Here is a 281420-nt window from a genome sequence, read left to right on the forward strand (position 1 = left end):
ACAGAGCCATACAAAGCAAAACAAGCTTCAAAGGGTACAATGTATTCTTCAGGCCTGATTTCCCATGGGAACCCTCAGTGTTGGTATTACAGAACAGACCTGGGGAGGGGAGGTGAACAATATACTATTACCGAATGGACCCCACCTTCTGCTCCGGGGTCCCCCTGCCCCATACTACTCCACCTTTCCCACCTCCAGGGAAAGATGTCTCTCAATGCCAGAGATTGGTGAAAAGGAAAGGAATTATTTATTTAAAAAGTTATACAGACTTAGAGTAATGGTTTAATGTCTTCATTAAAATACTAAATTTAGAATACCCACAAAAGCATACAGTCCTTCCTTCTCCCTCCGCCCAGTCCGGGGTACTGTATCTCAGGAAAAGAAGCAGAAATCCGTGGCTCAGGTAGCCCTTAGGTTCCCGGCACCATCTGCTGTGTTGCTGCCACAATCTCCAGTTAATCCAAAACCATGTGGCACCTTCTCATGGCCCACCAACAAGAGTCCTTTCACCCCTTTCCTTCTCAGCAAGGTTTCTCCTGCTTCCTAAGCCACGAGGCAAAAGGGAGTACCCCAAAGCCATGTGATCCTGACTTTCGCCAAAGCCACATGTTCCCAACCATCTAGCATGGCTGCCGTGCCTGGGTTTTAAATCCCAGCACCAATCTTCCTCTGCAGCCCCATTTCAGACTCCTCCCACAATCAGTTATACCTGCCAGTATTCCCGTATTTTTCCAGCCTTGCTTACCTGCCATAGTAAGTCCAGGCAGGTGTGGCCCCATGGCATGGGGCCAGTCATCTCCAAGCTCTCACACAGGCACTGTAATCAGGGGGAGTTGCCTCCCAGTTACATCCTAGGTGGAAGTCACTCCCATCCCCCTGGCTCAAAGCATGGCCACAGCTATTGAATATATCCATGGAACCAGTTAAAACTTATAGATATGTTAAATGACCATGCCTAAGGTTATTTGCAAAACTGTTGCTAAACCATGCAAAACAACTCCCAATGGCCCTGCTCCACATGTCCCATCCCCCAGTTCAGACCTGCAGGGGTGAGGACATCCCATATTTTTAATACTTCCTGGAAACCCTAAGTTCTGGACGCCATTACAAATCCTTCTTTGGCGGGGGGCCCTGGCTGCACCCTCTTACATTAGTATCAGGTCATGCCTGCCTCCTGCATTCACGGCGTTCTGGTTAACACTTACAGGCTTCTCTCAAGGCCTTGCTTGCTTGGGGTTACAGTCTCTGATACCACACAAAGTGGTCCCCAACAGTATAAATAATAGGAATCAAATTTTTCACAGTTGGAGAAGTAGTTACATACATTGAAAAGGAAATGCTAGAATGAACCCTATGGTTTTTGTTTGGAATTGGAAGTATTGGTGTGAATACAATTCTAAAGTAGATAAGTGATAGGTAGGTAGATACAGAAATATGATGTTTATATTTATGTATGTGTATATAAATGTACATAGATTTTTATGCTCTGTCCCCTGAGAAAGCCTAGAACTAATGACGCCCCAGTAGCAATGGGTATACCAAGTGCCCAGATTTTGGTTTCTAAACCCATTCTCCGCTATTCTCCAGTAAAAGAAACCAGAGCTTCATAGTGAAATAGTTGATTAACTGATCTCAGGGCTGTGGCTGAAAAAGTATAAAATGAGCCATAAATATCCTGCTACTCCAGAAAGTAAGGAAGTATTCAGTGAATGGTGGGAACTAACAAAGAGACACAGGAATCATCTTGAAAGGGCTACCATTCATCAAATATGGGACAATTTGCTCATCAATATTAATTATGATAGTAATAGAGTATATAATCTATTAAATAAAATAAGAATTAATAAGTCCATAATGATAAATACTGAGAGATGATGATAGATACTGACAGATGAGTCCATACTGATAGGTAGGTAGGTAGATAAATAGATATGTGTGGGAGGAAAGTTCTTGCCAACCAATAAATGTAAAAGAAATGATACATTAGAAAGATCACCATTTGGCAACTATCACAGAAATAATTGACTCAGGCAACGTACATCAATAGATGTTAAAACTAGTGAGTGAAAAATTTGATTAGAAGCCGAATAGTTACATACATGCAACATGTCCTCCTCATAAGATTTTTATTAATTATAAAGGAAATAATAGTAATTCTACAGTGGAGAAACCTGGCAGACATCACCTCAATCAAGTGGTCAAAGTTGACATCATCAGTAAAAGTACAAACCAATAGTATGTGCTCCTGATACAATATATCGAGAAACAACTAAACATCACTTCCCTAGTACTTTTGCCCAAAATAAAAACCTGAATATGATGCTGAAGAAATGTCAGGGAGAAATTTGCAATGCCCCAAGTAGAGGGGACATTGTAATGTAGTTGGCCTACATGCTTAAAAAATGTCAAGATCATGAAAGACAAAAAGACTTTGTAACTTTTCCAGTTTAAAAGCATCTATGGAGGCTGAAGTTGTCAAAATAAAAAATATTATAATAAGCCCTGGCCAGTGTGGCTCAGTTGGTTAGAGCATCCTCCCGTACACTGAAAAGCTGCCGGTGGAATTCCGGGTCACATGCCTAGTCAGGGTATGTGTAGGAGGCAACAGATCAATGCCTCTCTCTCTCTCTCTCTCTCATATGTGAATAAAAAATAAACCTTTAAAAAGTATTATAATAAACCTTTAAAATTTTTTATTTCAAAATAAAAACTATAAATATATATATAAATACAATACCATGTTGGGAGGTGAGTATTTATATTGACTGTCTATAAATTATTCTAGCAAGTCTGGAAGACTTTCCACAAGCTGATAGTTATCTGTATCTATATTTATGTTTATATATCTATATCTTCAGCATAGCCCAGATTATGTCCCTTTTCTGATCGAAAACTTAACCGTGTCCACATTGCCAAATAACTGCCCCATCCTTCCCTTCCTATCTAGCCCTCTATATTTACATTACACCTGAACTGAACTATTTGTTAGAAATTTTGCCATTTTTTCCATGTTATTGTCTTTATCCCACCCTTCTCTCAAAATAAAATGCTCCTTTTCACACGCTGCAGTTCTCATCTTTCAAGATGCCTGTTAGTTTCCTGAGGCTGCTGTAGCAGATTCCCACAAGCTGAGTGTCTTAGAACAGCAGAAACTTATTACCAGCATCTCACAATTCCGGTGGCCGGAAGTCCAGAATCAAGTTGTCAGTTGTCAGCATGGCCGCACTCCCTCTGAAGGCTCTACGGGAAACCTGTTCCTTTCCTCTACCAGCTTCCGGTAACTGTTGACATTCCTGAGCATGTCACTGCATCTCTCTCTGCTCCATTTTTCTCTTCACATGAGTTTGTAGGGCCATTGCTGGGCAAGATCAGGGGCATCATCACAGGCTGTCATGAGCAAGAGAGCATCCCCGAAAGGAGTCACCTCACGCATGCTCGTGTCTTTCCACAATGCCAGGTTTATTAGTGGAGATCTCCTCAATAAGCCAATAAAGTTACACACAGGTTACACCCAGGCCGGGGGAGCTTGTAGAAGCAGCAAAGCAAGCCACCGGCACAAAGTTTTGGTCATTGGCGCGGCTGTGGACCGAGAGTTGGGTGTCAGTCTCAAGCCAGGCAGCTACGGTGATAGCACATACCCAATGGAGTGAAATTCCCGTTGGGCTCTGAGGATGACCCGTGATACAGCCACGCTGGAGCGTCGAATGGTCTGAGCTCTAAGTTCTTATGGCCTATGAAGCGGTCCCACTCATATCAGTATCCAGATGGAGTTCTTATCTGAGTGTCCAAACTTACGGTTTGGGGTGTTCAGGGCCCCTTCCAAGGGTGTTCCTGTTACACCCCATTACCTCAGTTTTGGACATATTGCCATTTGACATAAATGTCATGGCTGACAGTGACTCCATACTGGATTGCCAAAAGGTGTCGAAAAAGTCTGCTCTGCCCATGCTCTTTCTCTATACACAGGCTATACTGATGGCATGGCTGTGGCTCTGTCCTTGTATGCTGCCAAGCTCCCCTTGTTCCTGCTTGTTTTCAAACCCATATCTCTATCCTCTCCAGAAATGCTTTATACTACCCATCATCATTTTCTGCTTCTATCAGCATGGGTTACTTGGTGCAAATCAATCTGCCAGACCAATACAGGTAGTCAGATCAGATGGTTTAATAAGTACACTGTTTCTACTTTGTTTTATTAGTGTATTGATTTATAGTGTATCTTCTATTTGGCTCCTATTTAGGGATGATTTTTTTTGGGTGAATCTTGTTTTACTAATGCTGAGATGTTAAAGAAGATTTTTGCTGTTGTGTTGTTTGGCAGTTAGCCTTCCTCTTCTTTGTTTCCCTCTACCCCTTTATTTGTTTGGGGAATGTGGGTCAGGATAATCAAATCTTAATTGACTAGAATCTACCTTTAGGTAGAGGAACAGGAAACTAATGAGTCTAAGAATAAAAGAAAATGAAGGGATAAAAGCAAAATTGGTGCCTTCTGCAGGAGAGTAGCTCAATAGAACTGTGAGCTCATTTAATTTAACTGGTTTATTGTGGTAAGGAGCTTACAACAACAACAGAAAATAGATAATGTGTATTCAAGATACAACTAACTGCATCTTCACACTCTTAGTCCAGGGCTCCTGTCTCTATCCATTATATACCAAGAGACAAATGACCTGAAAGCAACATGAAATCAGGTTAAATTCAGCCCAATTAATTATGTTTTTTAAATTTATGGTTGCATATGATCAGAATTTACATTTTCAAGAGATTTTATAATTTAAAAAATCCCTTGGTTCATTAAATTCTCTGAACTGCTCTGAGATAGGATAATCAGCACTTTAAAAAAAAGAGATGTTGGTATTCATGTCCTGATAAAATTTTTAACATCTCTCCTACCTCTAACTTCCCTGTCTCTTTTTCTATTTGTTCTGCTTTTGAAGCTGTAGCTACAAAATGAGTCAAGAAGAAAGCAATACTAGTGTATTTGAACAAAGGGATCTGTTGATTAGAAGCATCATAAAAATATATTGCATGCTGATATTAACCTCCATTTTACAACTGAGAAAACAGAAGCTCAGAGATTAAGTGACCTGGCTAATTTAAATAACCACTAAATGGCAGTGTTATGATATGGCTCATTTAAAAAAACATATAACATTTATTGAGCATTTAATGTGTCAGGCGGGGCAAACAAGAGATAGTGCTAGTTAACCCCTAGATAACCAGAGATTTCTATAACCAGTATATCACATTCAAAATCCCTATTATTGAAGTTTTGGCTGTATTAATTGCTGTTATTTTAGCAGCTGGCCCAAAATAAATACATTTCTACTTACACAAGATTTATGTAGCCAGATCTCTTTGGAGACTGATCGTGCAATATATTAGACTAAATGGTCTAACTCTGAATTACGTTTTGCTTTATTTTCCTGTATTCTATAAAGTAAAACAGAAAGCTGTGATTCTCAAGTCCCCAAATGAACAAATACTGACCATATAAAATTGACTGCATCACTGTATAATCACTTATTATTTTTTATAGCATAAAATCTTTATAGTTAGAATTTGCCAGCTAAATTCAGTTTAGATGATCCCAATTTTGTTGGCAACATCCAAAGCATCATAGTCGGGAGCCAGTCCAACATATGCCTTCTTTTCTCCATCATATTTGATCAGGGTGCTGACCTTGGCCATGTCAATGTCAGAGAGCTTCTGCACAGCCTATTTGATCTGGTGCTTTGTTGGCCTTGACATCCACGATGAACACAAGTATATTGATGTCTTCTGTCTTCTTCATGGCTGACTCCATAGTCAGGGGGAACTTGATGGCATAGAGGTCAGGTTTGTCACTCCTGGGGACACTCTTTTGAGATGAAGTGTCTTCTTCTGTGAGAAGATAGGTGATGCACGCATCTTCTTTATTTGTGGCTATGGATGCCTTTCAGCACTGCTTTCTTTGCCTTCAAGGCCTTTGCTTTGGCTTTGGCTTTGGTTTTGGAACAGGCAGGGGCTTCCTTCATCACTTTCAGTACAATCTTTGTGAAAAGCTGTGTAATCAGTTACTAAAACCTAGATTTAACGAGCTATTTTTGTTTTTAGTCTAATGGCATACAGAGGAAATTTTATACTCTGCATAGGTTCTTTAAATTCTTTGCATACATTAGGAAAGATGATTATGAAATGAAACTAAGCTAATTCTCTTGGAACATAAAGTGAATATATATATGGGGGGACGCCCTAAAATGAGATTTATTTATAAAAAATGTGCATTTATTCTTACATGTTTAAACTTCAGTCAGTCACCCTCAAAGTACTCTCCATTGGATGCAACACACCCATCAAGACTTTTTTCCCACTGTTCAAAACAGTCTTTGAACTTGTAGGTTTTGATGCCTTTTAGTGCTTCTGCCGTTTTTTGTCTCACCCCTTCCACAGGGGCAAAACATTTTCCTTTGAGGACTTTTTTCATCTGGGGAAACAAAAAAAGGGCACTTGGAGTAAGATCCGGTGGATGGGAGGGTGGGGCATGGGGGTCATGCCATTTTTGGTCAAAAACTGCTGAACCTTCAGTGCGATGTGGTAGGTGTGCTCAAAAATCACCCATCATGAAATGGGCTAATGTGTTGAAAGAATCTTCAAAAAAAATTCCCTGAAACCCAAGGCAGGCTCTCACAACAAGGCCAGCTGGTACAGTGATACAGATGGGTTCCTGGATCACTCACCTGGCGGCAGAAGCCTGTACTACAAGGGGCCAGCCTGGTATAGACTACATACACATACATATAATTTTTAACTTCTCTCTTACCTCTGACTGCCCTGTCTCCCTTTTTCCATTTGTTTTGCTTTTGAAGTTGTAGCTACAAAATGAGTCAGGAAGAAAGCAATATTAATGTATTTGAACAAAGGGATCTGTTGACTGCAACCATTGTAAAAATATATTGGATGCTGTTACTAACCTCCATTTTACAAATGAGGAAACTACATATATAATATGTGCGACATGTATTACATATATTACACACAACGTATATTACATAGAACATATGTTACATGTATCATGTTACACGTGTGTGGTTTATATATAATGGAAAACGCCATTCTTGTATACATAGCTGAAACAGACCGCTAATAACACTTAAATATTGATGAGATCCGTAATTTCGAACGAAACTTCATTGCCGCTTTTTCCTCATAAAGTTAAAAGAAAAATGGAGAGAGCTTTTAAGTGAAAAGTAACGGCGTTGGCATCACAGGGCAAAAACCCAAGAAATGGTAAGGATGTGGGCGGGCCCTCTCATAGCTGTGTCATAAACAACAAAAACTTTTCAACTGACTCTAGGTGGCTGTCAAGCCTTTTAGACATCTGGCTGATGGAGGTAATTTCCTCAAAAGGTCGTTCCTTTCTCATCAGCACATCAGAAGACCGCACAAGCACCCTCTACGAACCCGCTGGGCGTCCCTTCCCCCAGGCTGCGTCCGCCGGGCCTTCTTGGCCACGCCCCCAACCCGGCCTCCGTGAGGTCCCGCCCTTTCCACCTCCCACTTCCTGGTAACAGCTTGTTTTCTGAGCCGCCTTCTTGGGACCTGATTGGCTTATGTGGCAACCGCTAACGGCTCCGGAATTTAAACCGGATCCTTGGCCGCGGGCGCGGAGTTCTGGGAGCTGGGTGGTTGTACCCCCACGCTGAAAAAGCGGTAAGTCCGTGACCTGTGACTTTTGGTATGGTGGTCCTCTGTCTGGCACGTTTCCTGCCGTTGCCCTCGGAGTCTTGGGTGCGCCGACCTCTTGCGACCCGCGGTCACGCCTACTCTCCGCCTCTCGTCTTTCCAACCCGCGGCCCCAGGCCCCGCTCGGGGGCCTCGTCTGAGGGGTACCTAGTTTGCGTCCAAGTCGCTGCCTCTCCCTGGGATTTGAACGTCCGGCGGGCTGAAGGGGGCTAGCCGCCAGTTAGAAGGTCAGCTCCTTGAAGGAGGGGATTTGTGTCCCTATGACTGCTCTACTGCCTGAGTGTAGAACAGTATCTGGGCCATTGTGAGCGCTCAGTAAATCATTGCCGAACGAACCTTAGAGGCCGCTTCACCTAAGTTCTTAAAGGAGGCCTGTCCTTTGAAGCGCTCTTTTAGAAGGGAGGCTAACTGAAGCGAGGGAGTGATGGGAGTCCGGGAAGAACTAGAACTTGAATTGAGTTTTGCTGTACATACAGGTAGTATTTCTGTAGGGAAGAGGGACAGTGATTTTTGTGGGTGAGGGACCAATTCAGGAAAATTGGATGTGGAACTGACTTAGAGATAGCTGAGACAAACAAGAGCTACAGAGTAATAATAATTAGATGATGGTAGTGAGTGTCATCTGTGCACCAGATCCAATACTAGGCACTGTATACATTGGTCCATTTATTCCCCAGAATGAGGTGCCCTTATTTTCTATAATTTTCTAAATCTGGACATTGACACTTAGAGGTATTAACATCACATAGCTATGAAATGTTGGAACTGAGACTCCAACACAATATATACAATCTATAATACCTCAATCTCTGTATGGTGAGTCACCCTGGAATGGTACTCCAAGGCTTTGGCTCCTAAAGTGTTACTTGGTCGGGTTATTAATGTGGAGGATGACAGGGCAGTGTTAATGAAGGCTCTCTGATTTCTGCCATGAGCATCTGAGTGGGTGAGCGATAGTGCCATTTATTAATTAAGGAACTAAGAACCAGTTTTGGGGGGCAGACTGTTAAGCTGTGGTTTCCTAAATAGTAGAATGAGATTTGATCTTTCTGACTGGATTTTTTTTGGAAATGGACTACATTTCTGTGTGAGGATCCCTTTCAGGTGTGCAAATGCGGCGTTTGCAGAGAGTTTCTGTGTGTGCCTGTGTTCTACTATTTATGATGGATGGCGATCTTTGATTTTACTTAAAGTTTCTTTTGAGTCTTCACTAAGGAAGGTTCCAGGTTCAATTTCTTCCCCTTTGAGAAATTTCTTGTAAAACAGTCTTACCATTATTTACTTGATATTTCTCAACATCTGCTCAACACTTTCAAAGGAGACTTATGCCAATATTGCGTAGTTTTTCCTATTAATTTTTTTTTATCTATAGCCATTTCTTCAACAAATGTTTATTCTGTAGCTGCTATGTGCCAGACACTCTAATAGAAATTGAGGGTACAGAAAAAAACAAATTTAACAAAATCTACCCTATTTTTTACTATGTATAATGCACTCCTGTGTATAATACGCACCGACATTTTAGTATTAATTCCCATGTATAATTTGCGTTATACATGGGAATTAGTACTGCCAATGTATAATGTGCACCCTTATTTTTCCCTTAAAAATTTGGGCAAAAAAGTGCACATTATACATGACAAAATAGGGTATGCCTCATAGAACTTACATTTTAGTAGAAGACAATAAATTAAATAAGAAAATTGTGTAATTTTATGTTGGACATTAAGTCAGTGATGAAAAAGAAAATGAAGTGAAATGGGGTCAGGTGAGCAATTTTAAATAGTTTGGTCTGGGAAGGCTCACTGAGAAAGTGACATTTGAGCAAAGACTTGAAGGAAGCGAGCATTTTCTGTGATTATTTGAAAGAACAGTGAGACAAAGGAAAAAAGGAATACAAAGGTTCTGCAGTGGGAGCTTGCCAAGGTAGCCAGTGTGGCTGGAGCTTAGTGTGCAGAAGGAAAAGTAGTAAAGAGGTCAGAGAGGTGCTGATGGAGAGTTGGGGAAAGGCAGAAGAATCAAATTGTGTAGTGCTTTATAGGCCATTGCAAGGATTGTGACGCTACTCTGGAGTGAGCCACGGGAGGGTTTTTTAACAGAGGAGTGACATGAATTTACTTAAGTTACTTAAGTTTTAAAAGGATCATTTCAGTTACGTAGTTGAGAATAGATAGTTGGAGAGAAGGTGAAAGCAGGGACACCATTTAGGTAATGGTAACAGTAGAAGTAGTGGTAAGTGGTTCATGCAGTGAAAGGCAGACCAGCATGGCTGATGATAGAGTAGATAGGGGACGTGAGAGAAGATGTTTCTGACCTGAACAACTAGAAGGTTGGAGTTGGCCATTAAGTGAGATGGAGAGAACACAGTGGTGTGGGTTTGGGTAGGGATGGGGGTGAATTAGGACATGTTAAATTTGAGGTGCATATTAGCCATCCAAGGTGGAGAGGAGGTGTAGGCAACTGGATGAAAAGGTCTGAAGTTGGTTGGGGATATAAATTTGCAAGTCATCAGTATTTAGATTTAAAAGCCAGGATACTGAATAATAGCCCCAAGGGAATATATATAGATAGAAAATAGATGAGACTCTAGTACTGAGCTCTGGAGCACTCTAAATGTAAGAGGTTCCAAGAGCTGAAGAATAAGCAGCAGAAGAGACTTGGAAGACATGGCTAATAAGAAAGGAGAAAACACAGGAGAATATGGTATTTTAGAAGCCAGCTGAAGAAAGTATTTCAAGGAGAGAAAGTTCTTGCACACAGATCAAGTGAAATGAGAAATGGACATTGACTAATGTATTTGATTTAGCAACACAGCAATTTAGTGATTTTAGTGATCAATTTGCATATCGTAGTGGTGAAAGCAAAAACTTGTTTGGAGTGGATCAAGAGAGTGGAAGGGGGTGAATTGGAGACAGCAAGTAAGACAGCTCTTTAAAGGAGTTTTGCAGCCCTTTTGGCTCTCTGAGCAGCACCATGGAAGTGGGCAAGAACAAGCACCTGACGAAAGGTGGAAGAAAGGGAGCAAAGAAGAAAGTGGTTGATCCATTTTCTAAGAAAGATTGGTATGATGTGAAAACACCAGCTATGTTCAATATAAGAAATATTGGAAAAACACTAGTCACAAGAACTCAAGGAACCAAAATTGCATTGGATGGTCAGAAGGGCCATGTATTTGAAGTAGGCCTAGCTGATCTGCAGAATGATGAAGTTGCATTCAGAAAATTCAAGCTAAATACTGAGGATGTTCAGGGCAACACTGCCTGACTAATTTCCATGGCATGGATCTTACCCATGACAAAATGTGCTCCATGGTCAAAAAATGGCAGACCGTGATGGAAGCTCACGGTCTATTCAACTATTCTGTGTTGGTTTTACTAACAAATGCAACAATCAGATTCAGAAGACCTCTTATGCTCAGCATTAACAGGTCTGCCAAATCCAGAAGAAGATGATGGAAATCATGACCTGAGAGGTACAGACAAATGACTTGAAAGAAGTGGTCAATAAATTGATCCCAGATAGCATTAGGGAAGACATGGAAAAGACTTGCCCATCTACTTACCGCTTCATGATGTCACTGTTAGCAAAGTCACAATGCTGACGACACCCAGGTTTGATTTGGGAAAACTCATGGAGCTTCGTGGTGACGGTAACAGTTCTGGAGAAGCTCCTGGGGGTGAGACAAGCACAGAAGTTGAACAAGCTGCTGGGTATGAGCCCCGAGTCCAAGAATCTGTTTAAATTCAGACATTTAATGGTGACAGATAAAAAGGCCTATTTGTGATAAAAATAAAAATTAAAAAAAATAAAGGAGTTTTGCAGTAAAGGGAAACAAGTAGTATAGTAATATTCCAGAATCAAGAGATCACTTGTATTTTCTTAAATGTTTCATTTTCATGCATTTACACATGCCAGTCCTTTTTCTGGAATACCCTTTCTAATCTTGATACCTGACCAAGTCTTTGTTTTTAAGACTTATTTATTCATTCAACAAATATTTACTGTGTTTATGTTATTTTCCAGGCACTGTTCAATGGTTTTGGCAACATATCAATGAATAGGACAGACTTTATGGAGCTTAAAATGGAGAACTCAAACTCTAGTTAGTGAAAACAGACAATAGTTAAATTCTATAGTATATTAGATAGTGATTTAAATGCTATGGGAACCATCAAAATGCCCTCCATATCCACAATCCTGTGTTGTTTGCTTAGTTTGTTTTTTAGATTCAATTTTTGATAGATATGTATTTATAGCCATTTTATTTTTCATAGTTTTATCTTTTTCTTAAATAAATCCCTTTAACATTTCGTATAATAATGGTTTGGTGATGATGACTCCTTTAGTTTTTCTTGTTTGGGAAGCTCTTTATCTGCCCTTCAATTCTAAATGATATCTTTGCTAGGTAGAGCAATATAGGTTGTAGGTGCCTGCTTTTCATGACTTTGAATATTTCTTGCCAATCCTTTTTAGCCTGAAAACTTTATTTTAAGAAATCAGCTGACAGTCTTATGGGAACTCCCCTGTAGGTAAATAACTGCTTTTCTCGTGCTGCTTTTAAGATTCTCTCTTTTCTTTAACCTTTGGCATTTTAATTATGATGTGTTTTGGTGTGGGCCTCTTTGCAAACATCTTGTTTGGGACTCTGTGCTTCCTGGACTTGCATGTCTATTTCCTTCACCACATTAGGGAAGTTTTCTTTCATTATTTTTTCAAATAGATTTCCAATTTCTTGCTCTTTCTCTTTTCCTTCTGGCAGCTCTATAATGCAAATGTTGGAACCCTTAAAGTTGTCCCAGAGCTTTGCTTACATTATCCTCAGTTTTTTGGATTCTTTTTTCTTCTTGTTGTTCTGATTGGTTGTCAGATGGGAGGTTAGTATGGGAAAATGGGTGAAGATGTAAGGGGATTAAGAAGTACAAATAGGTAGTTACAGAATAGCCATGGCAATCGATGTAAAATACAGTGTAGGAAATGGAGTAGCCAAAGAACTTATACGCATGACCCAGGGGCATGAACAGTGGTGTGGGGAATGTCTGAGGGAGTGGGGAGGGCTGAGTGAAGGGGGACAATGGGGGAAAAATTGGAACAACTATAATAGCATGATCAGTAAAATATAATTAAAAACTAAATGTTATGGGGAAAAAATAGAGAAGTGTAAGAGCTAGCAGACATGCTGGGGGAAGGAGTTACAGTTTTGCATGGCCTCACTGAGAAGGTGACTTTTGAACAAAGACTTGAAGGAGGAGAGTAGTAAATGAGCCATTTGTGTATCTGGAGGAAGAGGTTTCTCTGTAGAGAATAACCAGTACAGACGACCTGAGGTTGAAGAATGCCTGACACATGCCAGAAGTGGTGAAGTCTTGGTAGCCAGTGTGTCCTGAAAGGAATGGGCTAGGGGAGAGAAGGAGGAGTTTAAATTAGAGAAATAGGAAGAAGAGGAGATGGCAGAGGGACTTCTAGACCATTGTAAGGACTTTTTTTTTTTTTACTCTGAGAGAAATGGAAACCATCGAGGAGTTTTAGACTGCATGGTCCAATAAATACACGGCAGTGAGGGCAGAGGTGAAGTAAGGGGATAAGAGGCTATTGCCGTAATTCAGGTGAGATATGTTAGTGCCTTGTTCTAGGTTGGTGGCATTGGAGGCACAGAGAAAGTGGTCAGATTCTAAGTGTATTATGAAGGTAGACTAGGATATGAGATTTTTGGCCAGTGCAACTGGAAGGATGGAGTTGCTATTAACTGAAATGGGACAGCTCTGAGTGAAGCAGGTTTGGACAGTTTAAGTTTGCTATGCTTGGTTTACTTATCCAAGTGGAATTGTAAGTAGACAACTGTGACTCCAGGGAAATTCAGGAAAGAGATTCAAACTGAGGATTTTTGAGTTCTTGGCCAGGTGGTATTTTAGCCATGACTGTGAAGTCGCCAAAGGAGTGACTGTAGATAGAGAAGCAATCCAAGGAAAGAACCTATTATAACTTGGAAGAATTTGTAAGAGACTGAAAAGGAGCAGCTAGTTAGGTAGGAGAAAAAACCCCAGGAGTCTGGCGTCCTGTACACCAAAGAAAGATAGTTTTTGAGGAGGAAGAAGAAATTAACCATATCAAATGCTGCTGATATATCAAGATAGGTGAGGACTGAGAATTGACCATTAGATTCAGCAGTGTGGAGGTTACTAGAAACTTTGGCAAAAGCAGTTTTAGTAGGGAAGTCAGAGTGAAAGCCTGAGTGAGGTAGGTTTGCAAGGGAACTGGAAACTGTGAGTATAGACAGTTCTTTCAAGGAGTTTTTGCTGTGAAGGGCTACAGAGAAATGCAGTGGTAGTCTGAGGATGAAGTGGGAGCAAGTGAGGGTTTCCTAAGATGAAGGAAGTGGCAGTATGTCTGTATGTTGATGGGAATGATCTAGTGGAGAAGGAAAAAATTGATGATGTAGAGGAGGGAGTTGTTGAAGTGATGCATTTGAGGAGGAGGAAGGCATGAGATCCAGTGTAGGGACCCCTGTCTAAGTGAGGCAAGCTTTGCCTTAGATGGAAGGACAGATAGTTCACCCATCACCATGTGAGAGAGGACAAATGGGCGAATAAAGATGCTAATGGGTATGTAATTGCATTTGGGGTTTTGCGATAGTCCTCTACGGGTTGCTTCAGTGCCCTCGGAGAGCAATAGTGAGTGAGGATATGAAATTATCGGCTATTAAGAGGAGTGACCCAGGAGCTGACAATTGACAATAGCACTGAGGGATAAGGGGGTCATAAGAGTCTGATGACATTACATTGAAGGCTGGGGATTTTTTTAGGGAAATGGGGGAGCGAATGGTCTGCAAGTATGAACTTGGTGCCATCCTTCCAGAGGGAGGGCTATGGGAGAAAAAATAGCCACCGCCTGAAGGGACTGCAGAATCCACATCTTACTGGGAGAGGCTGGTTCAAGAAGACGAGAGGACTGCTCAGAGAAGAGAGTGAGGCTGGAGATTTTGATTGATTGTGAGTTCAGAGGACTTCACAAGTTGGGCAAGGGTGAGATATGGAGACTATTCATTTCCAGTGACTGAGGTAAAAAATTACCACAAACTGGGCAGCTTAAAACAACAAAAATTTATTTTCTCACACTTCTGGAGGCCAAAAGTCCAAACTCAGTATCACTGAGCTGAAATCAAGGTGACTGCAGGGCTGCATTCATTCCAGAGGCTCTAAAGGCAAATTTATTCCTTGCCTCTTTCAGCTGCTGGTGGAGGCTGGCAATCCTTGGCTTCTGGCCACGTGACTCCAATCTCTGCCTCTTTCTTATAAGGGTACCACTGAGGGCATTAGGGCCTACCTATCTGTTTAATCTTGGCTAATGGAATTATGATGTGCCTTGGTGTGTTCCTCCTTGGATCCAGCTTCTTTGGGATTCTCTGAGCTTCCTGGACTTCCTGGAAGTCTATCTCCTTTGCCAGATTAGGGAAGTTCTCCTTCATTATTTGTTCAAATAAGTTTTCAATTTTTTGTTCTTCCTCTTCTCCTTCTGGCATCCCTATAATTCAGATGTTGGAATGTTTCAAGATGTCCTGGAGGTTCCTAAGCCTCTCCTCATTTTTTTGAATTCTTGTTTCTTCATTCTGTTCTGGTTGGATGTTTCTTTCTTCCTTCTGGTCCACAGCATTGATTTGAGTCCCAGTTTCCTTCACATCACTATTGGTTCCCTGTACATTTTCCTTTGTCTGTCTTAGCATAGCCTTCATTTTTTCATCTGGTTTTCGAACAGATTCAACCAATTCTGTGAGCATCTTGATAACCAGTGTTTTGAACTGTGCATGTGATAGGTTGGCTATCTCTTCCTCGCTTAGTTGAATTATTTCTGGAGCTTTGAAATGTTCTGTCTTTTGGGCCATTTTTTTTTTTGGTCTTGGTGTTCCTGTTACTTAAAGGGGCGGAGCTTTAGGTGTTCCCTGGGGCGGGGTAACAGCTGGTCATTGCACTGTGACGCTGTACGTGGGGGAGGGGCCGAGAGGGAGTAATGGCACCAGCTCCACTCTCCACCGGATTTCAGTCACTCCCTCCGCTACCCACAATCAAATTGGGCCCCCCTGGTGCTGGTTCCCCAGTGGGTGGGTTTGTGCATGATCCAGACCCCTGTGGGTCTCTCCAACGACCTCGCCTGTGAGGCTGGGAGTTTCTCCTACTGCTGCCCCAACCCCCACGGGTGTTTTCAATCAGGGGTTTGAGGCTTTATTTCCCTGAGCTGGAGCCCTGGGTTGCACAGTCTGTCTCATTCCCCGCCCTTCATCCCGGTTTATCTATGCGCCAATGTGGGGCCGCGGGGTGCTACCCGCCACTCTGCCTGCCCCGTTCTCCGCCACTCTGAGTCCGGCCCTCTCGGTTTATCTGTGCGAGAATGTGGGGCCGCAGGGTCTGCTAGTGCTGGGACTGCCTGCCCCGTCGTCCCACACTCCGCCAGTCTCAGTCCCGCCACGGCAATGCGAGTCCTCTCCACCCCGGCTGCCCATCTCTGCCCCTCCTACCGGTCTGGATGAATGTTTATTTTTTATCTCCTTGGTGTCAAACTTCCTCGCTGTTCAATTTTCCATCAGTTCTGGTTGTGCGAGGAGGTGCAGTGTGTCTACCTACACCTCCATCTTGGTTCTTGGATTATGCATTCTTAAACAACCATATCCTCTTTTCTGTCCCCAGCCTAGTCTAGATCCTGGCATGTTGATATAATACAGGTTTAAATGGAAAAAAAAATTCATTTACTTTTTTTGGATTCTAATTTAAACCACTTTTGATTACATTCATACTTTCAGATTTTATATGAAGGGTTTCGTAAATACTAATGTGGAGACAAATTATATGACTTGTCATGATTGTTATTTTTAGAATGTATTTATCAGTTATAGTTTTTTCTTTTATTAATCAATACTATAACTGCCTGCCTGTCTTCCTTCCTTCTTCCTTCCTTCCTTCCTTCCTTCCTTCCTTCCTTTTCTCTTCTTTTTTTTCTTCAGTGATGGAGTACCCAGTCATGGAAAGTGGATCACTTCTTTCCTCAGGAATTAAGAAACATGTGAAAGACAAAAGAATGTCAAAGACTGCTAAGTTGAATGTTTCTCTTGCCTCCAAAATCAAAACAAAAATAATAAGTAAGTCCATTGGTTTTAAAGTATACTCACATTTTTACTTTTCCCTGGAGAATTGATAGAGTATTTGGTACTTTATTTTATCAAGAACAGAAAATGACTAAATGACTTTTTGTTAACTTATACTTTTTCCTCCTTTCTGTCCTTCCTATTTCCTTCAGCTCCTATTAGTTGAGTGGTTATGATGATTTGCCCTTGGTGGTGGCAGCTGAATTTTCAGCAGTGAGCCTGGTACAGCCTAAGGCAGTTACCTTCTACACTGCAAGGCCTATACCAGTGTGACATTCCTGGAAAAGAGCTAATCAGTGGTAGATTGTTTTGGCATGCTGTAGCAATTGGATGATGGGTAATCTAGAGGTGGTTGGCCCAGACAGAGTGCTATAGTATGTGATTTTATATAGCCAAAACTCATTATGAGGGCACTGAGCACTTTAAAGATGGAGTTTTGTGGATTCTGGACTTAAGATGTCAGAAGGGCAAAAAAATTTAAAAAGAGAGAGGAAGAAAAAGAAAAAGGAAATGAGGAACACTCCCTAAGATAAATTTTCATTACTTTTGAAAATTATCTCAGTGGTTCACGCCCATCCTAGCAGGAGCAAGGAAGTTTTTTCCTGTGAAAAAGCAGCTGTGGGGGGTAACTGCCTAGTGAAATAGCCAAACCTTCTGAGTACCTTCAAATCAGTATCTTCAAATCAGAATGTTGCTCCAACTCAGGTGTCTAGGGCCATGTGGCATATTAGACCACCCCTATGGTGGCTACTTCCCATTGTCTTTGGCAGGACCATTGCACTGTTATGAAGGAATATACTGAGATTGAGGACGGCAGCAGGAAAGTTATCATCCTTTAGCTTATGGAAGTCCTACACTGGTTTTAGTCTCTCCATTTGCTATGTCAGAGGGAGGTGGCTGTCTGTAACTACTTTCTCTGTGCCAAAGATAACGTACTTTTTTAGGACCCTGTTTTTTAGCTGCCTAGTCTTTCCCTGAGCATTTAAAAAATATTATTACTTTCATAAACACTTTTACATACACTGTACTTTTATTCAGTCTCATGTGAATCAAAGTTATGAAAATAAGAATATACTCTAAGTGTACAAAGGGAGCACACCATATTTAAGGTGAGATTTACCAAGGAATTCACATTACATTTCTTTCCTAACCACAGGAAAGTATTTCCGATTTAAATTATGTTTACATAGGGCTTGTAAAGAGAGGGGGCCAGGTTCAGGTTGTCATAGATGCCCACATGTAAGAGGTAGGATTTGGGATGGAGGTACAGTGTCCCATAGGGTTTAGATGATTTATGCAACGTTATACTAAGTATTTTCCCTTTCACTAAAGGTTTTGAAAAATGGACTTTGGGAGCATTAACTAATTTGTTCAATTCCGGAGCCACAGAAACTGGCTTTAAATTTTTCAGATTGGCCACCCTAATTTCTATGGAACTTCTCCAGTTAGAGCTGCAGGGTCATCCTCTCCATTCTACCTGCTAGGCAAAGGCAAAAAGGAAGGTAGGGCAGCAGGGATCAGAGATTTCGTTTTCATGACTGATCTAATTACCTAGAGTGCTGTGGCTATAGAAGAGTCCTGTTATTCCTAACTCTGTATTCATGAACATTCTGCATTTCTCCTGACTTTTACTTATCATCTATCTAGCTTTTATTTCATCATTTCCAAACTATATTTTTTTCAAAACTCCATCTGTATTGTCATTTTCTTCTTTTCCAGCCTTCAGTTAAAACTTATAATGTGAAATGCATTTTGTCTAAAATAGTTTTATTAAGGAATATGAAAATTTATTAGGGTGTAAGTTCAATATTAACTATTAAAATTTTTTTTACAGACAATTCTTCTATTTTCAAAATATCTTTAAAGCACAACAACAGGGCACTAGCTCAGGCTCTTAGTAGAGAGAAAGAGAATTCTCGAAGAATTACAACTGAAAAGATGTTATTGCAAAAAGAAGTGGAAAAACTGAATTTTGAGAACACATTTCTTCGCCTAAAGCTAAATAATTTGGTATGGAAACTACATTGTGTTTGAATTCTAAATTATAACTAAAATCTTAATATATTATTATAGAAGCTCTAAAAAATGTTTTTCAACTCTCTAGTTGTGAAAAACTATTGAAAGGGCATACCATGTTCATGGGCAAGCTGTATTAAAATAGGTATCTTAATGCTGCATTCTAAATGTGTAGTTCTGGCTCTGCAAACCTGTATAATAAATACCTTGATTAACCTTTGATTGCTTATCATAAGCAAAGCTTTGTGCGTTGATACATTTTAACAAGATGGGCTCCTCCAGTGAATTGAAAGGAGCGGAGCTCCCAGAGTGTGTATATTCCTTTAGTCTCCGCATTTCACTGGCTGCAAACCAAAGAGAATGGAGGTTGTAGTCATTGCTTTTCCTTCCAATTTCTACCTCTGTCCAGACACAAAGCACTAAGATCCAATGATTAGCTAGGCTGCAACTATAGGCCTAACTCTAAAATTAGTAGAAATTAATTTAAAAATGTAAAAATGACCTGTTACTCTCGAGGGTTAAATTCCTGTGGCTGACAAACATATTACACTTGCCATGTGATATTATTGTTATTATTATAAGAAGGTAGAAAAGTGTAGAAAATTTATGAGTGAGAGTTTAAAAGCATTCACAGTGTGTATGTGTGTGTCTATTTGAACTATGTAGTCTAGTGTCTTTTAAGTCAATGTGATCTCAGTTTTAGCCCAACGTTATCTCACTTATTTTCTAAGTCTTGTCAACTGATTGTATTAATATTCATAAATGTATGTATAATAAACTCCAAATCTTAATTAAAAGGGTCTTTCTTTTTGCATTTATACAGAATAAGAAGCTTATAGAAATAGAAGCACACATGAACAATAACTTGATAACTGCAATTGAAATGAGCACTCTTTCTGAGGTAAGGAGAAGCGTGTGTAAGTAGTGTGGTGTTTTAGCATTCCCGAGAATGATGGAAGTTAGTTAAGTGGCATCAGGGTTAGAGATTCATGTCTTAAACTTCGTGCAAAGGAATGAGATGATGTTAATATTAACCAGCTAACCAGCTAACGGAACATTATCATTTGGTACAATTGGTTATTGAAATTTTCCTATAAAAATTAGGTTTCGATTAAAAGTAATGCAGGATTAGATAGCTCAGTGGAACATAATGACCCCTAAACACACTACAAAACATGAAAGACATTAGTAGAAAGGTAGTATTTCAAGTTAGGAAATAATTTGTGTTAGTAAAACAATGAACAAGTGGCTCTCCCTCTCAGGGAGCACACCCGCTCCTTTCCCTTCCCTCTCTTCTTCCCCCTGGGCACAGCGTCTCCCTCCTGAGGTCCAGGAGCCCTTCTTTTGTCCTATAACTTGTTTCCTGAGTCCACGCAGCCCAGCTGGCTCACTTGCAGCACCTTGGTAACTTTCTAAATAACCTTTCCCTTACAATTTGAAAAAGAAAAGAAAAGAAAGATGGATATAATTGAAAAACAATTAGGGGAAAATATAGAAGAAGATCCTACTTTATACCATTCTCTAAAATAAATTCTAAGTGGATTTTAATGTAAGAAAAGGAAATCGTATAAAATGAGAAGAAATTACAAATGAATTCACATTATGTAGGAAAGGCCTTTCTATACCTAGAAACATAGAAACCATAATGGAAGTTATCGATGGATTTTTCTCAAAAAAAATTTTAGAAGCTAAAAATAATAAAGACAAAAAGGTGTTGTAGATGGGGAAAATTAAACGTGCAGATAAAGCATTAATATTAATAGTTTAAAAGCTTCTATAATCTAGCTTGAGGAAAATAAAATCAATTAAAAATCAGGAAGGGAGAAGGACCAAACATTAATGAAAAATAATTTTTGAAGGAATAACTAATGAGAAGGCAAAATATATAATATATAGATGAAGAAAGGTCAGTGAAGTCTCAATTGTAGATAAATTTCTTGATAGCGTCTGGAGGCAGTTTAGTGCTTCAGAGGGTGGCTTTTTAAATGAGATTGCCTATTTGATCGTAGCTCTGCTACTTCCTAGTTCTGTGGCCTTGGCCTTAAACTCTTTAAACCTCAGTGTCCTCATCTGCATGGTGTGAATAATGGAGAGTTAGTGTAAGGGTTAAATGTGGCTAGCATGTGTTCTGGCAATTGAATAAGTGGGATAAATGTCAGCTATCATTACTTTTGATTGTGTGTCTTTTTCCTGTATTTTCTAAATTTTCTGCAAATCACTCTTCTAAAAACTTATAAAAGCTATTTATAAATCTCTTAAATGCATAGTCTTTGCTGTAAGAAGACATGAACTCTTCAACCTATGTAGTCAATGTTTAGCTCCTTTGTCAGAATTTTATATAAAAACTAGCCAAAGAATAGGTATTTTATTGTCTAATGTAATCCACATTTGGATGAAGAAAGGATTTGTGGAAATGTCCCTGTGGAATAATATTTACAGGAGGGGTAATTACTAGCCTCATAAATTTGACCCCTAGGACAGCCAGTGAGCAGAGGTGTTGTGCCTTACACACTTAGCATCTCCTAAGGAAAAGAGATACTTTTTACTGAGTGTAGGGGGTAGAGGGAGCCAGGGAAAAGCTGGGTTTGTTTCTGCTAATCAGCTTACAGGGCTGAATTGAATTGCCCTGAATAAATTACTAGAGGTTACTGGCTCTACTAGATCTCTTCTGTCACCACACTAGAGGAGAAGGAGGGGGGCTCCTTGTTATTAAGAAACGAGAATGGAAGTTCAGAGTCCCTTTGTGTTCTTCACTGATGCTGCTGGGTGGGGCAGTTGGGGAGAGGTCTGCACTCATTGCCACAGGTCCCTAGCCCTCCCTTGGCCTTTGCTGACAGGACCCCTGGTTTGGAGAAAGGTTACCTTATATATGGCCTGGTAAGTGTGGATGCTGAGGCTCTCCTTTGGCTTTTGCACGTGTGTTAAAAGTTAATTGAGCAAATATGTGTGGATCTATTTCTGAACTGTTCCATTTCATTGATCTATTTATTTTACTTTTAAATTTTTGTATTTAAGTATATTTATATGTTTTTATGCTAATACTATATTGTCTCAATTACCACAACCCTTCAACTTTTTCTTCTATCTCATAGTTGTTTTAGCTATTCTAGGTCCTTTGCATTTCCATGTGAATTTAAAAATTAGCTTGTCGATTTGGTTGTACCCATGTCTACTGCAGCTTACACTGCAATAAGAAAACAGGGTTATGTGTTGCCTAAGTTTGTGGTCCTTATTAAATAATTAAAACATGTCCAGAAAACATGTGAAAATTTAGCAAATGATAAGCAAAAATTTAAAAGCTACATTAAAATCACCCAGACTTTGAATTTTAAAAGACCATTTAAAAATGTATATTATAAAATCCAATAATGTATGACATAGTACTTATTGTAGACATGAGTGTATTTCATACACAGTTGACCTTTGAGCAATGTGGAGTGCAGGGTTTAGGGGTACAAACCCACACAGTCAAAATCCATGTATCAGTTAAATTGTCCCTACGCCCAGCCACAAATCAAAAACACTGTATGTGTAGAGATGTCATATATGTGTAGTTATACATATGTGTATTTATTCATACACATAGGAGAAAGTTTGGGAGGTTGTATACCAAAATATTACTGGTAATTATCTTTGAATGGCATGGTTAAGGATGAACTGTGTTTAACCTTATCACACTATTCTCACCGAGCTATTAAAGACTAACACAAGAATTGTTCTATCGTTATTGGTATTCTTGTATAATTTGATGCTTTAATAACAAGTATGATTTAATGAGATTCAAGGTTTTGTTCCTTTTCATTTCCTGGGTTTTTTTTTTTTCAAAAATAGTTCCATCAGAGTCCCTTTGTACTGCCAGCCAGCAAGAATAAACGTGTTAGTAAACAGTGCAAGTCAACGCATCTTCCATTTGCAAGGTAATTGCTTCAAAACTTGGTTAAATGTTAACTTGCACACTTCTACCTAAGTCGTACTTTGAAAGTTTTTATTTGGTTCGCTTCCTTGAAAAATAGAAAAACATTTAAAAATAAATAATGAAATACTTGTTAACATTGTATCAATAAAAGAAATTGAAGACATAATATAATAGAGTTTAGTTTTACATTTTGAAATAAAATTCAGCTTTTCCATACACTCTAGAGAAAAGGAGGCGCAGATGGACCTTTAGTTAGGTGAGTTTAAATTACATTGGTTCAGAGTACTTAAATTTGTATATAACACAATAATTGTGTGTGTGTGTGTTATATAATGTTTGGGTTTCATTAACTTGGAGTTGTCTACTAAGGTAGGAATGAGATGGTTTGTAGTAGTATCTTGTTCAGATTGTATCCCTAGGGCTCCAAGGAAACTTACCCTCATTCAATCACTAAGTTCATCTGTGGCTCCTACCACTCTTTATTTCTTTTCTTTCTTTTTCCTCAGGTCACCACTGGCCTCATGTTTTCTGCTGGCTAAATCTGATCATTTTTTCTACATTTATTAACTTGCATACTGTCCAAGCTTTAAAATTAATTTCATTGTTGTTCTTCTCTTGACTTTGATTAACTTGAGTATAAGATGTAGGAAACACCTTATTTCAAACTTGTGAATTAAAGACAGTCTCTGAGGTCTAGAGAGGTAAAATGACTCAATTGAATTAATAGCACGGACCAATATCCTCTTCTCTCTTAGTGTTCTTTTGGTTATGTAACTTAAAGGTTTATTGCTTTTATTTAAGTGCACAAGTAAATGTATTTATATATATTGAATGCTATTTGTACCATAGTAAAAAGTTTTTATACATACTACATTACTTTCTATTCTTACTGCTTTGCTTCATTGTTTTGCCTATTACACTGTATTAGCACCACATTGCACCAGTACCTTTTAATTGCTGAAAATAATATATTTTGTTGTCTTGTAGTTCCTTTAATTCTTTTTCAAGAATATTTAGCTGTCATTATGCACACACCATTTGATAAAAAACATATGAATCAAGTGTCAACTTGCCCTCTATAAAATTTCATTGTATTTTTAAGTGTATTTTTGTTTTCAGTATTATATACTTGTTAGACAAGTGCAAAAATCTTTATAGAGTATGGTTAATTTTTACAAGTGAACACTGTCATATAACGAATACCCAGACCAAGAAACAGAATATTGCCAATAGTACCTCAAATACCCCTTTGGACTTTCTAGTCACCACTCACCACCCACTCAAGGATAATATTACCCTGACTTGTAACATCATAGATAATTAATTCTGCCTAGTTTTCAACTTCATACAATGAAATCATACAGTAGAAATGAATTCTGTCTCTGGTTTCTTTGACTCAGCATTGAGTTTGTGAGATTCATCTGTATCAGTGAATGTAGTCATCAATCAGTTGTTCTCACTACTCTGTAGTATTCGATTGAATGATTATACCATCACTTCTCTATCTTTCTGAGGGTGAGCATTTACTTTTTCTCTCGGTTTGGTCTATTACAAGTAGTACTGCTATGTATATACCTTTTGAAAGGTATCTACACATTTCTGTTGAGTATGTATCTAGGAGAGAACTACTTTGTTTACATATAGTATTTGACTTTAGGAGAAACTGCCAGTTTTCTAAAAGATTTATACCAATTTATATTCCTAGCAGCAATATATAAGAATTCCTGTTGTTCTGTGCCTCTAACAACATCTGTTACTGTCTGTCTTTTTCACTTTAGCCATTTCGGGGATGTGTACTGGTATTACACTGAGATTTTAATTTCAATTTTCCTGATAATTAGTGAATTTAAGCATCTGTTTATATGTTTATTTTTTTATCAGGTTAATTTTTTTTAAGCTCTATTATAATATTTTTCCTTTCACATTTAGGTCTTCAGTCTACCTGGAATTTGGGGCATATTGTGAGGGGGAAGGGTCATAATATATTTTTTCATGTGGAAATCCTATGGCCTTACACCATTTGTTTAGAAAAGATGGTCCTTTCCCCACCTCATTTCAGTGTTGTCTGGATCCTAAGTCAGGTGACTGCAATGCATTCGTGTTTCTGAACTCACTGCTCTAAGTCTTTGGTATTTGAGAGTGTGAATCTCCATTTCACATATTTATGTTTTTGTTTATGAATATTTTCTTGACTATTCTTGGCTCTTTGCATTTCCATGTGAATTTTAGAATCAACTTGTCACTTTACATAATGTACATATACATCTACACATTCTCTTTTGGAATTTTGATTGGGACTAAAATACTCATCATATTAATACAAAAAAAGAGAAAAGTAGTATCTTCTCAATAATACAGAAAAGGCATTTGATAAATTTCAACAGCCATTTATGAAAAAACTTCAGCACGCCAGGAGTACAAGGGTTAATCTGAAAAGAAAAACCTACAAAACCCAAGAGCAAGCATTTAAATAATGGGAACACAATAAGAACTCCCTAAGTTTCTCCTAAAGCCAAATACTATATGTAAACCCAGTAATTCTACAACAGAAAGGTGTACATACCTTTCAAAAGGCATATACATAGCAGCACTACTTTTTAAGACCAACACTAGAAAATATCACCATTATTTGGGTTCATTTGCTCAACCCCTCCTACTTTCTTTGATGTTACTCTTCATTCTTTGAATTCAAGAAGGTAGTTTGTCAAATCTCCAGTTATTTATGTGGGTTTCTGTCCTTTCCAGCTCCCTCCCATCCCCCGCTCCCACAGATTGAACTACTCTAGGAACATGGCTTTCGTTTACATGGATGTCTTTGGAAACAGCAAACTTGATTTCACGTATAACTTTACAGACGATTATACTTGTTTGAAACCAGAGTAAGAGTTTCAAGTATCCCATAGAATTAACTATAGGAAAACTACAAATATTATATATGAATATTTAAAAGTATGTTTGAACTTTATTTAAATGTTTCATTATTATTACCCTAATACCCCAACCAGTGATTGTATCAGTTATCTCCTTTTGGGGCCTCTGGGGCTATGACGATAAGCATTCTCCTTTTACTCCAAGTTCTGTACTGTTAAGATACTGCCTCCTTCATACCTATAATTGTCCTCACTGAACACAAAAAGGTACCAGAGGGGATTTGTGGTTGGATCTTAAATAAGTAGGGTCTAGAAAGAACTATCCACGTAATTTTCTAAATACTTTTCGTAAAATACAAACTTTTCATTCCCACTTGCCTTTAGGGTTCCATTAACTTCAAATGATGATGACGATGATGATGATGAAGATAAAGAGAAAATGCAATGTGATAACAACATTATATCAAACACATCATCTGATGTTCCTTCTTCAGTATCAACAAGGCAGTCTTTATCAACTCAGTATGATTTGGAATTGTTATGTCTTACAGAAAATAACCAAAATGTGTGTGGTTTAGATGATTCAGAACATATTTCCTCCATTATTGATATACTTCCCAAAGGTGAGATTTTTTAAGTTTCATTTTGAGTGTCAGTATTTAAAATAGTTACATTCATTAGATTTTCTTGATGGCCATGGTAGGTAAACAGTTAATAAGTTAGATCTTATATGTTTCAGATTTGCTGACTTCTACTATTTTTATACTGCTGGTGAAAATTTTAATTTAAAAGTAAATATGCTGAGAAATGTCAGATCCACAGTGGCCTGATACTGTTACTCTGGAAGCAATATTTAGAAATGAATCGGCCTAAAGAGCTTTTCTTGGTATATTAGCTTATGAATCAAAAGACACCACATTAGTTTCATATATTAGTTTCATTTTTTCCTGTTCATAATTATGAAAATTGTGGGCCTAGATAGGTGTAGTGACTTTTTCAAGATCATAACCAATTAGTGGAAAAGCAAAAACTTGAGTGTGCAAAATGGGTGAACGAGAGAAAATGATAACACATTTTATTTACATGGTATTTCAAAATAATAATTGTGCGGTGTAGCCTGACTTGTGTATTTGTCAGAGATTTTCCAACTGGGATATGGAATTATGACTATATTAAATTTAGAGCTTAGAGTTATTTTTCCATTCTAAAAATTTATAAAATTATATGTAATTTATAGAAACTTAGCTGTCTGCTGATAGCCTTCTGAGAATAGTTCTCATCAGAGTTATCACTCTTACTTGGGGTCATTTGCTGGCCCCCTCCCACTTTAGAAGTGTACGTTAATGGCTCTGCTGTTGGCTACACTCCACTCTATTGTTGGGGCCAAAGCAGAGTGAGTCCTCAGTGTATATTTTGCATAGATACAAATGTGGAATGTGACTTATGACTATTCTCATCATTTCTATTTTATTTTCTATCATCATAAATTCTTTATAAGTATCTGAACAGGATACATTGTCAGAAATCCTCTCTGTAAGACAGCTTGATTTCTAATCTAATTTGTTTAAAATAATAAACCTGTCATTACTTATTTCTGAATTTTCTTTCCCTATATTTTACAGAAAGCAATTCTCACTCAGACCAAAGTTCCAAGAGTTCTCTAATGGGTGAGATGAAAAATTCCCAGGCTATCAGCCACAGAAAGGAGAAACGGTCTCTTAGTAACATAACTAAAAGGAAAAGGCATGGATCATTTCTGGAATCATATAATCCTTCTTCAGACAATCCTTGTGTGACAGATTTAGATCAACAAGGGATTTCAAGTGCAGAATTAAATTGGAATAATGAGATAAATGGTCGTCCTAATGAAATGAATATTAAAATGCAAGGAAACATGCAGTGCCTTCCTGACTCATCTGAGTCTGCAAGTGAGCCTACTGCACAGTACGTGAATCAAGTTCAGAGTGATGATGACTTTCAATGGCAGAAAACTGTGTATGATGCTGACATGGATTTAACTGCTAGTGAAGTCAGCCAAATTGTTACAGTTTCAAAAGGCACTAAAACTAAAAGTAATAAAACATCGAATGACTGTGGAATCAAAACTTTTAGAAAAGTGAAAGATTCAAGGTCTGACAAAAAGAGAATAAGGTCAAAGAGACAGATTAAAAGTAGTTCAGAAGTGAATGTAGAGGAAAAGACTGAAAATGAACCAGAAAAAAGATCTGTTGGCCTGAATGGCAACAGGGATTCAGAAGATCCAAATTTTGTCTTCAGTACTGAACAGCTGACTCAGCTGAATATACTGAAGACAGTAAACCCCCACAATGACTTTGATCAAGATGACAAACAAAGCACAGAGGGTAGTAAGAAGAAAAGAGCATGTATAACAAATGAGCAAGAGGAAACGTACACTTTCTCCCAAAGTTCAGATAAATTCCAGCAGGAAAGTAAATTTAATATGGGTCAAAGCTCTCTAGCTTGTAATAAAAATAAAGCTTCTAGACAGACATTTGTGATTCATAAATTAGAAAAAGGTCACTTACTCCTAAATCAAAAGGATAAAGAAACCATTTCTGAAAACCTAGAAGTCACAGATGAGTTTCAAACAGCCGATCTCGCCACCAAACGTAACGGAAATTTATGTGATTTTGAGACCCAAAACATGTTCGATTTGAAAAAGGATGTCACTGATACACAACCTGCTCAGCAAAATGAATCAAAAATAAATAAGAAGCTTAGGCAGAAAGTAAATCGGAAGACACAAATAATTTCTGAAATGGACCAAATATACAGGGATAATGATAAAGATGAGCACAGCCCACAAAAAGGTAACTTTTCCATCCAAACCCAAGAGGATAAAGAAATCATCTCTGGTAACCTAGAGAACCCAAGTGAGTTTCAAACACCTGCCCTTTCTACCAAAAATAGTGGAAGCCTATATGATTATGAGACTCATAATGTTTTGAGGGTGAAAAAGCATGTCCATGATATGCAAACTGCTTGTCAAAACAAAACAAAAATAGATAAGAAGCTTAGGCAAAAGATATGTCGGAGGACAGAAATAATATCAGAAATCAACCAAGTACATGAGAATAATGACAAAGATGGGCATGACCCAGAAAAGGGTAACTTATTTTCTCTAATCCAAAAAGATAAAGATATCATTCCTGAAAACCTAGAGGACTCAAGTGGGTTTCAGGTAGCTGATCCTTCCACCAGAGGTAATAGGAACCTCTGTGGTTATGAGACTGAAAACATTTTGGGGGAAAAAAAGTATGTTACTAATGTGCCACCTGCAAAGCAAAATGAATCAAAAATAAGTAAGAGGCTCAGAGATAAAGGAAGTCAGAAAACAGAAATAATTTTAGAAATGAACCAAATAAATGAGTTTAATAACAAAGGTGTGCATGACTCAGAAAAAGGTAACAACTTTTCCCTCACCCAAAAGGATAAAGAAAGTATTTCTGAAAACTCAGAAGTCACAAATGAATTTCAAACAGCTTATCTTTCTACCAAAGATAATGGAAATTTAAATGATTACAAGACCATGAGTATGTCAGATTTGAAAAAGCATGTAACTGATATGCAACCTGCTCAGCAAAATGATTCAAAAACAAATAAGAAGCTTAAGCAGAAAGTGAATCGGAAGACACAAATAATTTCGGAATGGAACCAAATATATAGGGACAATGATAAAGACATGCATGGCCTAGGAAACTACACAAGAGATTGCAATTATAAAATAAGTGAATCTAAACAGAGACTTGAATGCCAAGGTATTATCAGTGGCTACTATATTGAAATCAATAGTAATGAAAAAGAAAATTGTGAGCAAATTTCAAAGCCTTATAAACAAGTGAAAAAGCATGGGAAAGAATCATCAGTCAAGACAAAGGACATTTTGACACAAGGTGAAAACAAACCTGTTTTTCAGTTAGATTCTTTACAGACATCTCTCTCCTTAGAATCAGGTTTAAAATATGTTACTAATGAAACAGATTCTGATTCTGGAAACCAAATGGAAGCACCTAAGAATACAACTCTGAATAAAAAGAGAGATGACCCCTTTGCAGAAGTGATAAAAGGAGAGTGCCAAGTGACAAGAATAAGTAAAAAGACATCCCAGTCAAAGAAAAGGAAGACCTTCATAGCTCCTTCTCCAGATAGCCATGAAGTAATGCAGATAATATCTGACCCCAGTCAGAGAGTAGCAGTTGAAACTGACCACGCTGATGAGGGAAAAAAATTGGAAAATCAGAAAATGAAGCCAGACTTTTATTCAAAGGCGTTTAATTCTTTATCTCAGGTATATTCACCCAACATACCAGATTCTTTCCTTAATAATGTTCATGAGGGTTCAAGACCTGTGCGTATTTCTTCTAGTAAAAATCTGATAATGAAAGAAAATTTTGCCCAGGATTGCCCACCAGTCTTCAAAGTCAGTGATGATATGCAGAAGACAACAGGGATGAGATGTAAAGTCACCCAGAGAACACAAACATCAGGTAGGCCAATTCTTGAAGTGACCGAGTGTTAAAAGTTTTTTTTTTTTTCCTACTTAACTAGTGAAGTATTTCCTGTTATAACTGATATTTTTATGGAATTTAAAGACTGTTTAACTCTGCAGCTTGATCTATAGAGAATATGAAGGAATTTAAATAAAGCTTAATGCTTTGGAAAGATAACAGTGAGACTGTCTTGGACATTTAATAACCTAAAAAACAGATTGGCCTTTCCCAGAGCTATCTGATAATGTCATTAGGCAGATAGTTTCCTTTTTCATATGTTTGAAGGAAGTTGGGTGTTTTAAGTACATGTAATAAGGAATTAATTGTGCTGGATTGATTTTATTGAAAACAATTGCAAGATTCCTTAGGGTGGGACTTTTATAACAGTATATATTTAATGTGATTAAAGGTGTTTTAGGGGATTAAAAATACACAGTACCAACTCCCTTTTCTCAGGATTCGTGTATGTAAAAGTTACAAATACAGTGGCAAAAGTGGGAAAGGCTTTAATACAAACACACGTGTTATGCCAAGGAATGTAATGGGAAGTAATTTTGACTAGAGGAACCTGCAAAGATTTTATAAAGTAGGTAGCATCTTAGGCCCTAAAGGATAGGTAGGATTTTTACCTTACTGTTTTCTTCTTATTTTCTCCCTGTTATTAACATAACTCTCAAGGCAGAAAATTGAAAGTAGAGAATCAGAAAGTAGCAGAAAAACAATCACCCAGAACAACTGCAGTCAACATTTTGGTATATGCATGCAGACTTTAAATCATACTCTATAAAACATTACTTATCTCACATTTTTTCCTTAACACCGGATCCTATGGGTATTCCTTTATTATTAGAAACTTTTTACTGAGAGCCGAACATGTCACTATATGTGTGTAGAACCCAGGGATTTTTCTCCAGTTTTATTAAAAAATTACTGATATATATCACTGTGTAAGTTCAAAGTGTACAGCATGATGGTTTGATGTACACATGCTGTACACAATGACCACAATAGGTTCGGTGAACGTGCATCATCTCATACAGGTACAACAGAAGACAGAAGAAACAAAATGTTTTCTCCCTGTGATAAGAACTCTGAGGGTTTACTCACTTAACAGTTTTCCTGTATGTCATACGGCAGTGTTACCTAGAGTCGTCATGTTGTACATTACACCCCTAGTACTTACTTATTTATCTTGTAACTAGAAGTTTGTACCTTTTGACCAATTTCCCCTCCTCTTATCCCCCCTGCCTCAGGTAGCCATAAGTCTTACCTTGTTCTGTGAGTTTGATTGGGTTTTTTTGTTTGTTTTGTTTTAAGATTCCACATAGAATATTTGTTTTTCTCTGTTCGCCTTATTTCACTTAGCATAGTATCTTTAAAGTCCATCTCTGTTGTCACAAATGGTAGGATTTCCTCTGTTTTTATCTGGCCAAATAATACTTCATTGTATTTATATACCACAACTTGATCCATTCATCCATCTACGGACACTTAGGCTGTTTCCATGCCCTGCCTACTGGAAATAATGCCGGTATGAACATGAGGGTGCAGGTGTCCTTGCAAGTTGAAGGACACTAGGATTTTGAAGGATAAGGCTATTCCGGGGAAAAGGAATTCTGAAGCAAAAGAAGGACAAAGGTTCAGAGTGACGGGACATGTTAGAGGACGTGCCCGTCTTTCATCTCTGTGTTCTTCACAGTACCCACCGTGCACAGAGTGGCCAAGCGATAACACATGTTGAGTGAATGCAGCGATCTGTGGGGTTCTGTGGATACAGTTAAACCATGAAGAATTTTTCTCAGCCAGTATATGATTTCAAAATGAAAATGTGGGCTACTTTGATAGTTTGTTTCAAATTTTAAGTGTCTTTCTCATTATGGCTGGATAAAAATGAAATTGATTTACAAATAATTGTAGTGCTACTATTGTCATTAAAATTCTAACTTGATTATTGTTAAGTTTAAAAATTTGCTACCAATGATTTGCATACCACTAAATGTCCCCTATTTCCATATCTCTATGTTTATAAATATTTATGAAAATAATATTCTTTTCAGGTGGTAGAACACTACAGGACTTGACAAATACCAATTTTGTTTCAAATAACACTGTTAAAGTTGAAAATAATTCAGAAGATCTGTCTTTAGAGCTGCCAAGCCGAAGAAGAAAGTGCACTCCTCTCCATTTCAAGGAGCCAAGTCTCAGAGAGTAAGTATTTCAATCATATTAAAGTGATTTTAATGTGATATAAAATATGTACTTAAAAAATACTTCCTGAATTAGTATTTGAGCACTTCTGAATATCAATAAAACATATTATTTACATGTAACAACCACAATATAATCTGAGTAAGATTTGAAGAATGTCTTCTTTTATTCTTTGAACAGTTTTTTATGAAAGATGTTGCCTATCATTTGCAAACCACGACTTACATATCTGTTATTCTCATTTATATATTTTCTACCTTGTTCCCCAGAAGTGTTTTTCAAAGTGGTTTATATGTCCTTTGGCCCAAACATATCTAAATGAAGAAAAAAATAGTACTTCCCGCATTTACCCATCCCTCAGGTTCAACGGTTATCAATATTTTACCATATTTACTTCATCTATCTTTTTTTCTTGTAGTATTTTTAAAGCAAATATTGGGTCATTTGATTCCTAAAACACTTCTGTATGTATCTCTAATGCGTTTTAGTCAAAATTTTATTTTTTAAAAGAATTAATGAAGCCACCTGTTTTTGTAGAACCTAACCATTTGGGATGTATTTTCAGCAGGATAGAGAAATATGTTCTTAATTTTACTTTTTCAATTGATTTTGTGTTTGCTGTTTCTATAATATGAAAGACGTGATGGTTTTGACAGGTTTTTTAAAGCAGTAACCAGCACATGGTGGCAATACAAGAGAAGGTGAAAGAGAAACAAATGAAAAGTTTAATAAAGGACTGAGAGCTTTTTTAAAAAACAACTCGTGAGCTATGGTTTACCACACTTTTCATCCATTTAAAGTGTATACAATTCAGAGGCGTTTAGTGTATTTGCAAATATGCATATCTTTTCCCACAGTCAATTTTACAACATTTCTTTGCCTCAAAAAGAAACCCCACACCTTTTAGCTATCATTCCCACACTCCCCACCCCAGGCAACCATTCACCTGCTTCTCGTTTCTCTGTTTTAGACATTTCATGTAAATGGAATCATATAATATGTGGTCTTTCTTTGTGGCTGGCTTCATGCACTTAACATAATGTTATCAAGGTTTATCCATGTTGTAGCATGTTTCAGTATTTCATTCCTTTTTATGACTAAATAATGTTCTATTTATAGAGAGAATATATATGCTAATATATATACCACATTTATTTATCTGCTTGTCTGCTGATAGACATTTGGTTGTTTTCACCTTTTAGTTATGAATAATGCCGCTCTCAACATTCTTTTGCAAACTTTTGTGTGTATGTGTTTTCGTTTCTCTTGGGTATATGCCCAATTGCTGAGTCATACAGCAACTCTATGTTTAATCATGTGAGGAACTGCTAGACTGTTTTCTAAAACTACTGTATCATTTTACATTCCTACGAACAAGGTTTAAATGTTCTGATTTCTCCATATCTGCACCAACCCACTTGTTATTATTTGACTTCCTGATGGTTCTAGCCATACTAGTGGATGTGAACTTGCATCTTACGGTTTTGTGTTTCTCTAATGACTAATGATGTTAATGAAGTATCTTTTCATGTACTTATTGACCCTCTATGTATCTTCTTTGGAGAACTGTCTATTCAGATCCTTTGCCCTTTTTTCGATTGGGTTGCCCTTTTATTACTGAGTTGCAAGTTCAACTCTTCATTTGGAACTAATTTTAGACTTACTAAAAAGTTATAAAAATAGTACAGAGGTCCCTCACCCAGCTCTCCCTAATTTCACCATCTTTACCTACAGTACATGATCAGTCTAGAAAATTAGCGTTGATACAATACCGTTAACCATACCATACACTTCCACTAAGACCCTTTTCTGTTTGAGAATCCTGCCCAGGATCCCACATGCATTTAGTTGTTGTTTCTCCTTAGATTCTTCCAGGCTGTGACAATTTCTCAGTCCTTTCTTTTCTTTCGTAATTTTGATACCTTTGAAGACTACTGGTCAGTGATTTTGTAGAATCTCCCTCAATTTGGTTTGTCTGTTGTTTTCTCATGATTACAATGTGTTATGCATTTTTGGCAAGAATTCCACAAAAATGGTATGTCCTCATTACATGACATTTGGGGATTTATTATGTCAATATGTCTGATTACTAGTAATATTAACCTTGGTCACTTGATGAAGGTGATGTCTGCTGAGTATTATTCACTCTAAAGTTATTGCTTTTTCATTACAGTTAGTGAACATTGGGGGAGATACTTTGAGTCTATACATCCTGTTTCTGCTCATACTTTCACCCACTAATTTTAACATGCATTGGTGGAACTTGTCTGTAATAATTCTACTGTGATGTTTGCCTAGTGGTGATTTCTTTTTCCCTCTTCCTCCTACAATAATTGGAATTCCGTAGGGAAGAGCTGTGCCCTTTCCCTCATTTATTTAATTGCTGAAATCATTCCAACTTTGGCTATTACATGTTTCTTCAGGTTGGCTCTGTGTTCTTGCCACAAGACCTCATATTGCTTTGAGCACATACTCACTTTCTGACACCTAAGATGTTCCAGGAGCAGATATTTTTTTCTGTTCTAGCCCCACATCAGTCACTTCTTCAAAGATACTGGTCTCTTTGATTGAATAATTTTGTTTAAAAACCAGAATCTGAGTCCCAGGTATTCTCACTGTTTATATTCTGTTGTATTAGTTATCAAATGCTACATGATAGTATTATCATAAACCTAATGCCTTCAAACAACATATATTTATTATTGGTCCATTTCTGTGGGCCAGGAATCTGGACCTGGCTTAGTTGGGTGCTCTGCTTGGTGTCTCACAAAGCTGAAGTCACGGTGTTGTCCACGCTCCTTCTCACCTGGAGGCTCTGCTGGGGGAAGAATTTGCTTGTAAGGTCACATAGATTGTTGGCAGAATTCATTCCCTTGTAGTTTCAGGACAGAGGGCCCCAGCTTCTTGCTGTTGGCTGGGGGCCGTCACCAACTCCCAGAGGCCACCCTCAGCTCCTTGCCACATGGGCCTCCCAACCTGGCCACTTGCACCAAGCTAGCTACAGAGAGTCTCTAGAGCCAATCCTGTAGCAAGGTGGAGTCTTCTATAATGAACTGTAATTACAGAAGTGAGACATCTCATCACCTTTGCCACACTGTATTGTTAGATGCAGATCACAGCTCCTGCCATATTCAAAAGAGAGGGGATTATATAAGGGCATGAATACTAGTAGGCAGGGATCATGGGGGGCAGGGATCCTGAGAGTCTGGCCATTTACAGTGATAAACCTGGCTCTCATTATCTATAAAATATTTACTTATTTGTTATTTTTCTAGCATATATTATATAAAGCAGTTTCAAAATTGATAACCCATATTCCTGTGAGAAGCATATTTACTACTAAATTATAACATTTAGGTATAGTTCTTTTTATCTTAAGTTACTTCTTTTCTTACCAACCCTTTAAACATAATTATGTTATACCTTTTGTAATGTAGGTACATTTGTTATTGTTTACATTCCATTTTCCCCCTCCCTCATTATAGTGGCATTTCTTGGGTTTGTAAGTCAGAGCTATACAAAATGGTACATGCAGAGACGGGTCAACTCCTTTCATCCCTGCCACCCCATTCCCACTCCCCTTGTTTCTAACCTATTTTCACCTACTCTTGTGGGTCACCAGTTTCTTTAGTTTCTGGTTTATTCTTCCTCTTTCTTTTCCACAAATAATTAGATATACATATGTATATCCCTTGTTTTCTTACATAAAGGTAGTGTAAGTACTACTGTATTGGGCTTCATATTTTTTTCATTTAACAGATTATTCTGAAAATCACTCCATATAAATTCATAGAGATTTTTCTCATTCTTTTTTACAGTTGAATAATGCTTAATTGTGTATAGATGTACTATGGTTTATTCAATCACATTCTTATTTGTGCACATTTAGGTTTTTCTAATATTTTGCAATTATAAATAATGCTACATTGAACGATCTTGAGCATGTATCTTTTCATTCTTAGGGGGTGTCCTCAGGGTCAATTCCTAAAAGTGGGATTGCAAAGATGACAAATAAGTATATATGTAGTTTTGTTAGGCATTGCCACACTGCCCTCCAGAGGCTACTACCAAATTGCATGCCCACCAGCTGTCTGTAGTACTGTTTTCCCACAGTCTAATCAACAGAACGTGATGTCATATTTTAATTTTTTTGCCAGTCTGATAGGCAAGAAATGGTATCTCAGTGTTTTATTTACATTTCTCTATAAGTGAGTTTAAATGTTTTCTCCTGCTTTGGGGCCATTGTATCATTTTTTGGTCTGTTCATATCTTTTTCCTGGTTTTAATTGGTCTTTTGGTCTTTGTCCCTCAGTTATTAAGAATTCTTTATATATTAGTGTTATTAGCCCTTGTGTTATGTGTAGCCAATATTTTTTGAAGTTATCAATTATCTTTTGACTTATGTTTCTTAATTATGTAAAATTTTTATTTTATTTATTTTTAAATGTATGTTTTTGATTATGCTATTACAGTTGTCCCATTTTCCCCCCTTTATTCTCCTCCACCCTGCACACCCCCTCCCACCCACATTCCCCCCCTTTAGTTCATGTCCATGGGTCATTCATATAAGTTTTTTGGCTTCTACATTTCCTATACTATTCTTAACCTCCCCCTGTCTATTTTCTACCTACCATTTATGCTACTTATTTTCTGTATCTTTTCTCCCTCTCTCCCCCTCCCACTGTCCCTCTGATAATCCTCCATGTGATCTCCATTTCTGTGATTCTGTTCCTTTTCTTGTTTGCTTAGTTTGTTTGTTTTTGGTCTTTTTTTTTTAGGTTCAGTTGTTAATAGCTGTGAGTTTGTTGTTATTTTACTGTTCATATTTTTAATCTTCTTAGATAAGTCCATTTAACATTTCATATCATAAGGGCTTGGTGATGATGAACTCCTTTAACTTCATCTGGGAAGCACTTTATCTGCCCTTCCATTTTAAATGGTAGCTTTGCTGAATAGAGTAATCTTGGTTGTAGGTCCTTGCCTTTCATGACTTCAAATACTTCTTTCCAGCCCCTTCTTGCCTGTAAGGTCTCTTTTGAGAAATCAGCTGACACACTTATGGGAACTCCTTTGTAGATAACTGTCTGCTTTTCTCTTGCTGCTTTTAAGATTCTCTCCTTCTCTTTAATCTTGGCTAATGGAATTATGATGTGCATTGGTGTGTTCTTCCTTGGATTCAACTTCTTTGGGACTCTCTGAGCTTCCCAGACTTCCTGGAAGTCTATTTCCTTTGCCACATTGGGGAAGTTCTCCTTCATTATTTATTCAAATAAGTTTTCAATTTTTTGCTCTTCTTCTTCACCTTCTGGCACCCCTATGATTCAGATGTTGGAACATTTCAAGATGTCCTGGAGGTTCCTAAGCCTCTCCTCATTTTTTTTGAATTCTTGTTTCTTCATTCTGTTCTGGTTGGATGTTTCTTTCTTCCTTCTGCTCCAAACCATTGATTTGAGTCCTGGTTTCCTTCTTGTCACTGTTGGTTCCCTGTAGATTTTTCTTTATTTCACATAATGCGACCTTCATTGCTGCCTGGGTCTTTTTTATGCTGTTGAAGTACCCAGTGAGTTCCTGGAACATCCTGATAACCAGTGTTTTGAACTGTACATCTTATAGGTTGGGTATCTCTTCATCGCTTAGTTGTATTTTTTCTGGAGCTTTTATCTGTTCTTTCATTTGGGCCATTTCTTTTTTGTCTCTGCATGCCTGTTACCTAGTAAGGGGCAGAGTGTTAGGTGTTCACCAGGCAGGGCAACCCACGTGGCTGCGTTGTAATGCTGTATGTGGTGGAGGGGTCAGAAAGGGAACATTGCTGCTTGCTCCACTCTCTGCTGCTTTTCAATCACTTCCCCCACTACCCACAATCAAATTGGGCCCTTCTGGTGCTGATTCCCGGGTGGGTGGACTTGTGTACATTCTAGGACCCTGTGGGTCTCTCCAATGAACTCTCCTGTCAGCATAGGAGTTTCTCCCGCTGCCTCAACCCCCTGACAGTTTTTTTCAGTCAGGGGTTTGAGGCTTTATTTCCCTGCACTGGAACCTTGGGTTGTGTAGTCTGTCTTGCTCCCCAGTTGTTCCTCCTGGTTTATCTGCACGCAAATGTGGGACCGCCCAGTCCTCCAGCCACACCTTGCCACGAGTCCTCTGTGCCCAGCAGCCCAACTCTGCCCCTCCTACCGGTCTGGATGAATGTTTCTTCTTTAACTCCTTGGTTGTCGAACTTCCATACAGTTCGATTTTCTGTCAGTTCTGATTGGTTTTTGTTTTTAAATTTGTTGTTGTCCTTCCTTTGGTTGTGTGAGGAGGCACAGTGTGTCTACCTATGTCTCCATCTTGGCCGGAAGTCCAAATTTTTTGTTTTTATGGGGTCAAATTTGTCAATCTTTTCTTTCATTTTCTTTGAATTTTGAGTCATAGTTAAAACACCTTCCTCTGTTCCATGGTTAAAGAGGAATTCACCCATATTTTCTTCTAGTATTTATATAGTTTCATTTCTTACATAAATCTCTAGTCCATTCAGAGTTTTATTATAGTGTGTGGTGTAAGATATGGATCTAATTTTACCTTTTTTCCAAATGGCTACCAAGCTGTCTCAACACTGTTTATTTATTTGCATCTTTATCCCAAAGATTTGAGATGTCAGCCATGTCATATCCTAAGTTTCTGTCATGTATTTCTGCGGGATCTAGTGCTGAACTTTTTATTCTACTGCAGTAGTCTACCTGTTTAGTATAGAAGCTTTTTATGATGTTTTAATGTCTGGTAGGGCTAGTAATATCATAGTTTTTTTCACTGTTTTCCTGGCTATTATTACATGTTTGTTTTTACGTATGATCTTTAGTATTAATTTGTCTAGCTCGGGGTTTCTTAAGCATGGCACTGCTGACATTTTGGACTAGATATTTCTTTGTTGTGGGAGGCTGTTCTGTGCATTGTAGGATGTTTAGCAGTATCCTGGCATCCACCCACTAGATGTCAGCAGCACATGCCCATTTCCAACAGTCAAAAGTGTCTGTACATTTCATAGTGTTATCTAGAGGGCAAACTGAAAACCAGTGGTCTAGCTTGTTGGTATTTTTATTTTGATTGCATTGAATTTATCCATTAATTTAGGGAGAACTAACATCTCTGTATTGAATTTTGCCATATAAGAACAGGAAGTATCTTTCTACTTGATTCAAGTCTTTTTTGTATCTTAAAGAAATGTTTTGAAATTTTCCTCAATAGGTTTTACACATTTCTTGTTGAATTTATGTGTAGGTATTCAGTCTTCCTTGTTGCTATTGTAAATGGATGTGTAAATTGGACATGTAAATCATGCTCAGTATTTATTGTTGAGTTCTGTGTAAGTTTCATGCTCCTTAAGAAACTTCTTTTATTCTCTGTGTCATTGATTCTCTGTAGTTTTCTAGGTGTACTATAATATCATTTGAAAAAAGAGTTTTAATTCTTCTTTACCTATTCATATGCCTCTAATTGATTTCTCTTGCCTAATTGCTTTGGCTAATACCTCAAGTATAGTGTTGAATAGTCAAAGGAATAGTGGACATTCTTGCCTTGTTCTTGACTTGAGTAGAAATATTTCTACTTTCTCCTCATTAAAATACTAGCTTTAGGATTAAGGAATGGGTATATAATTTATCATATGAAGAAAGTATTCCTAATGTCTATTGAGTGTTTGACTCATGAGTGAATGTTGAATTCTGTCAAAGGCTTTTCCAGCATCACCGAAAAAATGTATATGCTTTATTTCCTTAGATTTATTAACATGATGTGTAATGGTACATTTTCTAATATTGAACCAACCTTGCATTTCTGGAATAAATCACACTTGGTCATGGTGTATGTTTCTCATAATGTGGTATGGATTTGCTTTAGTAATTGTGCTATGAGCACATGAGAATAATATGTATTCCCTTCAGAGTGTAGAGTGTGATATATATACATGAGATTTACCCTATTAGCCATGGCTGAGTAGCTCAGTTGGTTAGAGTGTCATCCCAATATGCAACACCAAGGTTGCAGCTTCCATCCCCAATCAGGATACATATAAGAATCAATCAATGAATGCATAAATAAGTGGAACAAAAAAAATTGATATGTCTCTCTCTCATCAATTAAAAAAAATAAAAATTAAAAAAAATAGATTTACCCTACTGATTATGTTGTTTAGGTCTTCTATCTCCTTTTTTTGTCCACTTTATCTGTCTTGTACCAAGAGTAATATATTAAAACCTATTACTGTGCTTCTATCTGTCTCCATGAATCACCTGTAGTTTTTGCTTCATAAACATAGTTGCTCTGCTATTTGGTATATAAATACCATAATTAGTTTATATTCATTGTGGACTGTGGCATTTGCTAGTAAAATGTCCTCTGTTATGTTGTTAAATTTGATATACTTAATTAAATTATATCTAATTACCCAAGGCAGTGGTATCATATTGGCTCTGAAGAGGGGTACAGAGAAGGGAAAGAGAACTTCTATTTAGCTCCCCATTTATATCGAATGCCTTATGTGAAACCATGTGTATGTATCTAATCCCCAAAACATACATAATGTAAAGAATAAATACAACAACACTTCTTGCAACATTATATGCTAGGCTTACATGAGGTCTCTCCAGAAAAAGTCCAACTGTTGTTAATATAATGAGAACGGTTTGCATAACATTGATGCAACCTGGCAGCCAAGGAGAGTGAACTGGAATACACATACATAAACAATGACTACTTCACTATATTAATCAGTGGGGGTGGTAGATACCATTGAGTGAGCATGTGTACTTTGTGGCCATCACATTCAAAATGACTGAGCGAGTAGATGAATCTACTCGCTCAATGAATCTGCATCAAGTTTTGCATTAAGTTTGAACATTCCTCTGTGGAAACTATTTGGATGATTTAGAAGGCCACACAGCTATGGGCAAGTGGTGTTTGGTAGCTTCATCACAACAACACACCCGCTCATGCATTACATCTCGTGTAGAGTTTTTGGTGAAACATCAAATCACCCAGGTGACTCAGCCCCACTACAGCCAGGATTTAGTGCCCTACGACTTCTGGCTTTTCCCAAAACTAAAATCACCTTTGAAAGAGAAGAGATTTCAGACCATCGATGAGATTCAGGAAAATACAGCAGAGCAGCTGGTGGCGATTGGGAGAACTGTGTGAGGTTCCAAGGTGCCTACTTTGAAGGGGCCTAAGGGGTCATTGTCCTATGTACAATGTTTCTTGTATCTTCTTCAATAAATATCTATTTTTCATATTACGTGGCAGGATGCTTTCAGACAGACCTTGTAGTTTAACCCTCTTGATGAAAAAATAAAATGACTGAAAAAAATGTTAAACAAAACAAATAAAAATCCTTGAATGCATCTATTAACTAGCAGAGAAGTAAAAAAGCTCAGATTAGAGACTGAATGAGGGTTGGAAGCCAGAAAGTTAAGTGGAGCCTGAAACTGGTTTTTGCCTGAAGACCTTTGCCTAAGCATTGGATTCACAGCCTGAGGGGGCGGGGACAGAAGGCAGATTCTAGGGTTTAGCTAAAATGAAGAGCCTATAGTTGATCTCCTTTAGTAAAATTGAGCTACTCTCAAATAGAAAAGCAAACTAAAAATAACCTTCACACCAACTTCTTTAAGCCCCCAGAAATAACTCTGGTATTGAATTGAGGAGCAAAAGAAATCTGAGCATTCATAAACAAAATCAAACCCTCATGTATTTCAGCTATAATTCACTATATCTGGAACTCATAAAAAAACTCAACCTGAGGATTTAGTATTAGCCCATGATTTGTAGTGCCCCCTGTTGTCTGTTAGAAGCAAATGCAAATATTTTCTAGAGGAGCCCCCCACACCCATCTCAGTCCACAACACATTTTCCACAGATAAAATTGCAAGGAAAACGAAACAGCTAGCTCACAGCAAAGAACACACGCAAGGGAACAAGACACCAGCAAAAGCAACTGATAGCAGAATCAGATGCGGAATATACAATAATAATGTTCAGGGCAAAACTTAAGTCTTTCCCACTAAAGTCAGGAACAAGACAAGATTGTCAACTTTCACCACTTCTATTCAACATAATATTGGAAGTCGTCCTACCTACAGCAACCAGACAAGAAAATGAAATAAAAGGCATCCAAATTGGAAAGGAGGAAACAAATCTGTCCTTGTTTGCAGATGGTATGATAGTGTACATAGAAAATCCTATAGACTCCATCCAAAAACTGCCCGACCTAATAAATGAATTTGGCAAAACAGCGGGATACAAAGTCAATATTCAAAAATCAAAGGCATTTTTATATACCAACAATGAAACATCAGAAACAGAAATCAGGAAAAAATTCCCCTTTGATATAGCAACAAGAAAAATAAAATACCTAGGAATAAACCTAACCAGGGAGATAAAAGACCTGTACTCAGAAAACTATACAACACTGAAGAAAGAAATTAAGGAAGACACAAACAAATGGAAACATACACCGTGTTCATGGATCGGAAGAATTAACATCAAAATATCCATACTACCCAAAGCAATTTATAGATTCAATGCAATACCTATTAAAAGTACCAATGGCATATTTCACAGATATAGAACAAACACTTCAAAAATTTATATGGAACCATAAAGGACCCTGAATAGCTGCAGAAATTTTGAGAAAGAAGAGCAAAGTAGGAGGGATCACAATACCTGATATCAAACTCTATTGCAAGGCCACTGTAATCAAAACAGCCTGGTACTGGCGTAAAAACAGACACATAGACCAATGGAACAGAACAGAGAGCCCACAAATAAACCCAAGTCTCTATGATCAATTAATATTCAACAAAGGGGACAGCAGCATAAAATGGAGTAAAAATAGCGTCTTCAACAAGTGGTGTTGGGAGAGCTGGACAGCTACATGGAAAAACATGAAACTCAATTACCAACTTACACCATACACAAAAATAAATTCAAGGTGGCTAAAACATTTAAATATAAGTCGTGACACCATTAAAGTCCTAGAGGAGAACATAGGCAGGATAATCTCAGATATTTCATGCAGCAATGTTACTCACTGATATGTCCCCTAGAGCAAAGGACATAAAGGAAAGAATAAACAAATGGGATCTCATCAAAATAAAAAGCTTCTGCATGGCTAAAGAAAACAGCATTAAAAAAAAAAGGACCAACCATATGGGAAAACATATTTGCCAATGTTACCTCAGACAAGGGTTTGATCTCCAAAATATATAAAGAACTCACATGACTCCACTCTAAGAAAACAATTTAAATATGGGCAAAGGACTTGAACAGACACTTCTCCAAGGAGGACATACAGAGAGCCGAGACATATGAAAAGATGCTCAGTATCACTAGCTATCAGAGAGATGCAGATTAAAACCACAATGAGATACCACTTCACCCCATTGAGAATGGCCATCATAAACAAATCAACAAACAAGTGTTGGAGAGGTTGTGGAGAAAAGGGGGCCCCTAGTGCACTGTTGGTGGGAATGCAGATTGGTGCAACCACTATGGAAAATAGTATGGAATTACCTCAGAAAACTAAAAATGGAACTGCCTTTTGACCTGGCAATTCCACTGCTGGGATTATATCCTAAGAACCCTGAAACACCAGTACAAAAGAACCTATGCACCTCAATGTTCATAGTAGTACAATTGACAATAGCCAAATGCTAGAAGCAACCTAAGTGCCCATCAGTAAATGAGTGGATCAAAAAACTGTGGTACATTTACACAATGGAATTCTACACAGCAGAAAGAAAGAAGGAGCTCCTGCCCTTTGCAACAGCATGGATGGTACTGGAGAGCATTATGGTAAGTGAAATAAGCCAGGTGGTGAAAGACAAACACCATATGATCTTACCTTTAACAGAAACCTAATCAACAAACCAAACAAGCAAGAAAAATATTTTCCTGAAATTGAGAACAGGCTGACAGTGACCAGAGGGGAGAGTGGAGGGGATTATAGGGGAAAAGGGTGAAGGGTTTGCAGGAACAATTATGAAGGACACATGGACAATAACAAGGGGGGTTGGAAATGGGAGAGAGGTGGGGAGGGGTGAGGGGAAAAGGCAGAAAACTGTATTTGAACAATAATAAAAAATGTTAAAAAATAAAAGATTTAAGTATTTACAAATGGGGAAAAAAAGAAAGTTCAGTGTTTCAGTGAAGGAAAGACTTGAAAATTAGTAAAGATATTTAGTGAAAAGAGTTACACAAAAGCATCTACAGAATGATTCTGTTGCTGTAAAGATCAAACATACATTATACAGATGGTTAAAACTAAAGAAAAGCAAGGGAGTCATTAACACAGTATAGGACAGCGGATTCTTGGAGGATGAGAGGGCTGTGATCAGAAATGTGCCGATGTTTCTTAACTTAGGTGCTATGTACTTCAGGATTATTTGATAGTTTTAAAATTATACGTTTCTATATATTGTATATGCTAAAGTTTATAGTTAAGAGGAAACTTGTAGTAAAATGTAATGTATAAAATCTATGTTAATTATTCTTAAATGTTATTTATCATTCCCATTATCACGAGTGTTTCAAATACATGGCAAAGCATATGTTTTGAGAAAACTGATTTCTACTAGTATAATGCGGCAATTTTTTTTCCATGCTTCACAGCAAAAGCATTTGTTTGGGGTTATTAATCTTCCCCTTTTTTCTACTTTGCAGCAAGATGAGAAGATGAGGTGAATTTATGGATTCTGGATTTTCTGAATTCTGAAACCATAGCGAGCAAACACGGAAATAACTAGAAGAAGAGGAAATAGATGATGAAAAGTTTGGGGCTTCTTTTGTTTTTTTGTTTTCTGCCTTTTCATGGAGTGCTGACTTACCCATTTTTTATGTTTAGATATATGTGAATAAAATAGCTGTCTTGTAATATTACACTTTATTACAAAATTTAAAATCATTTTGGTTATCCTGTAACTTATCTTCCTGTTCATTCGGCTTTTCAACCTAATAGACTTGAACTAGACAATAGCTGTTAACTTTTAACCAAATAAAACACATTATAAATACTCTTGCAGTGGTTATCTTGTTGTATGTCAAGCTAACTTGTTCAGTTCTGTTTGTAAACCATTCGGTGTATGTGAACACCGTTAGGATCTTAGAAGTCTCCTCTGCCCTGGCAGCTCCCACTTTCAGAATTACTTGGGCAGTGGTTACTTAGGGGTCAGGTTCTGCATTACTGCTATGATGTGTAATCTGATGACTTGGCTGAGGGGTTAACCTTTCACACTCTTGAATTTGGTTTCTATAGCTTTGTTTTAAAGATTGCTGCTAGTCTAGTAAAATAATAAACCCTATTCATACCCAAGATCAGTGAACATAGCCTATTGTATATTCAAATGACTAGTCAAATTCTGTTCCGCCTAGATGGAAAAGCTTTCTTATCTGACAACTGAAAGGGCAGGCCCAGAAATCTGTATTTTTAGCACAAATTTCTGATAATTCTGGGATAGATGTCCTTGTACTAAACTCTGAGAAAAGCTGCTGTAGGTGTTGGGAGCCCACAGAATGTACTCATAATATTGACAGTGGGGGTTGAATGGGGGCCAGAGGGGTTTTTCTTAAAGGAACAATGGACACAGTGCAAAGAGCCTGGTGCCCTGGCAGTCTTTGTTCCAGTTCCTGTGTGCGCTCCCATCACTTTCAGCCTCTGCACCTCCCAGACCCGTTCTCTGGGACTGTATTTGTTCCCACTGCTTCTTTCTGTTTTTTTCTCCTTCCTGTAGGATTTGTCTTGTCTTCTCTTCCCCTTCCTATGCAAATTATTTCCCATATGCAGTCAGATTTATCCATCTTTTGTTGCTGGTGGAATTCGGTCACAGGAAGCAACAATTTTCTGTTCCCAGATTATAACCGTATTTCCCTGTGGTTTCATTTTGTTTTTATAATTAAATTTCTGATTCACATAGATTTTGTTCAGTTGTATGTTATGAGCTATGAATGCAATTTTGACCTTTTTCCAACTGACTTCTTGTTAATGAAAAAGTCCATGTTTTCCAATACTGATTTGAAATGTCACCTTTTTTTAAAGTTGTATTTCCATGTGCACTAAAGTTTATTTCTCAATTCTCTGTTTAGTCTGTCTTTTTTTGCCCCACTAATATACTCTTTAAATTATAGAGACTTTAAGGGAATTTCAAAGTGTCCCTCACAGGTTTTACATGTTTCTTGATAGATTTATGCCTAGGTATTTTATCTTTTTTCTTCGTAATATATATGGCGTCTTCTCTTTGATTCTTCTGATTATTGTTTGCATATATGAAGAATTGAGTTCTCCATGTTAAATTACTATGTTATTGTTTGTAGCATTTTCTAAACATATCTCTTGAAACCAAGCTAGCTTTACCTCTTGTTTTCCCTCAATTCTTATGCTATTCTTTGATTTCTCTTACCTAATTACATGGCTGGTGCCTTGAGTAAATTTTAAGGAAGTAGTAGGAAGAGTGGATTTTCATGCCTACTGTTCCTGATTTTCCTGGGAATGCCTCTGGTTTTAGCCCATTCAATAAGATGCTGGGTATATTTATAATCACATTAAAGTATTTATAAATTCTTTGTTGAGTGCTTGTGTAAAAAATCAAAGTGTTGTATTTTGTCAACTGACTTTTGGCATTGATGGAGATTGTATTAGTTAGCGTCCAGCCAAGGAACAGTTATGAATTGTTAACCATATACTAGAGAACTGAAAAGAACTGAAAAGGTAAAAGGGACCAGTGGAGTATCACAGAGGAAGTAACTACAGAAAACACCCACCACCTCTGGGGCTGATGGAACAAAGAGAAAAGGATGGAATTGAAACAGACGCTTGGAGGAAGAGTTCAGCACTCTGGGGAAGGTCTGCAACTGCTTCCTTGGAGGGTTAGGCAGGACTGGTCCGAGAATATTTTTTTAAAGCCAACAACTGGAGCCAACTGTTACTACTGCAGTAGTTGGTCCTGCACAGGCGAACCATTTCTGTGGTGATGCTCACAGGAATAGGAAGCAAGCAGGAAGTTGGATATTTCTCCCTCCTCCTCCGTGTTCCCAGTGTGGTGTACATAAAGCAAGTCTGGAAAATAGTTCTGTCCCATTCGAATTTTTAAAAGGTATTACAGCGCAGATTTCAAAAACGTAAAGATAGACCTAAAAAGTTAACTGTGGTGAATTCTAAGTTGTAAGCCTACAGGTGATTTTTATTTTTATGCTTTTCAGCATTTTCCAAGTTTTTAAAAAGTTCTCCAAGATGTTTTACATCTCTTGATATTTGCCAGATAAACTTTGTGGTTATTTACTAGATAAACAGTAAATAATGATAAATCTTTTTAAAAGTTTATGTCCATATTAAGATAGTTCTTAATTTTGAAAATAAATAATTACTTATAAACCGAATTGTGAAGTGGTAAAACCATTCGTTGTCCTTAAGCTCCTTTCCTGGATAGTTGGAATAAATGTGATTGTTTATTAACTGCGAAGGGCACAGGACTGCAGCAGGCGTGGTGGGAGGGGAAGTATAGAAACAACAAAACAAAACTGCTCCGAGAATGGAAATCTGGCTGGGAAGCCACGTAAAATATGTAATGGAACTGGACGACCAAAGAGGCCGTCACAGGACCGGCCGGACCCGCTAAGAGGCTGGACAGTAGCACGGACGCTAAGCGCCACCTGCGAGGAGGGAAAGGGATCTGCGCCACTGACTTCAGTGCTGAGAGCGTGCGCCCGGGACATCCTCACACCCTGGAAGGCGCTCGATGAACTTAGGGATCTTAATCAGGACTCCCTCCATCCGGCTAGGCTGGACTTCCGGCTCCAGCAGTCGCGTCTCATTTGCCCATCAGCGTCGTTGGGTCCTGGGTGCCAGCGATCCCTCCTGGGAGCCCTTGGACCCCCGAGCTCCTCGGAGGAACCCGCTTGTGTCGCCATCATGGACAGGGCAGCAGAGCTGCTCCTGTACGTGAACGCGGCAAGGCAAGCACCCCGGGCCTCGGGGAATCGCAGGGAGGGGCTCCTACCTGGTCGCCCTCTTGCCTACAGTGCTAATGCAGGCAGGGGGCTTGTGGTTTGCAAGCAGATTTGCCTATACACCCCCACCTGCACCCCTGGGGTAGGCGAAGTATGAGTATTTAGGGACTGCCTGGGATCTTTGGACCCCCACCTTCCTGATGTTCTTTTCCCCTCCCCGTCCAGGATGCACAGGCCGATTACTTCCCCACCCCACCCCATAAACAAGAAAAGAGCTATTCTTAATTCATTAAGGTCAGCACTCCAAAGTCTCCCCTACCTCCTACCTACCCTCCTCCCTCCCCGGGAACGGAGAAAGCAATCTGGGGAGGGCTGAGCCTCAGCTCTGGCGGTGTGCTTGGATGAGCAGGGAGCCATTTAAAATCGGGACAGGACCATGGAGTTGAACTAATTTCAAATCACTGCCATCATTCCTCAGATAACAAAATTATAACTTTCTGAAAGCACAGATAGTTTTTGGCAGAGCGGAGCCAATGTCAGGCTTTGGGAACATGGTCTTCACTAAGTCCACTGCTGGCTTGGCCCGGCAGGGCCTCTGTCCTCTCAGAAGCCAGGCTTCCTCTGCAGAACATCTGGGACAGTTCCAGACAATGTCAGACGCTGGGGAAGCAAAACCCCTGGGCAACGTTTAAAACACCTTCCCCGTCCCCGTTGTCCCCCACCCCACACAGCCTTACACTCTGCTTGCTCTTAATGTTGTCCCAGCATATTGGCATCATTTTGCAAGCCGGGGACTGAAGCAGGAAGGTTAAGGGGCTTCCTTAAGAGCTGACAACCAAGCTGTGCTACTTGCCTTTGCACTGTTCCAGTGCCTTCAGAGCCACCTGTGATCCCTACACGTGGGTCACAGAAGCCATAGCACTTTCCCTGACTGGCACAAGGGACTCAGGAGGGAGCTAAGGTCAAGCGTCAGGGCCTTCCACTGTGAGACCTGTTCTAAGCCCTGAGCTTAATTTAGCATTTGTGGTTTTGTATTATTTTTCTCAAAGAGGACTACTCCCCCACCCCCTCATACTACACAAGTTCTAGACCCCATAAAGCCTTCCTCTGCCCCTGCTCTCTGGCTTCCACATGGATAAGGTGAGCTTGCTTTTCCCACCTGTCATGGCAGCTGTCAGGGTCCCCGGCAGGACTGCTCTGAGAGAGACGTATGGCAATGGGGCAAAGTATTAACATGATGTCACTTTTTCTTCTTTCGCATAACTGAATGGTATAGTTAGTGCAGCCCTGGCCTTTTTGTTGAAAGAAGCAAGGGTTCAATATTGGCTCTAACTTTTATGGAGACACTTTAACCTCCGAGAGCCTCAGCTCCTCTGTTAAAAGGGAATAATACTATGTACTTCACAGAGTGATGAGCACTAAGGCAGGTTTTTGTTAAGGGTCTACTTTAGGCCAGGCAGTGTCCCCAGCTCAAGGGACAGCAGAGCACAGAAATGACAAAGTCCCTGCTTGTGTGTAGTTTATACTGTGATGGCAGATAGACAACACGTATACAATAAGTGGAAATGTAGAAGGGCAGGCAGTGATAAGGGCCAGGATAAAAAGTAAAGCAAAGTGAGGGGACAGAGTGGGCAGGAGCTGATACTCTAGGTGGGATGGACATTGCGGCCTCTTTCAGAGGATGACATTTGAGCAGGGACTGGGCTGAAATAAGGAGCAAGCCCTGCCTGCAAACATCTGGAGGAAGAGTGTTTTAGAGGGAGTGGGGGTGCAGAGGTCCTCCCACAGGAGGATTTCTGCGCGCTTAGGGAACGGCCAGGAGGTGGATGGGGCTGGAGATTCGCCAGGGGTCAGATGACTATGGTTTTGTAGGCAATGGTAAGGGTTTTGGTTAATTAAGGAAACAGATATTTGAGCCTAGCTTCTTCCTCCCCACCCCAGCCCCCCTTCCCTGGCTCCCAAACAAACTGCTGTGGGGTTTAATCATACTGGCTACTAACAGTTTGCACTCTGTTGATTTTTAAAAATAAATAAGCTGGTTCTTATCTATGGGCTTGATTTATGAGCCAATTGTCCTTAGATCATTTGGAAAGTACACAGTAGGGATGTTGATTTTGCAATTACCTTTTTAAAAGAAATCATGTCAACCTTTCCCTTTCCTTCCCCTCCCTTCCAACATCTGTTGAGTGTGTTAATCCTAGCAAGCAAGTCTGATTGCTACATGGACAGCATTAGAACAAAGTTTCTGGTCCAGAGGGGGGAGGCTGTTGACAAAGGTATGAGAGAGAAACCACCAGGGAAGATGGGTCTTGGAATCTAGCATAACCTCTGGGATAAAAAACTTGCCCTTGAGAGGATGGTTACAAGCCAATTAGGTTACTCTAGGTGATGTGATTGGCCTGCGGTCTGTGTTTTTTGTGAAATCCCCCCAAATCTCCAAAAGATGTCATTGGACAGGGTCTAAGGCCATTGCTCATTGGTGAGAGACTTAGTTGCAGAAAATTTCTGAAGTCTGACTTGCTCTTCCAGGGCCCCCAGAACAGGTGTCCTAGTTGGCATGGAGTTTGAGGGGGGAAGAGCCCATGAATAAAATATGGCCTGAATGCTACTCTCCAATACAAGTCCGGACCGAAGCACGCCATTCTACAAGGCAGTGAGGTGTAGAGATAGAAGGTGTAGGCTTTGAAAGTAGTTACATGGGTTTGAATCCCTGTCTGCTCTGCCACTCAGCAGCGCTGGAGCCTCAGGCAAACTGCTTAACATCTCTGTGTCAGTTTTCCTCTCTGCAAAATGGAACTAATAACAGTACATTCTCCATGGACTGGAGGTGAAGATTAAATTCCATGGAGAGTGGTTAGCAAGGTACTTGGCACCCAGTTAAGCACTCGATAATGATTTGTAATATCTGGACTGGAAAATAATCTGCTTCGTGCCAGAACCTGCCCACGAGTATCAAGGGGGCTGGAAAGTAGTCTTTTATTTGCTCAACAAAAGGTACGGCCTTGATACCAAATCTGCACAGAGCTGTTCATTGGCTGGCGTTTTCTGGGGTTTTGGTTTATAGGACTGGGAGAGGACATTTCTGGGCTGCTGGGATGGCTGTGATAATTCAGAGAAAACTGGAGGGGATGGAGGCAGCTGAGGCAGGAATTAAAATGAATTCGAAAACAACTGGAAGCTCAGGCAGAAGTGTCCTCACCTGCTGTCCCCTCGGACCTCCTTCTCTGCTCTAATGCTGCTGTGGGTTATTGTCCTTCTCTACTAACAGTGTCCCACAGTGCGTAACCTCCTTCCTCCCTCTTCTATTCGTCAGCCTTGTCTTTCCTCACGTGCCTCTCTCCCTTCCTCACCGCCATTCTTCCACCTCCTTGCTCTCGCCCCCTAATCTCCTTTCTCTTTCTACTTTCTGCCTGTCTTGGGTCTGGCAAGGGCCCCTCAGCCTTGCGAAGAGGAAAGTGATTTCTCAACCCTGTGCAATGTGAACTTGAAATCTTGCAAAGGGCTGGTGGGGATACAGAAAGACAGACGCTCTTCTTGCAACACCCAAGTCTGTCCTGAGATGGGAAATGTGATGGCCCCGCCTGAGAACTGGTTTCATCTCTCCAAACCAGAGTCAGTGCGAATAGCTCTGTTTCTCATTCCCTCCCCACCCCCAGCTGCTGTCTCAGTCCTGACCTCCCTGTTTACCTCCAGCATATTTCATCCCTCCTCCTCCTCCCTCCTCCAAACATGCTGTCCACCAGATCAAGAAAATCGAACATACTTCAAGCCATCAATGCGTTGAGCCAGACTCCAATGTCTTGAAACATCTGGAACAAGTACCCAAACAAGCTAGGTCTGTTGCTTCCATTCATTTCTTCCAAAAATATACGAATATGCCTCAAGCCTAAAATACTATTCTTTGCTATCTAGGCTACCCAGGTCTGCCTCTCCACTAAAATTGGGCTTCAGTGGATTTGCCATCCTGTGTATTAATTAGAAATTGTTTCAGCTACAAATGGCACAGATTCAAAACTAACAGTGGTTCAAATGACATAAACCTTTTTTTTTTTTTTTAAAGAAAGGATATCTGGGGATAGATATTATGGGGCTGGTCCAGAAGCTTTAGTGTCATCTGGGACCCAGGTTCCTTCTTTCCCTCTCCTCAGCTGCTGTTAATAGGTTGCCTTATGGTCTAAAATGGCTGCTGGAGCTCTAGCCATTTCATCCCTATTCCAGGCAGCAGGAAGGAAGAAAGGGAGAATGCATGCTGGGAGAGTCAACCAGCAGTTTTTGCCACCATTATTGGCACTTCTCTCCTTGTCTTTCTTTTCTTCTGTTCAGGTGTCCCAGCCTGTGAGAAATCATCCCTTCCTCTTTAGTGTTCGCCTAGCAAATTGTACATATCATGTTCAAGTTATTCATTTAAATTAATTAGCATTTACTATACCAGCATCCAGCTCAGTGTTTGATACAAAGAAGAATAACAGAAGGTGGTTTTTCTTGGGGATAAAAAGAGGCTTACACATCACAAATAATTATGATGTGGGGTAAAACATTCTGTGAAAGATGTGTGGACGTTGGCCGTGAAAGCACAGACGAGGATGGCTACTTGGAGCAGAGTGGGAAGGGGTAGTAGATGGCAGCAACCCCCAACAGGTGAGAATATTTGAGCAGGGCTTTAAATGGCATTCAAAATTCTGTCAGGCTAGATGAAACAGAGGACTTTCAGGACCAAAGGGATTCTATATATGCACATGTAGCGAAGGATAAAAGTCTGTGCACTGCTGGGACTGGCCGGTTCTCCCATGTGAATGAAGTTCAAGATGTATGAGTTAAGTGGCAGAAAGATAATGGGCATTTTATCACAGAGGCCTTGTAGGCTATCCCAAGACGTTTGAACCTCTTCTTGTATTCCAGGTACTCTTGAATATAAATTCACCTAACGTCCACTCAGTGTGCTCATTAAAGATGCACATTTTCTGGTTTCCTCCCTGAGAAGTTCTGATCCCATAAGGTTTCATTGTAACAAGGACCTGAGTGAACCAGCGTGGCAGTTTGGCAGCCGGGAGCCTGTGTTGAATTTAGGCAGATACAGGAGATGATCAGACTTGGGTTTTAGAGAGGTTTCTCTGGGAGTGATGTAGAAGGTGACATCATGGGCACTGAGAATGGAGGCAGGAGGCCTGTTAGGGAGCTGGTATGATTGTTCAGGCAGGAAGTAACAAGGGTTGGTTTCAGGGAGTGGCCATAGAAGTGAAGCATGTTTAGAGAATCATTTTGGAAGGATAAGCGGTAGAACTTGGTGACCCTGATTGTGGCAGAGAGAAAGAGAGAAAAAGTTGAAAATAAGTAAGATTTCCGATCTTAGAGGACCTAAGCAGATGGTGAAGCTATTGAACAAGTTAGGGAAATAAGGGAAGAAGTAAAATAAGGAGTTCTATTTGAGGGTCCATTAAGTTTGGGAAGCCTGGGGTACTCCCTGTATTACTATATTGCAGACTCCTAACTAGGGCATGTATCTGACCTTGGTGATTGATACATGTCTCTCTTTGCCAGGCATATGGCCACTTAGAATTAAGGATGAGGAGGCATCCATAGAATAAGCATGCGTCTCTTCCCCATCTACTTCCCAGAAGGGAAAATTAGTGAAACATGGTGGAAGAGGAACTCTACTTCTGAAATTGTGTAGTGAACTGTGCTTTTATTTGTGAATAGAAAATAAATCCAAATTTTTAATCAAAGAACAGAAAGCTTGATCACTTTGGAAAACACAAGTGGTGACATTTCAATCATGCCTTCTGTCGTGTGCCCTGTTCTACTGCTCTGCCCCGCCATGCTGCACACACAACCTTGCTTCTTCAGGGTGTCCTTGCTTACACATCTTTGTGTCACTTGGCACACATGTTTTATTTCTCCTTCTTTTTTATTTGGGAGCCATGGTTGATTGTGATCTCTTCCTGGAAACTTTGAACATGATAAGCAAATGAGTCTTTAAAAAAAAACTGTATCAATTTCTAGGAGGCCATTCTATTCCAGCAGTATCTCCCTCTTTCTCTCCTCTCACCCCCCTCCCTCCGTCCCTCATTAATATCTTTTCCTTTACCCATTTTAGACTTCTTGGAGAAGGTGGGCAAGAGTCACTAGTGTTCCTATTAGAAACAACCACTGCTTTAGAGTACAGTGAACAGTGATGGTTCAGGACCAAGGACAGTGGAAGAGTGGTGATGGGGCCCAAAATATAGAATTTACACTTTTTTAAAAAAATTTTTTTCTTTTTTATTCTTTTCAACACTATTACAGATATCCCGATTTCTCCTCCCTTGCCCACATCCACCAAGTCCCTGCTCCCCACTTCCCTCTGGTCATCACCACACTGTTGTCTGTATCTGTGGGTTCTGCATACATGTTCTTTGGCCAATCCCTTGGCCAAAGGATTGGCCAATCTTTCATCCAGTCCATCCCTCCCTCCTCCCCTCTGACAGCTGTCCATCTGTTCCATGTATTCATGCCTCTATTTCTTTTTTGTTCGTCAGTTTATTTTGTTCATTAGATTCCACATATACATGGGATCATATGGTATTTATCTTTCTCTGACCAGCTTCTATCACTTAGCATAATAACCTGTAGGTCCATCCATGCTGTTGCAAAATATAAGATTTCCTTCTTTTTATGGCCATGTAGTACTCCGTTGTGTAAATGTCCCATAGGTTTTTTTATCTACTCATCTACTGATGGGCACTTGGGCTGTTTCCAGATCTTGGCTATTGTAAGTAACACTGCTACCCAGCAATTGCACTGCTGGTATTGTACCCTAAGAACCCTAAAACACCAATTCAAAAGAACCTATGCACCCCAATATTCATAACAGCGCTATATACAATAGCCAATTGTTGGAAGCAACCTAAGTGCCCATCAGTAAATGAGTGGATCAAAAAACTTACATTTACATGTTGGAATACTATGCAGCAGAAAGAAAGAAAGAGCTCCTACACTTTGAGACAGCGTGGATGGATCTGGAGAGCATTATGTTTAGTGAAATAAGCCAGGCAGTGAAAGACAAATACCATATAATCTCACCTATCAAGAAAACAAACAAGCAAACAAACTATAACCAGAGATATTGAAATTAAGAACAAACTGACAGTAACTAGAGGGGAGGTAGAAGGGGACAATGGCAATAAAGGGGGAAGGGTTTTCAGGATAAAGGACACATGGACAAAACCAAAGGAGGGTAGGGTCAAGGGTGGGAGGTTGGGATGGCTGGGATGGGGGGAAGTGGTGGGGTGAAAAGTGGAGACAACTGTACTTGAACAACAATAAAAAATGTGAAAAATAAATAAATAATACTGCTATGAACATAGGGATGCATATATTCTTTGAATTAGTATTCTAGTGTTCTTAGGATATATTCCCAGAAGTGGAATTGCTAGGTCAAAAAGCAGTTACATTTTCATTTTTCTGAGGAAATTTCATACTGTTTTCCACAGTGACTGAACCAGTCTGCATTCCCACCAACAGTGCACTAGGGTTCCGTTTTCTCTACATCCTTGCCAGCACTTCTTATTTGTTGACTTATTGATGATAGCCATTCTGGCAGGTATGAGGCGATATCTCATTGTGGTTTTAATTTGCATCTCTTCGATGATTAGTGATGTTGAGCGCCCTTTCATAGGTCTATCGGCCATCTGTGTGTCCTCTTTGGAGAGCAGACTTTACACTTAGGTGAGGTGATTTGTATATCACGCTTGTTCCTTAAACATTAAATGCAGTTTCAAATATAAAAATGAGTTAACCAATATGCATTTCCATCAAATTAACATAAGTCTGCTAATAGAAAATGACACTAACTCTCTCAAATTTTTGTACATAACTCTTATTTTTCCTTCTGGTACAGGTGATAGAAAAAAATATAATCTTGAAACAATGCTGTTACCATATCTGAGAAAGAAGCGCATCCTTTCCTTTGTTTTGTGTTTGTGTGTGGGGTGGGAGGCTCTGACACCTCCATCAAGTGCTATTTCAAATATCTTTTCAAGACACACTCAGTGATATTCTCTACTATTGTGGTTTTATGTTCTTCTTTGAGAAAGTCCCATATCTTAGTTTTGTAGGCAGTGTGACAGTCAGGAGAACTAAGTTCTTTCCAATCTCTGTTTTGGCACTTAATGTAGCATTTTATAAATGGAGAAGCTAGCAATGAGGCTGAAAACAATGGATGTTAAAGGACTTAATTAAGCATCCTTTAGAATTAAGAGTCACAATATTGACATTCTGTCTTTGAGGACTACTCATCACGCCCGTCAGAAACGGAGAGCACCGAAATCTCCTGAACTGAAAGTAAAAGAACAAGGAAGAAATTAAACCTGAGGATGTTAGCTTAGAAAAACTTTCCAAATAAAAGTCATGTAAGGAATGAATTCTTAGCCTGCTGGGCATGAACTCCAGAGGGCTTCGGAGTTCTGTAGAACCCATTAAATTATATACAAAATTGTGTGACAATGAGAGCTTGTACCTTTTATGTCTCCTGGAGAGAGTGAAATTCCTAAGAGAATTCTCAAAAAGCCTCAATACTATCTTCTGGGAGTCCTTCAAGATCTTTGGACATAAAAACAATAAACACTGACTTCCTGGTTATCAATAGTACTAACATGTACCACTTTAGATTTGGTTCTCTTGTGAGTAAAAGAAAATCCTCCATAGCAATAAACAAGATAGAAGAGAGTTTATTCCTTTTTTCATTATGTTAGTTCAGGTTCTCTGGGAATCAGAGACCAAAAAATGGGATTAAATGTGTAAGAGCTTTATTAAAAGAAATGCCTGAGTAAAAGGAAGTAGGGAGGGAGCCGGAGACAGCTGCAGTGATGAGTTTCCAAGTGCAGCCGCCGCATCTCTGGTCAGTTACCCTCCCTGTAGAAGAAGGTGTGTCAGGCACATTCTCATGAATGGCATACTCACGTGAAGGAATCCCAAAGGTAAGTAGATCCGGGCTGGTAAAGCAGTGTCATAATGCAGTCAGGGAACCAAGCTCCTTATATCTTGCTACTACACCCCCCTCAGCATGCAGCTTTCTCCTCGTGGTCAGAAATGACTCCTGAGGTCCAGCCATCATATCTGAATTCCAACAAACAGGAAGAAGAAGAAGTAAGGGATGAAGAAGCAGGCACCCTTCTCCTTTTGAGGACATTTCACTCCTGGAAGTCACATGCAACCCTACACTCACATCCCACTGACCACCATCACGAATGACCCCATTAGCTGCAGAGGCTTGGAAAATACACTTTTTATTCTGGGAGACCATGTGTGTAGCTAAAAATGCAGGTTTCTATTACCAGGGAAGAATGAGCAAACAGATATTTGGGAACAACTAGCAGCTTCTACCACCAAGAAGCAGAGAAATATGGCAAACATGGATAATTTGACAGAAATATTTCGAGAATTCTTTACAAGGTGACATTTTACTTAGTATGTCATCCAAGACACAGATAAGGCTGAGAACAAATGTACCATATACTCATGCTTCCAAATGTGAAAGTATGAAACTCAAGCCCTTGGATGTCCTTTTCTTAGTTTGGTCCGATTTTTGGCAACCTGAAGTTCAGTTGTTTTGAAAGGGAGGGGACTAGATATAACACGCAAATGGGAATGAAGAATTCACAAGATTCTAAATAGCAGCTAAGACATACGTACATCATTTGATAATTACCTACTAATTTAACTACATATTTAAGTCTTTGATAATGCTGTCTCCTGAACTCAAGCTATTCTGGAAAGAGAATTATGGAAAACACACTGTCCTTAACTGTGCTTTTTCCAGCCCGACTCACAGGCACTAAGTATGGCTTGGGGTGGGGGGGGGGGCAGCTGTGGGGCCTGCACCGTGATGAAATCACAGTATAACCCCGTTACCAAGAAGATAAGGTACCTTGCAGCAAAGGGCAGATATGGTTGAAATTTTGTAGTTTTAAACCTTGTTTTATTCCTTTATTTGGAAAATATGTATTGATAACCTACTATGTTACAGGAAGTATGCTAGGTACTGGAGATACAGTGATGATTCAGACAAACATTATCTCAGGAATGTAAACGGGTTATTAAAACTGTGCCGTCAGTGAGGATGATGTATAGTCAGAGAAGCCCCTGTTGAAAGTTAAAGGGCTCTCTGACTGCCTGTGCTGAAATGGCAGGAAGGATAAGGTCGTCCTCACACTGATATTCCCACTCCAGCCTGCTGGTGATCTCCCTGCTGCCACCCTTGCCCCCATAGGGTACACCCTACATACATCACTCAGAGAAACCCGTTTCAAGTCAGATCACAACACTCTCCTACCGAAAAATCACCAATGGCTTCCCATTACATTTAACCTCTTCCTTTTTTTTCTTTTTTTCACATTTAAAAAAAAATTTATTGCTATTCAGTTACAGTTGTATGCCTTTTCACATTTAACCTCTTTCATGTTTGATACTCATTCTTCTTCACATTGGCCACGTTTCTTGGATCTGTGGGTTTATGGTTTATGTCTTCTATAGCTTTGGAAACTTCTTAAGCCATTATCTCTTCAAATATTCATTTATTCTCTCCCTCCCTCCCTCTCTCTCTCTCTCTCCCCCTTCCTCACGCCCCCCACCTTTTGGAGACTCCAGTTATGCACGTGTTAGACCGTTTACATCACGTCACAGCCCTCGGGTGAGAACAAAGGTTCTGAGCACTGGTGAGATTTCAGGGATCGGCCTGTGTTCCACAGCCAAGCTACCTGCTTCCTGAACTCTGGGACATCTCTCCCCGCTTTGCAGCCTGGATGCCCACTTTTGGGGGTCACTGGGGTTCTTCTTGCTCTCCTGTTTCACAGTCTATGCTTTGGGAAATCTCTTGCAGCCATGCCACCTGTCTTTAGCCTCTGGAGGGTGGCCCACGGCCCTGCCCCTGTGCAGCCTGAGTGCCCGTGGTGTTCTCTCAGCTCCCCCGCTGTCCCCAAGTCTCCCTTGTCTAAGGGCCAGTTTGCCTGGAGAGTTTCCTTCAGCACCTCCTCCCTGCCCTCAGCATTCAGTGAAGTCTGGTGGGGAAGAGTTTGGGAATAGTGAGTCCAGATTTGTATTTTAATTTGTTCCATCAGCCCACATGTAGCTCTTAAAAGTTTGCTGATCTGGTTCCTTCTTACTTCTGTCTAACTAAGGCAGATTCCTTCTCCTTTGTCCATTTCAGTTAGAGTTGAGAATAGCTGTATCTCCTCTCTCTTATGAAGGGCTTGAAGTTAACATCCTATGCATCTCATTAATTTTTTAAAAACTATAATCATAAAGCTTATAAGACCAGTTAGGGTTTTTAGAAAGAGAGTGAAAGGTCTCTTACCACTTTCTACAACTGAACTGAAAAGTCTGTTGCCTTTGAATCAATATTCAAACTCCTGTCCCTCTGGCCCTTTACCATTACCTACCTTGTCCCCGCCTGTCTCTCAACCTGGAATCCTGTCACTCCCTCTGTATTCACAAGGCTGCAGCCTCACTGGCCTTCCTTCTGTCCCTCACTCTGTCCTTACATGGCCGAAGCTCATTTCTGCCTCAGGGCCTGCCCATGTGTTGTCCCTCTGCCTCGAATGTTTTCGCCTACAACCTTTCACATCTAATTCCTTCAAATTATTCAGGTTTCAGCAAAAATGGTGCATTCGCAGCCCTCCCCGATCACCCCTTAAATAGCAATCCCCACCTCACCTCTGCAATTCCAAGTTCCCTTAGTCTATATTAATTTATGCATAGCACTTCTCCCCATCTCAATGTATGTATGTAAGTGTGTATTGTCTGTGTACACAGGTATTGCCTACCTTCCCTTCACTAAAATATTCACTCTACACAGGCAGGGCTTTTATCCAATGAATCCTAGCATCCGGAACTCCGCCCAGCACATAGTAGGCACTCAATAAATACATGTATTTATAAGTGAATAATACCTTTCTGATCTTTCTTTTGTGTGTGTACATATAGAAGCGCACTGCATATAACTGTTTAGAAACCTGATATTTTGCTTAACTTCTCATGAACGTCTTTTGAAAACAATAAATATAATTTTAATGGTTGTGTGTGTTCCATTGTTTAAGTGCACCAAATCCATCCCCAAATAGATTGTTCGTAGTTGTTCATCATTATAAGCAATGTATCAGTGACGGGTGTGTGTGTGTATATGTGTATATGTCTGTGACCATTTATAATGCATCCATGGAGGTGGAATTTCAGGGTGGAAGAGTGTTTGCGACTGAAAGGTTTTTTTGGCTTCCAGTGAAATGTCTCCCAGGAGAGCTCTATTCTATCAATTTACGTTTTTACTCAACAGTACGTGAGTTTCATTGTTCCAAACCTTTGGTAATAATGCATATTATAACTTTTTAAAATATTTATGGTTTTCTTTGATAAAAATGATGTTTCTCATTGCTTAATTTGAATTGCTATTGGTTATTTTGAAGTTGAACATTTGTTTCGTGTATGTACTGGCCATTTCATTTATAGTTCTGTTTGGTGAATGAGAACATTCTAGGAGTCATTTTAAGGTGGACATTTTCAAGCAGTAGTTTTGTAGGACTAGGGAGTTCTGCGTCCCACACCCTATTTCTTCTTCTGGAGCAGTTTCAAATGCACTGTGTTCCCTGACCGGTCCCTGGCTCGGCACCTGCCTGGAAGATGGGATATGTTCTAGGGAGGAGAGAGTCAGGCCCTCAGTCAAGGGAACAAAAGCAAAGTTAGTGGAAACTGTTCTGGAGTTACAACTGAAAGGTGGAATTGAATCCTGCCTGACACTCCAGCTGTGTCCCTGACCCTCGGATTCTGCTTTTGTAAAATGAACATGAGCCAAGGATGAAACTTGTGTGCAAAGCCTGGGACATTATACGAAACCTTCTGTACTGGAGGTGCTCAGTGAATGTTTGGTCCCCTTTCCCATTGGATACAGTGTCATTTGTGCTTTTCTTTTGCATTCTGAAGACATTACCCAGCCAACGCATGTCTGATCCCCGCCTGTCCCGTGCACGGTGCTGCCGTCACAACAGTGGAAGGCATAGGAAGCACCAAGACCAGGATTCATCCTGTTCCGGTGAGGGCGGGCCTCTTCATGGGATTTCTGGGCTTCCAAGACCATTAGTGTCAGGACGAGCCCCCGAAATGAACACGGTAGAGTAGTCTGGGCCCTCCTGCTCGGTCAGCCAATGGACAAAGCCAAGCTAGAAACAGGGGTGAGACTGGGGCCATGTGCATGTTTCCTGACTGACTTAGAAAGATGTTTCCAAAGACTGGGGGACTTTCTCTAAAAACAAGCAACGGCAGCACACAAAACCTGCCATCACTGGGTTTGTTTTCTGTGTTCTACTTAGATGAGACCTGTTCATGGTCTGCCTTACACCTTGCAACCTTCCAAAGAAATGAGAGCCGTGGGCATTGAGGAATATAATTTTATTTTATTTTTTAATAAAGTAGAAAATAGCATGATTTTAAAGCTGAATGGAAATCTCAGCTACCCCAAAAATTTGTTAAATTCAGGGCTTGTTTAGAAGACAGGTAATAGGAATTGTCAGTGAATATTGAGGCTTTTCTTCTAAGGCAGCACCTTCTTAGAACTTTGCCTCAAGTGAAAGTGCACCTGTAACTCCTAGGTCTTTCAGTTTTTCATACATTTGCCATAAAAATGCTGTTTGCATCTTACCTCAGTTGATGAGGGTCACTGATGAGGAGAGGACTGATGAGGGAAAAGATTGGGGTGACCTAGAAAATGACCAAACTTCAAATTCTCTGGGTTTGAAGGAATCTTGGCTTCTGTTTATGTTCTATGAAACTTATTACCTAGAGGGCGTGAATTCTGCCTGGATACCCTTGTGAGACTTCGCTATTTGATTCGCAGGCATGAAAACACACTTTCATTTAGTAACTGCTGCTAAGCTCCTGGTTGCAATGTAACCAGAAGTCAACTTCCAAAGTCAGGTTGCGCCTTTGAAGTTAGATTCCCAGGAGAACATGCTGGGAGAGGAAAGAGTTGGAAGAAAAATAAGGGCAGTGTTTCCTTCTTGATTGTTTTCAGGGTCAAGTACTGGTGCTCTGTAAACAAAGGTCTATGTGCTAAAGCATTAGGGCGGTAGTGGGCAGATAAAGGGACTCAGGAAATACTTGGGGTTTGTTTTGTTGTCCTTGTTTGTTCGGGGTTCCCCCGCTTCAACTTGAGTGTAATTCAGTTCATTTCTCTGAAAGACTCCCAGGAAGTAACCTTTATCTCAGTGATTCCCTTTCGGGACTACAAATCGAAACCACCTGGAAATCTTTAAAAAATATATGTCTGTGTTGCGCCCCTGGAGATTCTCAGGCAATTAATCTTGGGTGCTGCTTTTGGAAATGTTTCAGCTCCCCCTGGTGATTCAGAAGGCTGAAAACCTTGGATTAAGCCCCAAAGCTCGGGAGGACCAGTAATCACAGCCAGCCAGCCCAAAATAGAGAGACGTCTAGGATGAAAAGGGTTTTCGGGGACCTCTTCTCCAACCTTAATGTGCCCACATTTTGCCTGGTCATCTTGTTAAAATGCAGGTTGTGATTCGGTAGCTCCAGGGTGGAGGCCAAGATGCTGCACTTCTAACCTTTTTGTGCTTCCAGGAGAGGATCGCCAAGAGCCACGGCACCCAGTGAGGGTTCCGTGTATCACCCCGGGATGGCGATGTCCATGTATGCGCTGCTCAGGAACCATCCTCATCCCACGCTGGATCTGTTAACCGATGCCCTTGGGGGTAGGTTCTACCACCTACCATTTAAACAATGATTGTGACAGTGATGAACACTAATAGTGGACACTGACCATGTGCCACACGCCGCATCTTTAACTTTATATATCAACCAAATATTCCACATTACTGATGAAAAAAATCTGCCTTTGTAAATTCAGAGGACTGAAATGTCAATCAAGGGCCCCTGACTTCCAGGATGGGGCCCTTATTTCCATTATGCACTTAGCAGTCTGTGTCTCTCTTTAGCCTTGATTAACAGAGCTGGGGTTTCTCCTTTAAGTAACCTGTGCCATTGCACTGGATACAGGCCCATAATTGAGACATGCAAGACTTTGTGTAATGTGAATAGAAAGAAACATATTATTGAGTATGTTTTTCCCCAGTGAAACAAAACACTAGGGGTTGTCAGGTGTGATTAGGAGAAGAGCCATTTGTACTGATTCAGGCTTACTTCTTATCTCAAGGTCTGTAATCATTGTTTGTTATCTGACCTGGGGCAGGGCACTTACCCTCACTCCCTGGGCTGCCCTGGCACGCACGTAATGAGCACTGAGGCACCTTGGCACGGGCTGTGGGTCACCATTCCTGAGTCAGATGCCCTGCCCCAGCACTCCTGTGGCCCCCCGTGCAGAGCCTGCCACCGCATTGCTCACGCGGTGCTGGAACTGCCCGTTTGCCCTTCTGTCTGTTCATCAGGCCTCAGTCTGCTTCACGGGAGAAGCCATGTGTCTCCAGAGCTGGTCACCATTTACCGATTAAATAACCACTCAATCAATATTTGTTGAATGAACAGATGGACCAACAACCTTGAAATGAGGGACATAGACTGCACTTTGGAAGGTGAACTATGAAATCAGTACACCATAAACAAGAACAGAGTGATAATAATACTTGTTAACATTTATTATTAATAAAATACTAAATATCAATATTAAACATAAACCATTATTAATATTTATTGCTATGTGCCAGACCTTGTCATAAGATCTTTAAATTAGGGTGACAACAGTTAGTGATACTGTGTTGTGTACTTGAAATTTGCCAAGAGAATAGACCTTAGTGTTGACAACATACACAATGTAATTATGTGAGGTAATAAATGTGTTAATTAAGCTGACTACGGTAATTATTTAATAAAATATGTATGTCAAATCACCACATTGTATACTTTAAATGTATACAATTTTATTTATCAATTATACTTCAATAAAGCTGAAAAATTCTCAGTAGAATCAGAATAAATTCTTGGTTACTTGCTTTTTCACCCACTAGACTTCCGGCTGCTGTCAAAGTAAAGAAAATGGGGTTTGCTGTTTGAACCAAGGGATAAATGGATTACGAGAAGTTGAGAAAGGAGGTAAGGTCAGTGAAACATAAATTTTCTGTAAGGGTTTCTCAGGACATAATCAGAGACCCTCTGACTTTTAGGAAGAATAAATGGTTGCCCATGTTAACTCAATTTGAGGTGTGTCTCCTCTCCCATTCTCACTCCATCTCTGTTCCTCGCCCCTCCCCCCAAAAACCTATCCTGACAACTTCATTACTCATTCCAGATATTACTCTTGTTGAAAGAACAGCCATCTATAGGAAAGAAAGCACAGTGATACCTTAGTGTTTCTTAGTTTTTAAAAAAGCGTCCGTCAAGTCTTTTTTCAAGGGCCAGCAAAGTGGAGATGTTAGGGAGATGAAAGAACCGGCGGGAACTCAGGGAAATGTGCTTGTTCTCAGCTGGACCGGTGCTGCTGCCTGCCTGCTCTGCTTTCCCCAGGCTCCAGAGAGAATGTTGAGGGACTGCAGGGCTTCTGAGGCTCACTGACAGCCTCACCGATTGCTAAGGACCAGGTCTGTCAGAGCCCTTGATTCAGAACCCAGAGATTACGGCTGGCCGGCTGCTTTTTTTTTTTTTTTGTCTGTCTCTGTGTGTCTCTTCTTCTGACCTCACCCCACAAATGATTTAAAGTACAGTAGTTAAAGCTGACAATAACTTTGGTACTTTCTCTTTTTAAGACAAGTCAAAAACTTTTCTCAGAAGAGGAGTTTCTGCCATCAGATCCAACTCAGGAATTGATTTCTCCTCCAGAGCTAACGGTAAGTTAAGGCAAAGCTGCATTCGCCTAGAGGAATTCGTGGTGAAATGGTAGGAAGCACATTTGCTTACAGATCTTCTCAGAGGTTGATTGGCAAACAGGTAATATCTACCTGTCATCCCTAGCTCAAGGTGTAAAGAGATTGGGCCAATGCAGAGATGGGGGAGTAAGCGTGAAGTCACCCTGAGGAAGCAGTTGAATGTAAGAAGCAGCAATTAGTATCTATAAAAAATGTTATGAAATGACATCACAACATTTGCAGATTTATACATGTTTTCTACTGAAAGTAGGAAGTGTTTTCTTCCACAGAATGTTTAGACAAAATTAAGCATGTTAAAATATTTTCAAACATTGAAATGAATGCCTTTGAGTTATAAAAGCACCAGAAAGAGGCATTGGGACAGTCCCCAGAAGGAGTAAAATATTGTCATATTTTTATTCTGATTCCTAGTGAAGCTGTAGGTCATTTTTAGGTCATTTTTATTTCATTTCTTAAAACATCTCTATTTCCTTTCTCTGTGCCTGCAAAGATAGAGGTGGAAATATGTCATAAAATAATCTCAAGTCCCTACTGGTTTTTCAATAGATAATGGCTGAGAAACAACCACAAAGGACCAGAGTTTTTGGTGGTGACAGAATGATGTGGATTTCCCCACTGACCCTGAAGTATCTTCTAGAAGCGAAAATCAAGTATCCCTAGGCCCGGTCCTCATGGGGAACACCTCTGCAGGTATGTAGAACACCAAGGACCTCTTATGAGGACACCTGGAAAGAGTGTGTTGGGGGAAAGAACCTCAAATATGCAAGTCCCAGGAAAATCGTCCCTATTCCGCCTTGACTTCCCCTGCCCTGTGCGGAACACTGTCACAACTGCCATTACGTAAGTCAATTCCTATTGCCCCTGACGGGAGCAGTGCCCCAGCTGCACCCAGGAGGCCTGCCTCACAACCAGTCGGGAGCAGCAGTTCCGTGATGGCTCTCGTCTTTCCCTGTGGAGACCCATCAGGGGCTCGTATTTGAAATGGTTCTTTGTTTTCTCTCTCAGTGGTATCTTAGTAGGTGGATGCTGCAGCTATAGGGTCTTTCTATTGTATCTATTGTAAACTCAGTTTGACTGCCTGCTTCTTTGAAGAGTCCTTCCCGAAAGAATTTTGAGTATGCCACAAGTTGTCTTGGATTCATCGGCCAAGTTTGAAGGCTGACAAGTCCAAAGGGTCCCCCAGTGCAGTGCAAAGTTATAACCACAGAGTTATTGTAGAATGGGCCATCACAGGAAAAGGGCTTAGGACCGTGCCTCGGGCTTTAGAGGAGCACGATGAAGACTGCGTAGAGACTCGGCAGCAGTAGTGATCAGGTAATCATCCAGGCGTTCTCTTGCCTGGTCTCCCTTTTGACCATCTGTTAGTTACAAGATTGTTGGCTTGGGAGGACACAACTGAAAGAATTTCTCTGAATAAATTTGCTGGACCCAAAGGGAACATGAACCATATTAGCCTCATTAATCCCATGCTACAACCAAGTGACTAGAAGCCAAGAACATTCTTAATGTGGTATAGAAATTAGTGGTATGATCAGTTTAAATAAGAGGAACAAAGCTCTCTTATCATTGCTTCTGAGTGTATCTTCTCATTATACATGGGAACAACTAAGAACCAAAACAGTTCTATCAAACTTTTGAGAACAAAAGCTTGAAATCACATGAAAGTGACATATTTTCACCAGGTAATCACAAGAGAAAAAACAAAGCCAATTTTAGACTACTCCAATTAAGAGCAAACTAATATAATTTCCTGGGTGAACCAAGTGATATAATTTAAAGCTTCTTGGCTTGTAATCTCATACTTTCAATTCAGTTTCCTTGATTCAGTAAAGACTTTGCTGGCTTTAATTTTTTATTTAAAATTCTTAACGTAACAAATAACCACTAGGTATACTGTTTAAATCCTTGGATAAGACCTAACTGACCCTATTTCCCTTCGTTCTAAGAAGTGTTCTTCCTGGGACCCCAGACGCTGTGGCTGGGAAGCAGCCTTTTCGTTTTCCTTTCTCTCGAGGTGGCCGGTGGTGCCGAGCAGTTTTACGCACATGCACAATGGTGTGCTTTGGCTCTGACTTTTTCCTGGCTTAAGCATTCTATCCCTTTTCATTTTATTTATTTAGCTCTATCTTCCTGTTTTATCCGTTTCTGAGTCCTCAAATCATGTGAGAGAATCGAAAGAAACAGAGATGACTCTTCCTAGTGTGTGGCCCTTCCAGAGCCAGGGAGCTGCTGTACCTCCAGGGTTCTGAAGAGGCGAGTCCTTAATAAATGTTAGTTCAGATTAGGGCTGCTGGTTAAGAACCATGCTAGCTTCCCTTCTAAGACCACTTGGGCACATTTTAAATATCTGTAATAGTTCTACTTTTTAGGACCCTGTTCACTGCCCTAGCCTGGAAGACAAGTATGAGAGTGCTTTAGAAGACCTTCATTCTAGACGTCACTGGAGTGCAGTTAACTATCAGGTTAGTGGTATTTTTTAATTCAAAGGGCCGGGCTCTAACTCCTTCACTCCGCCGTCCCCACTGACCCCTCAGATAGTCAAGCTTTATGAGCCTGAGCTCCCCTTGTGGTGACCTCACAGTCTTCTTTAGTGGTAAGTAAAATTTCAAGATCCAGGAATAATTGTGACTGAAAACCTAGCTACCAATGGTAAGTTTTTTAAAAGTCTGTTTTGATCTTGAAAGCTGTGTGTTTGGTTCTGTGGCCTCATGCCGTGGATGTGAAGGAGCTGGCTAGCTTGCCACAGGCTTCTGCCCTCAGCAGCAGGGAAGTCAGAGAACAACCGAAGTCCCATTCTGTGTCAGGGCCGTGGGGCTGCTTTGATTTTATTTTCAGAGGAGCGGAGCAGGCTCTGGAAGGTGATGAAATGAAGTAATGCTTTTTTAAAAGAGCTGCTAATTTATTTTGTTTGAATATGAGTATACTTTGTTCCCCGATCCTCACTCACCAAGTGGTTTTTCTGTGAGTTCATTTTAGAGTTGGATCAAACATCGTTCTAAGAGCTATTTCGAGCTCTCCCAACAAAAGCTGACTATCAGAGAGAACAGAATTCTCATAACTTTCAAATGGAATTTTCTGCCACAACATCATAAAAATATCACCTGAAGTCATCCTATTGGTGAACTGGATTCAAGGTGGTTTTCCTTGAAATTATTATTAAGAAACTTTACCTTGAGGGTTTTGTTAAGTCAAGAACTTAAGAAGTTTTGGACTTCATTACAAAAGCTTCTGGTATGTTGTCATGAACATTGAAGTCAGCCCATACCCTTCAGGTTTCAGGTTTAATATGTTCAAAAATTCAAACACACCAAACTCCACTGAAAGTGATTATTTTGACTGTGAAAAACAGCTGCCAACTTCCCTGGTGTTCTGCAAAATATGGCAGTTGCAACCTTTGGCTTATCAATGCCTAACCTGGACAAAGGGGTAAACTTTAGAAAGGAATCACAATGAATGAATGGGCATTCACATCATTCAAAGAAAAGTGATCATCTTCATGCAGTTGATAATCTGAAAAGGGACCTTGCTATTCTAGATTGCAAGACAAGGTTTGGAAGCAGTGTATCTCCCACACAGCTGAGGTCTGTTTCTGTTTTTCCTGTGGTTTTTCACACACACAAATATCCACATCCCTAGAGCAACTTCGGCACTCATGGTGAGCGTTTTCTCCCACGTCAGTTCATTTGCTTTGAAAGCAAGTTGACACAGCTTCAAGAGATCGGCGGTTTGAGGGGACAGCATTCTTCCTTTCAGCACTTCCCCAGCCACAGAACAAGCAGCAGCAAGTATTAAGTACAAGCTCTTTCACCAGGAGATTCATCATAGCCGACTACCAAAAATACAGCGTGATGTCTTCAGCTGAGATCATCAAGTTTGTATTTGATTATAGACTAGGGCAAAGATATACGTTGGGATATTTCTTCAATCTTTTGGCAGGCCTCACACAGCAAGGTTTCAAAGGCTTTTCTCCCCCCAGTGCTGTGTGTTTTATTATTTACAGTAAAATGTGTTGTCACAGGAAAGTCCCAGGGTCTTTAAAGATACCTACAAATGTGTTTCCTTAGTGTCTAAGCTTATGAATGACCTGGACTTTTGCTCTTCCGGAAGGAAAAATCTTCTAGAATGGAAATAAAAAAGATGTGGGTGATCTTTCACTCAAACGCCGCACAGTGTAGCACTTGGAGGCTGCCTTACAGAGGGAGTCGATCTCTACTCTCCGGAACATGAAAAACCGAACTAACAGAGCCCTCACACAATTCTTTCTTTTGATCACCATCTCAGCCCTCGAAGGAGAGTGAGAAGAGACCTGCTGAGAGCGTCTGGTCAGGAGGAAAAGCCGTGAGCTGCGTCTGCTGGGCCGGTGTGTGTTGCGCTGCTTCAAAGTCCTCATTGTGCCTCAATCCCAGTAGGAAAAATTTTCTCTCTTTCCTCTATCCACCTACATGGCCCAATGCCTACCTTTATTTAATGGTGCTTGGGCCACGGCCTAAATTATTTTTCTTGCTAATCTTCTGCTTTCTACCTTTTAAAGTCAGGATGGCCACAACAGCAACCAAAACCAAAACAAAACCTTAGCCAATATTCTTTTTTTGTGCCTTGCATTATAGTCACTACAAAATTAAAGTTTACATTTAAATGAAACAAATGTGGATATTAAAACAATAAATGTTTATCAGTGAGTACATATCTTACCATAAAACAGTAAATTTTATATGAAATAGGAATAAATTCAGAGCATCCTACGTGTGTCTTATGCCCATTGAATTTTGAAAATGACTCTACTTTCCATGTATAATTGTCAGCCAAAACTTTACCTGTGTTTTATCTTTTGTTATTTGTATTATGAAAGCAATAGCATTTTTTTCTCCCACTTTCCAAATAACCCATAAGAATGTTGAACATGTTTTCATATTACACATGCCACTGTCCTCTTCCCTCCTGCTGACCTATCTCAAGCTGCAAGCTTATTTTTCGCCTCCCTCAAGCAGGTGGGCAGTGAGCAAGGACCCCTCTTCTGCAGTCCCGTGAGTGGCAGGAGGGCACTGGAGAAGCGTGTTTTCCACAGTTATCGTTACGCAAAGTTCCCGTCATCAGCATGACAGCACTCCTCCATTCATGGCATTTGTTAGATTAAATCCAAGTGTTCAGAAAGGAGAAGAAAGCAAAACACATCAGTGGGATCCTGGACAGCTAGGGTCTTCTCTTCAATTCCATAGAGCCAGAGCCCCAGAGAGCTGCTTCTGGATCCGGGAGGACTCTGGCTCTGGGAAGTCGGCTATGATTGAAATGAGGTACCATGTTACGTGGACCCAAATGTCTTATTTATTGTCAATATGTACTGCATATGTTTTTCAACCTGCACATTCTAGTAATCAAATACAGAATTATTTAACTTCTTCCCCTCAGATGCCTTCAATGATACTGCATTGGAAATAGGTCAGCTTCTATGGCTTCTTTTCCCCCCAGTAAAGGTTCAGGCAGTTTGTGTTCTGTTGGTGATGTGCTCTCTCTCCCCCCCACCCTATGATGTAGCCTGGTGCTGTGAGGCTCATCTCAGAGAAGGAGTCCCTGCCTCACCCAGGGCTCGAGTGGCCCATGAACCACAGTGTGGGACGACAGATGGGGTGAGAAAGGGAGACCTTCCAGAGCCTTTTCCAGGCCTCCCCCTGACCCACCTGCTGTATTCCTTTACCCCAAGTCTGCCAGAGAAAGTCTCTGGGAGTTTGGCCTCATCCCTAGTTCCAAACACAATGTTGGCACATCAAGTTGTGGCTGGGACTGCCCAGCACAGCTTTGCAGGCAGCTCCTCAAGCAGAGCTCTAGACCCAGAGCTGCCCTCTCCCTTTAAGGAGTGGTCACTTGGTTGGCAATTTTCCCGGAATTTCCACCTCCCGCATTCCCATCACCAGCCTCCTTAGCAGGCACAGCCTTCACCCCAGCCTCTGAGCTTGGCCTGTGCCATGTCTCAACTCCTTCTGTGTTTATAGCTCCAATTTTCTTCCCCCAGTAACCAATCCACTAGGAAAGCCAAAATATAGGGGAGAGAGAGACATTTCTTCTTTGGTTAATTATTTAAGGTACTTACAGAACCAGTAGCAAGACATTTTACACCACAGGTCTCTAAGAAAGAATAGTATTAGTCAGTCATCACCCAAAATGCATATTCCTTTGGCGTCGTTCTTTCATCAGAAGCGTCTGAGTCATGAGTTTTACCAATTATTTCTTAGGCTTTTTCACTCAAAATAGGAAGGAACGGGCTCTTCTGATTGAAGACATGGCCTCAACATTTTCTGTCAACATAGTCATGATGTCATTGCGCTCTTCTACAAAATATATGCACCATGCTTAGATCCAGGCAGTAAAATAATTTGGATAGTGACAATTAAGGAAATACATAAGCATTAGCATTAAGTGACATAATTTTACAGTATCAGGAAGGAAGATACAAGTGGAATTTATATTAGAGGTGTGTGTGGTCCATATTCAAGAAGGTGGGGGGGGGGAAAAAGCAACATTGTAACTATACATCCTTCCAAGTTTCCCTATTGAATTATTGAAATAAGCTTATGGTCCTATTAATAGTGATACTTTCCATTTTCAAAAGTGTTCTGGTTTAGGTGTAAATTACATAGCTACCATCTTATGGTAGATGTTTATGATTATAAAAATGATATGTTGGTTATTGATTAAACAGAATGTAGACCCAAAGCAGCTTCCTCAAGACCCAATTGGCCACCCCATCATGCACCTGTCTGGTATTAAGCATGCCACAGGCGAAGCCATCTCCTGTGACGACATGCCTGCCGTGGATAGAGAACTTTTCTTGGCTTTTGTAACAAGTTCAAGAGCTCACACTAAGATTGTGTAAGTGATAAAGTTCTTACCTGATAGACATCAATGATTGCCTTTTCATCTAAGTCACATTTGTGAAAAGTAATGGAATGAGCAGAGTGAGCTATTTGTCGGTGACATCCAATGCAGGTTGGAGGTGAAATGGGGTCGAAATGTAGGATTTAGTACAGTTTGTCCCTCCATCTATTAACTTCATTGTCTCAGGAGCTTTTTCCCAGTTGTCTGGTAGAGAGCTTATCTCACCTCCCTCCTATCTTACTCTCCGACTGAGCCCAGTCCCCTCGCTCTCGGGGCTGCTCTGAGGGCCCTGCTCTGTGTGCCCCTATCCAGGTCTACTGATCTGCCAGAAGTGCTCAGCCTGCCAGGCGTGGGGGACATCGTGACAGAGGAACATCTTCAAGGTGTGAACTCCTTCTGCTTCTTGACCAAACCTGAGAAACTTCTGGGGTCAGAGGAGGTACCGCATTTTTTCTTTCTGTTTTAATAATAACTTCCTCCATAATGGCACTGGCCGGTTTTCTTAAAGAAAGCATCGCATTTGGCACATTATAAAGGATTCCATTATTTTTTGAATGATTATTATAAAACACTTAATTCTAATGGTGAATGATTTCAAATATATTCATTTTCCACATAAGTAAAAAAAAGTTGACCAGTTATATAAAAGGTACTTGGTTGTTTTATATTTTTCTAGTAGTCAGATAGTATGCTGCTAACAAGTGTGAAAGAACATATGCGGAGAGAATAATGGTAATTTTTATTTGCTAATCTCTCTTCTGAGAATCTGTTGCTATTGCCCCAGTCAGTTGGTCCAAAGTCCAAGTCCAAGTTCAAGTGGGATCTCCCTCATGCAGCCTTTCCTTATCCTTTAGTAGAGGCTTTCTCTCTCCCTCTCTGTAGTCACCTTTCCTCATCCACTCATACTGCCATGTATTTAACAGACCTGTTTTTTACATTGGATTATTTATGTATGCCCTTGTGTGTGGAAATAACGCTGTGCAAAGTAAGTTAAACCAATGTGACTCCTGCCCTCATAAATGCACAAATGTGAAAAGAAACGGGATATTTACATTTTCCCCAAACCCACACTTTGACAAAAGCACAAGCCAGGAACACACTGAGCAAATATTCACAAGACACATAAGCATTACAGTTAATAATTTTTGTGCCAAGGCTCAGAGATCCACAATAATCAGTAACCTCTGTAAGCAAATGTATCGGTCACTTTAATGGATTGATTATACATGAAATCTCTGATAACAATACATGTGTGTACAGTTATGACTATGTCAGTTACACTTTTAAAAGACAGAGACAAGAGGTTCCTGGGAGACCCCAGCACAGCTGGCGTTCACATGCCTCGTAGTTACTGATTATTGGTCTGACATTAGGCCGCAACCCGTCACCATGTCCATACGCTCTGTGCCCTCGTGTGCAGGAAACTTTTCAGGATCAATCGCCAGTCACTCTTTTTGGGTTCTTCCCTCACTCTCTGCATTCTGGGGTGGCCCTTAGTTATTCCCCACTCATTGACTAGGATTCAGCTCTGTCTTGGCCCCTTAATTGTCATTTTTGTGTGCAGGGCGGGAAAATAGACCCATCCCATGGCACCCGCACTAACATGCAGCACTGAGCCTGCCTTTCCTCGGTCTTTGCTCCAGCAGACATGGGGAGCTAGAGCTGATTGCTTGTTCCAGGGAACTGCAAACCATTTTGTCAGCAGAGGGCAACGAATCCACGCAGCCTCAGGTCTGGAGGCTGCAAGGGGGCAGTTGAATCCAGCCTTCCTTTGCTCATTCACTTGGCAGATTGACTCCTCCTTCAAGTTTAAGTTCAACATTAATAGGCATTTTTTTAAGTGAGCACCTACTGCGACTGCTCACTGTAGCTGAACAAGACCTGTATGGTCCTTGCCCTCACAGAGCTTAAAGTCTAGAGGAGAAGGCAAAGCTCTGGCCTTTGATGAACTTCCTACCTTGTAGCAAGCTTATTTATTTATATCTATGCCTCATATATTTCCCCTACCTGGTAAAAGTCCTCGAGTGAGGCCCCATGTCTGATTCGCTTGTATTTTCCACACATTGCTTCCCATGTAGTAGGGTAAATGAGTAGATGAACAATTGCTAGCATTGTTGCTATTTGAAAGTTTCAAATGATTAAAACTTTGGTTTGGCTACTGTATCCTTAGTTATCAGAAAATACAGCAAAGGCGTTTCAGCAGCTTTTGTGCAGAACTCAAGCTTCTTAGTTTAGTGTTCACCCAAAAGAGCTTCATCATTTGAAACAGCCCCTCCTCTGTCTCTTGCTGGCACTTCGTTGATAAATATACCAATCTGGTGACTGAGTCTCAAGTCAAGGTCGAAACTCCTCCACGACGTCATAATGTGGCCGTGGTGGAAGACAGCGAGAACCATGGCCTTTGCATAACTGTTAACTAAACCATTCCAGTCTGCATGATAGTGCCTGCTGTTTGCGGTGTGGGTGTGTTGATCATGAGCCTCTGGGGGCTGGGGACATGTCTGTGCACCAGGTCACAGAGGCAAAGCCAGGTGTCCGCACAGGGCAGAGAACAGGATCATTGTAAATGATCGCCTTTGTCAGCCTTGTTCCTTTTCAAACATTTGTCTATAGCACGTCATGCCCTTTTAAATTCTTTCCACTGTAGACATTTTAAACATGCACAGAAGCAGAGATTCAACAGTTATCAACGTTTTGCTATTCTTGTTTCATTTATCTCCTCACAGCCCCCACTCTCCTGTACCCCATAAATACACTGTGTGTGTGTGTGTCCTGGATTTAACATTTGTAATCGTGACTATGGTATAAGGTAGGAGGGAGAACAAAACGGTCATGGTGATTCTTCCGGTCCTGAGTGTTTCACCTTTCTGGAGCCTTGATTTTGTTTTGTCTTTCACCAACTTTGTGCCCTGGTCTCTGTGTCAGCTCCTTAGGCAGCCTCCCACCTGCAGGTGAAATGATGAATGTTCTGTGCTTGGCGCACCTTGGCTGGTCCAGTCTTGTGTCTCTTCTTAAAACGCCTGTGTTTGACCACAGTTTGGGGCAGAGACTTGCTCACCAGCAGTGTTGCGTTATCGCTCTCTCTCTCCTTCCTCTCTGGATGATATAGGTGGTAACCTGGTCCTCCCTGTCTGTGAAGGCAAAAGCCACCTCTCAGAATGGCCCTGCTCGTGGTATGGCAGGACTGGCTGTCGTAGGCCAGCTGGCCTTTGAGCAGCTCTGTAGGTTGGGCCTGGATGGAGCCTGAGTCCGCTGTACAGGAGGCAGCACCACTCTTGGCCTCTTCAGCTACCACTGCCAATGATGCAGCAAAAAAATAAACTTCCCCAGTGCCTGGGGGCAGCAGGTCAACTCCAACAAATGCACGATCCTACCAGAGCCTTTGTTAACCACTGCGCTGTAGTTAGGACACATGTGAAGGGGCCATTTACTGCGTGCCTAGCTCTGTGCTGGGAGGAAGGAGAAAAGTGAATGAGAAGAGAGGACCAGGTGTCTGTGCTTCTTGAAAACAAAAGTCTTTTCTGTGTTGTAGGGATTTTGCGTGGGTCGGCTTGTCTGTGCCATGATTGCGGAGTCTGAGGGTCAGGCAAGGAGGGCTGCGCACTAGTGAGGGTTATCTACCAAGATTTGGAGCCGGTGGTCCTAACCCTTGAGGTAATGGGTTCAAGGGTGGGGCTAGAAGAGCAGATTTCAGTGGTATGTCAGTAAAAATGCTTTTGGCTTCAGTAACAGGAAAGAAAATATGACTCAAAGTGGCTTCCAAACCACGGGCCTTACTGGCCCCAAACTACAGAGTCTGGCAGAAGTAACTCCTGCTTCAGTGATGTTGGTAGGGTAATAATATAGGTGTAATAATTTATAGTTTTAATTTGAACGTTTCACCTAAAATGTCATATGGTATGCTTGAGTGTGATATTGTTATGTTACAGAATCACATGCTTATGATTTTGCAGTAAAAGATTTTGTAATAAGAAAAGGGCGTTCTTTGTGCTGGGCCCTGTATCTCAGTATCAGCAAGAAAGCTGATCTTCCACCTCTTCTCCCTGCTGCCCACAGCACAGGCTTGTCTGCTGTGGGCATGGGATAACAGCCAGGAGCTTCCAGCTCACATCCCAGAAGCCAACGAGAGCACCATTGTCCCAACATTCCATGAGTCCCAAAGCCCAGCCTCACCAGGCCACTCAGTCACGTATCCACCTCTGAGTTTACGACTCTCCAGGGAATGGAGGAGCTGCTGTACTCCCGGGGGTCAGAGTTCTTTGACGGGCCTGGCCACACAGGGGAGTGGTGGAGTCCTAAACAGAAAGCTGAGCGCTGTCGGGAAGAGGACTGGTGAGAGGAATGCTGGGTGGGCAGCCAATGATGTCACAGAGAGGGCACACACCCTGTAACTCTGTGCAGCAGGTCCTTGGAAAACACTGTTTCGTTCGCCATTGTTTTGTGTTAATGTTGATGACATGCCTTAGAAATTTAACTCTTATGTCCATCGTCAGTTAGCCTGTGGTCAACTTGGTTTAGTTATATGTCATTTTGTCACAGTTCCAAGAACCTGTCAGTGTTCAGTGGGGACTTACTGTATTCACCTTCACCCTGGGCACACAGTCAGAACCAACAAGACGCTCAAGGAAGCAGACATTGGAGATGCTATTTTTAGATCCTTTCATGTATATCTTCAATTAGTATGAGAAATAGGTCCTATGATGCCTACAGATATTTTGGCGACTTAAACAAATTGGAGAATTGCATTTTCTATCCTGCTTTTTAGAAAGGAGCTTGAAATTTAAAAAGGTTTTAAGATTTATCTCCATGTAATGATACAGTGTTCTGCATAAATTCATCGGTTCTTATAATTTACTAAGCAATAAAAGCATGAAAGTTGGGGAAGCAGCATGAGCAGATTAAATTCAGCACACGTAGACTCCGTCGACTCCGGGAATACAATACTATCTGTACAGCATAATGGATAAGCTGTTCTCTAGGCACTACCATGCCCCGAGGCCGAAAACGAAGAAATGACTTGGCCAAGATTAGTGTCTCCAGCAAAATTTCGCCTTGAGTGTGTTTCCTATCACGTTGATTTATGCCTATGAGCTCAGGGTTTGTTTCCACACAACATCCTCCATGTTTTAAAATTAAAATAAAATCATGTCAAGAAAACAAAAATATAGAAGTTTAATTGAAGTCAAAGAGTGATTGGGCCTTCTAAAGTTCCCTGGCCCCTTTCGAATTCAAACCTGTTATTTCCTTCTCAGGGCCCTTCACTCACATGTTGCCTGCTCTCCTTCCTTCCTTTAATATATTCCTTCCCCAGCATTTTGTTTTAGAGTTAGAATTGCTTCTTCATAAGAAATTATTTACATAATGCTTCGTCAAAAATTTTGCTTGTAATCCTTGGCCCAATACCAGTGGCTTACTGTCTTCCCTTTCTTCCCCACACCTTCCAGCTAAATAAAATTCCAAATTAACGAATAGATACTACTCTCTTTCTGTCCTCCCCAGCTCTAATCAGCAAACCTTTAATTGTCTGCTAGGGAATATCAGCATCAAATACTAAACTTCGACATTGTGGAGTAGAGCTATCTCAGGTTTTTATCAGAGGTTAGGCTCTCCAGGGTCAATCTACTAGATTAGAGTGGATTTAATCGAAGTCATTTATAACAGGGAAATATGCCCAGGTCCCTACACATTAAAGTTCTTTTTATCACTTTCCTAGCCAGAAAATATGCAAGAAATTGGCTCAAAGTTATTCAAAGAGCCAGCAGCAATGATGTGGGGGAAAAAAATCAAACTTTTAAAAATAGGATTTATAAAACTTCTGTTTCCAACCTGGAACATACGATTCTTAGATTAATAAGAAAATCACACGAATTGATTCCCGTGGAAAAGTGTTTTATCAATCGAAATAGGATAAAAACAAATGTATTTCTGTCACTAAGCTCTAAGTTTTAACCTAGCTTATGCTCTTCAGAGTTTTTAAAGGTTTGAATGGAAAAACTCTTGGCCCAAAGGGTCAGGCTAGTGATCGCAGTGAGAAAAACATATGCTCTTGGCCAGAATCTCTCGTCAGCCACCGTGGCCAACAACGATGGCCGATTCCCACACAGAGCTCACTACGCAGTCACATAGTCCTAAGCAGGTTTCCTACATAACTCACTAAATGCTCACAACAATCCTATGAGATTAAAACTGTTATTATCCCCATTCTGATGAGGAAACTAAAACACAAGTTTGTCCAAGGTCACACAGCTGGTCAGTGATAAAGAGGCAGTCAACGAACACTGCATCAAAGAACCTGGGCCCACAGTGGCAAAAACAAATCAACCCCTTTCCAGTGGAGGAAATGGCAGGATCACAATAGACCGTCCCTCTCAGGGATGTTGATAGACACCTACTGGTGTGGCTATAGGGACCCAGAGTGAGGAGAATCCCCAAGTGCCAGGAGGTTGGAATTCCATGGGTGGGCAATAATCTGGGGGAGGTAACGCTGCAGGAGCTGGCATGTCACGCTGTCTGGCTGACACAGGGATGACAGCAAGATAAATTCCTAAGGATTTGTGAGAAAACCAACCTAGATTATTATAGCTGCATCCCAGGCTATGTGTCCCCACTACAGTGCCCCTTCACTGGGCACCCTGGGGAAGCCAGTCAGAACCAGTATATAAGTGGGTTTGTGGTACCCATGCTGCGCTTGTAATGGAATCCTTCTTTCAGAGCTGAAGGTCCCAGTGCAAATGCTACGCTCATCTCCCCGAAGGAGGAGCATGGGGCTGGCGGGCGCAACTGCCATGAGCCTTGCGATTAGAGTGTCTACAGCTAGCACCGACTGAGCACTGATTACATGCCATGTGAGCTCTTTGCGTGCCTCGCTTCATTTTATACTCTCCACCCCTACTGGAGCTCTGTGCACAACTACACCTCCATTTTGACAGATGAGGCTCAAAGAGGTGAAGTAATAGACCCACAGTCAACAGCTAGTGAATAGAAAAAATGGACACTGCTACAACTGGGTCCAGAGCCCACACTCCGTGTGGCCTTGGCTGCATAAAATGGGTTGTACAATGAAGAGAATAATCTGCCTGGAAGATATTAGTTCCATTCTGGGACCAAGTAGATGCCAGGTTTTTTCTGAGCATACTTTCTGTCTTTAGACTACGTGAGGGCTTTTGCACTTTCTGTGGGAGTCTCTCTGGAGCCTGGTTCTGAGCGCAGCTCTGCAGGCATGCTAGAGGTGCTTGGGGCTCCAGAGCGAGAGGACCGGTGCTGCCCAGACTCAGACGTTGCCACTGCTCGTGACTACTGCCCAGGTGGCCTTGCTTTTCTGTTCTCTTTCTAGGAAAATATACACCACAGCTCCTTCTTGGAGCCAGAAAGGAAACTGGATTATGGAAACGCTGATGAAGTATTTAAAGTATTTGATCAAATTGTTGAAGGTAAAACTACCTGGAAAAAAAATGACGACAGGGGAACCCACCCTGAAAGCCTTCTAAGCACGTCTCCTGTAATGTTGCTGCTCAGGAACAGGCACCTCAAGCCCAAATGCATTTCCCTCCGTGGTGTGTGTGTGTGCACGCGCGTGTGTGGTGCAGCAGGGAGGCACCGTGGGAGGCCTTAGCCATGGCAGCCGCCATTAGTGACCACTTGCCCTGAAAGGAAATTAGAATGTGGAAATGTTGATGAAGGATTTAAAGTGGTTGATCAAATTATTAAAAATAAAACTACCTGGGAAAAAATGATGAAAGGGAAGCAGTTGTGGCCATTGTTGTTATATAAATGTTTCCTCTTTTTCTGTTCACATCCATGTTGCAGGTGGGGAGTTGAGGCTCAGACTGATGAAGGAACACAGCCACAGTCTTACGCCAGCCACCAAGTGACAAAGCTGGTTGTGGAAATAATAGCTTTTTTTAAAAAATGACTGCCGAAGCCCGTGTTTCTTTCTCTTTAATCCTTTCTCTGATTTCTCCCTCCCTCCCTTCCTCTCTCCTTCCTTTACTCCCTCCCCTTCTCCCCCTTCTCTCCAGACTTCCTTCCAGTACATACACAGGCATATCTCAGAGGCATTGTGGCTTTGGTCGCAGACGGCTGCAGTGAAGTGAGTTGTCATCTTTTTGCTGGTGGAGGGTCTCATCTTCAATAGGCCTGTATATGGATAAGATAATACTGATCTCAAAGATCCATTATGAAGATTATAAGAGATAATAATGTGTGCTTGGCTTATAGTAAGAGATCCAGAACTGTGAGCAATAATTATTTAGGTTAAAGTGTTTCTGTTGTTCTCCTCTAGAAAAGGTTACCTAGTATTGAGCTAACACACTGGCAGGCGTGCATTTATCTAAGCCAGTGGATCCTGGTTTTTCTCACTATAAGATGTGTATGAAACCCTCCTGGAGAGTCCTATGCCCCATTCTTGGGATTCTGGAGTTAGAGGATCCAGAGTACCCCAGAAATCTGTTATCTTAACCAGTTTTAACCGTGTTCCAGGTGATTCTTAGGATTAATAAAATGTGGCAAGCACTCGAAGAGTGAGTTTGTTTTGGGGGGAAGAAGAGGGAGCATATTTAGCATAGAGAGTCCATGTGTGAACATCTTGGAAGTATTGATATTTAGGGGCGCTCCTCCACTTGTGCCACAATATGTTTTTGTGTAAGGATTTAATTCTTGTGTTTTCCCTGCCATCTTATTTAATTGTTTAACTCAATTTGGTAATTTATTCATCTGTCTTTTACTTGAATTTTAATGTGATACTTGCATCATATCCTGTTAATAAGTATAAAAATGACACAGAAAGGTTTAAAGGGACTTTTAAGTTTTCATTCGCTTAGCTCACTAATTTGAGGTATGTTTGTGTTTTTCACTCTGTGATTGTCATTTGGATTAAGAATTTTTGACTACTGTTTCAATACAAGATAATTGATGGTAATTATCACAACAGCACTTTATCTGCCCCTTAGGAAAATAGGTGCTCCAAGAAAAAAGAATACTTAAAAGATAAAATATGTGGAGCATTATATCAAGTCTCTGACTGTGTACCCGAAGGAAGCGACATTCTTGCTTGTGAAGACAGATGTCAGCCCTCTCTAACCCTGGTGTCACCAGCATTAAGGGACACCGTTGACAAATGAGCCAGCTGAGTACAGAGAGGCATGTGATTGACCAGGAATCAAATATATCTAAGTTTCCCAACTCTGAAGTTCACACGTTCTCTCCTCTACATTAAGCTGCTTCTCATTTATCTCTTTAAAATTTCATTAGCTGGGATGGGCTATACGCTGGAGAGGGAGATGGCAATCTGTGCGGCAGGATTTGTGAGAGACCTGGGAGCCCCGGACCTGAGATTATCTTCCCCACAGCCTGTCCTGCTGGGCATCGTACAGATAAACTCCTTCATATCTTAACGGCTTTTCCTTCTTTAAGGGCCCCTTATTAAAATGTAAATATGCCTGGAGGAATCATTCCTAAATCCATGCTGGGATAAAATTTTATCTCAGGGATTAGTTGAACAAATTGGTTTCCAACCTAGAGTGTTGAGAGCAACACCCTAGGGCAAGGAGAGGGCACCACGGTGGGGGGCTGTGGGGGGCGGGGGTGGGCAGCACACAACATAACAGGGCTCTAGAACGTGCCTACCTGACAGGTTTAAGCAGAAACAGCTCTGATATTTTTTTTTAGCTCTGTATTTTTAAATGAAGCAAATATTCAACAAAATAAATTGAGTGGATAGGTGTAATTATTAACATTGCAAACCATGAATTTGAGCCCATTGATAAGTGGGGTTTTCAATGTACAGTCTTTGATGAAAGCTTAAATTGAAATTGAGATCGGAGTGCTTGACATTTTAATTTTTGAATTTTATAAATGAAGAAGAACTTGTTATTCTTCTGTACCCTTTCTTTACTCAGGTTTTGGATAAGATAGGAAGTCCAGACTCCAATACAAAAGATCTCCTTGGGTATCTTCCTCAAACAATTTACAAGTCACTATTATTTGGTACATTTTTAATTTTTAAATGTTCTGCCTCCCACCTAGCATGATGGCTGTCATAGTTGTGTTCTGTTTGTTTCTTTTTTACCTCTATTTTTATTTTTTCCTCAGACTTCCAAAGTATTTCTTGAACATTTTTTAGAATTCCATTTTGATGTATCAGTAGAGGGGGGTTGTTTTTGTTTATAACTATTTTACAATCAGTGATTAGTTCTCATCCACATTAACTGTTTATAGATTTTTGAAAGTGGTGACAAGTACATAGGCAACTATTAAATAGAACTTTCATCCTCATGACATTTTCTGGACAGCCACCACCTGGGTGTGGTATGGGATATTCCTTATTCCTTTGGCCCAGACATGCTTTCCCTTATTCATAATATAATTGTCTTAAAAATATTCTCTGCATACATTGAGAACCACATGAAGCAATGTTGTGATTTTGCTTCAAACACAATTCAGAAAATTCAAGAGGAAAGGAAAGTCTATTGTGTTTACCTCTACTTTTATTCTTTACATTGCTCTCTTGCCTTCCTGATGTTCCAAGATCTTTTTTTTTTTTAATCATTTCCTATCAACTTCAAGAACTTCCCCTAGCCATTTGTTCTTTTTGGAGAGGTTTTTTAAAGACAAACTCACTTAGTTTTCCTTCATCTGAGGATGTCTTGATTTCTTTTACATTCCTGAAGGATATTTTCACTGGATATAGAATTCCAAGTTGGCAGGTACTTTAGCACTTGAAGAAAGATGTTATACCAGTTCCTCTGGCCATCATGGTTTCTGACAAGAAATCTGCTGTCTTTTGAAGTATTTTTCTCTTATAGGTGAAATAATGTTTTTCTCTCATGGCTTTCAAGATATGACTTTATTTGTTTAGTTTTCAGAAGTTTAACTGTGCTGTCTTAGCATGAATTTCTTTGCTTTATCCCTTTGGGACTTACTCTGTTTCTTGAATCTGTAGGCTTGTGTCTTTTACCAAATTTGGGAAATTTTCAGCTATTATTTGTTCAAATGTTTGACTTCAGTGACACAAATTTTTGATCTTTTATTTTAGACACACAGGTTTCCTAGGCTCTGTTCATTTTCTTTTCAGTCTATTTCTCTCTAGTATTCAGGCTGGGAAATTTCTATTGTTCCATATTCTTGTTCAGTGATAATTTCCTCTGTTTGCTCTATTCTGTGGTTGAGCTCATCAATGGAGCCTCTTACATTTTGGTTGTTATAGTTCTAAAATTTTCATTTGGATCTTTTTATATCTTCTGTTTCTTTGTGGAGATTTTAAATTTTTTCATTTATTTAAAGTGTTCATGTCAATCCTGGACCAGGGAGGAACCAAGATGGCGGCGTAGGTAGACACACTGCGCCTCCTCGCACAACCAGAACTGACAGAGAATCGAACAGCAAGGGGGACCGACACCAAGGAAATAGAAAATAAACACATCCAGACTGGTAGGAGGGGTGGAGACGGGCACCAGGGTGGAGAGGACTCACGTGGCTGTGGCGGGACTGAGACTGGCGGAGTGTGGGACAAACGGCGCAGGCAGTCCGAGCACTAGCAGACCCTGCGGCCCCACATTTGCACAGATAAACCCAGAGGGCCAGACTCGGAGTGCCGGAGAGTGGGGCAGGCAGAGCAGCGGGTAGCACCCCGCGGCACCAAATTCGCCCACAGATAAACCTGACGAACGGCGGGCAGCGAAGCAGACCGTGCAACCCAGGCTCCAGCTCAGGGAAATAAAGCCTCAAACCTCTGATTGAAAGCGCCCCTGGGGGTTGGGGCGGCAGCAGGAGAGACTCCCAGCCTCACGGGAGAGGTTGTTGGAGAGACCCACAGGGGCCTAGAGTGTGCACAGGCCCACTTACTCGGGAACCAGCACCAGAGTGGCCCAGTTTGATTGTGGGTATCGGAGTGAAAGATTGAAATCCGGAGGAGAGTGAGGTGGGCGCCATTGCTCCCACTCGGCCCCTCCCCCACATACAGCGTCACAGCGCAGTGACCAGCATTACCCCGCCCCGTTGAACACCTAAGGCTCCGCCCCTTAAAGTAACAGACGTGCCAAGACAAACAAACAAACAAAAATGGCCCAAATGACAGAACACTTCAAAGCTCCAGAAAAAATACAACTAAGCGACGAAGAGATAGCCAACCTATCGGATGCACAGTTCAAAGCACTGGTTATCAATATGCTCACAGACTTGGTTGAATCTGTTTGAAAAACAGATGAAAAAATGAAGCCTATGCTAAGAGAAACAAAGGAAAATGTACAGGGAACCAATAGTGATGAGAAGGAAACTGGGACTCAAATCAATGGTATGGACCAGAAGGAAGAAACAAACATCCAACCAGAAAAGAATGAAGAAACAAGAACTTGGAAAAATGAGGAGAGGCTTAGGAACCTCCAGGACACCTTGAAACGTTCCAACATCCGAATTATAGGGGTGCCAGAAGGAGAAGAGGAAGAACAAAAAATTGAAAACTTATTTGAACAAATAATGAAGGAGAACTTCCCCGATCTGGCAAAGGAAACAGACTTCCGGGAAGTCCAGGAAGCCCAGAGAGTCCCAAAGAAGCTGGACCCGAGGAGGAACACAACAAGGCACATCATAATTACATTACCCAAGATTAAACGCAAGGACCTACATCCAAGATTACTGTATCCAGCAAAGCTATCATTTAGAATGGAAGGGAAGATAAAGTGCTTCTCAGATAAGGTCAAGTTAAAGAAGCTCATCATCACCAAGCCCTTATTATATGAAATGTTAAAGGGAGTTACCTAAGAAAAAGAAGATCAAAAATAGGAACAGTAAAAATGACAGCAAACTCACAGTTATTAACGGCCACACATAAAACAAAAATGAGAGCAAACTAGGCAAACAACTAGAACATGAGGGTTGTCAATAAGGGAGTGGGAGGGGGAGAGGGGGTAAAGGTACAGAGAATAAGTAGCACATAGATGATAGGTGGAAAATAGACAGGGGGAGGGTAAAAATAGTGTAGGAAATGTAGAAGCCAAAGAACTTATAAGTATGACCCATGGACATGAACTATGGGTGGGGAATGTGGGAGGGAGGGGGGTGGGCAGGATGGAGTGGAGTGGGGGGGGAAATGGGACAACTGTAATAGCATAATCAATAAATATATTAAAAAAATAAAAATAAAAAAATAAAGTGTTCATGTCAATGCTCATTGAATCTTTTTTTTTTATGGTGGCTGCTTTAAAATCCTTGCCAGATCATTTCACGGTCTGTGTCATCTCAGTATTGGAAGCTGTTGTCTTTTCTCATTCAAGTTGAGTTCTTGGTATGGAGAGTGATTTTTTATTGTGTCCTGGTCATTTAGGATATTATGTTATAAGACTCCAGATCTTATTTAAGTCTTCTATTTTACCAGAATTCCTCTGACCCTGTGTTGGTGGGGGAAATGGGGGGGGGGGGTGATGCCTTGTTATTGCCAGGGCGGAAGTCTAGCTTTCCCATATGGTCTCCCCTGACACCACCCCAGCAGAGGGTTTTGGGTACCTCATTGAAACCTGATAAGGGTGGAAGCCTAGGCTCTTCACTCAACTTTTGCAAATAAAGACAGGTTCATAGTTTTTTCTGTAGTGTTTCACTGAAGTAGAGTAGTTTTTTATATAAAAGCTTTCTGTCCTGCTAGGCTTCTCCTTTACTGGTCCTTTGTTTAGAGAAAATCGGCTTTTCTTGGGACTTTTTTAAAAAGGTTTTTTAATTTATTCTTAGAGATAGGAGAAAGGAGAAAGAAAGAGAAGGAGAGCAACATTGACATGTGAGAGAAACATTGATGGGTTGCCTCTCACACATGCCCTGACCGGGGCATGGGCCCACAACCCAGGTGTATGCCCTGATTGGAAATTAAACCCAGTACCTTTTGCTTTGTGGGCCAATACCCAACCCACTGAGCTATATCAGTGAGGGCTTGGAACTCTTTTTCTGTCTTTGCCTGCTAATATTTATAGATTTCTGTCTCCTCTGGTACCAAATACAGGTTACATGAAGCAAAATAACAACATAACCCATTGAATTCACCATTGTATCTTTCCTTGGGTCCCAAAATCCCTAGGTGGTCTGCCTTCTCCTTTGTATCTTTGACAATCTTCTTATGTTTTTCTCTTATATGTAACGTTCATGGCTGTTAGCAGAAGGAACAGGGAAACATGCATCTACACCATCTTGTCTTAGAACTAGAATTCTCCTTGTCATGCTATTTTGACTCTATACGCCCTTCCCTAAGACTATGTGATCCACTGTACTGGTAGATCTGGAAGGTTCCTCTACAGAACTTTACTTCACATAAAGTTGCAGGTATAATGAAAGCTCATTGTTATTGTTTGTGGCCCTTCACCATGCAGCCTACTGTCCCAGCAGAAGTACTGTCAGTGGACTTTCTCCATAATGAGAAAACACCTAGGGGATGCTACCTGTCCTATCTAACAGCCTTCTTGATTCTGGTGTATTTTCCTCTAAAGGTGAAATACGTCTGGGAGGTCAGGAGCATTTCTATATGGAAACCCAAAGCATGCTTGCTGTTCCCAAAGGAGAGGAGCAAGAAATGGATATCTCTGTGTCCATACAGTATCCCAGAGGCATACAGGTAACATGGGGCCTTTGTGGAAAGAATATAGCTAAATGGTTTTTGCCTGCAAAATACACCAAAAGCAATTAGAGACAAAAATGCCATTCCAGAAACTGATGGAATTTGGAGTACTAAAAACCATATCCATCTGGGTATTAATAGCCATATAATTTTGAAGCTTTTAAGTATTTTTAGAGTAGACACCTTCTGTTTGTGGTTCTAAACAACTAAAGTTGTAACTAAAACAGTTATGGAATCAGCAGGTCTCTTTTGCTATACGTTTGTCACTTAAGAATATAAAAGAAGCGATGAATTATCACTTAAGCTCTTGAATGATAATATAGGAAAGTTGTTCAGAGGAGAAATCCTGAGAGTTCTCATCACAAAGAGAATTTTCCTTTTTCTTCTATTGTGTCTAAGTGAAATGATGAATGTTAACTAACCCTATTGTGGTAATCATTTTACAATATACATAAATCAAACCATCATGCTGTATACCTTAAACTTATACAATAGCATAGGTTAACTGTTTCTCAAAAAAATGGAAAAAAGAATAAAAAAGAAAAAAAGAGGAAGGTCCGTCCTACAAAGTTTATAGTACCCAACTCACATGAAGCAGTTAGGAAACCACACTGGGGAGATTACAACCTAGTGTAAATCGGCTAAGTCAGAATTTACAAACATGGAAGAATTGAGAGAACACAGGGCTGCTAAGAGCAAGAGTCCTCCAGAAAGTCCTATGAAGATCAAGTCTTAAGTTTGGATTTATACTGAAATGAGGTTTGTCTAGATGGTGAGAGGAAATATCATTTCCAGACAATTCCACACCAAGATCAAATACCACTCTTTCATTCATTCATTCATTCATTCACCTGTCCCTTCTGCAAATACGTATGCCTATATACCAGGAAGCATGCATGTAAGAGAGGAAGGCTAGTACAAGGACTGCCAAGCTGGAATGGAGGATGCACTTTAGGGGTGGCTAGTTTAGGCATCGGGGTGAAAGCAAAGGGGTCTTGATTCAGTAGGTCATAAAGAGCAGGGTTATTACCAGAGCAAGTAGGAATGTGGGAATGTGGAGAATGAGGCCTTTGGAAGGTGAAACACTAAGAAGGGTGAGGCAAACTCACCCAGTCCTCTTCTGCTCCTCACCTGCTGTGTGACATTGGGTCCCTCACTTCATCCCTCTTGGACTCCCCATCGGTAAAAACATTAGGATGGCACAAAAAGAGCAAGACCTGCATCCAGGGAAGACCTACTGGCCAACTGTGGCAGTAATCCAGATGGGAGGTGAAGAGTGCATTTTTCACTGGAGAACAGTAGCGTGCAGGGAAAAGACCCAATCTGAAAGAGGCTTGGAAGGCCACAGAACCTCCCTGCTTCAGAAAACACTAATCCCTAGGAAGGGATTAGTGTGAAAAGTATGCTTTGTGTAAATGAGTAGTTCATGGGGGAAATTTCTTTAAAAAATTTAGCACAGAGTACACTACTCAATACTAATGATAGTTTTGGTGATGTCATTGTAGCTAAATACCACTGAGATCAGCATGGATGCACACTGAGGTTATTGGAAATCGCCCTGTTCTTTAGCATAACCACACAATTTGTGTATCATATACAACATTGTAGAATTAAAACATGTAAGGGCTGTCTCAACTCCCTTGCTGCTGATGGGTCGGATTAATGAGACCTGTTCTCATTCATAGGACAGAGTTGCTTCGGTCCTGAAGCTCCCAGCTAACAAGGTCATGTGTCGTGTAAAGTGTGTCGGTGGGGCGTTCGGGGGAAGGCATTCAGAACTGGCATCATGGCAGCCATCACCGCATTTGCAGCAAACAAGTAAGTGGAGAAAATAAAATGAGGTTGTGCTGAACATTAGCAATATCAGAATTAAGGAGGAAGAATTTCAGTCAAGATTATTTAAAATCACATAGAATATACACATACACAGACAAGCTGCCAGTTTTTACAACTTTTTATCTTATATTGTCAAGCTGCATACAATAAGGGCCAAAATAAGAATCAGTTACCGAAAAGAATAAACACCCCAGTGAAAATACTATAATACCTGGAGAGCAGACAGAAACAGGTACTGAAAGGATGGAGGTTACTTCTCCATAGCACCTGTGTGTGTGTGTTCCATTGATTTAAATGGAGATTTTGCTGTTGTTATGCTTATCTTTACGTATATTAGCTTATATTACAATTTTCCTCAAGAGTCTCAAAATGTTTCCATAGGAAATTGTCTTTGGAGCGGGTACACATAGAAGGCTTAATTTCTTTGGGGAGTAATATGGGTCAGTTCCTCTATCCCATGATACAAAAAGACCTTGCTTGCATACCTGTCCTATCTGGGAGCACTTGCACACCTGTCCAATGATCACCACCTGAATTCCTCCATTTGTAACCAGTCTCTAATGTGGCGTTTGGACTATTTGCCTATATAGGAGGTTGTTATTACAGTGGGAAATACCCCCAAAGCAGTACTCTGGGTCCTCTGCACCCATGAGCCTCCCTCCCATAAGTAGTGAATGCCAGCGATTGCGCCCTGACCTGAAGAGAGGGGAGGCCACTGTGTGTGCTTGAGATCAGCACGGCCTAAGTTCAGGGAGTAGTTCTGCTGTTCTGTAATGTGTGTGGATGCCACTCAAGGTGCCATTAGGGGCTCCGTAAACCCCATATAATACCTATGTGGTAAAAGAGTTCACCACTCTTGGTTTTTTCTGTTTTAGACATGGTCGTGCCGTCCGCTGCATCCTGGAATGAGGAGAAGACGTGTTAAAAACTGCAGGCCGCCACCCTTACCTTGGAAAACACAAAGTGAGCAGAAGGGAAGGGGAGGATTCCTGTTGTAAATACGACATTCCAAAAATGCAGAGGGCAGCGCTTGGCTCTTCTCTAATGGGGAATAACAATGAGCAAATCAACAAATTGTGCTTCTATTTAACTTTCTATTCCTTGGGCTAATTGCTTAATTACTGGCTGGTAAAATGAAGCTTTTCTGCTTGCCTCAAAGATGACAATTTGTGAACGGCTAACTGGTACTGGCTGCTACAGAGTGATTAACTGGAAAACATATTAGTATATAGGTCCATAAAAGTAGATATGATAATCATATTATAAAAGACGTAAAAATAGAGTGATTCCTATAAAAATGGTGTTTTGTAAAATTATAATTATTTGCCAACAGGTTCCTCATTTTTAACTATATCAGAATATTTTGTAAAACTCTCTCCCAGAAAATTTCCATAGCAGAAAATTATAATTATTATTATTTGTTTTTGCTTTATAAGAATTAAGTTTACCTGGCAGAGTGGGCTAATGGCTCTAACAAACAACTAAAAACCCTCAGGGATTTAAACCTTTATTGTGTTAATTCTTGCCCAAGTAACAGCTAAATGTAATCAGTGGGGGTGCAGAGGAGGAGGGGGGAGAAGAGAGGCTCTGCCCCACAAAGTCTGCAGGGACTGCAGCTTCCCCTCTTCCCCTGGGACTGCACTGCTGAATGCAGAAGTCACTAGGCACCTGTGGCTATATTTAAATTTAAATTTACTCAATTAAATAAAATTAAAAATTCAGTTCTACAGTTGCATTAGCTATATATCAGCTGCTTAAGAACCCAGTGTGGCTAGTGGCTGCCATATTGGACATGCAGATATAGAACATCACAGAAGGTTCTGTTGGATAGCACTGCCCTAGGGACCCTGAGTCCTCCACTGGATCTTCTGCAGAAGGCAGCAGACAGGGGAAGAGAAGGAGCACAAAGTGTCATGTGGGAGGTGTTTTAGTCACCAGGCCTGTAAGTGATGGTGGACCCAGCTTCTATCCACATGTTATTGGCCAGAACCTTGCCACCTAACTACAAAGGAGGCTGGGAAATGTAGTCTTCCTCTGTGCTCAGGATAAAAGACAACATGGTAAGCAGAACACATAGCTTCATTTCTACCACAACTGGTGTGCCTGCACACATATTTTTAGAGGATAATAAATGTATCTTTTCAGTTCACATTCACTCTAAGCTATTAGATTTTGGTTTAGGTCAACAAAGATTTATTACAGCAAGGTTTGTTCGAAAGGAGATTACATTTTAGTGATTGAGAGGGAAATAAGTCACGTACAAAGTCACTATGAAAGCATAATAATCTCAGGGTAAAAGATGAGGCACACATAGTAACACCGGGGAGAGATAAACATGAATTGGCATATGTGCAGGAGGCTTCTTAGAAAGGGGAAACATAAATGACTTTCAAGAAAGGATAGGCAGAAAGAAGGCATACCAGGTGGTATGAATACTAAAAGCAAGAATGCAGAGTTGGCAGGAATAGGGGGATAATGAGAATGAGAACACAGAGGGCTTGCTGAAGAGCAATGGGAAGTAAAAGTCGTTGGGTTATGTGATGCCAGACTGAGAGGGGCCCAAGAATCCCAAGATGGGGGTTTAAGCTTGATGTCATAAGAAAGAGTGAAACTGAGTAGGCCCTTGACCAGGCAAGTGCCCTAACCAAACATGGGTCCACTGGGAAGAGTAACATCATGGCAGTGGGCAGGATGGCCTAGGGAGGAGAGAGGATGGAAGCAGGTGGACCACTGGGAGGCAGCTCACGACATGAAGCAGTTGAAGTCTGAGCTACAAAAATAAGAGGCAGAAGAAGATATTTTATTATGTAAAGAGCCATTATTGTGTAAAATCAAAGAGAATTTGGTGACACACTTGGCAAAATACTAGCAGAATAAAACCACACACATGACTTGGAAGTTTCTAGTAGACAGAGCCAAGTTGGAAGGAGGAGCCAATCTGGAGAAACAGTGATGAGTTTGTTTGTGTAAGTTTTGGGGAGGAAGTGACAAATGTCCTTCACTAATATGGGACTTTATTAAAAGGACTGGATTATAGTTATAGAAGTCATCAGCATAGTGGAGATTAAAAATATGAGATAATGTTTTGTAATAAAGGGTGGCGTGAGGACAAGGGATGATGTTAACTTGTTTGTCGGGAGTGGACCAACAGCCTACCCTTGACACAGTCTGAACGGATGAGATGCGTCTGCACAGCAGAGGCAGCTGTGGCTGGACTTCCTGTATATCTCTTCTTGCATGCATGTCTTTGCTATTACTAGGTGGTGGGATTTTTGAGCACTTGTATTTCAGGTCCACCGATCTGCAGAATTCCAATGCAATTGTACAAAATGATTTCTTGGCCATAGAACAAAAGTCCCTTATAACCTCTCCACAGCCTACTTCTCCTACCTATTGGAAGATTAATATTAGACAATGGGCAGGCTAGCTGCCTGAAAAATGGAGAAAAGTTTTACTAGATGTCCCCTTTAGTACAATCCCCCCTATACCTTGGACAGAAATAATAATTGACGGAACTAGATGGGTAAAAGAGCAAGGAAAATAGGTGAACTATTATGATTTAAGCATGAAGGAACAAACAAAGATCATCCCCTGCAAAGTGCATAAAGAAAGAACCTAGACAGGAAGATAGATGGCTGAGTGAGAAAGCCTAACCACATGGGCCCTTTAATAGTTCACATATAACTAGTCTAGTGTATCTTTTTGACCTATGCCAAATTCTGTAAACTTTGTTAGACATCAAATGATCAACAGCTATTTGAAACTTTGTACATGTAGTTAATTGTGGTTGTCTGATTGTTAGCCCTCCTGGTCAAAATAACCTTTGTTTAGCATGATTAAATCTGTAGAACTTCCTGTACATTTTCTTGGCATTTCTGTATAGACCTTTTCTGCTTGAGAAATCATGCCATGTACCTGTTTCTTTGATGTTATATAATAAATTTCTATAAAAATAAAGCTTGATTAAACTCTGAGAGTTCAGTCAGACCCACAAGGGCTGGCCGTTCTCCAGCATCAAACTTGGTGTCCGACTCTGCATTCTTTGCCTGCGCTGTCCATCCTTCGGGGACCCTGAGACCTGCCGAGGCTGGACCCCGGCACTTATTAATACTATTAATATTAATAATTTATAGTTATAACACTCTGTTCCAGTTACTTGCCAAAGATTTTCCATGCACTACCATATTTATTGCCATTTCACAGATGGCCAGAGGCTGTAGGGCTTGCCTAAGGAACAGAGCGGGTTAAGTAGCAGAGCCAGACCTCATCCTCAAACTGCTGGGATTCATAGGCCATGTCCCCGGTTGGATTTCGGTTCCATTCAATAAAAATCATTACAGTGAACTTTAATAACTTCAGAGATATTGAAGTGGTGAGCAGGCAGAAAACAGGAATACTGGATACATCTTAAAAGCAAGGAAGATATTTATTTAAAAGACCTTCAGCAGCACCAAATGCTGCTGAGACTGTTGGCGGAAAATGGCCCTGTGAGAAAAATGTGCAGAGTGTATTCTGAGCAGATTGGAAGATTAGGAGAAGACCTCATCTTCAAATTAGGAGATTTGAAGATTGGGAGAAACGTAAGGATGGGAGCCATAATTCAAGGGTGGCAAGAATGAGGGGTCAACAAATACATCACTGCTTTACTTTACAGGGAGAAAAAAGGATTGATTAAATAGTAGTGATGGATTAAACAGGAAGAGTTTCTGTTTGTTTTACTTATTTATCTTTCTGTACCCTTCCTTTTTTCCTTTTTCATTGTTATTTTTAGTTGTGGCAAAATACACACAACATAAAATGTACTATTTTAATCATTTTTAAGTGTACGTTTCAGTGGCAGTAAGTGTTCACATTGTTGCCCAATTGTCACCACCATCCAACTCTGAAGTTCCGTCCATCTTGTAAAACTGAAGCTCTGCACCCATTAAGCAGTAACTGCCCTTCCTTCCTCTCTCAGCAGCGCCTGGCAACCACCATTGTGCTTTCTGTCTCGATGTATTTGACTAGTCATATAAATAGATCACAGTATTTGTTCTTTTGTGACTGGCTGATATCAATTAACATAATGTCCTTAAAGTTCATACTTACTGTAGCATGTGTCAAAATTTTCTTCCTTTTTAAGGCATAATACTATTGCATTGTATGTATATGCCACATTTTGTCTATCCATTCATCCACTGATAGACACTTGAGTTACTACTACCCCTTGGCTATTGTGGGTAATGCTGTTTGCTATAAACATAGGTGTGCAAATACCTCTTTGAGACCCTGCCTTCAATTCTTTCAATAAATGCCTAGATGTGGGATTGCTGGATCATGTGGTAGTTCTACTTTAATTTTTTGAGGAACTGCCATACTGTTTTCAATAGCAGATACATTACTTTACATTCCCACCAACTGTGCACCAAGGTTCCAATTTCACTGCATCCTCACAAACACTTAACTACTTTCTGTTGTTTTTTATAGTAGCCATACTAACGCATGTGAGGTGGTATGCTGTGGTTTTGATTTGTATTTTTCTAATGATTAGTGATGTTGAACATCTTTTCTTGTGCTTACTGGACCTTTATATATCTTCAGAGAAATGTCTCTTCAAGTCCTTTGTCCACTTTTTAATCAGATTTTTGTTGTTGTTGTGTTGAAGAGTTCTTTATACATCCTGAATATTAACCCTTCACAGACACATGATTGGCAGATGTTTTCTCCCATTCCCTGGGCTGCCGTTTCACTCTGTTTTTTATCTCCTTTGACACACAGAAGTTTTTTAATTTTGATGTAGCCAGTTTATCTATTTTTTCTTTGCTGCCTCTGCTTTTGGTGTCATATCCAAGAAATCATTACCAAATCCAATGTCATGAAGGCCTATGTGTAGAGGATACACAAGTGACAAAGCACACTTTAGAGAGACTTGGGCCCCAGCACTGGCATGAAAGGTCAGTTCTCCTCCCGCAGGCTGGATTCATGAACGAGGGCAGAAGCTTGGCCCTGGATATGGAGCATGACAGCAATGCAGGCGCCTCCCTGGATGAGTCATTACTTGTAAGTGTTTTAAGGAGCAAGTTCACATTCTGGAAAGTGTTACATAAAATGGTTGAATTCAGAAAATTTTCAATAGCTAAACAATATTTAATTATAAAAGCATAAAAGCCCCCATATAGGGTAGCCTCTTGTTACTGCTGCCCCCAGAGCGAGTCCAAAGGTATTGGCCAAGTCTGATCTGCATCCGTGTGTTATCTCCATGTTTCCTATACTGACAGCTCTTGTTCCAGGTGCAAGCCTTAGACCTCAGCCTCAGCCCTATTGACATTTTGGACGGATGATTCTTTGTTGGTGGGGGGGCTGTCCTGTGCATTGTGGGATGGTTAGCGGTATTCTTGGCCCCTACCCAGTAGATTTCAGCAGCATAGCTACCCTCCAGTCTCAACAACCAAAAATGCCTCCAGACATTGCCAAAGTCTCAGGGGAAAAAAGGGCAAAACTACCCCCAGAGGAGAACCAATCATTAGACCAAATGCCAAAACATTTTTTCCTATTATCTAGGATATTATTTATATCCGTTACATTCAACAGATTAAGTGGTTAGGGCCTATGAATGCTTCATGGGCTTTTGGAAATGTTTGAAATCTGGGGGAAATGCACTAGCTCTAAAATATGAAAATTAAAACAAGATTTCAAAAGAAAAGTTATTCAAATCCTTATGTATTATTTTACAGCAAAGATGCATTTAAATTGAGACATGGGTCTAGTTTAAGCATGTTTGATGTGACTGAGAGAGTCAGTCATTTCTGACCTGGTTTTGGTCTGAGGTCTCAGGATGATAAAACAGGTACAGAAGGACAAGGGTCTCCTCACATCAACTCTGGATTTCCCCAGGTGTTAGAAATTGGAATTCTGAAAATGGAAAACTGTTACAAGTTTCCCAACCTGCGTTGCTGAGGGCAGGCGTGCAGAGCCAACCTTCCATCCAGCACGGCTTTGCGTGGGCTCGGCTTTCCTCAGGCAGGACTGGTCACCAAATCCTGCATCACAGACATTGCAGCCGAGTGTGGGTTGCCCCATGAGAAGGTAGTCTAAAGTAGTCTCATTCACAAAAGATACCGAATTTTAGAGGTGAGAGGGGCATTGGGAGCCACTCACGCTGAGAAATGTGAGGCCCTAGGAGCTAAATTTATCTCAGGGAACCCAACTCACTACTTTCACTCAAGCCCCTTCTCAAAATCCTGCAGACACGAAGATATTGAAGAGTGACCTTTGGATTCTAACTTGTTTCATGAGAAATCTCCATTGGTTGGGGGTATAACTGCTACAAGTTGTCACACCCTTCCTCCCCCTGCTTCTTAACATCTCAGGCAGTAGTCCTAAAGTTTCAGTCGCTTCGGTCACTGCAGTGGTCTGCCTTCAGTTCTCTGTCTGCCCCAACTCCATCTTTCACAAGCTCTGTGTTCTTCCTTGTACCCCTTCTACCCAAGGATCCCAGAATGGAGTTACAGTGGGGATGCATGGTGTTCTCTCTCACCCTTTCTCCCCTGTGCCTTCTGCTGCAGCGTTGGGGGCAGAGGGGAAGAGAAGGAAGAAAACAGGCAGCATCTCCTCATGTGACTCCTCCTAGTGAGTCCTCTGTCCTCAGTTCAATGTAGCTACTTCTCAAGTATGTTATCTCTGGGTTCCATTTCTGCCAGTTCTCGTGAAAATCAACAGTCCTCCATGAGGGGGCCTTCGAGCTCACCTGCCCTTCAGCTGGCCCCTCATGCAGCATCCCCCAATGCCCATGCCTCTGAGTCCCAGGCTGCAGCAGTCCTTTAGAAAGTCTTTGTCCTCCATTCATCTCTGTGACCACAGGCAGGAGCTATCTTCGTCATGTCTCTGGAACTTGTAGGGGATCCTTGCCTCTCCTTTCCTGCTCATCTCCCCACAGCCTCTCTCCCAGACGCTCTGTCACACTGGTGGCTCTGGGGAAGAAAATCAGATCGTGACCTCCCTTCATCCCTGAGGAAAGTTGGAGGAAAGAATAGCCACCCTTAAAAACACTGCCTTGCCCCAGATGGCACAGCTCACTCATTTCCAGTCATCTCTTCATAATGATCTGGGAATTTTTTAGGGGGATGAGGAGACTGTATGTCTGTAATGGCCTCTGTCAGCACGAGGAGATGCCTGGTCGCAACTGCTGAGTGGTCTCGACTGAGAATGTGAAGTTCTTGACCCTTTTGTTCTCAGCCGTGGGTCTTAATCTCCAGTTCTGGGAATTCAGGAGAATTCTTCTCAGTACCTCAGACACCCTGGGGTAGAATCTTTTAATTTGTTCTTCATCCTAGTTATGGATTATATTTAAACAGGCTTTAATATGTTCCCATTTGGAAGTAAGTGATTTTATTTTGACACAGCATCTGATTCATGTAGATCACACTGCCTGGAAATTAAATTCAGGATTACTTTGCAACAGCTATTCACAGACATCCAGTATTAAGAGTCTACAACATACCTGCACTGGGTTGAGTTGTATAAGAAACACAAGGGAAAGATTCCTTCCCTTAAGCTTAGGCAGCAGCAGTATGGAAGGCCTGGGAGTGCTAACATTTGAGAGAGGCTTTGAGTAGAAGAAGAGAGTATTTCACATTGGGAAAGGCTTCAACGAGGGCTGTGTTGGACTCCGTTTGGGCCTTACAGGATGAGCGGATTTTGACTAGGAGGACAGTGGATGGAAAAGTCTCTCTGCCAAGTCCCCCCACCCCACCCTTTTCATCTCCTTTTTTTAAATAGGTCCGAATGATAAACATGCACAAGGAAATTGATCAGACACCCTACAAACAAGAGATCAATACCAAGAACCTGATCCAGTGTTGGAAAGAATGTGTGGCTATGTCTTCCTACTCCCTAAGGAAAGCAGCTGTGGAAAAATTCAACTCGGAGAATTACTGGAAGAAGAAGGGGCTGGCCGTGGTTCCCATGAAGTATCCTGTTGGCTTTGCCTCATGAGCTGCTGGTCAGGTCAGTTCTCCAAATGGACGAATCAAAGGTGTTAGGAAACTTTCCATTAAGGTGAATTTGTGGGGGGCTCTGTCTGCAGAGCACCCCTGTCTGCCACAGATGAGAGTAAGTCTACCAAGACATGATCTGCTTGGGGAGGAAAAGTGGCCAATCTCTCAGAGGAGAAGGGCCATGAGCCTGTTCCTCAGTGGGCTTTTATGGGGTTCAATTTGCACAGGAATACAGGTAAAGCGCATCAATCATTGTCAGGCAGTAATGATCAAACAATAGATAACATTCAAGAACTATGAGGGTTTATTCTGAGTCAGGGTCAGTTAGCTAAAGGGCTATAAAACTTTGAGAAACAAATTTTTTTCATGCTTGGACCCTTATCAGAAAATCGAGGATATTCTTAGCAAAGCAGGTTTCACAGGATTTTATGCATTCTTTCTTAGGCGTGATCACCCCAGGGAACCTCCCGTTCCTGCCCAGGGCTGCACCGCCCTCCAGCATTGTTTCAGGCTTAAGTCAGGCAGGGGAAGTAAGGCAGCCAAGAGATTAGGACACTTCTTGCAGACAGAATGAGGACTCAGGCTATGTCAAAGCTGAGGGGTAAGGGTCCATCACCCCCTTTTTCTATAGCCCCCCAAGTCCTTCCCTAAGGGCCCCTTTGAGACCATGACTGTCTTAGGTCATCCCTTCCTTGAGGAATCTTACCTGTCATTGGCTAACCACCTGGGGCCAAGCAGGGTGATGTAAAAGAGAGCAGAGGCAGGGCCCCTTCCAGGAAGATAAGCTTTATCTCCTTAGTGGCTTAAGGTCCTAAGGTCTCTTTACCTCAGCTTTAGCCATGGGGGATTACAGCTTCTGAAACCAGGCAGGGCAGTTCCCAACATGAATTAGCCATGTGGTTGCAGAAATGTTCCATTAAGGAGAATTAGCCATGTGGTTGCAGTACCCAGTGGTTAAAGTTTACCAACGTCGTGCTCAAACTAGCTTTTCCCCAGAGGAGACAAGAGTCCATGTTCCCAGGGTTGGTGACAAGCATCCCTCCTGGGAAACTGGGAGATGTGATTTCTATTCCTGGCCCTGGCATTAAGCAGCTGAGTCAACTCACTCTGGGCCCCAGATTGCTCAAAGATAAAGTGAGAAGGTGGGACCAATGTCTGCCAAGACCCCTCTCTCAACTCCTCTAGGAGCTGAGTGTCTGGACCATGTGATAGAAACAGGAAGCTGCGGGGTACTTGGCGCCCCTCCCCTTTCTGGTGGGTTAGGGTAAACTAAACCCAAAAAGTTAATTCATTTAAATCATTGTTAAAGCACAATTTTAGGAATTGGTTCACTTCATAGCCATTAGAAGTGTGAAGGGGAAGACTGAAAATCTGTTCTCGTAGTTTAATTTCTTTGACTGATTAAATATACTCCCTGCTTGGTTGCTAAATCTCAGTTACTGTTTCCACCTCTTCACTCTTGAATGGATCTTACCCAGAACAGCTGATGAAGGACTGATCTCTTCTAGCTCATTGTACAGCAGTGATACATGGGACCCTTGTTATCTATGTTCTTACATATACGTGTATGCATATATGTACATATATGTGAGTAAGATGACAAAGCCTCAAAATGATTGGCACTCCCCTTCGCAGCTTTGGCTGAGCCATGGTGAAGATGTGGCAGGTGCGTTGAGTGGTGACAGAAGACAGGTGAATGAGGGTGGCACTGTGAGGGGCACTAAGGGATGAGCTGGATGTCGGGACAGCAGAGGCAGCCAAGTGAAGCAGGTGGGAAGGTGCTTGCCTCATTCTCACGGTCATCGGTTCACCTGCCCATCCTGGTTCAGCTTCGGTGTAATGTTAGATCCGTTCCTGCAGTTTTCACTGGAGGCAGATTATTAGCTCAGACGAGCAGCGTAACAATACAAGCGGTGATCTTATTACAGCCGTCCCATCACCTGCCTGTTTGCGATGACAAAAGCAGCAGAGTTGCTTAGTCATCTGCACCCACTTTACCCAGCTGTGGGGGAAAGTCAAGAAGCTGTGGTTGAGGAATAAAGGCAAAAACAAGGTTATTCAAAAGAAAGGAAGAGGGGGAAATTACCACTAAAAAAAGATAGCAAGCAGGGAATCTTGGAGTGCAGATTTGGGGAAACTGATTTGCTGGCAGCTAGCAGAGGCAGTCTGGGCTCTCTGTCATTGTGCAGGCCGGCTAGGATCATAGGGAAAACAATCTCCATCCTTTATGTGTGGTATGGAAATCCTTGGGCGTCAGGCTGTGCTAGACGCAGCAGCTGTTGCTATTTAATGGTTGCCATTACTTAATGTGGTAGAACACGGTCTGTCTCATTTCTCTAATCAGAAATTTCTCAAAAAGTAGGTAAAAAATAATGATGATTACTGAGCACCTACTATGTTGTAAGTACTTTTAGATTTTATCGTATTCAACCCTCAGGGCAACCTATGAGGTTTGTAGCCTTATCTTAATGATGAAAAACTGAGGATCAGAGAGCTTAAATAACTTGCTCAAGTCCTACAGCCAGTAAGAGGAGAGGCCAGGGCTAACACTCAGGTCTGGGAGGTCCCAGAAACTGTGCTTTCTCGCCTACTTCTAGCTGCCCCTCCATGGAGCCTTACAGTGGGATTCAGCACAGCAAGGAAGAAAGCAGACAACAGCCAGCGGTACAAGTTCATTCTCAAAGGCTACTGAGAAGCTCCCCGCTGTCACCAGCCCCTCCCACCCTTCCTTGGAAATTAGCCAGCTTCCATGTTTAAAACATTTGCTTTGGGGCTAAATCAGAGAATTTGAGATCAGTCAAGCTGCTTCCTGGATGCCAAATGCTGAAAGACTATTCTGAAGCAAATCTAAGAGAGGCGGGACCTAGAAATGGTATTTGAGCGCCTTCTGTAAATAAGACCCTAGGCTGAGTGATTTGTAATTTCCCACTTGATTGAACCCCTATCTGTTGGGTAGGTGTGATTCTATTTTATAAACTGAAGCCTATAGAAGTTTGCTCTCTTGCCCAAGGACATCCGGCTAGTGATATATCCTTGGGGAAGAGAGCAACTGTCAGGAAGCAGATCCCATGGTCCTTTGTCGTTCCATGCCCCTGCTCTCCCAACATACTTCACCTACACTTTTTTAATTCCTCAGCAAGGACATCAAAGGACACACAGTATCTAATTAACCTCTATTCCCAGCATCCCAGTATGGAACCTGGTGCAGAGTAGGAACAAAAGTGTTTGAACTGCTGAGACATTTGGGAATCTGCGGGACCAAAGCAAACTTCTCACCAATACCAACAGTCATTGCTTGAAGATTTCAATTTCACAGGCTAAGTCCCCAGTTTACATTGTAGAACCATCTGTTCTAACGCTCCAGTTGTGCCTATTTCGTAGATGAAGCTTTGTGGGATTATCTTTTGTGGCACTAACAATGAACCATCCGGTGGTGCCACTTAACGGAACCAAATTTGACATTTCAAATGGCCCCAGAGAAATTGCAGGAGCACGTGAAACAAATTACTCAGCAGTCTCTGATAGAAATGCTGCCCCAGACACACAGGCAAAGGGCCTCGCCCAAGAGGGTCACACAATGTTATACATGCACAATTCACTGTAATTGTCACTCAGTCATATGTGCCAGCTATGAATTTCGCTCACAACCTCTGGAACTCTAGCTGAGCAACGAGACCAAATACAGGGGCTACAGGCTTAAGAAACAGATCGAATGGCTATGCACTTATCAAACTTTTATTGAGCACTTACTGTGTGTGCGATGCTATGTGGCATTCCAAGGGATGCCTTAGGACCGTGGTTTTTCCTTTCAGGGGCTCGCATGCTAGCAGAGAGCACAATGAAGTGCCATAGAATGGAGCCCAGAAGCAGCCACTGCAGCTGGCATCAGATGGCGTCCAGTGCACAACCCAAGGGCCTCCGGCTCCGGGCTCTCTGTACAGCATGCCACTCCTTATCTTTATTGTCTTAAGAACAAATGGCCAGGAGCACAAGACAGTGTTTGCAGGAATGATGTGTCAACAGACAGTAAAACACACTCTGCTACACCTTCCCAAGTCCTTGGGCTGATTATAACGGCTACAGTGCTTTTCTTAATGTTCTAAAATTCTCCCTTGGGCTGTGAATGTATGTGCCTTTATCCTTGGAGACAGGGTGCACCTATGTCCCTACTTTCCCAATACATCTATAGTTTGCACCTGTGACCAAGTGAATAGAATCCATTTTCACTGTCCAAGTATCTTATTTGGAGAGACAGAGGCTATTGCTTGTCATTCGCTGGAGTAATGCAGACCTTTACACAGCAAAAAAGGGGCAGTTCTCCAAGTATGGCCTGTGGCCCACAGGTGGCTATGGGCAGAGATCGATCTAAGAATACAGTCCTTTCCTTGGGATGTATCTGGTGATTGACGTATGAGTCCATCAACTTTGGCTTATGCCCAGGTTGTTTATAAATAATCTCAGTGAGTAATAAAGGCTTACTCAGATTTTAGCTTTATTAAATGGAAATTAGCTTGTTACTAGAATTTTCTGAAGACTCTGCCTTTACAAATCCTAGATAACTATGCCACTCTGGATCAACACTTAGATATTTAGAAACCTAGCTGATAGGGCTTCAAGTGACCCTTGGCAGCTCCAGACCACGTCTGCGGGGTCACCACTTCCTGGTGGAGCAGCTGCCAAGTGTGCCTTGCAGGCCGTCCTGAGCCACAGCGTTAGAAGCATTTTCTTATGACCATATGCTGTTAATATTGCTCTTACACTGGAGACTCAAACTGAAGAAGCCTCCTTGTTTTCTGCAGTTTCCTGAGAAATCTCCATGCTCCCTAGTTTAGCATGAGCAGACTTGCAAGATGGCATATTCTTGTTAATTGTAAAACATGTTTAGCTTAGAGTTTAGATGCTTCTGATTACAGCAGGCTTTAATTCTGTTAGCAGCTTGGTTCCTTCTGGATCCCTCTGGAGAGCTGCACAGTTAGATAAGATTACTTCCAAGTTCCATTTCAACTAAAGCTCTGCTATTCAGTGCCAAGATGATTTAGAGTGAGCTTAGCTCATTTTGCAGTGAAAAAATTAGTGTCTGTCTGCCTCATCTTAGTTGGATTTTCATATTTGCTTCTCTGTAACAACCTACAACTGTGGGACTATGTGTTCACATAAATAATTGTTCTCCCTGTTTCCTAAACTGTCTATTGTAGATTTAACCTTGCATATTAAAACTGACAACACCTCCCAAGAAAAACTCCAAACTTAAATTTTGCTCCACCCATGTCGGGGTATCCTTGAAAGGATGAGCTCGAATGTCCCAATGAGGAAATAGTAGCTTAAGGAGCAGAGTCCTGCCCCAGACTCAAAGCTACCCAGCAGCAATCTGGCCTCTTGTGGGTGGTCTTGAGGTGCCCCAATGTTGCCCTGGCTTTGCTTAGTGCACTCGGCGACAGAGAAAGTGTCTGTGTATATTTTGGCAGATGGAAGGGAGGGGATCATTTCTAGGGAAAAGTTTTTAATTGACAAGACATATGATATCAGCCCAAAAGATCACGGAAACTATTTGTATCTTTTTTGCATAGGCTGCTGCCCTGGTTCACATTTATCTAGAGGGGTCTGTGCTGGTCACTCATGGTGGAATTGAGATGGGGCCGGGGGTCCACACTAAAATGATTCAGGTAAGAATGCAAATAATTGGGCGAAGTGGGGTGTGTGCTTATAGGTATGTGTATGAGACAGAAACTGTGAATGTACATTGTCTCTTCCAAAATAAAAAGGAGAGGACACTTTTGCTTTGACCACTTGATCTGTTAGCTATAAGCAGAACCTTGATAAACAAGCCAGTTTGTGACTGACCCTCTTAAAAGAATGTGGCAGAAGAGTCTTGGGTTGTCTTATTGCTAAGCAAGGCTGTATGGTTATCTGCTTTCCTTCAGCTATATTAACACGTGAGTTGCCTTTTGAAACCTTTGCTGGGCAAGTTCTGAGTTACTGCATTGTTTCTGGCTTTTTTATAGGGAGGACTCTAAACAATTGATGGTATAAATCACATTTGATATTTCTAACCAAACTCTACCAGTTTCCTTTTGGCTCATTAACTTTAGATTAACTTTTAGGTACCATTTCTATTTTGCTAATCATAGTAGTAATGATACAGGTTATAAAACATTTGTAAGAGACAATAGTTCTTTTTTAGAGGACCCTACATAATTCCACCATTTAGCAATAATCACTGTTTTGGGTTCTTTCCCATCTTGACTCCCCCTCCCCCCAAATTGCTCCTATGTTGTTTATGTGGCACTTCCTCCTGTCATTAAGAATTCTTTGCACTTATGACTTATAACAGCTGCATGTGGATTATATATAATTCATTTAACCTTCCTTGATTGTTGAACATTTCAGTGAATTTTTTCACATAAACCTGTGATCAAATCAATGAATATTTTTTAGAATAGATTCTCAGAAATGGAATTACTGGCCACAGAGTATATCTTTTATCCCACAAATACCTTTATTAAACCAGTTACAACTTGATCATTTGAAACACATTCCAAAATTGTTTCCTGGAAAGTAGCCATCATATTGCACCACTAATCAACACTCTATGTTATGGGTTGTTTTAATATTTCAGATAAGTCAACAAGTGAATGATAGTACCACATTATAGCTTTAATTTGCATTTTTCTGATTAGAGAGATGTTGAATATCTATTTTCTTTTATGTTATCAGTCACTGGTCATATCTTTCCCCACTTTGGGGGCCAGGTGTCAGTGTTTCCTTCACTGTGCCCCCAGACCTTTGTGTCTAAGCTGATGGATGTTGTGCAGAGGATCTTCTGAAAGCCAGTGGCCTAGAAGGACTCCATATGACCATGTGCCTGTCACAGCTGTGAACAAATTCTATTAAGCTACATTGCTTGCGGGAAAGAGGGGAATTTTGGATCAGCTGACATTAGTGATATGATTTTGCTCCCCAGCACTGAAAACAGGGAAAGAACAGAGCAGCCTGCTAAGTCCTCGTGTTGGCCAGCGGCAGTGGCACCGTCTGCCGTGACCGCATGCTGGTGCTGCTGCTGTTACAAAGCCATTGTTCTTTCTCAGAGGTGCGCTTTTCCCGGACCACCTCCGGAAATGTGGACAAGGCATCTCCTTTCTCATAGGGTTGTCTTTTCTAACAGTTTGCAGAGCGGCATGTAGGAAAGGCCTCCAGGGTGTTGATTTCATGATGACAAAGACATAAAGCACTTCTTCCTACCTTGGTGTGGGACCTCGTTTTCTCTTCCTCATGCTGTTGCACATGAGACGGTCAAAGCAAAAATGTGCTCAGGGCTTGGGGTCCAACTGGCTACAGAGTTTTTATAAAGAGGAACCTTTTGTGGCTGGAAGAATTTTATGGTCCTGCCCACTGGGCCTATCAGGACTTCACACAGATGCTACTGTGAGCACGTGCATAGGTCTGTGACTAACCAAAGTATTTGCGGGGGGAAAAACCTCTCTTCTAAAATCCAGGTGGCTAGTCGTGAATTAGGGGTGCCCCTGTCGGATGTCTACCTGCGTGGAACAAGCACGGAAACCGTCCCTAACGCAAACGTCTCCGGAGGTTCTGTGGTGGCAGATCTCAATGGCTTGGCGGTAAAGGTAAGAATCACTGCGGTGGCGTCCGCATCGTTAACCCCGTCAGGGCCAGCACGCGGGTGCTCGGAAGATGTTGAGAATTAACCCCGCTCTCCTCTCCTGCCCACACCCTCTCCATGAAAGCTTCCCTTCCCCCTCTCCGGCTCAGGCAGCGGTGCAGGAGCAGGGGCTGTCCTGAGCTGGAAATGCCACCACTCATTGCCCCTCCCTCATGACATTTCACCGGTCAGCAAGTCATTGCGACTCTGTGCAAACACTTCTCTGTAGAAAGAGACTCTTCCACTGCCCTGTTCTGATAACGTGGCTGTTTGTTCAGGCTCACACCTCCTGCCAGGGCCATGCCGGCTCTCTGTCTCCGCCCGAGTTCCATTGCCTTTCACCCTGACATCACGCTGCCAGAGCGAGCTTTCCCACAAGATAAATCTAACCACAGCTCGATTTGAAAATAGTGGCTGGTGGTTTGCCAACAGTTTTCCTGTTAAGTCCTGGCCTGCTAGCGTGGTCCCCATCCTAGGCAGCCACCCTTCAACCCTCCCCTGTGCGACCTGTCACATCGCCTCCTACAGGATGGGTCTCTTCTCCATGTTCCTTGAGCCTCTTAAATAAGCCAAGAATGGCACACGTCGTGTGGTTTCGATATTGGTGTTTGCATGAAATTATGATCGGAATTTTAACTAAAAAATAATCCCTAGGATGCTTGTCAAACTCTCCTAAAGTGCCTTGTACCCGTCATCAACAAGAATCCTCGAGGCGCTTGGACGGCCTGGGTGAGAGTGTCTCTGTGTTTTATGTTGGAGTAAAGGAGGGGGAGAGTGCAAGAGCTGCATGCGAATGAACTGTCGACAGAAAGGGCACTTGAACGGGCACTGCGGTGGCGTAGTGGCAAGCAGGGGCCCTTCAGCTCTCGGCATATGGACATCACATCATAGTATGATGGGAGAAAATCCTCTGTTGGAGAAAAAGAGGTTTGTCTGTCCAGAACTCTTTTTTAAAATGTTTTAATAGATTTATTTTTTATTTTAAATATCTTTACTGAGGTATAGCTAATATCCAATCAACTGCACATATTTATAATTTGATAAGTGTTGATAAATGTGTACAAATATGCACCCATCACCACAGTTAAGATAATGAACATATCCATCACCCCCAAAAGATTCCTAATGTTCCTTTGTAATCGTCCCTACTTCTCCCTCCCTCCCATGCTCACCCCACCATCCCCAAACATACGGATCTGCTTTTTGTCACTAACAGACCAATTTGCTTTGTCTACAGTTTTATAAAAATGAAATCATCCAGTATAAAATTTTTACAACACAGTGATTTGACATTTATATAACTTCAAAGTGACCACTCAATAAATCTAGTACCTGTCTGACACCGTACATACTCATAGTTATTACAACACTGTTGACTGTACTTCTGATCAGAATCCTTATTTTAAGCAAGAATTAATGAATGTTTCTTCTTGTAGAACCTATGTATTTTCTAGATAATAGCTGTAAGTCTGTTTGTTCTCCTTTTTTGGGTTCCACTCTTCCTAACATGGAAAGAAAACACTTCCCATTTTCTTCTTTTATAAAACTAAAACCATGTAAGCACTTATTTAGAAACAGAAAAGCAAGCCATTGGGTGTATATTCAGCCAATAGTTGGAATGGACCGGAAATACTCAACTGCTTCCTCTGAGCTACTTATGATGTAGTTGGAAGAGAAAACACACATTCTAAAGTCAACTAGCAAGTTTCTTAGAGTAATGAGTTCCGCAGTTCCAGGTGATACAGAACGGATAGCAGTAAAGACTGAGAGTGTGTGCCATGCTGACTGTTCTAGAATGTCACATTATAAGCATTCTCTGGAGGAAATAACATTTGGGAAGTATTACTTAGAAATGGTTCCTTCTAGTCCATAGAGTTAGGACTCGTTCTATAATTCATATTTATGGGAGCTCTCAGTCCTTTGGGGGCACATTTATTTCTGCCCTCTGCCCTGTGCTGCCTGGGCCCAGGATGGCTGAGAAAGTCTGGCCGGAGAAACACTATCTCCCAGGAGCAAGATGCGGAGCACGGGGGCCGGTCCTCCACCATCACAGAAGCTGCCATTCAGCCCACTTTCTTCTCTAATGGTTGCACGTCACATGTTTCCTGTCTCGGACTTGGGGGCTTGGACCTAACCCCCGTTTTTTCCTCTACTAGTCAACTGTGTGCATGCACTGCTAAGTCTGGAGAAACTTTTGTTTTAGATGGTACAATTTAGCGAAATATTTATTACCCCTCTCCTGTGACTATTATAGGTACATGATGTAAAAATGAAGCATCCAACCCCGCATTGTTTCTGGAGATGTTTTGTGTTAATAGGCTTAGACTTTCCAGATAACTGAGCGACAGTCTTCAAAAGCAGACTACGGGCTGCCCAGCGTCATCCAGGCGATGAGTGGAAGATGCCAGGGCATCGTTTATCACAGTGATGATGCATTGAGCAAGTGCTGTTACCACACCCGTGAGCCACAAAGGCCTGTGGAGATGGAGAACGCTGGAAGGAAGAAATTGATTTGGTTCTTCCCAGTTATTACCCCTGGTAGCTTTGTTTAACATGTACTAAAGTTAAAATTGATGTTGGAAGTGGTTCTTCTTCTAAACATCCGTATTGTGTTATGCTGTGCCCTTCTTTCACAGGTGCAGGCTGCTTCTGATGAAAGCATCAGTCTCTCGGCTCCTGGATCCTTCAGGTGAGTGGTCCTTTCCACCGCAGGCTACGGGAAGTAGCTGTGGCACCTTGAGGAAGAGTTTCGCTTCCGTTTGCAATTTTGGCACCAGTTGATTTTGTACCTTCTAGTGACCACTGTTATAAAGAACATTTAGCTGCTCCTTAATCCAAATGTCCAGAAAGGCTTTTATTGGGAAAAATAAGCACACAAATAAAATATGGCTGAATCGATGATTCAGGTTATATGGGGTAGTTCTAGAGTGTTCTGTAAGGCAGAGCACTAACAGGGACTCAGAGCAGTGGCTTACCTTTTGTTGAAAACTCAGTGTATCCCTTAAGTTAGGAAACAAAGAATTAAAAATGCAAATCAAACACATAATAAGATAAACACCATCTATACTTTCTGGATTGGCAAGAGATAAGAAATTTGACAATAACAATATGTTAACAAGATGCTGAACAACCGGAACTCACATACTTTGGGAAACAAATGACCTCACTATTTAAATGGAGAGTGAAGGCCATCAAGGAGCAGGGTGATACAGTCTTACCTGCCTTTGGCACTTTGCCCGTGCTCATGGGCGCCCCACGGCACTGGCTGGCTGTCAGCGGGAAGCCCTGGGATCATTTTTAATGGCCACCTCCCAGCTAGGGGAGAGAGGAGAAAAGGGCAGAAAGTGCTGGCAAGCTGCCGGCCTAAGCTTCTCTTTCACCGTGCCATTCACTCGGTGTCTTTTGAGATGAGCTGACAGCGGGAGGCTGGAGTCGTCTCAAAGCCGAGGGGCCTGACCCCTCACACCAGCAGGCTGAGTCCTGGAGCCAGAAAGACAAATAAACAGGCCAGTATGAGCCTCTGAAGTAGTGTTTTGTATAAAAAGCAGGTGGAATTCCCCAATCTGATGACCCAAAGCAATAGGATGGATAATCATACTGTCAACAGTTAACTTCCAGGCATAAGGAGTCATTGATAGGGAGCCATTGGATGTGTTTTCATCAGAGAACACGGACGTCGTCCGTAGGAAGTAAACACTGACTGACTTACTCAGCACCTTCGCTGCATGTGTCCTGTGCTGGCACACCTCTGTACAAGCCTACTCCTCTGGTTCGCAGTGCACACAAGTGAGCTCAGCTCCTAACGGGCCTGTTTAGTTGTCACAGTCTGCAATCAGGAGACAATCACATAACCACGCTTCTCGAGAATCCTCTTTTCTCTGGGGGTTACGAGTCGACCATGAACTGGGAGACAGGAAAAGGCCAACTTTTTGAATACTTTGTTTATGGAGCCGCCTGTTCTGAGGTTGAAATAGACTGCCTGAGAGGTGCTCACAAGGTCAGTACCAACGGAGGGTGTTCTGGCCGCACTCTAGATCCTCCGAAACCCCACATATCCCGTCTCCCTGAGCACCCTCGAAGCACCATGTGTTTGGCCTGAAGGTAATTTCTGTGTGTTACCAGAAGGAAATAGAAGCTCAGCTTTGGTGCTATGGTTGCTTCCATGGAAAACAACCAGCGGCCTCTCCTCTTTATTTCCCTGGCCCTTTTAAGTAGAATAAGGAAAGAAATCACTTCCAGGAGGAAACACAGCCTAAAGGGGGCTTCCATGTAGACTGCTGGGACAACTGGGAATGGTGACCGCATTTGTGAAATGCCATCATGTGACATTCTTGAAGGATTTCATAAGTATCTCTAATCTGCTAACAAGACAGAAGCCACAGTCCACAGTCTTATAACCTAATGGCGGAGTGGCATACCATTGCCTCTGCCATATCCTATTGGTCACGTAAACCAACCCTGGTAAAGTGCAGGAGGTGACTACATAAGGCTTCATCCTTATGATACCTGGATGTGGGGTCACCGTGGGCCATCTCACAGGCTGGCAACCACAGCCTAGAACTGCTGTCTGCAGCCCTGTCAAAAGACAATGAGAAGCAGTAGTAAGTCCACAGTCTCGAAAGCAAAGTCTTCACTAACCCAGCAGACTCAAGAGCACCTCCCCTCCCCTTCCCCCTCTCAGCTTCAGCTGAAGCCACTTGTGTCATGGAAGGCTAGCCTTACAAACTGGTGTCAAAGGGAAATTTACATTTCATTGTGTCTTTAAATAAGAGAGGTAAGTGCCTGAAGTTTTAGGAGAGTAGAACATTCTGGATCACTATCTAATTTTCATAAGAAATTTGTCACATGAAAGTCTTTTATCAAATAAGGACATTCTTGACTTTCCTTTGTTCCATTGATAATTAGAAGTAGAATCTGTTTGTCACAACTATTGTGAGACCATGATGTCACATAAAAGAAGGTACGGACTTGCTGGAGGGCAGAGGCGTTACCACCAGCCCGCCTCAGCCTGCTGTACTCCTCTTCATTTACGTTACCAGAGAATTTTTAGCCACCGAGTTTCAATGTTAGATTTATTCTCTCTTCTGCTCTAAAAGTGAAAAATCTAGCACAGATGACAATTGACTTTTTTTTTTTTTTTTTTTGCTGATGCACCCTGAGCTCTGTGACTCAGTAAACATCAAGCAGCCAGTTGGACTCCGGATGTTGGGTGGTGTGGTCACCACAAACTTTTGCAATGAGGATCACGACAGCCATAGACGTTCTCTGTTTTCTGTGTCATATCTTATGTCTGTCGTAGTGGATTAAACTCAGTATGTTACATCACTCAGCTGGAGTCAGAGTCAAGTAAACATTTTTCTCTCCTGTTGTTTCCAATAAAAATAATCAGTGCTTAAGCTGGTTAAGAGTGTTCGTATGACTCTGAAATTTATACACAATAAACTTTGCAACATAAGATATTGCTTCTGTCTCCTGCAATGCAATGTGGCCCAAAGAATCCTGGCAGGAACTATTTCTCAGTTTTCTTTCCCTAAGTTGCGTGTTCATCACAGTAAACATTTTTACTTTTTCTTGTACTAGAACATCAGAACAGACGTTGTCATGGGTATTGGCTGCAGTATAAATTCAGCCATTGACATAGGCCAGGTATGTGTAACCGATTTGCCTCCCTTCCTACTTGCAACAGCCAAAACTGCTATGGGGATCTTCGGGGACAACATTCCATCTCACTTATTCATCACCTTACTTTTCCACTCCTGTAGAAAAGTTGGAATCTTTCTATTCAGACCAGTCACGGAACTCACATCTCTTGCTGTTTAAAAGAGTGAAGGAAACACCGGTGATTTAGGTAGCGTTTGAAGAAACATGCAGCCTGTGACTGGGGAGCCTGAATGGGGGGACTAAGCTGGAGGGGACGGAGTAAGCCCCACACGTCTGGGAGGGAAGTAAGATGTAGCGCTACGTGCTACGCCTTGGGTGTACGACGGTCTTCAGCTTCAAGGAGTTTGAAACCGGCCGACAAACCTCAAAGCACTGCAGCGGTAGTGACCGGATAGGTAGCTTAGTTTGCCCACAGGCTTTTTTAATTTAAATTTCAATGACAGGATTGAAAAATCACAAGCTCTTTTACATAAATAGTCAAAGGTCTAGACATCAAAGACCTGGAGCATTTTAAACCTGCTCGGTAAGCTTAGAGAACACACAGTTCAAACCCTGTATGTTACAAGTGTGGAAACTGAGTCCAGAGATGTGAGGCCAGCCAGCTGGCGAGCGAGGGCGTTAGGATGGGATGATGGTTCTACGCAGAGCCCTGAGAGCCGTGCCTAGTGCACTGGGGGCTGTGGGTGCATCAGTCCGAGGCAGAGTCATCTGGAAATAAAAAGGAGGGCATTTGAGCTACAGGCTTTCCGAGGCCTCTTCTAGAACCCTTGACATTTTAACGTCAAGCTGCAATTTCGACTCAAGGCCCTTGACTTTGAACTTAACACTCATTAGATGTTTAGAAATGCTTTTACGTAAACTTTTAAGTAAACTTTCAGAGACATTGTCCGAGACATGCTGAAAATGCTCTTAATACTGTATTTCAAAAGTTCGGACAAACAGCAGGAAGCTGATGCTACCGTTGACTGTATTTTATCACACATGGAAATTCTAATTTTATTTTTTGCCCCAGATTGAAGGTGCATTTATTCAAGGCATGGGACTTTATACAATCGAGGAGCTGAGTTACTCTCCCCAGGGTGTCCTATACACTCGCGGTCCGGACCAGCATAAAATCCCTGCCATCTGTGACACCCCCACAGAGTTCCACATTTCTTTGTTGCCTCCATCTCAAAACTCGAATATTCTGTGTTCATCTAAGGTAAGTTATGCTCTCTGAACAAATGTATGTTTATGTGATACTTGTGCAGGGCGGGAAGGGCTACTTTCTCTCTTGGTGGTTTGTAGAAGAAAAAGCCTTATTCAACATTTTAACTATAAAATAATTTAACAATATTATAAAATTTTTTAAAAAATACTCTAAGTCTCGGAGCCTAACACAAACTACTGTTGCCGTCAGCTTGCATCAGAGTTTTTTTTTTAACCTGGCAATAATCATTTGCATACCTGTATCTCCTTTTTACATTTAGGATCATTTCCTTAGACTAGAATTCTAAGAATGGGAATATTGGGTTTAAATAGCAAATTACTTTTTAAAGGAATAGGTTACATATATAATATTTAATATTTTATCCATGCACATATATACTTATAGAAGCACATATGCATGTATATACATATATACAGGGCGGGGGTGGGGGCAGAGAGTCATAATCTAGTTCACTTGCTCCCCTCCAAGGGTATGGGAGAGTCTGGGATCTTCCTGGGGAGCTCAGTGTTTTTTGCCATCAGGGACACGGTGAGTGCAGCCTGACAGGAGCGAGGGCTGTTGGGACCCCTGAAGCTCAATAGTCCACTGACCCCAGAGAAGATTAGAATGGCCTGTGAAGATAAGTTCACAAAAATGGTATGTTCTGCTCATAAAATTCTGAATTTGTGTCCCCTGACCTTGTGGTCAAGTTTTATTGGCCCACCACAGTGGTCGTCCATGGAAGAAAAGGGGACGAGAATCCCGAGGGCATTTGAGCAACGGAGCAGAGAGACCCTAGAGTTGCCCTTTTCCATCAGCCTGGCCCTGTGTGGTCTGCAGTGGGGCTCCGTTCTGTAGCACTTGAAAAAAGGTTTATTTTTGTGTCATCAGTTACCTGTTCCTCCTTTGTTCGGTTTTCTCCCCAGGACACATTGGTCGTCAATAGAAGTTCAGGAACTGTGCCCTGAGCCAACGACATGGGCCACCCCAACAGTCTCGCTCGGGCTACCCCGGCCGGGCACCAGGGCTCGAGCAGTTCTGGATTTGAGTTGCACATAGTCAGAGGGCCCTTCCCCTGCCCCCTGGGGGCAGGAAACCCGCTACATCCACACCCCGCTAGGCAAACATCTCAGCTCTCCATGGTCCTTTTCAGTGGCAGGAATTTTAAATATGGAAGGAATTCATGTCATTCCCAGTGACCGCTCTGACAATAAACAAGTTATTTCTTGATTATTTCTATTTTGAGGGGAAAGCCCCCCATACCTCCTTCCAGGCTGGCTCTTTGTGGCACCCCTATAGCTTTTCCTAACCCCATGAATAACCTCTTCATTCAGAGAAATGCAGACGGCTTCCACTTTTCATGTGCCCCTTGTCACTATGGCTTGATGGCTCTCACAGCTGCTCTGGCCCACCCGACCCCGAGTCCTCTCCTGGACTCCTCCACATTCCTCACGCTGTCATTGCCAGTCCTCTCTTTGTCCTGGTCGCCCTCTGCGTGGTTTTTATCTGCTGTTTTTCACCTGTCAAAAATGTTTTCTAAATGCAAACATATAAATGTGTCCTTTTCTTCTAGATTCCAAGAGACAAACCTGGATCCTATGTTCTTTGGAATATTCCCATGAGTCAAGTGCAAACTTCTGGAGAAAATTGGGTGACTCTTCCAATATGGCGGTCCATCCAGTTTCTATGCTCTCAGATGCTAGGTCTGAAAGACAAGTTTTCACAGTTCAGAAATCATTTCACAGAGTATTGCTTTTATATGATGCTGATTTTAAATGTTCCATTTAGATTTTGATAGATATGCTTAAGCAATTTAGAAAACATTTTAAATGGCATAAACGCTAACTGGTTTCCTCTAGAAGATATTGTCCATTATCCTGTCCCTTAAACCTATCCAGCTGAATGGAAGAGAAGACTTATATGTGATTCATATTTGGCTTGTCTCCACCAGTAGAAATCATACTGTCTGGTGAAAAGCGATTTTCTAAATAATTTTATTAGTAATGTGTGCTGTAAAGGATATTCACTTTTTATTATATATGCTTTTCTATATTTTAGTTTTCAAAAACATGCATTAGTTTTATAATTTAAAACAAATTAATAAACACACACTTTAATACCTAGAGACATGCCTGAATTCATCACATCTATATGGTTATCTCCATTTCACTGACTAAAGAAGGTCTTTGTTGCTGACTGTAAGAAATTTTATGCCAGTGGGTAAGCCCTTGGGCAGGGAGAAGTATGTGTTGTGTAAGAATGAGATTGAGATTCCAAACTGGCTTAAGGGGGGAGGAAACTGGGGTTAGCAGAGGAAGGTGGGGTCCTCAGAGGGTTGAGAGCCCAGAGAGACAGGATTTGATCACAGCAGGCCCCAGTCACCCCCACCCCTGCTGCCCTCCATGTAGCTGTCGGTCTTCCCACTGGAGCACCTGGGCAAGTCTCCCAGGCGGACACAGCAGCAGGTACATTCTGTAGGGCTTCACAACCTTCCACCAACTACTTTAGCATAATGTCTACTCTAAGAAGTCAAATGAAGTTGTTTTCTTTGTGAACAGAAGAAAGGTAAGTTTTCCACGTTGTTATTTCTAAATTTATGTAGAGAAAGAAACCATGGTAGAAAGTAGGTGTTCAAGTGGCCAGTGTGTGAGCTGGCAATTTGCCCAATGACTGTGACAAACCCGTATCAGTTTGTAGGTGTAGTTTTCCAGAGAGAAAGGGAGAGAGCCAGAGAGTGAGAATGGGAGAGCCCGTATGGGAGAGAGAATCTACTTGCAAAAGGTATTAGGATTCCTGGATGGCAAGTACTTCATTATACTGATGCCTTCAGACTACATTTTGTAACTGTATTTGTATTCACCTAGGTGGTAGGCATCAGCTGCTCTTTGTTACAATTTTCTTCGTCTCTTCCTCCCCGCTGTCTTTTTGAACCATCACCAACACGACACAAAAATACACACAAGTGTAAAATCTTCGGGTCATTTGCAAATAATAATAAAATTTTGACCTGCAAGAATAGAAGGGAAATCATCCCAGAAAGCTAGGAATCAATTTTAGTTAGTTTACATTTTAACATGTTTCTCCTTTAAGGGAAGATTCTTAAATCACTAAAAAGAATGGGCAAAATAATTTTCTGGTCCCACTGTTGTTTTCATTTCTTGAGATTTCACTAAAATGTAATCCAGGAATGGAATGTGCTCCTGGCTTTTCACTGTCTTTGACCCTGAGCATGAAGGGCAACCCTGTATCAGTGTTTTCAGCACCAATGGCAAACAGGAAGTCCAGGCCGACACTGAGCCGTCTGTGCAAAGAAATGGAGGCCCGGCACAGTTGTATAACGTACCCTAGCACGCATGAGAGGAACCTTGCTCTTCATCTGTCTGCTCCCAAAGTTGCATTCTTTCCTCTGGGCCCTGTTCTCCGAAGGAGGTAGCAAGTCTCACAGAATCTTGTCACTAACAGGAAGTGGCAGTGTGTCATGCCAGTGTTTTCCTGGGGGTGCTGAAATAATGTTACTTCTCTACTGCTGCCAAGGTTTTGTTTACTTAACTTTGCAAATATAAGTAAAGAACAAAGAACATGTTTTGCAGGTAGCAATGAGAATTAAACCCCTTTTATTCAACTATGCAAATTTGAGATTTAACTATTTTTTACTAAGTTTATAACTATTCAATATTTCAAACCTTTTATCATTCACCCAAAACCAGTGTTGTGTTAGAATGCAAATTTTTGCTGGTTTATCTTCTGAAACAAAGCCAAACATTTGTCCTGCTGAAATAAAAACCAAATACAATACAGTGTTACATAATTTTATAATTGCAAAAAGTGATGTTTGATCAACTCAGGCAAACAAGATCAACAAATATATCCTAAATGACTCTTAACCCATCAGAAATACTGGGCTACAGGAAAGCTGCCTCACTCCATAGAATCATTTCCTCTGCACAAGTCATTGAGACAATTCAGATCCTAAAATAGTGTTATTGTTCTACCTGAAGGAAAACTGTCTCCTTTTGTTTGTTTGGGGAAGCAAAGCAAGTAAGAAACAAAAAACTTTGCAATCTTTCTTGCATGTATATACCTTTTGCTTCTATCACACTTCATTGCAAAGATTTTGATTTGGCTTCTGTGCACAAAGACATGGAAAGGGGATTATTCACACTGTCTTGGTTCCTATAATAAAATGAGAAAAACAAGGCTGCATAGTCTCTGTTTGGTCTGTGTAAATGAGCACGCTGCTAATTTTAGCCATAAAAAAAAAATACTGTGACTTGGATATTTGAATTTGGCGTGTTATGTAACAGTCTTTAACCAAGACTATGTATGTTGAGTATCCCCCATACTAAGTTATAAACTCTTCTGGGCTAAAGATTATGTCTTGTTCCAAAACTACCTCCCGCACAGGAAGGAACTGGTGTGCAATGAAGGTTGCTGGCAGACCACTGGGCCAGAGGCCAGGGGCAGGAACATCATGGGCCCATTTGTCCTTTTGGCCCCATGAAGCCCCTCACACCATCAGAGGCACACAGCAGGCATGTTAGTCTCGGGGCTGGGTTTGTGTAGGATTTTTTAACTCATGTACTGAAGATGCATTAGTTAAAAATGTCCCAAAGTGAATGAAACAATAGATAACCCTCCCACATTAGAACAGGAAATGAAAAGTAGAAAAGCTGGAGCTCTCTTTATGGACAGAAGACCTTACAATAAATCCCTACAATTTAATTTTTTTCTCCAAGTGGTAGAAGAATGGAGGAGAGAACAAAATAAAGGCAGACAATCTCAATGTCTGTGGTCTTGGTTGACTCCAAGCTATGCCCTTGAAGTCAAGCCCTGGGTTGACTGAGGACTTCTCCCAGTTACCTCAATGGAATCTCTTCCCAGAAAGCTTCCCTTGGCATCTTCAATTTGAATAAATCACAGCACTCCCAGCTGGAATCTGACAAGCTTGTGCTGCCTTTAGCTGTACCAATCAGAAGCCTCCGTTTCATTTTTGAGGACTTACTACCCCTCAGCTTTCAGGATGGATCCTCTGTGTTCTCTCTTCCAGGAAGGAATTGCTGAAGGCCACAGCACCCAGTGCTGGTCCGTCACCCCCAGGTATGGCGATGCGTATCTATACTCACCTAAGAAACCAGAGAACAGTTAATGGGAATGTTGGGTGGCAAGTCACGAACCTCTTACACCGCAGAATGAGATGACTTTAACAAGAGGAGCAGGGATGCTTGAGTGTTTCCTTGCAAGGAATTCAACCAAAGGGCTTGACAAAGATTGTTTTGCTGACCTTTATGATCCTTGCCTCTCCAGCAGTGCTGGCAAGTATTATCCACCCCTGTGTAGCATGAGGGGAAACTGAGACAGCCAGCCAGAAAGTAAAGTGAATTTTTCATATGACCCTTACGTTCTTGGCACCGTACCAATTGTTTCTCATCATTTCAGCGTAATGTACGTTTGAGCAGCATGTGCTTATTGAAACAGACTTTGCGTGGGTGACACGGTGCAATGGTGATGTTACTGGAATGGTGCTTGGAAATATTAGGAGCTTAAAAATCTTTTAATAAAAAATCTTTTAGTTATGTACTTATAACTAGCCAAAAGAAGCAATGACCTTTTGGTTTGTTTATATTTTTGTTGGGGCTATTGCTGCTACAGTATTTATTTATGTACTATTAATGCTTATGAAATCATAGACTATTAGGAATTGGGAAAAAATCACTTATGACTCATAAATTTGCAATCATGTGAAATGCTTTAAGACTTTTAAAGTGGTGTTTTCCCATTCTGCCCTTTGGAAACTTTTAAATTCTTGCTAAGTTGTATATCTGTGCTCTATGTTTTCAAGATACTCTTTAACTTTTATTCTATTATTTGCAAATCTGATAAAGCTTGTCTCTGTATGTAAACTGTTGGGTTAAACTATTGCACAGAATAAGCTGAGTGGAGACCTGTGAAAAAATTAATGAACACTGTTGACATTCAGTGTTCAATTGTCGTTCAATTCAAGTACAAACCCTTCTGTGGTATCATGCGTTTACATTTCTCCCTCTCCTCCACAGAGTGAGCGCAGACACGGTCAGGTGCCTTGTGGAGTCCCCATGTACTGTGTCTATGACACTGATTAGTTTCTCAGTCTAGAAAGCATTTCTCAAAAGAAAATGAGGTTAGTTTTCTTGAGTACCCAGGCTCCTCTTAGGGATTAGTGCTTTTGGCCCTCTCATCAATAATTTATTCCATAAAAGATCCAGAGAGATACCTGAGAGCAAAGTTTACTGCATCTAAATCCATCTTTTTGAAAATCAGGATCAATGGTTGCCTCTCTCCACTGTTCTAGCGCCGCTCTGGTGTTCTGCCGTATCTCAAAGAGATTACTGATTTTGGTTTCACAATCTCATCTACAAATTATTTCAAGGTCATGGGATATAATTCACTTTGATCAATATGACCACTTAAACAAATTTAAAGAGGCTAAATGCTCTCTTAAAATCTCCTGATATCTTCGGCTTCGAGTCCTTCTGGTGCTTTTAGTTTACCAAGCATGCCTTTGGTAAGAAATATGGAAGCAAAAATTAGAATAAGACAGTCCTGCCTTCTCTCTGGCATTTGTTAATATTGCTGTCTCCACGGAGCAGTATGTTTGTTCTCTTTTTGATACATTTTATGGTTATAGTATTTTCCACAAACACATCTCTCTCTGGTGTCTGCGCCAGCCGGACACTGCTCTGTGCCACACTTCGCCTTCGTCAACAGTTTGTCCCATCACTTCCGTCATTTGTTCTGATCAGAGAGCAATCTAGTGACAGTGCCCCCGCCCACCTCCTTATTTCTTCCTCATTTATATTTACATTCTCCAAATTTCATTTCTGAGAGCTTCCTAGGCACTTTATGCTATATTTCCTTTTTACAGTTCCTGGTAAACAGGACAGGGTCCATTATTGCCTTGTACTTTCTGAAATTGGCTTTTCATAACCCTAAAGCCCTAAATAAAAACATCCGGCACTTTCCTCCTTCTCTTATTAAAAACCCAAAGATGTTCTCCCCAAACATTCTATGATGTTCAAATCTCAAGCTCTGTGGTTAGCTTGATGGCCATTTCCCTCATTTATTCCTCTCACTTTTGAGCCATGAAAGAACATTTTAGCCCCTCTTCCTTAGAAGAGGTGAATTTCGGAAGCCTAGGTAATTGAAGCATCCCTTCCCAGCTATGTCCTGTCCGTGTTCCAGGTTTGTGATTTGCTTTAGGGAAGACCCATCCATACCGTTTGTTGGACCAAGTGGCCTGTGTTGTTCAGCAGCACCCCCTCACCACCAGAAGCTAAGCGTTGGTTGCACTGGTAGGTGGAGTTGGAAGTACAAAGACATCGTATATTGGGGCTGCAGAGGATGCTGAGAAGAGTGTTTAGAGGAAGCTGGGTTCAAGAGCCAGAAGTAGAAGTCTCAGCATTTTGCTAAAAACTGAGGATCTACAAGGAGCTATCAAAAGCCAAGAAAGGCCAAGGATCAAAGGGCCAGGTAAAAAAAAAGAGAGAGAGAGAGACAGAAAGTTAGGAAAAAGGGCCCATGGTGTGATGTATGAGAGAGTCACAGGTAAACGTCTGTTTGTTTCTCTGTAAGCTCTCACTCAAATGGTCTTTACCCCCTTCTTTCCTGTGGAGATCCTGGACATCCACTGAAGTTAGGTTTTAGGATAATATGGCTTCTGCTTCCTACGTCAGTCTTCTCTTTAACATTGCCAGAGATAACACCCATTAGTCGTTCTCATCCCTTCAGGTTTTCACTAAAACCTATTCTCTATTAGACAAGGGTAGCATCATTCTACAAAAGTGCAAGTCCTCTGTATCCCCCACGGCCTGTGCTTTAATGTCTAGACACTACCACAATGACTAACTTTTCTGAGTGCTTTCTGTGTAATACTAGGCACTTTACTGTGGTAGGTACTGTGTCCCAATTGTGCAGAAGGTGAAACTGGATACAAAATGGTTAAGTTACCTCCCAAGATCACATCACTGGCAAGTGGAAGAGTCAGAATTTGAGCCCAGATAATCTTGCTTTAAAATCCATGTTCTTAGTCACCTTGTCTGAATTTGTTTATTTTCCTGAGATCATTTACATTATTATTTTTCTTAGAGAATTATCAGGACCTCCTGTATGATTATTACCCCCCCAAAATTAGTGTCCTCTTTTGTTTCATATTTTGGAGTATTATCTATGTAAGTTTTCTAATTTACTTATTTCTCAGAGTTATCCCCGTGCCCTTCTGTAAGCATTAGCTGAGCGCTAGTGTCTGATGAGCAGTATGACTGAGGTTCTCACCCTCGGGGAGAATCAGTTCAAACCAAGGGGTCTGAGTTAGGGCCAGTTAATGTCTTAAAAGGGACCACAAATGTTTAACATTTTGTGCAAAATTTGAGTTTATTCGTATGTGATCTTAAGTATATAGCCACAGAACTGCCAGTTCTCAAAGAACCTATGACTGCCCCTTATACAAGTGAGAATCACTGATTTGAAGAGGCACAGAAATAATTGTAACAGAGTGACATTCTGAGTAGACCTAGGAGCCCTGCGCCCAACCATCCTTTCTCATCCCTTGTAAGAGATGATCCCTCTGAGTCAGGGTCAGTCCTTCCAGCATTATAACATTTTTTAATGCCCCTTAGTCAAGAACTATAGAATCAAGAACTATAAGGGGTCTGAGGTTTTACCCTACTTACAAGCTAACAAGTTAGCCTGACACAAGTTGGCAGAGGCTAACAGAAGACACCAGACTCCTGGGTAAAGACAAAGGATTTTATTGTTTACAGCAACAGCATAGCTAGAGTAGTAGCATTATGGCAGCTTCTCAAGCCCCACTTCCCACGAGGCAGTGCGCAGAGGGCCAGTGGCACCTGGGTGTGCAGTGGGTTGTGATATAGGACAGGCATCCTAAGGCCGGGGAGCGCCAATCTTTTATAATGGATGGTAAGCCTCCCAGAAGGTGACACTATCTTTATTGCATTTTACAGTAAAAATTCTTGATAATTCTTCCACAGAGTGACACTGTCTTTATCTTCCAAGGCTGTTCACTACACCCACATCCTTGAAAAGCTAGTCTGGAACCAAAGCAGCCAATGTCTCTGTTCATAAGATGTGCGTATCTCCAGCTCGTGACTTGTTCCCCTTGCAGGGTTTCCTCTGTCCTTCGTCCTTGATTTCTTGTTCTGCACCCTTCCCCAGAGTGTACCTCAGAAAAGTGGTCTAAATGTCTTCTGAAGACACTGGTTCAATCTAGAACAACTACTGGGATTTTTCCATGATTCTTTTTTGGAAGCGAAGGGAGGGAGACATGCCAAGGGCAGGGAAGTGTCCCGTGGGTTGAAACAGTGTGTATTTCTGTCTACCTGGGGAATTTGTGCTGCTGTACTGAGTACAGACCCATTGTGAAAGCTGGGGAAAGTTTTAGTCCTGTGAATATGAAACAACTAACAGCTGCTGAGCCAGCACTTCCAGACTAAACAGCACAGCATCGCATCCATTAGGTGGAATTAGTTTTCAAAGAAAGCACAATATTGTACATTACAGACTCCGAGGTTTACAATTTTGCCCATCTCGGTGACAGTAACTAGATAGTTTTCTCAGAAATACAGACAGGTAGCACCTCAATGGCTTTTTGAAGGTGATGGTTACAGAACAGCATATCCGAAATGAAACGGATTAGGCCATCTTCCTTACACATAGCTTTGTCATGGGGAAAATCAGGGAAGAGACTGTTTCTCACACTGTCATCTCAGCAGCACATTTGTACAGTCCTAACCAAAGTGAAACATTTGGGGAAATAAGTGCCTGTGTCCTCTCTGGGTGTGATTCTATCTGTGATTAGTACTAATGGTCTCTGGGGAAGAGAGGAGAAGCACGGCTGTCTTTCTTGTTGCGTGGCAGTGATAGCCACCGAGCAACCGGGAGCATCCACAGAGTGTTAATTTCAGACCCTTTTCTTCCTGCTATCCCTAGCCTCCCCCCCCAAAAAAACCCGATGGTGAGTAGCTAAGAAAGACTATATGAAATCATTAGTTTGAAAAATACAATTTTCTGCAAAGATATAACTTACAAACTGCTGAAGTTATATATCCAGAGATGTTTGAATTCTTAAATTGTTAAAGAGCATGGAAAAGGGAGAAGGAGTCAGAATTATGCCAAAAGGGGACACACGAGGAAATGTGTCCACAAGAAAGATTGAAGAATGGAGACTAGAGAGCCTTGTAAACAAAACCAACATGAATAATCCATGCAAAACATTTATTTTCGTGCCTAGCAGTTGTAAATATTAGCATTGCTATTTACCTGAGCTGGAGAAGCAAGACAAATTGTGATACGATCTACTTATTTATTTGTGCATTCATTTTTAAGTTCATTCATTCATTATTTATTGAAAATATGTGTTATAGAATCTAGGTGCCTTTTATTGTCACTTATATTTCATTTTCAGTTTCCTCATGAACTTAAAGATTACATTGTATAATCAGCTAGAACGCTGGGTCAAATAAGCGCAGAGAAAAGGTTTGTGCCGGACTGAAATGGGGGCAGGGCTCATAGATTCAGCAGAAGGCAGAGTCCTTTCTCAGAGCCAGTCCCTGGGGCTCAGTGGCAGCTGGATGGATGTTCTCCTAACTCAGGAGGCTCCAGGGCCTCCCAGCCTTTCAGTCCTTTCTGGGGCGGCCTGCTCTCAGCTTCCCTGTTGGAGGGTTGTTTTGGGTATTCAGTGCATCAGTGAATGGGAAGCACTGAACTGTGGTGGACAGTCAGGAAATTGTGGTTGTTATTAATAATAAGAGGCAATGCAAACTTGTGTTTTATAAGCACGAACTCCACTATCAGAATGCATATCTTCAAATTCTGATTCGGCTATTCTTTAGCTGTATAATTTGATACATTACTTAACCTTTCTAAGCCTCCATTTCCTTATCTGTAAAAGAAGGTTATGATCGTGAGTATTAAATTATGTCATGTTTGCAAAGTACAAAACATCAGGCTGAGCACACACCGAGTGCTCAATAAAACCCTGCTACTTACTACAGCTGTTACCACCGGTACTACTATTACTGCCGTCAGGAGTAGTATCGTTATTATTACCTCTCGTGGTATTTTACAACTCCAGAATTCCCTAATTTTGCCGTCCTTATTTTCTTCCTTAGAGTTTGTCTCGGTGCCAAATGAATAGAGAAGGGAACTGTTGTTTGGATCAAGAAGAAAAGAAGCCTGACATCAAAATTAATGTGTCTTCCCTTTTCTCTCCTCTTTCATCTGCAGATGTCCATGTTGGGTCTCAGTGCGTCCTGTCGCTGTCACAACAAACCTAATAGAGCTTGGGGTGCCGCTCAAGAGGCTTGTGGAAGTTCTGAAAGCACTTTTTCTCCCAGTCCTTCTACCCCTTTCTCTCCATTCTCTCCATTGACTCTCAGCCGCTGCAAACCCAAGTCTTCTGGGAGAAAGGGATCCCCCCGGCCGAGCCTACAGAAAATAGAAACTAGTCAAAGATGGTACCAGCATGGTGACACCACCTCTGGCAAGAGAGGACCCAGCTCGAGTCCCAGCCCTGAAACTTTTGGCTCAAGTTTGACTTCTTCCTTGATATAATTGGGATAATACTTCAAGAAAGTTATTGGGATAATACTTCCCAATACTTATTGGGAAGATAAAATGGTACACACAAGTGATGTACATTTAGGCCCATTCTTTGCACACAATGACAAGCACATAGCAGTTAGTCAATGCCAGTTTTTCCCAACAGGTGATGTTTAGAATTGCCCTTAGAATGAGTCTTAGCAAGTGATGGCTCTACAAAGGCATAGAAATTAGAGAGTGTCCAGGGAATTAAAAATTTCTGCATACATACTTTTTGACCCAGCAATTCCACTGCCAGGAATCTGCCCTAGGGAAATAATCAGAGATAAGTCAAAGATTTATTGTATGTAGTGATACTTGTCACAATGCTATTTATAATAACAAAACTTGGAAATAACGTGAGTGTTCAACAACAGGGGAGTGCTTACAGAAGTCATCGCATACCCATATGACTGGGACTTTAGCTGTCTTGGAAGATCTTTTCTGCATGATATTGAAAGAATTCGAAGTAAAAGTTATTTTTAAGTAAAAAAAATTTAAAAATTGAGTACTCTGCCACCAAATTTGTAGAAAACATTATTTATATATACCATATGAGCACATATACACAGGGCAAGAATAAACATGGAAGGAAATACATATAATGTTAATGGTAGTTTCTCTGCACAGTTGGTTATGAATAGTATTTTCTAGATTTTACAGCAGCTCTACATGATTTTTTACATGAACACACATTAATTTTATAATTGCATTTATAAAAAAGTTTAATCAAAAAGAAATTCCTATAGATGTATAGTAGTTAAAGCAGAAACAGAAATGCCTCTGAAAACCAAGTTGGCTTGGTGTCTAGTTTACACCAAAAACTGGAAAAAGGACGAGGGAAATCGAAAGATTGGCATGGCTGCTTACCTAGTGCTAAGTAAACATCCTGTTTTCCAAATATCACTGCCTGGGCTGGCCTGCCACTAACATTACAAGACCCAAAGCAAGAGTACAAACAGAAGATTGCTCATTGTCTTCCCACCCGGCATTGATGCTGTCACAGACTGGACACCCAGCTCACATGTCCAAGCTCTGTCCACCCCGAAACACCTGTCAGGCCTGGGGTGAATTCTGAATTGCACATCTGCTCTCTTGAGGTGGAGGGACTAGAGCAGAGGCCTACGTGGGCCCTGGAAGTGGTTTGGGGGCCTTTGGACAGGGAATTCTGAGGTCATGGGTGCCCACAGCTTGTGGCTAGAAGACTGGCTGTGAGAAGAATCATGCCTGGGGTACTACTGGCTGTGAGTAGCATGTCCCTTTGATCCTGAGGACTCCTTGATCCCTGGGGAGGGTATGATGTAGAAGGCCAGGGATGGGACCCACAGCGGAGTCCCAGTAACCAGAGGCCGCAGGACAAAGTTGGGAGTGGACTCCTTGAAACCCTGTTTGATGCTTCTGACATCAGTGAAAGTATAAGTAAGAATGAACTCCAGGATGGCAGTTTGTGTACATAAAAAATAACATTCCAGAAGATATAATAAAGCGCTCAATCTAACCATTACTCATTCTTCAGCTATAATTTTCCCTTCATCTCCTCTCTGCAGACGGTCCACTAATCAAATTTAGTTCATGTTAGAACTAGAAACTGAGTGGTGAATTTCCCTGGAACTGTAGCAGCCAATAGACAGAGTTGGGTTTAGCTGTTCGGGGCCAGCTGTTTTAGAAAGCCATTTCTTATTTGATCTGAGATCTGCTCTCTAATTCTCACATATGGGATAATACTGGGCCAGTCTGTGCCTCATCTGTGAGACAGCCTTTCCACAGATGCAGCCAGCTCTCATCCCCACTCATCCTCCTCGTCTACTTTCTAGCTACATTCTTTTCATGCACCTTCTTCACTCAGTGTCTTAGCCATTCCTGAGATTCCAGGAAATATCTCCATAAACGATCTCCAAGTCCCTTTCTACTGCTACTCTCTCTTGAGTTTTTCTTCCTTCTTTTATCTAATCCTGAGGTCATTGTAACCCCCACTCTTACTCCACTGAACCAGTTATTGGTACCACCATTTTTTGTTTCTCTTGCCCCATAAGCAGGGCCTGATGATTGTAACAGGCACCAGCCCTCGAGCTCACCTGCTGCCTTTCCTCTGCACCCACACTGCCCTGGTCCAGACCATCTTCTTTTACACTGAGATTATAGCAACAGGGTCTCCTTCCTTCCAACACCTCCCATACAACCCAACCAGGGCAGCATTCCCCAATGTCCCAGAATTCCTTAGGAAGCTTTTAAAAATGTAATTGCCTGAGATTTCCTCAATTTCACTGAGTTGGAATCTCCTGTGGTATGACCCAGGAATAGCCCCAAATCTTTACAAACCTTCCCAAGTGACAAACGCAATTCAGTCTGCAGGTCTGGGGTTGGGGACCACTGCATACTGCAGTCAAATTAATCTCCCAGAAATGTTGGCTCAGAAATGCTGCGTGGTTCCCACTGGCCCCAAATACCATGTCCAACCTGAAGGCTGCCTTTTAAAACTTTCTATGATCTGGTTTGACCTGCCTCTCACCCCGTCTCCTTCTAGTCTCTCCTCTGTAGTCAAGGCCATCTTCTTGACTTCCTCCTAACCCCTCATGAATAGCCTCCTACATGAATCTGTGCCGGATCCATTCCCTCCTTGCCCCTTTCCAAGAAGCCTCTGCAAGCATTTGCTCCAGTCCAGGGCACTTCAAACTACAGAAACTCAATACTTGGCTATTAATGACCATAATGCTTATCAACCCTGTACTTTGTTCTGACCAAAAGATTAAAACGTTAATGCTTTTTCTTAAGGTTTATAACAACTCATGTGAAAATGAAGAATTTCAGCTTTTGGACCCAACGCAGGAACATATATTTCCACCTGAACTAATGGTATGTTCTTTCTCTCCTGATTTACTTCTCTGTTTAGGCTAACAGTGAGGGAATAAACAGTCCCATCTGTTCGTCCCCAGTTAATACTTTCCTGCATCTTTTATTCAGATATCTAACCTGATTGTCAAAAGGCAACATCTTCAAGGCAGAATACATTCTTCCTTATAACTCCTTTCTCTAGTTTTCCTTCCATTAAAAATAAAGCCAACATGGAAATGGATATAAACTCTATCTTGGAAAATTTTACTTCTTCAACATATTAATTGGCTTAATATCAATTTGCCCCCGTGAGCACCTTGGCACTACTGTCATCCTCAGGAACATGTGAAAGGCATTTTTCCTCCCAGGACCTGTCCCCTGGGTCACCCACCCTGTCCTCAACCACCCACCTAGTGGAATTCCACCCCCCCTGTGTCCAGGGCAGGGCAGTCACAGAGTCTATTCTGGCCCACAAGCGTCCTTATTAAATCCAAGGGAAGTCCGGGGTGCAATCCATAAGCATGTGAAAGCAGCTACCAGCTCCTTATCTTACCTACCCGATAGCTTGTCACAGGTCAGAATCATCTGATGGCCTTCTTTCTTTAATTTTTTAAAAATTGTTCCTCCAGCCATCCCTTCAACTCACTTATAATTGCTTCACAGGCTTCTATTGGGAGCTTCCCAAATGTCAGCACCGAGCTAGGCACTTGAGATACAGAAATGACACGCCACCTGTCCCTCAGGCACTTAGAGCCAAATGGTGGAGTCAGACAGCAGTGCCAGTGACAATTAACAATAAAATGTGAAGAGGGTTATAAATATGACCTGTGAACCAGGATCTGGGAGTAGAGCAGAGAACAAGAGGTGGGATAGGTGGACATGCAGAGAGACATCTCCACAGAGACAAGCTTGAGTGACAACTTGAATTATAAATAGAAGTGAACAGGAAGTGGGAAGGAGGATAACTGGGCATGGAGAGGGAGTTCTAGGCAAATCAAAAGTCACGTGGATGGGCCTGTGGCTTTGCATAACGTGGCACTTTCAGGAAACAAGTAATCTAGGGCATGGCATGTTGGAGGGATGCCTGTGACCCCCACCCCTATCCCATACCATGAGGCTAAAAAGGGAGGAGAAGGCCAGATCCTGAGGGCCTTTCATACAGATATAAGGAACGTGAAATTTCTTTGTACAGGTAATGGAGGGACAAACATTAAAAAGTTTGGATAAAGGATATTTACAATTTTGAAAGTTCACTCTGGTTGTTGTATGGAGAAAAGATTGAAAAGGGACACAAGTGAATGCAGGGTGACAGTAGGTGTCACAGCAACCCAGGAGAAGGACAATGGCATCAGGGGTTAGGGTGCTGGTGTGGAAGGGAACAACAGATAGGAGAACTGTTAAGAGGCAAAATCAATAGGGCTTGGTAGTAGATTGGAGGGTCAGGAGTAATTCCTTGGCTTTGAATTTGCACAATGAAGAGCAAAATTAGGGATACTGGTGTAGAACCACCTTTGAGAAGAGAGATCAGAAATTTGGATTTCCATAGATTTGTTTGAAATCCTTTTAAGAAATCCAAAGGGGAGTATCCAATAGGTAGTTGGAAGCTCAGGGAGAGTTCAGGGTCAAGTGTATATATTTACGAGTTATTTGAATTAAAGCCATAGGTACTGATGCAAACATAGCTGAGAAGTAATCCTGGACATAAACACTTTAGGGAATTCCAACAGCTAATGAATAGGTGGATAGATGAGTAGACCTGAGAGATTGAAGACAAAAAGCTAGAGAGGGGACATAAATAACAAAAGACTGGGATATTCCAGAAGCAGTGAAGAGAATGTTCTGAGAAGCAGAGAGTGGAAAATACACCAAGTATTGTTGAGAGATCGAGTAGGATGAGAACCGAAAATAATGACAGAGACAGCAGTATTAACCCACACAAAGCAGAAAAGGAATGTGTTGAGGTGAAAGTGGGAAGAGAAAAAACAGCCAATGAGGCAAAAAAGTGCTTTACAAAATTGGCTGAAGGGAGAATAGAGAGGACAGTAGCAAGGATTGAAGAGTTTAAGTTTTGTCTTCTTTACTGGTGGAAGAAGCCTGAATGTTGATGAGATGAATACAAGTAAAAGAAAGGTGCTCAATACTTAAGAAAGGTGGGGTCTAAAGCATTGATTGAGAAAGCCCTTCTCTGTTTCTTTCAGAAACCTGCAACTAAAAAATTCCATCCAAGTCTGGAGGGGAGTCTCCCTGTGCCCCCAGGACTCTGTCCGTCTCCTGTAGGGCATTTTCTGACCGACGGCGATGAGGAAAGCATGGCTGTTCACCCTTGTGTCACCATTGCCTACCACAGCGGTTCTCAGTGTTTTGGTCTCCATACCCCTAATGCCCTTAAAAATTATTAAGAACCCTATGCTGCTGGCCACGTACATGCTGAGCCCTGTCCCAATACGCCAAGGTTGCAGGTTCAATCTCCAGTCAGGGCCAATGTAAGAAGCAACCACTGAATGCATAAATAAGTGGAACGAAAATGGTGTTTCTCTTTCTCTCTTCCTCTCTCTCTCTCCCCCAAATCAATGAATTTAAAAAGTTTAAAAAAATTATTAAGACCCTGAAAATCTTTTGTTTATATGGTTTACATTCATTGTTAAAGAGAAAACCACAGGCCCAAATGGTGTCACTTGTACTAAAAGCCCCTGACCTAGATTTAATACCCGATCTAAATTGCAGCTTCCACACCTCCCAGAAATACAGCCTTAATCAACCAGTCTGGAATTTCCAGTCCAGCACCAACAAGGTGTTCTGTCACAGGGGTCCCCTTCACCCCCAGAGAAAGAAGAGGCAATCTGCATGATACAAACCCTTCTTCTTCTCTCCCTCCCAAATGTCCCAAAAGTAATCCATTTTTTATTTTCTCAACAGCTCCCTTACCCCATCCTTCTTCCTATAAAAACCTGCCTGATTCATAAATCAAATAATAAAGCCAATTAGATCTTCAAATTTACTCAGTTGAAGTTTGTTTTCTTAACACTATTGACATCTATAGTATTTGAAATTAAACCTGGGAAATATTTTAAACTTTATTTATTTATGTATTTATTTATTTATTTATTTATTTATTTGAAAATAATGTCAATGAGCCCATTGCCCCTTAGTATAAAGAACATCTGGTTTATGAAGAATAACTACATTTTCCAAAGAAAAATCAGGGAGAAAAGTGGCATTGTTTTACGATTTTTGCAAATCTTTTAAATACTGGCTTAAAAGAAACAGCTTTAACTGCTTACCTCAGCCAGTCACAGTACCACACGTGATGCAGCCCAGACTGATCCCAGAACCACTGGCCTAGCCTGATGGGAGACACATATGAATTATTTTTTTAACTGGAGCTTTTCATCGTTTCTCAGGGACTCCCATGTCTCTGTCATTCTTTCCAACAAAACATGTAACTTAAGGCAATATGTGTGTGTGTGTATAGATGTAGAATATAGATGTAGAATCCTCATGATAAAGAAATTCTCACTTAGCCAATCTGCCTTAATTGTTCAATTTTTATCTCTGTACTCGGCTAAGCAGCTTTCACCATGAGTTTTGTTCAATGTTGAAATTATTTTCTTGTTACCAGACCCAAGTTCATGTGTCTAATGCTTTAAAAAGCCAAAATTCCAAATACCAGAGTTTGGAGGAAGGAAAGATTTGTTGACCAAGAAGGCACCAACAGGGATGGGAGACTTAGTGGTGCCTCAAATCCATCTTGCTCACTGGACTAGACTAGGTTAAGGGTTTTTAGGGGGTAGGGGAACATGTTCTTGGAAGTGCTGGTGAGGCAAATTTTAATTAGAGGACCTTAGAACTTGGCCATTTGTGGTAAGGGGCTTGTGGTGCGGGAGTCCAAATCAGGGAGCTATTTTGTGTTTGTGATATTCCAAAACCACCCAGAGGACTAGCAGATGTGGACTTGCTGTTTACTACTCACATTTCAGGAAGTGGACCGACTGCAGCCGGTCGGTGTGCACCTCCTCCAGTCTGAGGTCCTTGCAAGGGGTCCCAGACAACGGCAGCGCAGGCCTAGGTTGCACAGACCTATGTGTAGCCCGGAGCTACATTTCCTCAGTGTGTTTATGCAGCAAGAAGCAGTCACAGGACAAGAAGCCGCTCCCAAAAGGAGATTAGAAAGGAGTTACAATCCATTCCCAAAACAGTCCACATTCCTGCTGGCCAGTGGCCTCCTCCCAGCCAGCCCTCCTCATGTGGTGGGAGAGCATGTACTGATCCCACAGGGCATCAATACTGGATCTTCCTGGACAACAGACTCTTCACTCCTGAAAGTGATCCAGTGTTAAGTTCAGGTTACATTCCAGTCCTTTTGTTCCATGTTCCATGCGTGTGGCGGTGAGGGGAAGTGAGATTTTGTGCGTGTGTGTATGTGACTTTGATTCTGGGAGCAACTGGGGCATGCTTCTCCTCTGGCATGCTTCGGCTGCATCACAGGCCATTTTGGTCTGTTGTCTCCAAAAAACTAATGCAGTATATTCCTATTCCTGTCCTGAGCTGGTTCTGTGGTTACACAATGTGGAATGATTTATTGGAAATTCCACCAAAAGTTGTGCCCTTTTGATGGCTCCCACAGAGAACAAAATAGTGTTGCATAAAATATTTTTATAGAGGTATCATAAAATTTAATTTCAAACAAATTAAGCAATTCAATTCCCTTGAGAAATGGTTCCCTTATTTATTATTAACCAGCAGAAGTTGTTTAGACCATGCGTTTTCCAGATGCATGGAACCATTTCAGTTTCAGAGGACTCTGGGCAGGGAACCTGGTGCCCTTGGGTTCACGGTCTTTTTTACATGAACTATCTGTGTCACCTTGACCAGAGGTCACTTCCTCTCTTTGGGCCTCATTGTTATTTTCTTCTGTTAAACTAGACCAGTGGTTCTCAGATATCCTCATGTGAAGGAGCAATCAGAAGCCAATAGTCAGAAATACCATATTCTCTGTGGAACCATAAAACAATGGCACGTTTAGTTAGACTGAAAGAAATAGGAGCACTAGGACTCTGTTATATGATCCCTGCACTGGATTACAGCTGGGAGCACAGAAACCTATTAAAAAGAAGTGAAAGCATAGTCAACTATTTGCAAATTACCCTCAAAAATATTTATTTTGTACTTGTTCATTCCTTCTTATTGTCAGCCACCACTCGTGCTATTAGTTTTAGACAAATCGGTAGAAGGAAAACTTTAAAGAAATTCTGCCCATTAACTACTTCTGCTAATTGAGAAAAGTCCAGTTTTCAACTGTAGCTGTGAAATGCCTCAACCTTGCTTGAGAAACAATGATACATGAGGAGAAGGTCCCCACAGGCTTTTAAAATCTCACATTCTAGGCTTTAACCACATTTCTGTGGTTCAATAAAACAACCAGCCTTACCTCACAGAAATATGGCCTCTGAGAGCCAAAAGAGCTTCTCGTCAAATCCCTGATTTGCAGATAAAGTCAGGCCTAGAGAGGTTCTAAGGTTTTCCTAAATTCACTGGCTACCTAGTGGCCAGACTAGGCCTAGAAACGGGGTCTTTTGTTTGCTGGCGTGCTCAGTGTTTCTCCGCTCTATAATCTTGCCTGATAAGAAATAGCACATACACCCCAGTGCACATATAGTTAACTCTCTGTCAGTGTTCGATCATCATTTGTAACTTAGCCAACAATTATTTCTTCACTTGAGAAATCTCATCCCTGGCACATAACTTTGTTTATAACTTAAAATTTAATTAAAATCCACTTTGGTTTTTTTTTTAAGTTAGAAGAGATGGAAAAATAAATATGCAGAGCAGTAAATTTAATTGTAAATTGATGAGACCACTGTTCTACAAGTATCTTTGTTCTGTTATCCATGGTGGCTCCATTCAATCTGCTCGGTTTGCGCATGAAATCACGGGTTTTGTTGCTGACATCAGCTTTAAGTCTGCATCTATCTAGTGCAGAGAAGGGCAGAAGATCCCCAAAAGAAATGCCTGATTTTCCATAGAGAACTACCTGGATCACCCTAAGAACCCTAAATGACCTTCTAGGATTGAAAATGAAGGACCCCAAATCTCCCCTTGTGGTGGGGAGCACTTCTGTTGGTGACAGCAAAGAGGTGTCAGTTCTTACTTCCTATATTGAAAATGGAAACTAGTGAAAGAAGATGTCATAGCATATACTAACAAATCAAAATACATACCTGGTGATTCGAACTCACCCTTTGCCCAGTTAACAGCCAGCTTGTTATATAATTAATACCTCTGACTCCTAAAGACCAGTCTGGCATCTCATTCCAAATCCAGATTGAAGCTGACAACGAGCCTCGTTTGTCATGGTTTGATTTCATTTGCTTATTAGGCCTGTAATAATTGCATCCAGGCCATCGTGTCATTCACAACACAAAACCTAACTGTTTTTTTCCTATTGATAATTCTTTTATCTTTTGGGGCCTGATACAATGTTTAAGGACATTTTCTATCCAATTACTATTTCTCCTGCAAGGATTTTGAAATTATTTGTAGAGACTAGCACAAAAGAAAGTGTATTCTCTTCTATCATAACAAGGTTCTTGTGTTGCAGCTGGTTCTGCTAAAGAAAACTAAGGCTATTTGACACCAATCAAATCCCTGGATCATGAGGATGGAGGAAATCATATTTCTCAATGTAAGGCTGAACACCTTCTGATCTTTTAAAAAGTATGTCTTCTAAATTCAGAAAATCTTAGTAAAGATTATACATCCTCTCAATTTTTTGCACATAGCTGGGGCTCAACCAGTGTTTGTTGATTCACCCAGAAATTCATTCAGCTCTTTCTAATCACCTCCATCAATCAAGGAGAACTTAGTGTTTCTTGCTTCCAGCAGCAGATAAGAACAGGTACCACGTTCTCAGTTAAATAGCTTGTGGCATTTTCCCAGGCCAAAGCAATCACCACGTATTATTCTAGTTTTCCCTTTTCCAACTCAGCAGACCCAATTTCTTTTCTTTTTTTGTGTGTGATTAACAAAGCCTGTTGAACAGAAATTTAATTTTGTGCACAAATGAGGATGTTGTAACATTTAAGAGGTAGTAAATGAAGGGGGAGCCATAAAAATGTTCACATTTAGACAGAATGTGATCAGGGGAATTTTGTACTTCCTTTCAATTAAGGAAAATTTAATATGGGCTTTTGGAGCTTTTTTAAAAAATTGTTGTTCTATTACAGCTGTCCTAATCCCCTCCCCCACCGCCCGCCTTGCTTTTCCTTGCTCTGCCCACACCCCTACTCACACAGTCAATCCCCACCCTGTTGTCCATGTCCATGAGTCATTGATACTTGTTTCTTGGCTAGACCCCTTCCCCTTCTTTCCTGTTTATCCCCCTTCCCCCTCCCCTCCGGTCCCTGTCAGTCTGTTCCCGTTTCCATGTCTCTGGTTCTATTTTGGTCTTTTGTTCGTTTTGTTCATTAGATTCCTCTTATAGGTAAGATCTTATGGTATTTGTCTTTCGCTGCCTGACATTTCACTTAGCATAATGCTCTCCAGATCCATGCATGCTGTCCTGAAATGTAGGAGTTCCTTCTTTCTTTCTGCTGCGTAGTGTTCCATTGTGGAAATGTACCACAGCTTTTTGATCCACTCATTTACTGATGGGCACTTAGGCTGTTTCCAGCACTTGGCTATTGTAAATTCTGCTGCTATGAACATTGGGATGCATAGGTTCTTTCGAATTGGGGTTTCAGGATTCTTAGGCTATAATCCAGCAGTGGAATCACTAGATCAAAAGGCAGTTCCATTTTTAGTTTTCTGAGGAAACTCCATACAGTTTTCTACAGTGGCTGCACCGGTCTGCATTTCCACCAACAGTGCACTAGGGTTCCCTTTTCTCCACAGCCTCACCAGCACTTGTTTGTTGATTTGTTAATGATGGCCATTCTGACTGATGTGAGGTGGTATCTCATTGTGTTTTAATCTCATTGTGGTGTTAATTTGCATATCTCTGATGGCTAGTGATGTTGAGCATCCTTTCATATGCATGTGGGCCCTCTGTCCTCCTTGGAGAAGTGTCTATTCAGGTCCTTTGCCCATTTTTTAATTGTATTGTTTGTCTTCCTGGTGTTGAGTTGTATGAGTTCTTTATATATTTTGGAGATCAAACCCTCATCTGAGGTATCATTGGCAAATATATTTTCCCATATAGTTGGTTCCCTTTTCACTTTGCCATTCAGAAGCTTTTTACTTTGATGTAGTCCTGTTACAGAGCAGGAGGGGGGCGGTGGTTCACGATAAATTATTACAGAAAGGATTCCGCCTTTCTGTCTCTGGAGGTTCCTTCCCCCCATGCCCACCTGCTAGGTTCGCAATGCCCGCCGCCAGAGGAAAGACGTCTCTCAATGCCAGAGACTGGTGAAAAGGAAAGGAATTGTTTATTCAAAAGTTACACAAACTTAGAATAATGACCTAATGTCTTCAGTAAGATACTAAAGTCCTCTAGAATACCCACAGATGCACAGTCCTTCCCTCTCCCTGTGCCCAGTCCGGGGTACCGTGTCTCAGGAAAAGAAGTAGAAGTCCGTGATTCAGGCTCCCAGCACCATCAGCTGTGTGGCTGCTGCAATCTCCAGTTAATCCAAAGCCATGTGGCACCTTCTCATGGCCCAGCAGCAAGAGTCCTTTCTCCCCTTTCTCTATGGCTGCAAAGTCTCTCCTGCTGCCTAAGCCGCGAGGCAAGAAGAAGCACTCCAAAACCTCGTGGTCCTCTTTACTCTCCTTCAGAACCGCGTGGTCCTTTTCCCCACTTCAGAACCACATGGACCTCTATCTATCTACTTGCTTCAGAGCCTCGTGGTTCACTCCTTCCTTCAGAGCTGCATGGTCTCTTCTTTCTCCCCCATAACCTTGTGGTCCTCCCTACTCTTTGAAGCCGCGTGGTCTCTCTCCTTTACTTCAGAGCCGCATGGTCTCTCCTTCCCTTCAGAGCCACATGGTCTCTCCTCCCCTTCAGAGCCACATGGTCTCTCCTTCCCTTCAGAGCCACATGGTCTCTCCTCTTACCTATGGCTGCCGGGCCTAGGTTTAAATCCCAGTTCCCATCTTCCTTTGCAGCCCATTTCCGACTCCTCCTACAGTCAGCTACACCTGCCAGCATCCCTGTATTCTTCCAGCTTTACTGGGCTGCCATAGTAAGTCTGGGCAGGTGTGGCCCCATGGCATGGAGCCAATCATCTCCAAGCTCTCACGCAGGCCCTGTAACCAGGGGGAGTTGCTTCCCAGTCCCATCTTGGGTGGAAGCCACTCCCATCTCCCTGGCTCAAAGCAGGGCCACAGCTATTTAACATATCCATGAAACCAGTTAAAGGTTATAGATATGTTAAATGACTGCCAGGGGTTAGCTACAAAGCTGTTGCTACCCAAAACAGCTCTGAATGGCCCTGTTCCATGTGTCCCATCCCCCCTGGCTCAGGCCTGTAGGGGTGAAGACATCCTACATATATTTTTCTAATATTTCCTGGACACCCTGAGTCCTGGACCCCATTACAAATCCCTTCTTGGGGCCCTCCTCTTGGCTGCACCCTGCTTCAGTCCCGTTTGTTTATTCTTTCCTTTATATCAGCGAAAATATTGCTGCATGGGATATCAGAAATTTTACTGCCTGCTTTCCTCTAGGATTTTTATGGTCTCATGGCTTATGTTTAATCTTTTATGCATTTTGAGTTTATTCTGTTGTATGGTGTAAGTCAGTGGTCTACCTTCATTGTTTTTGCATGTACCATTCCAGTTCTTCCAACACCATTTGTTGAAGAGTCTATTTTTACTCCAATTTATGGTCCTGCACCCTTTGTCAAATATGAATTGACCATAAAGATATGGGTTACTTTCTGGGCTCTCTATTCTGTTCCATTGATCTATGTGGCTGTTCTTATGCCAGTACCAGACTGTTTTGATTACAGTGGCCTTGTAATATAGTTTGATATCAGGTATAGTGATCCTTCCTATCTTGTTCTTCTTTCTCAAGATTGCTGAGACTATTCAGGATCATTTTTGGTTCCAAATTTTTGAAATATTTGTTCTAACTCTGAGAAATATGTCCTTGGTATTTTAATAAGGATTGCGTTGAATCTATGGATTGCTTTGGGTAATGTGGACATTTTAATGATGTTAATTCTTCCAATCCATGAACACAGTATATCCTTCCATAGCAGACCCAATTTCAGTGGCTGTCCCAAAGGCATCCAACAAGGAGAGGCATGAAATTATGTTTTAACAATTTAGGATTTAATTCTTTCTATCAGTATTACTCTGAAAAGTACAGATGTGATAAAAATCATTTAAAACACCCATTTGCTTATTAATTTGATAGTCATTAAGCATTTATCATGTGTCAAACACTAAGCTATCTGCTGGTAAATCAAGCCAGCTGAAAAATACATGATTTCTTTCCTAGGAACTGATGGTATTGTGGGAAACGTAGATGTGTACAAAGATAATTACAGAGCGATGTGATGTGGGCTAGCTGGTATTAACATTCTCTTTTATCCATGGAATCTTCCTTCACAATCTAAGGGATGCTTTCAAAATTGTACTGTTTGGAGATTAGCCCAGATATAGTGATTTTTTATTTTAATTAAGGTGAATTGGGGGATTTTTAAGGAAGGAAAAGACAAAAATAACCATTTAAGATGCTGCACATTAATTTTAAAGCTAGATATAAAATTGCAAGCACTAAGTAAGATAATATCTTATGTTTTTTATGTTCTCTGTAATGTCATTTCCCTTTTTTCTATTTATAAATCTGTTTGACTTTGGTAATAAGAAAATAATAGGGTTTTTTAAATGTTTCTTTCTGTCTTATAGAAATGTACTAGTTAGAAATGTAGATAAGAGCATGAGCAATGCTAGGAAAATTTCTGCTCTTTTCTGTTATTACTACAGTACTTCAAATAACTGAAAAATCGCAGTTTACACATACAAAACCCCATCTGTTAGTGTTGCCAATTTCACCTGTGATTGCAATGCTGCTGACTCAACTTCATGGTTCTGGCTCTTTATCTGAGAGATTAATGTATATTCTCAATCTTTATATGCTTTGCCTTTGAGCTTAGATTATGTCATAGTAAACATCCTTTGAAGTCTTACATAAATAGCCGTTTCATTATCTCAAAGGGCAGAGACCTCTGTATGCATGTGTTCAATGTCAAATAATAATCATATTAAAATAAGTCAAATAAGCTCATGTTCTGAGTTCACTGTGATGTAAAAAGCCACAAAAAGGTGGACATTTGGACAGTTGTCTTCCTTCTAGATGAACCCATAGACTTCTCAGCTGGGGTATCTCTTCTAAATGATCCTACTTGGTAAGCAAAATAGAACCTTATTAAAGAAAATTCTGCCCCAAAATAAATTAATCAGTCATATCTACTTAAGAAGATGAAAATAAAATGAACCTAATCAAATGGTCTTAATTCCAAGATGTACTAAGAGGAAACCTTATTTAAAATGAGGGCTGAGGGCTTTCCAGATGGCAGTGGAGTAGGTAGATGTTGCATTCCTGTCCTCCCAGGACCAAACTGGAATTACAATTAAAATATACAAAAATAATCCTGAATAACCAACTAAAGACTAGCTTAAGAGGAGTCTTATAACCAAGGATTTATAGAAGAAGCCACATCGAGACTGGTAGGAAGGGCAGAGACATGAAAAAGGCTGGCCCTGCTCCCACAGGTGGTGGCTGAGGTTCCAGAGGGATATCTCAGCTGCAGGGAATCCCTGTAAGAAGCATAGGACCTAAACCCCACATTAACATCCAACTATGAAAAACAATGGGGTTTCTGGCCACCAAAGAGTGATGGAATCCACTGGACATACAGGCATCCTTGTAAAGGGCCAGTCCACAAAAATTTCATTCACAGCAGCTCACCCAGGGTTCTAGTGGAGGGAAGGCAGTATGGACTAGAGTTGCCTGAAGAGAGCCTGGGATTTGAGGCTCTGGGGAGGAGGCTGGGGGAACAGCCACCAGGATCCCTATACTGAGTCATTCTCTATGCCACAAATGCCGTCTTTCTTGTGTGGAGCACTTCCCTCTGAGCAGCATCAGCCTGGGGGAAAGCAATTACCCCACCCTCTGGAATCTCTCTCTCCCCACCCTGCAAAGCTTAAGCCCTGATGAGGAGTTGGGTGCATAGGCAGGGTTGTAGAAGTGTAGGCACACCAAAGGGGTGTCAGTGACTGACTTCGGGTTGGGGCCATTCCCCCAACTTTCCTGTGAACCTGACTGGCACTTCCCCCTCACAGGAGATCCAATAGAACCATCCTCCTGGCTGGGACAACAAACAGGCTCCAAATGAAAGAGCAGAAGAACTCTCCAGAATAAGAGCTAAATGAAATATAGTCCAGTAATGTATCCGATATAGAGGTCAAAGTAATAGTTAAAAGGATGCCCAAGGAACTTTGGGAGAACTACAACAGCATGAAAAAAGGACATAGAAGCCATAAAAAAAAACACTCTGAAATGAAAAATACAATATCTGACATCAAGAATACACTGGAAGGAATAAACAGTATGTTGGATGAAGCAGAGGATTGAATGAGTGATTTAGAAGACAAAGTAGAAAAAAAAACAATCAGAGTGGCAAAAAGAAAAAAGAATAAAAATAGCTTAAGGGACCTTTAGGACAACATGAAGCACAACAATATCTGCATCATTAGGGCATCAGAAGGAGGAGAGAGCGAGCAAGGGATTAAGAACCTATTTGAAGAAATAATGACAGAAAACTTCCTTAACCTGGTAAAGAAAAAAGACACACAAGTCCAGGAAGTGCAGAGAACCCAAAGGGGCCTACACCAGGACACATCATAATTAAAATGGCAAAGATGAGACAAAGAGAGAGCCTTAAAAGAAGCAAGAGAAAAGCAGTTAATTATCTACAAGAGAGCTCCCATAAGACTGTCGGCTGGTTTTTCAACAGAAACATTTCAGGCCAGAAGGGATTGCCATGAAATATTCAAAATGATGAAAAATAAGGACCTGCAACCAAGACTGCTTAACACAGCCAGTCTGTCATTTAAAATTGAAAAAGAAATAAAGAGCTTCCCAGACAAGTAAAAGCTAAAGGAATTTATTACCACCAAATCAGTATTATGAGAAATGTTAAAGATCTGCTTGAAGAAGGAGGAGGGGATGGGGGGGGAAAAAAAACACAGAGAAACAGAGTGCCTATCAATAATCATCTTAAATGTAAATGGTTTAAATGTTACTGTCTAAAGACACACAGGTTAGCTGAATGGATAAGAAAGCAAGACCCATATACATGCTGTCTAAAAGAGACCCACCTCAGAATGAATGATACACACAGACTAAAAGTAAAGAGATTTTTTTAAAAAAGATATTTCATGCAAATGGAAAAGAAATAACCTGGGGTACCAATACTTATACCTGACAAAATAAAATTTAAATGGCTATAGTAAGAGACAAAGAAGGACACTACCTAATGATAAAAGGAGCAAAATAACAAAAGGATATAACCCTGGTAAACATTTATGAAACCAAGATAGGAACACCTAAATATGTAAAACAAATCTTGATGGACGTAAAGGGAGAGACTGACAGTAATACAGTCACAGTAGGCGATTTCAACATCCCATTGACATCAATGGGTAGATCTTCCCGACAGAAAATCAAGAAGAAAATGGTGGCCTTAAATTACACAGTAGATCAAATAGATTTCATTGATATCTTCAGAGCATTTCATCCCAAAACATCAGGATATACATTCTTTTCAAGCACATGTGGAACATTTTATAGGTTAGACCACACATTAAGACACAAAACAAGTCTCAGTAAATTTAAGAAGATTGAAATCATATCAGGCATTTTCTCTGGCCATAATGGTATGAAACTAGAAATCAACCACAAGAAAAAACTGAAAAACACACAAAGCCATGAGACTAAATAACATGTTACTAAACAATGAATGGATTAACAATGAGATCAAGGAAGAAATCAAAAGATACCGTGAAGCAAATGGAGATGAGAACACAACAACCCAAAATCTATGAGACACGGCAAAAGCAGACCGAAGAGGAAAATTCATAGCATGAGAGGCCTACCTCAGGAAACAAGAAAAAAACTCAAATAAGCCATCTAACTTTACCCTTGAAGGAACTGGAGAAAAACAACAGACAAAGCCCAAAGTGAGTAGAAGGAAGGAAATAATAAAGATCAGAGCAGAAATAAATGAAAGAGAGTCTGAAAAAATTACAAAAAAAGCAATGATACCAAAAGCTGGCTCTTTGAAAAAATAAACAAGACTGACAAACCTTTAACCAGACTCACCAACAAAAAAAGAGAGAAGCCCCAAACAAATAAAATCAGAAATGAAAGAGAAGAAGTAACAAAGGACACCATAGAAATATAAAGGATTGTAAGAAAATATTGCAAACAACTATATGCCAACAAATTGGACAATCTGGAAAAAATGGATAAATTCCTAGAAACACACAATCTTCCAAAACTGAATCAAGAAGAATCAGAGAATCTGAATAGACAGATTACAACTAGTAAGACTGAAGCAGTAATCATAAAACTCCCAACAAATAAAAGTCTTGGACCAGACGGCTTCACAGGTTAATTTTACCAAACACAAAGAAGTGCTAACACCTATTTTTCTCAAACTATTCCAAAAAATTTAAGAGGAGGAAAGACTCCCAATCTCATTTTACGAGGCCAGCAAGATCATCCAATGGAGCAAAGACAGTCTCTTCAATATATGGTGCTGGGAAAATTGGGCAGGTGCGTGCAAAAAAATGAAACTAGACCACCAATTTACACCGTGTACAAGAATAAACTCAAAATGGATAACAGACTTAAATGTAAATAGCAAAACCATAAAAATTCTAGAAGAAAACACAGGCAGTAAAATCTCAGACATCTCTTATGGCAATATTTTTGCCAATATGTGTCCTAGGGCAAGGGGAAACAAAGGAAAAAATAAACAAATGGGAATACATCAAACGGAAAAGCTTCTGCACAGCAAAACAAACCATAAACAAAATGAAAAGGAATCCACCAAATGTGAGAACACATTTGCCAATGATACTTCTGATAAGGGGTTAATTTCCTGGATATAGAGAGAGCTTATACAACTCAACAACAGGAAGGCAAACAATGCATTTTAAAAAATGGGTAAAGGACCTGAATAGACACTTCTCCAAAGAAGACGTATAAAGGGCCAATAGACATATGAAAAAAATGCTCAACGTCACTAATCATCAGTGAAATGCAAATTACAACCACGATGAGATATCACCTCACACCTGCCAGAATGGCCATCATCAATAAATCAATGAACAAGTGATGGCAAGGATGTAGAGAAAAGGGAACCCTTTTGCAGTGTTGGTGGGAATGCAGACTGGTACAGCCACTGTGGAAAACAGTGTGGAGTTTCCTCAAAAAACTAAAAATGAAACTGCCTTTTGATCCAGTGATCCTATTTCTGGAAATATAGCCCAAGGATCTGAAACACCAATTGAACGACCATATGCACCCCTTTGTTCACGGTAGCATCATTTACAACAGCCAAGATCTGGAAACAGCCCAAGTGCCCATCAGTAGATGAGTGGGTAAAAACAGCTGTGGTGCATTTACACAACGGAGTACTATGTGGCCATCAAAATGAAGGAAAACTTACGTTTTGCAACAGGATGGATGGACCTAGAGACAATTATGCTAAGTGAAATAAGCAAGTCAGAGAAAGGCAAATATCATATGATCCCATGTATATGTGGAACCTAATGAACAAAATGAACTGATGAACAAAATAGATATAGAGGCATGAATACATGAACAGACGGACAGCTGTCAGAGGGGAGGGAGCAGGGGAGGACTGGATGAAATAAGGTGAAGGGATTAGCTAGAGAACATACATGCATAACCCACAGACATAGACACCAGTGTGGTGATGGCCAGAGGGAAGGGGGGTGGGGGCTGGGTGGATATGGGCAAAAGGGGAGAAATGCAGACATCTGTAATAGTGTCAACAATAAAAAATAAAGTTAAAAATAATAATAAAAATGAGAGTTGCGAAGTTTATTTCAGATTCTTTTTACACGAGCCTTCCTTTCTGTCCAACTTCTCAATATTAAAGCATGAGCTCCCCCTGCTGAGTGAATTAATATGTTGATGAAACAATTGAAAACATTTGCACATTGCTTATTTTGCCATAATGTTCTTAGAAATTTGAGCAATTATGAACTACAAAAAATATATTTAAAAAACTTATGACTGTAATGTGGGATGTAATGTAAAGGTAGATAAAAGTAATTTATAAAGTAAAGATTCTTATAAAAATAAGATTCATTCACTTACATTGTTCACAGCAGTCTTTCCAGTTGTTTCAGCCCCAGGCTGAAACATGCATGTGGAGGACCCACAGGCCACACCCCCATGAAACCTGACAGAACAGTGCCATGGCCGACATCAGAACCTGACGCAGTGGTCACCTACTCCTGACCCCGGCCCCAACAATCAGCAGAGCCTATGACCCCAGCTCCTTTAGCCACCATTATTAATGTTTTTTCCCCATATAACCCACCTCCTGAAAGCCATCGGAAGCCAGGTCTTTGAGCACTAGCTTACCTGTGATTCCAGGACTGGAACCATTACCTCAACTAATAAATCCTTACTTTCTTGGCTGAAAAAAAAAAAAGACTTAGAAATTCATTAGCTGAGATTTTTTCACTAAGCACTGACTCCTGGCGTGGTGATGCTTTGTAACTGCCACTGATGTCATCACCAGGAAGTGTTCTCAAGCCCCTGTTCTTACACCTTCCCTGTTACCTGGCTTCGGTTCCTCATAGTACTAATATTTGAAATTACATTACTCCTTTATTCATTGATCTTCCGCTGCTAGAATGTTGACTTCCTGATAGCGGAGACCTGGTCTGTGCTTTCAGCCCCTGGAACCATGCTTGGCACACAATAGGTGCAAGGGATGCAGGCAGGTCAACATTTACTTATAGAGTCACTTAGGATTATGATTTAATCAAAGAACAATTCAGCACCAATCATAGGAAACTGGATACAAATTTAGTAGGAAGTGAGAGGAAGGAAAGAATTAATGAAAGCATGGTGGAAGAGGCGTGGAATTCAAGCTCGACCTTAAAGTGGAGAGGGTTTAGTCAAGTAAGACCAAAGAGGGTGGGGTGGGGGGAACCATTGTGCTAGATGCCGGAGATACATATTTTTTTTTTTAAGAAAAGGCATGGACCCTGCTCTCATGAATCCTACAGTCCGATGGTGAAAACAGATCTCGAACAAATAATCACACAAATAAACTATAAAATTGCAATTTGGACAAGTGCTGCAAAGGAGAGGTACATGATGTCAGAGGAGCAGATAACAGGATGACCTGACTTCAGTGGAGGTTAGGGAAGGCTTCTCCCAGCTGAGATCAAAGGATAAGTGGGTGTAAACCGGTAGCAATGGTGGGCGCAGGGCATGCCAAGTGCCAGAGACCAGGAGCAGCGCTGGGGCTGGAGAGTGAAGGGAAAAGGCAGGTAGACCAGACAGCACCTGGTAAGGAAGCACTGTCTTTGTCCCAGAAGCAATAAATGGTCCTAATGGTTTCAGTAGTTTTTCAAGAATTCCAAGTTATTTTTACTCGCTTTTCCCTACTTTTCTGTACTTACAAGATAGTCTACAAAAAGCATGCTACTCAAATAATCAGGAAAATAGGCAACATTTAGGAACAAGAAAGGTGGCATTATATGCCCACTCTAGCCTCCTTTCCCTTCACACCTTATTCTTTTCCAGGTTTAGAGAATATTAATGGAGGTGTCTGTCTCCCTTTCAGGGCTGTCCCTAGATACTGGCCTCAGCCCGGCCCAGCTTCAGGACATCGTGGAGAGTGTCACCCCAAAGCTCCCTGAGGAGAAGACGCAGATGTAAATCATCAGAGAGCTGGACAATAGGTCAGGAAACAGCAGTATGTTCTCTTCCTTACCACCTGGGTGTGGGCACCCTACTAAGGAAAGGTTGTATCTTCCAATATTTCTAGTTTCCTGCTGAGTCACAGGGGTTGCCTAATCTCAGATATTAAATGATCAGGATTTAAGGAAGGAGGGCCATTAATGCCTTCCTGGCAACCCCAACCATGACCCGGATCTTGTCTGAAATAGTCTGTTGAGGATCTGTCTTGTCCTGAAAGGTCTCTATTCAACAGCTCCCAAAGGGGCTCTTCAACTTGTTACCTAATACAGATAAGCAATGCAGAAAACACAACTTACTCAAACTTCTAGGGTAATTCTACGTTATAACAACTATAATATATAACACATAGCTATAAAATATAATAATCATATAAATAACTATAAAATAACACAGCAGCATTATCCTTGTTAAGTCTCAGTCTCCCGGTACAAGAGAATCATTGCATTGTGTCTGCAGCGCAGTCTAAGTCCTCTTTCTGCATTTCTTCCAGCCTCTCCTGGACCCTGTAAAGGTCACTTTCTAGGCTGCCTACGTGAGCATTGTTGCATCTCTTAGGAGGGCCTTTAACCAGTGAGAGCAGTATCAGTCATCTTATCTGCCATCCATTGTTCAAACTGAATTCTTCAAAGATGAAATCCTCATCAAGGGCCTTCCCTAGGAAGTGGCTTCCCCAGACGGAAGGTTGTGACTGTGTGTTACCCACAGACACCCCCGAACACACATACATCTATTTCCTCGCCTGTCAGCTCTGAGCTGCTGTCGTACTGCAGCCACGGGAGGGGTGTTCACAGTGCCTACTGGAAGGATAAAAGCTTTGCCCGTCCTGCAGATAATCCCTGTCTCAGGAGTGCCACCTGGTCCCCTCTTTTCAAACACCTTGCCTCGTCCCACACCTCACCCGCCATTGCTCATCCCCCTTTGCCCTCCCTCCTCTTCATCTTAGTCAGTTTAGGCCATTATAACAAAATGTCACAGGCTGGTCATTTGTAAACAACAGAAATTTATTTCTCACCGTTCCAGAGGCTGGAAATCCAAGATCATGGCACAAGCACGGTCACATTCTAGTGAAAACCCCCTTCCTGGTTCATAGCCGTCACCTTCGCACTGTGTCCCCGTGTGGTGGAAGGGACCAGGGGTCTCACCGGAGCCCCATTTATAAGGTACTTATCCCATTCGTAAGTGCTTAGGTGGCCCTCATAAACTAAGCCCTTCCCCAAGGCTCCCTCTGCTAATGCCATCAACTTTGGGGGTTAGGGTTTCAGCATATGAATTTGGAGAGGTCACACTCAGACCATAACCCCACCCCCCCCACACACAGCCCACCCTGCTACTGCCACCCAGCTGCAAGCACCCAAGCCTGCCCTGCTCAACCATTTCTTGTCTATCATACAAGCTACACATGCACAGTTTCAGAATGACTTCTTCACACATCACTCATAGTTTGGAGTCTTTTCAAGTCAGAAATTAGAAATAGGTGGCAATGAAGTGATTCTCACTGTCTTAACAGTTTCTGTTTTGTAAAGAAAATAAAAATATTTTTAAAGAAAGGATTCACCATGCCTGGCATTTTTTAATTCTAATTACCTTGTTAGATTGAAAAGAAATGCTATTGTTTATTTAATTCAGCATTCCCAATAAAAGCCCCAACGTTGCTGATTAATCTTTCTTTTAGTCCTCAGTAGGTTCATCTTCTGACACCAACCTCAGCTGGGGTGTAGGCAATTATATCCTCAACGTGGTTTCAAAAGGTGGGCTGCTGACCCCCCTTATAAGTACTGATGCCAGTTTTATACACATAGTAAACACAGAACTGAGAAATAATATGAACCCCTCACTTACGTCATTGGATACAGAACTAGCTTTTCCTTTTGCTATGGATAAACTGAAAGCACACAGGTCGTGAGGTTAGTAGGTGGAAATGAGACACTTCAGCTAATCAGCAAGCATCTCAACTTGTCTTTCTACTTATCTATTCGTTATCAAGAGAGAAGACATCTACAGTTGAAATATGGGGCTGGCCGAAAAGTTCATTTGCTTCTTCCCATAAGATGGCTCTAGTAGCGTTTAGTTGTCTGAACGTCATTCGAAACAATTTTATTAGATCGTATTGTGACAGCAGTCATATCAGCGTGCGTTTTTAAAAACCTTATCAAAATTGGTGAATTTTTGTGTAGCCATTTTAATATTGAAGATAGAAGAAAATAAATGAGGTTTTCAGCATATTATGCTTTATTATTTCAAGAAAGGTAAAAATACAACTGAAACACACACAAAAATATTTGTGCAGTGCATGGAGAAGGTGCTGTGACTGAATGAATGTGTCAAAAGTGGTTTGCAAAGTTTCAGGCTGGAGATTTCTTGCTGGAAGATGCTCCACAGTTAGGGAGACCAGCTGAAGTTGATTGTGATCAAATTGAGACAGGAATTGAGAACAATCAATGTTACATCACACAGGAGATAACCAACATACTCAAACTATCCACATCAATAAAGTTATTGGTGAAAATAAAAAATGTGTCTTTTCTTTTATGGGGAAAAAACCACAGGAACTTTTTGGCTGACCCAATAAGTTTATGATAATTAGTGTTATATAACAAGACTGTGATATAACAGAGTCTAGAGTTTTATTTTAGTGGCAGATTTACTTTAATAACTTTGTGACTTACTATCTGTCCTAGACTTACATGGTTAGGCTCTCAAGAGATCCTTTACTTTTCTAAAGTTCATACTTTGGTATCTTGTGGGTAAATTATAACTGTAGTGAATCCTCAGGAAAAGATTCATGAGGATAACAAGATGTCTTTCATGGTGTCAAGAGCCTATTAAATATAAAAGATCTCATTTTATTTTGACCTTGTCAGGTAAATTAATTGGAAAAGAAAGTTCCAATAGGACCAGCCTGGAGAGGTGCCCCTGCGCAGTGAAACAGAAGACAAAACAGAACACTTCTTGGTTTACAAATGACACACAAAAAATCAGTCTCTTTTTCACTTGATTTTGACCAAAAAGTTTATGAGTCAATTTGACCCACCATTTTATCCATCAAGCTGGCTTCTGAATGGCTTCTACCTCCTACCATGAATCAAATCCACCTTCAAAAGGTAAAGATTTATCACCACAGAGACTACAGGCTTTCAAAGAACATCCCTTCAAAGAGTTCCCAAAGTGCCCGAGGAGGACAGCACTACTAAGATGAATGAGTAATCCCTCCCAAGGTGACTACTTCAAGGAATGTGACATTTGTTTGCAAGTCCACGTTTCAGGATTTTGGTTTAAAATAATCACATGGCGTTATGGCTGTCTTCCACGTATTGATGTGACTGCTGTCACTGGTCTTTTGTTTGTTGATGTCACTATTCTCTTGAGCAACACACCCGTGTTCACCGTCAACCCCCTGGGGCATTTCAACTCTTCAAACTCACCCACACTCTCTCTTCCACAACACGCCTATCTGGCTGTCATTGTTACCACATTTACCCACTGATTCGGATCATTCTGCCCTATAAATCACACATTGTAACCTTGGCAGGGTGCCTCTCATTAGCTGGAAGAGTTCTGCTCTGTTAGCACAGGCAGACTATTTTTTCCAAGCCAGGGCCCCAAGATACTTCAGGATATAAACAGATCACAGGAGAGTCATGATCCGATTGTAATCACGGGAAAACTCCAACTGCTTGCAGCACACAGCCAATAAGTCAAGTGACAAGGAGTTTGGACAAAGAGAGTGGCTTTATTCAGAAAGCCAGCAAGCTAAGAAAATGGCAGACTAGCGTCCTCAAGAACCATCTTGAGAAAGTACAGAAGGCAGACTTCTTTTCTGTCCGAGACAGGAGGGGTTTGCAGTCAGGAGGGGGCTGACGATCTCAGACATCTGGATGTCAGCCAGGGTGCAAGGGTGATGCGGAAACTTCAAACTCTGCTTGCTATGGTCTCAGTCACAAAGTTCCTATGAGTCTTTTGATAAACAATCATTGTTTTTGTACATACCTTCCTTATCTCCTTGGGGAGGAATGTTTGAGCGGGGAGGTTGTTTCAGTAATGTCTAGGCTGCGGGCAAGATCCCTTTAATGACCAGCCCGTCCGCGTGCAGGTCCAAGCAGAAGGCGCAGACTTGACGCGTTGTGGGAACTGGGCAGCCTCCAGCAGAATGGAGTCGGGAAGACTGATGATTTTATTCTATTACCGTATGTCTAGCTACTCTTCAATTTCTATTACAGCATGTGTGGCTACTTTTCAATTTGATTTTAACTTTACAATGCATTTTAATAAGAAGAAAACTACTAGATTTAATAAAATATAATGTAGTTTCACTAGTACATGGTACCTTTAAATGAAAGGCTATTTTTTTTTTCTTAACAGAAGGAACACTGCAAATTCCTTTAAATGATTGTTTTCTTGCTGGAGCAACAAATGCAAACCTTAAGTCAGAAGAAGTCCTAGTATCTTTTTATTCTTGTCACCAGAAAGGTACAAGATTAAGAAATGTATCATGTCCACTTTCATCTGTTTGGTTTTAGTTGCTTTATCTTTATCTTGAATTACATTCAACATCATAAAAATAGAATTTGCAGCAATTATGTTATACATGCCTGGGTTAAAACAATAATAGCAGATTCAATGTTGATCTGATTTATTTGGAACTTCAGAACAGTGCATTATTTTCTCACCCTTCTTCAAACGTTCTAAACCTAGGATCCTTGGAATCACAAATCATGCCACTGAAAAAGACTAATACGCTTATTGTATAGGTAAGAAGAATGAGGCCCAAAGAAATGTAATTACTTGAATATGGTTTCACAGTGAATGGGCAGCAGAACCAGGACCAAAACTCCACGGGACACGGAGAAAAGGTATGGTGATGCTCCCCAAAACTAATCTGCGATGCTGGTGGAGCGCAGGTTAAGGTTGACAAAATTCATTTCCACCCGCAGCTGAGCTGGGTGCAGGACTGACTTCTTTAGTGGGAACTGAGGACAAACGCCTGAATGAGCACCTCCTTCACTGATGGAAACTGGATAAAAACTCTGAAATAGAAAAGCATTCTTCAATTTTTTAAATAAAATGTTTAGGGTTACCAGCAATCCACCAGCAGGGGGCAGAAGAGGCCACTTGTCCTGCCTCCCTGTATTTCACCGTCCAGTGTTAAGAAAGGGGCTTTTTTCCTGAGCACCTTCTGAGGTTTCAGAGTGCAGCGAGAAGACAGATGTGATATCAGATTTGTTACCAGAGTGACAGTCAGCCCTGTCAGGTGCAAAGCCACTTTTAGAAGTCTTGGGGGAAGTAGGCTCTTCGCTGGGAATAAGGCCAAGTGGGACTAAGGAGTCAGTACAGAATGCACGTGTACACACAAACAATACATATTTGCTCTTCCTTATTACAAGAGCGAAACATGTCCTTTAAGGAACATTTGACAAGATCAGAAAAATACAAAGAAGAAAACCAAAATCTGTAAACCCACATAAGTAATTTGAAAATATTAAGAACGTGATTCTCATGCAAATCTAAAGTAAGCACATGCCAAAGGTTTCTGTAACTCACTAACAAGGGAACCAGCCAAATGGTACAACTGGATGAAGGTAAACTTAAAAGACTCAGTCAACAGGCACTGAAGGAACAATGAAAGAAGATTTCCAGTTTAGATACTCAACTAGTTAATATCTTGCAAAGAATAAAACTGGGAACTTTGAAAGCACAAATAATTTAATTCATTCATAGAAAAAAATCCACACGTTATCATGTAATTCCACAGACTCTAGGCTCTCATCAATAGTAAACAATAACTCAAAGAAACGTTCTCCATGAGAATTATTGGGTGGGTCTGCTAGCGTGTTCCAATATGACAGGCAAAGGACATATAGTCATTCTTTTGCCTTTCCAAGTCTTGGATAATTTTTCTTAACACACCATTATAATTTTAATAGATTCTGTTCAGTCTTAAGTGTTATTAGGGTATAAGCAGAAGGTGGAAGCTACACTCACCTCCTCTCAGGACCAAACTGGAATTACAACTAAATTCAAGATCATCCTTGACTTCCAGTCAAGACGGTGACACAAGTCAACAGGCCTCGTCTCCTCACACAACTACATCAAAATTGCAGCTAGACTGTAGAACAACCATCATTCAAAACTGTCAGGAACTGAGCTAAATGGAAGTGCCACAAGTATGGAATTAAAGAACAAACGACATTAAGACAGTTAGGAGGGGAGGAGATATGGAATGGGCTAGTGGTGGATAAAAATCAGAAGGGATATCTCAGGAACACAGGGTCCTAGCCCCACACCAGGCTCCCCAGCCCAAGGTTCCAGTGCCAGGAAGTGAAGCTGCCATAACTTCCAGCTGTATAAACCAACAGGAATTGAGGGATTTTCCTCAATTCACTCAAAGAAGCAGCATCTGCCTTCAGTGAACCCCATATGTCTTGCTAAGTTGCCCCAGGCCCACCACTAGCAGCAGCCAGCCTTGGTTCACAGCTTGGCCTCACCAGAACACCTCCAAGCCCAGCACAAGCAGCAGCCATCTGAGATCATTTTGTAGCTTATGCTGTGCGACCCTGGACAGAACACAGGTGGTTGCTGACTTTGGACATGCCAACAGCAATCAAGGCTCAACTACAACAAGAGGGTGTACACAGCCCACATGGTGCACACACCTCAAGTACCAGCCTGGGTGACAGGGGAGGCTGTGCCACTGGACCCTACAGGACACCTCCTACCTTAGGCCACTCTAAAAAGCTTGGGAGATGTAGCAGCTCTACCTAAAACAGAAAAACAAACACAGGGAGGCTACCAAAATGAGGAGACAAAGAAACATGGCCCAAATGAAAGAACAGACAAAATTCTAGTAAAAGAACTAAACAAAATGGAGACAAGCACAAAACTAGGTGGAGAGTTCAAAACACTGATTATAAGTATGCTCAGTGAACTCAGGGGCAGAGCAGATGAACTCAGAGAGAACTTCAACAGCTTAAAAAGGGGTCTAAAATCCATAAAAAGGAACTAGTCCAAAATGAAGGATACACTAATTAAAATAAAGAATAATTTACAGCAGCAGTCCCCAACCTTTCTGGCACCAAGGAGCAGTTTTTCCACGACAGGGGAGGAGGACAGACAGGAGGCAGAGCTCAGGCGGGGGTTGGGGGGCAGGACTTGGAGCTCAGGAGAGCTTCATTTGCTCGCCGCCCCTCCCCTCCTGCTGTGGACCAGGTAGGGGGAGCAGCAGGGAGAACAGAGTCAGGAGGCAGAAATCAGACAGGATCTCTTGTGTCCCGGTTTCTAACAGGCCATGGCCTGGGGGTTGGGGGCCCCTGATCAACAGTAGAGTGGATGAGGCCAAGAATCAAACCAGCAATTTGGAATATAAGAAAGCAAAAAAACAACGCAGTAGATCAGCAAGAAGAAAAAAGAATCCAAAAAATTGAAGATAGTGTAAGGAGCCTCCGGGACAAGTTCAAGTGTACCAACATTCACTTCATGGGGGTACTGGAAGAAGAGAGAGAGTGAGAAATTGGAAACACATTTGAAGAAAATAATTCCTTAAGTTGGTGAAGGAAATAGACATACAAGTCCAGAAAGAGTAGAGAGTCCCAAACAGGATAAACCCAAAAAGGCCCACACCAAGACACATCATAATTAAAATGCCAAAGGCTAAAGACAAAGAGAGAATCTAAAAATCAGCAAGAGAAAAGCAGTTTGTTTCCTACAAGGGAGTTCCCTTAAGACTGTCAGCTGATTTCTCAAAAGAAACTTTGCCCGCTAGAATGGGCTGGCAAAAGGTATTCAAAATGATGAAAAGCAAGGACCTATAGCCAAGATTACTCTATCCAGCAAAGCTATCATTTAGAACTGACAAACAGATAAAGAGCTTCCCAGACACACACACACACACACACACACACACAAAGCTAAAGAAGTTCATCACCACCAAACCGGCATTATATGAAATCTTAAATGGTAGGAGTCCCAAAACACCAATTCAAAAGAACTTATGCACCCAATGTTCATAGCAGCAATATTTACAATAGCCAAGTGTTGGAAACAGCCTAAGTGCCCATCAGTAGATGAATGGATTAAAAAACTGTGGTACATTTACAAAATGAAATATTATGCATCAAGAAGAAAGAAAAAGGAATTCCTACCCTTTGTGGCAGCATGGATGGAACTGGAGATTATCATGCTAAGGGAAATAAGCCAGTCAGTTAAAGAAAAATACCATATGATCTCACTTATAAGAGGAATCTAATGAGCAAAACAAACTAATGACTAAAACAGAACCAGAGACATTGAAATAGGGAACACACCGACAGCTGACAGAGGAAAGCGGGGAGGCGAAAATGGAAAGAAAAGGAAGGGAACAGCCAAAAAACATGTATGAATGACCCATGGACATGGACAATGGTGTGGGGAATGACTGTGGGAGCAGGGGGTGGGCAGGACAGACGAGGGCAAAGCGGGAAAATTGGGACAACTATAATAGAATAAATAAGAATAAAAAATAAAAGAAAAATAAAATGTGAACAATAAAATGCAATTAATACATATCTGTCAATAATTGAATCTAAAAACCAAAATAAACAAGCAGAACAGAAACAGAATCATAAATATGGAGAACATTTTGATGGTTGCTAGATGGGAGCAGGTCAGTGGTGTGGGTGAGAAAGCTGAAGGGATTAAGAAGTACAATTTGGCAGTTACAGCAGAGTCATGGGAATGTAAAGTACAGCATAGGAAATAGAGTAGCCAAAGAACACGTATACATGTCCATGTCCATGACCCACGTCCATGTCTATCACCCATGGGCATGGACAACAGGGTGAGTATTGCCTGAGGGATTGTGCAGGGGCTGGTGGGGGAGGGCAAAGGGGAGGAAATGGGACAACTGTAATAGCATAATCAATAAAGTATAATAATAATTTTAACAGTGCAAGATCCACCAGAATATTTGTTTCTTTCAAAAGGGTTTTACACATTGCTCGAGTTTAAGTACCCTGCCTGGAGGACTAGGAAGCAGGTTCACAAACTGACGGTCCATGTTTGATTTAATTTACATATTGAACCTTTTGCTATTCCCTGTGCCTTTTATTTCCAACATCAGTCCAAATATTTATTTTTAGAATGCCTGCCAAATTCTAATGGCCCATCTTCAGCCAGTCATCAGGAAAAACCCAAAGGAAAGATGGGAGGACTGGCTGAGTGTTCTTATTATCTCTGCCAGGAAAAGGCAAAAATTGTATTGGCCAAAAAGTCCGTTTAGTTTTTTCTGTAAAGTAGAAGACACATTTTTTCATTTTCACCAGTAACTTTATTGATGTGGCTATTTTGAGTATGTCTCTATCTCCTGCGTGGTTGAATGTTTATTGTTCTCAATTCACGTCTCACTTTGATCACTGTCGACTTCCTCTGGTCTCCGTGACCGTGGAGCATCGTCCAGCAGGAAACCTCCAGCACGGAACTTCGCACCACTTCTGACACATTCAAGCAGTCACAGCACCCTCTCCATACACTGCACACATCTTTTTTATTTTTGGCATTTCTGTTGCATTTTTACCTTTCTTAACATAATAGAGCATAATATGTTGAAAATGTCACTTATTTTCTCCCATCTTCAATATTAAGATGGCTACACAAAAATTCAGCAATTCTGATAAGATTTTTTAAACGCACGCTGATATGACAGCTGTCACAATACAATCTAACAAAATTGTTTCGAATGAAGTTCAGACAACTAGAGCCATCTTATATGGGGAGAAAACCAAACGAACTTTTTGTCCAACCCAATAAGTCCTAAGTATGTGGTCTGGTTGGTGGTACCCATTCAAGAAAGAAAGCATTTATTAGCATTTACTTCTGCTTTTCCAAAAGAGTGAAAGAGATGCCTGTGCTCATTACTTGTCTTCGTTGAAGAGCCTGATTTCTCACAGGTGATAACAGCATAGGCTCTAGAGGGAAACACACCCAGGCTGCGGCCCCTGCTCTGTCACTACTGCTGGGACAAGTCGCTCCGCCCTGCCTCAGGGCCTTGGTTTTCTCACCAGAGCAGAGGAGATAATAACAGTCCTAATAGTCAAAGATTACTCTATTTTTAATAATAATTATTACAAGTAACATTAGTGTTATTATTTCCAGTTCTACCCAGTCTACTCCAGCAGGGAAGCTGACACAATACACTGAGACAGCCAATCAAATAATTTGGAAAAAGTCAGGATAAAAATACATGCATGCATGCACATATACATGCATACATGTATGTATTTATGTGTGGATATACACCTACCTGTGTACATGCCTAGGTACATAAGTACATGAATATGGACTAGCCCCTTCCTATTTAAAAAGCAACTCCAAAAACACAGGGCCCCAGAGCAGAGTGGCAGCTGCCGTTGAGCACCTCCCTTGAAAAGCGTGACCTACGGCTTGTACAAAGCACAAATCTCACTCAAGATGAATGTGCAGAGCTTGGTGCAAACAAGAAGAGGCAAGCCCAGCATGGAATTTTTTATTACTTTCCCTAAACTTATGTTTCTTTGTAACCAATCATCTCTTACAGATTGCAAAAGCCTACGAAGGACCCACCAGCCTGTCAACGGCTGGATATTTCACGTAAAGGATGTTTTTACTTTGGTTTAGGTTACACTTGGGCAGGGATGCTCATTAATCTGAACAGATACCTGCAGAGCCTTGCAGCTCTGCTGGGCCCAGTGTTAACCCTTCAGTCACGGGTGCTGGAGGTGCAGAAGAGGGTGGGGGAAACTCCGTGGGGCCATAGGTGTTTACCAACCAGGAGGGACACACACTGACCCATCCCAGTCACTGCGTGCTGGAGGGGAGGTCTCAGACACCCACAGACCTTGTCCCTGTGTCTGCACTGGTACCCTTGCTACTCTGATCTCCGTGGCACCCTGTGGGAGAAGCAGAGAGAGGCCTTCAGCCATGGGGTGGGAGCTCTGTTCATCTCCAGGACCCAGAGTGCCGCTGGTGATCAGACCACTAGTGGGGAAAGTGCCCTTTCTTTCACTCCTGATTTCCCTTCTCAGAGGCTACCTGACGCATATGGACAGGGAGAAGGAGGAAGGGGAGCCTCATCCATATGTTGTTTACAGAGCCTCCTGTTCCGAGACTGAAGTCGACTGTCTGACAGGGGCTCCAAGGTAGAGGGACAGTGGTGTCCACCATCTTCATAGTGTGCACATGAGCACAGTTTCTGTGCTATAAGTAACAATCAGGCTGATCCTGCCACTGGAAGCACCAGGGACAGGTATAAAATTGTAGTAAAGATCTATTTTAAGTAAATAATATTTTCCATCATGCATTTTCTTTTGGCACATGTCCTTAGGACTGACATCTTCACAGATGTTCCTTCCAGCACAAACCCAGTCTTGGACATTGGGTAGATGTGTGGTACCAAACCGCCCCAGAGGGACTTCGGTCGATTCCATTCAGAATATGACTTCCCAGAGTTCTCCAAATGTTTATATTGGGTACAAGTATTCTGCAATATATATCATATATCAATATTACACAAAAAATAGATAAAAATTGGAAGAAAATTCAAGAAAAAGTTAACAATGATTGCCTTTAGGTGGCAGAAATATGTGTGATATATTCTGCTTTATAATTCTCCATGCCTTGTAATTTTTCTTCAATGAACATGAATTAATGTTTGTACTTAGGGAATATTATATAAATACAGAATAATAGTTACATTAATATTCATATTAATATTGAATTTAAGTAGACTGAACAATGTAGAGAAATATAAGGGAAAAAGAAATGCTTAAAAACAATTTTTCTCCTCTTGCTGAATTTCTGATTTTCATCTCACAAGTAAATAAATTAACACACCCAAAATCTTTTTAAAATTTAAGTTAAAACCTTTCCGGCTGTTGGTGTAGCTTTGCAATTTTTCCCGCTAGCCTTGTTAGGTAGCAGCTTGAAAGGCACCAGTGGCACATGGGGAGAAACTGAAGTATCTGGCATCAAGGCAAGCAGAGGTCATTGTTCCTTTTCTAAACCCTTCTCCCACAGACCCAGCAAGCTGGTACCTTATCTGAGACTCCATCAACCTGGCTAACAGTGTTTAACCTGCCTTGGAGATCCCCAGAGACTCTTCCCCACCCAGTTTATGAGCCCACCCAAGCTACTTTTCCATATGAATGGCTGGTCTTGGCCCATGCTTCACAACTTCCTAAATCCTATCAAACACTGAACAGCTGGCTTCAGTGAGTCCCAGGTCCTGCACTAGCAGCAGCCAGCCTCAATTCACAGCTTGGCTTTGCCTGGGAATCTTCAAGCCCAGCACAAGTAGCAGCCATTTCAGATTGCTTTATAGCTCAGGCAGGGTGGCCCAGGCAAAACACAGGCGGTGGCTGACCTTTAATCCCAGGACCAGTGCACCAGTATGGGGACATCATACATATACAGTGCCCCCACACTGTTGTTTCAAAAGCACCCAACACACACCAGAGAAGTTGGCACATATGAAAACTTCAACAGGCCATTCTCGGAGGCAATCACCTCACTGTCTTTCAAACTCAGCTACAAAGATTGTGGCTGTTTTGTTGTGGGTTTGAGCTAAACACAAATAGTTTAGAGCAGCAATTTCCAATGCCATAGCACCCTGTGTATCATAGGAATTTTTAAACATGCAGTACATGACTGAAAGAGGTCAGTGCCCCTGACCAAATAGTCCAGTATTGCATGTTTTTAAAAATTCTGCAGCATACTAGTTGAATTCTTGCTGGTCTAAAGGCCAAGTTGAAATACCCTAGAGGGCACCAAGGACTTTGGTCTTCTTGACCTGGGCAAGAGAACAGGAGTTTCCAGATGCCCTGCTATCCTGGTGTCCTGAGGAGGACCCCACACATGAATCAGCATGGGGTATAGATACCGGCCATTCAGATGCACTCAACTTGGAGGGTTATACAGCCAGAAGAGGGGAGTGTGTGCATGAGAGTGTGTGAGTGCATTTGTGTGTGTGAACACAAACTAGTAGTCCTAAATGAGCCACGCACTTCTCAGGGATTAGGTAAGGCTGAAGTGTTCTTGGGATCCTCTGTGTTTTTTGCCATATCTGATGCAGTGACTGCTGCCCGAAGACACAGAGGGTTGACCGAGACCTTCACCCTAAAAAGCTGAGCACCTCCTGAGCTGACTAGGAGTTGATCAGGATGACTCGTGTGGATCGTTTACTGACAAGGCACGGGTGCTGAGGACAGGCTCCTGTGGTCACCCTCCTTTACGTGGACATTCAGGTTCTCGGTATGAATTTGCTGACTGTGACAAAATTAAAGGGCAGGTTTGGTTTTTGTCCCAATGCAAATTCTCATTTTTCCTCCACTTGCTACTTCCTATATGCTTCAAAGCAACTGCAAAGTGAACCTTTTTAAATGATGGTTTTATTGTTTCCAGCCCCAGACAAAAGCACAGTCAATCGAGTCAGTGCTCATGGCAAATGGACATGTTGATTATTTCTTTCAACACTTGGCCAAAATGCAGTTGATGTGGTATTTTAATTACTTCAATAACTAAATTAGATTAAATAGATTTCTGACCTGGTCAATTATTGGGAAAGTATCTGTTAAGCAAACTCATATAAAGAATTTAAATGGCAATATCAAGTCATTGGGCACACACTAAAAAAAACATAGTTTCATTTTCCAGCTGCTAAAAAATATATCTAGAACTCTCACAAGAGATTATTCCTATATTCAGCTGCTTACTGTTAGCCCTAAATGAGTCTGGTATGAAATTAGATTGTACTTTATGCCTTTTGAAATTACAGGGCTTTGAATAAGATGCATTTTATCCCAGACATAAGTTTATGAGAATGAGGAGATTTATGACTCAAAGTTTGAAAGAAATGTGAAAAACATATTATTTTGGTAAGAATAAAAGGACATTGACTTGTTCTTTTTTTAAAAAAACAATTTTTCTTCTGAATTACAACTTTTTTCATATAATACTCTTTTTAATAACAAAGAAATTTATTTTTCTGAAACAAAACAAAGTTCTGGAGCCCAGGACAGCCCCATGATGCCATCAGGGCCCCGGGCTGCTTCCAAGTTCCTGCTCCCTCTCCCTAGAGAGTGGCTTCCGGTCAGCACCGCGGGGACAGGACGCTGGCGGTGACTCTGGTGCCCTGACTGTGCTCCAGAAGGACAAAGGGGCAGAGACAACAGGCGAGATGGACACCCCAGCAGAACTCAGACTTCTTTTGGTCTGAGTTATTTTACTTTACTTTATTTTAATGGCTCTGAATTTCAGAAGCTTTTACTTTATTGCCATCATTAAACAGATTTTCTTCTTTGACCTATTTAATGTTTTTTTTGCTTTGTTTTGTTTTTTAGTTTCCAATTACAGTTGACATTCAATATAGTATTAATTTCAGGTGTACAGCATGGTAGTTAGACATTTCTATGACTTACAAAGTGACCCCCCTGGTAAATCTGGTACCCACCTGACACCACACATAATTATGACAGTATTATTGACTATAACGCTGTGCTTTGCATCCCCGTGACTGTTTTGTAACTGCCGATTTTGTACTTCACCTTTTCCACCCAGTTCCCCAAACCCCCTTCCATCTGATAGCCATCAGTTTGTTCTATTTATGAGTCTGTTTCTCTTTTGTTTGCTCAATATAATGACATTTTATGAGTAACTATCTTCCTTCTTTTGATCTTTTTCAGATTCCCAGAGATGATCCTTCAACATTTATATCTTGGTTCATCCATGTGTTTTAATCTTATGTTTTCCTCAGAAAATGAAAGAATTTTGTTTGACCTTAACATTTTCAAACCAGAGCAATATATAAGTTGGCTCCCAAATGTCAAGGATAATTTTAGCACCTTTTAATTATCCTCTGTAGTTTTGGTCACTGCCTGACCACGTTTAGGATGCAAATTTTCACCAAAATATATAATGAAGAATCAAAATTCTTCTGAAGATCTACAGCATCATGGGGTCATTGTCTTAGTCCATTTGGGACCATAACAAAATACTATAAACTAGGTGACTTTAAAAAACAAATATTTATTCCTCAGTTCTAAAGTCCAGGAAGTCCAAGGTCAAGGTGCCAGCAGATTTGGTATTTGGTGAGCACCTGCTTCCTGGTTCACAGACTGCTGTCTTCTCACCGTGTCCTGATTTCTAGGAAGGGACAAAGGAGCCCTCTGAGGTCTCTTTTATAAGGGCACTAATCCCACGTATGTGGGCTTGGTCCTCATTATTTAATCGCCCCCCAAAGCTCCACCACCTAATGCCATCACCGTGAGGGTTAGGAGTTAACATATGAATTTGGACAGAACACAAGCGTTCAGACCAGAGTATTCGGCAGCTAGCCCCCCAAAATTCAAGTCCTCATAAGTAGGCAAATTGTTCTCCAACTGTGAACTTGTGAAATTAAACATGTTATATCCTTCCAACATGCCTGGTGGGACAGGTATAAAATACACACACGTTCCTGTCCCAAAAGGAGAAATAGGGAGAAAAAAAGGGGGGGGGATGGCAAGTCCTAAGCCAATTTAGATTCTCAAGGCTTGATAATACTCGTCTTTGGCCAGATGTTCTACTCTCTGAGCCCACTCCTCATACTCACCCAGATCCCGGGCAGGAAGGGTTTAAACAGCTCATTTGGCACTCCTGTCCTGAGACTGTTCACACCAGTGTCAGACTTCCTCCTTGCCCCACTCACAGCCCTAAGGACCAAGCCCTCCTCCAGATCATAGTCCTCCCGTGCAAATTTCCAGGCACTCCCCTAGCTTGTGGGGAGGGGACCCCTCCCCCACACAGCCTGAGGCCTCACTGGCACCCAGCTTCCCATAAGCCGCACTGCCACCTGGCTCAGCAGAGGCTGACGGATCACAGCTGGGAGGGGAGGGACGAGGCCTCATAGTCAAAAAGGTTGAGAATGGAAGGTCTGGAACCGGGGCATTTAATGACCGCCCCAAGGCTCCTAAACAGTGCCCCACTCTCGGTCTGCTCACACGTGTTCTGTCTTTGGCTTTTGAATAGCTCACAACAGACAACGGCACACCAGGGATAAGGAAGCGTAGCCAGTACTTTTCCGTTTACATCAGCAAATGGAAATGGCAAGGATTTGTTACAGGTTTCCTAAAAATAGGTTTATTTGAGTGGTGGGGGAAAGCAGCGTCCTTTCCAATATTAAATCTGTCATTGGGTAACAGGGTTCTTTGACATAACTGTTAGGTAGGAAAGGTAGTAAACCCAGGCAGGGAGGAGGAGAGAGACCTGTCTCACCCGTTGACCCAGCAGTCCCTAGCCTGGTCCGATAAGATGGCCAGGGGGAAGTGGGGTGGGGACAGCAGGAAGAGGGGATTACAGGAACTACTATAAAGGACACATGGACAAAATCAAGGGGGAGGGTTGAGGTGGGGGAGGGAGGTGGGTTCAGCTGGGGTGGGGTGGAGGGATGGGGAGAAAAGACATACAACTGTAATTGAATAACAATAAAAATTTAAAAAAAAAAAAAAAAAGATGGCCAGGCGTTCTGAACACCACATGCGAAGATAGCACAGGAGGAGGGGAGGACTCAGTGAGACTCAGCGCTGGGAAAGGGAGACCCTGTAGCAATTCCACCAGACAAAGAGCCTTTACTAGCTGAGAAAGAAAACCTTTGTATCTGTACATTATTCCCAAGGTTTAGAAGAAGGAGAAGAAGGGGAACCTAAAAGCTGACTAAGGTGTGTAACCCCTGAACCGCAATAGTCAGAGCACTGAGATTAGCTGAATGTCCACTTGTAGCCTCGGCTCAAGTGTATAGAAGAAACTTACTAACAGCTTTATTTCCTTTATACATGGGACATTCAGACTAGCCGGGTGCCTGCTTGCAGATTTGTGCTTGTGTGTGTTTCATAAATAAACTTGCTGTCTCATTTCCACTTTATGTGTTTGTCTCTCATTTGAATGGGTCTCTTGCAAGCAAGGCAAGAACCAAGGAACAAGCTGTGGGGATGCGGGGGGGGGGGTGCCCCAACTCAAATCTCTCCCTGGTAACATAACTAACTCATAAAACCTTTCTTTTAACAAGTATACAAGCCCCTGAGTATTTGATGGGAGTTTCTCTCATTCTCCAGAACAATCCAATTAAAAGTGAAGAAACTTAGTCTGGAATAAGATCTGAGAGAAACACTTGGCAGAGACACCATCCTACCTTCATACCCTGTGTTCACTCTGCAGTGAGGGATTTTGAGACTGAGCTCCCAGAGCCCTGGGGCTTCTGAAGGAGGGAAAACATGAGGTCTTCAGGCCTCACTCCCAGCCCACTGAGCTAAGCAGTAACCTTCCTGTTTAATTTGTTCGCACCTCTCGGGTGGGGGGAGTGGTGGGGGGGGAATGGAGACAACTGTACTTGAACATCAATAAAATAATCATAATAATAATTTGTTCATGCCTCATAAAATTTCATTCAAACAAAAGTTTCCCTGGTCAAAACAAGTTTGAAAACACCCTTGAAAGTTATTCAAGATCAGTTTTCAGTTTCTCAGTAATTAAGGTATTTAGTTCCCTTAATTCAAAGTACTTTTATATCTTCCAACTCTAATACTATAATCCAATTTAAGAACTCTAAATCTGGTCTTTTCCATTAAATGCTTGTATTTTATGTTAACGCTGGAGGGTTTCTTCCTACAAATATTGTGAAATGCCATGACCTGCGGTTTCGGTGGCAGCGTCCCCACTCCTGTAAATGGGAAGCACGTGCCCTTTTGCTCACTGGTTTCCCTCTTTTAAGGGGCAAAGCAGGATGGTGAAGAGATTGTGGACCCTTAACAATCCCTGTATCAGCCTCCCCCTAAGTGCAAGCAGCCATGAGAAGGGTCTTCGTCTCCATTCTTTCCTTCCCCAGCCTGCCCCTTCCTTCCCAGTGCTCACAGAATCCACTCCCACTCATCTTCCAGGCTTAGCTGTACCTTCCTCAGGCCTTCCCTGGCCCCTTTCCCCAACACAAAGCTCTTCTCTTGTTCTCACAATGGTAAATATTTAATCTCATGTTAATGTTCCCCCTTATTAACCACGAACTCCTTGGAGGAAGAAAACTTGTAGTGAAAACGTGTTTTTCACTGTGCCTTATCATTTAGTGTACTGCCGGGTGCGAGGTGGATGCTCGGTATCTACTGGGTGAATGAATGAATGAATTATGCCTTCTTATTTAAAGCATTTTAGATAATCAGTCAAGCATTTATTAACCCCTGCAAAGAACAAGTTGTCATTCACACTGACCACTGTGATTGGTACAACCAGCTATTCTACCTCCAGCATCATATTACCTAATTGGGAAAATGAAACACAAACATTGAAAAGATAACTAACTACCAGTGTCAGATAAGAGACTAGTTTTTTGGCTCCTGGTTTATTACATGAAAACTAAAGAAGTGATTGTTTGGCTCTGCAAATGTTTTTGGCACTGGGAAAAAGGACAGAAGGGAAGTTTGACACTGCTTTTTGATGGTAGATAAAGAGGGAAGGGAGGGAGGGGAGGGAGGGAGGGAAGGAGAAAGGGAAGGCAACCACAGCGGTACAGGAACAGGGTTGTTATCTTTGCAGACAGGAAAGAGCCTCTTCCGTCATTCAGCAAATACTGACTGGGCATTTACTCTGCGGTCAGCACCATGCTAGGCCCAGGGATACAGCAACGTCTGCCCTCGTGGAGCTTTCATTCCAGTGGAGAAGGCAAACGATTTAAACCAGAATCCATGCAAGTGGTGATGAGAGCTATAGGGAAAATGAAACAGGGTGGTAGAAGTGAGCGTAGCAAAGATACGACTTCAGACTGAGTTATCAAGGAAGCGCTCAAAGAACAAGAAAGCATGGGCCCTGCCAAAGTCTGGGGGAAAAGGCAGAATACATAACATGCACTAAGGCCTTGGGGACAGGAAGAAATCCAGCACATTCCAGAAGCAGGGAAAGGGCCAATGTGGCAGAGATTATGAACAAGGGAAAGAGTAGGTGACTGCATGCTCAGAGAAGGGGGTAGGGCCAACCCTGAGGGCCCTCCACAGAAAGGGGCTTTGCTAGGTGTGATGGGAAGCCAGTGGAAGCTTTCAAGTAGAGAAATGCCAGGTTTAGGCAGAAGAATGATGAGAAGTGTAGTGTCGCTGGAGCAGGAGATTGTTTTTGAAGAGCAAAAGAGTCTGAGGCCAGAAACAGGGACAGATTTTGGAGGGCTTTGCACACGGGGCCAAGGAGTTTGGGACTCATGTTCCAGGCCTCACAGAGCCACTGGAACTATTGTGAGCAGAAGTAGCATGATCAAAAAATCTGACCTGGGGCCCTACCTTATTCACAGCCTGCGTCATGTCCAACTTTGACTCTCATAGCCCTGTTGTGGATTTATTCAGCAACTTTATAACACGGATGAAACACTCACAGACACACTCAAATACATTCACATGTGTTGAAACACTCATCTCCACAGGTGCACGAGGAAAGGTATCCCTGGGACCTAGGCATTAGAATTATAAAGAAAGTTGGAAGCTTCCAACTGCATTTGATTAGGAATGTTTCTGGACTAGCTCTGTGGTGGGAAAGATTCTGAAGCCACATCTGGACCAAGTGGGAAAGAAGGTCTTTCTCGGTTAGCCAGGTCAAGAGGATGTCAGGCGCTTGCTCTCTCGGGCCTGAGGCACAGCCACACTGTGTAGGACGAAGGATTGACTCTAACGTGGCATGCGGGGCTCTGCGCACTCATGAAGGAAGCATTGGGAACAGACAGATCTTGCCTCCTCCCCTGAAACCAGACCACCTGAGCAGCTACCTGCATCGCCCATATGTGAGGCCGAGTCCTGGGCATTGCTTTAGCTGAAAAAATAAGAACTAGTTGATTTTATCTACAGATATCTAACTAGAGCTATTCAGCAGGATCAAAAATGGTATTTTTCTCTTTATCAGGGAATCTGTGTATACACTCACAGGTGTTGGGGTTTTTCTTACTTTCTTTTTTTATTGCATTTTTGTCCATTACCATTTATCAAGTGTTCTAATCCAGGAGATCTTGGTTTTAGTTCCCACTTTGCCGCTTACTTTCTGCATGGTCCTGAGCTACACAGGTCTGATCTGTCAGAGCCTCTATTTATTTATCTGTGAAGTGGTTGCCTTGACTAGATCACTATTTTCCAGCAGACCAATCCCGTGGGTGGGAAGAAGTGGGAAGGGTATACAGGGGCTGGGTGGATGCAACACCCCACACCTCCACCTTAGAGAACAGACTGGAATTATCTGTATGATACCCTTCGAGGATATATTTCTGCAACTAGAGTAAGATTAGAGTTGGGGAAAGTGGGAGGTCCACTTCTAGCTCTCTTTGAGAAGAAAGAAATCAATGCAGGATATATTGCTGGGATTGAGACAGTGTACAAAGTGGTTTTAAGCTTAAATGGCTGTTAAGGTTTTCACGCTGAGGCCCTCCGACTTCAGAGAAAGCAAGAAGAGATGCGGCTCCTGCACAGAGCAAGCTTTGAAGCCGGATAGGCGCGAGGCAGGGACGTTTGAGAGGCGGGGCCACACAGGTGCCCTGGATTAAAGAGGCCAGAGAGCCGAGGAGTCTCCGCCTTCTGCCAAACTCTCCAGGACTGCAGCTTTCTGCTGGAGGAAGGATTTTAGTGCTTGGATTTAAATCCTTTGCGCCCAGTTCCTCGGCTGGTGCCAAAGACCGTTTCCACCAAGAGTTGTAAAGCTAATCCTATTTACAGCTGCAATGCCTGGCCAGTCGAGATCAGACGAGTTGGTTTTCTTTGTGAACGGGAGGAAGGTAAGTGTTGGGTATTTGACATAGCAGAAAACGACTAGCTTGGGGGGAGCCTTTGTGGCCCATTTGAGTTGAAACCCCTGCAGTCAGGGACAGGAAGCCAGAGATTGGGAAACCACGCTAATTTGGCCTGTTTCCCACTCAGCCAGGCTCAGCCTCTGGGATATGATGAGGCAGTATAGCACTGAGGTTGACCGGTTAATCACATATGCTGGTTCTAATCCAGCTCTGTTATTTACTGTGTGAACTTATGTAAGTTACTGCTCCTCTCTGAGCCTCAGTGTACCCATCCTCAGAACTGACTTTCTACGCAATCGTCAAGATTAAGAGAGATGCCTCTTCACGAATTAAGAATCCCCTCAATGCCTGTAAATCACTTAACATTGAGCTGGAAGCACTTTACCTGGTAGCATATCTTGATCTTCAAACTCAGGAGGAGAAGAAAGAGCTTTCTTTCTTTTTAAGAGAGCTTTCTTTCTTTTTCTATTTATCTATTTATTTTTCTATTTCTGCATTATACAGAATTGGCTGAAATGTAATTGCAGTCAATTTTGAGTCCCCTCTTTCCCTAGGATGTGAAAACAGGGAAACTTTTCCTCAGCTCCAGGAGGAATGTCTATGACAAAGAGGAAGGCTCTCCCTTTGTCAGCTTCCCTGGTGCCCTCCCCTCCAGTCCACACAGGCCACAACTTAAGCCTCAGTGTCCTCTGCCAGGACCCGTCCTTTCCTGAGTCCCTGTCTTTTTTTTAAAGGCATTTTTTTTAAGTTTATTCATTTCTAGAGAGGGGAAGGGAGGGACCAAGAGAGGGAGAGAAATATCAATGTGTGAGAGAAACATCTCGATAGGTTGCCTCTTGTTCGCCACCAACCCAGGACCTGGCCTGCAACCCGGACATGTACCCTGACTGGGAGTTGAACTGATAACTCTGGTTCACAGGCCAGCACTCAACCCACTGAGCCACACTAGCCAGCCCTATCTGTCTCTTAATGGAACCATACTGTAGCTCCCAAGGCAGGTGGCTTCGCTGGGGTGTCACCACCTGTGCTCCAGGGTCCCACAAACCTAACTGGGACTTGATCATGTTCACCTGCTCACCCCGCGGCTTGGCTCAAGAAAGGACATAGAACACAGAAGCTCTAAATTCTCATCATTTGCCTTCTAACTCTCTATCTTGTATCCAGTCTCTGCAGCCAGCAACTACCGTACACTTGTCCAAAAATGTTACTCATGAGCCGAGTCCTTATTTATTTCCTCTACTGCCCTAGACTTCAGAGGCTCCTTCCCTCATTCTCTGTTCCACATCCTCTGTGATGTGGATGCAACTAAAAGAGGGAAAAAGTTAAGAATTGGAGAATATATAAGTGTATGTGGCGGGGGTGGGAGTCAGCTAGATAATGAAAATATTATCCAACTACATTCTCAGTAAATATTTTTAAAGAGCCTGGGGTGGGAGTAAAGGCTGGCAGAGGAGGGCTTCTCCTTTTGTTGATTAGGAGCTCCCTAGAGATCCAGAAAGCAGATGAATTTTAACATCTCAACTTGGAAGCACCTTCCTGTACTTTTTAAAATTATTTGAGGTCACACTGGTTGGTGTTTCTCTTCTGGGTAGAAGAGAAGAACCAAATGTGATTAACTGTACCTTCCTTTCCTTGGACGCAAGAGAACGGCTGGAGGGGTTTACAGGACACCCCAAGGCAAAATCAAAGGAAATATCCCAAAAAAAACAAAGGGGAAAGAAGTACCAAACAAGGTTCCTCCGTGACTTATTGTAAATCCCCCACTTTTTCAGGTGAGGGAGGGAGAAATTCTAGTGTCCCACCAAAGCCACCCTGGGGTCCTGAGCTGGGGCAGCAAGTTCGTCATCAGCCGCTCTGCCACACTGGCACCTCTAGGATGACAGCAACTCACTCCACCTCCCCTTTCTGCCCCCAGTTCTTAAGATCCCTGGATGTTATCACGTGTACTCCCTGCTGGAGGTGTCTCAGAGGCACCAGCATAGAAACTCTTCCCACCCAGCTTTCTTCCTTCCAGGACCCTTCATTAAACACACACCCACACACACAGCATCCAAGTCTCCCCCAGTTCAAAATATTTCAAAAGCACAAAAGACTAGGCTGAAAGATCCCAGGAAGATAGTGGAGCAAACCTGAAGGACACAGTTCCCAGGGCACCTTTATGTAACCGTGGTTTCCAGCTCTCGCCGCATCGAAGAGCATAGAGGCCACACTTCTTGGGGAGTCTCCTACTCTGTAAATGTATGTGAAGGTTGTTTGCCCTTAGATCACAGAAAAGCAGGGGCAGATGAAATCAAACCTAATATTACACCGCAATCTCTAAATCAAGCAGGCCACGACACATATTCCACTGGGTCCCTGATTCAGACCACATAATATTCCCTGTTCTGTTTTCAACACAGGTGATAGAGAGGAATGCGGACCCAGAAGTCACGCTGCTGATCTTCCTACGAAAGAACTGGACCCTTTTGATCAAAGTCTCAGCCGTGTCTATGTTTTCCTTAAAACCCAGGCCTACCGTGATTATGAGAACGAATCAAACTCTCCACCCCCAAACAGTCAGCCCCCTTGGCCCTTGCTCTGTCTTTGCAATTGGCAATGGTTTTAAGGATATTAAGTTAACTGGGCTCTTTACAGAGGAGGAAGTTTCTCCAGAGTTTCTTATATCTTGATTTCAAAGCAGTGAAATAGAAGCTAAGCTCTTAACTTCAGCATTAATTACCCCTGTAAGGGCCTTCCAGACCCCAGGAGGGTGCTTATGTAACGGAGGTTTGTTTTCCTGTTCCCTGTCCTGGGAAAGAAAAACAAAAACGAATTTTCCAGATTCAGGAAGAGCATACATCAGAGAAAAAGATTGCCTTTTCCTACATCTGTTTCCTTACAGCAGATTGCCTCCACCACTTTATATTCTGAAATTTAAATCTTCATCATGGTAAACACATATTTTTTAATGTATTTTATTGATTATGCTATTACAGTTGTCCCATTTTACCCCCTTCACTCCACTCCGCCCTGTACAACCCCTCCCACCCATATTCCCCCCTTTAGTTCATGTCCATGGGTCATACATATAAGTTCTTTGGCTTCTACATTTCCTATACTATTCTTACCCTCCCCCTGTCTATTTTCTACCTATCATTTATGCTACTTATTCTCTGTACCTTCCCCCCTCTCTCTCCCTCCCATTCCCCTGCTGATAATCCTCCATGTGATTTCCATTTCTATACTTCTGTTCCTGTTCTAGTTGTTTGCTTAGTTTGCTTTTGTTTTTGTTTTAGGTGTGGTTGTTAATAACTGTGAGTTTGCTGTCATTTTACTGTTCCTATTTTTTAATCTTCTTTTTCTTAGATAAGTCCCTTTAACATTTCATATAATAAGGGCTTGGTGATGATGAACTCCTTTCACTTGACCTTATCTGAGAAGCTCTTTATCTTCCCTTCCATTCTAAATGATAGCTTTGCTGGATAGAGTAATCTTGGATGCAGGTCCTTGCCTTTCATGACTTCAAATACTTCTTTCCAGCCCCTTCTTGCCTATAAGGTTTCTTTTGAGAAATCAGCTGACACTCTTATGGGAACTCCTTTGTAGGTAACTCTGTCCTTTTCTCTTGCTGCTTCTAAGATTCTCTCCTTCTCTTTAATCTTGGGTAATGTAATTATGATGTGCCTTGGTGTGTTCCTCCTTGGGTCCAGCTTCTTTGGGACTCTCTGACCTTCCTGGACTTCCTGGAAATCTATTTCCTTTGCCACATTGGGGAAGTTCTCCTTCATTATTTGTTCAATAAGTTTTCAATATTTTGTTCTTCCTCTTCTCCTTCTGGCACCCCTATAATTCAGATGTTGGAATGTTTCAAGATGTCCTGGAGGTTCCTAAGCCTCTCCTCATTTTTCTGAATTCTTGTTTCTTCATTCTTTTCTGGTTGGATGTTTCTTTCTTCCTTCTGGTCCACAGCATTGATTTGAGTCCCAGTTTCCTTCGCATCACTATTGGTTCCCTGTACATTTTCCTTTGTTTCTCTTAGCATAGCCTTCATTTTTTCATCTGGTTTTCGAACAGATTCAACCAATTCTGTGAGCATCTTGATAACCAGTGTTTTGAACTGTGCATCTGATAGGTTGGCTGTCTGTTCGCTGCTTAGTCGAATTATTTCTGGAGCTTTGATCTGTTCTTTCATTTGGGCCATTTTTTTGTCTGTTATTTAGTAAGGTGCAGAGCCTTAGGTATTCACCAGGGTGGGGCAACCCAAGTCACTGTGTTGTGATGCATATGTGGGGAAGGGGTCCGTCCGAGAGGGAACAATGGCGCTTGCTCCACTCTACCAGATTTCAGTCACTTCCCCCACTACCCACAAGTGAAGTGGTGCTGATTCCCAGGTGGGTGGGCTTGTGTACGTTCTAGGACCCTGTGGGTCTCTCCAACAAACTCTCCTGTGAGTCTGGGAGTTTCTCCCGCTGCTGCCTCAACCCCCACGGGTGTTTTCAGTCAGAGGTTTGAGGCTTTATTTCCCCCCACTGGAGCCCTGGGTTGCACAGTCTGTCTCACTCCCCCGTTGTTCCTCCCGGTTTATCTACACTCAAATGTGGGACCGCCCACTCCACAATCTACCGCCTCACTGGCAGTCTGGATGAATGTGTCCTCTTTAACTCCTTGGTTGTTGGACTTCTATACAGTTTGATTTTCTGTCAGTTCTGGTTGTTTATTGTTTTTAAATTATTGTTATCCTTCTTTTCGTTGTGCAAGGAGGCACAGTGTATCTAACTACACCTCCATCTTGTCCAGAAGCCTCATGGTAAACATATTTTAATTGATAAATCTAATGGATCACCCAGGGAAGACCAAAAAAAGAAAGACAGAAATTACAAATGAGGGAATCAGCCCCTGAACAAGTGTTGGTTAAAAGCCATGGTTTTTAATTAGTTGTCAATGTTTGATTAGGAAATCTCATACATATTTTTAAGAAACAAGATTTTTAGCTTCTCATGAAAGATAGGAAGATAGTCATTCCTGTGTGGCTGGAGTCTTGCTTAGAGGTGAGTAGGAACTGTCCCCAGCTCCCTATGCAATGTGCAGTGTGGGCTCGCCAGTTACAGCCAGCCCACTCCACTCATTCACATAACCTCTCTGATAAGTGTTTGAGGTTACGACTTAATTTAAACGAATAAGCCCTATGACTTAAAAAGCATCCAAAGTCTGTTTAGCTGGTCTAGTTAATTACATCCAATCCCCTAAATTTTGTGGAAATGCACCACAATTAGGGAGAAGGCTGAGTAAAGAGATGGAGCAGAGGCTGAGCCTAGACGTAGAATTGAACCTGCACCAAGCAGGAGCAGAGGGACCCTCAAGGTGGTCTGTGAAAATAAGGTGGGAGTTTTCTCCCAAGGCTCACTCACTTGCATTCAAATGCAATACGAATTACTGGGCAGAACTAGCAACACACTTAAATGCTAAAAACAAATTCTCTTCCAATTGCATAATTAGAACCCAGAAATAATGAAATAATCCATTATCCTATGAGATGCTAATGGGAAGCATGTGAAGATAAAGTAGGTACTATTTGGTTGGACAAAAAGTTCATTTGGTTTTTCCCATAAGATGGCTCTAGTAGCGCTTAGTTGTCTTGAACTTCATTTGAAACAATTTTGTTAGACTGTATTGTGACAGCTGTCATATCAGCGTGCATTTTAAAAAAACTTGCCAAAATTGGTGAATTTTTGTGTAGCCATTTTAATATTCAAGATGGAAGAAAATACCAAATACTTTCAGCATATTATGCTTTATTATGTCAAGAAAGGTAAAAATGCAACTCAAATGCAAAAAAGATTTGTGCAGCATATGGAGAAGATGATGTGATTGATCAAACCTGTCAAAAGTGGTTTGCCAAGTTTCATGCTAGAGATTTCTCGGTGGACGGGATACTCCATGGTCGGTGGACCAGTTGAGGTTGATAGCAATCAAATCGAAACATTAATTGGGAACAATCAACATTCCACCACACAGGTGATAGTTGACATACTCAAAATATCCAAATCAATGGAGTTACTGGTGAAAATGAAAAAATGTGTCTTTTATTTTATGGAAAAAACTAAACAAACTTTTTGGCCAACCCAATATTCTTTCCTCTTTGCAGTGAGAAAACAGCAGGGAGAGGTTAATACAATTAGTGTCACATTAAGTAGGTATGGAGTGGCCTTTACTGAGGCCTGGAGGCGATGGTTTCTCAGACCCACGCCTCCCCCCCACACGCACTCAAAGAAGACTTTCCTCACCAGCGATACCCTAGGGAGGCAGCTGTAATGGAGGCCACATGTCCACCTTGTCATCTTTTCCTTGACCACCTCCTTCCAGTAGGCCTCACGGGAACCAAAGGCGCCTGTGGAAGAGGAGGCTGCGGTGCCTGTACTGTGATGGTGTCTAAGTGTGACCCTGTGTCCAAGGAGATAAGGTATCCTACCCAGAAACCCAAAGGCCAGAAGAGGGCTTCGATACTTTGCCAGGCTTGTATTCTCATCTCACAATTAAAAAAGATCCCTCTAAAAATCTGATAAAAGCTATGACCTCTCTACTCAGACAATGCATAAATTAATTGTGTTTTTCACAGTTTCAGGGATATCATGGGCCTCCCGAGGCCCATATATGCATTGCAAGTTCAGAAACTCCAATTCAGGACAAGCATTCATTTTACAGACGAGAAAGCTGAGGCTCAACAATATGTCGTGACTTGTTCAAGGTCATATAGCTAATAAGTCATGGGACAAGGACTCAAAACCATGTGTTTTGGCTGACACTAATGCCCTTCATACTGTTGGGCTGGAACAACCCTGCAGAACAGGACCTGGGCCAGACTTCCCTCTGTAAATTAAATTAAGGACCAGATTCCAGGACCTGGGCTGCTTTCAAATCCATTGGACCCCCCAAAATGAAGAAATGGCCTCAACACAAGCCGTCCAACACTGTTCAGTGACCTTTTACAGGGAGTTTAAAATTAACATGCAAAAAATTCACCACTGTGGGTAAAAGACAATGCTGTGCCTTTTGCCTGGTATGGGGCCAATGTCCTAATGGATACTTTTTGAGGTCCCGCCCTACTCCTGGTGACACAAGTCCATTCCCATTGAGTCTAGACCCAGGTAGTCTGTTCTGGGCTTACAAAGTTTTTCTGAAGTTCAGAATGTCCCTGAGGATCCCTGCTTCTTCCAGATAGCACAGAGTCAGCAGAGGGGACCTTCCTCCCTGCCCCGCCTCCAGTTCCCATCTCCCAGGCTGAATGATCAGCCTGGGGTGCTTCCTGCTGACCTTCCTGCTTCCCAGGTTCCCCATGAGGGACTGCATTATTCCCCTTGATTTTCCTTACTTCTCATTCAAAGACACTTCTCCATCACCGCATGCCTGGTGCCCATCTGCTCTCTGTATGGAGCTGCTGTCACCACTGTGGAAGGTGTGGGAAGCATCAGAACCAAGCTGCACCCCGTGCAGGTAAGAGCACATGTTGACTCTCACCTCTTCACTTTATCTTTTTAATGGATGCTGAACTGACTGTGCTGCTTGGGGCTTCTAGGTTGTGGTCAGGTAAGTAGAATCTTCGGCTGCATATTGATCAAGGTAATAATATCTGTTAAGTGATTTAAAAGAAAGCTGGAAATTCATCCACATTTTCTTAATGATCATCTTTTTTCTTACTTTGTCTACTTGAATGATAAAATAGGATTATAAAAACATTGATTAATACCTATTGGACTGTGATATGGAATAAATAAACAAAATAAACATCTCTGAAGCTAACAGGATAAAATTCAGGATTGTTCCCTGTGGTCTGGAGGTCTTGGGAATAAAACCAGACACGAGGGTGCCTGCACCAGGGCACAAGGACAGTCCTTTCTACAAAGCTTAACTCGAAGCTGGAACACAGAGGCTAGTTTTAGGAGTGCTGTGACATGCATTGGCAGAAAACAGTGATTCCTCTGTCATTGTCACAGGGATTTGGGGAGTCATAGGTCCAGATCCACCAACACCACGGGTCCTTCCAGGCAGGAGGAGCCTGGGTTTGACCACATGAAAATCAATTCCAGGGAGGTCAGCCAAGACTAAGGACCCAACAAAGTTCATAGAGTCTTGGAGAAGGTCAGAGAGTATGCTTACACCAAGGGTGATACACCCGACTCCTAGGATAATCACACATTACATTGGAAATCTAGCACAGGGCTTCCTAAATGTTCATGTGCCTAAGAATCAGCGGGGAGTTCTTTAAAATGCAAATTCTGAGTCAGAAGGTTTAGAGCTGAGGCCTGAGGTCCCGCATTCCTACAAGTTCCCAGGTGGAACCAACATCCCTGGCCCATGGACTACATTCTCAGTAGCGAACATCTAGAACACAGACCAAAATCTTGGAGCTTTGAAAGTAGAGCTCCTTTTGAGCCAACACAAAAGAATTTAAATAAGAAAGTACTGTGAGGTCAGCAGTAGATAAACTCCCAGTTAATCAGAAAGAGATGACCCTATGGTTAGAACTAAGCTGGCCAAGAAGTAAAGGTGTTGATGAAAATGGTTTTTAAAACCTACCCATAATTTCCTTATACTTGCTGATTTCTGGGGAATTCTTCTTACTCTGGGAAGGGAGCCTGGATGCTGCTAATTCCCATTTAGAAGGATCTGGATGTTTGAGCTTGAGAATTGATTATAATGATAGAAAATGGCTTCTGAGTCACTTCTTCAGGAGTAGAGTAGGAGAGGGGACACCGGCCATCTTTGGGAGGAGGGCACAGCTTAGGGAATGAGTTCTGCCCTGACGGGGGAGATGCAGGACGTAGACCCTGGAGAGAGAAGGTGGCAGCAGGAAGGCAGGGCCTGTGACCATGTATGTGTGCTTCCAGGAGAGGATCGCCAAGAGCCACGGCACCCAGTGCGGGTTCTGCACCCCCGGGATGGTGATGTCCATGTACACGCTGCTCAGGAACCACCCGCAGCCCTCAGAGGAGCAGCTCATGGAAGCCATGGGGGGTAGGTTTGATGCAGGGAATACTCACCCCCCCAAGATCAGGTGGGAAATGTGCCTCAGACTACTTCACCCCACCCACAATGTCACCCCAGCTCTACTCAGGGACCACCTTGGTTGTTTCTAAAGTAGCTACCATTTACCCAGGAGAGAAGAAGAGCATTTGCTAAAGCGACCTGCACAGAACTGACACAGTGCACGCGAAGCACACCCCCATCTTGACACCCCACTTCTCTATCCAGTGACTTCTGTGGCTGCCTCCACTAGGGCTGTCGTAACCAAGAACCACAAACTGGGTGGGTTAAAACAACAGGAGGTATTCTCTCACAGTTCCGGAGGCTAAGAGTCTGAAATCAAGTCTGAAGCATCTAGAGGGTTCTTCCTTGCCTCTTCCTCTGGTGGTTGAGAGTCACCCTGACTTACAGATTCATCACTCCAACCTCTGTCTCCACCTCCTCATGGCCACCTACCCTGTGTGCCCGTGTCCAAATTTCCTTCTTACAAGGACACCAGTCACTGGGTTGGGACGCACTCTATTCCAGTATGACCTCAATTTAACATGGGTGCATCTGCAGAGACCCTATTTCCAAATAAGGTCACATGTTCAAATTCCAGAGGTTAGGACCTCAACATATCTTTTGAGGGGGCATGATTCAACTCATATCAGCCCTTCACACATCAACAGGATCCTTTAAAATCTGGAATGGGTTTAAGTTACTAAAGAGGAGTTCATAAGCATATCCCTTTTGCAGGATTAATAAACATCATTTTCAAGGGTCAATAATCTTTAAACTAGTCATGTGTTAGACACGCAAATTCTTAGACTGAGGTCTAAGATCAGGCACACTCTCCTAATGTGCCAGCTACTAGCGGACTTCTTGTACTCTCTCTGCTCCATTGCAGGAAATCAGATCAAGTCATCTAAAGTCTCCACCTTCCTTAAGTCCTGCAACAGCTCCTCCCCACTCACATGTGGCCAAGCCTACCCTCCTTCACCAGGCACTCAGAGAAGTCCCACTGGACTCACTAGTTCATGCTCCCTCCTCTGCCACATGACTCTCTGCTGGCCAGTCTCCTCGCAATTCCTAGTCTCTCTGCACGGTTTCACTTCTGCACCTTTGCTCAAGCTGCTTTGTGAATCCTGAATGTCCTTCCTCTGCTCTCCACCAACCCATTGCTTGCTCATCCGTCAAGCCCAGGCTTCCTTGTGAAGGCTTCCCGAATGAATTCTATTCCACACTGACCCCCCTCCACCCCCATCATCCTTGGAAACCTGAGGTTCTCAAACGTTACCATGCAATGGAATCACCCACAGACCTCTTAAATGCAGATTCCTGGGCCCATCCCTGGATGTTCTGATTCAAAAGCATATTTAACAAACACCCCCAGGAAATTCTGATGTAGCAACCTAAAAGCTACCGGGGAGGCCTGCTAACAAACTGTCCAAGGCATGATACTTTTCTCATGTAGTGCCTTAGAAATGGCCTGTATTTTTTGTGTTTGAGGATCCCTATATCTTTCCTAGTGTCTGAGATATAGTTGTTGTCAATAGATACATGTTGAGTGAACGAATCAATTAACAGATGCATGCCAGTGAAATCACCAAACGGACTATCATCTTCTTTAGGACAGAGAATAAAACTGAAATTGAGGTGGTAAAAAAGGTAATATTCAGAGAAGAGAAAAAAAAGTACTGAATAGTCTGGCAGATATTTAAATACTCTAAAAAACACCTGGGACTATTTTAACTTTCAAAAGAAACCAGCAAAAATAAAGCCTACTGACAGTCCTGCTCCTTATTTTATTAGGTAACCTATGCCGCTGCACGGGGTATCGGCCAATCCTCGAAGCTGGCAAGACCTTCTGCACGGTGAGTAGGTGACTGTGGGAACACCTTACAGAGCAAGGATGGCAGCTGGAGACTTTGGGGCAGAAACAGAGAATTGGAGTATCTGGAAGTTCTTTGCTGGATACTTAGAAAAAATTATTTAAGGAAGAGGATACAAGAAGTGAGTTAGGAGTAAATGGGAAATAAAAGAGGCAGCAAATGGAAACCTGCTTTAAACCTGCTTCATTGATTGCCCACTTATTTCCAGAGAGTGCCATGCAGATCCCAAATGTGTGGTGACCTAAATGGTTTTCTTTTTTCATCTTTTAAAAATTTTTTGCCTTCCGTTTTCTATTTAAGTTCCTTATATAAATGATAACATTCATTGTTGTTGAGTCTTATGTATGCTAAAGAATGGACAAACAGTAATTGCCCTGAAAAGCATCTTAGTATTAATGTTACCACTAGGATTTTACCTAAAAAAAAAAATTCAGAGATGTACACAAAGTTTTATGAGTAAAAAACAGAAATGTATATTACAATGTGATTATAGTTATAAAATATAGGATAAAACCTAAGTATACATCAATAGCAAATTTACATGTATATATCCAGAAGATGGATTATTATGCAATAAGCAAAATTATATTTTAAAGGTGTTTTAATAACATGGAAAAAAGATTCCCAATGTAAATGAACAAATAGGTAAATAAATAAAGCAATAGGCAAATGAACAAAAAGGCAAAAATAAAAAGTATATTTTATTATAAATATAGTACAAATATTTATTATGTACAAATATTGCCAGTGGAATAGGGTAAGATAGTTTATTTCTTTTGTGCTTCTCTACAATATATTCTGTATTATTGCTTTATACTATAATTAAATATTTTCTATATGTTATATGTCATAAGTTTTATAATTATACACATCACTTTACTTTAAAACAAAGAAGAAAGGTCTTGTGATGTTCCCTATTCCAAAGGAACCACCAAAAGTGATGAAAAATGTCATCTCGTTTAAATTGCCTAACCTCTCAAGGCACACACCCAGTGACCTATAAAAACTACAGTTTTTCATCTCAAGGCATGTCACCTTCCTAGGAATCAAATGGCTGTCAACAGAAAGGAACAGGAAAATCCTGCTTGGATCAGGGAGAAGAAGACTCTTCCTCACGTGGCAGGAATAGTGAGGTAAGTCCCTTTATTTGTTCTGTTCTCTCCCTGAGAGTACTGCTGGGTGCTGGCCCAGTGTTGACACCATGCTCGTCATCCTCCACTTTACTTAAACAAATGTCCAAAGTGCCTGCGTGAAGAAAGCGCTTTTTGTTCGGGAGGTGGCTCAGGTGGTGACTCAAAGCCCAGGCTCCGAAGTGGTGACTCAAAGCCCAGGCTCTGACTTTGCTCTGGGCTCTCTGGAAGCCTGAAACAACAGAACAAAACCGGCTCAGACCAGAGAAAAAAGCCCTCCCGCAGCACTGATGAGCCCGGCCCTCGGCGGAGAAGGGCTTCTATGCCTGGCCCACTCCTGCAGAGCCCTCCTCTGTCACTGTGTCTCCCCGTTTGCACACAAAGGGCACTGCAGCCTCGGAAAGGCTGAGGAGCCCGTCCAAAGTCACGTGGTGAGTTCATGCCCCCCATCCCCCGCAGCGGGAAACTTAGCCTGAAACATTCCAGTCCCCAGCTTTGCTCTCTCAGAGATACCAGTTTTCGAAATAAGACCCATTGCCAGGTTCTTAAATGACTTATTCGGAGAAGCTGGAACTCAGGATAAATAGAGCTGGCTCCCCGTAGATGAAGACATCCACAGGAACAGAGTTGGCTTTAGAGGAAACTGAGCCTTTACCTCCCTCCTGAATCTGTTTCTGCTTCTCAGACCTACCGTGGCCCCCTCTTGGCCTCCCACTGCCACTGTATTTTGGGTCTGAAGATGGCGTGCGATGAACAGAAGGGTGTTACAAAGGACACTGGGCTGCAGCCCCATGACCATTTCGCAGAGAATGAATGCCTCCGAGGGGTCAGTACTTTGAAAGTCTAACTCATCGATGTTGTGGCCTTGGAAATTCAATCTGGGTGATGATTGGGCTCTAGAAAGCACCTTACTTACTTTGACTAACCTCAAAAGAACATACGAGGGAGGACCCCAAAACACCACGAAATTTGTTTATAAAGAATTGTGTATTTATTCTTACATGTTTAAACTTCAGTCACCTTCTGCATTGGATGCAATATACCTATGGAGACTTTTTTCCCTCAATCGCAAAGAGTTTTTGAACTCGTCTATTTTGATGCCTTTTAGTGTTTCTGTCGTTTTTTGTTTCACCTCTTCCACAGCAAAATGTTTCCCTCTGAGGAGTTTTTTCATTCAGGGAAAGAAAAAAAAGTCACTCAGAGTGAGACTGAGTGAACAGGGAGAGTGGGACATGGGGGTCATGCCATTTTTGGTCAAAAACTGCTGAACACTCAGCGCAGTGTGGGCAGGTGAGCTTGTAATCACCCTTCATGAAATGGGCAGACTCATAGAAAGAGTCTTCAAAAAAAAATTTATTGATGCCGAACACAGCCTCTCACAATAATGCCAGCTGGTACACTGATACAGATGGGTTCCTAGAACACTCACCTAGCAGGCAAAGCCTGTACTCCAAGGGGCTCACCCTCCAGAAGGTAATTCTGGGGTTTTTTTTGGTCCCCATCTCATATGTGCCCTGATATCCCTTCATAAAGAGAAACACAAATATAAAGCAGATCTATGGTCACCGAGCCACGTGTCCTTCCCTATAGAAAAACAACACACAGAAAACCACAATTTGAGAAGGTTGCTTGGTGAGCATGGATGCAGAGCAGTTGCATTATCTTAAGGTAACCTTCTAGAAGACCCTTCTCTCCACCAGGGTGGGCCTGACATCTGCCCCCAGACGCCCCCTTCTCTTTAAGCTATGAAAATATCTTCCACTCAGCAACTGTTACATCTTGGCCCAGCACCTGTCAAGGGGAACTTTTAATTCCTCATTAGGTTTGTTTTACACTTTAATTCTCAGGCACAATCTCGTTTCTAGGTTTTCGAGATACACCACATTATTGCTCCCAGTACTGCCTACACTTCCAATTCCAGCTAAGACAAAAACTGATCACTCAGGTACCAGCCCATCATGCCTCCATCTGGGGTCCTACTAAGAACCTTTACAAGGAACACTTGCAAGTTTTCTTTCTAGATCCTGAGAAAGCCCCAGAGAGAGAGAGAGAGAGAGAGAGTAAAAGATAGGGAGTGTTGGATAAATGTCAGGCCACTTTACCTATCATTACCCTTCAAAATAGGCATTGTTTCCACTAATCATTTAAAAGGTTAAGTACCTTTCCATTGAAAGGGTCAGGGTTGTGGCAGAACTGAGAATGAACCCAGATCTGCCTGCCCCCAATTTCGCCCCATGCTCCACCCCCTGATATGCTCCACCCCCTGATAGAGACCTCCTGTCCTGCTCCCCGAGCTCCCTTCCAACTTCCCCAACCTCTTCAGGGATGTTTTCTGGGAATAAACATTTGATTCAGACAAGATTACATTTCAGGCAACTTTTCACTGTGCTTTAGTTCTAATCATCAAAATGGAGATGATAATGATAATGTGCTTTCTTTGTATAGTTGTTAGGAGAATTAAATAAATTACTAGTACATGTAAAGCACCTGGAAAATAAGCGCTCCGTAAATGTTAACTATGGTTATTAAAGTTAGTGGGGGGAGGTTTACACATGGGCATATTATGTTTAGAGTCATTTTTACTTAAGCTACAGGTCTTTTCAGAGTTTTTAGTGCTTTGAAGCCTGGCTTGACAGATGAGAGGGTAGAGGTTCGAATTCCAAGCTTATATAACCTCTGATAATGTTCCTAGACTCTGCTAGTGTTCCATCGGGGAGTGTTTGCAGTATGTCAAAGAATACCATTTTCTTCAGTATCATATTAATGGCAAATCAATACTTCTCACAATAAAATGTTTACTTAAAACAATTGGGTTGGAACTATTTCCCTGTACAAGGAGAGTAGGACAGTTATCACTATGTCCATTTTGCCTAATTAATGTAAATAATTGTGATGCTGCTTCCAGCTGAGCTGTGCTGATGAGCCATCTTCTCTGCCCTTTATACAGATTTCCACAGAGTTATTTACGAAAGATGAGTTCCAGCCCTTGGACCCTACCCAGGAGCTCATATTTCCCCCAGAACTCTTGGTAAGATGAATTGGGTGTTTTACGTGCTTGTTAAAATTTCACTGCTTATAGACTCCGTTTCTACAACCACCCTTTCCTTCCTGTGTTGCGGAAGTGTTCGATCAGATTAACGTGCTTGTCCCTGCTCTGCTCATCAAGGCCTGGCCGATGATGGACACATTCCCCAGAGCCTCAGTGAGGCTGTTAAACGACATCATCCTTACCCTCATCATTATCATCTAGCATGTGTCGCTGTTGACTGTCCTAAGCCATACAGCTGTGCTCAACTTCTAACTCGGTCTTTCTGGCCACTCCAGTATATTAACCCTAAGGGGCACTTTCAGCCTCCCTCCCTACCCCCACCCCCATTCCTCACCCTTCTCTCTACCAGCATCTCTATCTTTCCTCTCATCATCCATGGTCCCATTCTATAAAGGGACTAAGTCTGAAGGGGTTCTGATGTGTTTATTCAGGTATTTGACAAATATTTATTCATTCAGCCACGTGCCAGGCACTGTTCTAGGTACTGAACATACAGCAGGGAACAAAACTACACAAAGACCTCAAGGAGTTTGTGATCTGGGGGGAGAGACAGACACTACGCAAGATAAGAGATATAGAGTGTGAGCAAATGAGAAGAAAATAAAATAGAAAAGAGGGATAAGATGCACAGGGTTGCAATTTTAAATATCCAGTGAGTGAAGACTTCTCTGAGGAGGTGACATTTGAAGAAAGTCGTAAAGCAAGCGAGGGAGTCGGACACAAGGGTATGTGGGGAAGAGCAAGCCAGGCAGTGGGACACAGCAAGTGTATGTGTGGGAAGGGTGGAGGGATGCCCCTCTGATCAAGGACAGAGCAGGGGCCAGTCTGGCTGGGGTGGGACGGGGGCAGGGGTGGAGGGGAGGGAGGGCAGACCATACTGAACTTAGGGGCTTTTACTCTGTGTGAGAGGAGAAGCTACTGGGGAGGCTGGATGGAGACCAGGTTAGCTCCATCAACATTGTAACGGGATGTGAGATCATGCAGGCTGTTGGGATGGACGTAGCCTGCAGACAGGCAAGGGAAGAAGCAGGGAGCCCAGTCAGGGCACTGATGCTGTCCTAGGAGATGGTGGTGCTGGACCAGGCTGCCACTGTGCAGGTGATGAGGAGCAAGGGGGTTTCGGAAGAAGAGCCAACAAGACTTGCGGATGAATATGATGTGGGATGTGGGAGAGAGAGGAGTCAAGGCCGACTCCGGGCTTTGGGCAGCTGGAAAGTAGCCATTTATAGGAAAGGAGAAGACTCCGAGGAGTGGAGTGTTTTTCCTCTTGGGGGATTCTTTTGGGAGGCTTAGAAGGGGGTAAAATATGAGGATCTTGGTTTTAAACATATTAAATTTGAGATGCCTATTACACATCTAAGGGTAGTCATTGAGAATTCATTCAGATAAATGATTTTGGATTTTAGAGGAAAAGTCCAGGCTGAATATATTAATTTAAGAGCATTAGTATAATCATGATTTTTAAGGCCACGATACTGAATTATGTTAAATTAATCTATACTGAAATGTCAGTGACAGGTGCAGTTCATATTGTCACTTGTCTCCAAAGAGCTACCCATAAACAAGTCTTAAGCTAAAGGAGTAAATATCGAGTTATGGAAATTCAGGCATTAGCCAATGGGTGCAGTGAGTATGTATTTGGTCAAGTAGACCCCAGGACTCCTGCAGTCTCTCTCAATGAATCTGGGGCCTTGCTTAGCCCAGGAGGACAGGCGTGCACCAGTGCCCACACACTTGTCATTTGCACTTAGAGAATGGCAGAGAACCCAGAGAAAAGAACCCTGACTTTTCATGGAGAGAGGGTTACATGGATCTCCCCTGGGACCCTCAAGGATCTCCTGGAGCTGAAAGTGAAATACCCTGAAGCCCCCCTCGTCCTTGGCAACACCTCACTGGGTGAGTGATTACCGTGGTCCTCACGGTCCTGTTAATGCCAAGAGGCACTTACTCCCCTGCCCGGCTCTCAGTCTACAACACAGCTTTTTAAGGATAACACCCCATCCTTTATAGTAAAAATAATATATCATAAAATATACTGTTAGGTCACATACTAATACTATAATAATACATATTACATAATTACATAAAAAGTATAACACAAACATTAATATATTATATTACATTACATTATATTATGTTATAATGGTCTCCAAAGTTGAAGACCCTAGGAGTATGCAGGGTAACCCCTTAAGGTGTGGGGGGAAAGTATTAAAGAGCTTTTTTTAATCATTTACTTTATCTTGTCCTTTTTTCACATTGTTTTTGCTAAACAGTGAGTAGATATAACAGAATTTTATAAAATAGATGTGGATATATTAATGATGCACACCCAGTTACCCCCCACTCCCAGTCTAAGGATGAGAACTTGACCAGGGACTCTGAAGGCCCTGTGGGTCCCCCAAACCACAGCCCCTCCCTTCCCTTCCTCTTGGAGGCACTCATTAGCCTGCATGTGGTGCTGGTCAGTCCTTCTTCATTTTTACAGTTTTATTACATATATTTGAATCCCTAAGCAATACATTATATAGTTTCATGTATTTCTGAGCTTCACATAAGTAGATTGACATGGTATTATTCTTCTGCAGTTTGCTTTGTTCATTGGACATTCTTGAGCTGAGATTCGCCCGCATTGTTGCATGTAACTGTGCTAGATTTCATGGATGACAACGGCACGACTGACCCTTCCATTCTATTGTTGAACGCTTCCCGAGTGCTTTCCACCTGGAGTGCCTTCCAAGTTTTGACTATTACTGATATTCTAATATATGACTCATGGTGCCCACATACAAGAGTGCTTTAAGAACCTCTCATCCATTTTACTTCCTGTTTTTATATGCATGCACTGGGTGTATAATTAAATACATACACTGCAAGTGGCACTATAAATTTACTTGGCTGGGTGTATAGCCACTGCTTTCATATCTATATTTATTTACCTATTATCGATTTTAAAATTGGTATCTAAACACTTTTTAAAGATTTTATTTATTTATTTTGAGAGAGAGGGGAAGGGAGGGAGAAAGAGAGGGAGAAAAACATCAATGTGTGGTTGCCTCTCACACGCCCCCTACTGGGGACCTGGCCTGCAGCCAAGGCATGTGCCCTGACTGAGAATCAAACCAGCAACCCTTTGCTTCTCAGACTGGCGCTCAATCCACTGAGCCACACCAGCCAGAGCAGTATCTAAACATTTTTATGAAAAATTTCCCATGCCAAAAAAGGCATTTTCTCTTTCCTAACTCTGTCTAAAATATATATATTTACCTTTCAGGACCTGCAATGAAATCTCAAGGACATTTTCACCCAGTTCTCCTCTCTCCTGCTAGGATTTCTGAGCTGAGAATTGTGTCTACAACAAGTGAGGGTGAGTTCCTGGTATTGTTGTAAAATATCAATGAACCAATCCCTGCACCAAACTTCCACTTACAAATAGTTTGGAAATGCCTCATACACTTGTCTTGTCTGGCCTTTCTCTAACTCTTCATCATTTTTCTGATGTGATGTACATCCCACCATGAGACTTTACTATCAGAACCTTTGCACAGACGATGAGATATTCAGATGATATCATCCAAGACCTTGTAGCCACCTGCAGGATTCTTGCCTGTTGAAAGCCATGGTGGCCTAGAGACAATAAATTTGCCATGTCACTGATGGGAAGACGGCAAGCGAGAACAGGTGCTATCCATCAGTTGGCTGAATGGTCAGTTCCAGGTATCAAAGATATTTGCAGGGGGAAAGTAGGAGAAATGTTGTCTGGCACTCAGACATGGGGACAATGGCAAGAGGTCAAGTGGGACAAAGACCTGCCTGGGGTACAACACCCGTAAGAGCCCCCCATGAGCAGATATCATCAGGCAAGCAGGCATCCACAAAGTGGGAAGGAAACATGCAAGACTTTGCCTTCAAGATGCATGGATTTCCTTTGACAAAAGGAACTTTGTTTTACTCCTTTCCACACCCCCCAGAGGTTCTAGCATATAAGTACATGCATGTGAGTATTGTGCACATATGTGAGAGCTCAGTCAATGACCTAATGGGAAAACGAATGAATGAGTTGGTCAGGAACTTGAATTTGGGATGCATAGAAATAGTAACTTCCTGAACTTAGGCAACAAGGAGGTTGACTGAACTGAAATCAGGCCACGTGTATTTGTGGGGGTCAGTGGCAGGCAGTGGAGGGGACCCACCTTGGCTCTATCACTTGCCATCCAGGAATCCTAGTTTCCTAGCTTCTACCCATCATCAGCCAAACTTAGACTGCTGCAGACCAGCAAGCCTGCCCTTCCCTAGCCTCACCCTACCCAATCGCAAGGAGAGAGGCACTACCTGGTTTGGCTCAGCACCCTGGCTTTCCAGCTTCAGCCTTGGGACAATTCAGGCAGCACACCTGAATGCCACTCAGAAAATGAGGGGAATGCATTTAGATTTGCCTGAAATCTTGGTGTTGACAGAAAGGAGATGAAGGGAACCAAAGTTTGCTACCCTGGAGTTATTTGAGGGGATATTGATTTTAAGCTGTTTATTAAGAAACCAGACTCAGAGGCAAATTTTGACCCTCCCCCCATTTCTACCCAAAAGATTCAGACAGAAAAACCTGCTTCAGGAAGGAGATCTTAGGATGCAGCCTTCACCTAATTTGAATTAAGTATGGCAGATAGAGGGCTTCAGACAGGGGACTTGTCAGCTAGATAGCCCCTGGGTCCCCTTTTTTTTCCTGAGTCACCTAGCAAGAATTCCCCTGCCATGTGTCTTCCGCTCTTCCTCAACCACCAATAAATTGTCCATTCTCGCTTCTGAAATAGAAAACGCCCTTCCCTCTCTTTTCTCCTCTGTCCACAATGTCTTCTTTACCCAGCGTTGCCTCACCATCTTTGGAATTTTCATGTCTGTGAATCCCCCATGTGCATGTGTTAAAACTTGGTTTTCTCCTGTTAATCTGTCTCTGTGAATGTAATTAGCTCAGCCTAGAAGAATTTAGAAGATAGAAGGGAAAGCAGTAAATTTTTTAGCGCCGCTCCGCCCTGCCCCCCTCAGAGAGAAGAGGAAGGGAAAATAGTAAAGTGGATAGATTGGAAGCTGAGACAGCTAGTGTCAGCGGAAGGTTGGGAAGGGTCGGAAGGGTCGGGTGGAAAGCCCTTCCCCTCTACTCTTTGCTTAGTTCAGGTGTGTCAAACTCCTCTGTAGCGCCACAACTCTGACCTCAAATAAATCTTAAATAAAATAAGTGAAAATAAGCTGCTCTGTTGAAAAAGGCGACAGACTTTTCAGCAGCCCCCCTGTCACTGAGCCCCCTACACCTGCCCCTGAGAGCATTCTTTAGGGCACAATTCACAATCCTCCTCTGGCTGAGGGCCAGGTCACCAAGCCACACCTCTCCTACATCCCACTCAGAGATCTTTTGGTACTGCCATTCTCCTTCCCCAAAGCCCACCCCAAAGAGACCGTTCAGTTAGCTTTCTGCAGGCAAAGTAGGACCAGATTCTGAAATCTGAGGGGGAAAAAAACCTTTGTCTGCCTCAGAGCTTCTCAAAATTAAAGTGTGAGTGCCCTCTAGTGGCTCCCAGGGATGTTTCCCAGGATTCTCAAACTTCCTGAGGCCCAGAGTAGAAAGGGACACTCACTGAGTGTCCTCTGGAGCCGGAGGTAACCCCCACCCCACCAGCACCCCCACCCCGAAAATATATTTCTTCAGTGGCATATGTTTAAGTTTTGCATGTTAATCTATGTCACCTGCACGTTTAGATCACTATACATTTTCCCTCAAAATGTAGTAAGGTTAGTATTGTATGTGTAATATAGCAAGTGCTCCAGAAAATCTCTGCATCTTTATCTCATAGACCCATGAACTCTGAGAAGCATGGAGTTGAAACAAAACCCACATTCTGAGAATCCCACCAAGTTAAAGCTCATTTCACCTGCTCTGAAACACAAACTACATGTTGTGACCAAAGATGGAATAAAACACAAATGGAATTACAGTAAAGAGAATTTTCTCAGTATAGCGGTGTCGTGCCTAGCCCAAAGTGAGGGGGTAGTGTGAGCAATGGAAATGGCCAAACAGAAGCCGCAGTGGATTGGCTGGGCTTCACCTGAGTTTGAAATCTGTGCTTGTGGGGACTCAGGCAACAGCCGGCAGTGTGCTCTCTCTCCCACAGGGCTGAACTGCCCTTTTCTACGTAGGTCAAATAAGAGATGGTCCTGCTGGCCTGTGTGATGCTTCCAACCTAAACATATGATAACAGTCTTTGTTTCTGGTTTCTTCCCTACTAATAAGATTCTGGGAAGGAAGAATAGTATGAAGCAATCTCAGTCTTCCCAGCTTTCCTGTGGGGGAAGATAAGGTCAGGATTTTTGCAGAAGTTGAAGACCAAGCTCCAATGACAGGAAGCAACAGACCTTAGCTGAGGGGTCTGGGAGGGGATCCCGGTTTATGGAGTACTTTTCGTGAGACACTGAAACAGAAAAAGGTGAGGACCCTCGGCGGAGACATTCCAGGGAGGAGGAGCAGTTCGGTTTCTGCAAGATTTGCTCAGCATACGGATAATAAGCAGCTAGTGGTTTCCGTAATCAGTTAGGTTAGCTCAGATTATTAAAGCCACAGGTGTTGTGCACTTACGTTGGCAGAGGTGAGAGAAGTATTATGTCAGACCATTTTTAATGTTGATTCAAAATAAAGCTATGTGGGGAAAGTGAAATATTTTCAAAGATTAATCTGCAAGAGAAAAATCAAAGTCCAGCCTGCAATCTGGTGTCAGAACCCAGCCCTTGGAAGTGATGAAATCAGTCTCTACCTGTTAGTGATTCATCCTGCAAACCCCAGAGAAGTGAAGGATTGATTTTTTTTTTTTAATGACCAAGTAGACTTTATATCAGGAATGGAAGAGAGATATTACATTAGGAAATCATTTAGTTTATCACATTATCATAGTAAAAGAAAAAATCATGAGATCACCTAAATAGGTGGAAAAAACACTTAATAAAAATTCAACACCCACTTATTGTAGATGAGCAAATTCAGAGCAAACCAGGAATACAAGGAAACATTCCGAACCAGACAGTGGGTGAAGGATTGACTTTAAATGACTGAGTCATCTAGCAAAGGTTTGGGTGGCCTCTTCCCTTCCGAAGTTGATCTAAACACTTTACATCTGTGCATTAGAGACACCCCAAAGCCAGGGCTAATATCCTGATGATAATCACAAGTATGGCTGCAGTGATTGTTAAAATTTTGAATTACTTCCTTGCCAGCTAGGAAATAGCATCACTCCAAACTTCCTGGAAGCCTTCCCATTGGTGCTGCTTCCCTGGCTCCTCCAGGGGGACCCACCCCCAATTTCCCCACACCCAGCAACACCCAACGTAATCCCTGTGGCAGCTCCTAGCACAGGCTGTGCTCATTTCAGTTGGCCAGGGTCCCTCATACAACTGATGGTTGAAGATTTTGAGCATCAAGAGTAGCTGCCTGTAGGGTGCATATCAGCACTCAAAGCATTACTGATTTTAGACAATGACCTAGGCAATTGAAAGGCCTTTGCCATTATTTTAATGACATCAGGTTTATTCCCCTTAATTAGAAAACATCGTCACACAGCTTCAGTGTGGTCAGTCAGGAGGAAGTCACGGAAAGCCCTCATTGTTACTACCTGCTAGTCGTTACTGTCATTCCTTCCCTCTAGCTTCTACTCCCTTGCGTTTGTTCAAACAGGAATGTAGACCAGCCCGGAGGTCCTAACCCTGGCTGCACAGGAGAACCACCTGGGGAGCCCTTGAAAAAGCCCCAGGCCCAGAGATTCTGCTTCAGTTGATCTAGGAAGCGGGTATCCGGGCTGCTTTCAAGTTCCTGGCGATGCCCTGAGCAGCCAGGGTGGAGAGCCCCTGTGCTACACAAGCACCAAGGCCCTGGCGCCATGATTACAAGTCAGCTCCTCCTCCCATGTCATCTGTAAAAACAATCTGCTTTCCAGGATTGACAATAGGTGCGGGCTGCAGTCTGGCCCAGGTGAAAGACATCTTGGCTGAGAGGGTTTCTGAGCTCCCAGAGGAGAAAACTGAGACATACCGGGCCCTCCTGAAGCACCTGAAGAGTCTGGCGGGCCAGCAGACCCGGAATATGGCGGTATGTTCTCCCACCGGACCATCAGGCACAGGGCGCGTGTTTCTCAGTCTCCCTGAAATGCTGACATGGGCATCGCAGATCTGTGTGCAAAAGGGTCTCGGCAGATTAAAGTGACGGGCATGATAAATATTTGATATTTAACAAACATTATTGAATAACATACTTAAATATTTAATGTCTAACAAACATTATTGAATAACATACTTAAAGGAGGATTCTGAGTGAAGTTCAGTTGAATAGCCAAGTAGCACTATAGGCTGGAAAGGACTTCATGGTTGTGCTAATTTTATAAAACTGTCAAAGAACCTAATTTAGTCTAAGGCTGCATTAACGGAAGTGTAGCACCTAAAACAAGGAGGGTAGCCTCCTCTGGGCCAGGCTGTTTCGACCACAGCTGCAGCATAATGCTCAAATCTAGGAAACAGTTTAAGGCCTGGTTATCTTTGATATCAGGAGAAAGCAGAAGAGACATGGTTAGGTTTTCAAAATATACATGCTCCCTCTCCTCCATACCCCTGATTGTGTATTAGAAATCCTTCGGATACCAGGGACATGTTTCCTTTGAAAAACCCTTCAAGTGACTTCCAAGTGCCCTCTCCCCCGTCAGGAACTCTGACTGACACCCTGGAGCCCGGCAAGGAGATGGTTGCAGGAGAGCGAGGGGCTGGAAACCACATCAGAAAGAGGAACAATGGGGGTGGGGACAGTCAGGGGGACCCTGAGAGCTGCTTCCAAGTATTTACAGGCTCCCGAGGACAGATCAATTTATTCCATGTGATCAAAAGGGCAGAAGCCTGTCCAATAGATGAGAGTCCAGGGAGGCAGATTTCAGCTCAATGGAAACAAAAACTTTGAAATCAAGCTGCCCCCAGAGAAACTGGGGATCCCTCTCCCACCAATGTTCCAGCCTGAACTGCAGCAACCCAGGTGGGCACTGTGGATTCCATCACTGTAGGGAAGAGGGTATTGAGTTGAACAGCCAGCCATAGTCCTCCCAAGTTCTGAGTTGCTATAGCCTCAACTCCATCTGAGTAGAGTCTTGCAAAAAGAGGGAAAAGGCACCCCCCACTCTAAATGGTATGGGTGGGTGCCCAGAACCCCAACATGGTCCACGCAAAGTCTGCGCTGTGACCAAGTTGGGGGCTGAGTGGGGGGCGGTTCAAAACTGGCCACTGAGCCTCACTGCTGGGGTGTGAATCCCACTCCTGGCCCTTTCTAGCTAGACGACCTTGGTCAAATGTCACAGTTTCTCTCTGCCCAGTGTCTCCTTCTGTAGAATGGGGAAACGGCGTCAGTCTCGCTGGGCTGTCGTGAGGATGAGTGAAGATGTGTGGAAAGGCTGACGGCCCTGGAACACGCCAAAAGCCATGCGAGCATCAGTTCCTCTCAATCCGAAGTAGCCAGTGGGAGGGGGCCTCCGGCACAGACTGAGCTCCCAGACAATGTGAACTGAGTCTCCCCTGCAGAGGAGGCCCAGTCTCCCCTGGGCTCTTTCGCTCCCAGGGTGACCATGAGCAGGTGCCGGTGGGGCAGAGGATTTGAGGGGTAGAATGACCCAGGCTGTAACTCTCTCTTCTTAGTCCTTAGGGGGGCATGTCATAAGTCGGCATTGCTATTCGGATCTGAATCCAATTCTGGCTGCGGGCAATGCTACCCTCAATCTGATAGCAAAAGGTAAGCTACCTCAGAACACTCTGAACAGCACCTGAGGTTTTTTGGTTTTTTGGTTTTTTGGTTTTTGTCTTTTTTTAAGGATTCTCTTTAAGTCAGAGCCCTGTCTCTGGCTCTCAGTGCACCCTGGGAAGCTCAGGCTCTTAGAAGGAGGCACAATGATGCAAAGGGGTGGCTGGTGCTTCCTTCTGGCACTGCTCCACATTCACACAGGCCCCACCCCTGCCCACAACTCAGTTAGCCCACAAGTCAGCCAGGGCCGGGGTACCAGGCTGAGGCAAAGGCTCCCTCCTTTTCCTGTACCCAGACCTCTGCCCCCAGTTGCTGTGTGAAAAGCCACAATTCTGGTGAGGACACACTGCAGATACCTGGGCCCTCTGGGGGCAGGAGGAAGGCAATGATTAATTTCACATAATGGCTGAGAGGGATGTTCCCTTGGCACTGCTCCACGCTATAATACCCTGGTCTCCCTGGAAGTGCTCAGCTCGCGCCCTGCCTCCGGCTGCTCCAAGGGTGCTGACACTCCCCTTAATGGGCACTAACTGTGAGCCCAGCTGTGCTGGACACCTTACACACCACATGTCTAATCCATCCAGCCACCCGGCCGAGGTCACCTGCAGAGGCGTGAGGGATGGAAACCCCGGCCTCTCTGATTTCCAAACAGGTGTGCTTGCCTCTTGTCCATTAAGCTGCCTCCCCAGGGCCTCTAACTCCCCCTCCCCATCTGTTCTCCCTCCTCTCACACACAACCCATCACATACCCACTGCTGCTGTCCATCCCACTCAGTCCGCCCACTGTTCACCCCCGCACGGGCCCAGGCACTGGGGTGCACAGCCTGACCGTGTGAACTTCGGGGGGTGTATGACCAGGAATTCTATCCCAGGCACTGTAAACCTCCTGAGGGGTTTGTTGGCCAACACCATCCCATCCCTGATTTGTGGGAACTCAAGCATGTTGGGAGAGACTTGGTAGCAGAGGAAAAGCTCTCCTGTCTCCATTCAGCTTTGCACGGTGTCTGCCCAGGAGGGAGGAGAAGAAGGACCTCACCCCAGACAGCCCGTCAGCCATGTTGCCGAGTCCTGCAGGCCTGTGGCCCAGGATGGCCCCAGCTGACCCCCAAAGACCAGGAGAGAAGAAACACAGGCTCTGGGGTGTCAGGATAGGAAGGATGCCTCCTACACTATCAGTAGGAGTAGTAAGGGTAATGAAAATATCCTTCTATGGGGCTGCCGGTGGTTAGCCCCAGCTTAAGGTCTCCGTTCTCCCAGCTCCGCCAAAGCACCTGCACCCTGAGCGCAGCCCAGCTCCAGCGAGGCCAGGACATGAGCTGGCTGACCAGCAGCAGGGAGGGCCAGCCAAGGTCAACTGGGGGTCCTGTGGTCGCCTCACTGCACCTCCTGCGGAGCCACACACCACCTTCTAAAGTCAGAGGGGACTGCTCGGAATGCTCAGTGATAACAATGGGGCTGAAAGGTTTTGTGCATTCTTCCCTTTCCTTTAAAGGTGTAGGTATCTGGCCTAGGAGCCGAAAGGAGCAGCAAAACCAAAAAGCAAACCCAATGGCTTGAACTCTGTTAATAGTAGAAACAAACCTTGTCTCAGGATAAGTTACGCCCTTGCCTTGATCACAGAATAGAGGGAGTTAGGTTTAAACAGCCTCTGCTGAAAGACGGAAACCCACACAGGCCCCGCAGACCCTAGAGGCAGGAGGAGACCCGGTTCACAAAGCACGGTGCTGATGAGAGTAAATGTCACGAAGCCCCCGCCACCCCTCCCTGTGACAGAGGCAGGAGAGCCCTGATTCCCGCACACTCAGACCTCTGCGTCACTCCGTGCTGAGGAAGGTGCACTTTTCTTCTTCGCTGCTGACATTTAAAAGTGCAGAATAAATCTCACATTCCTTGTTGCCACTGTGCAGAAATGTCATTTGTCTTCAACAGAAGGCACACGGCAGATTCCTCTCAACGAACATTTTCTTGCTGGGTTGGCAAGGGCAGACCTGAAGCCCGAGGAAATTTTGCAATCTGTGTATATCCCTCACTCTCGAAAGGTAAGAGTCCCCTGGTCACTCTTGAGAGTTGTTTTTCCCTTTTCATCACTGAGTCATCTTACAATTTTGAAAACAGATAGGAGGAAAATAACTCTGCCACGAGAGTAATAACTTCCTGTTCACTGCATGCTGGCGCAGCTCCAGGGGCCTCCCACACCCTTGAGCAAGCAGCCCCAGGGTGGGATTTAGGGTGTTGTTTCAGCTGTGGGGTGGGGCCTGCTGAGGGCATGCGGTCAGTCATGCTTCCTTGTGACTCTGGAGGTGGAAATTAAAGCTCTCTGGCCGTGGAATGAGCTTCTCAGCCTGACTCACAAGGAAATGGTGGCTGGGCTGGCCCTCCCCACTCCCCACTCAAGCTAACCCCAACAGTTCATAGAACAACACGAGGGCCTCCGGACATCTGCTAAAACAGGGTCCCTGGGGTTGACGTGGCCACCCCTCACCCCCAGCTGTGAAGGAGGCCCTCTGTCCTCACTCGCTGTTCCCTGTGCCTTTCTCCAAAACTGTACCTGAATCCGAGAGGACAGTCTTCCCGGAGAGAGGCAACACAGACACACACGCACACACAGATCCAAAGCCAGGTATCACCTGGGTTTTGCAGGACGTCTTGTATTAAGTCATGCTCTCAGCCACGTGTGGCCTTCACTTACTTTTCCTGCGGAATGAAAACTTTGAACTGTGTTCCCAGTCGAACGTGCATCTGTGTAAAGGCCCCGGGCAGAAAGACAGGCAGACTCAAACAGAGCACCTACAGGGGCCACACACATGGAAACACACCCGAGACTCAGGCCGTCCCACTCACCCCATGCCGGCACGCCAGTGGCCGTGGTGCCAGGAGGGCAGTGGGGCAGCCGCCACCCTCCCAAGTCTCGTTCTGGTACAAGATTCCTTAGCTCTCTGCTGGAAAGTTCATTTCAACCCCCTCATGAGCTCTGCAAAATGGAAAACCATGGTTTCTGCAAACCAAGATAGGCGGGGGGTCTCTTTTGCACTTCAGGCAAATCGTGTGGAAAACCACTGCTCCATCCTCACGGGAGACAAAGGGGTCTGAAGACTGCGGGGAAGGGCGCCTGGAAACAAGAGTGGAAATGATGCCGGCCTCTGTGTGGAGGCCTCCTGACCGCAGAGGAAAGGGGGACAGGGATCCCTGTTCCTTGAGGGCATCCGGCTTTGCGGGGAGGCCTTTGCCAGGACATTATTCCCAGTCCAAACAAGAAGGCAGCCAAGTTGCCCTCAGATCATGCCAAGTGTCCTTTGTGTCCCTTTAGATTGAGTCTTAAGTGCTTAATTAGTGGCACCAAGAAGCAAAAATGTGCTCTCAGTTTTGACATTGGGATAACCCTGCGTGGTTTTGTCCCCACAGTGGGAATTTGTGTCAGCCTTCCGGCAGGGTCAGTGCCAGCAGAACGCCTTGGCCGATGTGAATGCTGGCATGCGAGTCCTCCTCAAGGAAGGCACAGACACCGTGGAGGACCTGAGCGTCACCTATGGAGGGGTCGGGGCGGCCACCATCAGTGCACACAGAACCTGCCAGCAGCTGCAAGGGAGGTAGGCAGTGAACCCTGCACCCTGAGGGTGAATCGATGTCAAAAAAAAAACGAGAAAAGAAAGTGGAAATCTGGCTCAGGCGAGTGTTGGTAAAGCCCTGAGAAGACAGAAACGCTTGTGTATAGAAACACCGCTTGCTCTTTCCACAGTCTTTCTAAGTGATCAAACCTTACCTGACTTGGATTAATGAGGTGGCACTCTTTGGGTGAGAAGCACAACAAAAATGACGAGGACTGCCTTCATCCCCAGTCCCCTTGTGATATCAGCATCCCAGCAAACGCACACCAAGCAGCATCCAAGTGGCCCCTCCCTCCGCTCGGGTGCAGCCCCTTCCTCTGTCAGAGCTGTGTCCAAGTCCGAATTCTGTCCAGGTCATAATGGAAGTGGCCCTTAATGGTCTGTGTATTTAGTGCCACGTTCCAGCATGTTTTGGCTCTTGAATGTGCTTGGTTCATGTTCAGGGAACAGGTTTCATCTGCACCCTGCCGTGACCCTCAGCCCACTTCTTGCTTCTGTTTTCCTGAAGGGCTTGGTTAGGTGATTTCTAAGTTCTCTTCCAACTCATTAACAAAAGACTCTGGGGTCTCTAAATGATCACTGTCCAGTAACTAGCACCTGTCACTTGATCGGAACAGCCCTTTAACTAGCTCCTTCCTGCCCCCAACCCTCCCAGGTGCTGGAACGAGCTGATGCTAGAAGAGGCTTGCAGGCTGCTTCTGGACGAAGTCTCCCTCCCAGGCTCAGCTCCAGGGGGCAGGGTGGAATTCAAGAGGACTCTGGTGGTCAGCTTCTTCTTCAAGTTCTACCTAGAAGTTCTGCAGAAACTGAAGAAACTGGTAAGGCTGTCCTCTGCGCCTCTAAGTGCTCGGGCTTATATGTGCACCTTGCAGCCACAAGCTCCCAGCTTTCCCACCACTTTTGCGAACTGCCTTGTGGGCAGCCTGCACCGATGCCTGCCACCTATTCTGTGTCGGTTCCCAGCCATCCCTCCTTCCGGATTCCTGAGGCTCAGGATACCAGGCTGTCTGCAGTCCACAGATGTGTACCGTGTGCCCTGGGCAGTGAAACATTATTGGCGCCCCTGCTTTGGCATGCAATTATTTTTCTTTCAAAATCACTTGGCAAAAGTATAGTTACATATAATAAAGTGCACCTATTTAAATTCAGTTAGTTTTGACAAATATGTAAACCCATGTGGCCACCACCTCAGACAAGACATAGAGTATTTCCATGACCCCCGAATTACCCTTTTGCCCCCTTACAGCCAACCCTCACACCCCTGCCCCTAGGCAACCAAGTTTCAATTTCCATATGGAATGTAAAATAAAACTTTATTTTTCTAAAATATGAAAACTTATTTGCATGCTAATATTTAAGTAGCTTCTTTCTAGATTATCTGATTGTAAATTTCTGGAGTAATTAAGCAAAAGATTCCCTTTCTCTCTCTCTCTCTCTCTCTCTCTCCCCCTCTCTCTCTCTTCCCCCCTCCTCTCCTGCCCCTCCTCTCCCCCTGATTATGATCTCAATTTTCACCACACTTTGGGGTGGGGTGGTACCCCCACCCCAACCTCACCACAACAGTCCAGCATTCTTGAAGTGTCTGATTTTCGTCTAGCCACACAAAGACTCTCACCAACCACACGCCCCAGGATAACCCTTGCTGCCATGTGATTTCTGAGTTGAAACACTTGATGGGTTTCTGTGACACACAGGGAGGCTTTCCAGTGTTACTGCTCTCCAGAAAAGCCAAGGAGCTGAGGAAACCAATTAGTATATGGGCTCTTTTGTGTACCGTGAACTCCAGCTCATTCTGGAATGGCTTATTTAGCCCCAAATTTTCTTACTTCTCCAATCTGCCACCCAGCTCACAGGCAGGCCTCTCTCTCTCCTCCAGGTGACTCGAGGATCAGATTCAAACCAGTCAGTCCAGTTCCTCAGTATGTGGAGAGGGAGGGCAAGAAACTTTCATACAAAGTAACATGCCTGGGAGGTGAGGGGGATTTGGGTTATTCAGGTGACACTGACCATGCTGTTTCATGGAAACTTTAGCCAAGAAATGTTCTCCTAAAATCAAAGCCCCACTTCATCACAAACTAATCAGCTTATCTGTATTGTTTTGAATCTTCACTCAGGACTGCCTTCATTCTCCTGAAGTTTCAGACCTATTCCTAAGTGCTCTAGAAGATTTCCCAGTCACAGGACCCCAGGGAGTCCAAAGGTACCAGGTCAGTGAGTTTAATTTAAGGGAAACTTATCCACTAAGAAATAACCTGCAGCTGTGTGAACAAGCCAGCAGTTCAGAGTTGCGATTTTCAGTTCTGACTTTGTAGCTTTTGCTAGCTCCTCGGCCCTTTATTTAGGCCAACTCAGGGAGGTACTGGATCTGAGACCAGGTCTGAGCTACTGCTGCGTGCACTCGAGGCTGAACCAACCTGGAACAGTTTGAACATCTAATAACCTGTAGCCTCTTCAGACTATCAAGCTGATGTCCTTTGGGCATCTGTTTGAGGAGCAGCTGAGCCCGGTGTGGGGGAAGGACAGCACAGGAGAGCAGTAAGGTTCAGCCTCCACCTCCATGCAAATGTTTCATCTTGTCAGCAAAACGAGAGCCCTGCACGTGACCGAAACCACAGTCCTTGAAGGACAACTTGGAAAGTATCTATTATTATCTACTAGAGCACCACTCCACCCCTACCCCATCTCCACACACCACACACAGATCTTCCTGGAGAAGAGTTCCAGAGTAAACATTTTCTCCCTTGCTTTATACTCCCAGCGATGTTTTTATGACCTTTACAGGGGCAGCCAAGGCAGCTTAGCCTGGATCTGGTGGACTCCATTACCATTTGCCACCCCCTCCCCGACCAGGGGTCCTGCTCAAGCCAATAAGCAGGCTTTTGGTGTAGACTTTGGTCCCTTACCCTCAGGAATTACATCACTTCAGCCTTCACCGTCATGATCACTTTGTATGTGAACAGATTGATTCCTGGAAAGGTCAGAAAGCAGGACAGTGAGACCCTCTAAATTCCAGAACAAAGGGGTGGAGGGGTACCACGTAGAAAAAGAAGATACCAAAAGGAGAAACTGTGGTGCCCCTTCACCTATTTCACAATTTTGCCAAAAACTTGGCTCTGTGTGAGGTATTGCTACATAACTGAAATGACCACTTCCCAGCGTAGTTACATCATTAAATTGTCATGCTCTTTATCTGACCCACTCCCGTGTTTGTTGCCCAAGGGTGGCTGTTTTCTCAATCCTGAATCAGGAGTGTTGGTAATTGTCCAGGCCACGTCTAAAGATTTAGCTTTTCCAGAGCAACTCTTGTCTTCCTCTGTAGAGTGTGGATTCTTGCCAGCCCCTCCAGGATCCGGTGGGACGCCCCATCATGCACCTCTCAGGCCTTAAACATGCCACAGGGGAAGCCATGTTCTGTGATGACATCCCCAGGCTGGATAAAGAACTGTCCATGGCTTTGGTGACCAGTACCAGAGCCCATGCAAAAATCATGTAAGTAAATGAAAAGCTTTCAGAAAGCCTTTTAAAAGCTTATATAACACTTGGAAGAATGTGCCCATTCTTCTGCAATGTGCTAAACCCGAAGGACCTAAAATGGAAAGAGTAAAGAAAAGGTCATCAGCCCCAGGAGGAGGAAGAGACAGTGTCTAGAAATGGCTGCCATGGAAAAGAGAACAAAAAGTACAGTTATGGGTCTCTTGCTTGCACTCTAACCTCCCAGCACCTCATCTCCCCACTGCATCCTCAGGCAGGGCTCAAAGGAATAACTCTAAGTAGAGCTGATATTCAGCTACTGATAAAATACTGAAATACTTCATTACCAAATGGTAAAAGGCCATATCCTAAGCTTCCTAAGGATGCCCCTTTGCAACAAATGCACTGGACCCTTCGACAGCTCCTCTCCCAGCAACTGAAGTGCTACCCGTTCGCTCAGCAGGGTCCTCCTGGACCCTGCTCTATGGCGAGTCAGCTCTGGTCAGATCCTAAGCTGGACCAGTTGTTATATATTTTGATTGTCAGCCATGCTCTATCCCTCCTTAAGGTTTGGGCCCTCAAGGCTTGCTGATGTCTACCTCTTAAATATTTCTCTTTTTCCAGATCAATTGATTTTTCCAAGGCCCTTGAACTACCTGGGGTAGTTGATGTGATAACAGCTAAAGACATTCCAGACACCAATGGTACTAAAGACAGTGAAGTTTTGGCTGTAGATAAGGTATGGAATACGCCTTTCCAGATGACTTGTGTAGATAATCACCAAGGTACCACCTCCAGCCGGCTTCTCATGGCCTCCTAGCCCTCTCTGCCACTGGGAAAGAGGGGAGCGGGTAGAAGTGCCAGTTCTTCTAGCTTCTTTCTACCTCTGATGTCTTCATTCAGACAGACCTACTCTTCTGGAGTCAGGAAGTAACATAACAAAAAGAAAAGTCATTACAGAAAAACAACAAGTCTTAGTTTCCCCACTCTGTGCTCTTGAGTCAATTTACCCTCATCTGAAAAATGCAGGAGTGAACGTGTATCAGGATAGAATAGAAAGATCTAGAAAGGAGGTACAAAAACCACAGCCACTCCCTATTATTCACACTGATCTCCCTCCCTTTCTGGACCTACCAATTCCTTCACCTTCCACCTACCTCACACACTCCACGTTTAATAGAGCTGCTCTGCCATCTCTGACCTTTGACCAAGGCTACAGTCATTCACTGAGCACCTGTCTGTTGAGCCAGACCACCATGGCTCATGTTCCAGCTCCACCCCTCACTAGCTGTGTGTCCTTGGAAGTCACTGCCTGTGAAATGGGAATAATCACAGCATCCACCTCATTGTGTTGAGTTAAAGGCCCTAATACGTGTGAAGTGCTTGCAGCAGTGCTGGGCGCGTGAGGGCTCTCAGTGCCAGCTGTCGTGGCCACATCTCAGTGAGTCCCGCACAGACTGTTCTTCCCCTAGCCAGGCAATGAGTCCCTGTTGTTCTGGTTGAACTCCAGATGAAGAAGTTGGCTGTTGTTTAGGAACTGTGTTATCTGCTCAGGCTGCTGGGATGAAATGCCACATGCCACGGACTGAGTGGCTTAAAAAAGAGAGATTTATTTTCTTGCAGTTCTGGAGGATTAAAGTCCAAGATCAAGGTGTTGGCAGGTTTGTTTCTCCTGAGGCCCCTCTGCCTGGCTTGCAGATACCCGCCCCCCTCCCTCCCTGGGTACTCACATGGCCTTTCCTCTATGTTTGAGCCTCCCTGGTGTCTCTTCCTCTTCTTATAAGGACCTCCATCGTATTGGATGAGAGCTTCACCCTTATGACCCCCATTAACCTTTATGACCTCTTTAAAGGCCCTGTCTCCAATGCAGTCACATTGAGGGGCTAGGACTTCAACACATGAATGGGGATAGGAGAGCCAGGTTCTACAAAAAATACTTCCCCTATCTTTAATCTCTAAAATGACACCATGAACGCAATACAGTGAACCTCACTCCATAGGACAGAGCAGATTCAGGTCATAGCCAATCTCACATCCATTCTGGGGCTTAATTCATTGAGCAAAATGGCCATTGGAAACATCTGTATTATTTAAATTATTTTTTAATTAAAAAAATATTTTAATGTTTTAGCCAAGCACATGCAGTTGAATGTGACTTCAACGTGGTTATTATTACTCAATGACGACTACTAAGACACCAGACACTGGTACAATTGAGCTAAGCCTACTCCTACCTAGAATTTTCTCCCTGCTTCATGCGTGTCTTTTCCGCAGGTACTGTGCGTGGGCCATATCGTCTGTGCTGTGGTTGCAGAGACAGACGTGCAGGCAAAGCGTGCAATTGAAAAGATAAAGATCACCTATGAAGATCTGGAGCCTGTAATCTTCGCCATAGAGGTAAGCTGGCTGGTCTCTCCCATAAGGTTGTAGAATTTAAAGTACTTTTGTAAATACCTTAATGCAAGACTAATTCAGGGCTCTAATTTTTTCTTGTCACTGGCTTGCTCTGAAAAGATCAGCTCTCTCTCTCTGAAAGATACTACTTGTACAAATTGAAATTAGCCTTGGCTCCAAGAAACAGGAAAAATACTAATACAAATTTATTTCTCTAGTACATTCAAAAGTCTAAAAGTGGTCACTCCAGATTATATGGGATTCTATGTGTTAGTGATCTGAGCTCCTTCTGTCTAGTTATCCCTCACATATGGTTTCCATTCATTCTTTGGCCCACAATGGCTGCTGAAGCTCTGGCCATTACATCCACATTCCAGATAGCAGAGACAATGAGGTGATGATGAAGGGCATATACCTGTCTTTAAGGACAGTCCCAGAAGTTGCACATACCTTCCTATACATCTCATTGGTTAGAACCTAGTCATACTCCATGCCTAACAGCAAGGAGAGCTGGGAAATACAGATTTTATTCCAAGTAGCCAGGTATCTACCAAAAATTGGGTATTCTATTACTTAAGGGATGATGAGACTGGACATTGGGAACAATCATGTTTTTAGGGTGGAGCCCAACAGCAGTGGGATTCTTACAATGGAATTCCACAGATATGTCCACTCTCATTTCTGAGTATAGATGAGGGAATGCAAAAAATATTTAAGTTAGAATTTGAAAAACCCAATGTGAATTGGGGTTTGCAGGTTCTAACTCTAAGTTCAGAGTAACTGAGTTAAGAAAAGCTTACTTATTTGTATAGCTGTGACCGAAAATAAATTTTTTTCAAAGGCCCTGGTGAACCATTTGAACATTTTTTTTTCTTTTTTCTTTTTTTTAAATATATTTATTGATTATGCTATTACAGTTGTCCCATTTCCACCCCCCACTCCACTCCATCCTGCCCACCCCCTCCCTCCCACATTCCCCTCCTATAGTTCATATCCATGGGTCATACTTATAAGTTCTTTGGCTTCTACATTTCCTACACTATTTTTACCCTCCCCCTGTCTATTTTCCACCTATCATGTATGCTACTTATTCTCTGTACCTTTCCCCCCCTCTCCCCCTCCCACTCCCCTATTGACAACCCTCCATGTGATCTCCATCTCTATGGTTCTGTTCCTGTTCTAGTTGTTTGCCTAGTTTGCTCTTGTTTTTGTTTTAGGTGTGGTTGTTAATAACTGTGAGTTTGCTGTCATTTTTACCGTTCCTATTTTTGATCTTTTTCTTAGGTAACTCCCTTTAACATTTCATATAATAAGGGCTTGGTGATGATCAACTTCTTTAACTTGAACTTATATGTACCCAAAAGGTATAATTTGTTCAATATTCAAACTGTTTTGTGATCTTTCTAAACCAAATCACCTCTTATCCAAAGTCCCATCTTGCCAATTCTGCAAGAAGTCCAGGCCATTTTTCTGGGCCCACTCCCCTTCCTAGGATCCTAATATGGGTTTTTAAATTTTCAATTCTAATCCCATCTCCTCAAAGGGAAAATGATGTACCCAGAGGACATACCCTCCAAATATCCTGGGACTCAGGAGGGTTAGAGATCCAGCACTCCCTCAGAATAGGACTGTCCAGAGTCAGCAAAGAAACTATTTTGTAAACAAAAGTAGGTAACAAATAGTCATATATACCAATACTTATTCACCCATCCATTCATTCATTTTTGTGATTATGCATATATGTGAGGCAGTGTAGGGTAGTGGTTAAAAGCACAGGTTCTAGAAGCAAATTGCCAGGTTTGAATTCTGATTGTACCAATTACTAACTGTATGACCTCAGGCAAGTTACTTGGCTTCCCTGTGCCATGGTTTCTTCATCTGTAAAATGGGGTTGATGATAATAATACCTACCTCATCAGGTTGTCCTAAAACCAAATGAGTTTATACATGTAAAATAGTGCCTGGAACATAATTAGTGCTTACTGAATATAGCATATGTTATTTATAAGATTATATTACATTATGACACATTACAGTATGGTGATAAACATACTTCCACATGTACTCGCGTGACTTATTGAGATCGTGGTGTAGCAGAAAATGAAAAAGTCAACCGTATTTTTCATTTTCTGCTGCTTTGACCCATCAAGTGTTCATCACTAGGCAATGTTTCTGAAAACTAAACCTGGACCAACTCCGTCACTGGTTTGCCCCATCACTTGGATAAAATTGTTATAACTTCCCTATGCCTAGTTTCATCAACTGGAAAATGGAGATCATAATAGAATTTACATTAGAATGCATGTAAATACACTGTGTATTGTACAGTGCTTGACACACAGCTCTGGACCATCACAGTCCCTCCAGATCTCAATGCTTAATATTTTTCTAACCCTTGCTGGTTTCCTCTGCAATCTAGAAGGCATTCGCTCCGACTACCATCTCTGTGGTGAGCCCACTACTCTAGTACATCCTTGCTTGTGTGGCTCCATTGATGTGTCCTAATACATGGCAATCTGGGGGAGTTGGCTGGCTTTTGATTAAGAAAAAAACTGCCAGTCCTGGCTGGTGTGGCTCAGTGGATTGAGCACCAGCCTGTGAACCGAAAGGGCACATGCCTCGGTTGTGGGCCAGGTTCCAGGTTGGGGGCGTGTGCAAGGCAACCCATCGATGTTTCTCTTCCTCTCTTTTTGCCTCCCTTCCCCTCTCTCTAAAAATAAATAAATAAAATCTTTTTAAAAAACTGCCGGTGAGCCCTGGGTGGGGTGGCTCTGTGGATTGAGTGCCAGCCTGCAAATCAGAGGGTCACTGGTTCAATTCCCAGTCAAGGCACATGCCTGGGTTACTGGCCAGGTCCTCAGTGAGGGGTGCATGAGAGGCAGCCACACATTGATGTTTCTCTCCCTCTCTTTCTCCCTCCCTTCCCCTCTGTCTAAAAAAATAAATAAATACAATATTTTTTAAAAAGCTGCTGGTAGAAGAAATGAATACAAAGAATTTGGCTTTTGTGGTTTTTTCCTGCCCCTTAGGATGCCATAAAACACAACTCATTCTTATGCCCCGAGAAAAAACTTGAACAAGGAAATATTGAGGAGGCATTTGGAAAAGTGGATCAAATTGTTGAAGGTAAGAGACTCAGGAGATTTGATAGGATCTTTGCAGGATTCTATTCTGAAGCAGACATTGGAGCATGTGATTTCCTCTGAAAAAGTCCATCTTCTAAAGTCTTGGCACTTGGCCAAACTTCTCTTAGCTCTCTTCTTTCTGAATTGTGTGTATATGTTCATGTGTGCATGTAGCTTTTGAGGGCGGGAGGTAGGGAGCAACAGCATAAATAGAAGAAGAACTCCTAAGATATTGATGAGTCAAGGGCAGAGTGAGGAGCAGAACCACACACTTTCACCGAGTTACCCGCTCTGTGGTCTCTGAAACAGATTGCCTTCAGGTGCCCCAGGACAAATGCCTGACCCATCAGTGCCTCAGTCAGGACAAATCCATGCTGTCCGGTTTATGTCTTGCTTGCTTTTGAATTCCTCAACATGGCAGTTTCCAACCAGCATACACCTTCAGGAATTTCCCTGTGCCTGCCTTTCACAGGAGAGGTCCGCATTGGAGGACAGGAGCATTTTTACATGGAAACACAAAGAGTGCTTGTTATTCCAAAGAGAGGGTACCAAGAACTGGACATTTATGTGTCAACGCAGGATCCAGCCTACGTGCAGGTGAGGCCCGGGACCTCCCCCACCTCTGTAACTTTCCAGTTCTACCATGGCCTTCAATCCCCACAGCCTCATAGATGGCGGACATTTTACTTAGAAGGCAAGCAGTGGACATCAGTAGAGACCTTAAGACCCCAGAGCCCTTTTATTTTTTTCTGGTCTTGTGAAGTAGCAAATAATAGGACAGCAAGAGTCACTTGAAATTAAAAGAGTGTGTTCATTTGCAATATGCTTAAATGGACTCTGATTGGATGACAGCACGAAGCTATATCTGTACTTGATTTTCTCTAAAATAATTATTACAGTTAACCTTTAGAGTTAGTCCCTCACTTTGCAGCATGTGTTCATGTCCCCCAGTCACAAGAGCTGTAGTTTTAGCTGCGAGCACTTTCGGTAAGTTGTCATGAGTTTGCTGCCTTTCACCTTGTTGGGACAATAGGTCTAGGCGTTGGTCTAGGATTTCAGCCTCTGGCAGGAACCCAGGACTGTTTCCCTTCTGGAAAATGCCATTTTTCTGCTGGAAAGGCTGTTCTGTGACAATGACCTATGTTTATGAACTCAGTAGGGCTCCACAAGACACTTTCAGACTATCAGTTGTTTTTTTTTTACTAGCAATAGATGTGGATGAATTTTGCTGTGATGTTGTATTTCAGCAAACCAAAGTCTTCATTGCCATTTCATTCTTGTAAAACTTTCCCCATATCTAACTTTTATAGAAAACGGTGTCTTCTACTTTAAACATCCCAATCAACAGGATCGCCTGTCATGTGAAACAAGTGGGTGGAGGTTTTGGCGGGAAAACAGGAAGACCAGCTATATTCGGGGCTATTGCAGCTGTGGGCGCTATTAAGTAAGTGCACTTGGGGATACAGAAGGGTGTAAAATGTCAGAGCTGAGGCACATCAGTGGCCTGAGAGTCACCTGGGCTGCTGTCCTAACCACCTGTCGTTGGGCAACTTAGCCTCCTGTCTCTTTTCTTTCTTTTTTTTTTTTAAGATTTTATTTATTTTTAGAGAGAGGGGAAAGAAAGAAGAAAGAGAGGGAGAGACACATCAGTGTGTGGATGCCTCTCACATGCCCCCAACTGGGTATCTGGCCCACAACTCAGGCATGCACCCTGGCTGGGAATGAACCGGTGACTTCAGTTCAGGAGGCTGGCACTCAATCCACTGAGCCACACCAGCCAGAGCTCTTTTTCTTTTTAATTATAAATATCATACCCACCCTCCTAGAGTTATCAGAAAAGTCTTTTGTAGATAGGACTTCGAATATGTTAACTGCCTATAAAAAGGAAAAGTGGTATCATTCGTTGAACACCTGCAGGGCTGGGCCTGCCCTGTCTCTGAGTGTGGTGTGCGTAGGGGGAGAATGCTCCCCCACTTTTCCTTCCTACTCTCAGCTGCAGACCCGATGGGGTGAGGAAAGAAAGGCTCGCATCGCCTGCCTCCCTGCACCTGGGAAGGGCTGGCTTTTCAATGTGTCTCAGTGACTGACGACACCTTCAAAGAGCTACCGGGCTGACCTCAGTGAAGGCTTGCTCCTTCACTGTTTATGCTGTGCGTGGTGCTGGCTTTTCTGTTCTTTGTTCATTTTCTTTTCTTTTTCTTTCTTTTTTTAAAATTTCTTTATTTATTCACTTATTTTTTGGTACTTTGTCAGAACCCCAATCAGCCTATAAATGTCAAACATCCTGATTCCTTTGGCAACTTCTGTGTAGTTCAGAGCTAGGTCCTAAGACACTCAGATAGGTGTCTCCTTCCACAATGAGAAGTAGAAAAAGGCAGGATCTGAATCTCATCTCCAGTTGTTTTTGTAATGAATTCTCTCTATTCACATCCACCAGGGACCCAGCGAGGGATAATCAGTTCATTTTATTCCCACCAGGCTTGTGCCTTTAAGACTTCTCAAGCATGAGTACACATTAGAATCATCTCTGAAGTGTTTAAATCCAACTCCTAGGATGCCCCATACTGACCCAGCCATCATTATATTTTAAAACTTCCTAGTAGTTCTACTGTTCAGCCAAGTGCAGGAAATAGCATCTTAGGCCACACCCTGCCTTAGCACACACTTGCCTTGTGTTAAGTGAGCTCCAGAGCAGCATTCCCAAATTGCGGATTGTAACAGTCTTCTTGGCTCATAGAAATTCCTGTCTCCCCATCCAGACCCACTTTATCAAAGTCACCAAGGAATGAACCCAGAAACTGAACATTTAACTGATGCTCCAGGTGGTCCTCACCATTAAAGAACACCAGGAAACTTTACATTAGAATCGTGGTTTTCAACGTGTACCTGAAGACCCCTGAGTCAAAATTGCTGAGGAAAATGCAGATTCTAGGGCCCCTCCCCAACCTATTGAGTCAGAGTCCTCGTGCTCAGGCTCAGGAATCTGCATTTTCACCAGCACTCCAGAGGATTCTCCTGCACTCCAAAGTCTGGGCATCTCTGCCCCTGAGATACAGAGAGGCTGAAGCTCCTAGCTACCCAGGGGCCCAACTTGGCCAACAGCATACCAGTCATGGGTGAGAAGGAAGATCCAAATCCACACATCCTAGCACAAGTGTTGGCCTTTTCTGCGGTTGTGTTGTTAAGTTTGCATTTATCTGTTCACACTCTTTGTCCTTTGTTATTAGTGGTGGGGATATGCAGAAATGGCTGGATATGGATGATTGTCAAGTTTAAAGCCATAACAACAAGAGTTAACTGACACGTGACATTAATCAATTTAGCTAGGTCTGAATTATAGACCACAGAGGCAATAGTAATTTTGTCATACACTAATTCAGATCAATGCCTAACACAGTGTATGCATTCAATGAATATATGTGGAATGGAAGGATGGCTAAATGAATGGTTGGATAAAACGCGTGGCAAGGCAGATCGGATGCATGGGTTGAAAGGTAGATAGATGGATGGGTGAGTAGACAGTCTAATGAGGGGATGAATAAGGAGGTGGATGGGTACTAGGTGAGTAGATGGGTGGGTGGGTGGGCAGGAAGGAGGATCTGACTAAGATTTGTTTTCATCAGAACTGGTCGCCCCATCCGTCTTGTTCTTGATCGTGAAGATGACATGTTAATAACTGGGGGAAGACACCCATTATTTGGAAAATATAAAGTGAGTATTAAAATTATTACAATACCTTATTTTATTTCAATGGTTTTATTCTTTTCGATTATTTTGATTTTGCTGAATTCTAAAATCAATAATCTTAGCGTTTAAAATTTTCAATGAGGATGTTGTATATTTGAATACTCATAACAATTTTATGAGGAACTTTTAATAAATCTAGTGTAGAATTATGAAGCTAAATAATCAAAATACTTGATAAAAAACACTATTGAAGGAGTAAGGATTTACCCTAGTGTTTCCTCGATGACAAGAACAAACCTGAAAGAAGCTACAAACTTGTTACACCAAAATTTCACTTAACAAGTATTTCCACTAAGTAGTTATGAACACGTCACAAAAATTGTTGGCAAATAGGAAAAAAGAATCCACTAACAAGTGAAATAATTTTAAATTGTTTCAAAACACATTTATTGCATTTCTATGCAACTGTAGCATAAACACTATTAAAAATACTGTTCACATCTGGTTGACAACAATACTACTTTTCAAATTTGTGACTAACTTTTTAGAATAGTTCTAATGTAATGCTTCCCCATCAAATATGCTTTATCTGGTAATTGCTTACAGCATACAGGTAACTGAACTGTCACTGCCTTACATTACTGAACTGTCATAGTCACTGTATTACTAACGCCACAGCTTTTCACACCACGCACAATTTTATTTCTTCCATGGGCATTAGTAATTTTCATAGTTAGAGAGGAATAAACCATAGCTGACAATTAAACTTTGTATTCACCTTCGAGTGCACAGAAGCTACTACAGATATTACTATCTTCTGAGGCACACGCTGGGATGGGGGCAGTTGGTATAGTACAGGGGTTGCTGAGTTCTTTGGTTTTGGCCTAGATTACAAATCAGGATGTCCTTATATTACAGTTATGAGACTGTTTTAGCACTAGTCCTTATTAAGGAGACTCTAGACTGTAAATATTTCAGTAATTATAGTAATATAAGATGTAATTAAAAAGAGGGAAATAATCAGATTTTCTTTAAAATCCAAATTTTATTTTATTTTCAAAGAAATATAATCTTACTTCCAATATAATAATATATATATGTATGTATATGTCCTCATTCAAACTTAGCTAACAATGTTTTGCTTGGTTTTTTGGAGTGATTTATAAATTAGTATAATAGCTATTGATGTGTGATAAGTTATTCCAAAATTGTTTAAAAGTTCGTATTAAACAGCTTAAGAATTCTCTCTGCTACCTTTGCTTGGTGTTCTTTCTTCATGAAAAGTTAAACTTCAGCCTAGACTTTGTCAAAATCACCATGAATTCTGAATTTAAGGATTTTCCCACGTATCCTAACTGCTCTGGTCTATCATCTAACATTTCTCTTGGAGTAGATGACAGTAACCATATAGTTGTCTGGTTTCATCGGTTGTATTTATCCCTGTTTTCAGAAAGACGAAGGGGCCAGAGCCAATCCTTCTCTGGAAGAACTACAACAGGGAGTGGGGATTTTTCTTTTCAACCTGGGCTCTACACACAAACTGGTCTAGGTGGTGGGAGGGGAGTGGCAACCTCTGAAAAATGCAAGGTGCCTTCTGTGAGTCCCAACAAGAACAGCGGCACTAACCCACATCGGTTCAATCCACAGCCAATTACAAAGCGCCTCGCAGCTCAGTACAGTGGGAGCCGCCACTCCACGGTTAATTCTGACCTCGGCCTCCAAGGTTTCCTGAAACAAGATGCACTGTGCTTCATTCCAATGTGCACTGGAATTCCAGAGGCTGTCCCATAATGGGGAAAACCGCAGTCTAAATTAGAAGGAATACCAGTAAAAAATGAAGGGGAATCTTCCAAGAATAAGGAAGACAGTAGCAATTATATGTCTGGAGATAAGCGAGGACTTTAGAATTTCATACTGACTGTGTAGCCAGAAAATTACATGTTGAAAGGAAAGGGCTCACAGAATTCAGGTCAGAGGAGATCTTTGTCAGCCAGGTACTAAAAATCAAGGGAATAGCTAGGTGTGGGACACCACCAAGCAAACAGGAGCAGGGTCTGTCTTTAGTCCTGCCCAGCACTGGAACGGGGATGTGGTTCCAACTTGGCATGTACATTTTAAACATAAAAATGTCCATCATTTGATGACAGGTGGGATTCATGAAGGATGGGCGAATCGAAGCTCTAGACATTGAGTTCTTCATTAACGGAGGGTGCACACGGCAAGACTCAGAGGAGGTATGTACATCAGAAACCAGCGTTTTTGGACGTGAATAGAATGCAGTATTTCTAGATGAGTCTTTACTGAGCATATTTCCTCAAGTACTCACCGAGTTCCACAGCAGCTCGACTCTGTGTACTTGACTTTTACAGAAAAGAAAAGGCTGTTGTCCAATATATGTGAATATCTTCTATTCCTTTAGGTAACAGAATTTCTTTTACTAAAGCTGGAAAATGCATATAAAATCCAAAACCTCAGGTTCCGGGGCCGTGCATGTATGACCAATTTACCATCAAATACGTCCTTTCGAGGATTTGGCTTCCCACAAGGACTCCTATTAATAGAATCTTGCATCGCAGCTGTGGCAGCCAAATGTGGTCTTCCGCCAGAAAAGGTAAGGTTATAATTAAGGTCACAAGCAAGATTGCTAAAGAATCAGATGATGTGTGAAACCGGCTACCCAGGGAAATACCATAGAACAGCGATTTTCAACTGGTGTGCCACAAGTAATACCTGACTATTTAGTCAGGGGCATTGAACTCTTTTCCCTTAGATTTGTCAAAGGAAAAATAACAACATCCTACACCCTGAGTGCATTCCAAAGTGAAAAGCATGTGCAAATGACCTAAAGATCTAATGCCTCCTGATTCAAAATTCATGCAGAGCCACATAAGATCGGATAAAATGAGCCACAGCAGGCGTATTTGCCTTGTAAGAGAATGGCCCAGGTCACAGGGGAATCATATCTGGCCCAAAAGAAAATGTGCAAATTTCTTGCTTTTTCTTTTCCAGTGATCAAACAACTAAAGCCACTAACAGACAGCTAACTTTGTTGGAGGTGGATAGACCAGCCACTATCCCAGGGTCTGCAGCAGTTGCCCACTATTACGAAGGACCAGAACAGGGACTGGGGAGGGCCAGCTAAGGCATCTGCTCGGGGTGGGGAAAGGGACACCCCAGTTGGGCCCTGCTCTGTAAGGAAGCCTGATGAAAACAAAACAAAAACAAAAACAAAACCTGACGAGGGCCAAAGGCCTCTGTATTTATTTCAGCAATAAATGAAAAAGACTGAAAAAATGGTAACAGCCAATACAACAATAATTATCTGATGTGAATGATTCAAAATTATACCTTTTTTTTGACAGATCAGCAAAAAATCTAATGTATGTTTTGGTGTGCCATAGAATTTTAGTAATTAGTTTATGTGTGCCATGAGATGAAAAAGGTTGCAAGTCGCTGCCCTAGAAGAACCACTCGATTTAGCCCTGGATCACAATTCAAGATATTTTCAGGGCTATCTAAAAGAATTCACCTCCCTCTCCCTATCTCCCACCCTTCTTGCACAAAGATTTCTTTTTCCTTCTTTTAAAAATCTGTACAAGGATAATTACTCTTTTTAAAATTCAAGCCCCATTAAAGTAATTAAAATAAAAAGTGAACATCTCCTTTATATCCCCTCATCCCTATTGGTTAAGGGTAATCATTGGTAACAGTTCCATATTTATTGTTCTAGTCATTTCTCTGTGGGTATCCACCCGTCTGTATTCATACACACATAAACATTGCCATATGTTTGTAGGTTGTTTACCAAAATGGGACCATGATGAGCACATTATTCTGCACTTCACTTTTTCTACTTGACAGTAGGCCATGGCCATCTTCCTGTAGCAATAGAATGATCTACTTCCTTCTTTTTCATGACTGAATAGTGCTATGTAATATGCATGTACCGTAATTTATTTCTCTACTATTAGTACACATTCTACTATTAGTACACATTCAGGTGTTGCCCATCTTTGGCTATTAAAACAATGTTGCCCTCTTTGTATAGCGTAAATTTACAGAAGAGAAATTGCTAGTGCACTTGAAAACTTTTGAGAGATACTGACAAAAGGATGCCCTCCAAAAATATTATTTTGTACAATATCCTAGCAGATGCACAGAATATACAATATGCTAGGTGAGAGAGGGGCAGCCACTGGCAACTGAGGTCATTGTTATAACACTTTCTGCTCCTCCTAAATTCCAATGAGACCCGAGTCTACTTTTTTGCATTTCGATCCCATTTTCTCAATATAGACCCTCGCTCTAGCAAGGGCTCTCTATGTATTGTTCATTGACCCTCTTGTCCCTAAATTCAACAGAGAGGACCACCAGGTTTGGGATCTGTGTTTGTCAGCGTACTTCCTACACACAAGGGAACACCTAAACATAGCAAAAGTTATCCTAAGGGGAGTCACTTCAACTGTTCTATTGGTACAAAGGGGGAAGACATCTCATTGGTTTGGCAGGAGGGAAGTCAGGAGAACTTGCTGGAGAAGAGGGCACTTGAGATAGGCCTTGAGGAATGATAGGCACAGATACTGAAAAGGTAATCAAGGCAAGTGGAATAGCTTGAACAAGGAGAGGCACATTCTTTGTGGCTCAGTTTTCTTATCTATAAAGTGAGGTCAATATGACTCAGTTCACAGAGTTCCTGTAAGAATCAAATGAGTTCGCATCTGTTAAAGTATTTGTTTTTATAAACTAGATAGTGTCATTGCAGTGTTGCTACTGATGATAATAATTATTTCATTTGTTATTGGAGTGAGATGAGGATAATGAAAAACCCCTGAGGTATCTCAGTGGGCTCCCCTTCTTTGTCAGGTGCTGCAAGCTTCCAGGACATGAGACTCACCCATGTTCACACACATTTTCAAAAAGATTTGACTTGTTGACATAAGAAACATCCAAACCTGTAAAGAAATTTTGTAAGAGTTTATCTGAGCCAAACTGATAACAAATGCCAGGAAGCAAGACCTCAAATGCTCTGGAGAGTAACAGTTTGGCAGCTTCTTTTATGCATTTGGGATTAAGGAGGGAATGTAAGGAAGATTACATGGAGGTGGGAGAAAGCAAGACAGGTATTGGATTGCAAAATAATTATCAAGATCATGTGCTCTCTTGAGGGTGGTTACAGCTTATTTCAAAGTTGTGTTAGCCTAGGTGCACAGAAACAGCAGCCAGGGCTTGCTTAAGGCAAAGGTAAAGTTTTTACTAAGAAGTTATATGCCTGGGTTGTAACTACCCACCCTGACCTGCCCAGTAGGAATTTATGATCAGATCACCCTGTGTGTGTGTGAGGTTCCTTTCCATAGAATCCATTTTTGCATCCACAGACCACACATTTCAAAGGCAATCAGAAGGCTTAGAGAAGACCTGCTATTTGTCAGTAGCTACAGTGCTATTCCTCTCTAGCAGAACAAGTCGTCAGTTATGATAATAAGCCCTTGCTTTTATTTACTATTTACCAACTCTGCTCCATCTCCGAACCTTGTAGGAAAAAGCAAATCTGCCTCCCTAAGCTCCTTCATCGCCCTGACCTTCACAGACTGGTCACTACCATACCCTCCACTTTCAGGAGGGAGAGACCCTGACTAGTGCTTTGAAGAAGAGATGAGAAATAACCTCCATTGTTTTTGCAAAACACATGCTGTTCAAAGAAAAAGAAGAAAGACCCTGTCTTTTCCCCACCAAAGTTTGTGCTTTAACGGGGGAGCTTTTCAAGTCTCTCTCTTCCCGTCAGCTTCTGTCTTACCATAACTATTGATTCAATTTTCTACCCATTTCAGGTTAGGGAGAAAAACATGTACAAAACTGTTGATAAAACCATCTACAAACAAGAATTCAACCCTGAGCCCCTGATAAGATGCTGGAACGAATGTCTGGACAAGTCGTCCTTTCACAGGCGAAGAATGCAAGTGGAAGACTTCAATAAGAAGAATTATTGGAAGAAGAAAGGCATTGCTGTTATCCCCATGAAGTTTTCAGTCGGCTTTACTGTAACAAGCTATCACCAGGTAGGTCCTGTGTGTGGTAAATAACCCTCCTGTCAGACACACTCCTGGCCCAATCAGCTCGTGTTGACAGGGCACTGAGCCCCTCCCCCCAGCCCCAGGGAGAAATGTGCAGGACTTTGAGCAGCACCCATCTGCAAGCACTTTCGACACAGTGCAGCAGAAAAGTGCCTCAATGGTGGAAAGCGGCATCCGCGAGCCTGCAGCCTCGTAACTGCCAGGATGAAGCATTGACCGCTTCGCCGATCGCCTTGTTCAAAAAGGGAACAAGAGCCCACAAGGCCTGTGGTGCTGTGCTTTCAGAGCTCAAGGGTCTCAAGGCTTGGGCAGGAATGGGGCTGCTCCCAGTCTGTGCCCTAGACCCCACAACACTCAGCACACCCTGAGTCTTTAGCAGAGAAGTCATTCCCTGTTGCCCTCACCAGCTGTTTGTTTCAAGCCGCCTCTCCCAGGAATCTGTGTCAGTTCTGTTGGGGAAATGGGGATGGGAAGCCCCCAAATCCTCCCAGGTAGACTTGCGAAAGGAAGAGGCAAGTCACTCAGAAGCCCTCTCCAGAAGGGAGGAGGAAGGATGGCATCTAGATGGGTCCATTAAATGGCACAGGACTGGTAGAGAGAGTCTTCCTGGCAATCCCAGTGTGTCATCGACAGGAAAACTGTTTAGAAAACTGAGAAAGATTGTTGCCTCCCCTGATTGTCCACCAAAAGCAGAAAAATCTTACATGCATTAGGTCTAAATATAAATCTAAAAATGCATTAGATCTCCCTTGTGGGTCTACCACCGAAAGCATTCTTCCACTTACACCCAGTTATTGACAGCCAATACACACTCACGCACACACCGCAAAAGCTGCCCTATGGAAGGAAATCTTTCTTAGGTAATGAAGCAGTTTCCCCAAATCCCTATCACCTAGAGTCAGGCAGACCCGAGACATCCTTGGCCCTGACAGTTATTGGCTGTGTTATATTAAGCAAGTTATTTAACCTCTCTGAGCCTCAGCTTCCTCAGTTATAAACTGAGAATAATAATCCTCTCTCAGGACTGATGAGAATTCGATGAGATAGTGACTGTACAGCATGTGGCAGGGTTCCCAGAATACCGTGTGCTGTTGTGATCCAGGGCAGCGCAGCCCCAGGCCCAGGAGGTCTGACACACCTCTCAGGGCTGTGGCTCTTCTGACGGTAGGAGGAGACTCCCTGAGTGGTTGGTTTTTCCAACAACCATCGCCGTTCCCCTACCCTCCCGAACCTGCAGTTAATCTAGTTTCCTCCCAAGAGTCATTTCATTACTATACAAAGGACAGTAAATTCCTGAATTCCATGGAGTTTTTTGGGGGAAATTTGTATTTATTGATTTTTAGAGAGAGGAAGGGAAGGAGAGAGAATAAAAAACATCGATTAGTTGTTCCACTTACTTATGCATTCATTGGTCGATTTTATATGTGTCCTGACTGGGATCGAACCTGCAGCCTTGGTGTATCTGGACAACACTCTAACCAATTGAGCTACTTGTCCAAGGCCAATTTCATGGGTTTTAGGAACTCTGTGCCAAAAACCAGGGGCAAAGACCACATATTTATTTTTATTATACCGCAGCTCCCCTCACCTTTATGGCTGCCCCTCACTGAAACCACAGCCTACTTTCTGCCAACTGCTCATCTCACCACAGAAAAACTTCTTTAAATCAAGCATAAGTCTCCCCTTGAAAGGCCTCCAGCTTCCCCACAGAGTTCCAAATTGATGCACTTGAGAAGCACCAGGCTAGGAGCTGAAGCATGTCATTCCAGGTCAGCTGATGACTCATGAAGCTGGAACACCTACTCCTTAAACTAGGTGTGAGAAGCCCTGTCCTCACAGGGAGTCAAGAAGGCCCTCAGTGAATAAGTACTATTATTAGAACCTGTGTGCCTTGATGTTCTGGAATCCCTCCTGGGCCTCCAGGCATCTCCACACAGAATAAACTGAAGCCCTAGCTGCACCTCCTCCTATTCCTCTTCCTCCTCCTCCTTTTCTTCTTCCTCCTTGAAGAAAAAAATAACATTTCCATTCATCCAGTTTAACAAACATTTCTTTAGTGTCTCTGTGCCTCAGACCCACTCAAAGTTCCCTTCAGGTCACAAAGATAAAAAAGACTAAGTGCCCTTCCTCTTCAAGACTCTCAAAGAAGACCTGTCACTCCCTGCATTCCCATTTCTGTGGCTGTAGTAACAAAGTACCACAAACTGAGTGGCTTAAAACAACCGATTTATTTTCTCAGTTCTGGAGGCTAGAAGTTCAAAATCAAGGTGTTAGCAGTGCTATGCTTCTTCATAAGGCTCCAGGGGAGAATCCTGCCTTGCCTCCTTTTAACTAATTACAAAGACTATTTTCAAATAAGGTTACATCTGAGGTTCTAGGTGGACAGGAATTTGTAGGGGACACTATTCAACTCAGTACACCCTGTAAGAGAAGTACAGAGAAGGGAGTAATTGATCCTTCCCAGAGGAGAATGAGGAGCATTCCCAGAAGTTTTGACAGAATAGAGACCATGGGGTGTGGGTGTGAAGGCTGGGGGCAAGGAAGAGAGAACAGCATACTCGAGAGCATAGGTCAGGAAGGAACCATGTCAATGCCAGACTTAGAAGCAAAGCAGGAAAAGACAAGGATGAAACGGGGAAAGTACAAAAGACCAAATCCTAAAGGGCCTCGTATTATAATAAAGAGCAGGGCTCTCCCTTGCATTGTCTAATGGGGAGTTCTTGCCCCCCTTGCCCAAGTGGCAAACTGTTCTCCCTTCATGCGTCCATTCAGTGTCACTTTGGGGAACCCTTCCCTGGCTCTGCAGAAGCAGCCGAATTTGCCCTCCCAGGTCTCCAGGACCCCTCTGACATACCCATTTATCTCATAAATCGTTCTGCATTCTAATGACTTGCTGTCCAGTCTTGCCCCCCACTGCACTGTGAGCTCCTTGAGGAAGAAGCACACCTTGTTCATCTTTATACATCTAGGCTGAGCCTAGGTTGGTACATAACACATGTAAGTATCATACTTACAAACGTTTAATTCGCTAGTCAAGTGGTTTGCCAGAGGTTTTAAGCAGGGGTGTAACTTCCAAATAGTTGCAACCAATACCCACAACTCCTGAGTATCTCAAGGGACTCCTACTAAAACCAGGATCCTAAGAATGTCTTTACAGAAAACTAAGCCTCAGAATCCTGCTGGGGAAGCTTGCCTCTCTGACCCCACGACTGCCTCGTTTCTCATGTTGGAACTCACTAAACGTGCACTGAGTTGTGCTTTCTCGGTCGGTTGTTTTTCTAGGCAGCTGCACTCATTCATATCTACACAGATGGGTCTGTGTTGGTCACACAAGGAGGCAATGAACTGGGACAAGGTATTCACACCAAAATTCTACAGGTAAGATAAATAAAATGAAGTCATTAATTTCTCTATTCATGGTTGACATGACTGACATTTGGCACTAATTTTAGGGCAACTGACAACTCCCTGAACTCAAACCCTAAGGTCCCGACTATGGAGTTGAAAAACTTCTTCTACACCAAATAGAATGGCCGAAGTGGTGGAAATCACAGACATGTGCAAATGCTCCTGGAGCTCGGCCGGGGTTCGTGGATGGAGGGGTCCTTAGTGAAAACACCAGTAATGAGCCCTGGAGCACTGTGGGAGGCATGTCATGCAGGCTTCCCTAGAGTAGGAGTTTCTCAGCTTTTCTCTCTTGAGACCCGTGTGTATAATTTTTAAAGTTTGGGCAACACTATTACTGTATTATTTCGACAAGTAAAGACAAGTATGTCCTCAATATCATTCTCCTATAATTTTAAATGAATAGTTTAACACATATACACACACACGTGTATGAAGATATGTGAATCATATGAAGATATGTGAAGATATGTGAAAAAATATGAAGATATCTCAGGAGAAAAAACAATAGTTCTTTAAAGGGAATAAGTTTAACTTCATGGCAAATTTACTAGATTGTTACAGCACTGCACACATCTGCAGCTTTCGACTGTCCAGCCCTGAGCTACTTCGGATTGCACCTCCCACATTCCAGAGAGCTCTGAAGAACTCCTCAGTGCTGGCGGCTTTCCGCCCCATCCTCCCTGCCTGTTACTGGTACAAGGTTCATGTGCACAGATGTTTAAAAAAAAAAGCCAACAGTTAAAATGTCAGAGTTTGAAGTATAAAAAAGGTGTATTAATTGAGAAGGCCCAGCTGGAGGAGGTGGGGGTGCTTACAGCTTCTGCAGATCCATCATTGTTTTCTTTTCCTTTTGTCTTTTTCTTCTTCTGCAAATCCATTTTAAGAGAGCCCAAAATTCAGTAATCTTTTTTGTCATCAAGGGAAGGGAGGAGGAGGAGGCAAGAAGTGGGTGAGGCCATGGGCAGCTGGGTTCCGACAGGGTTCCAAGGAAGAGCAAAATTTCTAAGCCTCTTTGTTTCCAGTTGGTGGTTGGTCTGTTGACCCCTGCTGATCTGAGTGCGTCAGGAGACTCCTGTAAATCTCTAATAAATCTTCTACAGGAAAGGTGACAAAGGACTGTTCTTTAGCAAAAGCTCAGGCCTCAAGCAGAATTCCTCTAGTTAATCAACATTGTCTATGACAGGAGTTATTAACCTGAAGGCTAGAATTTACATTGGGAGAGCATGTATTTCACTCTGTTGCACTCCTTGCCCCAATACCCACCCCCGATATAGGCACAGGACCACCTGGCCAGTCATGGTCCCTGAATCCCAATGGATGCAGAGATTGATCCAGGAAGAATGCACATGACCAAGCAAGGCCAATCGGAGTCCTTTCTTAGGATGTTTTGTAGATACTGGGAAAAAGAGCTATCATTCCCTTATGGTTGTTTAGCTGCTATGCTATAGGCCAGGGTTTTGTCAGAGGCAAGTCTTCTGTGCCACGGACGAAGCCTGTCTACTATTGGGAATAACATGGCCATCACAGAAAGAGAAGCAAATGTGAGAAGCTCTGAGAGGACCCTGATGGGACCATAAAACCACTAGACACAGACATACATGAAGCCAGTTCCATCTCTCCTTCCCAATTACATGGGAATCCCAACAAATTCTCTTCAGATTTTAATCACCAAGAACCCTTTTTTTTCACATTTTGCATTTTCTGGGAAAACTTAATCATTGAATGGCATTAGTCTGCAAGTCTGAAGATTGGCATTTGGGAACAGGTACATACCTACAAACATCTGGGTAAGGTGTTTTTGCAAAAAAAACAAAGATAACATCAACCAAAGTAATGTTTTTTTTTTCTTTTCCTGCCTTACCTCTCTCCTTTCTTTATTTTTCATTTCTTCTTGATTCAATATCTTAATTTCCACATATGTCTGCTAGAAAAACTGGAAGAAAAAAGAACAGAAAAGAAAAAAGTGAACAGCAAATACTAGAAGAATATAAGCAAATGGGAACAAATAGAAAAAAGGGGGGAGGAAGTTAAAGTTAAGGTGAGGATGAGGGCAAAAAAGAAGACAAGGCCCTCAGGTCATTTCAGGTTCATCTGATACTGATACCAACACAAGACCACATTCTGAGTTAGTTAATCTGTCTCTCTTCCTGCCATTGTCACCAAATAAATATGAATAATATAAGCTTGGCCTACTCTCTACACATGTAAAACTTAGAAAAAAATTAAATGATAGAAGCACTGTGGAATATTACCAAGAAAACACGTAAAAAATCAGCATGAGGCTCTATTAAAAAGTGGTTTTAATTTTTTATAAGACATTATATTCAGCTTTGAAGGACATCATGAACATAATAAAAATATTAACTTTTATTAAGAAAAACAATGACTCAAATCTTCTTAGAACTCCTCACTAAACTTGAAAATATTTATTTTTCTCCTAGGTGGCCAGCCGTGAATTAAAAATACCCATGTCTTATATACACATCTCCGAAACAAGTACAGTCACGGTGCCTAATACAATCGCTACGGCAGCATCCATCAGTTCAGAAGTCAACTGCAGGGCCGTGCAGGTGCTTCTTCCTGTCTATCTTTCCTGGGGCACTTTTACCACATCTCTGGTTTTCTTACCTGGATACAGGCACAAGTGATTGGCTCCAGAGAAGTCATCTGTGTCACTAAATATAGGCGTAGGTTAATCAAAATGTCAAGAGAGTGTGTTAGTTGGAGTCAGCTAAACTGAAGTGACAGACCCAGAACAGAGTGGCTGAAACCCAACAAAAGTCCCTTTCTTGTACACATAAAAGTCCAGAGGGAGCGTTCAGTCATTGAAGCAGCCAGAGTGATGGCAGTTCCTCCATCTTCAACATGTGGCTTTCAAGGTTGCCCTGAGCGTCTTCATCCAATGAGCCAGAGAAGGGAGAGAGCATGGAGGGCAGGCCGGGCAGTGATGCAAGTCACCTCCACTCATCATCCATTAGCAGAACCAGTCTCAGGCCACAGCTAACTGCAGGGGAGGTTGGGAAGATGTACAGTAGTGAGAAACCATATGCCCAGCAACTATGGAAGAAGGGGAGGATGGATTTTGGTGCACAGGCAGTCTTTGTCCCTGGAAGACACAGAAAGAAGAAATCTGGGTGCCAAGTAATGCAGAGCTGTACAAGTTTCACCTTACACAAGTAAGTTCTGATAGGCAGGTAGGCAGACAGAACCCCAGCCAGGTGGAAAAGATACAATCAAAGTGTCTATGTCAGTGGGGTTCTGCCAGAGTACTCATCCTTTCTATTTGTACTTATTTTCAAACTAATGTTTAAAAAACTGTTAATTTTTCCTTTTTGAGAATAGAACCATGACCGCATATTCCTTCACTCAAATATCCGATTGCATGTACTTTTGAAGTAACATCTATTTGCCATGCTGCTATTATAAACTGTCCACTTTTTCTATTGGGACGTTGTGGAGGCATATTCCCTTACTCCCCGAACACTACACTTAAGCTACTGAGATGAGCCACTTTAAATCCATCTTACCTTTGTGAGGACACACCTAAGGGGCTCGAAAACCAGAGATGCTCTTTACTCAGAACAAATGTGTGGGAATCCTCAAGTTCATCAGATCCAATTTTGGGTAAACTCAAACACAAGATAGGAGTAGTTCAGTGTGTATGGGAGTTGTCAGCCTAAACTAAGGGTTAGTTCCTCTTTTAGGACAGCAATTTTCAACTAGTGTGCCACAAGAATTGTTAAAACATGCAACACCTGACTATTTAGTCAGGGGCATTGACCACTTTTCCCTTATATTGTCAAATTTAAAAAATGAAAATAGCCAACTGATATGAATGAGTCAAAATTATACCCACTTTATTGTCAGGTTGGTAAAAAAATTTTTTTTTGGTGTGCTGCAGAGTTTTAGTAATTAGTTTACATGTGCCATGAGATCAAAAAGGTTGAAAATCGCTGTTCTAGAACACTGAGTTTTAGGTTTCAATTTTCAGTATCAGAAACTTTGTAGATCTAGGTTATCATAAAAACAAACTTAATTATTTTCTCACTTAACATCCAGAGGAAAGGCCGCCATTGCGGGACTTGGATGGTGGATAGATGGACAGAGAGAGGGATAGACAGAGAGCTGAATAATGTTTCAGACCCAGAAGGATATTGGCAGGTGATGGTTGCAGATTGGAAAGCACAAATTTCAATGAAAATAACATGTTTTGTTGCGTTTATTTTAATGGCTGGAAAATACAAAAAAAAGAGGTATAAGTCAAAATGCAGAAAAAGAGAAGGAGGAATTAAGAACATGAATATTTTTAGAAAAGGGACCTGAGAGTAGAAATTCAGCTGAGCCTGTCTTTTCACAGGAAGTGAAGCAGGGAGGGAGAAACACTGCAGTAACTGACCCTCTTCTCAAGGTCAGGGGCTGTGCTGTTACTGTCTCTCTGTCCCCAGTGCGTCTGTCTCAGGAACGCCTAAGTATTCACTGACCTAGTCAATGACCAATTAATATTCTCCCACACAAATCCTAACCATTGGGCTCTTTAATGGGAATTTACTTCTTTACTCCTTCAAGGATGCTTGTCAGATCCTTCTGAAACGCCTTGAGCCCATCATTAAGGAAAATCCAGAAGGCACATGGGAAGACTGGGTAAGTGTTCCACTCTCTTACTACAAAAGAGAAAATAATGCAAACCCATACCAAGAGCACCATGGCAACACACAGCCACACCACGTACAGACGCTTCTTCCAAGAGTGGGCAAGATCACCAACGGCCCACAGGCTGAGACGGCTGATCCATGATGTGCACCAGGTATGTGTGGAGAGAGCACGCTGAGAAGAGGAATGGAAGTGTATGAAGAATACCCAGCAGGCCGTGCCCGCCCTGCTTAGATAAGAAAGAAGAGGAAAAGAGTGAGCCTTCCTCAGCCATACACACACACTGATGCACACAGACACACACACACAAATGATGTGATGAGTAAGGAGGAAGAAAACTAAGACATAATTGCTGTTGAATAAATCCCAAGGGAAATGACTCGTGTAATCCAACTTTACAATACCCTATATACTAGCTCATTAGCACAGTTTTCTCACACTTGCACACACACTGTCTGGAGTGCGGACACTTAGGAATGTAGGCCCACACACCTTGTGAATAAGCCCGTGCAGCGCGGACGTGCAGCTGGGCTCCAGGTTAATTATTTCATGCAGACTTCTGAACCCGTCAGGAGGGAATTGTCAGTGGACCAGCTGAGGGAAAAGATATTATGTTGAGTTCTGTTATTGGTAATAAAGCAACAACAATGATCAGATGTCAATTTTAAGACATGTTTTCATTTTGAATGTTTTCATGTTCACCTGTCCGATGGTATATTTATTTTATTTTAACTAAATATGCTCATTCTGCAGATAGAAACGGCTTTTGAACAAAGAATCAGCCTTTCAGCCACAGGATTCTTCAGGTAAAAATTACAATAACATCTTGACTTAGCTGAGAATGTGTGAGGTAACCCAGTCACTCCAGGCCTCCATTCCCTTATTTGTAAAGTATGTTTTCATTATGTGGTCTCTGAGGTCCCTTCTAGGCCCCAAAGTCTGTGACTTCGCATAGGCCTTTGAGCTATGTCCAAAGATATACTAAATAAAAGTACTCCTATTGGGTTAAAAAAAATTAAGACATGATTTACAGCAGCTAGTCATTATTTACTTTATTGTGGAAAAATAAAGAATAATAACATTCTTTATTGTGAATAATAAAAAGAAATAACTTGAAACCCAACTTTACAAATCGTCCCAATACCATAAAAATCTTTCTGTGTTGAAGCTCCTTGCTAGACAGGAGGAGATGGGCAGGTGACCACCACCAGGCAGCATTTGTGTGCGTCCAGCGGTGGGAGGCCCCTGGTAAATGCAGGTTAATGGAATGAAGCCCAGAGAGAAGAGCTGATTGTCAAATTCTGGAAGAGAATGACATTAGTTTAACAATCTAATGAAACAAACCACCGAGAGAGAGAGAGAGAGAGAGAGAGAGAGAGAGAGAGAGAGAGAGAGGGAGAAGTCCTCATGAAGAAAGAAGGAAAGGAGGTTATAAGGCAGCCCAGTGTCCTGTACATTATGAGTCCTGAATTGCTGAGTTTAGTGACCAGGAAGAGAGCAAATCAGCCCCAAGCCAGGTACATTTTCCATTATAAATTAACACATTGAATTGCCAGTCCTTTTTTTTTTTTTTAATTTACTGTCTTTATTGATTTTTCTATTCTGGAAATTTTATAAAAATGGAATAATACAGTAGAAGGCCTTTTTATGTCTGGCTTCTTATAGTTACAAAATGTTTTGAAGGTATATCCACGTTATAGCATGTATCAAAGCTTCATTTTTTTGTGGTTGAATAACATTTAGTTGTATTGCTATGCCATATTTTATTTATTACTGGAAGCAACCTAAGTGCCCATCAGCAAACGAGTGGATCCAAAAACTATGGTATATTTACACAATGGAATTCTACGCAGCAGAGAGAAAGAAGGAATTGCCAGTCCTTTTTTTTAGGGGGGGGGGCGCGGAATCAGCTAGAGGATCCCTCTTGGAATACTGATAAAATCAACTGAGGTTCTCAACGTGCAGAGCTACAGCAGATGCCTAACCTGTCAAAATACAAATCTAGAGGTCTGAGCCCAAACCACTTCTCCCTGTTTGTGACATCCTAACTACAGCACAGAGAGTATCCTCTTTAACATGGAGGCAAAGATTAGTGTTGCTCTAGCTAGGTCGTAAATACAGGTAGCAGTTTAAATGAATTGAAAAGACAGGTTAGCCCTGGCTGGGTGTCTCATTTGTTGGGAGCATTGTCCTGTACACCAAAAGGGTGCGGGTTTGATTCCTAGTCGGGGCACATAACTAGGTTGCAGGGTTCAATCCCTGATCCGGTTTCATATAGGAGGCAACCAATCCATGTTTCTCTCTCACATTGATGTTTCTCTCTCTCAAAAATCAATAAACATATCCTTGGGTGAGGATTAAAAAAGAAGAAAAGAAAAGGTAGTTAAAATAAACAACAATGAAATGCTATCATAACTTCATAACTTTGTAACTTTTAAAATGAATCAATATTGTTTGCAAGCACACACCAACACAGGCATACCCCACACTAAAGGGCTTTATTTCTTCCAACAGGGGCTATAAGGCCTTCATGGACTGGGAGAAAGGGGAGGGAGAACCGTTTCCTTACTATATCTATGGAGCAGCCTGTTCTGAGGTTGAGATTGACTGCCTGACAGGAGCTCACAAGGTAATATAACTTCCCTCCCGGCCAGTTAAAACAATAGCAAAACCTCATTGTACATTAATAGCCCAATTTCGTTATGTAATACTTGTGTACAAGAACAAGAGTCAGTTTCTGTGGGAATGCCTAGAGATCCAGCTTTATCCTGAATTTCCACTTAAGAAGTAGTTCCAGAAGGAGTTGCTTGTGACAGCCTAAAATGCATTGTTTCTTATTCTACTTCAGACAATAAAATCAACCTTCCAAAATTTTTGCAAAAAAATGGAGGGGGTGTTTCTAAAGGAAGATTAAGTTGTATAATCTGAAGGAACAGGTAATTTAGCAAATTTTCTTGAGTAAACATTTTGAAAGCACATAGCAATGTGATAAACTTTCTCCAGAGTCAATTATCCCACGGGGACTACTGATCTAAAGAAATAGATGGGGGTTGGGGAGAGACGGGAAGGGTTGTAAAAATAATTTTGTGTCTGTTATGTAATTGGGCATCCAAGAAACCACGTACTGAAGGGAGTCATATTTAAGCAAAAGTGAATACCCCAAATACCATTCTGGGAACAGATACTACAGAAACCTTAAATAGAATGTAGGATAGTCCAAAGTGTAGTAAGCTTTTATGAAATTTGCAGGATTGACCACACTAAATGTCATTTAGTGTGTCATTACACATCTAAATCCCATGTACAAATTATTCCAATATCATCTTGAGCCATCCTGCCCCAAAATAGGAATGATCAATTCATGTAAAATAGAAAGGACTTTGCTAATACGAACTTAAAAATCTTATTAAAGTGTCTTTGATTTGCCCCATTGTTGATTAATTTGTCCACCATTTACATATTATGTGAATAAACTTTTTAAAATACAGCAAATGAAGGGATATCTAGAGAGCCTTTGCATGTCACTCAAGTTCATCCTTAGGACACATTACTATGATGTCTCCCTTCTCATTATAGATCATTGTTAAGAAGTAACTCATGAAATAGGATCACAGATTGCCCAAACTGTGTGTCCTAATGTTTGTCACACCATGACACACACAGATAACGATGTTTGCACAGCACAGTGTGGCAAGCGAGAAATTTCCGTGGTGGCAGGTGATCAGCCCGCCCCCAGGGCCCAGATGTCACCCACTGTCCAGCCTCAGTGCTGGGTGCCCTGTGCCCCACCTGAGGCTCCACACTAGATGGGAAGCTGTTGTTAGAAATCAACTAGTTTTCTTTTTTATTTTTTTAAAGATTTTATTCAGCTAGTTTTCTGATCCTCCACCTTTAAGGTGGTGTTGCCAGATTTAGCAAATAAAAATACAGGATGCCCAGTTAAATTTGAATTCAGATAAGCAACAAAATAATTTCCTGGTATAAATATGTTCCATGCAATAGTTGGGACATACTTATTATATCTGGGGATTCCCCCTAAGGTCCTTGGTATAAATCCCCAAAGGAATGGGCCTGATGGAATCTTCCAGAATGTATGGTGCCTCCCTTGTTACAGTTTAAGGTCCAGTCATTTCAGGATCAATAGTTAATTCTTTTAATTAGAGACAAATCAGAAAATGTGGCTGGTCAACTAAAACATCTGGTGATTCAGTTAGTGCAAAGCCACCTCTTCCTGTTGTCCAACACCCACAAAGCAAAATAAAGCAGGTTTCAAGATGGGAGTAAATTGAAGGCAGTTCTGAGGTGTGTCCAGTCTCCTGCCCTATTGAGGCTGAGAATGTGTGCAGACTTGTCCCAGTGCCCATAGTAGGTTGTATGAGAGGCCAACATTTGAGTCAAAAGAGCATTTCCTACTCAAAGAGCCAAATAGAGAGCAAGGGCCCAGGTACTGGGCCTAAACAGAGATTGGTGGTGTTAGAACAAGCACTGGACGTGGGGGTAGAAGGAAAGCCAAGAGATCTTCCTGAAACAGCCTGCAGGCAGTTAGGGGCTTTCTTTGGCATGTGCCCAGTGTCAACACAGAAGGGCCAGGTTAGTGTGATGTTTCTCGGGGAGGAAGTAGATTAACAAAGTCTAAGGTGGTTTCCATATTTGCCCTTACTATGTTTCAAGACCTTGCAAAGCCCCAGATTCATATGTACTACTATGGCTGCTTGATTTCCTCGGTAAAACAACACAAAACACCTACACTGAACCATCATGAGGACTAGATGTGTTCATGAGTCATATTAGAGCAACAAATCCAGGTTGAGAATCAGATGAACAACCAGGCTCAGTTATTTACTAAGTGACACTCAAGTACAACAACACACCATGGACCTCAGAGGCACTTAAGAAGAGTCAAAACCACGAACACAAAAGACCCTCTGGGGCCACTGGCAGTGCCAGCACTAACTGTGAAGAGCTTAGTGGCTGCCTGACCACCTCTACTGTTGGCGGAGTTCCAGGGCAATGTTAGTTAACTAGCATGGGTTCTGGAAAAATTTGGGACCATTTGAATAAATCTTTAAAATCTTTTCAAATCAAGTTTTCACATAGAGGTAATTTTGATTTTTGGCAGAAAATCAGAACAGACATCGTCATGGAAGCATGTAGCAGCCTCAATCCAGCCATCGATGTTGGGCAGGTAGGTCCTGGCCCACTGAGATGCCTGCTGCTTCCTGAGGGCCATTGCGGAGTGGGGAGCAGCCTTCTGAAAAGCATCCGGTCTCACAGAGCTTGATATCTTTCCCCTTCAGGTTGAAGGCGCGTTTATTCAGGGAATGGGCCTTTATACCACTGAGGAACTGAAATACTCCCCGGAAGGTGTCCTATACTCGCGAGGCCCAGATGAGTACAAAATTCCAACCATCACCGATGTCCCCGAGGAGTTCAATGTCTCCCTGTTGCCGTCGTCACCAAACCCACTAACCATCTATTCCTCCAAGGTGAGCACCCAAAACAGCCACTGTGCCATGTGGTGGATCGGGCAGCATAATGAAGGAAAACAGCTGGACAAAATAAAAAATAAATGTTAGTCCAGCTCAAAATAGGCTGTTAGAATTTGGAAATGAATCACCTAGAGAAAAGTGGGAGTCGGGGAATCCTGGGCCATGGTTTTCTGGATTACATCCTCTGACACTGAGAACTCTAAAATGCAGCAAAATCATCAATTGGATAGAGTAACACTTTCACTTAAGAACCTTAAACCTAAAATATTAAATGAGAATGAGGGCACAATGCTCCTGAAATCTTAGAAAGCAGTGGCAGCATGAACAGAAAATCCTGGATGAGGCCTCAGAAAACCTGGATTCCTGCCCCAGCCCCACCAGCTCTCTACGATATTAGGCAGATCACTCACCTCCAAGGGGCTCAGGGTCCCCAGCCATACCCAGAAGTAATCTAAAGCAAAGTTTCTCAACTGAAGCAGAAAGGGGTGGGGGACTTCGCCCCTCAGGAAACACGTGGCAATGTCTGGAGACGTTTCTGGTTGTCACAGCTACGGGGAAGATGCTACTTCTCGTGGGTAGAGGCCAGGGACGCTGCTAAATAGCCTTCAATGCACAAGGTAGCCCTCCACAACAAAGAACTATCTGGCCCCCGAGCCCACAGTGTCAGAGAGCAAAGACACCAACCCTCGGCAATTGCTGCGGTAGTGAACTTGCAAATTAAAATAAAGGTCAGCGTGTGTTTGCATTGCTGCACGCAGAGTGCTTGAAAACCACCCTCACTGTGGCAACTTCATTTAGGTTTGAGATGTAGTATTAAAATTTTCTTTAAAAATCTTTTAGAAGACTTCTTACTAGTGGTGGCAAATTAATACCAAATGTAAATAAATAAAGGAGTTCACATCTGTCTTCTGGAATTTTATCATTTCCAAACTGGATCCAGCTTGCAGCCCAGGAGCTTCCTTAGTGCTTATGGTGATGAAGGGGGCAATCTTGAAAGGAAGGACCATCAACAAGGCCTTTGGGTTCTCTTTGGGCTGGAAATCACTCAAAAGGGAAAAGGCAAAGGATGCTCAGAGCCCACAGAAAGCAGCTTTCAGGCCACCAAGAGTAACAGGACAAGCAGGACCCTTGGGTTCCTGTGGTTGTGGCTAGCCACCCACAGGCACTGCAGGAAAATCATGGGTATGCAGGTGTGCACAAAGTATTAAGCAATAGTAACAGGGACCTACCGAGTACCAGGTGTTGTGCTAGGTGCTTTTGCACTTCCTGAATTTCACAACGTCCTGTCAGACAGGTATCAATCAGATGCATTGCCTGCATCTCACTGATAAAAGAAAACAGACTCAGAGAGAGAGTCTCACCCAGAGAAACCCAGGGAGTGAGGGCCAGGATTCAGTTTCAATCTGTACAGCTCAGGAGTTGCAAATTGGGGCCACTGGCCAAGTTTAGCCTGCAGATGTGTTTTCCTTATCCCTCACAGTGTTTTTTAAAGGCAGGGAATTTTACTTGAAAATACACATATCTAAATTCTGTTGAAAAATTGAATGATCTGATCATTTTGGGTGAATTTCTGGAAGGCAGCAATTAGCTAGAACTAAAGAAAGCTGCCTACTTTAGACAGGACACAGGTATCTCAGCTTCACCATAAACCCCACAATTTCTTATTGACCTTCATCTTTTCACATCAGTCATTCATGTTACCCATTTCTTACAGGTGGTGGGCTTGCAACCCATCTTCTGGTACCAAAGCCTGTACTCTTTCTCCTAGACTACCCTGCCTCTCCCGACCCTGGAGTCATAATGAGGCATTTCTCTCTGCCCGTGAAGCTGGCCAGTTCAAGCAACTGGATGTGTTTTTCTGAATAGGGTACCCTCACCACACACACATACACACACACACACACACACACTCCCCTCTGCCTATAGAACGAAGATTTAGCCCAAACAGGATTAAAGATATGGGAAATTCATGTGGTATTGGGATTTTTAAGAGCACTCAAGCTTCATTCAGTCAGTAAGTCAAACAACAAACATTTATTGAGAACCTTTTGCAAGATGCTATACTAGGGCTTGGAGATACAACAGTGAGCCAAACCTGGCCCCTGATTTCTAGTGACTTGTAGTCCAATGTAGAAGCTTCTAAAACGAATGTGCTTTCTTGCAGGGCCTAGGGGAGGCCGGAGTGGCCCTGGGGTCATCTGTATTCTTTGCCATTGCTGATGCTGTGGCTACAGCACGCAGAGAGAGAGACATAGCTGAAGACTTTTCAGTGAAGAGCCCAGCAACTCCAGAATGGGTTCGAATGGCCTGTGCAGATCGGTTCACAGAGATGGTATGGAATTATTGTTCATTTTCCTAAAGATGACTTTTCCTTTTCCTGCTTCTCATACCTCTTAGGTAAACTTATAACCTAATCTGTGTCTAATCAAATTATAAGAAAGAAGTTAAAATCAGCCATAATCCCACTAACCAGGAATCACCATAATACACACACACATAATTTCAACCATCTTTTTTAAAATAAATTATTTACATATAGATACACAATCTTTTTTTTTTAAGATTTTATTTATTCATTTCTGGAGAGAGGGGAAGGGAGGGAGAAAGAGGGAGAGAAACATGGATGGGTGAGGTTGCCTCTCGCAAGCCCCCACCAGGAACCTGGCCCACACCCCAGGCACGTGCCCTGACTGGGAATCAAACCAACAACCTTTAGGTTCACAGGCCACACTCTACCCTCCGAGCCACGCCGGCCAGGGCCAGACATGCAGTCTTTCCTCTGCCCCAGGGCCTGTCATCAGTCTGACGGCCCTCCCTCCACCTGTCCTTTAACTCATATATGTTCACATGTAAAATGTGCCTTATTTACGCACTCATTTACAAAATCAGGACATCCCTGATGTGAGTGTTTGAAAAGATTTGACCAGTGTAAATGGGAGTGACTCTGTGAGCCTCATTCAGAGGAAATCTGGATTGAGAAGATACTTTTTCCCATGAAAGATCACTCAAAAAGTAGTTGCTTAAACCCAAAAAAAATCCCAATTGGCCAGACTCATTTTTCCCACAAACTCATAATCTTTATTTATAGCCATTGGCATAAGTTCTGGAGACGAGGGCAGGGCAGAATGTTTAACTTCTTAATAATAAGCTCCTTGTTACTAAGGCCACTTAGACCATGTCGAGAGTGACCATTTATCCTTCATACGTACCCTCACCTGCAATATTCCTGCTACTCCCTGACCTCATGTGTATTGGAAACAGTGAGAATATAAGCCCTTCAAATCCTTGAGGAGTCAGAGATTCAAGAGTTCCTCTGCTGTGGTCTCCAGACCCGCCCCCCACACACACACCCGCCGCTGCCCGCACTTTGCTGGGCACCAGCAGGAGCCGGCCGTGAGTGGGGCCTCCCAGGGGAAGCAGTAAGAAGGAAGTCCTGACTCGTGGTCTAACAAAGAGCACCAGAAACACAAAATATAGATTCTTTGGCTACTTCCTGTCACAGGAAAAGACAATACCCCTCCATCCATGTAGTAACACAAACCAGAAACCTGGGAGTTGGCCTGGCATTTGTCTCTCTCATTCTCAGTGGCCACTCCTTCACCATGTCCTGTGCACTTTAACCCCTGACAATCTCCTACATCCTGCATTTCTGACCACTCTGCTATGCATTCATTAAACAAACATTTGTTGAGTATCTAATAGGTGCCAGGTGTTATTCTGGGTGCTGGGAATACAGCAGTGAATGAAAGAGAATTATCTCTACTTACTCTCTAGAGCCCCTAAGTCCAGCTACCATCTCTCTAGCCTGGGGCAGAGAAGCCTCCTAGTGGCCTCCTGACACCCACCACAGCCAGAGGTTTGTGGTGTGACAAATATGTTCAGGTCACTCTAGCACACAGGTGGCAAACACAAGGCCCGAGGGCCAACTCTGGCCCTCCACCTTGTTTTATCCGGCCTGGCATTTTGTTTCTACCCAGCGGCAGTGCCGAGCTTCTTGCCCCTAGTTAAAGAGTAGTTACATTTATACAGTCCTAAAATTACATTCAGCCCTTTGAAGGCAACCACGAGACTGATGCGGCCCCAGTGAAAATGAATTTGACACGCCTGCTCTAGCATATGCACAAGGTGAAAAAGTTCCCATTGCTCTCAGGTTAAAGGTAAGACTTTGAAATCTGCCCTGCCAAGTCTAGAAACCTGTAAAGTCCAGTGTGGCAGGCCCCCACCCACCTCTCCAGCCACATGTGGCCCTCCCACCCGGCCTTCTCTCTCCACCCCACCACACTGCCTTCTTCTGTCTGTTCCTTGTTTCAAGGACAGAGGCTCCGCTACACTCCGGCCTCTGCTCGAAATCATCTTCTTTCTTTTCCTCACCTGGCTAAGCCCTACTCGCCTTGCACATATTAGTCATTTTCAAGAAATTAACTTGATACTTTCCTTCTTGCACAGTTTGATGTGTACCCAGCGTATAGTGGTGACCCACATACAGGGCCCTGCTCTCAAGTTGTTTACAGTGGTTTACAGTGTAGCAGAGGAGAAAGAAATAATTCCTGTTCACTGTAAGTGCGTGGCTGACTCTGGGTTATCCCTGTGCATCAACGGCACAAAACTTTTCTAACGTAGCCTTAACCTTTTCTTAAAGTCAGGGGAGTCGTGGATGTGGCTCCCGCCTTGATCATCATCATGTAATCATTCATTCATCCTGCATTCACTCAGTCCCTTCCGTGGGCCCGGCACCACTGGGGATCCAAAGACATAGTGAGCTGGTCAACCTTTGCCCATATGGAGCTTACATTTTATTGGGGAAACCAGACAGTAAACAATATAATTTCAGGTGATGATAAACCCTGTGAAACAAACTGGAAGAGTAGGAGGCTAGAATGCAATGGAGAAATTTATTATAGTTTACTTTTATATAGTTTATTGAGAAGTTTCTCTGGGTGTTTGCATTTAAGCTGAGGCCTGGGGGAAGTGAAGGAGCAAGCATAAAGCTGGCGCTGGCGTGGTCAAGGCAGAAAACAGCTAGTGCAAAGGCCCTGAGGCAGTTTCAATGGATTTAAAGTAGACTTGGACTAAGCAGCTCTCAAAAGTAAATAATAGCCTTCTCTTAAGTCTCTGATCTTGCTTCTCTGGTAGAAAAACCGTAACTGGAAGGTGGTAATTGTTCTCCCTGGCAGAGAGATCAAAGAAATAGAAGGCTGTGGTTGCACCACTTACATCCACATCAGCACGGTGACACCAGGACAGTCCTTCCCATCCACGGCTTTCCTGGTAGCCACCTTCTGTCATGATCAAGGTCTAGTCTTCAGATCTTCAGAAGCTAAGTTCATTCCCTCAGCAGACCTCCTGAAGCTCTAACAGCCCAGCTCCCGTGCTGACCAGTCCCCTTGAAGCGTCTCGGACAGAGCTGAGCCTGTACCAGCACTCACACTTGATCAGACTGCAGCATGGCTTTTAAACTGGAGTATGTCATGACTCTCTCTGCCACACAGTGCTGTGCTGCACAGAACAAGTTTGAGAGGCATAGATACTAACAGTCTCTGCATTTGCCATTGAGTGGTGTTGTCAAACGCAGCTCGTTCTGACAGGTGAGAAGATGGGAGGGTCAGACGTCTGTGTGCTAGATAGAACATGGGCACGGGAAAGTCCAGAGCCTGCCCTTTTAATCAGCTCCTTATAACCATGGGGGGAAAAGTAACAGCCTGACTATGTCTGTTCCTTAGATAGAAATGAGGGCAGCCCTGACTGGTGTGGCTCAGGGGGTTGGGTATCACCCCGCAAAGCAAAAGGTCTCCAGTTCAGTTCGAGGCAAGGATGTGCCCGAGTTGCAGGCCAGGTCCCCAGTTGGGGGTGTGCAAGAAACCAATGGATTGAGTTCTCAAACCAGAGAATTGACTTCTCTCTTCCTCCTTTCCCTTCTCTCTAAAAATATAAATAAAATCTTTTTTAAAAAAGAAATGAAGGTCAAACACAGTACTTTTCCTTTTGGAATTAAATAAAATATGCATTCAAATGCATGTAAAAGCACTGTGTAAATACAAGTCACTCTGTAAATATTAGAGTTAAGGTCTCCATCAAATACCCATAACTGTTAATGACCTTCGAAATGCACCCCTCCCAAAGGCTGTAAAAATTTCCATATTAAATCAAGTTGACCTGGTGAGGGCAGAAAAAATGACTCAACACTAGCAACCTCATTTTTCATGGATTATTAGCTTCAAGCTTCAACAAAAAGCAGGTGTTAGTAGGAAGGCTAGAGCATTTCTGTTGCAAAAGTTCTTGTATTTGAGCAAGCATTTACTGTATGAAAACACTTTCACACGTGTGGCTTTGGTTACCTTGCTAAGGTTTGTTGCTTTTATCCGTGGGCCCTTTCTGAGGTAACTCCTGGCCAGAGCGGTGGAGCTGATGGCGGTTTCAGCTCTGAGCCCAGTGGAACAGCCTGGCTCAGCCAGATGTGGCCACAAACGTTGTGTCTATATGCAATTTCCTTTTGGGGAGAAGAAAGAAAAGTGTGCTTTTTGGAAAATGTGTTTTATGTAGTCATTTAAAAACTATTCATTTTAAAAAGAGGACATTTCTATTTGTTATCATTCACAGTTTCAGGTTAGTACTTTTCCTTAGAAACAGTGATTTCATTTTTTAAAAAACCTTTAGGATTCTCCTAGCCAGTGTGGCCTGGTTGGTTGGAGCGTTCCCATGCACCAAAGGTCACGGGTTTAATCCCTGATCAGGGCACATACCTAGATTTCAGGTTTGATCCCCAGTCAGGATGCATATGGGGGAGGCAGCTGATCAATGTCTCTCTCTCTCTCTTCCTCTCTCTCCCCATCTCTCCTCCCAGCCCCCAAATCAATAAATGTATTTAAAATTTTTTTAAATCTTTAGGATTCAGAGACAAAAAGGATTTCACTGCCCTAAAAATGAGAGAACTACTGCCTTGGAGAGTTTGGCAGTAGGACAAATACAAAAACCTTGTTCCCCTGTTATCACCAGCGGCAAAATGTATTTATCAAAGTAACTACAGAAACGAGGTGTGGGGCTGCCACTGTGGGGAGCCATGTCAAGCCTATTAGCAGGTTCAGTTTCTATCTCCTGGAAGCTAAAATTAGACAACTCAGCTTAGAAACAAGTCTGTAAACAGGTTGCAGCTCACCCCACATTTTGAAGGGGCAGCTTTATAATGCTGACTCATCAGGAATCCTTGCAACCACAACAAATGGTTATGTCACGTGTCAGACTGAGCCCTGGTCCTAGGGTGACTTAATGGGGAAAAGCTTTCCATTCTAGACCAGTACTCAGTTCAGACGGGCCATACCTGCCCTGCCCCTGTCATTCGGTAACAGTGAATCAACCCTTTTCCTCTCCTGGCACACCTAAACGAATTACTAAAATTCCTGTGATACCCCGAAAAATAAATTTTTTGCCGATGACAAAAATTCTATTCTATTGTTGTATTGGATGTTGTCCTTTTTTCAATATGACACTCTAAGGGAAAAGAGGTCAGTGATCCAAGTATTAAAAATTCTCGTGGCACACCAGTTGAAAATAGCTGTTCTCTGAGGTCGGCCTTTACATTCCCCACTTTTTAAACCCTCCTCCATCCCCCTCTCCTGCTTTCCTTCCTTTATAGCACTTCCACCATCACCACCCACGTGTCTCCTTTTCTCTCCCTGCTTCTTTTGCATTTCTAGTTGCCCAGACGCCGTGAGAGCTGGCAGCATTAACAGTGCCACCTGTTCAGTAAAGGCAGCCCTTCCTACCAGATGTAGAAAGAGAGGCGTGTGAACATTTCTGGTGCTGCAGGCAGCCTGGTTTACCTATGCTACTCTCAGCTGGCTCACCCCATGTCCTATGCACAGCCTGGCATTTCTCTGAGCTGGGAGAGGTGTGCAGTTTGTCCTACAAGACTGCATTCTATTTCCTATGGTTCCAGAACCTTCCACAACACGTAGAAACATGCAATCTCCTGACTGTTCTGCTGAAAGCTAAGCCACAGATACCTGGCAGGGCTTTAAAGCAGCACAAACACACCCAGTCCCGTGGACTGTGTGAGATGGGTCGCAGATGCAGACTGCACGACTCAGGAGGTGACTCAGAGTGGAAGCGCCCACAGTGCCTTTCTTCCTCAGAGTGCCAAGCATACTTCCCGTTCCAAGACGCATGCACACACACAAACACAGAGATGCACACACACACACACTTCACATTCTTTTCCCTCCGTCTCACACTGTCTTGGAAGAGGTTTTTCATCACTCTAACAGGCTGTGAAACATGCTTGCCCCAGGACACAGGGACTGAATCTGTTCTCTTCAATGCTTGGACAGAGGCCTTCTTACTACTGAAGGCGGATTATCAGATACTGTTATTAGGTGTATATTTTTGTAACTAAAAACTCTCCTATCTGGTCTCTGCAAGGTCACTCCTTTATGTGGGAGAATCAGGGGAAGAGGAAAGATGGGAGGCACTAAAAAAGGAAGAGGATGAAGCTGGAGGCATTCCTCAGATTGAGAGAGGGAATGAGCAGGGCAGGAGGTGAAACGGGAAGGAGTAACAATGCAGTGCTTTACCTTAGCACAGGGCCCTGGAGGCAGAGGGACCTGGGTTCAAATCCCAGCTCTACCGTTCGTGATTTATTTATATTGTCTGATCACTCTGCTTGCTTATCTATAAAATGGGGGGAGGGAGGAGTGGAGAGAATAATTATAATTACTTTACAGGGTTGTTGCAAGGTTTAACAACAAACTTGATAACACATGACAAGCATTTAGCAGTTGATCACGTGTAGACAGTGGTCAATACACATTGATAATGATGCGATTGAGTCAGAAGTCCCCAAGAGCACCTTTAGTGTCAGTGATTCACGAGGTAGACTCACAGAACTTAGAATACTGTTATATTCATGGTTTGGGTCATTACAGTGGAAGGATACAGATTAACATCAGCAAAGGGAAAAGGCAGTCAGGGCAGAGTCCAGGAGAGACCATGTGTAAGTGTCCAGTGGTCTTGGCCCAGTGGAGCCACACAGACAGCATTTAATTCTCCCAGCAAGAATGTGTGAGAAGATACACAAGGTATTGCCAGCCAGGGAAGCTCACCTGGGACCTGGCGTTCAGGTTGCTTCTTGGGCATCAGTCACAGAGGGATTGGTCACCTGCATAGCTGACCTTATCAGTGTTCATGCCACAAAGCCCAAGGCCTCAGATAAACAAACACACTCTTATCAGACAGGATATTTCAAGAGCTTAGGACCAGGGGTGTCCAACCTTTTGGCATCTCTGGTCTGCACTAGGAGAATAAGAGTTGTCTTGAGCCACACATTAAATACATTGCAACACGTAATCACTAAATAAGATCTCATAATGTTATAAGTAAAAATTTACAATTTTGTGTTGGGTCACATTCACAGCCATCCTGGGCTGCATGCAGCCTGCGCACCGCAGGTTGGACACCCCTGGTGGTGTCATCTCCCAGGAGCTGGTCAAAGGCTAAATTTTTCTTTAGAATGTGCAGGGTTTGGACAACCCAGGCCTACTGAGTTGGTCTTCTACTAAAGAATAATGATGATGAAGATCATGATAAAGAATTCTGGATTGATGGCAACTACTACTGACATTAGGCCCTGACACCAATGAGACTAGACACAGACATATCTCAGAAGCTCAGGTTTATCTAAAAGTGCAATCAGTCTGGATGGCCATCATGAATACATTGCATTCATTACAAATATCAAGAACCAACCAGGGAGCCCTGACTGGTGTGGTTCAGTGGGCTGAGCGCAAACCAAACCAAAGGGTCACTGGTTCAATTCCCAGTCAGGGTACACGCCTGGGTTTCAGGCCAAGTTCCCATATGGGGGCATATGAGAGGCAACTGATCAATGAATGTTTCTCTCTCTCGTTGATGTTTCTTTCCCTCTCCTTCTCCCTCCCCTCCCTCTAAAAATATAAAGTCTCTAAAAAAAAAAAATACTAAGAAGAAAAAATAAGAACCAACTAGGGAGAAAAAGGAGGGAGGAAGGGGTTGATGGCCCCAGGCAAGGGAGAAGATACAGGGGAGATCCCCAAAGGCCGAGGAAGAGCAGCTTAAGTCCCAGGGCTGGATCTCTGAAACCAAAAAAGAAAGTTACGTCTTCACTTAAGCTGCTGGGGAGTAAATAAGACCCAAGAAGCCTGAGGTAGCAAAATAATGAGTATTGATCCGAGTTCCAAAGTGGAAGGGCACTCCTGGACCCTGGTCTGGTGGAAAAAAATAGGAAGCACGTTTTGGAAGAGACTAAAATTGCCATCACTGTTAGCAGAAGAGTTGACCTGAATCTACCTCAGATGAGACTGGGGAGTTCTGTCCAGTATGCAACCCAGCCCAGCCCGGCCCGGGTGGAACGGGCTGATTCTAAAGAAGGTACCCATCGCAGCGCTAAGCAGAGGATCAGGCATGTCCCTTTGACAAGGGCAAACCCAGGCCTCCATTTACATTTCAGTACAGATTAGGAGTGAACAGTAAGACTAGAACTTGTGAAGATCCTGATAGGAGTTGGGGGGTTGTTTTGTTTTTGTCTCCTTTTTGTACTTTTGTGAAATAAATACTAGGAGAGAAGCTTTTTGGAATATTCATAACTTTTCATTATTTGTGGGTAGTTTGTGCAAAAATCATTTGGCTAAAGCTGTAGACAAAGCTGTTCTCAAATCACTAGTGGCATGGAGTCCAGGTCTATATGCCCCAATGCAAACAGCTCTCAGCTTAACCACTTCCCTTTCCTATCCTCCCTGTGAATGTTTTCATGGGATATTCAGATGTGTCAGTGGGGTGGTTGGTAGAGTAGTAATATGGGTGTGATCATTTATAGTTTTAATTTGAACATTTCACCTAAAACGTCAAGGTGTGCTTGAGTGTGATATTCTTAGGTTACCAGAATTACATGCTTATGATTTTGTAATAAAAGATTTTGTAATAAAAAGGGGGGGCATTATTTGTGCCAGACTCTGTATAATTCTCTTGGAGATTCATGTCTTGGAGGCAAAGAAGTTCGGTAACTAATCAAGTGCCTTCTTATGCAGCAACATGAAGTGGAGCAGAAAAAGCAACTCCAGACCCCTCTGTCTCTTCAGAGGTGTCACTCGAAAGGGAGGGTACAGTCCTCTGCCCAAGATAATCCTGCCTCCTCCCATCAGGAAATGTTTCCCAAACCTGCAGGTTTGATATAATTTTGCTGGTGAAATATTGCAGTGGTATTTTGATATTAAGTTGTGAATTTGCTTTTTTTCTTAGATCCCAAGAGATGACCCTAAGACATTTAAACCTTGGTCTATCCCTGTGGCATAACACTGCTGTCATTTCTTTAAAAGGTAAGATGAAGAAGCTAAAAGATACTAATTCAGAAAGAGAAAACAGATCAGCCACTCCTTTGTGTTCTATGGAAATTTAGGATGGCAGGAGGAGTGTATAAGGGGACTAAATGGTAATGGAAAAAAATACAATAAAGATTAATAAAAAAATAAATAAAAGGAACAGAGCAGATAATGGGGGGGGAACTTTAGGATGGCATGAATATGTAAATCAAGTTTCATTTCTAAATCTTTTTTTTTAATTTATATTCAGAGAAAGGGGAAGGGAGGGAGAAAGAGAGGGAGAGAAACATCAATGTGCAAGAGATATATCAATTGGTTGCCTCTCACACACCCCCTACTGGGGATCTGGCCCACAACCCAGGCACGTGCCCTGCCTGGATATTGAACCATCAACCTTCCAGTTCGAAGGCCAGCACTCAGTCCACTGAGCCATACCCGCTAGGGCTCATTTTTAAATCTTGTTCAATATTTTAATCCTTTAACACCAAACAAGCATGACTTTTGATACTGACAAAGAAAAGTCAGGGTGTTTTACTTACCATAACCCTTTTCCTTTTCATTTTAAAATAAAATTTAAAATGAGAATGCTGTGGATTAATATATTTTAAAGATCCTACTCCCTGATATTTGTTTGAGAATCACTACAACTTCAATGCAATACATCACATGAAAATCTACTGATTACTGCATTAATTAATTAGTGCTATTTGGAAGAGTTACCCAATTGTTTTCATTGAGTTCAACTGCTACCATTTTGTACTGCTGCTTAACACAAAATGCAGAGCACTAAGGGCTGGGAGAGCTGACCCTGAAACTACCTGGGAAATACATGCGGATAAAGTTAAACCGCTTTTCTGCACACTTAACAGGCAACCTTAGAAAAACTGAAAGCAGGCCAGAACTACATCATAGATTCAGAGAAACAATAGTTTTTAATCAAACTCTAATTTTCCAATTAAACATCTAAAACAACCCACAGGTGTTAACATATATATGTTTAATTTCATTGTGCTTTGTCAGATGAGAATTTGTATTGATGGTTTTGCTAGATCAGACCAAATAATTGATGAGATTTTCGTTTCTCCCTTCATAAAAACAACAAAAATCAAAACGGGCAACACTTAAAATTATATTTTAAATTAATATAAAATAGTAATTTAAAACATACACCCAGGGAAGGAGGGCAGAATATCTGAGTTCTTTAATTATTCTCTCTCTACCTCTTTCTTTGTAAGTCTTAAAGTTAAATGTGGATATAATGGTAAATCCACTCTAATTCCTATGTAAGTGAAGGTATGTGAAGTGCATAATAGCATTGTGCCCAACATTAGTACTCACTAAATGATAACTACACACACACACACTCAGATGTGCTAAATAGCAAATTCTAACAAATTAAAGACCACCAATGATTAAACTGAGTTGTCAAGTTTTGGTATAGACTTTAAAGACCATTCTTTGATTGTATGGCAAATTTAAAAAACATCCCTGGCTGCTGTAGCCCAGTGGATTGAGTACCAGCCTATAAAACAAAAGGTCACTGGTTCGATTCCCAGGCAAGGCACATGCCTGGGTTATGGGCCAGGTCCCCAGTAGGGGGTGTGTGAGAGGTAACTGCACATTAATGTTTTTCTCTCTCTTCTCTCCTTGCCTTTCTCTCTAAAAATAAGTAATTAAAATCTTAAAAATTAAAAAAAAAATTTCTTGCCACTTTATCACTTGCAGCCATTTTTGTGTGCAGAATTTTCTCCATACTGAGCAATTAAAACAAAATACAGATATAAATTGCATCTTGAGTCCTTAACTGTCATCTTTTACCTGTAATATGTATGTGAATCTCTGATCTCATCTAGCTTCTTATTTTATAAATGAAGACATGGAGGCCAAGGGAAAATAAATAACTACCTAAATGTATTTATTCACATCCATAAAACTTACCCATCCAAATTTTCAACTATTTATTGTTCTCACACACAAAGTTGAAGGATTTATACACTTTTACAATTATTCTCTTTTCTTTTTTTCCAGGTACTTCAGTTTCTTACAAGTGAAAAGACGGCTTGTTAACCTAACCAGACTCCACACTGATATTCTTACACTATTGTGAAAAAAACCAATGACACAAAATTTAGAAACATTATTCAGGTCGGATCATATTAACGAGATGAGTCCTGACTTACAAATTATTAACTTAGACTTTCTATGCTAGAGTCCGCCAGACAGAGCATTGCGATAGTCACAGCAACCAAGTGTAGTGCTGGCAATATCAGGTACACATTGCTGTAAAAGTGAACTTTTCGTTTGTGTCCATCCAGTCTAACTGGGCTGGTAATACAAGTGGTAACCCTAGAATGAAAGACACTTCTCAGTAAATAAATATGGAATTACTTTTCCCAGGGATGTGTTTGATTCAGTGGCCACCCATAGGGACACCACAGAGTTCTACAAGGTTTAGGTTTTATTTTGTTTTTACTGTGGATTGGCTATGGGTCTGTGTGTTTGCATTTGAAAGCAAAGGTGTGGTGTTTCCCTCCTGTAGATCAGCTGTTTGACTTACTGATATTCTTTTGGAACTTGGAGGGCAAGCAATGTAAAATTGTTTTCAATGTAGTATCACAAACCCTTTTATTTTTAAATTCATTTATGAAAAACAATCTGATATCAAAGTTTCAGAAATACTTCATTGCTCAGTTTCCCATATATTGAAGTGGGTCAGAGCAAAAAATTAAAAATTGTAGTCACCCCTATGTTGATAGTTGAAAACAGGCAGGATCCACCAAATTTCATTATGCAGTTTTAGTGGCCTTCAGAAAAAGAGAAACCAGCTTGACCAGAAAGTCAAGGAGGAAACTGACACTCTGTCAGCCAGAATTCACACGATCAGGCTCACCAATCACCAAGCCTTTGACTGTAGTGACTCCTTTAAGTAAACAAAGGGCAGGCCGAGCTGAGAGCGCTTGGTGATTGGTGAGAGAAGGTAAACATTAGACAGGTCGCACAGCCTGGAGGCGGAAGGTCACAGGAGGCACTGAGCCCATCTGATTGAAGGGCCTGGGACACAGCTGTCTACAGGCTCTTTCTCTGCCTTTGGAAGCTCCACTAGGCCACAGGAGCACAAAGACAAGGGAAACAGGACCAGAGAGGTCATAAGCAGGACAAAATTTATGCAAGATTCTTGAACACTTGAGCAGAAGAGTTGGGAAACTTAGTGGGAGCAGCTGGAGTAAAATAGGTTGAAAGTAAAAAAATATTTTTAAAAAATAATTTAAGCCCTGCCAGTTGTTTGGAATCTTGTCCTAATATACCAAACTTGTAGGTTCCATCCCGGGTCAGGGCACATACAAGAATCAACCAATGAATGTATAAATAAGTGGAACAACAAATCGATGTTTCTTTCTCTCTCTTTGTATCTCTCTCTCTCTATTTCTTAAAAATCAATAAATAAAAAATAATTTTTAAATATTTTGGCTCTTGAAAAGAAAATCCATAACTGTGGAATCTAAATGATAAATTTGTTTTATTATTTGTATCATTTTAAATAATCGTGAATAGAATTTTTTTTAATTGGTCTATTAGTGCTAAGATGGCTAGTACGCCATCCATTTGGATGGAAATGGATTCATTTTCCATTTGTCATTACTGGGAACTATAAAACATTAAAAACAGAAGGATCTGAATAAAAGTTGTTTGTGTAACTTGGTGCACTAAAATCTGGATGTCATGGATATGCAAAAAATACTTTTTTTTTTGAAGCCACATACTTTAAACCAGTTTTGGGGGCCTAACAAGCATTGTTAAAGGATGAAAGATGAAACTTACTAAACTTTTTGAATAAGTAATACATCCACATGGCTCAAAAATACAAAAATGTATACAGTACAAGGACGTACTCTCAGACCACCCCCACCCAGCCAGTTCTCCCGCAAGCACAGAGTGTAACCACTTTTATTAGCTGCTTTTCACTTTTTTTTCCTTCAGGAATAGCTGGTCCCCAGAATGTCCAGCCACCCTTATCAAGATTAGAGCTACTCTTGGTTGGTTCCACACACAGATGGGACACAAAGGCCAACTGGTGGGATGTTAGGGGAAGTCTAAGGGGACAGGACAAACACCTGGTTCCTGTCCCTGTTACGCCAGCTGGACCACTGAGCAAGATGCTGTTCCCCTTTCTCTGTCTAGGCAATCCCGCCCCTTTCCCCACATTAGCAGTACCCTGGTGCCCAAATAGTGAAGAACTGTGACTCTTAATGCTCTCTTGGCTCTGGATCCTCCTATTTCTTCCCCCAGGGTCTTGGGTGCACAGGAGGCATTTCACTCTTGCCTTCTGAGCCAGGATTCTCTGAGTGGGTTTTCCCACCTGATCAGGGAAAACAACCTGCTCCCGGCTCCACTCCCAGAACAGTGAAAATTAACACTTGACCGGTCTTATATAATTGGGTAGATAAATAGCAAAAAATATGCTTTCTGATTCAAGATGCCAAAAAAGAAGTAAAAAAAAATTGGGCTGAAATAGTTGGAGACAGAAAATAAAGGCATTTTCTCAGTTCCCCTCCATGACGTTGAAGAGTCGATATTAAGATATCACAGACTATAAAAAAAGTGATCTTTCCTCGGCACGGCCACCACAGAAGGACAGACACCCCCATTCTCTCTTAACTTCACAGTAGGTGATGTCACCAGCTGTGTAGCTGGTCTCCTCCAAACCCTTCTGCATGTGGCTGCCAGGATAATCTTTCTCAACATCTGTAATCCCCACCCTCACTGGGTAAAAGAGTAGCGTTCAACTGAACAGTTTCTTCTTCCAGAAAGGACTGTACATACTATCATCTGTGTAGCGGTCACCCGTTGTTTTTATCTGCATGAGGTCTTTTCCTTAGGGAAGTCACCTGTCCTCCCCTCCATGTAGTCCAGGAGGGCTGCTGGGAAAGGTGTGGGATAAGCTTGGTCAGAGTCTCTCTGCTGAGAGTTAGACTGTTGAGTAAGGGAAACAAGGTCAAAAGGTCCCTGAAGCAGATGGCCTGGATGGCCAGGCCACGGAGAGTAAGTCCACCAGCTCTGCTGAGATCTTAGAGGAGGCCTGTCCCTATCCATGTCACGGCCTGCTTCTTTTGCCCTGGCCTCGATACTGTGACCTTCCCACTACCTTTCCAAGTGGATTAGTTTCCTGTGGCTGCCATAACACATTACTACAAACTGGGTGGCTTATATATTTATTGTCTCACAGTTCTGGAGGCTAGAAGTTTGAAATCAAGGTGCTGGCAGGGCCATGGTTTCTAGGGAAGAATCCTTCCTTGCCTCTTCTGGTGCCTTAGTATTCCCAGGCGTGTATCCAAATCATTCCAATCTCTGCCTCTATCTTTACCTGGCTCTCTTCCCTGTGTGTCTGTGTCCAACTCTTCTTCTCCTTTCTCTTATAAAAACACCTGAGTCCCCTGCTGGAACCCAGGACTACAGCTCCAGTGTATGGGCCCACAGGAGGAAAGGAAACAGGGACAGTGAAGATGGAGGGGGAGGGAAGTGAGGAAGAAAGAAAAGGGAAAAGAGCTGGAGAAAGAGAAAGTTCTGGGAAAAGGAAAGGAGGTAGAGAAGGAGAAAGAAGAAAAAAGGAAAGGAGAAGGGGAAAGAGAAAGGGAAGGAGGAGAAAAGTAAGAGTAAAGAGCAAGACAAAAGGAAAGAGTGGGGGACAGAGAAAGAGAAGGAACAGTTTAAGGGAAAAGAAGAGAAAGAGGACAACAGCATGTTTTCAAAGCCCCTGTTGGAGCCCCTGGAGAAAAATAACCAGATCCTAGTGCCGGGCCTGCGTAGAGCAGGAAAGACCAATGTTCTCCACTCCATAGCTTTAAAAACAGTCCAGCACAGCAAGGCTCCCACCCAAGGTTTCGGTACTGCGTGCATCAACACTGAAGACAGCCAGACGGAGTTCCTGCAGATTGATGTCAGTGAACGCTTCCATTCCTATTGGGAAACGTATGTGTCCAGGGGAATACTCCTGATCTTTCTGGTGGATTCAGCCAATCATAACAGATTACCTGAAGCCAAGAAACACCTTCATCAATTAATGAAAACTCCATCATTCCTCTGGTTGTGTTTGTAAACAAACAGGACCTTCAAATAGACTATCACCTTACATACTCGTATATCCATGAAGCTTTGGCATTATCTGAAAAGAAATGACAGGAAAAGCTTCTTGTTTGGAGCCCAAGTGACTGAAAACGGCTCATGGATATCCTCCATCACGCAAGATGCCCAAGACCTGATGGCACGCCTGGCAACAGGTGTGCAGTGATGAGGCCCAGGCCCTCTGTGCGGCTCACAATCCATGTCACCGGGCATGTTGCGTGGCAGGCTTGATGCCAAAGTTTCCAGTTCCAAATAAAAGAATAAGCCATTTTCTATTTTCCCAATGCATGGTATATATACAAAAATAATGTTAAGCAATTAAGAGCATCATTTTATTTAGATTTTGAACTTTAAAAATATTGGTAAAACAAAGTATGTGGAGGAATTTGGAATTTTAATCAACAAAATTAAAGTGAACATCAGCAAGCATTTATTCCCTTTGTTCTGTTTCAACAACATGAGGTTTGTATTAAAATATTTTAATACATTTTTCTCTTAAGTAACAAAAAAAAGACACTAATCACTGGGCACACTGGGTTCAGGGCCCACTCTAATCCAGTATGACCTCATCTTAACTAATATCTGCAAAGACCCTATTTCCAGACAAGGTCACATTCTGAGTTTCCAGGAAGACATGAATTTGGGGGGATACTATTCAACCCACTATACCAATAAGCCTTCTTTCTGAGGCTGACGTATAATTTTGGGGAGGAAGTGACACTTCCTCCCTTATGTCCTCCTATCTCACCACCTATTTCTCTACATATGTACCCTCCCAGGACTACATTTTATTCCTCCTTTACTTCAGGGTGTATCTCAAACTGATACACTAGTTTGGCTAAGGAAGAACAAACTAATGTCCTCTATTCAAACAGAAAGTATTTATGAAACCTACACTGTCTAACTCGGATACACATGAGCCAGAAGATCTAAAGATTTTTTAAAAAACAAGCTGTAGTTCTTTGGCAAAGAAATCAGGCTTCATAATATTATTGGATTTTAATCTGTTGGAGTCTCTATTTATTTCACTTGCATGTTAAGAAAAATTTTCCAAAACTTGAAAATAAGAGACAAAACATATTGTGGGTTGTTTCAATGTCGTATTCCAGCACTAATAAGCCCGTTAAAGAGTAATTGGATGTTCTAGGGCTGCCCTGTCCACTATGGTCACCATAGCCACATGTGGCTATTGAAATTTAAACTTAATTTAAAAATTCAGTTCCCTAGTTGCCCTAGCCACCTTTCAAGTACTCAGTAGCCGCATATGGCTAGTGGGTAGAATATTGAACAGCACAGCGGAAACCATATCCATCATCCCAGAAAGTTATATTACCTTCTATACTGACAGCACTGCTCTAGGGAAATGTAATTTTATGTATTTACTGTTTATTATAGGGTTCAGATTCTGAAAAGTTAGGTCTTGAGGCAGGCAGTCTCTAGAAGCTGGAAAAGGCAAAGAAATGGATTCTCCCCTAGAGTCTCCAGAAGGAGCAAGACCTGTCCACCCTTTGATTTTAGCCCAAGACACTTTGGTTTTAGCCTAACGAGACCCATTTTGGACATCTGACCTCCAGAACTGTAAGATAATAAATCTGTATTGTTCTAGGCCACCAAGATGGTGGTAATTTGTTATGGCAGCAATAGGAAACCAATAGAGGTGTTCACTTGTAGAACAATGAAAAATTGCAAATGATCTCTGTGTAGTTAAAAAAATAATCCCGAAGGTTTCAGTTTTTTGCCCTGTAGGACATTAACAAGTTTCATTTTGGTTTTTGGATTTTGCGGGGGGGGGGGGGGGGTGCCTACCTCTGCAAACTGATTCTGACATATCAGCTTTACATGTCTTCCTTTGAACTTCTGTTATCATCTTTGCTCCCTCATTGACTGTATCTTTGACCTTGCTCACTACATCTTGTGTAAGAGTCATGCTTTAGTATGAAAGTTAGATGCTGACATGCAGCTAACAAGAAAAAAAACAGACCCAGGACTTGGAGATATTTTTATGACAGAAGAGCTTACACAATGAACATAGTTATTTATAATTTAAACAAAGAAATGTCATTTCTACAATAAACATAATTTATTAATTTATCAGTTACAGCACCTTCTCCATACAGTGCACAAATCTTTTTTTGTGTTTTCAGTTGTGTTTTTACCCTTCTTGAAATAATAAGGCATATTCTGAAAATGTTGCTTATTTTCTTCCATCTTCAATATTAAAATGGCTACACAAAAATTCACTAATTTTATTTATTTTTCTTAAAGATTTTATTTATTTATTTTTAGAGAGAGGGGAAGGGAGGGAGAAAGAAAGAGAGAGAAACATCAATGTGTGGTGGACTCTCATGTGGCCCCCACTGGGGACCTGGCCCACAACCCAGGCATGTGCCGTGACTGGGAATCGAACCGGCGACCCTTTGGTTTGCAGCCAGTGCTCAATCCACTGAGCTACACCAGCCAGGGTTTGATAAGTTTTTTTTTAATGCATGCTGATATGACAGCTGTCACAATGTAATCTAAAAAAATTGTTTTCAATGAAGTTCAAGATAACTAAGCTCTATTACAGCCATCTTACAGAAAGAAACGAAATGAACTTTTTGGCCAACCCAATACATATATGCATACACACATGCACATGTATCTATGAGTGTGTGTGTGTGTGTATATATTACAATATTTAAGGCATAATCACAAACTATCCAAATCTATAATCTATCCAAAGCATAGTAATATAAATACTTTTCCCAGATCATTTTCCAAGAGAAGCAATGTGCTTTTCAAAACATGCCTTTAGTATCTTCTAGTAGCTGGAATAAAGACCTATTTTTAGTCGCCCCTGAAAAAGAAACATTTATCTAGCTATTTCCACCACCAAAGTTCAAGTAACAAGTTACGAGTTCACATGTTGCACCTAGCACATTTCTGTTAAATAGGCTGAAATTTTACATTAAAAAGTACTACGGAGAACTTGCCCCAATGGCCAAGTGAAAAAGATCAGCAAGTCCTGCCTCCAAAAATACTAGAGAACTGCGCAAAATTGCCCCGAACTACCATTTCAGGACTCCAGAAATCAACCAAAAGCTAATAACAAATAGAGAAGTGTTTATTTATGAAAAACTGCTAAACTTTAGGTAACAATAGGGGTCTATGGCACTCTTTTCTGGAAGGAAATAATAAAGATCAAAGTGGAAATCCATGAAATAAGAAAATAAAACAAAAACATAGAGAAAAATTAATGAAACCAAAATATTTTGTTTCTTTGAAAAAATCAACAAAACCAATAAACCTTTAGCTATAGTGACCAAGAAAAAAAAGAACACAAATTACTAAAATCAGGAATGAAAGGAAAATAACTAACACCTTTATAGATATTAAAGGGATTATCAGAGGATACAATGAACAATTTTATGCCAACAGATTAGACAACTTAGATGAAAGGAAAAATTACCAGAAAGACACAGAGTACCAAAGTGGACTCATAAAGAAATAGAAAACACAAACAGATTATAAGGACTTGAATTATTCATTGAAAATCTTCCCACAAAGAACAGCCCAGGACTAAATGGCTTCCCCAATGAATTCTATCAACTATTTCAAAAAGAAATAGTGTCAATCTTACACAAATTTTATAAAGAATGCCAGGAATAATTAAGAAAATATTTTCATTCATAAAATCAATCTTCATTAAAGTAGGGAAGCCAATCGGGCCTATCAATGATGAAGAAAATTTCCAAAATACTATTATCATAAGACATTGTCTTGAATATTGCTATTATTTTACCAAAAACCTTATTTACATGCTGGAGTTTGCAAAAACTACAAATTACAGAATTCTTAACTGAGCCTTGAAGTCTGAATAACAAAATCTTGCATAACACTAACAAAGATAAATAAGATCTCGGTCTCAAGGCAGTGTATGATAATGGTGAAACCAGACTGCTTGGGTTGAAACCAATCTCTTCCATCTACTAACTCCATGACTGGGAAAGTTACTTGACCTCTCTATGCCTTAGTTTACCTATTGATAAAATGGGGTTCATAATAGTGTTGACATAAGAAACCTCCACACCTGTAGAGAATATTTAGAAGAATTTATTTGAGCCCAAACTGATGGCAATTTCTGGGAAGCAAGATCCTAAATGCTCCACAGAATGACAGCTTTGTAGTTTCTTTTATGCACTTAGAATTAAGGAGGGAACATAAGAAGTGTACACTAAGAGAGAAAGCAAGGCTGGGATTGGATAACAAGATAGTTAACAAGATTATGTGCTTTCTTGAGGGTGGTTAGTTTATTTCAAAGATGTGTTCAGCAAGAAGCACAAGAACAACAGACAGGTCCTGTTTAAGGCAAAGATAAACCTTTTGCTTTATGCTTACTTTATGTGCTTTAAGTGTGGCTACCCATTATGACCTCCCCACTTAGGAATTTAAGACTATATCACCCTGTGGAACTCCTTTTTGTCCATAATAATTTCTAGCTCATAGGGTAGTTTTGAGCGAAAAGATTAATATATAAAGTGCTCAGAAGAATGCATGTGTACCTGCTATGTATAAAAGTAGCTAATATTTTTATTAGTGGAATAGAGTATCTTTAACAGACTTCAGAAGTGAGAAAAGCAGTTTTAGAAGAGTAATCAATAGCACTAAATGTTTTTAGAGTCACGTTCGGTGGAGATACCAGATAGTGTGGATTGGTGTTGCAGACGGAGACAGGGTCCAGGATCTTGGTGGTCATGAACAAAGAATTTAACAGCCTACACAGAGTTAAGTGAAGCAAGGGAAATTTATTAAGTACACTTCTCAAGATACGGGAGTGGGCCGCTCTGACCAGAGACTGGCCCCCTTCCACTGAAAGGGTGCAGGCTTTACTGGGTCCCATAATTCTCCTTGATTGCTCACATGGGGAGGAAACTGCAACGCTAATTTAGGATAATGAGGCAACAGTACAACCGAAGCTCTAGTGTGCAGGTGTAGCCCCTTGCCAGGTGTCTCAAGGGGATTCTCAGAAATCAGGATGCTGACTGATGACAGCTGCACTGTCACAGGACTTCGTCATTCCTATTCTATCCCCTGCCTCATTGGGACTCTGGGGGAAAAGGCTTCCCTCTGCTCCTCACATCCATCTCATCTCCCACCAGGCCTCCTGGTTCCTTTTACAGATCAGGCCCTTCACACTCCTGTTGGCTCAGCATGGAAGGGCACAAAGTCTGGACTCAATAAATATTTAATGATTCAGTAAATGAATCTGGTATTATTTTAAGTGGAAATAACAGCTAAATCCCCGGGAATATATGAGGCTGCCAGGTGGGGTGGGCAGTTATGCCCCAGGTCTATAACTTCTTTAGTAAAAGGCTAAGCCAGCCCTATCTACTTTTCTTGTGCATCTAGGCTAACACATATTTGAAATGCCAGATGTAACCCTCTTTCCCAGGCCCCTCAAAAGCGAAACCACCCTCAAGAAAACACATAATCTTGTTAAACCTACGATATTCCAATCCCTGCCTTACTTTCTCACACTTTCACATAACCTTCCTCTCATTCCCTCCTTTATTCCAAATGTATAAAAGAAACTTCAAAACTGTCATTCTCTGGAGCATTTGAGATTTTGTTTCCCAACATATGTTGTCAAGTTTGGCCCACATAAACCCTTATAAAAATTCTTTGTAAGTGTGGGCATTACTTAAGTCAATGCATGTAAGAAAGCATAACCGGGATAAAAGGTACAGAAAAGAGGAGCCAACAAATACAAAACATTGGGAGAGGTAACATGGGCCTTTGGAGCAAAGTTTTAAGGAGATAGGTAACAACACCTTAAATAGCTCAGAGGCCAAGAGGGTGAGTATTGAGAAAATTACTGGATTTGGCAATCATCTCAGGAAGGAACTCTGAGAAAGTGATTTTCCCTGAAGTTGGGAGGAACGGGGGATGAGGGTAGATATTAAGGAAAATCAGTAAACTTATGTAGGCTAATTTACCAAAATATTTGATAAGGAAGAGAAGCAAGATTCAGAGGTGATTTTAGGGACAAACCCCGTTTTGGAGATTTCTCTGGTAGAAGAGTGAGGAAGCAATAGAGGTAAACTAAGGTACAGAGGGAATAAAAATATGAGGCTAGGTCCTGGAGACACTGTGCATTTCTATTTCTGCTGTATTATAACGTCCACAGTGCTTTCCACACGCACTATCTTATCGTCCCCCAGCTCTCTGCTGGATACAGCCTCTCCTCCAGCGGTTCTCAAAATTGAGGTCCCTAGATCAGCAGCATCAGCATGACTAGGAACTACCGTAGTTAGAAACACACATTCTTGAGTCCTACACCAGATCTTCATAATCTCTGAGAGTGAGGCCCAGCAATGTGTTTTTAAATGCCCCCCAGGGGATTTCGATACTCCCCAAGTTCCCACAACTACCGCACTCAGGAGAAAGTGACAAGAGACTACTGCAAGAATTTGTGGCCACAGTCCGATTAGAATTTCTTCCTAAACCATCCAGCTGGATCTTCATCGCTCCTAAGGAGGTAATGCACGACCCCACCTGCCAAGCACCATAGAGCACTGTCGCCCCGTTTTGGACTTAGTCTTAACTAGTTCTACCAGCCCAGCCCGGAGCAGAGACCAGGCCAGGTGGAGGAACCTTAACCAAACTCGGTATCTACCAACTCAAAGACCAAACGGCTACCACCACCCTTGCCCCGCCACGCCCTCTAGCTTCGACTTCCGGCGGAAGACGAGGGAGCCGCTGGGGTTAGGGACTGGGGCGAAGGTCTCCAACTTCCTTGAGACTGTAGAGGGTGATGGGGGACTTTTGTTCTAACCCTTCCTTGTGCTAAGAGGCCGGATAAACGCGCGGGACAGAACGATAGGCTAGTCGAGGATAAGTGTCCGAGAAATCTGTAACTCAATAATGGAATAAAATAAGGCTTGAAATTCCTCCTTCCTCCCTTTTTCTACTTTCCCATCCCGAGCCCCAGGGAAAGGAAAAGGAGGAGGCTCAAGTCCAAGAGAGAGGCGGGGCAGGACACCAGAGGAAGAAATCTCGCGATAGGGGACCGGCGGGGCGGGGGTGGCATCTCTTCCCTCCTCCTCGCGTTAGTTCCGGTCGCAGAGGAGAGACCGCCGCAGTTGTCGCCACATCTGGAATTTCTGGCCCTTTTCTCTTCGCCTTAAATTCGGTGAGGCTTGGCGCCCTCTCGTCCAGAGTGCAGGTTGCGGCCCCTCATCACCGGGTAGAGAGCGAGGGAGGCGGCGGCCCTATGGCGGCCGGGTTTGGATGGGCCCGAGCGGAGGCCGCCGCATGAGGCTGGGCCGGGGCCGGAGCCAGTTTTCCAGGGCCGGGGTCGCCGCCTCATCGCGGAAGCCAAGGGGCGGCGGCTCGGGCCGGAACGTGGACCCTAGGGGTGCGTCGCGGCGCCAGAGGCGGTGACAGTTCCCAAGTCAAGCCCCCCTCCGGCCCTGCCCGGCCTGGGTAACAAAGCCACCGTGGCCTCTGTTGGGTGATGTACGCGTGGGGGGTTCCGGCGGGCGGGGCGGGGGAGCCGCCACCACCACTGCGGCCGCCTCCACCGCAGCTGCTTTCGCTGGAGGGCGGGCGGATGTACGGGGCGGCTGGGCCCCCGGCGCGAAGCGCCTCGGCTCCTGTGGTCCGCTCTTTGCGGCGGACGCCGGCGACGGGGTCTGTAAAGAAGGGGCTGCTGGGGGAGGTGCAGCCCCTGCGGCGCCTCGCCGTGCTGGAGGGGACCCTGGGCGGAGTCGCGGGTTGTTTGTCGTTCCTGCGGGTGGCACGGGGAGGGTGTGAATAGGAAGACACGTGCTCTTGGATTCGTGGGGTGTGGGCCAAAGGAGGCTACGCCCGCTGACAGTTAATTTTGTAGGCGGGGGTGGTGAAGCGGTCGGTGGGGTCACAGGTACGACTTAAGGGGAGGGTCCCTCAAAAGAAGGTATTCATGTTTTGACGGTGTCCCAAAATGCACGATTGACTAGGTGGTAATCTCTGTTAGCCTTCTGTGGTGCTTAGCTAGTGCAGGGTGTTGGCGAATTTGAAGAGGAACGAGGAAGAGACCCAAAAATGTTTATGGTGGGTGATTTGCCACCAATCACTGGCTCTGTAAAGTCACCTAGAGGTGTACTTGACATTACCTCTTTCAAGGGTTTCTGGTAGGACAGGGTTGTCCAACTTCTTGGCGTCTCTGGGCCACACTAGAAGAGTTGTCTTGGGCCACACATGAAATATACAAACACTGACGAAAACTGATGAGCAAAAGAAAAGGTTTTAAGTAAATTTACGATTTTGTTGTTGGGCTACGTTCATAGCCATTCTGGGCCACGAGTTGGACACCTCTGTGATGGAGGGGAAAATGCAAGTTTTGAAATTCTGTTCATGAAAACGAAAGTAATTACTTTTGCCTGCTCAGTTATATTGTCAAGACAGTGTGTTCAGTTGGTTTTGCGTGTGGCTAGAACAAGGTTTGATGCTCTGTTTTTGAAATGAATGTCATGGCACTGATTGTTAAGGCCTTATTTTCTTTTCCTAGGGTGTCTTTTATGAATAATCAAAAGCAGCAAAAGCCAACGCTATCAGGCCAGCGTTTTAAAACCAGAAAAAGAGGTAAATTTATGGTTTAAAAATGTCTCTTCAAACCTCCAGAATAACTTTTATATCTTGGTTCCTTTGGCTGGCAGTTGCTCAGTACTAAAACCTTAAAAGAAAATACCAGAAAGGAACTTGAATTTCTAGCTGATAAACCCTTACTATTTCTAAGTAATTTTATTTGAAAAATAGATGAGCCGAATTTTTAGCGGCAAAATTCATTTAAGCAAATTTTTGCTTGAAGGAAAAGGTTCAGGTGTAAAAAGAGCTCCTAACGGGATCACTGATTTCACCCAAACTTTGTGAAGAGTCCTGAGAGAAAAATCAGACTTGACCCATGGAAGTTAATTATGGGACAGAGTTCACATTGTAATATTTTGGTGTGTTTTTTAATATTTCTCATAGGCTTAGTAAGAAAAGTACTAAAATTATATGGATGACTTCTGTATTTATGGGCACTTAGATGAATTTTGAATTGTGTAGTGAGGCACTACTACTCTAGTGATACAAAGTTAAATGAGATGTGGTCTCAGGTATATTTTGTATCAGGCTTAATATGTTCCCCAAAACTTCTTGGTGTTGCTCAAAAGCACATGTCGACCTTATTTCATATGAGACTTTAAGGAAAAAGAGAATTGGGTCAACTAATAGTTATAAATTGTGTTTTTCTACTCCTACTAGAGATACTTTGAGATGTATATTACAGAATCTTTTGTAATCTCTAATTATAGTTCCCTTGTAGTGGGGAGACCAAAGAGTGATTTGTTTCTAGTCTTTGCAGATTCATTTACATTTAAGCTAGTAGATTTTTCTCAAGAGGAGGAACAGAAGTTGGAAACCAGAGCAGTTTAGCAATAATAGAGAAGAGTCTATATCCTTTAGAATAGGTGGGTTACTGGTATCACCTTTATTTTATTGTTAGCATCAGAAAGAGATGTCGCTTCCCTGCTTCCAGATTGAGCTCACTCATGCCCTCCTAATTCTTGATGATTGGGTCTTGGGTAGGGTGAACAACCATCCTGATTTATCTAGGACCGTATAGAGTTCCCAGGACATAGGCCTTTCAGTGCGAAAAACAAGAAAGTGTTGAGGAAAATAGGGAAGAGTTGGTCATCCTGTGTGAACATTAAGGTAATATCTAACTTAGAGAAATCAAACCCTATTATAGAATCTGTAATAGCAATTCAATGAAAGCTATGTACCCAGGACACTATTGAGTGCTTTCTATCTTATTTATATCATTTAATATTACCAACAACTTTACAAGATAGTTACTACTCTTAAGCACCATTTATAATAGGAAAATTTATGCATAAAGAATGAAACTATTTGCCCAGACAGTTAAATGGTGGTGATCAGGATTTGGATCAGGCATTTTGACTCGAGAGCAGGTGGTCTTAGCTACTAGTCTTGAATTTCTCCAGCCTTCAATTTTCCTTTATAGTGGGAACAAAAAAATGTACCTTCCAAGATTGTTATAAGGACTGAAGCAAAAGATCTACTGCAGTCTCTGTCATATGTTGGATCTTTAATATCAAAGGAGTGGTTTGTTTGTTTTTTTTAAGCATACAAAGTGTTAGGGGCATTTAAAGAAAAGAACAGCTCCAGTGTTTGGACAAAATTTCACTCAGGAATAAAATTTGCCTGAGGTTTGGAGGCTGACCTAAATTTCAGAAAAGCCCAGAGGCAATGGAAGAACATTCCAGATAGAAATTGTCCCCTGGTAGTAGGAACACACTTGTTTGTTCAGCTCATTTAATGAGACTTACGTGAAAAGATCGTGGAAGAATAGCTATACAATTCTGTGCTTAGGCAATCCTGCCTAAAACTAGCGGAGGGGAACTTGCACAGGACGTGTGTTTGGTCTCCTGTTTACTTGCTAGTGTTCCAGGTCTTGGGTAATCTAGCTGTGTTTGTTTTTTCCAGCTATTGAAATAAATGAAATTGTGATGAATGGAATTAACTTATTCAGTGATTATAACTTCATAAGGTGGTGGTTTCTTGGTGTTTTGGGAAGCCTTTTAAAACTAAATTTTTGGGGTTTTCCCCCCAGATGAAAAAGAGAGGTTTGACCCTACTCAGTTTCAAGACTGTATTATTCAAGGCTTAACTGAAACTGGTACTGATTTGGAAGCAGTAGCAAAGTTTCTTGATGCCTCTGGAGCAAAACTTGATTACCGCCGGTATGCAGAAACACTCTTTGACATTCTGGTGGCCGGGGGAATGCTGGGTAAGTAACTGGTTTTATGGGAAGTGTGCTATATGGAGAAGATTGTTAGAATCCAGAATATGAACTATTTGACAAATTAAAATTAATTTCAACCTTTGTTTTTAATATGGCTACTGGAAGATTTGAAAATACATTGTGTGGATTACATATTTCTGCTACACAGTGCTGCTTTACTGTAACTCTACCTTCAGCTCAGGATGTCTTAACAGAATGTACTACTGAGTTATATATCTTCAAATAATGATGGTAATTTCATTTCCATAGCTCTTATAAGGTATTTCAAAGTATTCTATGGCAATATTGTCTTGACCCTCACCGCCAAACTGACAGAATTAGAACTCCATTTGTATATAGTATGCAGAATGGAGGCTCAGAAAGGCTTCAGTGACTTGCATACAGTCAGACAATTGCTCAGTGGTTGGAACTAGGAACTTAACATATATTCTAGTGCCTAGTGAAATGAATTTCTTTCATTGTATTACCAGTTCGTAATAAGAGATATATCTACTTATTCATAATACTATCAATAAGCCTATTTATAAAAATTTTTAAAAACATTTACTAAAGAGATTTTCAAACATATCCTGGAGAGAGTAATGTGATGAACTTTTGATCTGTTACCTAACTTCAGTAATTATTAACAATTTCATCCCCCCTTCCCACATGTTTTAAAGCATATGTCAGACATTTTATCCATAAATACCGAAAATATATCTAAAAGATAAAGTATTTAATCTGTGGATATTTATAGCCAGCCTCTTTGGAAGCTTGAAGGGTGGTTTTCTATATGTAAAATTACACACCAAAACCAACTTTAAACATCTCCACTTGAGTGACAGATTTGGCACTAATGATTAAATGGCTAATGCAGCAAGTTTCATGGAGTTGCTAAAGTGGGTTATTTTATTCCTGTAAATTGTTTCACTTTTTTCAATGTATTGAACCAACCTAGCCATTTCTCTACTGAGAAATTGCTTTCAAATCATCTGTTAGAATTTTAATTTTATTTTATCACAGAAAGTAAGATTGAAATGATTACTAATTTTAAAAGAAGGTCACTGCAAATTTTTTGTAAAATATGCCTTAGCCCCAGGTGGTACATTGGCAGATGACATGATGCGTACAGATGTCTGTGTGTTCGCAGCACAAGAAGACCTAGAGACCATGCAAGCATTTGCTCAGGTAAATAAAAACTTGGCATAATAATTTCAGTTAGCTACTATCCATCTCACTAATGTTTAAGGAAAAGTACTTTCAAGAGGGTGCAGGGAGATTTAAGGAATTTGAATTGAAGGTTTGAGACAATGGTCTTGGTGAAATATGATGAATTAAAAACTTTAAAATGTGTTGAGAAAAACAATTAGAAAAAGATTGAGTTAGGTCTTCCTGTTTGTTCCTCTGGAATTAATCCATTAGAAAAAAGTCAAACTGAAAAGGAAAATCAGTTCCCTGTCATGATTTCCATCATGGAGTTATTCTGCATACAATTTTTCAAAAGGTGAGTGAGTTACAGGCAGATAAGTTTACTGATCAAAATCTTATTTGAAGTTTTCATATATACCAGTAGGTATGTTTGCATTGCAATAAGCAAAGAATTCCAGTGTGTCTAACAGATATTGTTATCGATGTCATTAGGAAGACGTAACTGTATTTCATGATCTTATTCTGTTAGTATTCTACAGATGGGTAAATGACTCACATTTGAGCAATAATTAGTCTTTGCTTTAATACTTGGTGGTAAAAATCTATTGAGAGGTGCTATTAAAGTGTTAACAGCATTGTACTGGTACATTACAGGGTTTGGGAATGGACAGACACTTCCCACACTAGTTTAAACAACCTATAAACATACCTAGTTGAAGGTTCACTTCTTTGCTGTTCTAGAGATACCATTGGAGGGATTTTACTGGCCCTGACCTATATCTTTTTATTAGGAATCTGTACACATGACGTTATCATTAAATTTCTTTACTATTCTTCATAGGTTTTTAACAAGTTAATCAGGCGCTACAAATACCTGGAGAAAGGTTTTGAAGATGAAGTAAAAAAGGTATGAGGAGCAATATGTTGTGTGGAAGACAGTAGGCTGAGGTCAAACGATGGGATGTTCAGCTAATTTTGCCGCAGATTTAAGATAATTTTAAATGTAACTATGTAACTGCCATTTGTACTTGTTAATCACTTCCCTTTTTCACCAGTCCTCATCAGGTAACCATCAGTTCTCTCTATTTATCAGTTTGTTTCTGTTGTTTGTTCGTTTTTATTTTTTTAGATTTCCACATAAAAGTGAAATCATATGGTATTTGTCTTTCTCTGATTGACTTACTTCACTTAGCAAAATAGCCTCTAGGTCACAGGTGGCAAACATAAGGCTCTCGGGTTGAGTCTGGCCCTCCACCTTGTTTTATGTGGCCTGGCATCTTGTTTCTACCTGAGAGCAGCGCTGAGCTCCTTGCCCCTGGTTAAGGAGTAGTTACATTTATACTAAAATCGCATTCAGCCCTTTGAAGGCAACCACAAGGCTGATGTGGCCCCCAGTGGAAATGAGTTTGACACCCCTGCTCTAGGTCTATCCATGTTGTTAGAAGTGGTAAGATCTCATTCCTTTTTTGTGGCAAAGTAATATTTCATTGCATATATGTACCACAGCTTTTTTTAAATCCACTTGTCTATTGATGGGCACTTGGGTTGCTTCCATATCTTGGCTATTGTAAATAATGCTACAGTGAACATGGGAATGTGTATATCTTTTTGAATTAGTGTTTTGGATTTCTTCAGATAAATACCCAGAAGTGGGATTGCTAAGCCGTATGATAGTTCTTTTTTTTTTCTTTTTCTTTTTTTTAATCCTCACTTGAAGGTATGTTTATTGATTTTTAGAGAGAGGGGGAGGGTGGGGAAGAGAGAGAGACATTCAAGTGTGAGAGAAACATTGATCAGTTGCCTCCTGTATGCGCTGCAACCAGGAATCAAACCTGCAACCTTTTGGTGTGTGGGATGTTGCTCCAACAGAGCCACCCAGACAGGGCTGGTAGGGGTTTTTTTTTGTACTTTTAGTTTTTTGAGGGGCCTCCATACTGTTTGAGATTATTTTATTTTTTAATTTTATTTATTGATTGAGGGGGGGGCATTCATTTGTTTTTCCGCATTGGTTGATTTTTATATGTGCCCTGACTGCGGATTGAGGCCACAACCTTGGTGTATCAGGTTGATGCTCTAACCAACTGAGCTACCTGGCCAGGGTTTTTGAGATAATTGTAGATATTTAGGTAGGCTGTCTCTGAAATGTAGTTTGGGGGTAAATCACTTAGTTTAATTTGCTGTATATTGTTCCTTAGCCCTGTGTCGAAACAAATGGCAAAAGCCTAAAATTCAAAGTGGGGTTTGTTCAGAAGGTTAGAGGGTAGAGGACCAGAGCTAAACACATTGAAAAAGAAATTTAGCATACTTGCTCTTTGAGTCTTAGGTGTACTGTATAAGGTGCATAGAAAATCTGGTAATGCTTTTAGTAACATTTGTAGGGTATCAGACACATTAATTGTTAACTCATTTACTATTTACAAAAACCCTGTGAAGCAAGTTTTATCAGCATTTTACATAGGAGAAAACTGAGGTGCAGAACTTAACTTGTGTAATATCACTCACTTAATGAGTAGCATAACTGAGGCAGAAACTTGGGTGGTACTCTAGAGCCCATACTTGTAACCAATATAGTATGCTTTATTGCTTCTCTTTATATAATACAATTGCTCTTTTAACCCATAACTATTTCCTTTTGTAGCTGCTGCTGTTCTTAAAGGGTTTTTCGGAGTCGGAGAGGAACAAGCTGGCCATGTTGACTGGTGTTCTTCTGGCTAATGGAACACTTAATGCATCCATTCTTAATAGCCTTTATAATGAGAATTTGGTTAAAGAAGGTAATTAACATTTAGTAAAGGATAGTCTTTAGTTGTCTGAGGGTAGGATAGATAAGAGCATGAAAGATGACCTGATACAGGATATAATTTCTCTAGGTTTGACCTTTGTAATAGTGTTTTTAACTATCCTTAAATTTAATAGGTTCATTTAAATTCATTAGACATTTATTGTATACTTTGGGCATCCAGAGTTAATGGCTTGCTTTAGGCAGACAGCAAGTATCCAGGGTCCAGATGCAAAGTAATTATAAAGTAAAAAAAAATCAATTCTGTGGTAACCCAGAAGATGAATTCCAATTGGGAGACTTTGAAATTTGTTTAACAGAGGAAGTGCCATTGGGGAAAATGTCAAGCTGAAAAGGAAAATGAGTCCCTTATATTGATTTCCATAGTTAAATTTTTCTTTAGAATAATAAAAGGCTGACTTTCTTATTTTACTAAGAGTACTGAGTATGTAATGTGCATTATTTTAATTCTCACAACAACCCTGTCAAGTGTAAGAACTGTTACATTCATTTTATACATTAGAAAACATTGACTAAGAATACATAACCAGCAAATGGTAGAGTAGAGAAATTGGAGTTAAATGGTAAGCAATAGCAGAAGGAAGTCCAGGGGGAAGTGTGGGGATAAAGGGAGTAATCCTGTGTAGTTGAACTATGGAGGGAGGAAATGGAGAGGTGCAGTGGTTGAATCCAGGATGGAACTTCTGTTAAGTGTGCTCTTTTCTTCTACAGGGGTTTCAGCAGCTTTTGCTGTAAAGCTCTTTAAATCATGGATAAATGAAAAAGATATCAATGCAGTAGCTGCAAGTCTTCGGAAAGTCAGCATGGATAACAGGCTGATGGTTTGTAACTTCTTTCATTTTTTTCCCATTCTTACTAGGAAAGTGCAAGAAGGGAACTTTGTCATTTTTAACCTGTGAAGAAAAGAGAAGTTTTTCTTAATCTGATTTAAAGGTCATTTACTTACATTAAATTCTCCTCTCAGGAACTTTTTCCTGCCAATAAACAAAGTGTTGAACACTTCACGAAGTACTTCACTGAGGCGGGCTTAAAAGAGCTTTCAGAATATGTTCGGAATCAGCAAACCATTGGAGCTCGTAAGGAACTCCAGAAAGAACTTCAAGAACAGATGTCTCGTGGTGATCCATTTAAGGATGTAAGATATTTTTGTTTAAACTGTCATCATATGGCCAAGTTTCTGGCAAAGAAAAAATTTTAAGTATTTCACCAGAGTGGGCTTTAATAGCTGTAGAATATTATGCCAGGGCTTTGCCTCAGTCTTTTTCATCTTTAGCGCTTTATTGGTGCCCAGAAATTTTCATACTTGGGGATTTTGTAGGGTGTAAGCTAGTGGACAGGCCTGTTTCTATCTCAGTCCTTTCCTAGCCAGTTTGCCTATGTGTAAACTAAGTTTTGAACTAGAGATTCACCCCTTCCAGTTCTAAAAGCTCATTGATTGTATGTGGTACACATGTGGTTGTTGCTGCTTGCATGGAAAGGTCTTTTTATGCTTTTGTATAAGTTGTAAGTTTGATGTACAGAGTACGTACATACATAACATACATACATACGATTTCTGGTAACTAAATTTGGATTCTTTTGCAGATAATTTTGTATGTCAAGGAGGAGATGAAAAAAAACAACATCCCAGAACCCGTTGTCATTGGAATAGTGTGGTCCAGTGTAATGAGCACTGTGGAATGGAACAAAAAAGAGGAGCTTGTAGCAGAGCAAGCCATCAAGCACTTGAAGGTATTAGATCTGTTTCTTAATCAAACATTCTGCTTCCACGTTGGGAAAAGTAAACCATTACTATGCTTTTTTCTAAGAGCATTTATTGCATCTGTGGTTCCTGGGGATAATTCACCAGTAAATAGACAAACGACATATTAATTATTGATACAACCTTTTTAAAAGTCTGAGTTGGGCTTTGTTTGGTTCACAGGTTAAAAACGAATACTTGCTGGAAAGTAGTTTAAGCCTGCAATTGGTGTTTGTTTTTGGGGAAATATTGGCAAATAGAAGCGTTTTCTTCTTTTTCCTCTAAAATATTAAACATTGTTTTGACAGTTATCTGGAATTCTTGATGCAATTGCTTATTTGATCTAGATGCTTAGCAGATTTTTCTGCTTCACTACTTTTTTATTTCCACTAGATAGAATATAATTCACAGTGGTTGTAAAAGATGAGTTATGTTCTATATTTCAGAAATTTTATAATGGACAGCCAGCAGAATGAATAACTAAATCTTTTCTCCCTTCCCTTCAAAAGCAATACAGCCCTCTCCTTGCTGCCTTTACTACTCAAGGTCAGTCTGAGCTGACTCTGTTACTGAAGATTCAGGAGTATTGCTACGATAACATTCATTTCATGAAAGCCTTCCAGAAAATAGTGGTGCTTTTTTACAAAGGTAATTAAAAACTTCAATTTTGTGAATACAAAATTCTAAAGAGTAGTTGTCTGAATACCAGCTCCCTAAAATATTTAACTCTAATCACAGAATTGAATTGTCTGCCATTGAATTGGGTGCTTGTTTTTTTAAAGTAAGAATGGGACCCTGGCCAGGTAGCTCAGTTGGATGGAGTGTTGTCCTAATGTGGCAAGGTTTGGAGTTTGATCCCCATTATGTTTCTTTCTCTCCCTTCCTCTGTCAGTCTAAAATCAGTATAATAAAAATTTTAAAAAGAAAGAATTGGGTATGAACTCCAAGTAGTCCATGCTTCAGTGATTATCAGCTTGTGATTAGGTTTATTAAAAGTATGTGTGCCCCTACTTTCTGCCACTTAGATTATTTAGAAATAAATCCTAGAAATAATGATTTAATTCTTAATTTTTCCAATATGGATCTGTGAAGTACATGGACATTTTCTTTTCTTTTTTAAATAAAGCACAGTACTGTTTTCATACCTAAAAACAAATCAGCCCTGACTGATGCGGCTCACTGGTTAGGCGTCCCACAAATCCAAATGGAAAGGTTGCTGATTGGATTCCTGGTCAGAGCACACACCTAGGTGGCAGGTTCAGTCCCTAGTCTCTCCACTGTTTGGGGCATGTGCAGGAGGCAGCTGATCGATGTTTCTCTTTCTTCCTCCCTTCCTCCCTAAATACATATATATTTTTTAATTAACAAATTATCTAACAAATATCCCTGATCATTTCTCAACCTTGGTACTACTGATATTTTGGCCCAAGTAACTATGGGGGGTTTTTTAGATTTTATTTATTTTTTAGAAGAGAAGGGAGGGAGAAGGAGAGAAATGTCAATGTGTGGTTGCCTCTCAAGTAATCCCTACTTGGGGACCTGGCCTGAAACCCACATGTGTCCTGACAACTGAACCAGCGACCTTTCAGTTCACGGGCCAAAGCTCAGCCCACTGAGCCACACCAGCCAGGGCTCAAAATAACTCTTGTAGGTCACTATCCTGTACATTGAAGAGTGTTTAAAAGCATCCCTGGCATCTGCTCGATAGATGCTATATCAGTAGTTCTCCCCAGTGTAACTCAATGTCTCTAAACATTGTCAAATGCCCCTGAGGGGTGAAATTGCCCTCAGTTGAGAGAATCACTGGTTTAATAAATTTTTTTTCCTAGTAGCAGGTTCATACTTGGGCAACAATAAGTTTTTTTTTAACTATCAGACTCTCGTTTTATATTTCTTAAAAATTTGTTGAAGAAAGCAATTAGAGAATGTTTGAGTACAGACACCCCCCCCCCCCCCCCCGTAAGATTTTTGTTGCCATGCAGGCATTTGCACCTTCGGTGGGTTCTAACTGTGTGTGGTCAGAGAAGTGTATGAAAACTACCTGAATGTGATGATCACTCTCTTCTTTATAGCTGAAGTCCTGAGTGAGGAGCCCATTCTGAAGTGGTATAAAGATGCACATGTTGCAAAGGGGAAAAGTGTCTTCCTTGAACAGATGAAAAAGTTTGTGGAGTGGCTCAAAAATGCTGAAGAAGGTAAGTCTTTCATGCAATTAGTTTGGTAAAGCCAGAGAACCGGTTTTAGTTGGCCAACCATAGAATGTGTCCACACATGCTGCCTTCTTTGATTCAGATGCCATTTTGTACCTAGAGTACAGATTTTTGTAAATTTATTTACTTTAAGGCAGGTGAGGAAAACTAGATTTTGATTACCGAACTATTTTGGCGGTCATAATACTAAACATTCTTTGGAGAAAATTTGAAAATTCTGAGAATATCTAATATTTATGAATTTTGAGACTTACAAATGAATACTTTTGAATATGCCTGTATTTTAAGTAGGACATTAATAAGATCCCTTAATTATAATAAAAAGCTTCCCAATTATAAATGGGAACTTCTGTTTTCTGATACCATATGATGCTTGACTACATTTTCCCCCTTTTCTAGAATCTGAGTCTGAAGCTGAAGAAGGTGACTGAATTTTGAAACTACACCCTCAGTAAAGCAAACAGGAGTTGTAGATAAAATGTCATGTCTCATGTGTCCTGGTTCTTACATCTTCCTACCTCCCTATATCAAGCATGATATAAGGGCTTTCATAGCAAATTTTATTTTAACTGTTTCTATGGTTACTGGAAATGTTGGGTTTAGTTTCAAAAACCATGTTGTAAGTAGCTACAGGAGCTATAGATTCGAATCTAATGTTGCATTAGTCTTTTCAGTTATCTTCTACCTCCTGTATTTTCTACTGTAATAATGTAATTTAAGGCCTTCCACAATGAACAGTTCACTTTTTTCCTGGGTTTTCTATATAAAGTTTTCAAGATATGATTTGGTTAAAAATAATTTGTTATAAAAATTCTGTTTGCAAATTAAACTGTAAAAGTATCCAAAGTCTCAAAAAGCAATGATTTGTGTGATAATTTGGTATGCCCAAAGCCCTCCTCATCCAGGAAAACCTCATATACAGCAATTGAATTCATTAACATGACTCTTGAGTATTTGGGCCATTGTTTCCATGTTAATATTTTCTTAATTTTTAACCCTGTATGTCTTGAGCTCAGTTGTTTGTTCTCTGGTTTCCGTTCCTTAGTGGAGCCATGGAGAACAAGCTTGAAAGTGAGGTCTTTGGGAAAAATTGTACTTGGCAGAGGTGGTGGGAAGAAGGAAGTTGAGCTTTTCCCATTGAAAAATTTCTGCATTCAGTTTGTATCTTTCCAGGCAAAACAAATGGGTATTCTTTTCATACCATTTTCAACTGTACCTTAGAAAAGTCTTGTCATTTAACAAAGTTAACACTTGTCATATACTTAGATTGGTAAGAAAGGACTCATGGAATAGTGTGAGTAAAGGAAATGCCTTTACCCTAGTTGCCTTTTATTTTTAATTGCCATGAGCCAACTCTCTCTTCTATACAATTGATTCATTTATTTTAATGGCTGCCTTTTAATTTTCGTCTTGTCTTGCTGTCATCCATCTATATATGTAGTCAGTAGAAAACAAAATATGACCACACCTTTTGGTGGAAAGACTTTATCTTACACATGAAGATTTTGGAAGTTTTGGTTGTTGAAATAAACTAGATTGGAATAATGCCACCAGAGAATGGGTGGAAATTGCCCCTTTCAGAGGTGCCATTTTTATGAGCCAAGAATTTGGTGTTTAACAGTTCATCTGGAGGGAATAATGTGTAGTATAATTTGAAATAAAGTTGTATAGTAACCTTAAGAGGAGCATTATTACTGATATCATTGTGAATGGGGTGAAATTGTTAAATGAATAACTTTGATCAAGTTTTCATGCACAGGCAAAATGTATACACTAGGTTTCTACGTAGTGATCTGCTTTTACTTTGTAATTTGTAGTCCTCAAAAGACTTTTTTAAAAAAAATAAAGTCCATCCTTATACTTAGGTTATGTAGGTCAGTCTTCTTTATTTTTTTTGTAAATTCCTTGTTAATGTCCAGTAGTAAATGTATATTATACATTCAGGTGTCTCTACTATGTAAGCATTAAATAATTGCTCTCTTTGTCCTTATAGCTTCCAAACTGTAAACACCTACACAGAATTCTGATGTAGTGGAAACTACATAACATTTCTACAACCGAATCATTGCATGTTACTGCTGTTCAAAGTGTACTCTGTTCTATTATATACTGTGTATAGTGAAAGAATGTGTAGTCTTCCAGAACTACATTATGATCTTTGTCTGATCATAGTTTTTTTCTTCATAATGATAAAGTAGTGTTAACTTACTACAATATTATAATAAATGAATATCACCTGTGACAGTATAAAAGAAAGGAAATGCTTTCTGAAAAGACGGCAGATTTTCATTTTGAATTTTAAGTAGTAGTTTTGGGACTCAGCTGCCAATGCCAACTTATGGCCTCAAATATGTAATTCTTAATATAGATGTTAAAATTGTACTTGTATGGTTGGATAAATGTTGATTTTCCTAACTTGGTGTCGGTTTCAGAGGATAAATCTCTTAGATACCATAATTAAATGTGTATTTAGAGCTGATCATAGTTTCTTAATCTTAATTATTCTTGAATACTGTCCTAAAGATATTTATTATGTTGTTAAGAAAACTCCAAATACCAAAAATACCAGAGGATGTTTTGACACAGCATAATGATGGTGGTGAGAGGAAATGCATGTGACTGGGAGATTGGCTTCTAATTCAGTGTTTCTCCAAGGTCATTATCACCCTCCCCCAGGAAGCCTTTTTAGACTTTTCTAATAGCACCCCAATAAATTTTACTATAGATAAGCTATATGTGTATTGTATCTGTTTTATGTATTAAAAAGAGTAAGGGCTTTTTTGGGTCCCATTTGGGGGTGATATCACCCCCACTGATGATGCATGACCTGGCATGTATTTTTTTTTTTTTTTAAGAGGAGTGGACATAGAGATACACATTTGCATTGGCAGACATATCTTCATGCAGATCCATATCCTAAAGCACTATTTTTTTTTCTCCCAGGGTCACTAGAAAATAGAGAATGTTTGTTTTCTGCCAGTCACCCATCTTTTAACAGTTAATGCTTTATACCCAGCCCACCATAGGCATCAGACAAGTAATTTCCCATTCATTCTGGAGGGCTTAAGAGATTCTTAACTTGATTGTAAATGTAACAGAGGCATTTGGGTTTCTTCTAATCTGTAAAAATCAATTAAAACTCTAGATGAGTGATTTACTTAAAGTTGGGCAAAACACTTTGATAAATGGTATGGAAATTTTACTGATGCAGCTGCTGTCATACTCAGTTAGGTTGCTTGCAGAAACGCAAAACTATTGGGCTTTGTAAGAGGGGCCAAAGTTTTAGTGTGCGTTGTTGCTTACTAAATTACCTTTGTAAAGATTTTCCTCAGATGCTATTTACAGGTGCCATGTAAAGTAGGTTAATAAGCATTTCTGTGAGAATTCTGGTAAATGCCTTGCCATGATTTTTCATAGATATATTTGTCCTCAAGTATGTAAAGTCTACCTATTCACTAGCCTGCTGAGGCCTAGAGGTTTAAAATAGAGTTTTCAGTAGGCTTTAAGTGGAATCTGGAAGATGTAGTCAGTACTTTTGACTTCAAAATAATTTATAATTGGCTTTGGTCTAAAAAACTTGAATTGCAGTGAATTTGTACTTAAACATAATCCTATGCATAACTGTATGATACTTGGTGTGGATCAGAAAGGCTTCCCAGCTCCCTTTCCCCTCCATAATTTCCCCCCCTATTTAACTGTAGTCAACTAGCAGCTATAAATTCAATTACTTTAATTTTCCAGTGCACTTACAATCCTTTTATCCTGATTCTAGGGTTACAGTCAGACCTCTGGGTGAATTGAAAAAAAAAGGTTGAGTTTACAAGTACACTCAGTCACTGTCGATTTAATAACTCAGTAAGAACCTTGGTTAAATTAAAAGCTCAATTGTTTGTGCTTACTATAGTGCCCTAGAGGAGACAGTGGTTTAAAAAAAAAATCCACTGAATCCTTTTCTTTGCAGATTTTATCCGGACAGACCAATATCTCATCAAATTGATATTAGAAGATTTATTGTTGTGTTAGTGCAGCTTTGGGAACTATGTATTATGAATGAGCTTGGGGTGCTACAGAGTTATGAAATAATTGAGCTCTACCATTCCAGCGAATTTCCAGTCAGTATAACCAATTTAAAATATCTAAGGAAGAAAATTCTTGAATTTTTTTAAAGCTGAAATCCTTAAGGCTGTGCTTTAAAGTTAACTTTAAGGGTAAACCTATTGGGGGAATAAGTAACTCATTTATAGACTGAAGCCTCTATTCAAAAAAGATGTTCTACATTGTCTGGTATCCTAATAAAATACTTTCTCTGTAAATACACCTCATTTTCATTCTAGGTAGAGGTAAGGATCTTGGCATAGCAAACACTTGAATGGAGAAAACTGGATAGCTGGTGATCCAGGTAGTTCTTGGCACTCTGAACGAACTCAAGTACAGACATGCGTACCAGTAATTATGTTGCTGCATCGTTTCTATTTAACTGAAACTTGCTTCTTGTCTGTACTTTTGAGGTTGAATAAAATTTCATGAGACTCCTTGTCAATGTACAGAGAAAAGCAGTAACTGTTGGCATTGGTGGTTGTATGCGAATAATCGTTAAGTGCTCCAAGTGGGTTAAGGCTAAGTCCTTGTCCATTTTGCCTGGGTGTTTTAAATGCCGTCAAAGGGCCTGTCTCTCCAGAAATTTTTTTTCTCCTGACCAATTTTGCTTTTGTGTGGCTCACATGTACTTCAGACACGTGTAAATATGCAAAAACACTTCAAAAACATGTACACATAAGCAAATATGTACATGTTTTTAGAAAATGCCAGTGTTTCACTTAATAAAATAGTAACACCATCTATCCTCTCCAGAAAGCTTCATGTCGCTTCTCTTTAAGCCCTCATGTATCATCAGGTCCTGGCCATTCCAAGTCTAACATAACTTCTCCCCTACTACTACCCTAGTTCAGGCCACCAGCAGGATTAGCTTGAGTAGTCTCAAGTGCAAGTAAAATTCAACAGAATGCCAGTCGGTATGTTAATGGAATACAGACACCCTGTAGTCAATGTCCAGTTACATGGAAAGCTTTTTTAAAAAAAAATTGACCCCTGGCCACAAAGCTCATTTGCTTGGGTCGTCCCAATACGTAAAGTTTGCGGGTTTGATTCCCCAGTCAAGGCACATATGAGAATCAACCAGTGAATGAATAAGTAGAGCAAGCTGATATTCCTCCTTCCCTAAAGTGAGTAAAAATTTTTTAAAATTTGAAAAAGAAAAAGTAAACTCATTGAGCCATCACCCAGTTTCAACTGTTAACCTCACCACCAATTACTTTTTCTACATCCGCTCCTGTCCCCAATCCCTCTTGGAATTTTTTGAAACAAAACCAAAATATTGGAACTTCTGGGAACCCTTCTCTGTGACTTGAAAAGGAGGCAGTTCTCTGGACAACAGTGGTGATTGCTGGGGGAAAGGGGGTATAATAGGACTAAACGGTAATGGGAAAAAAATACAATAAAGATAAGATTTAAAGAAAGAAATGGAGGAAATTCTCTTCTATCGGGACCAGGGACTTCAGGCAACTATTCTTACATGGTAACTTCTAGTGACTCTCGTGCTAAACGAAATCCACTCTTCGGTGATCTGCAAAGCCTGTGATCTGGACCCTGGCTGTCTCAAACCTCATCTAATAGTCTCCAACACCCATTCATCTTCAACCACACTGGTTTCCTTGCTGTTCGTTGAACATAATTGATACTTTTGCCTCAGGGGCAGTTGTTTCCTTTCTGCCTGCACAATCTCCTGGGTTTTCTACATGGATTTCCCCCTAAGAACTCTGCTCCCCACAAAAGTCATCCCTTCAACAAATGCTGAGCGCCTTCTATCTGCCTGACATTGTTACAGGCTTATAGCATATGCAAGGAACAAAATCTGTCAAGAGAACTTCCTTTCAGAGTTGTGTAAAAATAAAGTTCCTGTAGAAAAAAGCAAAAAGGGCATATGAACAGTTTTCACAACAGAGACTGGCAATTTTAAGGTAGTCAGGAAATGCTGAAATGAACAAACACCTGAAGGAGGAGAAAGTGAGATGATAATCAAGGACAGTACTTGGTATAGGAATAAGGCCAGTGAGGCCGTAGCACTGCTTTAGAGGAGAAAGTTAGCTGATAAGGTGTTCAGAAAGGTAAGAGTGGCCCAGCAAATATGAAAGTGGTTGTAAGGACTTAGGTTAAACTGATACCGAAGCCTTTGGAGGATTTTGAGATGAGGAACGTAATACTTAGTGTAATACACAGGTGGCAAACGCAAGGCCTGCGGGCTGAATCCAGCCCTCCACCTTGTGTTATCCAGCCCAGCACCTTGTTTCTACCCGGCAGCAGCGCTGAGCTCTTGCTTAACTGTTGAGGAGTAGTTACATTTACACAGTCCTAAAATTACATTCGGCCCTTTGAAGGCAACCGAGAGGCTGATGCGGCCCCTGGTGAAAATGAGTGTGACAACCCTGATGTAATAGATTCACTCTGGCTTCTGTCAATAGACGGGGTAGGTAGGGTGGGTTACTGATTCCATTGATGGTCTAAATTCTCTACCCTTGCCTTTGCAGACACCTTTTGCCATGTAACCTTGTAATACCCTCCCATGTAGATTCTGGGTCACAAGATGACTCCAACCAATGGGGATATTGGCAGATTGGCTCTGGAATACTTCAGTTCCTGAGGCAGAAAAGCCCCTTTTAAATCTAAGAAAATAGGCCCCTAAAGTTTGTATCATACAATCTAATGCCTTTCATTTTCAAGCAAACATGTAACCAATTCATTTTTGACTCTCAGGTCTTAGGCTAGGAATTACTACAAGTGAATATCCATATCAGCATCTTCAATGGCAAAATCTACATATCTCAAAATTTAGGGTTATAGTATAGTACAGAATTTAAGGCTCTTCTCAAAAAAACTCAGAGAAATCTGCACAGGGAACTTTGATCGAACTTTTGAGTGTGAAGTAAATTAGTCTTAAGGCTACTGCATGGAACCAAAGAAACATGCAAAATATCAGACATAGGTACCACTTCTCCCCAGAACAAATAGCTTATTGTAATTCTAGGTCACTATTCTAATTTTTTTTAATTTTAATTCTCACCGGAGGATATGATGACTCTAGAGAGAGAGTAAAGGAGAGAGAGAAAAACCAATCAGTCAGGGGGATCAAACCTGCAACCTAGGTATGTGCCCTGACCAGTAATTGAACCTTCAAACTTTTGGTGTACATACAGGACAATGCTCCAACCAACTGAGCCTTCCAGCCAATGCCCAATTGTTTTTCATGTATTAGCCTAATTTATAACTGAGGCAAATACTGTATCTTCCTTAGTTTTATAAATCACACAGGCAAGCACAGAGATTTAGTGACATTCCAAGGTCATGCAGCTTAAGGGCTATATTTGAATCCAGGCCATCTGGCTCTGAAGTTGGGATCTTTATTTTGGCAACATGGAAGAATTTATAATCTCTCAGCCTTTACTGTATTTTTAGAATTCTAATAAAAAAATCCTCTTTTCAACAAATGGCTTGGGAACAACTAAACATTCACATGCAAAACAATCTAGACAGACTTTACATTCTTCACAAATATTAACTCAAAAAACGGATTAGACTTAAATGTAAAACACAAAACTAACTACCAGAACATTAGAAAACTAGATGATCCTGGGTGACTTTATAGGTAACACCACCAAAGGTGGCATCTATGAAAAAAATGATAGCCCTGGCTGGTGTGGTTCAGTGGATTGAGCACCGGCCTGCAAACCAAAGGGTCGCTGGTTCAATTCCCAGTCAGGGCACATGCCTGGGTTGCAGGCCAGGTCCCCAATCCGGGTCACATGAGAGGCAACCATACATTGATGTTTCTCTCCCTCTCTTTCTCCCTCCATTCCCCTTTGTGTAAAAATAAATAAAATCTTTAAAAAAATGATAAACCTAAAAAGTTAACTTCAGAAGGCAAAAAGAATACAAGCCACAGACTGGGAGAAAATACTTGTAAAAGAAACCTGAAAAAGGACTGTTAACCAAAATATACAAAAATTCTCAGAAGTCAACAGTAAGAAACCTGGTGAAATTGGAAACTCATGTTCATACAAAAACCTGCATATGGATGTTTATAGCAGCTTTATTCTGAATTGTCAAAACTTGTCCTTCAGTAGGTGAATGAACTGTGGTACCCTAAGACAATAGAATATTGATTCAGCACTGAAGTGCCCTGGCTGGTGTGGCTCAGTGGATTGAGTTACCACCCTGGAAACAGAAAAGTCGCTGGTTTGATTCCCAGTCAGGGCACATGCATGGGTGGTAGGCCAGGTTCCCAGTTGGAGGAGTGAGAGGCAACCAGTCAATGTACATAGACTTTTCTCCCCCTCTCTACCCCCCTTCTTATTTCTTTAAAAACAACAAATAAAAAATAATAGAATGAGCTATAAGAAGACATGGAGGAACTTTAAATGCAAATTACTTAAGTCAGATATTTTCAATTTTTTTCATCTCATGGCACACAAACTACTAAAATTCTGTGGCACACCAAAAAATACTTTTTGTTGATCTGACAAATAAACCTAATTATAATTCATTCACAGTGGACAGCTATTCTCATTAGCTGTCATTTTGTTTTATTTGGCAATCTAAGGGAAAAGGGGTCCGTGCCCCTAAGTAGGTATCACGTTTTAAAAATTCTTGCAAGCACCGCTCTAAGAGCATTTGTCCCAATACACCAACCAAGGTTGCAGGTTTGATTCCTGGTCAAGGCACCTACAAGAACCAATGAATCAATGAATGTGTAAGTGAAACAAATTGATCGCCTCTCCTTCCCCCTACAAAAAATAAAAAATCTTTCAGCATTCATGCCAGTTGAAAAATTACTGCTTTAAGTGAATCCCATCTGAAAAGGGTATGTAGCCCTGGCTGGTGTGGCTCAATTGGTTGGAGTGTCCATCCCATAGACAAGAGTTGTGGTTCGATTCCCTGTTGGAGCACATACAAGAAGGCAACTATTAAATGTTTCTCTCTTGTGGGCTCACTCTTTCAATGGAAAAAAATATATATCCTCACATGAGGATAAAGAAAATTAGAAAAAGGAAAGGCCATCCATGTACTGTGTGATCCCAACTACACATTTTGGAAAAGACAAAACTAGAGACAGTAAAAAAGACCAGTGATTACCATAGGTTGAGGATAGGAGGGAGGGATGAACAGAGCATATTTTTAGAGCAGTGAAAATACTCTGAATTCTATGATGAAGCATGTCACCATAAATTTGTCTAGACAAATACTGACAATGTAACAGCAAAAGTAAATCTGAAGGTTATAGACTTTGGGTGATTACATCAACGTAGTTTCACGCATTACAATGTACCCTCCAGTGATGGGTGTTGATAATGGTGAGAGACTATGCATGTAAGGGGTGGGAGCAGGAAGTGTATCAGAAACCTCTGTACCTTATTTTGCCGTGAACCTATTAACAGTCTTAAAACTGTGCACAAAAACCTTATACTTGATAATTCAGTTTGGGCTCTAAAAGATTTGGAAGCTTATGTCCTGAAGGAGCACAGGACCTTAAGCCATTTGCAGAGTCCCATTCAGAGACAGAAATACAACAGTATTAAATTTGAACAGGAATAAAGGGAGAACAAAATCTTCCTGGGTTATAATTCTTTGTATCCTGTATTTTTTAATTGAATTTAATTCAGGTGTGATACTGGTTAATAAAACTATATAGGTTTCAGGTGTACAAGTCTGTATCATTTGTACATTGAATTGTGTTTACCACTCCATGTTGTTGGGAACCCCCCATGGCTAAGGCTGAGTGAGAGACCTTGAGACCCTAAGCCACTAAGGAGACAAAGCTTATCTCCCTGGCAGGAGCCTCACCTCTGCCCACTTTATACTTCACCCTACCTGGCCCCCAGTGCATGATTGGTTAGCCAATGATGGGTAAGACTCCTCAAGGGAGGGATGACCTAAGACAGGCACAGTCACAAGGGGCCCTCAGAGAAGGATTTGGGAGAAGCTATGGAGAAGAGGAGGTGATGGACCCTCACCTCTCGGCTTTGACATGGCCTGAGTCCTCATTCTGTCTGCAAGAAGTCTCCTAATCTCTTGGCTGCCTTACTTCCCCTGCTGGACCTAAGCCTAAAACAGTGCTAGAGGTGGGTGCAGCCCTGTGCTGTACAGGGCAGGTTCCCCAGGGTGATTAGGCCTAAGAAAGAATGCATAAAATCCCGTGAAACCTGCTTTAATACCCTCAATTTAAATAAGGGTCCAAGCATAAAATGAGTATGTTTCCCCCAAATTTTATGGTCCTTCAGCTATCTGACCCTGACTCAAATAAGCCCTCAGAGTTCTTTGTTACTACTGCCTGACAATGATGGATGAGCTTTCCATATATGCCCTGTATTCCTATGCAAATTAAGCCAATAAAAGCCTGTCAAGGCAAGGGTTGGGGTGCTTTTCCCTTGAGACAGTAGCTGTGCCGTCCCCGTTCCTCCACAGGACTCGGTAGTCCGTGTGAATTTGTCTCATCTCAGCCACAACACCGCAGACACTACTTGCCTGCCAGTAACCACATCATTTAGTTTAGAAAAGAATGGCCCAAGTTCCAATGCTGGCAATCTCTAAAGAGGAAAAACCAAGTATTTCCAAAGAAACCTCCAGTAAAAGAAACATGTCCATTCGTCAAAGTGATGAGAGAAAAATGGTGCTAGAAACAAATTATACATGTTCATATAATTTCATAAACAAAAAATTTATTCTGAATAAATCATTTTATACAGAAATCATTGAAAAAGATGTTCATTTTACTTGGCTATATACTTAAACTATCCAAACAAAATAAACATGGCAATACAAATATTTAAGAAATTTACAAAAGCTGTACAAAATAACTTAATATTTAAAAATTAGACTGATGCAGTCTACAAAATTTGAGAGTTGTACAATTAGAGATCTATGTATTTTTTTTTAGGGGATAAAAGAAAGGATGCTTTAAGGCTTCTTTGAGAGTAATCCTTTTAGCTGGTTCATACTCCAACATTTTCTGAATGAGGTCAAAGAGAAGCTCATGTTCATCATCCTGAGAAAGCATAAATTCCTGAAAGGAAAAGAAATACACAGTCAAACAGCTTTTTCTATCAATACATTATCATTTTATTTATCCACCATGAAAAGAGGGGAAACTCAAGGATCATGTAAACAATGACCCAGGCTTACCTTCAGAGGTTTACAGCGCCTTGAAACATATCTGCCAGCAGAACTGTTTTCATCCCAGTCCAATCTATCATGATGGAAATATTTACGTTTCCTAAGGGTAAGTTAACATCCATGTTTATATTGACAATGAAAACTTACAACATCTAGCAGAAGTGACTGGTTTCATCAACTATTATACTTTCATAATTCAAAGACTAATGCTTTTCCAGAGATTTTTTAAAAATTTATTTTTAGATAGAGGGGAAGGGAGAAAAAGAGGAAGAGAAACATCAATGTGTGGTTGCCTCTCAAGCACCTCCTATTGGGGACCTGGCCCAAAAACTAGGCATGTGCCCTGACTGGGAATCTAACCAGCAACCCTTTGGTTTGCAGGTCAGCACTCAATCCACTGAGCCACACCAGCCAAGGCGCTTTTGCAGTGATTTAAAAGGCAGCCTAGAGATAGTTACTGACTTGCCAGCAAAGCAAGCAGCTACTTAAATGAAAAAGCATTTGGTATGACTTCATTGTTTTAGAATTCTGATCAGGACAGATGACCAAGCGATACTAAAGAAAACACTCTTAAAACATACCTGGTTTTCTGTATCATATGTTTTGGTAAAGGTCCAAGAATCCTTTCCATCATTGCTAAGTGCTCCTTACTATCATGTGTCTAAAATAGTAATAAAAAAATCTGTTAACTACCTGTACTTGCATGTTGTGCCTTGTTCTCATTTAACAGAGCTGCTACATTTCTAGTCCCTACATAACTAGACACGAAGATCACTAAAAAAAAAGATCTACTCTGAGCAACAAAAAATAATACAGCTTACAGAACAAGATCACCAAAGATTCCCTAATTCAACAGAGGTTTGTTTGTTTATACAGGGGTGTCCAACCTTTTGGCATCTCTGGGCAACACTGAAAGAAGAGTTGTCTTGGGCCACACATTAAATACATTGCAACACATAACAACAACAACAATCCCTCATGTTTTAAATAAATTTAAGATTTTGTGTTGGGCTGCATTCACAGCCATCCTTAGCCACATGCAGCCTACAGGCTGCAGGCTGGACACCCTTGGTTTATAATATACTTTAAAGTAGTTTAAATAAAATGATAAACTATGAGGGAAATACCAATGCTCAGCAGCATCAGATTTACATAATTTTTATTTCTTTGCATTTATCTACAACTAAGTCTATAAAGCAACCTCAATTTATTTGTGTTAAGTGTTCATTCACATAAACAAGCACTTTTCTTGTGCAAAGTACTTACCGGAAATACTGTAAACCCAAGGTAGTATTCAATAAGAATACATCCTATACTCCAGACATCACATGGTTGGGACCATCCTAAGGCTGCAAAACAAAGCAAACTTAGGGAGAAAAATACCCTATTTCTTAACAAAACATTTTCAAAAATGTGTATCATTTAATGTTTGAGCTGGTAAAGATCCCAAAGAAATCACTTAACCCAAGACTAAATGTAAGAGCATAGTATGTAAGAATTAGGGCTCCAAAGACACTGGTTTCAAGTCCTAACTCAGGCTCTTTGGGCTAATGATTTAAAAATTTTTTTTCTGAGCCTCAAATTTCCTAATCTGTAAAATGGGCACTACCTACCTATACAAAGACTGGACATGCGTATTATAAACATGCAAACTGAATTCCAGGAAGGTTATAAGCCACTTAAAGTCCCAGAAGTGACTACTTGGAAGAAGAAAGAGATTAGAATTCTTTACGTGTTTTACAATATTCATTTCTAAAAGGGAAAAAGATAAAGTCCCACAAAAATAAAACCTTGATTGGTAAGTAAATTTTAAAATCAGCTTCAAGGAAGATTAAGGTTTCTAAAAGGACGATTAAAAACTACTTACCTAAAATAACTTCAGGTGCCCTATAATGTCTTGTAGATACCAATGTACTGTGATGTTCATCATCATATGTTGCACTTCCAAAGTCCACAACTTTAATATCTGGATTTATTAGGGTACGTTCATCACGTTTCTAAAAACAATAAATGATGATTAAGGAGGCGTAATATTAAGAAGGCATAAAATATTAAATGAAGATAATAAATTGAAGACTTACCATTTTGGGATTGTATGCCTCTGTGTAGTCAGATTGCACAAATAAGATATTTTCAGGTTTTAAGTCTGTGTGAGTCAATTTATTACTGTGCAAAACTGAGAATGAAACATAAAAAGTTGCTGTAATCTACAGATCAAAACTCAAAATCAAGCCAATTCCCAAGCCCCTACGAACAAAAACAAACCTCTCTGATGTCTTTTCCACAAGTCTGAAAGGTCAACATTCAATGGTCTGGTAGAAAACCATCAGGAACTGAAACCCATTACCTTCCTTAAAAAAATTAGTCCACTAACAACTAACTCCTTTAAAAATTAAGAAAGAATTATCTTTCTCTTAAGTAGCTGAGATTTGCCATTCCTTAATTTAAACCTAATGATTCTAGGTTGTTATTTTTAGAATCTGAAAGGCTAAATCATAATCTTCTATACGACAATGTGTTAATATACTTTCACTAAATGAAATGCAGTAAAACTGACCAACCTGTTAGCTATCAACTACATGTTTCTCATACCAACCCTTAAGTCATATCATATGATATTAAGTACATATCATACAATGCACTGCTGGGTCTGTTAGATCCCATTTTTTTCCATTTGTTCAATTACAGTTGACAATACATTAGTTTCAAGTATACAGCATAGTGATTAGACATTTACAAAACTTAGGAAGTGATGCTCCTGATAGGTCTGGTACCCACCTGATACCATACCAAGTTAAATACAGTATTATTGATTATATTCCCTATGATATACTTTACATCCTTGTAACTGTTTTTGTAACTACAAATTTTTACTTTTTAAGATCTTTTTTTTCCCCCTTAAAGAAAGATCCAAATCAATCTGGCATTAAACTGGTCTCAGTAAACTCCAGTTTCTGGAAGATATGCCAAAGTACTTACAATTCACAGACTTGCATATCTGATATGCCATCTTCCTGATATGATCCAGTCGAAATGGTAGAAAACCATTTTCCTTAATAAAGTCATACGTACTAAGTCCTAGTAGTTCAAACACAATGCAAATGTGACCACGATGCTCAAACCACTCCAACATCTGGACACAGCGGCTATAAACACATAAAAAAAAAATAACTTGTAGTACAACTTCTTATAATTTAGAAATCTACTTGGGGCATTTTTTCTAAGTTCTATTTTGATACTTACAATGTACTGTTGGGGTCTGTTGTATTTAAGTGTTCCAGAACTTGTATTTCTGAGCGAGCAGCTTCACAATATCTATCCACATTTTTAACTATTTTTACTGCTACATGTCTACCTCCCCTGTTAAAGACAATGTAAGTCCAAGTTTAAAAAAATGATAAAAATACTTAATTGCATTTTTCTATCTCTCTTTTCAAACTGTATACTTCTACTTTGATTATATGTAAGTACTCTCTTCTAATTGCAACTCAATGTAAGCAACTAGAATCACCTTTGGGCATATGGATAGGGTCCCTAATAGAAATTATTTTTTAGTCCTTCAACTAGACTATGTATGAACAATAATTTAACAAAAATATTGGCTATTACCACCTCAATTGGCATGCCACTTAAAATTCAAAATAAATGCTACAAAAGCAGTTTCTTCCTATCATCCAGGTTACCAGAAAAATCGGGACCTGTGAAAACACAGTAAGCAGCTCTATCTAGCTCTCAGAATCTTACCAACTTTCTACTGAAAGCCTCCTCTAACAAATCATTTAGAAAAGCTTTGCCATTCCAAGAGAAAACATTTCAAACAGGGAACAAAAAAGGTAACAGAAACATTTCTAATGCTATCTTAGGACATTCCAAGCAGTAATTTCATGAGCATAATTTGTGACATCAATCCAGAAATGTTCTCAGCCCTGACTACACCATCAGGATGAATTACGGCACTTTCTAAACACAAATAAGTACTCTGAAGACTGCTTCAATAGGTATGGGGTAAGCAAAGCTCCAAAGACTCCCAACATAAAACCAAGGGTGAGAACCACTATCTAGAAGAAAAAAAAAGGGGATGGAAAAGCCCACAACTCTCCCTACTGAGATAACAAAGTACTATTTTCTGGAATAATATTTGTTCTCAGCTTAAAACTGAAACTAGAGGCTGCATATACAAATTACTACTGATTAAAAATACAAATAGTATCTTTTACTGGGATTTTCCTATATACAAGTTTAAAACCCAAGCTAAAAGGGTAAAGATATATCTAACTCATGGCCAGACCATATTCTAAAGCTAAATGTATCTTCTATACTGTTGATCACTCCAAGTACAATCCCAGGCCAGGAAACTTACGCTTTACGATCAACACACTCCACAACTTTTCCAAAAGCTCCTTCACCTAAAGTATTAACAATTTCATCTAAAAGAGAAAAATAAATCTCAGTCACACCAAGAAGTGAAAACATTTTACTTATCATAATAAATGCTATAAATGCAGATTATTCTAGTTGATGCTACAAATGTCCTTATCACTATTTCATTGGTCAACACTGTCAAAAAACATGTTAACTATTTTTAGGTCTAATTTCAGTCTTAAAGCTAATTTTATTTAAATTGATTTACTGCTTTGGAAGATCTACATAACATTAAATTTCTAAAGAAAGCAAAAATAACAATTCCCCCCACCACCAAAAGAAATGGAAAAAAACAGAAACAAATAAAAAAAAAGAAAAACAGAGAAAGAAAAAGATTTCCAAATCCCTGAAATCTTAATCTATATATATAGATTATGTTATCTGAAAAGTTAATAAGTGTTGAAAAATATTCTATACATCTTGCACTTAGTACGTCTCCACTCTGACAGATCAGGTGACCCTCCTCATCATCCTCTACACTCCTGGTTCTTTTCCTTCGGTGACTCTTCTGGAAACGTCAAGTGGGCGGCACCAAGATCATCCAGCCAATCAATATACCCGAGTGAATTCAGGGCAGAATACGAAATTCATTCAGCGGGGAGATATTCAGGCATTCAGATACACGCCAGGCCACAAACGGTTGGCAGGAGCAATTTCAAATTCAGTCCCCAGAAATTCACAGGGCACATAGTTTATGTTAACAGGAGAAAAACATGGCAAGGAACAGATTTTCAGATAAGATACTCAAAGTGGCAAGGCAACAAAACATAACACAATTGTTTTCTTTAAAAAAATGCGTAGTTGTAGCATTCACTGAAATATAATTTTAAGTTTCTAGTGTCCTAATTCAATATTGCAAAATTGCACTAAGTAATATTTACTTGTCAAAGTAGACTGTGGCCAAATTAAGATTTCCTAACTAATCTAAGAAAACAAAATATTAAAACAGTAAATAAAATTAAAGCCCTAATTTGGGGGAGAGAAAACGAATTGCCATACAGTAACACCATGACATTGTAAATGCCATCTGAGCTGATCTCCCAATTAATACATATCCCATATTGTTCAAATCTGTTAAGTGGTTTGCTTAGTGAAAAATAGGATTAGAGCACATGCTTTCCTAGATGAAGTTACACCTAATCCTTAATCACTCAAAAATAAAAGGCCTAGTCTTATTTTTGTGGTAAGGCTTCAATTTATCAAAACAAATCTAAGTACCATAAAAAATCTGTCAGACTACCTTGCTATCAACTAATATAAATTAACCCCCCCACTTCCCTCAATGAAATGACAATTAGTTGCCAACTAGTAAAGAATCTGTTACATAACTAAATATGTACCATACTTGGGGAATTTCTTATCCAAGGCACAAATAGAAAGACTCCTGCAAGTTAAAATTTAAATGGCTTCATCTTAGAACTTTCTCAAATGATCAAACACAAAAGCTTTCCTGTATCACATGGGAAATAAAATTTCCAAAACGTTTTAAAAGAGCTCATACCCCATGTGAACGATGATGTGAGGTGCTGTGGTGAATCCTATGTCTGCTTTTATAACTACTTCTTCCACTTCTACCAGAGGACTTGCTACTATGGTTCTGATATCTGCTTTCATGGTCCCTATGCCGATGTCCAGATTCACACCCTTGATTGTAGTCATTTCTATATTCATCAACGTAGCGTCGACTATAATAATCTTTCTCATTTATGGATCTGCTTTCCAAATAATGGCTAGGAAAATAAAACACCAATTTTTCAAAGCTTTATGGTAATACTAAATATCCTCAAATTCTCAGTAAATCTCTTAAAACAATACTCTTATCTTAAAATTTCATTCTCCGGCTGGTGTTATCTCGCCACACCATGCCCCTCTCCTTTCTTGAAGAGTTGGATAAAACCTTTATTCTCTACCAAAAAAAAAAAGATTTCGTTTTCCCCATTGACCAAAACACAAACCCACACAATCTTACAAACATTACAAGCCATCCCTGGAAACAGAAAGGAATCACTGTTAACTTATTTTTAAGTGACACGTTTTAATTACGAAAATATTCCCCCCCAGTTTTATTGAGACAACTGATAAGATTGTAGGAAAAATGTTACTTTTTATATATTTACACATGTCCTCCTCCTTACCTATCAGATGTTTTAGAGTGATTGTATTTGCAGCGCTTGTTCTCCCGGGCACTGCTGTGTGATCTCTTCCTCCTTTTATGACTGCTGCTGCTCCTCCATTTTGTACAATCCCAATCTTTCTCATCCCAGTCAGGGCAGTATGTTCTCTTCGAGTGTCTCATCTACGTAAAAGACAAGTTTTCCCGGTTTTACAGAACCCTGCATATCAACACTGAGCAGTTTACTACAATATTCTGCAAACTCACGCTAGTTGTGACGTGTTTATCAATTTTGGCAAAATCGCACTCCCTTCCTTTACTGGACGTGCACGTACAAATTCTCCCCATTTAAACGTGCATCAAAAACTAGCCTCCAAATAACATGCAATCATAAATGTTTTCGCAACAGAACTATCATTATGGCAAATTTCTGTAAAGGAGGCACAGTGATCTAACTACTAACACCGTAAGCCAATGACGGCATTAGAAAACAAAGCTACAAAATATGGCCTCTCGACGGCCACCCCCAGCACGTACCACAAATAACAAAGCCTAGCTTATTCTAAAAGCAATCTTACACAACCAACTTAGGGGACAGGGAAGCCATCTTTCAGAGATGTTTCCAACAGAAAACTCTTAACAATTTGATTCTACCACGTCTCTGAACTCAAAACACTCCGACTTGGGGCGCGAAACATTCAACGCATAAAATGCCGGATCCCGCATTCCCAAATGCTTTATTAGTTCTCTTTCTTCAGGTTCCTAAACAACACTGAGGGGAGACAGTGGCGACATTCACTCTCTTTATACTCAAGTAGACCTAAGTGATATCGCCTGATACCAGGTCAATGCGTTTTGTCTTTGTCTCCGTTTGATATGAACCCAGTTCCTCACAGGAGAAAGACCAAAGCAGAGCCCAAGCAAACTAACAGCTTCGCCGCTGCCTCCGCCCGGCCGCCATCTTAGAGCCCCGCAGAGGTGGCCGCCGCGGACAAGATGGCGCCCGCGGACAAGATGGCCACCGGCCCGGCCCTCCCGACACACCCCAGAAGAGGCCGAACACTCGGGGAGCACTTTCCGCCTCGTAAACAGTGTCACTACCCTAAGCCAGCGTCTGCGGCGTCGAAGTTAAAGCGGAAATTCGCGGCGACAGCTCGACAGCGCTGGAGTGAGGTAAGAAAAAAAAGAGTCGTCGCGCAGGGGATTGCGGGCGGCCAACAAGCATGGATGGGGGGCATCACCAGGCGCTCTCGAGGCAGAGACAGGGCCATGACACCTAGCCCGCTTCCTCCTGCGTCTTACCGTCCTGGCCGCGGAGCCCAAATCGAAGGAGACAAAGCTTGCAACGCGACAACCGCGAAGTTCCAGCTGGCTGCAACGGGCTGCGAAAACAAAATGGAGCTGACAGTCGCCGCGTCAGGAGTCTTCTCGAAAACACTGATGACGCTACGAGGGCCTCTCCGCCTTGGGGCGGGGCATGCACGCGGGAGAGCGTGGGACGACAGGCGGTGGCCACCTGTGCGCAGGCGCCGGG

General features: G+C 41.8%; 5 protein-coding genes and 2 pseudogenes across 13 annotated transcripts; 6 read left to right on the forward strand and 1 right to left on the reverse strand.

The window, feature by feature from the left end:
* The first annotated feature begins 7556 nt into the window (after nt 1–7556).
* Nucleotides 7557–46906, forward strand: SGO2 (shugoshin 2). 3 transcript variants are annotated; one of them, XM_045198516.2, is made up of 9 exons: nt 7557–7692; nt 16715–16849; nt 18690–18865; nt 19695–19772; nt 22703–22788; nt 26042–26280; nt 27280–30165; nt 32226–32376; nt 45067–46905. In XM_045198516.2, the coding sequence occupies exons 2-9, from the start codon at nt 16717–16719 to the stop codon at nt 45080–45082; spliced, it is 3765 nt and encodes a 1254-aa protein (XP_045054451.2). In that variant the 5' UTR covers nt 7557–7692; nt 16715–16716; the 3' UTR covers nt 45083–46905. The 3 variants fall into 3 exon arrangements, with proteins under 3 accessions (XP_045054451.2, XP_053774904.1, XP_045054452.2); XM_053918929.1 differs by lacking the exons at nt 7557–7692; nt 16715–16849; nt 18690–18865; nt 19695–19772 and adding an exon at nt 21552–21748 and having other exon boundaries at nt 45067–46906; XM_045198517.2 differs by lacking the exons at nt 7557–7692; nt 16715–16849; nt 18690–18865; nt 19695–19772; nt 22703–22788 and adding an exon at nt 21552–21748 and having other exon boundaries at nt 45067–46906.
* Nucleotides 10699–11466, forward strand: LOC112308034 (small ribosomal subunit protein eS1-like; annotated as a pseudogene).
* Nucleotides 46907–48134: 1228 nt separating the features above from the next.
* LOC112307631 (aldehyde oxidase) lies at nt 48135–114014 on the forward strand. Its single transcript, XM_071220779.1, is given in 35 exon segments — nt 48135–48333; nt 56222–56278; nt 58142–58170; nt 58172–58245; nt 61294–61402; nt 62944–62982; nt 62984–63078; nt 63352–63412; nt 64344–64433; nt 65079–65159; nt 65745–65853; nt 65856–65888; nt 67145–67212; nt 67568–67660; nt 71893–72062; nt 72381–72507; nt 75601–75670; nt 75673–75722; nt 79402–79498; nt 86531–86655; nt 88344–88425; nt 88428–88476; nt 89370–89457; nt 94447–94533; nt 95368–95559; nt 97252–97479; nt 103037–103132; nt 104963–105091; nt 105781–105855; nt 107763–107819; nt 108992–109123; nt 110707–110772; nt 111800–111988; nt 112466–112633; nt 113550–114014. Coding segments are annotated over 35 exon segments (3636 nt in total). The 3' UTR covers nt 113772–114014.
* Nucleotides 114015–164963: 50949 nt separating this feature from the next.
* On the forward strand, nt 164964–240760 carry LOC112307752 (aldehyde oxidase 2). 2 transcript variants are annotated; one of them, XM_024563886.4, is made up of 37 exons: nt 164964–165183; nt 167598–167655; nt 171541–171637; nt 172560–172668; nt 174063–174189; nt 175993–176054; nt 177116–177205; nt 177888–178028; nt 180150–180230; nt 182003–182147; nt 183523–183615; nt 188219–188370; nt 189951–190044; nt 191983–192092; nt 193456–193640; nt 194314–194476; nt 195773–195865; nt 196978–197147; nt 197754–197868; nt 199404–199526; nt 202553–202649; nt 203121–203245; nt 203959–204092; nt 206272–206359; nt 208483–208569; nt 208755–208946; nt 212164–212391; nt 215689–215784; nt 218256–218384; nt 220381–220455; nt 221218–221270; nt 222979–223093; nt 225584–225649; nt 225762–225950; nt 228118–228285; nt 237219–237295; nt 239327–240760. In XM_024563886.4, exons 1-36 carry the CDS (start codon nt 165130–165132, stop codon nt 237270–237272), a joined length of 4158 nt encoding a protein of 1385 aa, XP_024419654.2. In that variant the 5' UTR covers nt 164964–165129; the 3' UTR covers nt 237273–237295; nt 239327–240760. The 2 variants fall into 2 exon arrangements, with proteins under 2 accessions (XP_024419654.2, XP_024419655.2); XM_024563887.4 differs by lacking the exon at nt 177888–178028.
* A 1560-nt stretch (nt 240761–242320) lies between these two features.
* LOC112307630 (ADP-ribosylation factor-like protein 9 pseudogene) lies at nt 242321–243602 on the forward strand (annotated as a pseudogene).
* A 6628-nt stretch (nt 243603–250230) lies between these two features.
* Nucleotides 250231–264857, forward strand: BZW1 (basic leucine zipper and W2 domains 1). Of its 4 annotated transcripts, none has more exons than XM_024563864.4 (12): nt 250231–250589; nt 251949–252022; nt 254058–254234; nt 255322–255416; nt 256219–256284; nt 258016–258151; nt 258889–258998; nt 259142–259312; nt 259762–259908; nt 260428–260566; nt 261991–262113; nt 262528–264857. In XM_024563864.4, the coding sequence occupies exons 2-12, from the start codon at nt 251959–251961 to the stop codon at nt 262557–262559; spliced, it is 1260 nt and encodes a 419-aa protein (XP_024419632.2). In that variant the 5' UTR covers nt 250231–250589; nt 251949–251958; the 3' UTR covers nt 262560–264857. The 4 variants fall into 4 exon arrangements, with proteins under 4 accessions (XP_024419632.2, XP_045054132.2, XP_053774907.1 ...); XM_045198197.3 differs by lacking the exon at nt 250231–250589 and adding an exon at nt 250673–250882; XM_053918932.2 differs by lacking the exon at nt 250231–250589 and adding an exon at nt 250897–250915.
* Nucleotides 264858–272875: 8018 nt separating this feature from the next.
* CLK1 (CDC like kinase 1) lies at nt 272876–281336 on the reverse strand. Of its 3 annotated transcripts, XM_024563746.4 has the most exons (13): nt 281189–281336; nt 279909–280069; nt 279275–279503; nt 278191–278281; nt 277712–277778; nt 276595–276711; nt 276331–276497; nt 275433–275527; nt 275219–275348; nt 274618–274700; nt 273933–274012; nt 273361–273451; nt 272876–273241 (listed from the first exon to the last, which is right to left on the reverse strand). In XM_024563746.4, the coding sequence occupies exons 2-13, from the start codon at nt 280067–280069 to the stop codon at nt 273098–273100; spliced, it is 1455 nt and encodes a 484-aa protein (XP_024419514.1). In that variant the 5' UTR covers nt 281189–281336; the 3' UTR covers nt 272876–273097. The 3 variants fall into 3 exon arrangements, with proteins under 3 accessions (XP_024419514.1, XP_024419515.1, XP_071076785.1); XM_024563747.4 differs by lacking the exons at nt 278191–278281; nt 279275–279503; XM_071220684.1 differs by lacking the exons at nt 278191–278281; nt 281189–281336.
* Nucleotides 281337–281420: the final 84 nt, after the last annotated feature.

This window comes from Desmodus rotundus, chromosome 2, assembly GCF_022682495.2.
Source record: "Desmodus rotundus isolate HL8 chromosome 2, HLdesRot8A.1, whole genome shotgun sequence".
NCBI lineage: Eukaryota > Metazoa > Chordata > Mammalia > Chiroptera > Phyllostomidae > Desmodus > Desmodus rotundus.

Excerpts from the sequence above, each read along its gene's own strand:
- SGO2 (XM_045198516.2), top strand. The coding sequence starts at position 16,717 with ATGGAGTACCCAGTCATGGAAAGTGGATCACTTCTTTCCTCAGGAATT. Across the intron at positions 16,850-18,689 it reads AATCAAAACAAAAATAATAA|ACAATTCTTCTATTTTCAAA; the intron begins GTAAGTCCATTG and ends TTTTTTTTACAG. Across the intron at positions 22,789-26,041 it reads ACGCATCTTCCATTTGCAAG|GGTTCCATTAACTTCAAATG; the intron begins GTAATTGCTTCA and ends ACTTGCCTTTAG.
- LOC112307752 (XM_024563886.4), top strand. The coding sequence starts at position 165,130 with ATGCCTGGCCAGTCGAGATCAGACGAGTTGGTTTTCTTTGTGAACGGG. Across the intron at positions 192,093-193,455 it reads ATATCCCTCACTCTCGAAAG|TGGGAATTTGTGTCAGCCTT; the intron begins GTAAGAGTCCCC and ends TTGTCCCCACAG. Across the intron at positions 199,527-202,552 it reads CTGTAATCTTCGCCATAGAG|GATGCCATAAAACACAACTC; the intron begins GTAAGCTGGCTG and ends CCTGCCCCTTAG.
- BZW1 (XM_053918931.2), top strand. The coding sequence starts at position 251,010 with ATGTACGGGGCGGCTGGGCCCCCGGCGCGAAGCGCCTCGGCTCCTGTG. Across the intron at positions 252,023-254,057 it reads TTTTAAAACCAGAAAAAGAG|ATGAAAAAGAGAGGTTTGAC; the intron begins GTAAATTTATGG and ends TTTTCCCCCCAG. Across the intron at positions 259,313-259,761 it reads GTGGTGATCCATTTAAGGAT|ATAATTTTGTATGTCAAGGA; the intron begins GTAAGATATTTT and ends ATTCTTTTGCAG.
- CLK1 (XM_024563746.4), bottom strand. The coding sequence starts at position 280,069 with ATGAGACACTCGAAGAGAACATACTGCCCTGACTGGGATGAGAAAGAT. Across the intron at positions 274,701-275,218 it reads GGCACCTGAAGTTATTTTAG|CCTTAGGATGGTCCCAACCA; the intron begins GTAAGTAGTTTT and ends TTTGTTTTGCAG. Across the intron at positions 273,242-273,360 it reads GGCGCTGTAAACCTCTGAAG|GAATTTATGCTTTCTCAGGA; the intron begins GTAAGCCTGGGT and ends TTTTCCTTTCAG.